This window comes from Hemiscyllium ocellatum, chromosome 22 (genome assembly GCF_020745735.1).
Source record: "Hemiscyllium ocellatum isolate sHemOce1 chromosome 22, sHemOce1.pat.X.cur, whole genome shotgun sequence".
Taxonomy (NCBI): Eukaryota; Metazoa; Chordata; class Chondrichthyes; order Orectolobiformes; family Hemiscylliidae; genus Hemiscyllium; species Hemiscyllium ocellatum.
In genome coordinates, this window is record NC_083422.1 from 61,037,929 (window position 1) to 61,325,428 (window position 287,500).

At 43.5% G+C, this 287,500-nt stretch overlaps 2 protein-coding genes across 2 annotated transcripts; both read left to right on the forward strand.

The window, feature by feature from the left end:
• The first annotated feature begins 41,326 nt into the window (after positions 1-41,326).
• On the forward strand, positions 41,327-55,087 carry dusp5 (dual specificity phosphatase 5). Its single transcript, XM_060842277.1, has 4 exons — positions 41,327-42,150; positions 45,799-45,956; positions 49,995-50,214; positions 52,151-55,087. Exons 1-4 carry the CDS (start codon positions 41,793-41,795, stop codon positions 52,543-52,545), a joined length of 1,131 nt encoding a protein of 376 aa, XP_060698260.1. The 5' UTR covers positions 41,327-41,792; the 3' UTR covers positions 52,546-55,087.
• A 31,223-nt stretch (positions 55,088-86,310) lies between these two features.
• Positions 86,311-200,426, forward strand: smc3 (structural maintenance of chromosomes 3). Its single transcript, XM_060842278.1, has 29 exons — positions 86,311-86,500; positions 105,746-105,821; positions 112,519-112,557; positions 113,548-113,615; positions 117,012-117,083; positions 118,087-118,166; positions 119,699-119,777; positions 122,446-122,563; positions 123,814-123,989; positions 124,601-124,681; positions 125,241-125,405; positions 126,909-127,030; positions 137,208-137,421; positions 145,205-145,308; positions 148,992-149,091; positions 152,201-152,361; positions 153,229-153,370; positions 153,674-153,824; positions 163,042-163,194; positions 165,827-165,978; positions 168,774-168,932; positions 169,554-169,661; positions 170,511-170,619; positions 176,706-176,953; positions 180,118-180,330; positions 189,222-189,392; positions 190,816-190,993; positions 196,740-196,846; positions 199,887-200,426. Exons 1-29 carry the CDS (start codon positions 86,486-86,488, stop codon positions 199,956-199,958), a joined length of 3,633 nt encoding a protein of 1,210 aa, XP_060698261.1. The 5' UTR covers positions 86,311-86,485; the 3' UTR covers positions 199,959-200,426.
• The last annotated feature ends 87,074 nt before the right edge of the window (positions 200,427-287,500 follow it).

Consider the following 287,500-nt stretch of genomic DNA (forward strand, 5'->3'; position numbering starts at 1 on the left):
GTGGGTGTGTCTGTCTGTCTGTGTGTGTGGGAGGGTGGTGGGGTGTGTTGGATGCAGACATAATGTCCCCATCAGTGAGATTGGTTTGAGAAGTTGTGGACACGCGAATGCCTTTGGCAGGACCTGCCACTGAATACAGAGAATCTGCAGGAGTCATTGGTGGTGGGGTTTCTCCAGTGCTCTGAGATGTTGCTGGTATATAGTTTGTGTTCTCACTGCTGGACAGAAATGTGGTGGTAATGATGACAGTGTGCCCCACGTGAGAGGCTTTGGTCACTTGCAGAGGGTGTAGATTGTCGGGAGCTGAGTTAGTGTTCGAACTGAGAGACAGGTGACTGTTTACATTTAGGAATCCAGGTTATAGTCCAACAGGTTTAGGGTCATAGTGTGATAGAGACATACAGCACGGAAACAGACCATTCAGTCCAACTCGACCATGCCAACCAGCTATCTCAACCCAAACTAGGTTCACTTGAAATCACAAGTTTTCAGAGCTTCTTTCATCAAGTGAAGGACTACAACCTGGTGTCATGTGACTTCTGATTTTGTCCACCTCAGTCCAACACTGGCCCTTCCATATTATTACATTTCAGAAGTGCTCAATATATTCCAGAGTCTCTCCCTCTCTTGTTCTCACCAGAAGCTGGAGTTGGGATATTTGACTGCTCGGGTCTGTGTTGAGATTGGAGTCTTGTTGTGGTAAGGTTTGATGTTTGCCTCAGTAAAGTACAAGGTTCTGTGGACAGTGCTCCAGGAATTCACATGTCCAAGAAACATCATCACAACCTGCAGTTTATTCTTGACGCAGCACGTCGTTAACTGGGAAATTTGGAGCAATCCTTTTCCAAATCTGGATGGACATGAAACAAGACATTGTCAGTCTCCATTTTGTTCACAAGGCAAATAGATTAGGAACAAAAGTAGGCCATTCGGCCTACCATGTCGCTTCCACCATTCAGTAAGCTCATGGCACATCTGCTCATCCTCAACTCCACTTCCCTGCCTTTTCTGCACACCCTTCAATTCCCTTCCGGATTAAACATCTGTCTCTCTCAGCCTTGAATATACTCAATGGCCCAGCCCTGACAGCACTCTGTGGGAAAGAATTCCACAGATTCACTCCCCTCAGAGAGAAGAAATTCATCCTCGTCTCCATCCTAACTGTGGGATCCCTTGTCGAAGACTTTCTCACAAGGGCAAATCATCTTTTCACATGGACCCTGCTGGGTTTTTTATCATTCTTTCCCTTTGAAATAAAAGCCAACATTCCATTTGCCATCCCTATTACCCACTGAACTAAGGTGCTGCCTTTTTATAGGGAAAAACAATGACTGCAGATGCTGGAAACCAGATTCTAGATTAGAGTGGTGCTGGAAGAGCACAGCAGTTCAGGCAGCATCTAAAGAGCAGGAAAATCGACATTTTGGGCAAAAGTCCTTCATCGGGAATAAAGGCAGTGAGCCTGAAGCGTGGAGAGATAAATGAGAGGAGGATGGGGGTGGGGAGAAAGTAGCATAGAGTACAATGGGTGAGTGGGGGAGGGGATGAAGGTGATAGGTCAGGGAGAGGGTGGAGTGGATAGGTGGAAAAGATAGGCAGGTAGGACAAGTCCGGACAAGTCATGGGGACAGTGCTGAGCTGGAAGTTTGGAACTAGGGTGAGGTGGGGGAAGGGGAAATTAGGAAAATGGTGAAGTCCACATTGATGCCCTGGGGTTGAAGTGTGTGTCTGTTTAGTCCAAATCATCCGCTGACATTTCCGCCACCTCCAAACGGACCCCACCACCAGGGATATATTTCCCTCCCCACCCCTTTCCGCCTTCTGCAAAGACCGTTCCCTCCGTGACTACCTGGTCAGGTCCACGCCCCCCTACAACCCACCCTCCCGTCCTGGCACCTTCCCCTGCCACCGCAGGAACTGTAAAACCTGCGCCCACACCACCTCCCTCACCTCCATCCAAGGCCCTAAAGGAGACTTCCACATCCATCAAAGTTTTACCTGCACATCCACCAATATCATTTATTGTATCCGTTGCTCCCGATGCGGGCTCCTCTACATTGGGGAGACTGGGCGCCTCCTAGCAGAGCGCTTTAGGGAACATCCCCGGGACACCCGCACCAATCAACCACACCGCCCCGTGGCCCAACATTTCAACTCCCCCTCCCACTCTGCCGAGGGCATGGAGGCCCTGGGCCTCCTTCACCGCCGCTCCCTCACCACCAGACGCCTGGAGGAAGAACGCCTCATCTTCCGCCTCGGAACACTTCAACCCCAGGGCATCAATATGGACTTCAATAGTTTCCTCATTTCCCCTTCCCCCACCCTCACCCTAGTTCCAAACTTCCAGCTCAGCACTGTCCCCATGACTTGTCCGGACTTGTCCTACCTGCCTAGCTCCTTTTCCACCTATCCACTCCACCCTCTCCTCCCTGACCTATCACCTTCATCCCCTCCCCCACTCACCCATTGTACTCTATGTTACTTTCTCCCCACCCCCACCCTCCCGTAGCTTATCTCGTCACCCTTCAGGCTCTCTGCCTTTATTCCTGGTGAAGGGCTTTTGCCTGAAACATTGATTTTCCTGCTCTTCAGATGCTGCCTGACCTGCTGTGCTCTTCCAGCTCCGCTGACCCAGAACCTGCCTGTTTATGATTCATGGATGAAGACTCCCAGATCAGACTCTGTTTGTCAGAGATTTACAGCAAACTGAGTAAGCACTACCCTCACCACTCACCCTCACCCTCAACCTCACCCTCACCTCACACCCTCAACCTCACCCTCACCACACACCCTCAACCTCACCCTCACCACACACCCTCAACCTCACCCTCACCACTCACCCTCACCCTCAACCTCACCCTCACCACTCACCCTCAACCTCACCCTCACCACTCACCCTCACCCTCACCCTCACCACTCACCCTCAACCTCACCCTCACCACTCACCCTCAACCTCACCCTCACCACTCACCCTCAACCTCACCCTCACCACTCACCCTCAACCTCACCCTCACCACACACCCTCAACCTCACCACACACCCTCAACCTCACCCTCACCACACACCCTCAACCTCACCCTCACCACTCACCCTCAACCTCACCCTCACCTCACACCCTCAACCTCACCATACACCCTCAACCTCACCCTCACCACTCACCCTCAACCTCACCCTCACCTCACACCCTCAACCTCACCCTCACCACACACCCTCAACCTCACCCTCACCACACACCCTCAACCTCACCCTCACCACTCACCCTCACCCTCAACCTCACCCTCACCACTCACCCTCAACCTCACCCTCACCACTCACCCTCACCCTCACCCTCACCACTCACCCTCAACCTCACCCTCACCACTCACCCTCAACCTCACCCTCACCACTCACCCTCAACCTCACCCTCACCACTCACCCTCAACCTCACCCTCACCACACACCCTCAACCTCACCCTCACCACTCACCCTCAACCTCACCCTCACCACTCACCCTCAACCTCACCCTCACCACTCACCCTCAACCTCACCCTCACCACACACCCTCAACCTCACCATACACCCTCAACCTCACCCTCACCACACACCCTCAACCTCACCCTCACCACTCACCCTCAACCTCACCCTCACCTCACACCCTCAACCTCACCATACACCCTCAACCTCACCCTCACCACTCACCCTCAACCTCACCCTCACCACATACCCTCAACCTCACCCTCACCACACACCCTCAACCTCACCATACACCCTCAACCTCACCCTCACCACACACCCTCAACCTCACCCTCACCACTCACCCTCAACCTCACCCTCACCTCACACCCTCAACCTCACCATACACCCTCAACCTCACCCTCACCTCACACCCTCAACCTCACCACACACCCTCACCCTCACCACACACCCTCAACCTCACCCTCACCACTCACCCTCAACCTCACCCTCACCTCACACCCTCAACCTCACCATACACCCTCAACCTCACCCTCACCACTCACCCTCACCACTCACCCTCAACCTCACCCTCACCACACACCCTCAACCTCACCATACACCCTCAACCTCACCCTCACCACACACCCTCAACCTCACCCTCACCACTCACCCTCAACCTCACCCTCACCTCACACCCTCAACCTCACCCTCACCACACACCCTCAACCTCACCCTCACCACACACCCTCAACCTCACCCTCACCACTCACCCTCAACCTGACCCTCACCACTCACCCTCAACCTCACCCTCACCTCACACCCTCAACCTCACCCTCACCTCACTCTCAACCTCACCCTCACCACACACCCTCAACCTCACCCTCACCTCACACCCTCAACCTCACCATACACCCTCAACCTCACCCTCACCACTCACCCTCAACCTCACCCTCACCTCACTCTCAACCTCACCCTCACCACACACCCTCAACCTCACCGTCACCACTCACCCTCAACCTCACTCTCAACCTCAACATACACCCTCAACCTCACCCTCACCACACACCCTCAACCTCACCCTCACCACTCACCCTCAACCTCACTCTCACCACACACCCTCAACCTCACCCTCACCACTCACCTTCAACCTCACCCTCACCACACACCCTCAACCTCACCCTCACCACTAACCCTCAACCTCACCCTCACCACTCACCCTCAACCTCACCTTCACCTCACACCCTCAACCTCACCCTCACCACACACCCTCAACCTCACCCTCACCACACACCCTCAACCTCACCCTCACCACTCACCTTCAACCTCACCCTCACCACTCACCCTCAACCTCACCCTCACCACACACCCTCAACCTCACCCTCACCACACACCCTCAACATCACCCTCACCACTCACCTTCAACCTCACCCTCACCACTCACCCTCAACCTCACCCTCACCTCACACCCTCAACCTCACCCTCACCACACACCCTCAACCTCACCCTCACCACACACCCTCAACCTCACCGTCACCACTCACCCTCAACCTCACCCTCACCACTCACCCTCAACCTCACCCTCACCTCACACCCTCAACCTCACCCTCAACCTCACCTCACACCCTCAACCTCACCCTCACCTCACTCTCAACCTCACCCTCACCACACACCCTCAACCTCACCCTCACCTCACTCTCAACCTCACCCTCACCACACACCCTCAACCTCACCGTCACCACTCACCCTCAACCTCACCCTCACCACACACCCTCAACCTCACCCTCACCACTCACCCTCAACCTCACCCTCACCATACACCCTCAACCTCACCCTCACCACTCACCCTCAACCTCACCCTCACCACTCACCCTCAACCTCACCCTCACCTCACACCCTCAACCTCACCCTCACCTCACTCTCAACCTCACCCTCACCTCACACCCTCAACCTCACCCTCACCTCACTCTCAACCTCACCCTCACCACACACCCTCAACCTCACCCTCACCTCACCCTCAACCTCACCCTCACCACACACCCTCATCCTCACCGTCACCACTCACCCTCAACCTCACCATACACCCTCAACCTCACCCTCACCACTCACCCTCAACCTCACCCTCACCACACACCCTCAACCTCACTCTCAACCTCACCATACACCCTCACCTCACCCTCAACTTCACTACCCACCCTCACCACCCACCCTCAACCTCAACCTCACCCTCACCTCACCCTCAACCTCACCCTCAATCTCATCATACACCCTCAACCTCACCCCAACTTCACCCTCAACCTCACCCTCACCCTCACCTCACCCTTAACCTCACCCTCAACCTCACCATACACCCTCACCTCACCCTCAACCTCACCCTCAACCTCACCCTCAACCTCACCACTCACCCTCAACCTCACCCTAACCTCACCCTCAACCTCACCCTCAACCTCACCACTCACCCTCAACCTCACCCTCAACCTCACCCTCAACCTCACCTTCAACTTCACCCTCAACCTCACCCTCACCTCACCCTCAACCTCACCACATACCCTCACCACACCTTCAATCTCACCACGCACCCTCACCACACCCTCACCGCACACCCTCATCACCCACCCTTGCCACACACCCTCAACCTCAACCTCACCCTCACCGCACACCCTCACCACCCACCCTCACCACACACCCTCACTCTTACCCTCAACCTCACCAGACACCCTCACCTCACCCTCAACCTCACCACTCACCCTCACCATACACCCTCAACCTCACCCTCACCACTCACCCTCAACCTCACCCTCACCACTCACCCTCAACCTCACCCTCACCTCACACCCTCAACCTCACCCTCACCTCACTCTCAACCTCACCCTCACCTCACACCCTCAACCTCACCCTCACCTCACTCTCAACCTCACCCTCACCACACACCCTCAACCTCACCCTCACCTCACCCTCAACCTCACCCTCACCACACACCCTCAACCTCACCGTCACCACTCACCCTCAACCTCACCATACACCCTCAACCTCACCCTCACCACTCACCCTCAACCTCACCCTCACCACACACCCTCAACCTCACCCTCACCACACACCCTCAACCTCACTCTCAACCTCACCATACACCCTCACCTCACCCTCAACTTCACTACCCACCCTCACCACCCACCCTCAACCTCAACCTCACCCTCACCTCACCCTCAACCTCACCCTCAATCTCATCATACACCCTCAACCTCACCCCAACTTCACCCTCAACCTCACCCTCACCCTCACCTCACCCTTAACCTCACCCTCAACCTCACCATACACCCTCACCTCACCCTCAACCTCACCCTCAACCTCACCCTCAACCTCACCACTCACCCTCAACCTCACCCTAACCTCACCCTCAACCTCACCCTCAACCTCACCACTCACCCTCAACCTCACCCTCAACCTCACCCTCAACCTCACCTTCAACTTCACCCTCAACCTCACCCTCACCTCACCCTCAACCTCACCACATACCCTCACCACACCTTCAATCTCACCACGCACCCTCACCACACCCTCACCGCACACCCTCATCACCCACCCTTGCCACACACCCTCAACCTCAACCTCACCCTCACCGCACACCCTCACCACCCACCCTCACCACACACCCTCACTCTTACCCTCAACCTCACCAGACACCCTCACCTCACCCTCAACCTCACCACTCACCCTCACCACACACCCTCAACCTCACCCTCAACCTCACCCTCATCCTCACCACACACCTCACCACCCACCCTCACCACACACCCTCACCACCCACCCTCACCACACACCCTCACCACCCAGCCCCACCCACTCCACCCACCTTCACCCTCACCCTCACATGCACACTCACTCTCACCACCCATTCTTACCCCACCCTCACTACCCACTCACACCCTCACCACCCACCCTCACCCTCACCCTCACCCTCAACCTCACCACCTACCCTCATCACCCACCCTCACCACCATCACCCACACACACCCTCACTACCATGACTCACTCTCACCCTCACCCACACCCTCACCACCTATCTCCCCATTTACGTTTGTGGCACAACCAATCTGGCAATGATTTCCAGTATTTTCTCTTCAGTTGTTTTAGTTTTTTAAAAAATGTATTTTCCTCAATGTGAAAATAATTGTTGTTCAATCAAATGGCCAAGCAGATTATCAATAGTTGATTAAATTTTGAGTTAATTTCCTCTGAAATACTGTGATCTCCAAGATATGTGAGTGGTCATTTGAGGGTGTGAGGGAGAATGCTCTCAGACCGAAAGCTTAAGGTGAAGTTGTGTTGTTATTGAAATGTGTTTTGCTGCAAATAAACTATCCCAGCGATGTGTACACTCCCTTCATTACATTTCTATTCCTTACAGTGTGTTTTTGCATTGATTATGTGGACCCCTTTATTGATCAGAACATTTATTGATCATGGGCACACACCTAGTGCCATAAGTGCCAGTTAATAAAATGTTTATTGGATATATTGTAAATAACTGTGGCTCCGGCCCTTATCCCTGTGGTAGTTCATTAGTTACAGCCTGAAAATGCATCCCCCATTCATATCATCTCTCTGTTTTCTATGAGTTAGCCAATCCTCTATCCATGCTAATTGACTACCTCCAAGATGGGCTGTTTTCTTATAATTTACCTGACAGTGGCTGTTCGCCTCACCACAAACTAACTACTCCCAGGCGTTGCTATTACATGTAGTCTAAACGGTAAACTCTTTAACCTCAGTCTCCTCTGTGTCAAAGCTGACTACTGTTACACACTGGGGGTGACAGCAGTGCCTTCGGTCACAGTGTTTCAGATTTGAATAACTCTCCAATCTCTTTGCTGCTGCATTCTAGAGACTTGGCTTGTCCTTGAGTGTTGTCAGAATCTGCAGGTTACACAATCTACAGGTAACCCAGGCCGACTTGCCCATGTAATGGAAAGGTACTTCCTCCCAGAAAGTGCCCTGTGCTTACCTTAACAAAAGGAACATGAGACACCTATTCATCTGTGACTGCACACATCCTGCACAAAAGCAGGTGAGATGTGGGAGCTGTTTACATACCTGATTACTTGGCTGCAGATTCATGATAGCTGTCAATAAACAAATAAGGTAAAAACAATGACTGCAAATGCTGGAAACCAGATTCTGGATCAGTGGTGCTGGAAGAGCACAGCAGTTCAGGCAGCAGTGAAATCGACGTTTCAGTTGTAGAGAGAGGAGGAAAACTTCTTCAAGGCATGCATCCTTGCAAGAGGATTCGCAGTAGGGTTAAAATCAACGAGGTAAAAACAATGACTGCAGATGCTGGAAACCAATAAGCAAATAATGTTATCACACTTGCCCTGAAAACTGAGACTTCCTTCCTGTAAGGTTTCACTGTATTAGCATTAGGAAAGTCCCTCATCTTTGTTTAGGAATGTCATGGTGTAGAATGCAGAGATAACAAACTCAAACATGAAGGGAGTTAAAGACCAGCCACATTGCTCTTTAGAAATGTGCAGTAGTGGCTAAAGAATTCCTGGATTGGCGGGGATTTTATCAGGTTTTTGGAGTCTCCATGCACATTGAGACACAGCTATTGGGTGGAGTCAGATACGGAGTGTAGACAATATGAGACACATGGCATTGCATTGCGGGCTACTCTTGATGGACCAATGGGCCTGTTCTCCACCATTTTGTGTGTTGGCCCCGATACCCCTCGCTCCCTGTTGCTGAATGGATTTACCCAGCTGTATTGTTTCTATTCAGTACAAACCAAGAGCTGGCTCTCTCGATGGAAAAGACCTCCATGTATTTTCACAAAGTGAGGTCAGTCTTCATCGAAGGCGAATGAAGGACAATATAAAAGAACAAGGATGTTTTCTAGAGGTGAAACCAGAATCAGCTGTTCTCAGTGGCAAGAATTAATGATGGGAAAAACATGAAACTATGGATACTTCAAGTTTCAACAATGGTTAGAGACAAAAAGCCTGCAGATGCTGGAATCCAAGGTAGACAGGCAGGGGGCTGGGAGAACACAGCAAGGCAGGCAGCATCGACAGGCAGGAGGCTGGGAGAGCACAGCAAGGCAGGCAGCATCGACAGGCAGGAGGCTGGGAGAACACAGCAAGGCAGGCAGCATCGACAGGCAGGAGGCTGGGAGAACACAGCAAGGCAGGCAGCATCGACAGGCAGGGGGCTGGGAGAACACAGCAAGGCAGGCAGCATCGACAGGCAGGAGGCTGGGAGAACACAGCAAGGCAGGCAGCATCGACAGGCAGGGGGCTGGGAGAACACAGCAAGGCAGGCAGCATCGACAGGCAGGAGGCTGGGAGAACACAGCAAGGCAGGCAGCATCGACAGGCAGGAGGCTGGGAGAACACAGCAACGCAGGCAGCATCAGGAAGCACAGAAGACAAGGTTTTGAGTGTAGCTCTTCACCAGCACTGTTTGAATCCTAAAGAAGGGTTATACCCAAAATGTTGACTTCTGCACCTCCTGTTGTTGCCTGCCTTGCTGTGTTCTCCCAGCCTCCTGCCTGTCATCAAGTTTAAACAATGACTTGGAGATGCCGGTGTTGGACAAAGTTAAAAATCACGCAACACCAGTCCAACAGGTTTATTTGGAAGCACTAGCTTTTGGAACACTGCTCCTACATCAGGTAGTTGTGTTTAAACAATGTCCCCAAATAAACTGCCCTTCAATTCAAGATTTGATATCAAAGATGATTGGGCTTTAACCACAGTCACATTAGTTTATATCTTTAAACCACTCGGTATTTACTCCAGCCTTGTCCCCTGCTCCCTCTCGAAGGTGGTAACTCCTTGCTGTGTTATGTACAGTTTGCAATGATGCCATTCACTGTCTCATACCACCAGCTATTCCTGAGTGCTGACAATGAGCGGGCAGTGAATCTACTGAGGAGAAGCCCTTATTCAATACACATACCCCAAGCCAGGGGAGTCTAGCCAAGGTTAGACAGTGCAAGCAGGGCTCTATCTCATGGCTCTTCTTTCACAACCTCTCTACTCATTTCTGGAAGACTTGTCACAGCTGTAAATAACATTTACAAAGTCAGATGTCACATGACACCAGGTTATAATCCAACAGGTTTATTTGAAATCACAAGGTGTTGTGCGATTTCTGACTTTGTCCACCCAGTCTAACACCACAAATGACATTTACAACTGAGATCAGCCAACTCAATGCTGAGAAGGATAGAATGGGCCGAACGGGCCTAATGGTCCTAATGGTCTCCTCCTCAGTACTTCATAACTGTGTAAAAACAGCTCCTTCCTGATCTCTGCAGCTGAACTATTCACACGATGGTTTACAAGCTCATCGATCCACTGACAAAACCTCCCAGAAACATAATTTATAAATGTCACCTAAAAACTTTGATTGATGTTGGTTCCTGTTGTTTATAATTTATGATAGAATCACATGTTTATTTGGGGAATTCTGTCACTTACGGTCAGAGTGAGGTACTGGCTGTGATGATGTTCTGTAGACTTTAATCGTATTCACACTTACTCTCGAGAAACAGAAAGCTGTGACATTGTAAGAGTAGAACAGTACAGGCCCTTCAGCCCTCAATGATGTGCTGTCCTTTCATCCTATTCTAAAATCAAACTAACCCCTTATTTTACTATCATCATGTGACTATCCAAGAGTTGCTTAAATGTCCCTAATGTATCTGACTGTACTACCACTCACCCACCACTCTCTGTGTAAAGAGCTGACCTCTGACATCTCCCCTAAACCTTCCTCCAATCATCTTAAAATTATGCCCCCTCATGATAGCCATTTCTGCCCTGGGAAAAAGGTCTCTGACTATTCACTCTATCTGTGCCTCTCATCATCTTGTACACCTTTATCAAGTCGCCTCTCATCCTTCTTCACTCAAATGAGGAAAACCTTAGCTCTCTCAACCTTTCTTCATAAGTCCAGGCAGCATCCTGGTAAATCTCCTCTGCACCCTCTCTAAAACTTGCACATCTTTACTATAATGAGGCAACCAGAACTGAACACAATATTTCAAGTTGGTCTCACCAGGGCTCTGTAGAGCTGCAGCATAATCTCACGGCTCTTAACCTCAATCCTCCTGCTAATGAAAGCCAACACTCCGTACGCCTTCTTAACAACCGTATCAACTTGGGTGGCAACTTTGAGGGATCTATGACATGGACCCCAAGATCCCTCTGTTCCTCCACACTGCCATGAATCCTACCTTTAGCCCTGTATTCTGCATTCAAATTTGACCTTCCAAAATGATTCACTTCACATTTTTCCAGGTTGAACTCCATCTGCCACTTATCAGCCCAGCTCTACATCCTGACAATGTCCCATTGCAGCCTACAACAGCCCTCTGCACTATCCACCACTCCACCAACCTTCGTGACATTGGCAAACTCACTAACCCACCCTCCCACTTCCTCATCCAAGTCATTTATAAAAATCACAAAGAGCAGGGGATCCCAGAACTGCTCTGAGTGGATCAACACTGGTCACTGAGTTCCAGGCTGAGTACTTTCCATTGGTTTTTAAAAATTTTTAAATTAAAATACAAACTTTTTTCAATATAAACTCAGAGTATCTTAACAGGTAAGACTCAAAATCAAGACACTTTGTTTGCTGTTTTTGTCAAGTATTGAACAAGGTAGGTACAAAATTAATATTTACATCACATTTGTCAATAATATGTAGCAAAAAAGGTTAGTTTTGCTTTTTTAGACTCTTACCAGAGAATTCAACTCTCATGTTTTTCCAAAAAAAGCTGAAATTTCTGGACTATAAACACCATTACTGAGGAATATCCTGCACACAATCTTTATAAGAGTAATTGGATGCCTCTGAATATGGAATTCTTTTCTTTACAACAATTTGTAAAAAAAAATGCAAGGTATCGCAGCCATCACAGATCACTGGAGTAGTAAAAAGATATAAATGCAATACCATGTTGTAGAAACAATATATACTCTGATATTTTTCAAACTTCATATAAAATTAAATGATCCAATTACAAAAGACCAGAAATCCCACTTTGACTAGTGCCAGTTGTTAAATCAGCCCTTGTCCTGTCCGAGTGTAAACACTATTTGAGGGAGTTTTGTCTCCACAACATTTTTCTATTTTTCTTTTTTTATTTTTAAAAAGGCACACAGTCCATATAAAATCACGTTTATGTTTGGTTAGCAACACAAGTAACAACAGAATGAGGAAAGAGCGATGTGTCCAATTCCTTTCACAAACAATGCACAATCTATAGCTGATTCTGGAGAAATGTGTCAGACAAAATGCATTATAATGAATAATCCATAACACAATTAACATACAGTCACAATTTGCAAAATGCTAGCATGTACGCACAGAAATTAATTAGAAAAGTTCTTTGAATGTTCTGATTTATCATGAGAGGAATTAATTACACCAGGAGGGAAGCTCTGTTTTGTATATATAGGGCATTGGTAGGAGCTCAAATGATGCAGTATCTCAGTTCCCTTACTTCAGGAAGGATGTCAGTGCATTGGACACAGTTCAGAGAAGGTCTGCCAGGCTGATTCTGGGAATGGGGTGGGTTGTCTTATGAGGAAAGGTTGGGGAGGCTGGAGTTGAGAAGAGTAAAAGGCAACTTGACAGAAACATTTAAGATTGTGAGGGGGCTTGACTGGGGAATGTGGAAAGGATGGTTTCTCATGGGGGAGAGTTTAGAGCCAAGGAGTCATCATTCAGAAACCAGGCCTTCCCCATTTGTGACAGAGATGAGGAGGTTTATCTCTCTCAGGAAGTCCTGAGGTTTTGGAACTTTCTTCCTGAAAATAGTCTGTGAACACATTTAAGGCCAGGGTGGATACATTCTTAGTAACCAAGGGGATACACAGTTCCTGGGACAAGATGGGCATTTAAAGTGGATCTTATAATTGGATCAGCTGTGATCTTATTGAAGAGGCTTGGAGGAGATCTGGCCTAATCTTGTCATTTGTTTGTATCTCCATAAGTTCAGAGGATAATTCAAAACAGGAGGCTGTTTCAGAGTTTAGAGACCAGACTGGAGAGGCTTTAGAGTCAACAGTGTGGTGCTGGAAATGCGCGGCAGGTCAGGCAGCATCCCAGGAGCAGGAGGATCAATGTTTCGGGCAAAAGCCCTTCATCAGGAATGAGGCTGTGAGCTGAGCGGCTGGGGGAAGGTAGCTAAGCATACAATGGGTGGATGGAGGTGGGGGGGGTGAAGGTGATAGGCCGGAGAGGAGAATGGAGTGGATAGCTGGGAAGGACGATGGACAGGTAGGACAGATAATGAGGGCGGTGCCGAGTTGGAAGGTTGGAATTGGGGTAAGGTAAGGGGAGGGGAAATGAGGAAACTGGTGAAATCCACATTGATGCCCTGGGGTTGGAGGGTCCCGAGGCAGAAAATGAGGCATTCTTCATCCAGGCATCGGGTGGTTAGGGAGTGGCCATGGTGGAGACCCAGGACCTGCATGTTCTTGGTAGAGTGGGAAGGGGAGTTGAAGTGTTTAGCCATAGGGCGGTGGGGTTAATTGGTGCAGGTGTCCCAGAGATGTTCTCAAACGCTATAGAGGCTATAGATGTTCTTTCAAAGAGTTAGTTTGTGCTATTCCCCACTCTCTCTCTGTAAATCTCTACATTTTCACTTTTCGAGTATCTCCTTTTGTAGATTATTACTGAATCCATATCCCGTCTTATGGGGCAGCGCTTGTCAAATTCTAAGCTCTTATTTGGTTTAAAACATTTGTTTTCTCTATTTTCTTTTGCCAATATTGTTAAAGCGTGTATTCACAGAATCACAGGATTGTGATAGCACAGAGGAGCCCATTCAGACCATCAAGCCTGTAATGTTCCAATAATTAGTGCCAATCTCTGCCTCTTTCCCATTCCCTCACAGACCAGTTCTATCCAAGCAACTATCCAATTCCCTGTTGAATGCCCCAAATGATCCTGCCTCCTCCACATTTCCAGGCAATGCATTCCAGACCCTACCCACTCACTGGGTCAAAAGGTATTTTTCTTACATCATCCTGTTACACGTCATTACAAAACTATGCCTTTTTGTTGTTTTATCTTTTACGAGTGGGAACAGCTTCTCCTATCTTCTCTGTCCGACCCACTCATGATTTTAAAAATCTCAATCAGATGACCTCTCAGCTATTACATATTCCTCTCCAGTAGCTGCTCCAGCTGTGACCCAATACCTTCTATCCATTTTCTAGCAATAGATTTGGGACGTTCTTATTCACTACTTCCCCATGTTACTTCACCTTCACTTCTTCATTACTCATGAACTGACTTGGAATGTTACCAACTGAAACAACCAATGGAGAAAATAAGAACGAATCAGGAACAGTCCCTCGCAACTTCAATTCAACCCATTTAATTAAATTCGCAACATTTACTTCATAAATTACTTCTTTTTCAAAACAAAGGTCAAAACTGGACACCACGTTGCCATCAATGAATTGGGCTGCTTTATGCTAAACTGTTTACTCATGAATCATTTCTACTTAAAGATCGTACTGATGGTTAACTGGTGAAGATTTGGAAAAGTGGCAGAAACACCTCACGTGACAAACTCACTTCCTGTGGCAGGTATCACAAAATTCCAACTGTAGCTCTGGGCTCAGTTTGTGCAGCACAAATAGACCAGGACTTTAATCAAGTGAAATACCTATAAACGTTTTTATTAAAGCATCTTACACAGAAACATAGAACATTTACAGCTCAAAGAAGGCCATGCAGCCCATCATATTCCTGCCAGCCAAAGAGGAGCTATTCAGTCTAACCCATTGATTGGCTCATAATCTGTAACCCTGGAGATTAGGGCACTTCAAGCTCCAGCTCAAATGATTACTTGAATCATGTGCAGCCTCCTGCCCTCCAGACCCTGAGTTCCAGACTCTCAGGCTCTTGGGATGAAAAGATTTCTGCTGAAATCTCCATGAAACTTTCTACCAGGCATTTTAAATCCTTCTGCATAGCTAGTGACCTAGGCAAAAGTGAGGACTGCAGATGCTGGAAACCAGAGGTTAGATCAGAGTGGTGCTGGAAAACACAGTAGGTCAGGCAGCATCCGAGGAGCAGGAAAATCAATGTTTCAGGCAAAAGCCCTTCATCAGAAATAGTTAGTGACCTCCCTGTTAACAGAAACAGACCCGGCAGTGCAGTTGGTTTCTCTCCCTGCTCTTGAATATTCCTGGCAGAGGAGAAACAGACATGACCATGTGCTGCAGATGGAACTCAGAACAAGGGCGGGTTAGTAAACTTGCAGATGACACTAAGGTCAGTGGAGTTGTGGGTAGTGACGAAGGATGTTGTGGGTTACAGAGGGATATAGATAAGCTGCAGAGCTGGGCTGAGAGGTAGCAATTGGAGTTTAATGCAGAAAAGTGTGAGATGATTCACTTTGAAAGAGTAACAGGAATGCAGAGTACTGGGCTAATGGTAAGATACTTGGTAGTGTAGATGAGCAGAGAGATCTTGGTGTGCATGTACATAGATCCCTCAAGGTTGCTACCCAGGCTGATAGAGTTGTTAAGAAGGCATACGGTGTATTAGCTGTTATTGGTAGAGGGATTGAGTTTCAGCACCATGAGGTCATGCTGCAGCTGTACAAAACTCTCGTATGGCCACAGTTGCAATATTACATGCAGTTCTGATCACTGCATATGAATAAGATTCCCTAAAATATGGAAACAGGCCTTTTCATCCTACAAGTCCACACCGACCCTCCAAAGACTAACCCACCCAGACTCATTCCCCTACCCTATATTTACTCCCTGACTAATGCACCTAACACTATGGGCAATTTAACATGACTAATTCATCTAACCTGCATATCTTTGGACTGTGGGAGGAAACCAGAGCACCCGGAGGAAACCCATGCAGACCCGGCGAGAATGTGCAAACTCCACACAGGCAGTCATCCGGGGCTGGAATCGAACCCGCGTTCCTGGTGCCGTGAGGCAGGGTTAACATTATGGGAAGGATGTGGAAGCTTTGGAAAGGGTTCAGAGGAGATTACCAGGATGTTGCCTGTTATGGAGGGAAGGTTTTATGAGGAAAGGTTGAGGGTCTTGAGGCTGATTTTGTTAGAGAGAAGAAGGTTGAGAGGTGACTTAATTGAGACATATAATGCAGTGAGAGCCTTTTTTTCTCGGACATAGCTTTAAATTGAGAGGTGATAGATATAGGACAGATGTCAGAGGTAGTCTCTTTACTTAGAGAATAGTAGAGACGTGGAATGCACTGCCTGCAACAGGAGTAGATTCACCAACTTTATGGGCATTTAAATGGTCATTGAATAGATATATGGATGAGAATGGAATAGTGCAGGATAGACAGGCTTCAGATTGGTTCCACAGGTAGACAGGCTTCAGATTGGTTCCACAGGTAGATAGGCTTCAGATTGGTTCCACAGGTTTCCTCCCACAGTCCAAAGATGTGAAGGTCAGGTGAATTGGCCATGCTAAATTGACCCTCATGTTAGGTGCAGGGGTAAGTGTAAGGGAATGGGTCTGGGTGGATTGCTCTTCAGAGGGTCAGCATGGACTTGTTGGGCTGAAGGGGCCTGTTTCCACACTGTAGGGAATCTAAGAATAGTATTGATTCCCGGATTCTCTCAAACATTCCTTCCACTTTAAGAAATAATTGGCTGCATGAGATCGGAGAACAAAGCAGGATTAGTCAAGCAAATTGGTAACAAAATAATTGTAGTGGTGGATGTACATTGTCTGTGATTTACATGCATTAGGTGTACACCACTGAGTCTGAATGTCTCAGCTCCATGTGAGCAGCTGCTGAAGGAGCAGTCTGTAATTAAATCAGTGAAAAAGGAGAGAGGTTTGATAAACATGAAGGTGGAGTGTGTAGAAATGATTTTCAAAATATAGTTCAAAAGTATTTTGCAGCAAATAATCCTTTTTAAATGGTCACATTTTTGTTTCTGCATTTTTACAACATAGTGAGTAAAGAGGCAGGATATCTTCATGCTCATGTGGACATTTAACGTGAACATATGGTGTTTATACAGTATACAACCATCCTGGAGCATCGGCGTTCAGAGCATTGTCAGCTGTCAGATTCAAGCCAGCCTTTGCTGGGACTCTGCAGGAAACATGTTTACTCTCTGACAGGAGGGAGCGCAGAAACCCTGCAGGTCTAAGGGTTTTTACTGATGGCCACCCAGCCATCCTGTCACCCCATTCAGTCCCTGGCCATCTCCCTCCAGGCATGTTTGTTGGGGGGGGGGGGGGGGTGAGGCAGCAGGATGTATCAAATGAATGGTCAATGGCAGCCTCCCTCTGAAGGCCAACAGGAATTTGCCAGTCAATCCCCAAGTCACAAATGACAGCTTAGAGTCATAGATTATTGAATAAGGGCCAAAAGTAAATGATCCCTCTCTATCCAGTCAAGTGCTGTCTGTGTAGAATGGGGTGGCTCAGTGGTTAACAGCGCCAGGGTCCCAGGTTCGATTCCAGCCTCATGCACCTGACTGTGTGGAGTTTGCACATTCTCCCTGTGTCTGCGTGGGTTTCCTCCGGGTGCTCCGGTTTCCTCCCACAGTCCAAAGATGTGCTGGTTAGGTGGGTTGGCCATGGGAAATTGTCCGTAGTGTTAGGTGCATTAGTCAGAGAGAAATGAATCTGGGTGGGTTAGTCTTCAGAGGGTGGGTATGGACTGGTTGGGCCGAAGGGCCTGTTTCCACACTGTAGAGAATCTAATTGAAAACTCATCACCCAATGCCTTTCAATGCAGAATGCTACAGTGACCTGACTTCCTTCCTATTGGTTTAATTATAGCCACAGTTGTCAGTCTCTGTTGCCTTTCAGCCCTATCATTCCATTACCTCTGCTATCCCCCATCTTCTCTCCTTGGCTATCTGCAAGTTGTCAGCCACACGTTACTCCTCAGTGATATTGCCCAGAAGCATTGCCATAAGTATGTGGGTACACCCGGCTCTGCCTCACCATTGGGCCCCCCCCCCTGCTGTTACCATATTTTCTAGCTCCTTATCCTGCATTAAACATTGAATGAGGAGAAATTTTCTCCGATTAAGTGTTTAGAAGATGCTAGCCCCAGTCTTAGCTATTCTCTCCAAACTCTGTTCCTGAAGAACATCAACTCTAACCCTCTCCTTTCAACCATCCAAGGCTGAATCATTCGGGTTCCTGACCTCTATCTAACCCTGAGATGCGTTTGATTCCATCTCTGTGCTGCCCACCACAATGAAGCATATCTCGATGGCCCGAATGGCCTGTATCTGCTTCACAGTCACCTTCTTCTGTCCATGTAATACCCTGCTTCAGCTCACCCAGCGAACCCCTCACCCTGGCCTTTGTTGGTTCCAGACTTGTTATTCTAATGTGCTCTTGTCTAACCTTCCCCAGCCCAGGTTCTATCCAAATTCCTGCTGCCTGGGATGCTAACTTGCACCAAGTCACAGTCACCTACTGCTCATGTGCATCAGCTGCTGCTTTAAGCAAAGTCTTGATTTGAGCATTTGCCTCCATGTTTTTAAATCCTTCCACGGACCCTCTCTCCCCATCACAGTCATTTCTCCCAACCATACGACTGAGCGAGATGTTTACACCTGTCTGTTTTGGGACTCTTGAACAGTCAACTCATTATAGTTGCTTTAAGATTGGCCTTCCGGTGTCTGGTCTTTATATGTTAGAAGTCTCTCCCTAAACCCCTCAGCCTCCCCATCCCATTTTCCCCATTTCATGACTTCTTAACTTTAATCTCTGACTGAGTTCATGGTGGTTCTCCTTAACATCTTCTTATGAAGACATCCTGTCAAATTCTGTTGCGTCATGCTTTGGGATTTTTACGAGTGTGCTAGATAAATATAAGCTGGTGTTGAGTTAAGCAAAGACAATTGGTGGCTGGATGAGTACAGAAGATTTCGGGGAGCGACTGCACTACGTTTCTGTGACTTGGGCAAACAGGTTTGCCAGGATGTGCATGGCAAACTTCCATAAACAGCGAGAGGATTAAAGAAAACAGATGGTCTGTCATTGTGGTGGGTGAGGGATAGGGACAATTCCCCCATCCCACTTACACACCTGTCTGAACAGAGGCATGGACTATTTGACATCCACCTGGACAGACATTTGAAGGGAGTTGGAGTTTATCTGAGCAACTGGATTAACGACAGGGTGTCTGCTAATGCTTCCTGAAGCTTCCTGTCAGGAAGGTGAATAGTTAAAAATCACCCAACTCCAGGTTATAGTCCAACAGGTTTATTTGGAAACACTGTTTCCAGAGCATTGCTCCTTTGTCAGGTACCTCGTGCGGCAGGATCATAGGTCACAGGATTTATAGTAAAAGATCAAAGTGAGATGCAACTGTTTAATATAACAGAGCAGAGGAAGATAGGGAAGCAATTAGAGATTATGGGCCAGTGAGTGGCAGGAGGAAGGGATTAAAGGGAGGGATGTGATGTGGTCAGGACAGGGTCAAAGGTGAGGGAGGGGTTTCGCTTGCTGATCATAGGGCAGTGGGCAGGGGGAGGAGAGTGATATTTCTGTCCGTCTTAGTCCATTCAGCCTCATTGGTGAGGGGCACTATTGGTGAGGGGTACCATTGGTGAGGGGCACCATTGGTGAGGGGCACTATTGGTGAGGGGCACTATTGGTGAGGGGCACTATTGGTGAGGGGCACCATCTGCCTCTCACTGTCCCACTTCCCTCTCACCCTCAATCTCCTTTTATCCATGACCCATCTCTATGAGGACTGGAAATGGGTGAATTGTGTTTAAAAGTTTTACATGATAACTTCTCACATGAACAAAAACCTACTTGTGTTTGGGGTCGAAATAACTTCCCCGAGCATTCCCTTCCATGGAAAATGAGAATGTGTATTTGAGAATGGATAATTGCGAATGAGTATTATAGATTGGGAATGGTTAATACTAGTAGGTAGTGATTCTGTGTCTGTGTACACTTCCCTCTCCTTCACCTGATGAAGGAGCAGCGTTCCGAAAGCTTGTGATTTCAAATAAACCTGTTGGATTATAACCTGGTGTCATGTGACTTCTGTCTTTGACAACAATTGAAGCCAGCTTTATCCATGAGTCTTTGGTTTGCCAAGAATGTTTGTGAGTGATACTAATGATCCTGATAAAAGAGGCTCCGAGTGTGTAGCAATCAGGGGATAATTGTGAAGACATTGTCCCCAGCTTCTGAACAGTGAAAGAGGAGTGTGAGAAGCTATAGCATCAGAAAAGAAACACAAAAGTAAATCTGACGATTGTGTTTCCATGACAAGAATATCCATGACTGCTGTCAACAAAGAATAGAATGAGTCAGAGAATTCAGCATGAGGGAGCTCTGAACAATTCTCTGTGAGATACCAAACCAAATAAAACAGTAAACCCCCACTATGATACTTTGATAGTAACAGGAAAACATATGCAAATAATTGTTCTTTCGTTCTGGAAATGAGTTCTAAACTCTGTGTAGGTAATTAAGAAGTTAAAAGCAAACAAGCTAAATTTAGAATCTTGGTAAAGATACTCTAGATGGTGTGGAAGATGGGGAGCCAGTGCCACCAGCTCAGGCCCACGCCATCTTTTCATCTTTGTTGACACATCCTTTTCTTGCAATGCAAGTATTCGCTAAATCCTGTCATCATATCACTCTTACTGAGAGCTATTGGTGAATTATAATTACACATAATGCCTCTTCTCTTACTTGAAACTGTTTAGTGTCGAATGATCCATGTCCCATTGCATCAGAACACCTTGTGACTTAACAGCATGCCCCCATTGCTAACTCTCTCAATCATTGGGATGTCTCCACAGTAAAGGGAAGATTTGTGTTCCAGGATAGAGAACAGAAAGGTAGAGAAACAGAAAGGATCACAGAAGGAAGTTATCAACTTATTCATTAAGAATTCACAACTGGAGTGGGAGCAGGAGAGAGTTTGTTGGAGGGAGGGGGGCAGTGCTGGGGGACAGAGGGGTCAACAGCCCAAATACCAGCATTGAAAGGTCACTGACCATCTAAATATTATCAATTAATTTTTGGTTAGAACATTATAAATCTATAAACACCACAGGTCCCAACGACCCTGGACACATCTGAGTGGGAACATGAAATATCACCAACCTAAAATGTGACTTGAATTAGCTTCAACGGGAATCGACCAGTTAACTCATAGACACCTCCTCTAAGGCCATTTACAATTGCTGGCCCAATTTTGTATACAATGCAGGATGGATGGTGATTCCAAACCATAGATTTGGCCTCAGTTACATCCCCTTTCTAACCAATTCATGGTCGTGACTGTCCTCTATGGGTGATGAGGCAGCCAGTACTGGTGAAGGAGTAATTATGACAGGAAGGAAGGGCAGGTGGATTCTCAGAAGCTGCGAGGATGATCATTGGTCTCTCAATAATTGGAACCCCCAGAGACCCAGCTTGAATTCATGCTCCTTCTGAAAAGAATGTACTGTGAACATTCTTCTGAGCATTTCCTGGTCAAAACATCTAAGTGGAGCAATCGTTTGACAAGTTCCCTCTTTGCTCCCCTTTGATCCCAGCAATTGTGATCACAATGTTCAACAACCAAGGAACAGGAGTAGATCATTCAGCCAGAGTCATAGAGTCATAGAGATGTACAGCATGGAAACAAACCCTTCAGTCCAACCTGTCCATGCCAACCAGATATCCCAACCCAATCCAGTCCCACCTGCCAGCTCCTGGTCCACATCCTTCCAAACCCTTCCTATTCATATACTCTTCCAAATGCCTGTTAAATGTTGCAATTGTACCAGCCTCCACCACATCCTCTGACACCACATTCCATACACGTACCACCCTCTGCGTGAAAAAGTTACCCCTTAGGTCTCATTTATATCTTTCCTCTCTCACCCTAAACCTATGCCCTCTAGTTCTGGACTCCCCAACCCCAGGGAAAAGACTTTGTCTATTTATCCTATCCATGCCCCTCATAATTTTGTAAACCTCTATAAGGTCACCCCTTAGCCTCCGATCCTCCAGGGAAAACAGCCCCAGCCTGTTTAGCCTCTCCCTATAGCACAGATCCTCCAACCCTCCTCCACCATTCAATACCATCATGGCTGAACTGATTCAAACCTCAACTCTACATTCCTGCACATTTCTGACAACCTGTCATCCCTTGGTCATCAACAATCTACCTCCCTCTACCTTCAAAATATTGAAAGAGTCTATAAGCATTGCCTTTTGAGGAAAGGAATTCCAAAGACTCTCAACCCACTGAGAGAAAACCATGTTTCCCCATCTCTGTATTAAATGGGTGACCCCTTATTTTTAAATGATGACTCCCTTCTAGTTCTAGATTCCCCCAGAAGAGGAGCCATTCTTTCCACATCCACTCAGTCAAGTCCCCTCAGGATTTTATAAGTTTCAATTCAGTCTCCTCTGATTCTTCTAAACTCCAGAGGATACAGCACCAGCCTGTCTATCCTTTCCTCATCAGGCAATCCCCTCATTCCATGTGTAAGTCTAGTAAACCTTCTCTGAGTTGCTTTCAACACATTAACATCCTTCTGCAAGTACAGGGACTAATACTGTACGCAGTACTCCAGGTAAGTCTCACTGTTGCCCTGTCTAACTGAACTCAGATTTCTCCAGTTTCCTCATTTCCCCTCCCCCCACCTTGTCTCAGTCGGTTCCCTCAACTCAGCACCGCCCTCCTAACCTGCAATCTTCTTCCTGACCTCTCCGCCCCCACCCCACTCCGGCCTATCACCCTTACCGTGACCTCCTTCCACCTATCACATCTCCATCACCCCTCCCCCAAGTCCCTCCTCCCTACCTTTTATCTTAGCCTGCTTGGCACACTCTCCTCATTCCTGATGAAGGGCTTATGCCCGAAACGTCGAATTTCCTATTCCTTGGATGCTGCCTAACCTGCTGTGCTTTAACCAGCAACACATTTTCAGCTGTCTAACTGAAGGGTAACCTCCTCATTCTTGAATTCAATTCTATCAATAACTCAATTCGAGTCAATGGCATCATTAAAGCCTCACAATACACATGGTTCAACAAGGTTCCCCATGGGAGACTGGTTAGCAAGGTTAGATCTCATGAATACAAGGAGAACTAGCCATTTGGATACAGAACTGGCTCAAAGGTAGAAGACAGAGGGTGGTGGTGGAGGGTTGTTTTTCAGACTGGAGGCCTGTGACCAGTGGAGTGCCACAAGGATCGGTGCTGGGCCCTCTACTTTTTGTCATTTACATAAATGATTTGGATGCGAGCATAAGAGGTACAGTTAGTAAATTTGCAGATGACACCAAAATTGGAGGTGTAGTGAACAGCGAAGAGGGTTACCTCGGATTACAACAGGATCTGGACCAGATGGGCCAATGGGCTGAGAAGTGGCAGATGGAGTTTAATTCAGATAAATGCGAGGTTCTGCATTTTGGGAAAGCAAATCTGAGCAGGACTTATACATTTAATGGTAAGGTCGTAGGGGGTGTTGCTGAACAAAGAGACCTTGGAGTGCAGGTTCGTAGCTCCTTGAAAGTGGAGTCGCAGGTAGATAGGATAGTGAAGAAGACGTTTGGTATGCTTTCCTTTATTGGTCAGAGTATTGAGTACAGGAGTTGGGAGGTCATGTTGCAGCTGTATAGGACATTGGTTAGGCCACTGTTGGAGTGTTGCATGCCTTTCTAGTCTCCTTCCTATCGGAAAGATGCTGTGAAACTTGAAAGGGTTCAGAAAAGATTTACATGGATGTTGCCAGGGTTGGAGGATCTGAGCTACAGAGAGAGGCTGAACAGGCTGGGGCTGTTTTCCCTGGAGCGTCGGAGGCTGAGAGGTGACCTTATAGGGGTTTACAAAATTATGAGGGGCATGGATAGGATAAATAGACAAAGTCTTTTCCCTGGGATGGGGGAGTCCAGAACTAGAGAGCATAGGTTTAGGGTGAGAGGGGAAAGATATAAAAAAGACCTCAGGGGCAACCTTTTCACCCAGAGGGTGGTACGTGTATGGAATGAGCTGCCAGAGGATGTGGTGGAGGCTGGTACAATTGCAACATTTAAGAGGCATTTGGATGGGTATATGAATAGGAAGGGTTTGGAGGGATATGGGCCGGGTGCTGGCGGGTGGGACTAGATTGGGTTGGGATATCTGGTCGGCATGGACGGGTTAGACCAAAGTGTCTGTTTCCATGCTGTACATCTCTATGACTCTATGACTCTAAGACCAGAGCTTGGTTCAGGAGTATATTTCCACCTCCAGGTCTCAGTGAAAACTACGGCATTGACAGCTGACAATTCTGATGCTGGTTTGATGTCCCTTATCAATCTCCATTGTTAACCGAAAATTGGCTACTTTGATAAAGATTTAAATCCATAAGTAAAATTCATTAACAGTTGGAAGAACACAAAGAACACCGTCACTAATCTATAGAAGACTAGCTGTGTGTGACCAATTTAATCGGAATTATTCATATGCAAATATTAGGAATGTGGCAGATGGTAAGTATCGATTTTCAAAATAGATTTGACAAGGCATCACGTAAATGAATTTTGCATAAATTCACGAGGAAATGGATAGATAGATTGATAATTAAGAATCAGGAAGCACAGTCAGATGTACCTTAACAATCCTTAGAAAGCGCAATGAAAGATTATAATTAAGTAGAAATACCTTTTTTTGGTGGAACACAATCACTTTATTGGGATCTAGTAGAGGTTTTCAAAATTCGGAAAACGTTTGAGACACTGAGTGATGACAGTCTGTTTCCATTGGTTAGTGAGTCAGAGGCAAAGAAGTGAAACTTACAATTATGAGAAATAGCAGCACTTTAGAAATCTTTTCAGACAATGGATTGTTGGAATAGAAAATCAGTTTTACCAGGCTATTAAGATCACTATCAAAATTAGTTGGATAATTATAGGAGAAAGACAGACATCTAATAACAGCAAATAATAACAACTTGCATTTATATAGCTGCTTCAATGTGTTAAGCCAGTTATCAAACAAAACCTGACACCGAACTGCATGAGATAGTAAAACAAGTGAAAAAAGGTTTCAGTCAAATAGGTTTTACAGAGCACCTTAAAGGAGGAGAAGGTCAGAAATCACAAGACGCCAGGTTATAGTCCAGCTATAGTTTCACCTGATGAGGGCCTGTGATTTCACATAAACCTGTTGATCTATAACCTGATGCCATGTGACTTCTGACCTTGTCCACCCCAGATCCACATCCACATGAAAGGAGGAGAGAGTGACACAGCAAGGTCCCAGTTTAGGGTCCAAGTCAGCTGATGGTGAAGTTGCCAATGAGCACATGCTTTGTTCCCCACACAAATAATGCAGGCGCAGCCTCCTGACCCTCCTGTGTGTTGGGCCGTTTTGAAATGTCATCAATGTTGGGATGTAAGGCCCAGGGCTGCAAGGTGTGTGCAGAAGCTGGTCTGGACAGTGACCTGCCAATATCCAGATAGCAGATCTTTTTGTGATGATGAGTGAGAGATCAATCTAAGTGAGATGGAAAAACTGCTGGACTCTTCTATGAAATAATGACATAGAATCCCTTCCCTCCATCTCTGAATGTACGATTTCATCTGAGAGGCAACAACATTTCTGGCAGTGCAGCACTCCCTCAATGGAATATTTTAGATGATAATTTTTGTGTTATAACAAATTAGCTATCTACAATACAGCCTTATTAATGAGGTACTGTTGTTTCTACAGTTTATTTTATTATCCTCTTGTATTAGCTGTAATCAAGAAAAAACATCTCCGGACATGACAGAGGCCAAATGATTGGTGACACAGTTTGCAATTTCTTTTGGATCCTATCACCAGATCTAGCCTCAAAGTTATGGTTCTGTTTGTGGTATTGCAAAGAGCATTTTCAAAGTGCATGGTTCCTCATCGTCCAAGCACTAGCTCAGAAGATAGCACCAGGAGGGGGCCATTCAGCCCCTTGAGCTTGCTCCATTATTTAATACAATCATGGCTGATCTCATCTCGGCCTCTCCTCCATTTTGCTGCCCGCTCCCCATCATCTTTCAACCCCGTTACTCATCTAACTCCTCCTTAATTTTACTCAGCATCCTAGTATCCTCCACACTCTGGGGAAGGGAATTCCACAGATTCAGGACCATTTGAGAGAAGTTATTTCTCCTCATCTCTGTTTTAAATCTGCGACCACTTATCCTAAATCTGTGACCTCTTGTTCTCGAATGCCCCACATAAGGAGACATCGTCTCTTCATCTACTCTGTCAATCCCCTTTAGCATCTTCTATGATGGATCTCAGATCGCTCTCCTCTCATTGTACTAAACTCCAGAAGGTAAGGGCCTAAATTGCTCCATCTTCCTTAATACGTCAAGCCCCTCGTCACCGGGGTTTTATTATTTATTAAGTTTATTTATGATAGAATCAGACATGCGGACATCTTTATTAACTTCCAATTAAAATAAATGTTCCAAAAAGGAATGATGAAAGTAATTAGGTACGAAACCTCTCCTCATCCTGCTGAGACTTGAGACACTGGAACTCAATCAAACATGCCAGGGAGCTGTTTGGAGAATTTTGGAGATTGTCAAAATGATTCTCTTTGTGGTACAGCGAGTCCTGAAGCCCCACCACTCACCAGCACCAACACCTCCCTCTGCCACACTGATGTGACTGGCACCACTGAATGTATAACAACATGTAACTCGAAAACACCAATCAATTGCAAGTAAAACATCATGGAACATTCCCTCATAATCAGATCACTTGAACAACATTAGCTTGCCATGATCCAATCATGTATGACTCAACTGGGTGAAGTCACATAGTTATACTTCAACATCCCAGATCTCCCTGAAAACTAGTTCAGACTGACACAGCAACTCAACACTGTATAACAGATGAAAAAATGTACAGCAGGTGAATCAGCATTACAAGGAGATTGACTAACATTTGGGTGTGCCTTGATTGACAGTATAATCGAACCGCATTGACAACACAGAATTCCTACTCCAATTCTTAACTATTTGTCTGTTTATTGTAACAATATAACGCTTGCTGTTAACCCTTTAGGGAGCTTTGGGTGGGCCCAATAATTGAAATACCCAGGAACAGCCCAGTCTGACCAGACTGCTTTGGTTACTGCGTAATAGTTACAAATACTGCAAACAAATGCTGCAAACAAGTGCAAATGTGCTGTGTCCTTGACGTTGCGCAGACTCTGCACAAATAATCTCAACGTACAATGCTGTGATATCACCTGACGTGGTGTCGTTTGTCAGGTACTGTGGGCTTTTTCATGTCTATGTGAGAACTCTGTTGTCTAATTCATAAAGAAGTAATCTAGCTCCATACATTGAAGTCTGTGGTTGGCCAATTTAATTTTTTGGCTATTTTATTTGGCCATAAGATGGAAAAGCAGATGTAGGCCCTTCAGCCCATCGAGTCTGCTCTGCCATTCAGAGAGATCATGGCCACTCTGAGAATCTTCAACTCCATTTTCCTACTTTTTCCCGATAGTCCTTGCTTCTCTTAAAGAATAGAATTCTGTCTGTTTTAGCCTTGAATATACTTATCAAACCAGCTTTGAGAGCACTCTGTGGGAAAGAATTCCACAGATTCAATCCTCTCAGAGGGAAGAAACTCCTCGTCATCTCGGTCTGAAATGGCCAACCCCTTAATCTGAGCTGATGCCCTCTGGCCTGAGACTCCCACAGGGGAAACAGCCTCTGAACATTTACCCTGTCAATGCCCTGAAGAATCTCATACGTTTCAATAAGGTTACCTCTCATTCCTCTGTATTTCAATGAGTACATAGAACATAGCACATTACAGCGCAGTACAGACCTTTCGGCCCTTGATGTTGTGCAGACCTGTGGAACCAATCTGAAGCCCATCTACCCTACACTATTCTCTTTTCACCCATATGTTTATCCAATGACCATTTAAATGCCCTTAAAGTTGATAAGGTCACTACCGTTGCAGGCAGTGCAGTCCACGCCATTACTACTTTCTGAGTAAAGAAACAACCTCTGACATCTGTCCTATATCTGTCATCCCTTAATTTAAAGCTATGCCCCCTCGTGCTAGCCACCGCCATCCAAGGGAAAAGAGTCTCACTGTCCACCCTATCTAACCCTCTGATTGTCTTATTAGTCTCAATTAAGTCACCTCTCAACCTTCTTCTCTCTAACAAAAACAGCCTCAAGTTCCTTAGCCCTTCCTCATAAGACCTTCCCTCCAAACAGGGCAACATCTCAGTAAATCTCCTCTGAACCCTTTCCAAAGCTTCCACATCCCTCCTATAATGTGGTGACCAGACTTGTATGCACATTAAACTCTATTTGTCACCAGTCAGCCCAACTCTGCAGCTTATCTATGTCCCTCTGTAACCCAACATCTTTCATCACTATCCACAACTCCCCCACTGACCTTAGTGTCACCCACAAATTTACTAACCCATCCTTCTACATCCTCATCCAGGTCATTTATAAAAATGACAAACAGCAGTGACCCTAAAACAGATCCTTGCACTACACCATGTGTAACTGAAATTTCCCATCAACCACTACCCTCTGTCTTCTTTCAGCTAGCCAATTTCTGATCCAAACCGTCAAATCACCCTCAATCCCATGCCTCCTTTTTTGTGCAATAGCCTACTGTGGGGAATGCCTGACTTATCAAATGCCTGACTGAAATCCCTATACATCAACTGCTTCACCCTCATCCACCTCAGAAATCTCAAAGAAATCAATAAAGTTTGTGAGGCACGATCTACCCTTCATAAAACTATGTTGACTATCCCTAATCAACTTATTCCTCTCTAGATGATTATAAATCCTATCTCTTATAACCTTTTCCAACATTTTACCTACAACCGAAGTAAGGTTCACTGGTCTATAATTACCAGGGTTGTCTCAATTCTCCTTCTTGAACAAAGGGATAAACTTTGCTATCCTTCAGTCTTCTGGCACTATTCCTGTAGACAATGACAACATATAGATAAAAGCCAAAAGCTCTGCAATCTCTTCCCTGGCTTCCCAGATAATCCTAGGATAAATCCCATCTGGCCCAGGGGACTTATCTATTTTCACATTTTCCAGAATTGCTAACACTTCCTCCTTGTGAACCTCAAACCTGTCTAGTCTCAAGCCTGTATCTCAGTATTCTCCTTGACAACATTTTTCTAATGTGAATACTGATGAATAATATTCACTTAGCGCTTCCCTTATCTCCTCAGATTCCATGTACAACTTCTCACTACTAACCTTGATTGGCCCTAATCTTACTCTAGTCATTCTTTTATTCCTGAAATACCTATTCCTGAAAGCTTTAGGGTTTTCCTTGATCCTATCTGCCAACGACTTCTCATGTCCTCTCCTGGCTCTTCTTAGCTCTCTCTTTAGTTCTTTCCTGGCTAACCTGCAACTCTCAAGTGCCCGAACTGAGGCACCACATCTCATCCTAACATAAGCATTCTTCTTTTTCTTGACAAGAGATTCATCTTCCTTAGTAAACATGGCTCCCTCTCTCGACCACTTCCTCCATACCTGACCGGTACATCTGTATCAAGGACCCTCAATAGCTGGTCCTTGAATAAGTTCCACATTTCAATTGTGCCCATCCCCTGCAGTTTCCTTCCCCATCCTATGCATCCTAAAACTTGCCTAATTCTATTATAATTGCCTTTGCCCCAGCTATAACTCTTGTGCTGAATTATATATCTCTCCTTTTCCATCGCTAAAGTAAACATAACTGAATTGTGGTCACTATCACCAAAATGCTCACCTACTTCCAAATCCAACACCTGGCCAGGTTCATTACCCAGTTCCAAATCCAATGTGGTCTAGGCCCTTGTTGGTCTGTCTACATACTGTGTCAGGAAACCCTTCTGCACACATTGGACAAAAACTGACACATCTAAAGTACTCGAATTATAGTATTCCCAGTCAATATTTGGAAAGTTAACATCTCCCATAACAATTACCCTGTCTCTCTCACTCCTATCAAGAATCGTCTTTGCTATCCTTTCCTCTCCATCTCTGGAACTATTCGGAGGTCTATAGAAAACTCCCAACAGGGTGACCTCTCTTTTCCTGTTTCTGACCTTAACCCATATTACCTCTGTGATGAGTCCTCAAACGTCCTTCCTGCCATGGTAATATTGTGTTCGACTAACAGTGCCACACCTCCCCCTCTTTTACCATCTCCTCTATCCTCTCTGAAACATCTAAATCCCAGAACCTGCAACAACCATTCCTGTCCCTGCTTGTACACACTTAACAAATTCCTCTCCATCTAAATCCTTAACACTATGGCAGTCCCAGTCTATGTTTAGAAAGTTAAAATCCCCTACCATAGCCACCCTATTATTCTTGTAGATAACTGAGATCTCCTTATAAATTTGTTTCTCAATTTCCCTCTGACTATTAGGGGGTCTATAATACAATCCCAATAAGGTGATCATCCCTTTCTTATTTCTCAGTTCCACCCAAATAACTTCCCTGGATGTATTTCCGGAATATCCTCCCTCAGCACAGCTGTAATGCTATCCCTTTTCAAAAACGTCATTCCCCTTCCTCTCTTGCCTCCCTTTCTATCCTTCCTGTAGCATTCATATCCTGGAACATTAAGCTGCCAGTCCTTCCCATCCCTGAGCCATGTTTCAGTAATTGCTATGATATCCCAGTCCCATGTTCCTAACCATGCCCTGAGTTCATCTGCCTTCCCTGTTAGGCCCCTTACATTGAAATAAATGGAGTTTAATTTATCAGTCCTACCTTGTTCTCTGCTTTGTCCCTGCCTGCCCTGACTATTCGACTCATTTCTGTTCTCACCTGTACCAGTCTCAGATTGATCTCTTTCCTCACTATCTCCCTGGGTTTCCCTCCAACCCCGCACCCCCCCCCCTCCCCACCTTACTAGTTGAAATCCTCCTGAGCAGCTCTAGCAAATCTCCCTGCCAGTATATTAGTCCCTTTCCAATTTAGATGCAATCCATCCTTCTTGTACAGGTCACTTCTACACCAAAGGAGATTCTAATGATCCAAAAATGTGAATCCTTCTCCCATACACCAGCTCCTCAGCCATGCATTAATCTGCTCTATCCTCCTATTCCTGCCCTCACTAGCTCGCAGCACCAGGAGTAATCCAGATATTACTACTCACGAAGACCTCCTTTATAAATTCCTGTCTAACTCTCTATAATCTCCCTTCAGAATCTCATCCTTTTGCCTGATATTAACTAAATGATTTGTAAATTCCTCCACCAAATGGAAATGTTCCTTCCTGTATACTGTATGACCCTCGTAATTTGATGCATCTCAATCATGTCCCCTCTCAACCTCCCCCACCCTAAGGAAAAGAATTTGTCCAGTGCTCACTTTTACTGAAACTCTCCAGCCCAGGCAATTTCCTGGAAAATCTCCTTCGCAGAAGCTCCGATGTTGTCACATCCCTCCCATAATGTAGATTCCAGAAATACACACAGTTCTCTGGTTGTGGTCTAACACATTTTATAGAGTTCCAGCATCACCTCCCTGCTTTGAAACTCTATGCCTTGGCTAATAAAGGCAAGGATCCCATAATTCTTCTTAACCACATTATCTCCCTGTCCCTATTGCCTTTAAGGGCCTGTGTACTTTCACTCCAATGTCCCTCTGATCTTTCGTGTTTCCCAGGGTCCAACTGTTCCGAAACATTGTTCTCCTGCTCAAGTGCAATACCTCACAGTTATCCAGATTGAATTCCAATAAGCTCTCTCTTCCTTGTTAGATAATTAAAGAAGCTCTTAGTCTCCATTTTGATAGTATTTGTTAGTTGATCCTCACAGTTTACTTTTTCCCTCTTCATTACATTTTGGTCACATTTTGTCTGTTTTTAAAACTTTCCCAATCATTTGGCTTACCACTAATCTTTGCTACATTGTATCTTTATTTTTCGTTTAATTTGACACAGTCCTTAACTTCCTTGGTTAACCAGGATTGGTTTGTCCACTTCCCAAAATCCTCTTCTTCACTGAGATATACCTTAATTTTTAATTAAAATCTACTTAGGTAAATGTCTGCCCAGAGGGCCAAAGGGTCTGTTCCTGTGCTCTACCTCAGGGAGGATCGTTTCAGAGAACATCTCTGGGACACCTGCACCCACCAACCCCACCGCCCCATGGCTGAATACTTCAACTCCCCTCCCACCCTGTCAAGGATTTACAGGTCCTAGGCCTCCTCCACCACCAAACCGTTACACCCGATGCCTGGGACCCTGCAACCACACGGGATAAATGTGGATTCAACAGGTTCCTCATTTCCCTTCCCCCCACATTATCCCAGTCTCAAGCCTCCAACTCAGCACCACCCTCCAGACTCGTCCGTCACTCCCCCCCAACTTATCACCTTCTCCTTCACCTTCATCCACCTATCGCTTCCCCAGCTACCTTACCCCAATCCCACCCCCGAAAATGTGTTGCTGGTTAAAGTGCAGCAGGTCAGGCAGCATTCAAGGAAGAGGAAATTCGACGTTTCGGGCACAAGCCTTTCCTGATGAAGGGCTTGTGCCCGAAACGTCGAATCTCCTGCTCCTTGGATGCTGCCTGACCTGCTGCGCTTTAACCAGCAACACATTTTCGGCTCTGATCTCCAGCATCTGCAGATCTCACTTTTTACCCAATCCCACTCCCCTCATGTATATCTCTGACCCAGACCCACAAGCCTTTCCTGATGAAGGGCTTATGCCCAAAACACTGATTGTCCAGCTCCTCGGATTCTCTGTGACCTGCTGTACTTTTCCAGCAGTACACTCTTAACGCTGAGCTCCATATCTGCAATCCTCACTTTCCCCCTGTTCCTGTACTATATTGTCTTTTGTTCTGACATTGTTGATAAATTATCTTTTCTGCTAGCCTCCTTTCCCAGTACACTTCAACCAAATCTGGCCTTATTCCTTTGTGCTTACTGTTCCTGAAATTTCGCACTGTTGTTTCTGACCCAGGTTTCTCATGCTCAAATGAATGCAAAATTATCACTGTTTTATTGGGGAGTTTTTTACATCTGCAAATGTGTTGCTGGTCAAAGCACAGCAGGTTAGGCAGCATCTCAGGAATAGAGAATTCGACGTTTCGAGCATAAGCCCAGAAATGTTATCCCAAAAACCATTCCCAACAATACTACCCCAACAAAATTTCCCAGCATAAGACCATAAGACCATAAGACATAGGAGTGGAAGTAAGGCCACTCAGCCCATCGAGTCCACTCCGCCATTCAATCATGGCTGATGGGCATTTCAACTCCACTTACCAGCGTTCTCCCCGTAGCCCTTAATTCATTGAGACGTCAAGAATTTAACAATCTCTGCCTTGAAGACATTTAGTGTCCCGGCCTCCACTGCACTCTGCGGCAATGAATTCCACAGGCCCACCACTCTCTGGCTGAAGAAATGTCTCTGCATTTCTGTTCTGAATTGACCCCCTCTAATTCTAAGGCTGTGTCCACGGGTCCTAGTCTCCACGCCTAACGGAAACAATTTCCTAGCGTCCACCCTTTCCAAGCCATGTATTATCTTGTAAGTTTCTATTAGATCTCCCCTTAATCTTCTAAACTCCAATGAGTATAATCCCAGGATCCTCAGCCGTTCCTCATATGTTAGACCTACCATTCCAGGGATCATCCGTGTGAATCTCCGCTGGACATGTTCCAGTGCCAGTATGTCCTTCCTGAGGTGTGGGGACCAAAACTGGACACAGTACTCCAAATGGGGCCTAACCAGAGCTTTATAAAGTCTCAGTAGCACATCTCTGCTTTTATATTCCAACCCTCTTGAGATAAGTGACAACATTGCATTCGCTTTCTTAATCATGGACTCAACCTGCATGTTTACCTTTAGAGAATCCTCGACTAGCATTCCCAGATCCCTTTGTACTTTGGCTTTACGAATTTTCTCACCATTTAGAAAGTAGTCTATGCTTTTATTCTTTTTGCCAAAGTGCAAGACCTCGCACCTGCTCATGTTAAATTCCATCAGCCATTTCCTGGACCACTCTCCCAAACTGCCTAGATCCTTCTGCAGCCTCCCCACTTCCTCAGTACTACCTGCCTGTCCACCTAACTTCGTATCATCGGCAAACTTCACTAGAATGCCCCCAGTCCCTTCATCCAGATCGTTAATATATAATGTGAACAGCTGCAGCCCCAACACTGAACTCTGCGGGACACCGCTCGTCACCGGCTGCCATTCCAAAAAAGTTTTATCCCAACTCTCTGCCTTCTGTCAGACAGCCAATCCTCAATCCATCCCAGTAGCTCACCTCGAACACCATGGCCCCTCACCTTGCTCAGCAGCCTCCCGTGTGGCACCTTATCAAAGGCCTTTTGGAAGTCTAGATAGACCACATCCACTGGGTTTCCCTGGTCTAACCTACTTGTCACCTCTTCAAAGAATTCCAACAGGTTTGTCAGACACGACCTCCCCTTACTAAATCCATGTTGACTTGTTCTAATCAGACTCTGCTCTTCCAAGAATTTAGAAACCTCATCCTTAATGATGGATTCTAGAATTTTACCAACAACCGAGGTTAGGCTAATTGGCCTATAATTTTCCATCTTTTGTCTTGATCCTTTCTTGAACAAGGGGGTTACAACAGCGATCTTCCAATCATCTGGGACTTTCCCTGACTCCAGTGACTTTTGAAAGATCTCAACCAATGCCTCCGCTATTTCCTCAGCCACCTCTCTCAGAACTCTAGGGTATTTCCCATCGGGGCCAGGAGATTTATCAATTTTAAGACCTTTTAGCTTTTCTAGCACTTTCTCTTTTGTAATGGCAACCATACTCAACTCAGCCCCCTGACTCCCTTTAATTGTTGGGATATTACTCATATCTTCCACTGTGAAAACTGACGCAAAGTACTTGTTAAGTTCTCCTGCTATTTCCTTATCTCCCATCACTAGGCTTCCTGCATCAGTTTGAAGCGGCCCAATATCTATTTTTGCCTGTCATTTGTTTATTATCTATTGAAAGAAACTTTTACTATCATTTCTAATATTACTGGCTAGCCTACCTTCATATTTGATCCTCTCCTTCCTTATTTCTCTCTTTGTTATCCTCTGTTTGTTTTTGTAGCCTTCCCAATCTTCTGATTTCCCACGGCTCTTGGCCACTTTATAGGATCTCTCTTTTTCTTTGATACATTTCCTGATTTCCTTTGTCAGCCATGGCTGTCTAATCCCTCCCCGGATAATCTTTCTTTTCTTGGGGATGAACCTCTGTACAGTGTCCTCAATTATACCCACAAACTCCTGCCATTTTTGCTCTACTGTCTTCCCCGCTAGGCTCTGCTTCCAGTCTATTTTTGTCAGTTCCTCTCTCATGCCCTCATAATTACCTTTATTTAACTGTAACACCATTACATCCGATTTTGCCTTCTCTCTTTCAAACTGCAGACTGAACTCAACCATATTACGATCGCTGCTTCCTAAGTGTTCCTTTACTTTAAGATCTTTTATAAAGTCTGGTTCATTACATAGCACTAGGTCCAGAATAGCCTGCTCCCTTGTGGGCTCCATGACAAGCTGTTCCAAAAATCCATCCTGTAAGCATTCCATGAATTCCTTTTCTTTGGATCCACTAGCAACATTATTTACCCAGTCCACCTGCATATTGAAGTCTCCCATGATCACTGTGACCTTGCCTTTCTGACATGCCTTCTCTATTTCCCGGTACATGTTGCGCCCCTGGTCCTGACCACTGTTAGGAGGTCTGTACATCACTCCCATTATGGGTTTTTTGCCTTTGTGGTTCCTCAATTCCACCCACACAGACTCCACATCATCCGATGCTATGTCATTCAGTGCCATAGATTTAATTTTGTTCTTAACTAACAAGGCCACCCTGCCCCCTCTTCCCACCTCCCTGTCTTTTCGATAAGTTGAAAATCCTTGGAGGTTTAACTGCCAGTCCTGACCCCTCTGTAACCAAGTCTCTGTGATGCCTACCACATCATAACCATTCACTATGATCTGAGCCATTAGTTCATCTGCTTTGTTATGAATGCTACGAGCATTCAGGTAAAGTGCCTCAATGCTAACTTTATCATTCAAGATATTGGAAGTCATAAGACATCCTAAGTTATCTTTCCTATTTGCTGCATTCCCAGTCTGCCTCGAGTTTAGATCCGCCTGCACACATGCTACCCTGCTGCTTATCTTTCCATTTAACGCCATACTCCCTGTCACTTTCACTTCCCTTCTCCCCAATTGTTACCCCAGCAATGTTACCCCAACAACCTTTCCCAACAATACTAACCCAACATCCTTTCCCAGCAATGTTACCCCAACAAACTTTCCAAGACACTGTTTTATGATGATCATCATCCTCCTGTTGTAGGCTTCTTCATTGGAAAATGTTACAAGTTTGGATTAGGAGAATGTTCCGTGGCTTCAGTCTCTCCTGTAGTTGCTGGGACTGGTCGCTCACATTCTCCCCTGTATCAACAGAAGTATTAGAGCGACCCACAGATAAAACAAACAGTCTTGAAGCCTGAGCTCTTTCATGTGCACATACCTTCAATAACTTGAATACAAACAGAACAAACAGTCAGTGCAATTTGTTCTGATATATATCAATACCTGCTTTATTTCACAATAAGGTACAGCAGTTATGATTGGCTTGATTGAAATCAAGCAGGATAACATATCTTTTCAAAAATATAAAATAAACACCAATTCACAGTTGCCCACATTGTGACACAATGATTCATGTGTCTGACTACCTCCTTCCAAATATACCGCAGTCTTTCATTCATGAGGGATATCCAGTCCCACAGGCTGGCCCTCACTCTGACCAACTGTCAAACCTTACACTGGGTGACTGGTACTGCCAACTCCCAACAAGATGGGCAGGACTATTGGTTCAGGGTTGGCACTGCATCATTGGAGGATAAGGTTTATTCATTTCTGAGCAGGAACCACTTGGTGAAGGTGGACAGGTCCCCTGAGGGTGCAGACTCTCCCAGGAGTCCAAGTGGGAGCTGCTGCTGTGGGGGGTGGGGGGGGGTGGGGGGGGGGTGTTGGGAGAGAACAAGAGGACACCTTGAGGTGAGACCAGGATGATGGGCATGGGATCCCTAACAAACAAAAGAGATATTCCCCATCCCCCTCTCTCGATGTAGTCACTGCTGTCGAAGTGCCCCCATGGATCCTTTTCTAGCCACAGCACCAGGTTGACCTCCAGGGGTGGAGGCACAGGCACCAGTCGGCCGGTGGACAATCTTTTGGGTTCAGCCACCCCTACTGCCGCGCACTGACCTCTACACCGCTGAAGCAAAACGGGGACACCTCTTCCCACCGCCCCCTCGACCATGACCCCAACCCCCATCACCAAACCATCATCTCCTAGACCACACAGAACCTCATCACCTCAGGAGATTAGATTATTTAGATTAGATTAGATTTACAGTGTGGAAACAGGCCCTTCGGCCCAACAAGTCCACACCGACCCGCCGAAGCGAAACCCACCCATACCCCTACATTTACCCCTTACCTAACACTATGGGCAATTTAGCATGGCCAATTCACCTGACCCGCACATCTTTGGACTGTGGGAGGAAACCGGAGCACCCGGAGGAAACCCACCACAGATCTCCCACCCACAGCTTCCAACCTCATAGTCCGGGAACCCCGCACTACCCGGTTCTACCTCCTTCACAAGATCCACAAGCCTGACCACCCTGGCCGACCCATTGTCTCAGCATGCTCCTGCCCCACTGAACTCATCTCTACCTACCTCGATACTGTCCTATCCCCGCTAGTCCAGGAACTCCCCACATACGTTCAAGACACCACCCACGCCCTCCACCTCCTCCAAGACTTCTGTTTCCCCGGCCCCCAACGCCTCATCTTCACCATGGATGTCCAATCCCTCTACACCTCCATCTGCCATGACCAGGGCCTCCAAGCCCTCCGTTTCTCCCTCTCCCGACATCCCCAACAGTACCCCTCCACCGACACTCTCATTCGTTTGGCCGAACTGGTCCTCACCCTTAACAATTTCTCCTTTGAATCCTCCCACTTCCTCCAGACCAAAGGGGTAGCCATGGGCACACGTATGGGTCCCAGCTATGCCTGGCTCTTTGTTGGCTACGTAGAACAGTTGATCTTCCGTAATTACACCGGCACCACTCCCCACCTCTTCCTCCGCTACATTAATGACTGCATTGGCGCCACCTCGTGCTCCCGCGAGGAGGTTGAGCAATTCATCAGCTTCGCCAACACATTCCACCCTGACCTTAAATTTACCTGGACCATCTCTGACACCTCCCTCCCCTTCCTGGACCTCTCCATCTCCATTAATGACGACCGAATTGACACTGACATTTTTACAAACCCACCGACTCCCACAGCTACCAGGATTACTCCTCTTCCCACCCTATCTCTTGCAAAAATGCCACCCCGTATTCCCAATTCCTCTGCATCTGCTGTATCTGCTCCCAGGAGGACCAGTTCCACCACAGAACACACCAGATGGCCTCCTTCTTTAGAGACTGCAACTTCCCTTCCCATGTGGTTAAAGATGCCCTCCAATGCATCTTGTCCACATCCCGCACTTCCACCATCAGACCCCACCCCTCCAACTGTAATAAGGCCAGAATGCCCCTGGTGCTCACCTTCCACCCTACCAACCTCGCATAAACCAAATCATCTGCCGACATTTCCGCCACCTCCAAAAAGACCCCACCACCAGGGATATATTTCCCTCCCCACCCCTTTCCACCTTCAACAAAGACTGTTCCCTCCATGACTACCTGGTCAGGTCCACGCCCCCATACAACCCACCCTTTCGTCCTGGCACCTTCCCCTGCCACCGCAGGAACTGTAAAACCTGTGCCCACACCTCCTCTCTCACCTCTATCCAAGGCCCTAAAGGAGCCTTCCACATCCATCAAAGTTGCGCATCCACTAATATCATTTATTGTATCAGTTGCTCCCGATGCGGTCTCCTCTACAGTGGGGAGACTGGACGCCTCCTAGCAGAGCGCTTTAGGGAACATCTCCGGGACACCCACACCAATCAACCACACCGCCCCGTGGCCCAACATTTCAACTCCCCCTCCCACTCTGCCGAGGACATGGAGGTCCTGGGCCTCCTTCACCGCCGCTCCCTCACCACCAGACGCCTGGAGGAAAAACGCCTGGAGAGTGTGGTGCTGGAAAAGCACAGCCGGTCAGACAGCATCCGAGGAGCAGGAGAGTCAACGTTTCGAGCATAAGCTCTTCATCAGGAATGTGAGGGTGGGGGGTGCCCAAGGGGTTTGAGAGAAAAATGGGGGGAAGGTAGCTAGAAATGCGATAGGTAGATGAAGGTGGAGGGTAATAGTGATAGGTCGGAGCAGAGGGTGGAGCAGAAAGATGGGAAGGACGATGGACAGATGGGTCAGGTCAAGAGGGCAACGCTAAGATGGAGGATTGGATCTGGAATAAGGTGGGGGGAGGGGAGATGAGGAAAGTGATGAAATCCACATTGAGCCCATGTGTTTGGAGGGTCCAAAGGTGGAAGATGAGGCATTCTTCCTCCAGGCTTCAGGTTAGGGTTTGGTGTTGGAGGAGACCCAGGAGTTGCATGTCCTTGTGGAGTGGGAGGGGGGGAGTTGAAGTGCTCAGCCACTGGGCTGTGAGGTTTTTTGGTGCATGTGATTGGCTCTGCTGGGTAATGAGGCTCCTTTGAAGAGCTGGTGCAGGTACAAAGGGCCGAATGGCTGTATAACTTCTGTGAAATGCTGCAGATATTTAGCCAGTGGGATTAGAATGGTTCAGTAATTGCCTGTAATCAGTACAGAGTTGATGGGCTGAAGTTCCTTGCTCTATGATGTAGAGCTCTCGCGTCTCTGCGAAATCCTTGCCCAGGCCTGCCTGAACTTTAAGTTGTATCTCCATTTACATAGGGGTTTGGTCAGACTGGGCATTAATCTCCCTCCCACCCCCGCGCTGGGAGACAGCTCTCTCTTTTCCCTCTCTGCTCCATCTCAGTCTCTCATTCCCTTTCCTTCCCTCCATCTCTCCCCCTCTTTCCCTCCCTCCCTCTATCACTCCCTCCCTCCATCTCTCCCTCTCTTACATTTCTCCCTCCCTCCATCTCTCCCTCCCTCTCCCTCACTCCCTCTCTCTCTTCCCCTTTCCCACTCCCTCCTTCCATCTCTCCCTTCCTCCCTCTCCCTCTATCTCTCCTTCCCCATCTTTCCCTCTCTCTCTATATCTCTCCCTCCCTCTATCTCTCCCTCTTTTTCTGCCTCCCCATCACTCCCTCTATCTCTCCCCCTCCCTATCTCTCCATCTGTCCCTCTCCCTCTATCTCTCCCTCTCCCTCCCCCTCACGCCCTTTATCTCTCCCTCTCCCTATCTCTCCATCTGTCCCTCTCCCTCTATCTCTCCCTCTCCCTCCCCCTCACGCCCTCTATCTCTGCCTCTTTCTCTCCCTCCCCACCTCTCCCACCCTCTCTCTCTCTCTCCATCTGTCCCACTATCTCTCCCTCTCTATCTCTCCCTGCCTCGATCTCTCCCTCTATCATTCCCCCTCTCCCTCCCTCCCTCTCAGTGAGGGACCGTGTGTGCTCAGGGCGGCCCTCCCTGGTTCCCGGCACAGCCTGGGGCCGGATCCCACACTCTCCCCGGGATCACTGCCTGGGGACCGGGGGAGATCCGACTGACAACCCGGAGGGGGGACAAGGGGGCTGGGGGCGGGGGGCGGGGGAAGGATTGGAAACGCGGGGGCGGGGGGGGGAGGTCCCGGAGGCGGACCCCTGGCTCCTGCCATTCCATATATGGACAGCCCGTGACGTCAAGCGCCATATATGGGCAGGTGCGTCATCGCGGGCTGTATAAAGGGGCGGGGACTCCCCTGAAACTGAGACAGAGACAGAGACTGAGGCAGAGACAGAGGGACAGGGACACAGACAGGGAGAGGGACACACACAGACACAGACAGGGAGAGGGACACAGACACACAGACACAGACACAGACACAGACACAGAGAGACACAGACACACAGACACAGACAGGGAGAGGGACACACACAGACACAGACAGGGAGAGGGACACAGACACAGAGAGACACAGACACAGAGACAGAGGCACAGGGACACACACAGGGAGAGGGAGACACACAGACACAGAGAGACACAGACACAGACAGGGAGAGGGAGACACAGACACAGAGAGACACAGACACACAGACACAGACAGGGAGAGGGACACACACAGACACACAGACACAGACACAGACAGGGAGAGGGAGACACAGAGAGACACACAGACAGGGAGAGGGTGTGAGTCGGCCCGCTCCCCGGGGAAGGAAGGGGCTGTGTGCCGGGGAGAAGCCGCTCCGGGATGACTGTGGCCGGGATTGACAGCCAGCGCCTGCGGAGTTTACTCCGGAAACAGCGGGGCCGGAGGCTGATCCTGGATTGCAGGCCGTTGCTCTCCTTCTCCGCTTCCCATGTTCACGGCTCCCTCAGTGTCAGCCTCAACTCGCTGCTGGTCCGCAGGGCCCGAGGAGGATCGCTCCCTCTCCACTTCATCATCCCGGATGAGAAAGCACGGGCCCGGCTGCGGGAGGGCCGAGTGGCCACCGTGGTGATCCTGGATGAGAGGAGCCCACAGAGAGGCACTAAAGGCAGCATCGCCCAGATCGTGTTCAACACCTTAACCGGGGTCAGCCCGAGGGTGAAGATTTACCTCCTGAAAGGTGAGGCTCAGCTGGAGGGGGGCTCCGTCCCTCTCTGTCAGGGGTGTGGATGGTTCTGGTTCACTGTGAGGTTAACCAGTTTATTGTCAAATAGTTTAGTTAACAATTACATTGTACTGTATTAGACACATTAACAAATATTATTGTTTGAACGGCCAGGAAAGAAATGACTTCAAACTGTGGTGTGACTTATTTTATTGCATTTCACCCCGAGTTGGGATCCCGGTCATTCGAGCATCAGGTTCCCCCCTGGTCTAAGAGAGTTCTCAGACTGGGGAACAGTGTCGGTGGGACTCAGGGAGAGAGGGATGGAGCCCTGGATCAGGACCCAGAGCTCCGTGTGAAGAAATGCCCATAGACTGTCACTGGGCTGCTCTGAGAGTGACTGCGGTCAACAGTGTGGTGCTGGAAAAGCACAGCAGGTCAGGCAGCAGCGGAGGAGCAGGAGAATCGGCGTTTCGGGTAAAAGCCCTTCATCAGGAATGCTGCCTGATCTGCTGCTGTGTTTTTCCAGCAACACACTCTAATCCCCAGCCTCTGCAGCCTTCACTTTAGCCTGAGAGTGAGTGCGCTGTGCAGGAGCCCAGATGGAAATTGCTGGGCTAGGAATGATGGGGATAAAACACTCCGAAAATGCGGGGCCATTGACGGGTTAAAGTTTAAACGCCAGGGTTACAGTTTCGGTTATGACTGTTTCAGGTCTGCCCAAGGTTGGGTCCACGTGAGTCAGACCGAAAGCATCATTCCATTGCAGCCCCCTCTGACTGACTGAGCCGCTGGGAATCCAGTATCGGAGGCTTTCAATTGTGACTCAGCCTAATGGGGGGAAATGCAGGACTAGGGGGAGAGCGGGGGAATGGGCTTAGCTAAGAACCAACTGATATTGTCTCCAGTCCGACAGTTAAACAGAAGGGAGACCAGCCCTGCTTGTTACTGGGACTACCGATCTAGAATTTGTCTTTAGGGTGAGATCACAGCAGTGAAGCCTCTTCAGTATCATGTACAACACCAGCCGTACATGACCCCATTTGGTAATTACACAGAACACAGTGAGGGAGGGGGGAGAAACAACCCCTGCATCCAAAGAAAAGGGATCCTTACCTGAATCAATCACCAATCCCAAATCTGACCCAAAATATAATCTGTCTTTACTATTGTTAAGGAAAGAGATGAGAAAGGATATTGTTTACTTCCATGTTGCTAGCAGAGGGCCGAATGGCTTTTCAGCACTTTCAATCATACATTGTTGCTGCATTTCCATATTTGGTTAATGACATCAGGTTTATCATTGGCCAAATGGTCAGTATCAATCCTGTACACATCTGTCCAGAGCAGTGTGCAAATGGTGAACTGTCCAATGAATAGACCTGTTTATCAAGCTTCTCCTGAGTCAGTAAGGTCCCTTGCAGTCTGCTCAAATAATTCATTGTTAATCAGAATGACTGAAAGCTATCCCTCATTCAACATCACAAAACAAAACCATGTTATCTGGTCATTATTAAGATGCAGCTATGGGAACGTGTTGAAATTGGTCACCTCATTTCTAACAATGCAACAGCGATTACATTTCAAAAGAACTTAATTGGCTGTAAGATGATTTGCAACATCTTGAGATCATGAAGGGTGCTATATTGGATACAAGTTATTCTTTCCATGTTGTCAGCAAGATATTATTCAATCTGAGTTCAAATAACTACCCTCTGGGAGTTTGTTTCATTTTAGATTTACACTTTTCTGAGTAACTACCACAGATGCCATTGTCATTTTAGATAATAAACTATGAAGGAGGCTATTGAGTAGAAGATGTGACATTGTGTATCTACGTAAATTCAGGGCTAGAATATTATCTTGTTATTTTGGATGTGTCACAGCAGTTGGGTGTGAAGTGATAATTAAGTATGTATCATGTAGCAGAACCTGATATCGCACGCATTCCTGTTGGTGAGCAGCAATGAGCAATCAGTTTGCAATTTATTTGAAGGCAGTTTTATTATGTTTGGGCAGGCCAATTCAAAAATTTCTAAGAATTGAATCACTTACAGTAAGACAAAACCTTACTGATCAATAATCAATTGTGTAATAAAGCATTTATTTATAGAAGTATATTTGAAGTAATGCTATTTTTTTTAAAAAAGTAATAAAATTAGATAAATATGAAACTTTACAATAGAAATAAAATAAAGGACTGATTAATTGACTGGATAAGTGTTCTGAGTCATATTTGAAAGCCTGAAGCTTCCATTAGTAATAGTTTCAGTATGACATATCGTTTCGCTGACACAGAATGTAGATCCTCAGGGTGCATACGTGAGGATCAATGGTCAGCACAAAATCGTGGGCTGAAGGGCCTGTTCTGTGCTGTACTGTTCTCTGTTCTTAAAATGTTTCAGCTCGGAAAGGCAGCTCACTTTGAAATCCACCGAGACCACACTGTAGATGGCTTTGCACTTAGCTTGTATTTTCTGCTCACTGAGGTTTGGTTGCCCTGTTGAAATTTTCCTTTAAATGATTCTGTCATTAGTAACTCATTCTTAAATGATCCACATTTCTTTTAAATTTGGAAACTATTTATTTAATTTTCTACAAAACTATGAAAACTAATTTACAGCTAATTTGCTCAATTTAATACCAACGTTTTAGCAGTATTCTGTCTTTATATGGTCTCCTGGTTTGTTCAATAATCACTCTCTTGTGTAGCATGACATGCAGGCAAACTGTTTTGTGGAAACAATGATGACAATGCTGTTCTTATAGCACCTATTTCCTCCATTTGTTGCATTCTTTCTATATCCAGGTTAGATCATAAGACCTCAAGATGTAGGAATGGATGTAGGCCATTCAGTCCAAGTCTGTTCAATTCAATGAGATTGATTGATCTGATTCCATTTCCCTTCCCTGTTGCCCACTGGACTCTGAATCACAAAAAGCTCACACCAAGGACTCCCACATCTTGCTGTGCAGTAGATTTCCACAGGCTTTCCTCATTAAATGATGTTCAGATCCTCTGTGCTGCCAAAGTGCATAACATCACATTGTTTCCCATTATATTCCATCTGCCAAGTCTTTGCTCATTCATCTGACCTGTCTATAGACTCTTTCTCATCCTCACCAGCCCACTTAGATTGTCTACAAACTTGGCAAGAGTACATTGGCTTTCCTTATCCAAGCTATTAATACATTGACAAGTAATGATACTTGTGAAACTCCAATAGATGTAGGTGAAAATGTCCACCATCTAACCCTAGCGCAGCTCTGCACACTTTGACTTCTATTTATACTACACAATCTCTTTATACACTGTATAGCTCACCGAGTGCTTTCTTGGCTAGTGTATTGTATTCAACAAAAGGGGAAGAAAATATTCATGACTTTTACCCTCTTCCAAAGGCCCCTCCTAAATATTCCACCCCATGATTTAACTCATTCAATTTAGAATGTCCCATTGCAGATAATCTATTTGATGACAACCATGTCACTTATGATTTTAAAAATGAATCCAAAGTATTATCCAATCTGTTTAAAGTGTACAAGCTCAGGTTTCCTTACACAAAGGAGAGCCCACAGCTAACTGTTCCTTTCTGTTATTGTGCAAGGTTGAAGCATGCAGGTATAAACAGGTTTTCTTTTCCCCCCTTGTACTGTGTTTAGGAGGTTATGAAGACTTTCACTCTCAGTATCCAGAATGTTGCACTGAGCTAACGCCTGGCATGAACTACACCAGTGTGCAAGAGGTTAAAGAAACTGATGCAAGCCCTACAAACCAACATGACAAGCCTTGTAGCAACCACAGACCAGTCTATGATCAGGTGTGTACAACTAGAGAATAAACATTATGCCCTGTGCCGAGGGACAGACTAACTTTAGAGTACATTTCCTTTCAGAAGTGTCACAGAAGAGGAAACAACATCAGACAGTTGTGTTTTTTTTGAAAAGCACTGCTGGTAATTGTCATTACTGAATGACATCACTCTGCCATAATTGGGTACATGCAAATGTGCTACACTAAAACCTGACAACTTTGAACAAAATCACGTGAACAAGTAACATGGGAAGGTATTTTTCTTTACCAAGTTCCTGTTTCCTGAGGGGTTTTACATGTTATTTTAAGGGGTTTTCTGATTCATTTAACTTCCTTTCGTTGTTTCTGTTTTGCATATATCAAAGGTATTGTTCCTGTTCTCTCAATTACCTTCTGTCCTTTTTTGACAGGAGCTGGAAGTAGGTGTGTTATTAGTTCAATTTAAATAAATGGATGAGTTGGACCAAGGGGTCTGTTTCCATGCTGTACTTCTGACTCTATGACCCTAAATAAATCTAACTGAATGTAAATTTGCATTAAACAATGCTTTTCATCCCTCCACCCAGAGAGTGAACAGCCTGTGGAAATTACCTCTGCAGAAAGCAATTGAGGCCAAAACATGGAATGTTTTCAAGAAGGAGTTATAAATATATTCATAGGTCTAAAGGGATCAAAGGGTATGGGGAGAAAGCAGGAACAGGGGACTGCATTTGATGATCAGCAATGATCCTACTAAATGATGGGACAGGCTCAAAGGACCCAATGATTTATTCCTGCTTCTAGTTTCCTTTTCTATTAAAAGAGACACCCTCAACTGTCTGTAGTTATTAATTGACTTGCATATATAATCTTTCCTGACCTCTGACAATCTAGCACCAATGTAATTGAGTAGCTGTAAGGTAGGAATTGCAAACCGCTGCTTTGCACAATGCACAGATTAAAAATCAGATCATTTTATTTGTGAGGTCTTATTTTGAGGGATAAGACCTTGGGGACAACTCCCCTGTTCTTCTGTTCTGGGATTTTTTACATCCACATGAGAAGGCAAGTGTGGCTTCAGTTTTTGATATCTCAGCCAGCACGGTATTGCTGTGTCACTGGATGGAGTGTCTGCTGAGAATTTTCTGCTTAACTCTTTGGAATGGGATGTAAACCCACAAACTTCTGACTGCAAGGTCAGAGCGCTACCATGACTGACAATAAATTTGAAATTCTTCGACACAGTCTAAATTACACTACGGGCTGGACGTCTGCTTGGTTCTCTCTCTGATCTCATTCTCGAGAGAGCCCAGCCATTGAATTCTATTACTGAGAATGAGGGAATCTGGATTTACATTTTTAGTTTGATCAGAAGATTGAGGTACAAGTAGAGTCCAATTAAAATGTTCTTTAGTATCCAGGGTCTGGTCATTTAGACTGAAATACAAGAACAATGGCACTACAGCAATCTACCATCAGTAGCAGCAGAATATCACCGTTTACAAGTGTATTTTTGTCTGCTCAGTTTTAATGGATTTGTTTGAGATTGTGGCTGAGGAGCCAGGGGATTGCACTGTACTTAGACTGCTGCAGACTGGGGCTGGAGAATGTGAAATATCAACTGCAGTCAAAGGTCTACTCAAATCCCAAATCCTGGAGTCATGTGACAATGCCAGTTAATATTAGTCCGGTCAACCCTCAGCAACATTATCACTAAAATAATGGCAGCCAATATTTTCCTGTTATCTGTTCAGAAGTAATATTTAATATTACAATCAACAAATGAAAATAAACATTTCTATTTCCACCTGGTGTCTTCCCCATTGCCCCAAACAAATAAACTTCTGAGACTGGCTTTTTCTTTTACTTCTGTTAATCCCAGGTGATGTCAAACTCAGACCAGAGTGAATTCCACTCCACAGCAAGGCAGCTTCCCCTGAAAAATGTACATCTCCATCTGTCTGTCCATGCTCTGTGTGGGGCTGGACACCTGCTTTAACTATTAAATTCCCAAACTATATCCAGAGGAGGCAATCGGTTATTACAGTGCACTGCAGGATGCTTGGGACAAACTGCTCAAATTCTGCGTTTTAAAGATTGCTAATCTATTTGAAAAGCAATGAGGATCATCTCCCAATATAATGCTGTTCACATGAAAATGCTGCATGGAACAAGTATTTTCATAATCCTTTTAAGAACCAGGTATTTCTGTTTGTAGATGATGGCGAGGTGGGTTTGCCTGTTCCTCCTTGTTACTTTTTATAGCAATACTCAATAACAGATCAGCCTGAGGAGAAATGGCACTGAGTGAATTTTGTATTTTATAGCCATCTTTTGCTCTGAGTTTAAAGCGATCAGAATCAGTGAAATAACCCCTCCTGTCATGAAAGAGGTTGAATTTACTTGCCCCCACTCCCAGCCCCTGTAATTGTGGTTCCAGCTGCTCTCAGTGCTCCCCCTGACAAGTCTCTGACTGATGTTGAGTTGTACATTCTTGACTATGGTGTATTTTCCCTGGATCATGACACCCACCTATGAGGCCAACCTTGCTTGCCTCCTTGACAGACCCCAGAGCTCAATAGCCCCCAGTTGCAGAACCATTGAGATTCTGTAGTTTTTTTCCCTCTCAAGGAAACCATCCATTGTTGCTTTTCATGGCCCCTTGGCATTGCCTTTCCCCTTCACCTTGCTTTAGGCACACTGACTTTTACAGCTAAACATTAGTGAATCTGTTCAGCAATATTAATTTTAATCATAGATCTGATAGCAGGTTGCTCATGAGTTGGCTGAAAATGCGACTCTGAAATCTCTAGAGATTGAGTCGTTAACTTTAAGGAGCACTGTTGATGACAGGTAAACTCTTGTCTAGATCATAAACAGCACTCCCTCAGTGTTTTTTAAAAAACACATTTTATTTTCACTCCCTTCACACTTTAGCAGTCTGCCTCAATGCACATCCTTGGGATTTGCTCCAACAATCTCGCAGACTTGATCAGCATCGAGGAAGTGAGTTGGTAACAGCACAGAAAAAAACATGCGTATTATTTTTCCTTTCTTCCTGTGTTGGAAGCACCTGGTCTCTGGCTTGAGCTTTGTAGGAGGCTTAGGGAATTGCAATTGCATTGACTGTTCTGCAGAAACAGTTGGGTCTAAAACGTTGGGCTCCATTCTCTGACTCAAATTGATAAGGTCTGACATCTGCAGTTCTGTAACTCTGACCCTCTAACTGTTTCAACATGTCATTAATGTTGGTCATTAAAACAAGGCCATAAAAGCTTCTGTATTAAATATTCTGGACAAATAATTTCATGTCCATTCATATCATGCTATTTAATGGGATGAGCACTGTCCAGCCAGACTGATTGATTGTCACTTGTATGAGATGGTGACCATCTTCAGTGCCCATACAGCTAACACTGTCTGTACTTTAACAGCACAGCATCAGATGTGGCTGACGTCTCTTTATTACCCTGTTCTTTCAGTTAATTAGTAGATACAGTAGAACAGGGCTCAGAAAGCACTTAGTGTTAAGGTTCCTGATTATACATGTGCTTGGAGCACTGCCTTTGCACAGTCAATGTTAAGGATCGTTCAAATGTTCAGGCAATGACTCAGTTTTAGTTTATGTTCTGAAGTTGCATTCATTTTAGAATAATATTGACAGTTAAAGGCAACATTATTGTGAGGTGAGGTGACAAAAGTCCAGACATCTTGAGGATTTTCTGTTAGAAAGTATGTTCCATGCACGAGAGATTCTGGCAGGTCCTGCAGCTTGGTTGCTGTGAGGAGGGACAGAAGGCCAGATGTGCAGCACAGTGGCTCAATGGTTAGCACTGCTGCCTCACAGCACCAGGGACCTGGGTTCAATTCTCTGGCAACTGTCTGTGTGGAGTTTGCTCATTCTCCCTGTGACTGCATGGGTTTCCTCCCAGTCTAAAGATTTGTGGGTTTAATCTCCTCCTGACATTCACTTGATTGTGTTCCACACCACTCTCTCATTTTGATTTTCCAAATTCTCTTCATTCTCTCCATATTGTTTAATGTTTTTGTTGTGTTCATTTTGCAGGGGAAACCTGTTGAAATCCTGCCTTTTCTGTACCTGGGTAGTGCCTACCATGCCTCCAGACCTGACTTTCTAGATGATCTCCATATCACTGCTTTGCTGAATGTCTCTCGCGACTGTGCAGAATACTTCAAAAGCAAATATCATTATAAATTCATTCCTGTAGAAGACACTGCAACTGCAGACATGAGTTCCCATTTCCAGGAAGCAATAGATTTCATTGGTATGTAACAATTGTGTAAATTTTAATTCTCTCAATGAGTTTGTTGTTACAGATGATACAATATGTGCCATTGTTATCCAATGTCACATCTGAGATTGAAGGTGTCCCCTTTGTAGAGATGCAGGAGACTTGTCTTTTCAGAGTACTCCTTTAATTAGTTTGCTCTACAGTAAGTTCTTAATAAGGGACTGGATTGTGAAGGTCCATTTTATTTTCAAACCCAAAATGATCAAATAAATTAGGATATTATAACCTAGTGGAGTAATGATCAGACCCAGTAGTTTTTTGATAGAGAATACTCCAATTTAAGTCATAATTTCTCTTAATTCCAAAATTGGCCTTCTGAAGTAATTGAACAGACTTCAACCCAGTCTGAACGTAAGGCCAAGTCTTAAAGTTTTCTGTTTTGATACTGAGATAGGCTTCACCCTTCTGTTAAAAAGGAATTATTGTCCCATGAGTGAGTGGGAGCGTGCCTTCTGAGATTTGGGAAGGAGATGTCTTGGAGACCAGATTAAACTGGTTTTTTTTATTCAGTGCTTAACTGTCTTCTGCTACAAACAGTGACTTGGTGCCGACAGTGTGGGGTGGGGTGTAAGTTTGAGTTGCTGCAGGTGGGCTTGTTCACAGGAATTATTTCCCCCCCCCACACAATACCCCAACTCTCATTGGAAGCTGATTCCAACCTGGAACCATTTGCAGTAAATTTTATTTTGGATATTTCAAAGGCCAAGCATCACACTAAAACTTACTGGTCTCCAAAAACGTGGGGAGCCATGGTAACTGCCTGAGTATGACCTCTTGCCAGCAGATCTGAGTGAGGAGGCCCTGGGGCTAGGTCCATTCGGAGGCAGCAACGTTTCCAAATGGACTTCCACTTCACCAGCTTGACCCAGCGGCTGCGGCTCCCACCCCCTCCACCTCTTTCCCCGCCACACCCTCCCCCCCCCCCCCCCCCCCCCCCAACATTTGTAAAAGTCAGTGAGAGGCGAGTTCACTGTTTCTCTGCCTTGCCCACAACAACATGCTTCTATTCTAATTTTTTTGTCTTGGATGGTGGAGATTTTTTGAGTACTGGAGTTGCACCCACCCAGGCAGGAAGGGAGTATTTCCTCCCTCCCTCCTGACTCTGACTTGTCAATGGCAGAGTCAGGAGTTGGGAATGTGAGTCACCAGCTCCTGACCTGATCGTGCCGTCTAGTGCAGTTCAGTTTCTGGTCAACGGCAAACACAAAATGTTGATGGTGGGGAACACTGTGATGGTGTTGAATATCGAGGGGACTTCTTCAGTTGGAGTTGATCATTGTCACTTTTGTGAAGTGACAGTTACTTGCTGTTATTTTGTTGCCAAAGCTGCAGGTTGTTGCAACCTAACCACTCGCGGGTCCCCAACTGCTTCATTATTTCAGGAGCTGTGAGTGAAATTGAACACTGTGTGATTATCAGTGAACACTCCAACTTGGACTGACAACAGTGGTGCTCTTTATTAGCCTCATGTCTGTGAACTACTGGGAGAGAAATAAATTAGTTTTTCCATGCTGGAACACTAACCAGTGATTCCTAGTTGTTTAGATGTATATGAGAGAGCTGCACAAGAGAAGGATTCTGTTTAGTCATGATGTCCATGTTCACCCACATTGAATAGCCACTGGGCAGAGTATTTGAAGCTGTCCAGCAGTGATGAAATTAGCTTGAATTAATGTTAGCAAATGAAGGTGATAATTTTAGAGGGGGGGGGGGGGCGGACAGGAGTTGTCTATTGAACAAAATGGGTGTTTTTGCCTCTTGTAGGTAAAGCATCTTTTTGACTTTGCAATATTCTAGTGTGTTACATTACATTTCTGAATCTTCAGGTAGGCAATGAATGCACTGGTGTGTTAAATATTTTGGTGTGCACATTGACCAGGAGCTAAACTGGACTCTTGTTATTTCCCAGATCACGTGAGGCACACAGGAGGGAAAGTGTTGGTCCACTGTGAGGCAGGAATCTCTCGCTCACCCACCATCTGCTTGGCTTATCTGATGAGATCCAAGGAGCTACGGTTAGAAGAAGCCTTTGACTACATTAAAGAGCGAAGGAATACCATTTCTCCCAATTTTGGCTTTATGAACCAGCTATTGCAATATGAATCTGAAATCCTCTCCCTCACCCCAACCATCCAACCGTGCAAAAGAGAGACTGTCTCCTGCTCTGCTGAAGAACTGACCTACAACAAAAGTTTGGAAAGTTCGGTCTATACTTTCCCCAGTTCACTTTTGAGTACAGTGCCAATGCCATCACCAGCTCGCCCGTTTGAGTTCAGCCCGATAAAGGTATCTCTGTCTTGCTGAAATACAAATCAATGTCCAAAATCATCAAATGGAGGAAACCTAACTGAAGGATCACTAAAACTGATACATCATTGATGGTGGATCCTGGTTGATTTCCCGTGGTTTATCAGGTCCTACAGTATTTTGTGTTTACCAAACTCTGCTTCTTACGATTGTCCAACCAGATCAGCACATCCTTCCTGTAGACTGTTGGAACTCATTGCTGAGTCACCATGAAGAAGGAAGGCCATAGTAACATAAGCACATGGTGAGAGAATGGGAAGGCCGTTCTAACTCTGTATCGTACATAAATGAGGCTTACACTCACTCTCATGGCTACATGTACTGCATTAGATCAGCATTGTCCCAGCCTTGCTTGGCTGGGCCTTTTCATTGTTCTGTGGCTTAAGTATTCTGAGTAACTTAATGCAAACCAAAGACCCTGTTGACAGTGTATTCAATGCTTCTGTATTTATTCATTCGTACCAATTCAGGGTCATGTGTTCTCGTCTTAGTATCAAACATATGCATGACAGTCTGTGTTTTTAAATGTGAAGCTTTGTTCTAGATATTAACAACATGTTGTTCTGTATTGAAGAGCCATGACACACCAGATCAGAGGGAGGCAGAGTGAGAAACTTTGATCATCTTTGGTCATGATCTGAGCTCAGGGGCAAAGGCTAAGTGACCCTGTGCAGGCTTTCTGTGGGAGCTCTGGCTGCTGGGTTGATAGTCTCCTTTAAACATTGTGCTCCCAACATCTTGCTCCCCGTCCATACCACCTCTCTCTGTCTAGGGCCACCCTCTCTCCCTGGCTTCTCCACCTTCTGCCCACCTCACCAGGACTCCGCTCTACTCACGCCCTCAGACCATTGCACTTACCTGTCCGAGGAGTCCAGATCTGGAGTAGCACCATTCCTGATTGGCTCACAGTTCCTCTAGAGTGAGGAATAAAGATCCCATCTTGACAGCAGTGTCGGGAACTGTGTGGTCCCTACAGATTCCTCGCCTCTGGTAGTAGAGATCTAGCCATTCTCCTGATCTCAGCCGCAGTGTGCAGCATCAAAATCTCTCTCCACCTACTCCATGGAGGTTTCAACACCTTCCTGTTCATTCCAAGGGGCTATAGCTGTGCTCCATTACTACACACAGATTAATCGACAGCATATCACTGAACACTTCTGAAAAAAGACAGAACTTTGTAATTAAACCAATCTTTTATACGTGCAGGAAGTCCCATAACAATTCTGTTTTGAATTGTGGCTGCTGTTATGTTGATGACACTGTAGCCAAGTCTGCATTGAGCAGAATCTCTCAAATTGCAGTAAATGAGTAGTTAGCCTGTGATGCAGTCAGACTATCAGGATCATCCCTTTTGTAGTCTTTGATCGTGTTTTTGGGATCTTTTATGATGAATTGAACCAGTAGAAGGGCCTTGGTTTATGAAATCAGCGGAAAGACAGACCTTGGCTAATGTTGAACTCCTCAATACTGGGCTCAAGTGTGTGTCTGCCTGGCCTATATTAACGTCCTGTGGGAGGGTGTGGATCTATAACTGACCAAGAGGCTGAGTCTGTCATTGAGACAAGTGTTAGAAAAATCTCTTTATTTTCTTTGTTTTTACTTATGAAATGTTTCTTGCACATTGTCCCATGTTCAGCTTGCCCCTTTCCTTCCCCCCCCCCCCCCCCCCACCCCCAAACCTTAATACTTTATGTTCCTGATGATAGAGACGGGTTCTCAACTTTTGTCTCATGGATCATTGGACTCCCCTTGAGTACCAGGCAAGTTTGACCAGTTGGAGATCAATCTGCAACATCAGATTTATACCTGAGCAGGAAGTTCAAGATCTGTCCCACAATCCATCCCTTGCATACACCAGTTTCTTCATGGCTCAGGTACGGAGCAGTGGGGTGGGAGGGTGGGGAGGGGCGGTAGACGTCAAGACCTGTGCTAGACCCTCTCGCTGAGCCCCCAATGTGTAATGCCCCAGTGCATCACGTCATACCCTCTGTTGATTGATACTCAAATCCAAACTCCTCCTCCTCCTCCTCCTCCCCGCCCAGTTGAGCTCTATAACATTCCTCCTAACGAAAACTCTCTAAGAGCAGCGATTTTCCCAGGTGGTAAACAATCACAGCCACATTTAGGTAATTCTCTCTCCGCATCGGATGCAGTTGTGAATCATGCCACCATCAGCCTCATGACTATATTAATACACTTCTACCTCGGAAGACTGAAAATATACTTCAAATGTTATTATAATGTTGGTGCTTTCTACAGTTACAATGATTTGAAACAAAGTTTGAATCTTGTGTCCTGTTGCACCACTATCCTGCTGATTTAAGGTAGATCTGAGCACTGAAATGCTATTTGAGTCATTGATGTCAAGTTTGTCTCAGGATTTGTGAATACTGCTATAAAACCTGTCAATGTTGTCAGGGCATGTTACAATATCCTCTTGTCAATGAGCAATACGTTTTGGGAATATGTGCAGTTGTGATTATTTGTATCTTTTCCTGTACAGTATCAATAAAATGGTTCCAATTGGGGGAGAAAAGTCCACCACTGATAATTGGAGTGATTATAGAGAATATGCTTCCTCTTCTGACCAATCTCCTCTCTGTCAATAATAAAAAGCAACTGTTGTGGGGGACAAGACAGCTTCAGTCCTTTTTGAGGGAGTGTAATATCATCGGTGTTCTTTTGAAAAATAATTTTATAATGTCCTCATTCCAGCTGTTTTTCCCCAAAATACTATTTTAAATGAAATACAGTCCCCGATTTCCAAATCCCGAAGCTCTTGTGTTCATTAGCCTCAGGAAATCTGACAAGTTTGAGAATAAACTTCCATGTTTGTGACTTTGGAAAGTGAAAACGGAGCTGTGTCAAGAATGTGGTGCTGGAAAAGCCCAGCAGCTCAGGCAGCATCCGAGGAGCAGGAAAATCAACGTTTCGGGTAAAGGCCCTTCATTAGGAATGAGGCTGGGAGCCGTGGGGGTGGAGAGATAAATAGGAGGGGGTTCGGGGTGGGGCTGGGGAGAAGGTAGCTGAGAGAGCAATAGGTGGATGGAGGTGGGGGTAAAGGTGATAGGTTGGAGGGGAGAGTGGAGCAGGTAGGTGAGAAGGATGTCCTGCACTAATTAACCCCACCGCTCTGTGGCTGAACATTTCAACCCCCCCCTCCCACTCTGCCAAGGGCATGCAGGTCCTGGGCCTCCTCCATCGTCGCTCCATCACCACCCGACGCCTGGTGGAAGAATAATTCATCTTCTGCCTTGGGATCCTCAACCCCAGGGCATCGATGTGGACTTCACCCGTTTCCTCATTTCTCCTCCCCCACCTTATCCCAGTTCCAACCTTCCAGCTCAGCACCGCCCTCATGATCTGTATCACCTGTCAATCTTCCTTCCCACCTATCCCCCTCCACCCTCCTCTCCGACCTATCACCTTTATCCCCACCTCCATCCACCTTTCGCACTCTCAGCTACCTACTCCCCCAGCCCCAATCCCCCCCCCTCCCATTTACCTCTCATTCCTGATGAAGGGTTTTTCCTTGAAAGGTTGATTCTCCAGTTCCTCAGATGCTGCCTGACCTGCTGTGCTTTTCCAGCACCACATTCTCGACTCTGATCTGCAGCATCTGCAGTCCTCCCTTTCGCCTTGTGGAGCTGCAAGTCATTGATTGATTGTTAACAGTATTGCAGTAAAGATGATAGTTGATGATCTGTTTAATTGAAGAGCACTTATCCTGAATCCAAAAAGCATTAAAGAATCATAGAATCCCTGAGTGACCTCTTTCCCGATGCAGGTAGAGGCCATTCAGCCCATCAAGTCTGAATAATGTTCACTCCCATCCCATTCCGGACCCACTATCCCACTCCCTCCTAACCCCATATCCCTGCATTTATCATGACTAATACACCTAGCCTGCAGGCCCCTGGATGCCATGGAGCAGTTTAGCATGGCTATCTGGCCTAACCAACACGTCGTTGGACTGTGGGAGGAAGCTGGAGCACCAGGTTGAAACTTATGCCGACACGGAGAACGTGTGAACTCCCCGCATGCTTACCTGAGGATGGAATCAATCCCGGGTCCCTGGTGCTGTGAGGCAGCAGCTTTAGCCACTGAGCCACCATGCTGCCCCAGATACCAATGGACCAATATATTCTAATATTTACATCAGCAATGTTTTTTACATCGAGTACAATTAATGTATGAGTGTGAAATAAGGAGGTAACATGATGGAATTGGTGAAATCCTGATGAGTCCTATTCAGGTCACCTCAAACTCCCATTGTGGTGAATCTCTCAGCCACTCCCACTGACACAATTGGAAATCCAACAGAGCAATATCCGTAAGAAAGTGAAATTCCAGACTGGGAACTCTGAATTATCCAAACCTCCCCTGGTCGTTACATGACCATGCCAGCCAACTGAAGTGATTCTCAGGCCCCACTCCACATAGCCATGGGCCAGCCCACAGCAACAGCTGCACAATGGCTTCATCCATGTCTCACCCTGTCAAAAATACACACTGCCAGACAGGGTTAACACAGACAACCTTACTGTCTTTGACCAGTTTGCTCTTTAATGTTTGAAGACGAAATGTGTAACAGCGAACATTGAAACAAAGAGTGTGTCCCTGCTGTGGTCTAAACCAATTGGAAAACTGCAGCTTCCTGTCAGGATGTTACTTTGTGAATCTCAAGTCACGACCCACACAGTTTGAAGCAAACAAAATCGCCTGAAGGTCTGTCCCCAATTCTGAACCATGGAGCAGGAAAGTGGATAGAATGTAGCGGTGGAAGAAAAGGAAGATTATCTCACGATGACCCAGAGCAGATTGAAAAATGCCTCACCCTCCTGCTTCCTGAGCTGAGGGTGGGAGTAGGGGCGAGGTGCTCCTGGTCTCCGTGTTACAGCTGAAGCTGCAGGGAAGGTTGGGGGGGGGGCGAGGTGCTCCTGGTCTCCGTGCTGCAGCATCAACAAAAAAGTAAAGCCTGTTTCATATTTGTCTGAAGACAGGCTGCCTAGCACAAAGCAATTCCTGAGATCTTGCAGAGCCAGCTCGCAGTGTCTCCAAGGCCAGGCTAATGCAAGGTGAGAACAAACTGAAAATGTGGGGACTATCTCTTAAGCTTTTTTGGCGAAATGTCATTTTTGTTGAGTTTTTTTGGAGGGTTTCTCTCTGCAAGTCCCAACAAAACATCTTGCTGCATCTTACCAAACTCTCCTCATTATCCACCCATACTGCATCTGATTCAAGCCCCACCTTATCTGTTCCCAGTTTGGGCGGCACGGTGGCACAGTGGTTAGCACTGCTGCCTCACAGCGCCTGTAGACCAGGGTTCAATTCCCGACTCAGGCGACTGACTGTGTGGAGTTTGCACGTTCTCCCCGTGTCTGCGTGGGTTTCCTCCGGGTGCTCCGGTTTCCTCCCACAGTCACAAAGATGTGCGGGTCAGGTGAATTGGTCAAGCTAAATTGCCCGTAGTGTTAGGCAAGGGGTAAATGTAGGGGTATGGGTGGGTTGCGCTTCGGCGGGTCGGTGTGGACTTGTTGGGCCGAAGGGCCTGTTTCCACACTGTAAGTCTAATCTAAACAAATCGCCAGTCACCAGATCTCCACCGAAATACCAGGGGCCAATGCACCCACACCATCTCTCTGTGCCCCTGAACAATTGCTGGCAATCCAGTGTCGCCCCTCACTGGCAGAGTAGTGGCACAGCAGCCAGAGCTGGCAGTGCTGGCATTCCCTGGCACATACAGCCCCATTCTCTCACCCTGTCTCTGTTTAACCACCAGGTCACACAGCTCACTGATCCCCAGTGACATCTCATCTATACACTGTCTCAGAGTCAGCACTGTCCTGCCCCCAGTGGCCCACTGGAGACTCACAGCTTATCACTGTACAATCAGGGAACATCACAAAGAGACAAGCAATCAGACAGCTCCAAACATGAGCTTTTATTAACAAACAAAACAAACAGAGGCTGTAGGTGCTATCTCAATGCAAACTGGATTTCAACATCATGGTCAATAACTAGTCTCCATTCAGTCTGCCGCACCAGCCCCCAGGGACTGGACCCTGGGCCTCAGACAGTTCCTGGCTGGTCTATAGCACCTCACCCAGCTGAGCTCTGTCCTGGAGAAGGAGAGCTCCCTCCTCCCCAGTGTAGTCATTCTGCTCCTCCTCAGAAACTGCTCCCGTTCCCCCAGTTCCTCAGGGTCCTGCCCATCGTCTCATCGTCTGCTTCAGTTGTGTAGAGCACAGGGCGCCAGGATGATGCTGCACACTCTGGACGATACTGGACGGATTCCCCACCCCCCCTCCTCTCTGAGACCGGTCCAATCAGTGGGCCCACACCTCCAGCAGCCCCATCACCTGCTCCCCCGCCCACGGCCCTGGGCAAAGCCTGGGCAGCAATGTATCTCTGCCCCACATCAGCTCAGGGGGATGTGCAATGGTCACAGAGGGTAGCCCTTGTCTCCCACTAACCACCTTGTAAGGCCCCTGGATCCTCAGAGCAGGTACATGAGGCTGCTCCAGGGTGTAGGGGTAATGGGTACACACCTGCAGGAGGGGGCAATGGTAATCACAGACCATCTGAACATTAATGGAATGGAGCTCCCTTCCTGGGGATGAACTCAGCAGTGTTGTGGAATGGCCCTCTCTCTCTGCCATGGGTGGATAGTCAGTGCCACCCTGCCCCTGGAGGAAGCCAGCTCGGTTCCTGAATCCTCCTGTCCGTGCTGCAGCACTGACCCTGTTATGGGAGATTGAGATGACCCGGTGTGATCTCACACAGGGGGGCATCAGGCACTGTCCTGCTGCATTTGTGCGGCACCACCCTGAGAGAGCCCACACGGGTCACCCATCACTTACATAGGCGCTCTGAGGGATCCCTGTCACATTCACAGCCTCTGGGAGAGGATGCCTCCCACTCCTACAGCCAGCTGTTGATGTGCCCTGCATTGCAGACCTGTACTTCCTCAGTGTCTGCAAATTGATTGGAGAGAAAAAGGTAGCAATGATCAGATACCAATGTTAATAATACTACAAGAAATCGAATCACAATTCAGCCATTCGGCCCATTGAGTCTGCTCTGTCATTTGAAGATGGCCAATATGTTTCTTAACCCCATTCTCCTGCTTTCTCACTGTAATCCTTGGTCCCTTGACCAATCAATAACTTGTCTATCTCTGTCTTAAAGACACTCAATGATTTGGCCTCCATAGCCCTGTTTGGCAATGAGTTCCACAGATTCCCCAACCTCTGGCTGAAGAAATTCCTCCTCCTCTCAGTCCTAAAGCATTGTCCTTTCACCATGAGGCTGTGTGTGTCTGGTGCCATGTGGATCATGCCCTGAGGTGATGTTGTGTGCTAACCAGCATCGACACTCCTCACAGCCAGGACTCCACCTCCATTTTATCACTCATTCATTCATTCCCCCTCCTACTCCACCCCGTCTTCAGTATATACACCACTTTTCTCTAGCTGCGCTCAATTCTGAAGAACGGACACTGGACCCAAAACACTAACTCTGTTTCTCTCTTCATTGATGATGCCAGGCCTGCTGAGTTTCTTCAGCTACTACTATTTTTGTGTGAATTATTTCTGTTGATATAGACCTCATTGGAGTTCTTGTGTGATTCAGTTACATTTTTCACTGTTGTCCCTATCATTCAGGCTCCCAAAAGATATTTTTCACGTACTCACTACATCATTGTTTTTCTATATCTGTTTGAAGTGAAGCACATTGAGATTCCATAGGAGTTTCACCGGTTATTGTGAAGCTCTGCTCAATATAAATTTGTTGACAGGCTCCTTGCGATTCAAATTGTACTTGAAACAGCAGTTAGATGAACATAAAATTCACATCGGGTCAGGCAGATCCATTACAATACAGGCGTCTTTAAAGATTCATTCACTTCCATTTAGTTGACTATGTTTGGATGAAATCATCAAAGCCCGTTAAATGTTAGAGACTCTTCAAAACAGGATCATGAATACTCCATTAGCAGCTGCCAGATCTTATTGTAGATGGAAAAATTCAATAGACCCGATTTAAACCTAAGTACTGAAATTTGGAAGATCTTTTTAAAAAGAGAACAGAAAGAAAGACTTGCATTTGTCACAACATCAGGATGTCCTGGTGTTTTTTATGGCCAATTGAGTATTTGTTTTGAAGTGTAGACATCACTGTAATGTATATACAGTAAATTCCTACAAACAACAATGAAACACATGACCAGATGAGCAGCTTCAGTGATGTTAGTTGAAGGATAAATGTTGGCTTAGTCTCTGAGAGAATTCCTCCTTTGATCTTCAAATGATGTCTTCATATCTTTAACATCCATTCGCCAGATGGTGTCTTGGTTTAATGTTTCAGGCGAAAAAGAACACCCTTGCAATGAAATATTGACATAGATTGTGAGCTGGAGTGAGACGCTGTGAGAAAAGGCACAGCTTTCACTGTTTCTCTTGTAGCAGACAGTACATTACTCCTTCACCTAGCTGTCCTCTTTTAAAGGCTTGAGTCCTGAGTTACAGTTTAGTGAGTAAAAAGTGAGGTCTGCAGATGCTGGAGATCAGAGCTGAAAATGTGTTGCTGGTTAAAGCACAGCAGGTTAGGCAGCATCCAAGGAACAGGAAATTCGACGTTTCGGGCCAGAGCCCTTCATCAGGAATTTTATTTTACAGTTTAGTGAGCACTTGAACTCCTCTGGTACCTGTCCAAGCCACCCCCTATGACACCTCCTATCTTCCATTGTCTAATTCTATCAACATATCCTTCCATCCATTTCTCCCTCAACTGTAAACCAGTATCCTTCTGTCAGCCCTTGGTTTACTGCTGCAAGGGAACAATAGGTCAGGAAAGGCAACACAAGGCAGGTGCTAGAAGAATTCACAGCATTTAATCATTGAGTTTTGGATGGAATATTGGCTGTTTTGTTGGACAGATTTGGTGTGGAATGGTTGTTTTTGTGGTGATGGTTTTTATGACAGAATACTGACTAAGAGTGATAGTCCATAACTGAAGCAAGATATTGCGTAACTGTTGTACAGTTAAGTAGGAAAAGCTGTAGCTCAAACTGGAACTGGGGTCTGAAATCTAAATAAGAGCAATTATTGGAGGAAGTCAGCTGGAGTGGACTGGAAAGACAAGGTTTGACTATAAATAGGCAATGGCTAGTACTTAAAGAATGAACGCCTACATATTTTTTAAAAAGGCTTTCCTTTCAGGTAAAAGGTACCTGAAGAGTAAAAGTGAGAGAGCCATGGCTAACAAGGGAAACTAAAGATCATATTAGATCAAAGCAGGACAGTAATAAAATTGTCAGGTTGTAAGCCTGAAGATTTAGAATTTAACAAAGTATCACCAAGAAATTGACAAAGAAAGAGAGATTAAGTATTGACAAGAAACAAAAAACAGATTGTAAAAGTTGTGAGCAATTTTTAAAAAGGAAAAGATCAGCAAACGCAGACTTGGGTCAATTACAGGCAGACACAAGGGAGTTAATAATAGGAAATAGGCGTGGCAGCGTAGCTCAATAAGTACATGGTTATCCCTGTCTTGACATAATGAAGTTCCAAGGGCAAAATGAGAGTGTGAAACTGAACGAAATGTATATTAAGATAATATTATTAGAGAAATTAATGGGACACAAAATTGACAAATTACCAGGGTGCATTGATCAATCTTTAACAATTCTAACTAATCTGTAAGGGTCAGCAGATTGGAAGGTTGCAGATGTAACCATGTTGTTGAAGAAATGAGAGAGAGAGAGAGAGAGAGATAAAAGACCTGCAGACCTGTTAGCCTGATGTCAGCTCTAGGAAATTAACAAAATCTGTTATGAGGGATGTGCTTACTGAATATTTAACAAAGTAATTATCTGATTGGATAGAGTCAACACGGACATATACCGAGGAAATCAGTTTTAACAAACCTGGAAGAGTTTTTTTGGTGGTGTTACAAGCAGAATCAATACAATGAATGTGGTTTATGCGAATTTTCAGAAAGTTTTTGATAAAGTCCCATGCAGGAGTTTAATAGACAACATTAAAGCCCATGAAACTGGATGGGAGTATGTGAATGTGGGTGGGGCGGGGGGGGGGGGGGTGGCGTGGGGGCGCGAACAGACAGAAAGCCGAATGTGGGAATAAATGGATCATTCTCAGGTTAACAGGCTGTGACCAGTCAGGTACCACAGGATTAGCAGACAAACAAACCCAAAAGAACTGCAGCTGCTTGGAATCTGAAACAAAAGAAGACTTTGCTGGAAAAACTCATCATCTGTGCATCCGTGGAGAGAAAGCAGAATTAATGTTTTGGATGTTGAAGGAAGTCTGAAAAGTTCTGAGGAAGGGTCACTAGACCTGAAACATTAACTCTGATTTCCCTCCACAGATGCTCCCAAATCTACTGAGCTTTTCCAGCAATTTCTGCTTTTGTTAGCACAGGATCAATGTTTGGCCCCAGCTGTTCACAATCAATATCAAAGATTTGGACGTGATAACTATTGGAATATTTCCAAGTTTTCCAATGATACAAAACTTCATGGGAATGTGAGTTGTTGAGGAGGATTTAAGAAGGCTTTGAGTAGATTAGACAGACTGAGTGAGTGGGTGGGAGCATGGCAGATAGAATGTAAGGTAGATAAGTATGAATTATTGATTTCAGTAGAAGGGATGAGGCTAAAGGGCATTACTTAAATGGTAAGAGGTTGGAAAGTCTAAAAGGAGCTGGCCATCCTTGTTTATGAGTCACTGAAAGCTAGCAGCAGGTGCAGAAGGCAACAGTATCCTCGCTTTCATTGTGAGAGGATTTGCCTACAGGAGCAAGGGAATATTACTTCAGTTGTGTAGAGCACTGGTTCGATTGCTCTCAGGAATTGTGTGCAGCTGTGGTCCTAAGGAAGGATATACTGTATTACCATAGGGGGAATGCAGTGCAGGTTCCTGGGATAATCAGACTGTCCTGTGAGGAGAGATTGAGGAGGCTGAGCCAGTATTCTCTGGAGTTTAGAAGAATGAGGGGCAATCTTATATAAACACGGAAAATTCTTATGGAGCTTAATAGAGCAGACACAGAAAGGATGTTTGTCCCAAGTATGGGGTCCAGAGCCAGAGGTCACAGTCTGAGAGTAAGAAGCAGATCATTTAGGAATAAGATGCAGAGGAACTTTATCACTAGGACAGTGTTGGCTCTTTGGGATTCTCTACCTCAGAGGGCTGTGTAAATTCATCGTGAATTAAGTTCAATATAGAAATTGACAGATTTCTCATTAATAATAATGTCAAAGGATATACAAAGTTAAAAATCACACAACATTAGGTTATAGTCCATCAGGTTTCATTACAAGCACTAGCTTTCGGAGCGCTGCTCCTTCATCAGTGGTTGTGGAATACACAATTCTAAGACACAGATTTATAACAAAAATTTACAGTCATATCAAGAAATATGGGAGTGTTGTGCAGAAGTGTAGTACTGAGGTATATGATCAGTCACAACCTAGAATAGAAGAACCATTCAAGGGGCTGAATGGCCTATTCCTGCTCCTAATTGGGGATTGCAGAGGTATTCCAGAAATGGGAGACAGCGTGGCGTCAATGTGGATACGCTGGCTGCCTTTTCTCTCTTTGTGAGTTGTTTTTTGAGTCTACAGTAATACAAGCTGTGCTGTCATGAAGGGTAGCACAGGCCACTCTGTATTGGGACATCTGCTGCAGGAGCTCCCTCGGAATGGTCATTGCCGTGGAACCCATAAAAGCATCTGCCTGATGGTGTTGCTGGGGCAGGGGAGCTCTCACTAACCAGCTTCAGTAAGGTTTAGAGAGATGTTGTCATCCAGGTGAAGCACAAATAGCTCTGGTCGTTCAGCAGCCGGTCACTTCTGCACTGAATTAGCACCGGAAGGATTGACAGGAATCCAGAATGGCAAACATGACTGCTTCCAAGATGACAGATATTCCCCAGCATGCACCAGCTCTAGTTATACACCTCCTGCACATTTGGTGAGCAGTAGAGAAAGTGGCCCCAGTGTCATGTTCCTATTAGAATGACCCCTTCCATTTAGGTCCTCTACAGTGTGGTAACAGGCCCTTCGGCCCAACAAGTTCACTGATGAGTAACCACCCAGATCCATTCCCCTATGACTAATGCACCTAACACTATGGGCAATTTAGCATGGCCAATTCACCTGCCCTTTGGATTGTGGGAGGAAACCAGAACACCCGAAGGAAACCCATGCAGACACGGGGAGAATGTGCAAACTCCACACAGTCGCCCAAGGCTGGAATTGAACCTGGGACCCTGGTGTTGTGAGGCAGCAGTGCTAACCACTGAGCCACCATGAAGGGAAATTAGGGATGAGCAATAAATGCTAGTCTAGCCAGAGACACCCAGACAATAAAACAAAATACAGCTATGTATTGTGAGTCAAAGAATTAAATCTACATAGAATCTACTAACAAGATTTTCAGTATTGTGTTAAAAATATCTGTTGTTCTACTTCTGTGATCTTTATTTGATGTTTGAGATGTGAGAATAGACTGCACTGAATTGTGTTCGACACAATCTGCACTGACCCAATACTCTCACTGAAAACCGAAATAAAACATTGATCAGTGCTTCATAAATCCATCATCGTTGATCTGACTCGTTTAGCTTTGCTGGTGTTCTGCACTATGGGCTCTCATGTTTAGGTTGCGCAGGTTGCTCAGTTTAATGTTTTACCTCATGTTGTCAGAACATGAGAAAATTACCAACTGCAACAGTAACTCAGCTTTTTCCGCGCTTAAAAATGACCTTTTTGATTAAACAGCATATTTTAACATCACTCCACCCAAGAATTAAACTTATATCCCTCCACTTCCTGCTCAATCGGGAAACTGCCCACTTCCTTTTCAAATGATTCAAACAAATTTGCTTTTATTACATTTTCTGGTAAAATTGTTGTGCCTGCAGTTCCAAGTATCAAATGAGTGACTCATCGTAATTCATACTTACCTTGAAATTTCCTCAGAAATTAATTCTCCTGACTCCTAAATCTATGCATTTTTAAGTGGAATCCAAGATCCTTTCAGCTCATCATTCCAGGAAGTGTCAGAACTCAACAATAGGGCTATGTGCTGTAGGTCCCAGTGCCTTTTTGGTTTCCTGCTGTCCTTAGTATTGCCCTTCGTCACATAATTCTCCTTTAAGCGTAGTTACTAAGTTGTCTTTAAGAGCCACTGTGATAATGTATTCTATATTGTAATAATCTTTTACATGAAAAGCATAGGCAAAAGTGAGATTAGATTAGATTACTTTACAGTATGGAAACAGGCCCTTCGGCCCAACAAGTCCACACCGACCCGCAACCCACCCATACATTTACCCCTTCACCTAACACTATGCGCAATTTAGCATGGCCAATTCACCTGACCTGCACATCTTTGGACTGTGGGAGGAAACCAGAGCACCCGGAGGAAACCCACGCAGACACGGGGAGAACATGCAAACTCCACACAGTCAGTTGCCTGAGGCGGGAATTGAACGTGGATCTCTAGCATGTGAGGCAGCAGTGCTAAACACCGTGCCACTGAGAACTGCAGATGCTGGAGATCAGAGTGGTGCAGGAAAAGCACAGCAAGTCAGGCAGCATCTGAGGAGCAGGAGAATCAATGTATCGGGCAAAAGCCTTTCATCAGGAATGAGGCAGGGAGTGTCCAGGGTGGAGAGGTAAAAGGGAGGAGGGTGGGGCTACGGAGAAGGTAGCCAAGAGTAAAATAGGTGGATGAAGGGGGGGATGAAGGTGATAGGTCAGAGAGGAGGGTAGAGTGGATAGGTGGGAAGGAAGATAGGCAGGTAGGGCAGGTCATGGGGACAGTGCTGAGCTGGAAGGTTGGAGCTGGGGTGAGGTGGGGAGAGGGGAAATGAGGAAACTGGTGAAGTCCACATTGATGCCCTGGGGTTGAAGTGTTCCGAGGTGGAAGATGAGGCGTTCTTCCTCCAGGCATCGGGCTGTGAGGGAGTGACGGTGGAGGAGACCCAGGACCTGCGGCACAGGGGCGGCACGGTGGCACAGTGGTTAGCACTGCTGCCTCACAGCGCCAGAGACCTGGGTTCAATTCCCGCCTCAGGCGACTGACTGTGTGGAGTTTGCACGTTCTCCCCGTGTCTGCGTGGGTTTCCTCCGGGTGCTCTGGTTTCCTCCCACAGTCCAAAGATGTCCGGGTCAGGTGAATTACCCGTAGTGTTAGGTAAGGGGTAAATGTAGGGGTATGGTGGTTGCGCTTCGGCGGGTCGATGTGGACTTGTTGGGCTAACAAAGAGACAGGCATAGCTGGGTTCTGTGCGGGTGCCCATTGCTACCCCTTTCATCTGGAGGAAGTGAGAGGATTGGAAGGAGAAATTGTTAAGGCTGAGGATCAGTTCAGCCAAATGAATGAGAGTGTCAGTGGAAGGGTACTGTTAGGGACGTGAGGAGAGGAAGAAACGGAGGGCTTGGAGGCCCTGGTCATGGTGGATGGAGGTGTAGAGGGACTTGACGTCCATGGTGAAGATGAGGCGTTGGGGACCGGGGAAACGGAAGTCTTGGAGGAGGTGGAGGGCGTGGGTGATGTCTTGAACATATGTGGGGAGTTCCTGGACTAGCGGGGATAGGACAGTATCGAGGTTGGTGGAGATGAGTTCAGTGGGGCAGGAGCATGCTGAGACAATGGGTCGGCCGGGGTGGTCAGGCTTGTGGATCTTGGGAAGGAGGTAGAACCGAGCAGTGCGGGGTTCCCGGACTATGAGGTTAGAAGCTGTGGGTGGGAGATCTCCTGAGGTGATGAGGTTGTGTATGGTCTGGGAGATGATGGTTTGGTGATGGGAGGAGGGGTCATGGTCAAGGGGACGGTAGGAGGAGGTGTTTTTGAGTTGGTGCTTAGCTTCAGAAAAGCATCCTATAATCTCCCTAAGATATTTCTAGTTCTATAAACTACGCTTGTTTTAATTTATCCAGTGATAATTTGCATTAAGTTATACAGCTAACATTTCAAACTGAGAATTATTTAAATATTGTATAAAGAGACAATTTGAATTAAGGAACTTTAAATTAGAAGCAATAAACTGTCATTTGAAACGTAAGTGTCTCACTATCACTCCACCAGAATGCATTTCTTCATTTCCTGGGCTTTGCTGACTGGGCCAGTATTCATTGTCTGTCTCCAGTTGTCCTTGAGAGCTCTCATCTTGAACTGCTGTAGTCTGTATGCATTTGTGATTTTTGTAGCTCTTGTTAACACTGAGAGGCTTGATCAGAGATTTCAGAGCGTAACTGAAAGTCAGTAGCATTGCTGTGGTCTGAGTCACTTGGTAGAGACACCAATTTCCTTACTTGAAGGACATTAGTGAACCAGTTGGGTTTTCGCCGTGACAGTTTCATGTCCATCATTATTCCAGATTCTTATTGAATTCAAATTGCACCATCTTCTGAGGTGGGATTTGAACCCGGGACCCCAGAACATTACCTGGGTCTCTGAATTAATAGTCGGGTGATAATATCACTCAGACATCACCTTCAACTAGTTGTCCTTTCAGTTCCTTGCCTGATTTCAGCATTTGTGTTACATCTCCCAATGTGTGAAATGTTGGACTCAGTTACCCAGTGAATGCAACCCTAGCTTTACAAGATTCTCACTGAGTCATTACATCTTCTCCCGTATCAGCCTGTTACATTGACGTTACGTATGTTCCCTTGCTTCAATATTCCTCCTAAAATAAAGGACTGGCTTTTCCATCATTTGCAGGGAATCTCTGATTATGGTTGACCCCACGACCAACAATTATTGCACAGACTCTAAAATTAGGACTTTCTGGTTACTTAGTGTCATTAGCACCAGAGGTATGGAAAAGATGCCAACTCCTGTGAACCGTATGGATTCAGAACATTTTTCCAAATTAAAAACATTGGCAAGAGTTGAAGAGGGTGTGTGATGTAATCAGAATGGTAATGTCACTGGGCTAGTAACCTTGGAGACACAGGTTCAAACCCTTCCATGGCAGCTGTGCACACTTCCCGATTGGTACTGACACACCACCCACAGCATTAACTTCCAATGCCAGACGTCGGTGCCACGCTGAGACACCGGACACCTGCACAGCCGGGAAGAAAATTAGAGGGAACACTGGCAGCATTTAAATTCAATTAATAACTCTGGATAATAAAGTTAGCTCCAATGATGATGCCCAAGAAGCTAGCATTGATTGAGGTAAAAACCCATTGAGTTCAGTAGTGCCCTTTAGGAAATCTGCTGTCCTGAGCTGGTCTGGACTGTGAAGGACTCCGGACGCACAGCAAAGCAGTTAACTGTTCACTGCCCTCTGAAATTGCCAAGCAAGCCATTCAGTTCAAGGGTGGTTGGAGATGGGTAATAAACGCTGGAGCAGCCAGCAATGTCCACATCACCAGCTGCTGATGGGTGTGGGCACTGTTGATTCAATTGGGGAAATGTGGTGAGTTTGTAAAAATGAAATTCTCAGCATCAAGAAAGAAAGTCCAAATCTGCACTGAGTTTTGAATGGTGGGCTGAGAGGCCTATTTGCATATCTTTACATATCATGAGAACCTCATCTTGCCTCATTGAAATGCAGTTTCCTCTTCTCCCACTCGTCAGACACAAAATTAAATGCCAAAAATTCCTGACATCAAGACTCTGCACAGCCAGCTGCCTGCTCCTCCAGCCTCCATCTTGGAAAACTGTCCCCAGCCTCTCAGAGTATACTCCATGGGCACTCAACTCCTCCCCATTCACATGGCATTGAATATTTACCAGCCTCAACACAACCTCATGGCCCATTGATGACCCACTTACAATCCAAATGCCACACTTTGGAGCACTGCTGCTGTCAGGACACACAGCTCCTCACTCTCTCTCTCAGCTCCTCCCTCACTCTCTCAGCTCCTCCCTCAATCTCAGCTCCTCCCTCAATCTCAGCTCCTCCCTCACTCTCTCAGCTCCTCTCTCAATCTCAGCTTCTCCCTCAATCTCAGCTCCTCACTCACTCTCTCAGCTCCTCCCTCACTCTCTCAGCTCCTCACTCACTCTCTCAGTTCCTCCCGCAATCTCAGCTCCTCACTCACTCTCTCAGCTCCTCCCTCACTCTCTCAGCTCCTCCCTCAATCTCAGCTCCTCACTCAATCTCAGCTCCTCACTCAATCTCAGCTCCTCACTCACTCTCTCAGCTCCTCACTCTCTCAGCTCCTCACTCACTTTGCAAGTATTTGAATTCCCATGGAGGGGGGGGGGAACAATACATCATTTTAACATTGACCAATCTATGAAGTGGGAGTGTGTTAGGAGATGTAATTTCCACTTAGTTATTCCAATCATTATGATGCCCAGTTCCCCCATGGAAGACAGTGTGGTGATCATCATTAATGACCCACTTCCGACAGTGAACTGTCTCCCTCAAAGTTAAAAGTTGCACAACACCAGGAATATAGCAACCAGGTTTAGTTGGAAGCACTAGCTCTCGGAGCGCTGCTCCTTCATCAGGTATCTGTCTGAAAGCTAATGCTCCTAAATAAGCCTGTTGGACTATAACCTGGTGTTGTGTGGTTTTTAACTTTGTCCACCCCGCTCCTCCACACCATGTCTCTTTCAGTACATTCTCCTTCACAGCCTTATGTGCTGAATTTCCCGTGACGATTATTGTTCCCTCGGTATTTGGGTAGGCTGCTGCTGCTCCCCACCACTGCTTTCCCCAAACTGCCCATTCCAGCCGTGGTCCCAAAAACAGCCTTGATTCAGTGACCAGGTGCTCTGTTGTGGCCATGGCCCAGCCACTTGCGACAATCTGTGTGACTGCAATTAAATAAAGCTCTTCTTGACACCCCAGTGATCTCTGTGTTACAACAATAAATCAATACAAAACTTCAACGCTGATTAGAAGTCAGATGGTGCTTTAAAGCAGGAATCCCTCTGGTATTCCTTTCCTCAAGTAAAATGGGGCTTATCTACTCCCTGACATTTATAAATGACCTCATGAGGGGGGTGTAAGTGTGATATTTAAATCTGTGAATTGTTCCAAATAAATGAGGGAGACCAGGATTCTCTGTGGGAAGGGTCATGGTTTGAGGATTTACAGAGATACAGAAATGGAAGGGGTGAATAGTCCACGATATTGTAAAATGAGTGATACTGACACTAAAAGTAGCGAAAGTATTCAACAATGAAGGATATTCTATTGAATACAATGGGACATGGTAAAGTTCTCAGTGAAACTGTTGTTCAAATGATGTGTTATTTTTAAATTAAATGCCATTGGGTTGTTGAAGCATTCTGATAAATTAATCCATCTAAACTGAGGCATAAACCTCATTGAGACCGCTTGAGGGTTTTGATGTGAGGCTCTGGTCAATGCATTTATTGAAAAGGATTGGAAGCAAATCAATAAAAATGTTTATAAATCTGGGAAGGGCTTATGCTCGAAACGTCGAATTCTCTATTCCTGAGATGCTGCCTGGCCTGCTGTGCTTTGACCAGCAACACATTTGCAGCTGTGATCTCCAGCATCTGCAGACCTCATTTTTTACTGTAATGTTCTATGTTTGTGTCAGTTGTAAAAGAGCTCAAACCTGATTAAATAAGATCATAAGACTATAAGGTATGAGAGCAGAATGAGGCCATTCAGCCCATCAAATCTGTCCTACCATTCTCTGCTCTGCCATCTGATTATTGCTGATATATTTCTCAAATCCATTCTCCTGCCTTCCTCTTGTAATCCTTGGTCCCTTTACTAATTATCTACCTCAGAACTAATTATCTACCTCAGAACTGAATGACTTGGCTTCCACAGCCCTCTGCAGCAATGAATTCCACTGATTAACCACACTCTGGCTGGAGAAATTCCCCCTCAACTTCGTTCTAAAAGGTCATCCTTTCTCTCTGAAGCTGTACACTTGGGTCCTGGTCTTTCCTACTAATACAAGCATCTTTTCCATATCCACTCTACCAGGCCATTCAGTATTCTATATGTTTCAATCAGATCCCTACTCATCCTTATAAAGTTCATCAAGTACAGACTCAGAGTCCTCAACTGCTCTTCATAATGTCAAGCCCTTCATCCCTGCTACCACTCTTGTAGAACTCCTTTGGATCCCCCTCCAAGGCCATTACATCCTTCATTAGTTACGGGGCCCAAACTGCTCACAATATTCCAAATGCAGTCTGACCAGAATATTATACAACCTCAGCAATATATTTCTGCTCCTATATTCTAACCCTCTTGAAATGAATGCTAACATTGCATTAATCTTCCTAATTGCCAACCGAACCTGCATGTTAGCCTTAAGAGAATTCTGAACTAGGATTCCCAAGTCCTTTTACTTCAGATTTCCGAAATCTTTCCCTATTTAGAAAATATACAATGCCCCATTCTTCTTTCTAAAGTATACAACCTCTCACTTTCCCACGTTATATTTCATCTGGCCCTTCTTTGCCCACACTCTGAGCTGGTCCAAGTCCTTCTGCAGCCTCCCTGCTTCGTCAACACGACCTGTCTCTCCACCTATCTTTGCGTTACCTGCAAAATGATCAATCTTGCCCTCCGTTCGTTCACCCAGATTGTTAGTGTATAACATGAATGGTTGTTGTTCCAACACTGATCCCTGTGGAACTCCACTAGCCATCAGCTACCATCCTGAAAAAGAGCCCTTTATCCCCACTCTCTGCCTTCTGTTGGTCAGCCAATCATCTATCCATGCCAGTACCTTGCCTCTAACACCATGGCTTTCATCTTATTTAGCAGTCTCCTGTGCTGCGCCTTGTCAAAGGTCGTCTGGAAATCCAAATGGATTCTAACAGATTTGCCAGGCATAAACTCCCCTTGCCGAAGCTGTGCTGACTTCGCTCTAGTTTACCCTGCACTTCCAAGTACTCTGCAATCTCATCTTTTATAATGGACTTTAAAATCTTACCAATGACCAAGGTCAGGCTAACCAGACTATAATTTCCTATCTTCTGCCTAGCTCCCTTCTTAAACAGGAGTATTCCATTAGCCATTTCCAGTCCTCAGGGCCCGTTCTGACCCTAGTGATTCCTGGAAGATTGCCACCAATATCTCTACAAACTCCTTAGCTACCTCCTTCAGAACTCTGGGGTGTGGTCCGTCTAGTCTGGGTGATTTATCTATCTTCAGACCTTTCAGCTCCCCAGCACCCTCTCCTTAATGATGGCCACTACACTCTTCAAGTTCTGGAATACTAGTGGTGTCCTCCACTGTGAAAACTGATGCAAAGTACCTATTCAGTTCCTCTGTCTTTTCATTGACCTCATTGTTAGTTCTCCAGCCTCATTTTCCAACAGTCAAATGTCTGCTTGTGCTTCTCTCTTACCTTTTAAATATCAAAACAAACTTTTGCAATCTTCTTTTATATTACTAGCCAGCTTAATCTTCTATTTAATCTTCTCCCTCCTTGTTGCTTTCTCAGTATCCTCTGCTGGTTTTTAAAGTCTGCCCAGTTCTCTGCTTCCCACTCATCATCACTGTATCATATGCTTTTGTTTTATGCTTTCCACGCCATCCCTTGTCAGCCGCGGTTGCCTCACCTTCCCCTGAGTATGTTTTTTCTTCCTTGGGATGAGTTTCTGCTGTGCCTTCCGAAATACCCCCAGAAACTCCTAGCATTGCTGTTCCGCTATCTTCCCTGCTCGGTTCCCCTTCCTATTAACTCTGGCCAGCTTCTCCCTCATGTCTTTGTAGTTTCCTTTACTCAGGTGTAATGCTGTTACATCTGATTCCAGCTTCCCCCTCTCAGACTGCCGGATGAATTCTATCATATTATGGTCACTGCCCCCTAGAGTTCCTCCACCTTCAGCTCCCTAATGAAGTCCTGCCAAATCCAGAATTGCCTGTTCCCTCATGGGCTCCACCACAAGCTGCTCCAAAAAAAATCTTGTAGACATTCCACAAATTCCTTTCCTTGGGCAAGTTCCAGCCTGATTTTCCCAGTCCACCCACATATTGAAATTCCCCGTGATTGGTCTGCTAGTGCCTTGTCTGACGTGCCTTTTCTATCTTTCTGTTTATTTTCTGCCCCACATCCTGACTGCTGCTAGGGACCTGTACACAACTCCCATCAGGGTCTTTGCAGTTCCTCAACTCAACACAGATTCTATGCCTTCTGACTCTATATCAATTCTTGCTATCGAATTAATAACAAGACAACCCTACTATCTTTGCCTTTTGATAAGGTGTGTATCCCTGGATATTTAGTTGCCAGCCCTGGTCACTTTGCAGCCACCTCTCTGTGATACCCACATTGTACCTGCCAATTTCAATCTGTGCTACAAGCTCACTTCCCTTGTTTCATATATTGTGTGCATTTAAGTACAACACCCTCAGTCCTGCATTGTCTGTCCCCTTTCTCATAGTTGTTCCTTATCTGGCCTGCCTGAAGTTAGGTTCCTGACCTTTTACATTCTCTCTATTCTATGACTTGTTCTGGAAAATTTAGTAACCTCTGCTGAGCTCACCCCCTCCCCTTACATTTTTTCCATAATTTTCCATGCAACTGAACCCACCCCCTCATTATTTAGGGTAAAACTCTATTCACAGCGCTAATTATGTGATTCACCAGGACTCTGGTCACAGTAAGATTCGGGTGGAGCCTCTCCTATCAGAACAACTCCCTCCTTCCCAATGTTCCTTGAATTCAAACTTGTTTCTCCCACACCAATCTTTGAGCCACATTTCTATCTCTTTAATCTTGGTATTCTATGCCAATTTGCTCACGGTTAAGGTCGTAACCCAGGGATTATTTCCTGCTTGGTTCTGTTTCTAATTTAGCCCCGAGCTGCTCATATTCCCTCAACAGAACCTCTTGCCCCTTTCTACCAATATTGTTGGCACCAATGTGGACCACAACAACTGGAGTTTTCCGCTCCCACTCTAAGTTCACCTGCAGCCCAGGTGAGATATCCTGAACCCGAGCACCAGGCAGGCAACACAGCTTTCAGATATCTGGATCCTACCCAAGAAGAACCATGTCTATTCCCCTAGCTACACTATCCTGATTATAATTATATTTCTCTTTTCTTCCTTGGCTCCCTCTACTATGGTGCTATGTTCAGTTTGATCATCCTCCCTACAGCCTCACTCTCATCCGAACAGAGAGCAAGAAGGCAAGCTTAAAGGCTCGCCAACTTTAAGGATAAACATATGATGATAATGGAATAGTGCAGGATAGATAGGCTTCAGATTGCTTCCATGATTCGGTGCAACATCGAGGGCCAAAGGGCCTGTACTGTGCTGGAATGTTCTACATTCTAGGTTTGACAGTTTATGCTGTGATTCATTGGAGCACTACAGCATGCCAAGGACAGATGTATGCATGTGAGCAGGACGCTATGTTAAAATGACTGGGATCGTGCTTGCACACAGACCAGAGGGATTCCACAAAACGTATTTAGTTTCTCCCTAGCCCTAACCCTAATCCAACCCTGAGAGCGAAGGAGAAGGGAGGTTAGAATAGATGGAGATGTAGAACAAATGGCTTCCATTGTCTAGAAAATATAATAACTCTCAGAAGTCTGGGTAATGTGTGGCAGAAAAATTGTCTGTCATACATTTATCATACACTTGAGTGCAGTAAACTGTACAATAAAAACACAATTACGAGCAAAAAAGAAGATAAAAACAGTCTTAGAGAGTTTGAATCTGATTTAGGGTAACTAGCCTGCCAAAACAGACAATATTTAACAAGGTATTACCTTAATTAATTAAATCTATAAATGCTTATTATTGTTGAAGGAAAGCAGATTGTTACAACTCCTGTTCAACTAAATTATAGTTACTTTTAGCAAATATGTTTGTTTTTTAAAAGATTGCAAATATTTATTGTCTTCTCAGTGTAATAAAAGTTGCCAGAAAAGCATGTGCTAACTCAAGATAGAGTTTAGTTGGTCTTACAACACAAATAAATCTGTTGCATTTTGCTGAGGAATCTGATGTTCTCCTCTAGACAAGGCTGTGAAATGTAATTGTACAACAATAAATTGGAGCTTGCAGTTTGTATGCTTCTCTGTGGCAGAGACAAACAGAAAACGTTTCCGTCAAATTAGATCCATTTCAGCTGCAAAGTGGAGGGAATAAAAATGAATTTGAATTTTCATGAAGTATTCTACATATTATACAGAAAAGATTATTAATTAAAATTAAGACTTATAGGAATTGGGAGAATTATATTAACATAGATAGACAATTAGTTAATGGCCTACAAACAGTGAATGGAGATTAATGTGATACTTTCAGGTTGGTATGCTATTACTATTCAAGAGCCACCAGGATTAGTGCTAGTGTGGAAAAATGCAAGGTAATACACTTTGGCAGGAAGATTAGAGGTGTTGAATATTATTTGAATGGAGAAAGACTGTAGAAAGTCACAGCACAATGGGAATTGGGAGTCCTCATCCACAAATCACAAAAGGCTAGCACGCAGAAGGTAATGCAGAAGGCAAATGGAATGTTGGCCTTCATTTCAAAGGGATTGCAGTATAACAGTTGGGAGGTTTTGCTAAAACTATACAAGACATTGGTCAGGCCAGAGATGGAATACAGAAGAACCTCGATTATTTGAAGGACACAGGCGGGAAGTATTCCATTCGGTTAATTGAATTCTGGATAATTGAATGCTGGATAATCGAGGTTCCTCTGTACTGTGAACAGTTATGAGCTCCTTCGCTAAGAAAAGATATACTGGCATTGAAGGTAGTCCACAGAACACTTCCTGGGTTGATCCCAGATATAGAGAAATTGTCTTATGAAGAAAGATTGAGTCGAGTTATTGAGTTGGAGTTTAGAAAATGAGGTGATGTTATTGAAACATGCAAGATTGTTAGAAGGCTTGACAGAATAGAAGCAGAATGATTGTTCCTCTTGTGGGAGAATCCAGGACCATATTCTCAGTATACGGGATCAATTAATTAAGACAGAGATGAAAAGGAATTTCTTCTGTCGGGGAGAGAGAGTCTCTGGAATTCCTTACCACTGAAGGTTGTCCAGGCTGAGTTGTTAAGTATATTCAATGCTGGGATGGAGAGATCAGAAAGATGTGCAGTTTAGGTGAATTGGCCATGCTAAAATTGCCCACAGTGTTAGGGGCATTAGTCATGGGTAAATATAGGGTAGGGGAATGGTTCTGGATGGGTTATTCTTCAGAGGGCCAGAGTGGACTTGTTGAGTCAAATAGGTAAAAACAATGGCTGCAGATGCTGGAAACCAGATTCTGGATTAGTGGTGCTGGAAAAACACAACAGTTCAGGCAGCATCCGGGGAGCAGTAAAATCGACGTTTCTGGCAAAAGCCCTTCATCAGGAATAAAGGCAGAGAGCCTGAAGGGTGGAGAGATAAGCTAGAGGAGGGTGGGGGTGGGGAGAAAGTATCATAGAGTACAATGGGTGAGTGGGGGAGGGGATGAAGGTGATAGGTCAGGGAGGAGGGTGGAGTGGAAAGGTGGAAAAGGAGATAGGCAGGTAGGACAAGTCATGGGGACAGTGCTGAGCTGGAAGTTCGGAACTAGGGTGAGGGTGGGGGAAGGGGAAATGAGGAAACTGTTGAAGTCCACATTGATGCTCTGGGGTTGAAGTGTTCCGAGGCGGATGATGAGGCGTTCTTCCTCCAGGCATCTGGTGGTGAGGAAGCGGCAGTGAAGGATGCTCAGGACCTCCATGTCCTCGGCAGAGTGGGAGGGGGGGTTGAAATGTTGGGCCACGGGGCGGTGTGGTTGATTGGTGTGGGTGTCCTGGAGATGTTCCCTAAAGCGCTCTGTTAGGAGGTGTCCAGTCTCCCCAATGTAGAGGAGACTGCATTGGGAGCAACGGATACAATAAATGATATTAGTGGATGTGCAGGTAAGACTTTGATGGATGTGGAAGTCTCCTTTAGGGCCTTGGATGGAGGTGAGGGAGGTGGTGTGGGCACAGGTTTTGCAGTTCCTGCAGTGGCAGGGGATGGTGCCAGGATGGGAGGGTTGGTAGTAGGGGGTCATGGACCTGACCAGGTAGTCACGGAGGGAATGGTCTTTGCAGAAGGTAGAAATGGGTGGGGAGGAAAATATATCCCTGGTGATGGGGTCTTTTTGGAGGTGGTGAAAATGTCGGCAGATGATTTGGTTTATGTGAAGGTTGGTAGGGTGGAAGGTGAGCACCAGGGGCTTTCTGTCCTTGCTACAGTTGGAGGGGTGGGGTCTGAGGGCGAAGGTGCGGGATGTGGATGAGATGCGTTGGAGGGCATCTTTAACTACGTGGGAAGGGAAATTGCAGTCTCTAAAGAAGGAGGCCATCCGGTGTGTTCTGTGGTGGAACTGATCCTCTTGGGAGCAGATACAGCGGAGGCGGAGGAATTGGGAATACGGGATGGCATTTTTGCAGGAGGTAGGGTGGGAAGAGGTGTAATCCAGGCAGCTGTGGGAGTCAGTGGGTTTGTAAAAAATGTCAGTGTCAAGTCGGTCGTTATTAATGGAGATGGAGAGGTCCAGGAAGGGGAGGGAGGTGTCAGAGATGGTCCAAGTAAATTTAAGGTCAGGGTAGAATGTGTTGGTGAAGTTGATGAATTGCTCAACCTCCTCGCGGGAGCACGAGGTGGCACCATGGCCTGTTTCCATACTGTAGGGAATCTAATCTAAAGGGAATCAAGGTTATGGCAGAAATGTGGGGTTTAGAATTATCAGATTAACCACGATCTCATTGAAATGTGAAGCAGACTTGATGGGCTGAATGGCCTGGTTCTGCTCTAAGCATTATGGTCTGACAATCTTCAGCTATTCACAATCTCTATTCATGACTCGGTTGATGGGTTTGAATGTAATGAAGGAGGAGAAAGTGAGGACTGCAGATGCTGGAGATAGAGCTGAAAATGTGTTGCTAGAAAAGCGCAGCAGGTCAGGCAGCATCCAAGGAGCAGGAAATTCGATGCTTAAGCTCGAAACGTCAAATTTGAATGTAATGAATCCAAGTTTGCTGATGATAGAACTTTATACAGAAAAAGGATATTGACGAAGAATTGAAAAAGCTGCAGAGGAATTTAAACTGGGCGAGCACTTGGGCAAGAACAAAGCAGATGAAATACAATGTGACAAAGTCTGAAGTTATCCTCTTTGGCAGGAAAAAACTTAAAAGGCAGAGTAGAACAAGAGTCTGGGAAATGTTTGCATATGAATCACAGCAAGTTGACCTGCAGGCGTTAGAATAACAAATGATGAATCAGCTTTTCTTTAAAAAAACAATTGAAGCATAGCAGTGAAGAAGATTTAATTAGTTAGGTGTGGCCAGCTGTGAGGCCACACCTGAACCACTCAATCCAGTTTTGGTCTCCTTCCCTATGGAAGGACATATTTGTCCAAGGGAGTGCAACAAAGGTCCACTAGACTGGTTGCTGGGATGAGGGGATTGTCTGACAAGGCCCATACTGTCTCTCAAAGGGTTGTGAATCCGTCAAAAACACTATCTCTAAGTACAGTGGATGCTGGGACATTGAATAAATTTAAGAAGGAGATAGAGTTTCAATTAGTGAGGGTTGAAGGGTTATGAAGAGTGAACAGGACTCGAATGGCTGAATGGTCTACTCCTGCTCCTAATTCTTATGAGTTTAGAATGAGTGGTGAATTAATTGAAAGATTTTACATGTTTAAGTGGCTTGATAAGGTGGTCATTAAGAAAATATTTCCTGACATGGGAACCTGGATTGCAGCACCAATCTCAAAACAATGGATTGGCCATTTCGGACAGAGATAAGGAGAGATTTCTTCAGTCAGGGCTCTGGTGGACCTTCAAATTCTCAACCCTGTCGAGATGTGAATATTCAATATTTGGTAAATTGAAATGATAATGGGTAAGGTAGAATTGAAATAGAGGATCAGCCACAATGATGTTGAATAGCAGGGCATGACTGATTGACCAAATAATCTATTCCAGATCCTCTTGCTCACATTAAATTGATGCAGGATGTGAAATGCAGTCACGTTGCTAAGTTGAATCCATGGCAAAGCATGCATGTTAAAACGTTACCTAATCAGGTAAGGCTGCAAAGTCAAGGCTTGTATCCCTGTGACCTAGAATATACCAGGGAGGTGGAGTTGCCTGCCAATCACTGGATTGGCATTCCACTGACACCAGTATCTCTACTCTCTCTGTTCCGCTCAGACACCATGCCTTCCAAAATGGCTCTGCCTCAATCTTCAGCTATTTCTCATTCTTTAAAACCCTCCTGAAAACTCACATCTTGATGAAGTTTTGGACTCCTCTCCAACTGCTTAGGTTATTTAAACTTCAAATTACATATCGCTGAGTAAGTGATTCTGTACTTAAGAAATCTGCATGAAAAGTTGGCTATGCAGCTACAGGAAGTGCTGAAATGAGTTAAGACAGTTTTCCAATAGGAAGGGAGGTGTAGTCACAGAAAGTTAATTTTGTACGTTTCCTTTGTATGTTTCCTATGAGAACATCTTGTCTGATAGATGATCATCTATCACGAAATTCCTAATCTTTCTGCATACAATACTACTCTTGTCATCTTCCCTCCAGGGCAAGAGATACTTGCCCTACTTAAAATCCCAAACCACTGCAAAATCATGTTCCTCTCTGCATCTCGCGTTACATTATAAGGCTCCTCATACTATTGGTTGATTCTCCTTAAGTTTCCCAGACTTTCCTTCCTTCTCACAGCTTATAATTTTTTAAAACCTCAACCTTAATTGTATTTAATCATTAAAGGCTGACGTATCCAGTCTCTTGTTCTGTTCTGCAGATGTAGTTCAGTGGTAACCCTCTCATCTGAGTCAGAATGTAGAGATTTCAAATTCCATTTCAGAGAACGGAGAATAAAATTTGGACTGACATTTTAATGTGCCATTGTTGGAGGTGTCATCACTAAGAGATGTCAAACCACAGCCCCATGTGCTCTCTCGATTTGACAAAGGATCCCATGACATTAATTTGAAGAAAACTATAAATACACTTGCTGATGTCCTGGTCAACCTTGATGGAGTCATAGAGATGTACAGCATGGAAATAGACCCTTTGGGTCCAACTCATCCAAGCTGACCAGATATCCTATATTAATCTAGTACCATTTGCCAGCATTTGGCCCATATCCCTCTAAACCCTTCCTATTCATATACCAATCTAGATGCCTTTAAATTTTGTAATCATACCAGCCTCCACCACTTCCTCTGGCAGCTCATTCCATTCACGTACCACCCTCTGTGTGAAAAAGTTGCCACTTAGGTCCCTTTTATATCATTCCCCTCTTACCCTAATCCTATGCCCTCTAATTTTTGACACCCCATAATCAGAGAAAAGATCTTGTCTATTTACTCAATCCATGCCCCTCATGATTTTATGAACCTTTATAAGGTCACCCCTCAGCCTATGATGCTCCAGGGAAAACAGTCCCAGTGTATTCAGTGTCCCCTTATAGCTCAAACCCTCCAACCCTGGCAACATCCTTGTAAATCTTTCCTGCACCCTCTCAACTTTCACAGCATCCTTCCTCCAGCAGGGAGACCAGAACTGAATGCAATATTCCATGTGGCCCAACCACTGTCCTATACAGCTGCAATATGAACATCAAATTCCATACTTAGAGCAGTCACCAATAAAGACAAGCTTACCAAATGCCTTCTTCACTATGCTATCTACCTGCACCTCCACCTTCAAAGAATACTGAATCTACACCACAAAGTCTCTTTATTTGGCAACACTCCAGAGGGCCATACCATTAAGTGTATATATCCTATCCTGATTTGCTTTTCCAACATGCAACACCTCACATTTATCTATATTAAACTTAATTTGTCACTCCTTGGCCCATTGCCCCATCTAATTAAACCTTCTATCAAGCCTCCAATTAGCAAGGAAATCAGTTACCCAATCTTTCTTCATAACTGAAGTGTGTTATCCCTGGAACCATTGTCATTAACCCTTAATAAACAGACAATATTATTGGTTTGGCAGCATCTATGGAGAGAAAAACAGAGTTAATGTTTTGTGTCTGTGATGATTCTTCTTCAGGAGATTTGTTAGAAGTTCTCAAAATCATGAAAAAGCTAGAGAGAGTAGACAGAGAGAAACTGGATGTAAGTTTGCTCGCTGAGCTGGAAGGTTCATTTTCAGACGTTTTGTTATCCTATTAGGTAACATCTTCAGTGAGCCTCTGGACAAAGCATTGCTGTTGATTCCTGCTTTCTATTTATATGTTTGGGTTTCTTTGAGTTGGCGATGTCATTTCCTGTGGTTATGTCATTTCCTGTTCTTTTTCTCAGGGAGTGGTAAATCGTTTCCAAGTCAATGTGTTTGTTGATAGAGTTCCGGTTGGAATGCCATTCTTCTAGGAATTCTCGTACGTGTCTCTGTTTGGCTTGTCCTAGGATGAATGTGTTGTCCCAGTTGAAGTGGTGTCCTTCCTCATCTGTATGTAAGGATACTAATGAGAGAGGGTCATGTCGTTTTGTGGCTAGTTGATGTTCATGTATCCTGGTGGCTAGTTTTCTGCCTGTTTGTCCAATGTAGTGTTTGTTACAATCCTTGTACGATATTTTGTAAATGACATTAGTTTTATTTGTCTGTATAGAGCCTTTCAAGTTCATTAGCCGCTGTTTTAATGTGTTGGGTTTGCGGGCTACCATGATGCCAAGGGGTCTGAGTAGTCTGGCAATCATTTCCGAGATGTCTTTGATGTAGGGGAGAGTGGCTAGGGTTTCTGGACATGTTTTGTCTGCTTGTTTGGGTTTGTTGCTGAGAAATCTGCGGACTGTGTTCATTGGGTACCCATTCTTTTATAGGTGGTTTTCCTTTGCTCTGCGTAGTTCCTCTGTGCTGTAGTGTGTGTTGGCTCATTGAAGTAATGTCCTGATGCAGCTTCGTTTGTGGATTTTGGGACGATTGCTTCGTAGCTCAATGTTTGGTCCTTATGTGTTGTTTTCCTGTGGACACTGGTTTGAAGTTTCTCATTAGCTGTTCACTCTACTGTGACGTCTAGGAATGGCAAATTGTTATTGTTTTCCTCCTCTTGAGTGAATTTTATGCTAGTAAGGGTATTATTGATGGGTCTTGAGGTTTCCTCTAATTTGTTTTGTTTAGTAATGACAAAGGTGTAATCCACTTAGCGGACCCAAAGTTTGGGTTGGATGTTTGGCAGAGCTTTTTGTTCGATTACATTACTGCATTACCACCCCCGAGAAAAAGAACAGGACATGACATCACCATAGGAAATGACATCACCAACCCAAAGAAACCCAAACATATAAATAGAAAGCAGGAATCATCAGCATACTTTATCCAGAGGCTCACTGAAGATGTTACTGCGTATGGTGACGAAACTTCTGAAAATGAATCTTCAAGCCCAGCGAATAAACCTACATCCAGAACCTCAACCTGAGCTACAGATCTTCTCAAAGCTTGCTCAGAGAGACACTGGTTCTGCTCATAAAAGGATTGAGAACTAAAGGGCACAGTTTTAAAGTCATAGAATCATACAGTACAGAAGAGACCCTTCAGAACATCCAGTCTAGAAAACCACTTTAAATCTACACTAATCCCACTTTCTAGCATTTAGCCCATAGACTTGAATGTTGTGGCATTTCAAGTGTTCTTCCAAGTACCTTATAAAAGTGTGAGGTTTCACACCTCAATTACCTGCCCAGAGAGTGCCTGCCGGGTTTGCGTCATCCTATGGGTGAAACATTTTTTCCTTAAAACCCCTCTAAACCTTCTGCTCTTCACTTTAGAATTATGCCCCCTGTTATTGAGCCTTTGACTAAGACAGTTGTTTTCTATCCACCCTATCCATGACCTTCATAGTCTTAATTTCTATCAGGTCCCCCTTCAACTTTCTCTGTTCTGAAGAAAGCAACTCGAGCTTATCCAGCCTCTGTTTTATAAAGTGTTTTGGTAAATAAGCACATACAAGGTGCTGAGAAAAAAATACCTATTCACACAGTGAGTGAATTGGTTTTGGAATGAATTGCCTGGAGTGTGGTGAAGGCAGTTTCAAGTCAGGCATTCAACTATTTCAAAGTTATCAATATTATTTTACATTCCAATGGTATTGTATCATTACTTAAATGGAAACAATATGCAGGGTTACGAGGAAAAGGCAGCAGAGTGGCAATAAGTTGAAAGACTTAGGGAGCCAGTACAGACATGGTGGGCCGAATCATCACCTTCTGTGCCATAACACTTCTGTATTTCTAGTGTTCTTAAAACCTGGAAGAAAGATTTTTGATATTTGTAGCTAGATTTGTGGAAAAAAATCTGTAAGTTCTTGAATCATTGCAACCATCAAGTTATTTCATAAAATCCCTACAGGGTGGAAGCAGGCCATTCAGCCCATTAAAAATCCACATGACCCTCTAAAGAATATCCCACCCAAATCCATCCCTTCCCTATCTAACCTACACAGTCCTGAACACTACGGGCAATTTAGCATGGCCAATCCAGTTAATTTACACATCTTTGGACTGTAGGAGGAAACCGGAGCTCCCGCAGGAAACCCATAAAGACATAGAGAGAATGTGCAAACTCCACACAGTAAGGTAATCTCTCCATACAGGTGCTCTGCCTGTATTCCTGATGAAGGGATATTGCCCGAAACGTCGATTCTCCTGCTCCTCGGATGCTGCCTGACCTGCTGTGCTTTTCCAGCACCACTCTACTCCAAACTCCACACAGTTGCCTAAGGACGGAATCAAACACAGGTCCCTGGCACAGTAAGGCACCACTGAGCCACTGTTATGCCCTTCGAGTAAAAAATGAGGTCTGCAGATGCTGGAGATCACAGCTGAAAATGTGTTGCTGGTCAAAGCACAGCAGGCCAGGCAGCATCTCAGGAATAGGGAATTCGACGTTTCGAGCATAAGCCCTTCATCAGGAATGAGAGAGAGTAGCCAAGCAGGCTAAGATAAAAGGTAGGGAGGAGGGACTTGAGGGAGGGGCGATGGAGGTGGGATAGGTGGAAGGAGGTCAAGGTGAGGGTGATAGGCCGGAGTGGGGTGGGGGCGGAGAGGACTACACCTCCTCCCACCCTGCCCCCTGCAAAAACTCCATCCCATATTCCCAATTCCTTCGTCTCCGCCGCATCTGCTCCCAGGAGGACCAGTTCCAACACCGCACAGCCCAGATGGCCTCCTTCTTCAAGGACCGCAGATTCCCCCCAGACGTGATCGACGATGCCCTCCACTGCATCTCCTCCACTTCCCGCTCCTCCGCCCTTGAGCCCCGCTCCTCCAACTGCCACCAAGACAGAACCCCACTGGTTCTCACCTACCACCCCACCAACCTCCGCATACAACGTATCATCCGCCGTCATTTCCGCCACCTCCAAACGGACCCCACCACCAAGGATATATTTCCCTCCCCTCCCCTATCAGCGTTCCGCAAGGACCACTCCCTTCGTGACTCCCTCGTCAGATCCACACCCCCCACCAACCCAACCTCCACCCCCGGCACCTTCCCCTGCAACCACAGGAAATGTAAAACTTGCGCCCACACCTTCACACTCACTTCCCTCCAAGGCCCCAAGGGATCCTTCCATATCCGCCACAAGTTCACCTGTACCTCCACACACATCATCTATTGCATCCGCTGCACCCGATGTGGCCTCCTCTATATTGGGGAGACAGGCCGCTTACTTGCGGAATGCTTCAGAGAACACCTCTGGGCCGCCCGGACCAACCAACCCAACCACCCTGTGGCTCAACACTTTAACTCTCCCTCCCACTCCACCAAGGACATGCAGGTCCTTGGATTCCTCCACCGGCAGAACATAACAACACGACGGCTGGAGGAAGAGCGCCTCATCTTCCGCCTGGGAACCCTCCAACCACAAGGTATGAATTCAGATTTCTCCAGTTTCCTCATTTCCCCTCCCCCCACCTTGTCTCAGTCGGTTCCCTCAACTCAGCACCGCCCTCCTAACCTGCAATCCTCTTCCTGACCTCTCCGCCCCCACCCCACTCTGGCCTATCACCCTCACCTTGACCTCCTTCCACCTATCCCACCTCCAACGCCCCTCCCCCTAGTCCCTCCTCCCTACCTTTTATCTTAGCCTGCTTGGCTCTCTCTCTCATTCCTGATGAAGGGCTTATGCTCGAAACGTCGAATTCCCTGCTCCTGAGATGCTGCCTGGCCTGCTGTGCTTTGACCAGCAACACATTTTCAGCACTGTTATGCCCTTACCTTAGATGGCTCTCGTAGTGTCCCTACCTCTGAGCCAGGAGGTCCAGGTTCAAGTGCAGATATGCACGTATATAATAATGTAAACAAATTGATTAGAAAATATCTGGTCTTCTGGTACACTGGTAGTGCCCCTATATCTGGTCCAGGATATTTTTGTGTGTGTGTATATATATATATAAAAAATGTCTCTGAACAGGTTGATTAAAACAAACATTAAGGCTCACTATAAAATAAATATCTGCCGACAAGAAATGCCGGCGGTGTTTAAAGGGCCAGAGCGGCATGTCCCTTTAATAGGAAGCCCAGCTCCAGGCGCCAGAATGTTTCATTGGCGCCAAACCTTTGACCCCGCCTGGACTATACCAACATCAAATAGGGGGAGGGTAAAGATTGTGTAGTGCATTGAAACATTCTTCAGTTTCAGTATTAGAAGGATATATCAGAAACACACAATTATTATAAACCAATAATAATTACTAGTGGGTGACCCAATCTGTAGACTGCTGCTATCCCATGTATTTCCCTAGTTTTCTTTCTTACCACCCCTCAGTCTCTGATTTGGTGCAGGGTGAGGGGGAGCCGCCATTTTGTCGGAGTTTTGCCGCTTTCGGGTTGTTTTTGTTTATTTTTTTATTTTCCCGGGTCCTGGCTCCCGGCGGCGGCGGAGGTGATTATTATTAATCGACAACGACGGTCTGAGGGCGGCGGCGGGAAGGAGAGCCCTCGGTGCCGCTGAGGGACAGTAGAAGATGTACATTAAACAGGTAAAGGCCCGTGCGGCCCCGCTCCCTCCTCAGGCCCCGCTCGGGGCAGCGGGGTTGGGGGGAAGACAAGGCCGGGCCCCGCGGGTGATAAAATACTCGCTTCTATTGAGTGTGGACCCGGTTATTCTTCCCGCGGGAAGAAAACAGCACAGTAAATGCTAAATAGAGAGCATATGTTCACTCACATCTGAACTTTTGAGGGCATTTATGAACATAAAGTGATTGCATGTGGATATTAATGCATGGCAGGAGAACGAAGAAGTATAATTAGAATTCAACTGTAAAATTATGGAATGATAGGCCCCAGCTTCAAGAGGCCAAACATCGTTCCCACCTCTTTGATTTCTGACCATCTTCCTTGTCATTTGTATGGGCAGTGGGGCCTTAAGCTCCATTTATTAACTTATCAATGGCAGGGGATAGTCGAGGCAGTCAGGTCGCCTTCTGGCAGGTGGCTAGTGAAATTCATACAAGGTTGTCCAGAGTAATTTACTTTTAAAGTTCAGGTCGGATTTATGGAGCTGAACGCTGCCCCAAGAGGCTCCATAGTTTTTGTGGGGGTGGGGGGAGGGGAGGAATAACTAACTTGCGTTGCGACAGTATGTTTAAAGTACAAAATGCTTCTCAACGTATTCCTTCATTCCGTACGATGAATAATGTCTACGAGAGTTAGTGGTGATAGCACTGTACCAGCAATCCATAACCCCCAGCCTAGTGTTCTGGGGACATGCGTTAAAACAGTAAGAAATAGGAACAGGAGTAGGCCATTCAGGCGCTTGAGTTTGGTCTGTCATTGAACAGAATTATGGTTGATCTGACATTCCTTATGTCCACCTCCCTGCCTTTTCCCTGTAACCATTGATTGTACTACTGAGAAGACTTGTACCTGAACTTGTTGACTTGCTCTCTGAGCTGGTAAGTTTGTTTGCTGATATTTCGTCACAATACTAGATAATATCATCTGTGCACCTCCGATGAAGCATTGGTGTTCTGTCGCTCCTGCTGTTTGTGTGTGTCCTGGTTTGCTTATATGGTTGGCATCCTTTCCAGTTTTGTTTCTTGGTAGTTGGTATATGGGGTCTAACTCTCCATGTTAATGAGGTTCTGGGTTGAGCGCCAGGCCTCCAGGAATTCCCGTGCATGTCTTTGTTTGGCTTATCCTAGGATAGATGTGTTGTCCGTGTTCTCCTTTGTCTGTGTGTATGGACGCAAGTTATGGTTGATTATGCTTTTGCTGAAAATGTACTGCTGGAAAAGCGCAGCAGGTCAGGCAGCATCCAAGGAGCAGGAGAATCGACGTTTTGGGCATCAGCCCTTCTTCAGGAATGAGGAAAGTGTGCCAAGCAGGCTAAGATAAAAGGTAGGGATGAGGGACTTGGGGGAGGGGTGTTAGAAATGCGAAGGTGGAAGGAGGTTAAGGTGAGGGTGATAGGCCAGAGTGGGGGGGGGGGAGGGGGCCGGAGAGATCAGGAAGAAGATTACAGGTTAGGAAGGTGGTGCTGAGTTTGAGGGTTGGGACTCAGCCAAGGTGGGTAATGGGAAGTGAGGAAACTGGAGAAATCTGAGTTCATCCCTTGTGGTTGGAGGGTTCCTAGGCGGAAGATGAGGCGCTCTTCCTCCAGCCAGTGTGTTGCTATGGTCTGGCGATGGAGGAATCCAAGGACCTGCATGTCCTTACGGAGTGGGAGCGGGAGTTGAGGTACGTAGGTGTGTGTGTGTATGTATGTATATGTGTGTGTGTGTGTGTGTGTGTGTGTGTATATATATATATATAGAGTTAAGACTACAACTGGGCCCTTGAAGACAGAAACAGGGGAATATATTACGGGGAACAAAGAAATGGCAGAAGATTTGAATTGGTACTTCAGATCTGTGTTCACTGGGGAAGACCCAAGCAATCTCCCTGAGGTAACTGTGGCTGAACGACCTGAACTGAAGGGAATTTATATTTGCCAGGAATTGGTGTTGGAGAGACTGTTGGGTCTGAAGGTTGATAAGTCCCTGGGTCCTGATGGTCTACATCCCAGGATACTGAAGGAGGTGGCTCGAGAAATCTTGGATGCGTTGGTGATTAGTTTCCAGAGTTCGTTAGATTCGGGATCGGTTCCTGCGGATTGGAGGGTGGCTAATGTTGTACCACTTTTTAAGAAAGGTGGGAGAGAGAAAGCAGGAAATTATAGACCAGTTAGTCTGACCTCAGTGGTGAGAAAGATGCTGGAGTCTATTATAAAGGATGAAATTACGACACATCTGGACAGTAGTAATAGGATAGGTCAGAGTCAGCATGGATTTATGAAGGGGAAATCATTCTTGACTAATCTTCTGAAATTTTTTGAGGATGTAACTCTGAAGATGGATGAGGGAGATCCAATAGATGTTGTGTACCTGGACTTTCAGAAAGCTTTTGACAAAATCCCACATAGAAGGTTAGTGAGTAAAATTAGGGCGCATGGTATTGGGGGCAAAGTACTAACTTGGGTTGAAAGTTGGTTGGCTGATAGGAAACAAAGAGTCGTGATAAACGGCTCCATTTCGGAATGGCAGGCAGTGACCAGTGGGGTATCGCAGGGATCAGTGCTGGGACCGCAGCTTTTTACAATATATATTAATGATATAGAAGATGGCATTAGCAATCGCATTAGCAAATTTGCTGATGATACTCAGCTGGGTGGCAGGGTGAAATGTGATGAGGATGTTAGGAGATTACAGGGTGACCTGGACAAGTTAGGTGAGTGGTCAGATGCATGGCACATGCAGGTTAATGTGGATAAATGTATGGTTATCCACTTTGGTGGCAAGAACAGGAAGGCAGACTGCTACCTAAATGGAATCAATTTAGGTAAAGGGGCAGTACAGAGAGATCTGGGTGTTCTTGTACACCAGTCAATGAAGGTAAGCATGCAGATACAGTAGGTAGTGAAGAAGGCTAATAGCATGCTGGCCTTCATAACAAGAGGGATTGAGTATAGAAGCAAAGAGGCTCTTCTGCAGCTATACAGCGCCCTGGTGAGACCATACCTGGAGTACTGTGTGCAGTTCTGGTCTCCAAATTTGAGGAAAGAAATTCTGGCTATTGAGGGAGTGCAGTTTAGGTTCACAAGGTCAATTTCTGGAATGGCGGATACCTTACACTGAAAGACTGGAGCGACTGGGCTTGTATACCCTTGAGTTTAGAAGACTGAGAGGGGATCTGATTGAGACATATCAGATTATTAAAGGATTGGACACTCTGGAGGCAGGAAACATGTTTCCGCTGATGGGCGAGTGCTGAACCAGAGGACACAGCTTAAAAATACAGGGTAGACAGTTTAGGACTGAGATGAGGAGAAACTTCTTCACCCAGGGAGTGGTGGCTGTGTGGAATGCTCTGCCCCAGAGGGCAGTGGACGCCCAGTCTCTGGATTCATTTAAGAAAGAGTTGGATAGAGCTCTCAAGGATTGTGGAATCAAGGGTTATGGAGATAAGGCAGGAACAGGATATTGATTAAGGATGATCAGCCATGAATGGTGGTGCAGGCTCGAAGGGCAGAATGGCCTACTCCTGCACCTATTGTCTATTGTCTATTTTGATGGGGAAACCACAACTAACAGAACCAATGTTATGTACAAAATACCTTGTAAAGACGGGCATAAACATTATGTAGCGCAAATTGGAAGAAAACCAGCTACCAAAATACTCGAACACCAAATAGCCACCTAGAGACAGTGCAGACTTAATAAGGTAAATGGCCTCTTTTTGTATTGTAGAGATTCTGGATTCTACTCTATGACACTGCTCCTAAAACTCTGTGACAAGGAATTCCAAAGACACTCAACCCTTTGAATGAAGAAATTCCTCACCTCAATTTTAAATCTTACTCTACCATCTTCTCTTAAACTCTGCCATGAGGGAAAACGTCCCTCAACGTTTATCCTGTCAAGACTTTTTACAATCCTATATATACTGGATGTAAGTTTGCTCGCTGAGCTGGAAGGTTCGTTTTCAGTTGTTTCGACACCATGCTAGGTAACATCATCAGTGAGCCTCCAGTGAAGCACTGGTGTTTTTACTTTCCTTGGGTTGGTGATGTAATTTTCTGTGTTGATGTCAGACAATCCCTCAACACCAGGAAGCAAAATGCTGGAGATAGCAGCCGGTCAGGCAGCATCCATGGAGAGAAAGCAAACTAATATTTCAAGGCTAGATGACTGCCTGACCTGCTGTGATTTCCAGCACATTTTGTTTTCAGTACAGATTCAAGCATCTGCAATAATTTGCTCCCTTCATACCAGGGATCATCCCAGTGAATCTTCAACGAACTGTCTTCAATGAAATTGTATCTTTCCTTAAATAAGGAGACTACAACTGTTCACAGTACTCTAGATGCAGTCTTCCTTGTATAGATACAATGAGATTTCTACTTTGAAATTCCACCATAGCGTTAGTATCAATCATGAATTCAATAAAAAAGTGGCAGTTGTAACCAGCTGTCAGTTGTCATTAAAAACCTATTTGGTTTGCTGGTATCCTTTAGGCAAGGAGTGTGCCATTCTTATCTGATCTGTCCTGCACTTTATTACAGATCCACTGCAGTGTACAGAATAATTTTTCAACTGCAGGTCTCTTTTAAAAATAAATGCATCTGTCCCACCTCAGCACCACAAGTATATCTTGTTAAATATTTGTATGGCGTGTAAGCCATAATTCTCAGATGGCAGTTGGTAGCGACCTTTCGCTTCTGAGCAAGAACATTATGGTTCAAGTGCCACTCCAGGGTGAAATACCAGTGTAATACTGTGAGGGTACTGCCTTGTCAGAGGACCCACACTTTGGAAGAGGTGTTCAGTTGAGGCCCTGTCTGTCCCCTCAGGTGGTAGTAAAATATCATGGCATTATATGAAAGAACATAGTGGCTATCCAGGTGGTTGTCCTGGCCAGTATTTAATGGTCAGTATAGAATTTTAAAGTGGTTAAAATGTAGAGGAGACCGCTTCAGGAACAATGGATACAGTACATGATATGTGTGGAAGTGCAGGTAAAACTCTGATGGATGTGCAGGCTCCTTTGGGGCCTTGGACAGAGGTGAGGGGGGAGGTGTGGGCACAAGTTTCGCAATTTCTGTGGTGGTAGGGGAAGGTGCCACGAGGGCAGGGTGGTTTGGTGGAGGGCGTATATCTAATAAAAGAATCATGGAGGGAATGGTCTTTTACAGAAAGCAGATAGGGATGGGGAGGGGAGGGGAGGGAAGGGAAATATATCTCTGATGGTGAGGTCCGTTTGTAGGTGGCGAAAATGGCAGAGGATGATACGATTTATACGCAGGTTGGTAGGGTGGAAGGTGAAGACCAGGGATGTTTCTATCCTTGTTGCGGCTAGAGGGGTTGGGGTTCAAGGGCGGAGGTGCGGGAAGTGGATGAGATGTGCTGGAGGGCATCACTGACTACACTTCAAAAGTACTTATTGGCTGTGAAGTGCTTTGCTATGTTCTGACATCATGAAAGTTATTACAATTACATTTCTGTATTGGATGATTATTTTGACAGAGGAAGTTTGCAGAGATATGGGGAAAAGGTAGGAGATTAGCATAACTTCGTGGGTCTAGTGTCAGCTTGATGGGCTGAATGTCTCCCTGAGCTGTCATAATTGTGCTAAGACTGAAAGAGATTACATAAACCAGCCTCCAGAGAGATTCCTCGGATGGCAGGATGGATGTCTGAAGAGAAGCTGGATTAGAATATATTCACTGAAGTTTGGAAGAATGAGAAGTGATCTCATAGACACCTATACAATTCTAACAGGACAAGACAAGGTAAACACTGGAAGAATGTACCTGATGATTGAGGAGTTCAGAACCACGGATCATCGACTAAGGATACAGACTATTCCACTAAGGACTGAGGTGAAGAGAAATGTCTTCACTGTGAGATTAGTGAGCCTGTGGAATTCTCTGCTCCTGAAAGTAGTTGAGGCCAAACATTGAATGTTTTCAAGACTGATAAAGGTCTTAAGTCTAACATGATTACATGCTATGGGAGAAAACAGGCAGAGGGTACTGAGTTGGATATCAACAATGATCATATCAGGCTTGATGGGCCAAATGGCCTACTATTTTCTGTGTTTCTGTATAGGCAAATCTTTGCATCCTTGACAGCATTTATAATGTCCCTGGCTGAGGAAGGGTGGAATTGTTTTCCATTCTTTATTCAAATGCTTCCCTCATTTGGTCACAATAAATTTGATTTGAAAACGTTCCCTTCCATCTTAGATTTATGTTTTACAGGAGCCAATTTATTTCAGGATTTAGTTGAATAACTATGAAAATAATAGTGAATCATGATAAAAAAACCCAACTGTAGCCCCAGTCCCGATATGCTAGCTTGTGATTCAAGTTCTACTGTGCGAAAATATGCTGTGAGGGGGACACAGCTAAGAACTTCTATCCATCGTACTGCATGTGCACACAGCAGACCCTCTTGTAAACTGCCTGATTGCACTGAATGGTAAAATATAGTGCTTTCAAAAATCTAAAACTTATTCTGTGGAACTCGCTTGATATAAAAAGTACTTTTGTGCTGTCCATCTTCTCGGGATGAATTTTTTTTAGAGCTCATTGTAATGCATAAATCACCATAAAACAGCGCATGACTCTGATATGGCCTAGCAAGCCATAAAGTTGGATCAATTCCGATGAAGTCTCAACATCAATCCATGCACCAGAAAAGACAACATCAGAAGCAGCCTTGTTGACTCTACAAAGATGTCCTTATGAATATTTGGGGGCCAGTGCCAAAATTGAGAAATTGCAATAGCTTGCTCTGGTCATATTCATGGAATCATACAATCTTACAGACAATGTCCCAGACACTGCCATCAACATCTTTGGATATGTTTTGTACCATTGGCAGAACAGACCCAGCAGAGGTCGCAGCACAGCAGGGGTGGGGGGATTTGTTTTGGGAGTCCTCAACAATGACTGTGGACCCTATGAAGTCTAATGGCTTCAGGTTAAACACGGGCAAGGAAGCCTCCTTCTGGTTACAATGTACTGTTTTCCCTCAGCTCATGAATTAGTTCAACACTGAGGAGTACGACATTTAGAAAAAGCACTGAGGATGACAGGGACAGAAAATGTACTCTGGGTGGGGAATTTGAACGTCCACCACCAAGAGTAATTTAGCAGCAGCATGACTGATTGAGCTGGCCGAGTCCTAAAGGACATAGCTGCTAGACTGCATCTGTTGGTGAGGGAAATAACGAGAGAAAAACATACTTGATCTCACGCTTATCAATCTGTCGGCTGCGCGTGCATCTGTCCATGACCGTATTTGTAAGAGTAACCATCACACAGCCTTTGTGGAGAAGAGGTTTTGACTTCACATTAAGAATACCCTGCAACATATTGTATGACACTATCACCATGCTAAATGGGACTGATATTGAACAGAGCTGAAAATGTGGAATGACTTTCCTTATTCCTGAAGAAGGGCTTATGCCCGAAATGCGATTCTCCTGTTCTTTGGATGCTGCCTGGCCTGCTGCGCTTTTCCAGTAACACATTTTCAGCTCTGATCTCCAGCATTTGCAGTCCTCACTTTCTCCTTGCAGATATTGAACAGATCAAGTAACTGAAGACTGAGCACCTATGAGGTGCTGTGGGCCATCAACAACAGCAGAATGGTACTCCAGCACAACCTGCAACTTCATGGCTTGGCACATTTCCCACTCAACAATTATCATCAAGCCAGTGGATCCATCCTAGTTCAATGCATAGTGCAGGAGGACATTCCAGGAGTAGCATCACTCTAAAAATGAGGTGTCATCCTAGTGAAGCTACCAAACAGGACTACTTGCATGACAATCAGCAAATGATAGAAAGAGCTAAGCGATCATTGCAACTAATAAATCAGTTCTAAACTCTACAGTCCTGCCACATCAAGTCGTTGAATGGTGGTGCACAATCAAATAACTCACTGGAGGAGGCTGCTCCACAAAAATATCCCATCTTCAATGATGGAAGAACCCAACGCATCAGTGCAAAAGATCAGGCTGATTTGCAGCAATCTTCAACTAGACGTGCTGAGTGGATGATCCATCTTGGCCTTCTGCAGCAGTCCCTAGCATCATAAGACACCTGTCTTCAGCCAATTGGATGAACTCCATCTGATATCAATAAACAGGTGGAGGCACTGAATTCTGCAAGGGTTATGGGCCCTGACAACATTCCAGCAATAATACTGAAGACTTGTGCTCCAGAACCTTCCCGAGCCAAGCTCTTCCAACACAGTTACAACTCTAATGGAAAATTACTCAAGTATGTCCTGTACGTAAAAAGCAGGACAAATCTAACCTAACCAATTTCTGCCCTGTTGGTCTACTTTTGATCCTCAGTAAAGTGGTAGAAGGTGTCATCAGCAGCACTATCAAGCAGCACCTGCTCAGCAATAACCTGTTCAGTGTTGCCCACTTTGGGTTCTGTCAGGGTCACTCAGCTTCTGACTCATTGGAACCATTGTAAACATGGACAAAAGAAGTGAATTCTAGAGGTGAAGTGCAGTCCTTGACGTCAGCACTGAATTTGACTGAGTGTGGCATCCAAGAGCCCTAGCAAAACTGGAATTAGTGGTTATCGAGGACAAGCTGTCCCATGGTCGCAGTCATACCTGGCACAAAGGAAGATGATAGGTGGAGATCAGTCATCTTGGCTCCAGGACAACTCTGCAGGAGTTCCTCAGGGTAGTGTCTTCAGCCCGACCGTCTTCAACTGCTTCAACAATGGCGTTCCCTCCATCATAAGGACAGAATTTGGGACGTTTGTTGATGATTACCTTTCGCGACTCCTCTGATACTGAAGCAGTCTATGTTCAAATGCAACAAGATTTGGACAATATCCAGGCTGGGGCTGACAAATGGCAAGTAAAATTTGTTCTACAGAAATGTCAGACAATGACCATCTCCAGTAAGAAATAATCTGACACCACCCCTTGAAATTTAATGGTGTTGCCATCACTATATCCTCACTGTCAATATCCTGGGCGTCACCATGACCAGAAATGCAACTGGACTTGCTGTATTAACAGTGGTACAAGAGCAGGTCAGAGGCCAGGGATATTGTGGCAAGTAACTTACCACCTGAATCACCAAAGCCTGTCCATCATCTACAAGGCACAAAGCAGGAGTGTGATGGAAAACAGGAGAACCTCGATTATCTGAATGAGAGGGGCGGGCACTATTTCGTTTGGATAATCGATTATTTGTTAATCGATTCAGTGCCTTTCCTGTGGGGCTCGAAGTTTTTTATTAAGTCTGCTCTTTGTTCAGACTGGGCAGCAGCACACCATGCTTGAGGCCCCGCCCCCCCAACCCCTGTCAAACACCACCCCCCAACAGCACCCAGCCACGTCCAACACCGCGCCCCCCCCCCACCAATATCTAACTCTGCCCCTGCCTGCCCCGCAACCCTGTCCAACACCACCCCCCGCCAACCCCAATACTGCCCTCCAGCCCCTTTCAACACCACCCCAACCCCATCCAACACTGCCTCCCCATCTGCCTAACACTGTCCGCCCCGCCCGCCTTTCAACACTGCCTTCCCACACCACCCACCACCCGCCCTCCAACTGCCCCCAAACCCGTCCAACAATGCCCCACAGCCTGCCCTATAAACACCGCCCCACTCCCTTTCCCCAACCCTGTCTAACACCGCCGCACTGTACACCCTCCAACACTGTCCCCCCTGCCTGCCTCCCAAACTCCTCCAACACTGCCTCACTGCACGCCCTCATTACTACCCCCCCCCGCCTGCTCCCCTTGTGTAGAACTTAAGGGAAAGTGTAGGGAGAAGGGGTGGGGGTTAGGAGGTCAGTTATTTACAGACGGTGCCTGTGCTCCCATCAGTCCAGCACCGTTCTTGGCAGCTCTTTTAATCATTGTAAACAAAAGATGCGATCAGTGTTGGACACACGTCTTTGATGTAATGTTTCTGTTGGGACTTCGAGATTTCCCTGGATAATCCGATTTTGGATGATTGGTATTCCGACAATCGAGGTTCCTCTGTACTCCTGACTTGCCTGAATGAGCGGCTCCAACACCAATCAAGAAGTTTGATACCATCCCAGACAGCCCACTTGATCGGTGCTGCATTCACACACATCCACCACTGAAACACTACAGCAGTGTGTACTATTAACAGGATGTGCTGCAGAAATTCACTCATGATCCTTAGGTAATACCTTCCAAACCCATGACCTCTTCCAATTGAAGGGCAAGGCTTCTGGTAAGAAAATAGTGGAGCAAGGCTTCTATAAAATAGCAATAAAACAAAGCATAGAAATAAAGGAAGTGTTTAACTTTACAGTAGTGCTTCTTAAGTGCACCTTTATGGACACTTGGTCACATCACCCCTGCTAGAACGAAGGTCACTTCCACTGCTGCCCTCACCACTGAGTCCTCGCTGGATTTCTCTAGTACAGGACCACTGAGGGTATCAGTTTATCTCTATGTTCTTCCTTAATTTCTATGTTTGTTCATCTCTGATGAAGGGCTTTTGCCCAAAACATCAATTCGCCTGTTCTTTGGAAGCTGCTTGACCTGTTGTGGTTTTCCAGAACCACACTCTCGACTCTAATCTCCAGCATCTGCAGTCCTCACTTTCACCTAGTACTGCTTCTAAGCTCGGTGCTTGTCTGCTCTGTTTGCTTTTCTTTTCATTCCTTTGTTATTTTTATTTCTGTCTCCTTTTTAAATTCTATTTTATTTTGTTTACTTCTTGGTAACTAGTTCGTTGTGGTAATGGTGTTGATGGTGACTGGGCACAGCAGTGCATGCTGGAGTGGGCCCAGCAGAGTGGACTGTTGGTAGTGTTAAGAGTTTGGGTTCCGGACAGCTTCTACGTTGATGAAGTGATTCTTGTGCTAGTTCATGGCTGCTGCTGCGGAGGCAAATTTGGGTTCCTGGTGATGCTCAGTATGAGCTGAAAATGTGTTGCTGGTTAAAGCGCAGCAGGTCAGTCAGCATCCAAGGAACAGGAAATTCGACGTTTCAGGCCGAAACGTCGAATTTCCTGTTCCTTGAATGCTGCCTGACCTGCTGCGCTTTAACCAGCAACACATTTTCAGCTCTGATCTCCAGCATCTGCAGACCTCACTTTTTACTCGATACTCAGTATGAGACCTGGCAGCATGAGCTGAATCTGCATTGGCGAGGTATGCCCAAAACTGACTCATGGTGACAGTGGAGTCAGGTTTGAGGTGATGTGGTAGCCAGTGGCATCATGGCTCTGTATTGGTGAGATGGGCCTGAAGCAGACTCATAGCGACGGCAGAGTCTGGTTTGGGCTGATGCTGTTCCTTTTGGCTTCGGTGGTTCTGTATTGGAAAAGTCCAGCAAACGCTCATAGTGGTGAGTGCATTTATGGAAGTGACTTTTATTCCAGCACTGGTGATGTGGTGAAGTGTCCATGATGGGGCACTGAAGAAGCAGTACTGTAAAGTTAGACACTTCTTTTATTTCTATGTTTTGTTTTTTATTTTTCTATTTTTAAGAGGATGCTAGACAATGGTGACACTGTACAAAACTTTTCACTGTACTTTGTCACATATATCTTGCTACAATAAATAAACCAAATCAAATTGCTAGATGCATGGGAACACCTCCACCTGAAAGTTTGCCTCTAAGCAACTCACCATTTTGACTTGGAATACATCACCGTTCCCGTCGCCAGGTCAAAATCCTGGAGTTCCTCCTATGATCAATCTACAGCATGTGGACTGCAGCAGTTCAGGAACACAGCTCACCACCACCTTCTTGAGGGCAACAAATGGTGGCCATCCAGTAGTTGGCCATATGCCATGAATCAATAAAACAGAATTGTGAGGTGTTTCTATATTTGACATTAGGCATTGGTTTTAGGTGTTTCTGTTTATTTTAGGTTGCGCATAGGTTTATTTTAGGTTGGTGTTGTTGAGAGTGCGGTGCTGGAAAAGCACAGCAGGTCAGGCAGCATCCAAGGAGGAGAATTGACGTTTCGGGCAAAAGCCCTTCAGGAATCCATTCCTGATTAAGTATTTTTGCCCGCAGTGTTGATTCTCCTGCTCCTCGGATGCTGCCTGACCTCCTGTGCTTTTCCAGCACCACACTCTCTCGACTTCGATCTCCTGCATCTGCAGTCCTCACTTTCTCCAAGATTGGTGGTGTTCTTTGCACAATAAAACACCACAGTTCAGGTGCCCAGATCGGAATATTTTTGGCCAAATATCAAAAATACATCCAGTCATGCTGACCTACTTTAGTTAGTAGCAACCTTACTTTATTGTCCTATACTTTTGTTACATCAATAATACACGGGAGTAAGCAGTGTTTGAAAACAATAAAATGTAAAATGCATTAAATTGCAAAATAGCAATCCAGCTCACAAGCCAACAGAATGTTGCTTTGATGCTGTGGATGAAATGACTGAACTCATTGATTTGAGGCTCAGTCCTTTTATCTAGTATTTTATGGTGTAGTTTGGGTATTGTTTAAAATACAGATAATTGAAGCAGACATTTACCAGAGCACTTTCAACCTTCAAAGGGTTTTCAGAATGCTTGAAACAAACCAGAATGCAAAACATTGCTTCCAGTATTCAATGAAGCTGTAAGATAAATTGACATGTAGACTGCAATAGACTAAAAGTGTTCAAGACAAAATGTCCAGATTGATTTTTGTGTATGCATTACAACATATGAGCTACATGAGATTAGGCCATCCATCCATACAGGCCTGTTCTCACACTCTGTTCGATAGCCAATCTATGTATTGACTCCCAGCATGCTGCATTAGTTCTGTAAACCTTAACACATTTTGCAGGCAAAAGAAAATCCATCACTGTGTTGCAAGTATTCAGTTGACATAATCTAAATAACATTTAAAGGACATTGTTCCAGATTTACATGCATTTTTGTGTAAGAATGTGATTACTGGTTTCAATAACTGACTCCATTCAAAATACTTTATGGATGTAGGTTTGCTCGCTGAGTTGGGAGATTCATTTCCAGACGTTTCGTCACCCTACTAGGTAACATTTTCAGTGGGCCTCAGGCAAAGCAGTTTTCATGATTCTTGCTTTCTATTTATATGTTGGGGTTGGTAATATTACCAAAAAGAAGCCCAACCATATAAATAGAAAGCAGGAATCGTGTACACTGCTTTGCCTGAGGCCCACTGAAGAAGTTACCTAGTAGGGTGATGAAGCGTCTGGAAATGAACCTCCCAGCTCAGCAAGCAAACCTACATCCAGAACCTCAACCTGAGCTACAAATCTTCCCAAAATTCGCTAATATACTTTGATACCTATCACTTCACAATAGTTCCATTAGCAGCAGATGTGCCCTTAGCAGTACTTTCAATGAGTGTTAAAGCTCAAAGTACTCTCCCCAGATAAAATATGTAATTTTGCTGCTGTGTTTTTCACTGATCTAAAGGCACATTATGAAAAACAAACAACCTACATTTACTGGTTCTGAAACCTTGGTGATTTCATTAGAAGGACATGCTGATGCAGTTAAATGAAATAATGTGGGAGGAGGAAACTTATGGCACATAAACACCAACGCCAATCATTTAGAATGGTTGTTTTTGTTTTGGAAATTCTATGTAACATTGTGCACTGATGTTGTTTATATGTTACTTTTTCTTTTATATACCTTTTTTTTGTGGCATAGATGTAATTGGGAATCATTGTGCAGGAGATTTGAGAAAAATAGTGTTCTATATATCTGTAGATGGTAATAGGCTAATTATTAAGAAATTATGTGTAGATGTTTAAGTTCAGTTTTACAACTTATTATCACTTAGGTTTATCAGTTAGGAGACTGTATGCTCAAAGTATAAATATTTGTTTGGTAGCACAGAACATGATTGTTGCTAAAAATAAGCACATTTTGTTCAAGCTTTTTGTCTTCTACTGATCAGGATAATTTGCGAGAAATGGCAAGCAACTTTTGTACCACATGAAAGGAGTACATTTGATTGACAAATGGACAGTGATGGTGTCACTATGGATAATGTACCAGTTTATGATGACTGGCAGTTAACTGCCAAATTTCATTAAGCATTAAAACCAGGTAAATTGACTCTGGTCAAGGAACTGCCCTGAAAAATGAACCAAAGAATGGCTGTCTGCTATTTTGTTGTGTTGAAAACGTATGCTCTCTGTACAAGTTATTTCTGTTTGCAAAGAGCAGGGCCCTAATTACCAATATTTGTGGTTTCCAGTGCATGCATGTGCACAATACTGCACTTTGATTAACAGAGCATTATTCTTTGAAGTTGGGGCAGTGGGATAAATGTTCTCCAAGTACGGAATCATATCTAATAGTGGATAGTGTGTGGCAAGTTCTACAGCGCAAACTGGTTACAGACATGTTATCAGTGAACAACCAAAGAGATATGTTGTGATTCAAGTTTGCATTGTTATACTTCGAAGTGATTGGACATGTGGATCATGGCCCATGCAAAGTTCACTGTGGTTATTGCAGCTAATGGCTATGTCTAATCTGCAATGTCCAAGCTTAGAGTAATATCTCCTGTTTGTGACAGACTGGGCTCGTGGGAGCACACAACAACTGTTTATTGAAAGGAAGAATAATACTTTAAAAACAAAAGTTATATCCTCTCCTTTCAGTAGCAGGTTTCTACCTGGAGAGGACTAAGGGTACCTTTTGTCAATGTCTTAGGTTTAGAAGACAGATTTACCTAAAGTTGTATTACTTGCTACATAATGACATCTCTACAGCATTTTGGTCAGAATTGGTTGCTGCTGTAAAACTGAAGTTTATTATGGCATTAAGCATTCATGGTAGTGAAACATTTAGTCTTATTCAGGAGTGACATTTTACACATACAGTACAATCTCGATTATTCAAATATCAATTATCCAAATTTTGGATTATCTGAACAAGATCTCAAGGTCCTGTAAAAATGGCATTAGGCAACTCATTATTCAGTTAGCAATTAAATGGCATTACGGCATGCATTACCAAATGACTGAGAAATGTTTAATAACCGGCTCTCATAAATTACTAGTTGTTTACAATCAGACCGGTTATCAGAACGATCCATTATCCGAACAAAATACATTAGCATTCCCCAATACACTCGACTTGTAAGGCTGTCTTGGTTTGTTCCGGAGATCGTACTCTGTGGTAATCTGGAATACAAAACTCTTACAGATAGTTTAGTTTAAATTATTACCTTTTATGTACCAATGGCGTCATTGTTACAATATAACATAGATGCTTACACTTATACAGAAATTGGGACTGAGATTGCAAAAAAACCCATATGTCACTTAATCAGATAAGCAGCAATAAAATGGCAAAAGTTTGTAGAGGAAGAGAAACTAATTGACAGGTCTGAGTATGCTTAGCTAAGCCAGGCCAAGCCAAATGCATAAATCCCTGAAAGTTTCCACCCAGGTTGATAAGGTTGTTAAGAAGGCATATGGTGTGTTGATTGGTAAGGGGATTGAGTTTCGGAGCCACAAGGTCATGCTTCAGCTGTACAAGACACTGGTAAGATTTCCAAAATGCAAATTAAATTCATAACATTCCCGGATCTCGTGCTCCAAGGGACAGTACACAAACATTCAATCCATGACAAACAAGTGTACTCTCAAATCAGACCACAAAGAGCTAACCTTTCCACCAGCTTTCGTCCTGCCTCCCCCTCTCACTCTCTCACGCATGAACATAGAATATTACAGTGCAGTACAGGTCCGTCAGCCCTTGATGTTGTGCCGACCTGTGAATCAATCTGAAGCCTATGTATCCTACATTATTCCAGTTTCATCCATATGTTTATCCAATGACCATTTAAATACTCTTATAAAGTTGGCAAGTCTACTACTGTTGCATTCCATTCCCCTACTACTCTGAGTAAAGAACCTACCTCTGACATCTGTCCCATATCTATCACCCCTCATAATCTCTAACTTTCTTACTATGTCAATTTCAGCCTTTGTGACTTCCTAGCTTGTAAGGGTAATGAGACATTCACATTCCAGAACAGCCAAGATTAGAGAGCTGAGCTTCATAAATTCAACTTGCTCAGTGTGGTATACATGAAAATGTATCAGGATTGCAACATTGAGGGCCGAAGGGCATGTACTGCGCTGTAATGTTCTATGTTCTATTACGTGCATATTCCACTCAGCTTATTAAATTACAAGTTATTTTCCTATTGAGTATGAGTTTTATTAAGAGACTTCAATATAAAACAACATCCAACTGTACAGTATGTGCAGCTTCCAGCCCTTGGGGTCAAAGGGAAGTACTGTCACACATTCCACAAGTGAACAGTTGTTATCACATTTACACCAATCCATTGACACTAAGAACAGATGTTCTTAATTCTTCTGAACAAATGGCCCACAAGCCCCTTGTGGTCAAGCCCTTTCCTTCATATCCTGTTTAGTTGTAGTGTGTATAGCAGATATGTCAACTGTAAAGCTACAACTTTCTCATTCCACACCTGGATAATTGAGGCACTACAAGAGTGCACATTTCTGTAAAGCATGGCTCAAATGTAACATTTGCAATGGATACCAATTATGTCTGCCATATTTGTAGGTCGCATTCTTGCCTGTTGAGTTAAGAGATTATAGATTCATTTCCCACTTTAATACCTGAGAGCAAAAGTTTTCTGCTGACACTCCTATCTTGGGGTTGTGTTGAACTGATGCGGTATTGTACTTTTAGAGGTGCTATCTTTTTTTTTGAAAGAGATGTTAATGTGAGGGTGATATTCATTCTTTAATATCTCAAAAACGAGATAACTGGTCATAGTCACTTGTGGTTATTGTACTTCAGAAGTACTTCAGGAACAGTAACGTACTTTAGGATGTTGGGAAAAAAGTATTCACTAAACAAAGTTTAAAAATTACACAACTCAGGATTAAAATCCAACAGGTTCATTTGGAAGTACTGTACTAACACTCAGAGAGCTACTCCTACAGGTAACTAGTAGGGCAGGCGGTCAATCCATGTAACCTCTTATAGATCCGTACTTTGGAAATAGAACCAGTCTGACTCAAGATTGGAATACAGCCAGACTGTAACACCACATCTTTAATGTATTGTCTGAGCTGAAATGTAACCTTTTTTTTAATGAAACCTTAAGTTATTTCAAGAATGTGTCTTAAAAGAAGTTCTGTGATTTACATGTTAATGAGCCAAAACCTGTAACCCATTCTAAAAGATGAAAATCTAGATTTGTTCAATATATCGTTTTAATTGCATGGCACTGTGATCTTTTGCTATGAAGTCTGTGTCTTATGCTCCTGTCCCACTAGTTACTAGATGAAGGAGCAGTGCTCTGAAAGCTAGTACTTCCAGATGAACCTGTTGGACTACAATCTGGTGTTCTGATTTGTTTTACTTTGTCTACCCCAGTCCAACACCGGCACCTCCACATCTTTACTAAACAAAGCAGCTGCTTTCACTGTAACAAGGTTCTTCTGAATACAAGGTATTAATGTCAATAGTCACTCATTATATCAAGATCATGACTTCAGTGAACAGAGAATGTGTGCGCGAGTTCAGTTACAGTTCTATATTTGACCACATGACAATAGTGTGTCATAGAGGCTGTAATCCAGGAATCTGGCACAACACTCTGTCATTGACAGTTGAGGTGTTTGTATTACTTGATAAATCTGGGCCTTCCTTGGAAGTGTAGCCATATTCTTTACATTCATGGCTGCTGACTTCACTGAGAACCCAACCTGCTTGATCACAGTACTTCTGTATCTGTTTGTTGTCCCATAGCTGCTGCAGCTACCTTTTAGGGAAAGTATCCTGTGCAGCTTTGACACATTGAAGATGTATGTAAATGAGTAATGATTGTGTAGAATGGGCCCTTCCAAGAAATGTGTAGGAAATAAAGTGAAAAATACATGCATTTAATTTCCTTGTGATACTAGCACACTTCTTCATTATTTGGAACCAGGTATGTGGGAGCAAGAAAACTTCAACAAACTGATTGAAACCCTCCCTCACTGCTTACACTGGGCAGTGAACCTCCTCCCCAGGTAGGATCATCCTCCCTTGTTAGACCTCTTAGCACCTCAGTGCTGCAGAAATGAAAAAAAAACATGATATCGAGGAGCTGGTGTTGGACTGGGGTGGACAAAGTTAAAAATCGCACAACACCCAGGTTATGAAGTATTCATACGTTTTATTTTGCTGCAGTTGTAACTTGTCCCTTTTTGTGGAAAGCTGTAATCCTTAAATAGATAGTTTTGTCAGATTTTCTATTTTGCAGGCCAACCTTTCTGGGCAGGCCTTCATTAATAGCCTAATTAAATGGTGAGGCGAGGAGGTATTTCCTGCAGCATTTGTTCTTGGCTTCACTTACCACGAACTGCATGTGCACCAGCACCATGGATCAATTCATGTCCGTTTCGACCATAAGTGCAAGTTTGGGCGAAGATAGAATTTCAACTGGTGACCTATTTGAATGTTATTGTTCAGTCAGACCAGGAAAAAATGTGTTAGTGTGAAATTTTGATTATTTTCTTTGTATTAGCAAAGCACTGTGATGAATTTGAACAGTTAGAAATAGCTAGTTTTGATCCCAGGATGCTGTCAGTCCTTTTGCCTGATTTGGAAACTCTTCATAAAGATAGACTTAGGTTTATGTAGCACCATTTGCACTGTAAGGATTTCCCGAATAGTTTGCAGTCGATGAAGTATTTTGTGATGAAGGAATTTCAGTGGGCAATTATGTGATCATCTTTTTCATCCGTTAATGAAGAGAAATATTTTCTAGGTCACCAGGGATAAATCCTTGCTATTCAAAATCGTGCTGTGCAATCATTTCTGGTTGTCTATGAGGTAATCAAGGCCTCAGTTTAACATCTTGACTGAAAGATGTTATTTCTGACAGTGCAGTGCACCCAACTTACTGGACTGAATCAGCTTTGACCTTTCTGTTCAAGACCTGAATGAGACTTGAAACTGTAGCATTTTTAAATTTAAAAGGAACATGTAGTCGGGTTAAAACATACACACAGTATCTCAATTAATCCATATAATTTATTTCTAACTTCTTTCCCCATTTTGGTCTGGATAATGTTTTTGTTTTCTGCTCTTGGATAGGAATTATGGTAGGATTTTGATGCAAAAAAGTTATTTTCATTGATGAGAGCTGTAGATGTAAAGGTTAAAGTGTGGGATTTAATTTTATAAAACTGAAAACTAAAGTTACTTCCATTTCTTTTCTTCCAGGTGATTATCCAGGGTTTCCGCAGCTACAGGGATCAAACAATTGTCGATCCTTTCAGCTCCAAGCATAATGTTATAGGTAAGTTTCTGACGATGCGAGTTCACAAAGGATTTTCCAGAATACTTGCTTGTCTATGATAAATTTTTTTGTTCACTACATCAAAATAATTTTATTGCTTGGTTGTGTGTTTGTATTGTAAACTTCGATATAAGATGAATCAATTTTCAACTTTTTTACATTGACAAAATTTGAAGTTTATTTGGTTATGAATAAGACTACTATAGAATATCAGTTTTGGGATTGAAATCATTAGATTCTGACTTTAAGATATTCTAAAGATGTTAAGATAAACTTCACACAGAACAGGACTGGAGTTTCTTGTGGCTGTTAATAAGAATTTTGTCAATTTGATTCTTGATTGAATTCTTACTGTTTGGTTGCATTCTGTATCAGATCATAATCTAGATTGCAATTTCTTTGGTTTGAGTGCCAAAAGAAAGCCTTGTCAAGCCTTTTGATATGTTTAATCTCCCTGTTCAGAAGTATGTAGGTGATACTTAAGCCCAGGCCGTCCGCCTCTGACAGGGGCACTACCATTGTAATTCTTGAGGTCTCAAATGTTTGCCTGGGCTTCTGGATTCCTAGTCCAGTGACATTGTCAATGTCACCATTGTGCTTGTTCCGTTTCAATAATAGTGCTTGAAAGAGAACAGCTGTTACTTCAATTTCGATGGTAACAACAAAATTTACTGATTATTCATTTTTCTATTTGTGAAGATGTTGATGATGCAGAGTGGTTGCACGTTTGACTGTTCTCCAAAAAGCAGAAATAGTACAGGGAAAGAATTATGTTTTGGGTTAAAGAGCAGGTGTAGAATTAAAGCTGGAGTGATGAGGACTTAACTTTGAGTGTTATTCCCAAACTGAGGTTTTGAACTCTTTCAGTGTCAGGAAGATAAATGTTTAAATAGTAATGATTGGGAAGATGAAACGCTAGTTTAAAATAAAGCGAATAATGTTTTTACAGAATAAAGCTGTGTGGTTATTGTTTTAAGTTTGTGTTTTCTGAGACATTGCAGTTAAGGTACTCTGATGGGGTGTAGAAATGGGTGTGTTTCTGTATATGTTAACCAATGATTTATATCCATATGATCGTGAAAGTTGAGATGATCTGTACTCTTGCAATTTCACTGCTTTAGGAGGACTTTATGTCTAATCATTTAGCTATTTTAATAATTATTTGTGCTTATCAAGCCTTTCAACTTGGGAGGTAAACCTTTTTGACACCCATTGTTATACTTCACTGAAGACCAATGAAATTGTTTTTCTGTTTTGTGCACTAAATCCTCATTGCTTTCTAGAGTACACTGTCAGTTGTTTCTGTGTCGAATTTTAGTCTTCAGTGGTTCTGTCATTGTTGGACTTTAAATTTACATCATCTATGCCCCTTGGGAAAGATTGATAAGCCTTTCATAGTGGAGAAGTGAGATTTCCCTTGGTCTGAACAGGGATTTAACTGTGACTTGTGTGAATGAGGAATGTAAAAATACGTCATGGGATTAGAGCACAAATCTTGATTTCTGGTTACTAAGTGACCCCATTCAGTGGACACACAATGCAATTGCATTTCTCAATCCGTCCAATAGAAGGTATTAATGAATAAAGCCCTGACCAAGAGTAGCCGTTCTCCTTGAGCTTGAGAACTTCCCTGCTATATAACGAGAGAGAACTTGACTCCCTGATAATGCTTACAATTTAATAAATGAATGCCAGCTGAGAAATTTAGTGAGTGAGCAAATAACAATGAAAAATACTGAGAAAACTGAGAGATGAAGCTGAAAGTTAGAAAAATGTTTGCTTTTTAATTTGTTAGTAGGAATTTTGAGAGAAATCTAACATTGGAGAGAGCAATTTTTCCATGCATACAATTTTTAAAAAATATCAAGTAATATCTGTTGATGCGTGATGCAGTCAGAACACATATTTGTCTGTTTCTGACGATCGATTTGGCCAAGTTACCAGAGGCTGCAGCTTCGGAGCTGCCAATCCACATCAAGTAAACTACTGAAACAAAATCACTCCAGGGCTGTGAACTTTGCTGGTTTGACTAGTGTATATATATTATCCTTGAGAAGGTAGTAGTGAGGTGTTTTCTTGAACCTCTGCAGTTCACAAAATCATACAGTATAGCATGGGCCATTAGGTTTATACTGCGAAAACTATACTACTACCACATGCTTCCCACACTAAGCCCATAATCTTTAATGTTATGATACTTCAAGTGTTCATCCAAGTACTTTTTAATGGATTGAATTCCAACTGCCATTGATCTGTCATCTGTCAATTTGTCCAGTGCACTCCTCCTGTGTAACCAAGCACCTTCCTCCTCATTATTAACTGCCTGGCCAAACCTTGTGCCACCCGCAAATGTATGTGTCATTCCTCTTCTCTCCCCTGCACGCGCACGCACGCACGCACGCTCACACACGTTCCTATCTATATCATTTATGAATATCATAAGCAATAAGAGACCTCTTAATAATCCCTGTGAATACCACTGCACACTGGGTTGCAGTCACACAAACGACCTTCTCCCATCACCCTCTGAATCCTGTCACTAAGTCAGTTTTGGATACAACTTTCTTACTTGGTGTAGTTATAGCCACAGTGCTCTTGGGAAGGAGTGTCAGGATTTTGCCCCAGTGACAATGAAGGAATGACAATGAACTTCAAAGTCAGGATTGTGCGTCGCTACCCTTGTTGAGTTTGGAAAATGCTGTCCAAGCAACCTTGTATATGTAGTAGTGTGTATCTACTAGGTTCTGGTGTTGGAGGGAGTGGATGTTTGTGGACTTGGTTCCAGTCAAGCAGGCTGCTTTGTTTTGCACAGTGTCACATGTCTTGAGTTTGTTCGGAGCTGCATTCATTTAGGCAAGTCCATCAAACTGTTTTTTAAAAATATGCTTATGGGATGCAAGCCTCCCTGGCTGGGCCAATATTTATTGCCCACTGCTTATATTCTTGAGAAGGTAGTGACGAGCAGCTTTCTTGAACTACTGCAGTCTCTGAGGAGACTTTTGTCTGAGTGAGAAAGAATGGCTGTATATTTCCAAGTTAGGATGGGGAATATGCAGGTGGTGGGGGTGGTATTCCCCATGTATTTGCTACCCTTGTTCTTGTAGATGGTAGTGGTCATAGATTTGGAAGGTGTGGTCATAAAGAATCGTGATTTTCTGCAATGTATCTGTAGATGCTGAAGGAAGTCAGCAGATCAAGAAAGTTGTGTGGAGAGAGAAACTGCTAATGTCTAGAGTCTGATGTAACGCTTGTTCAGAACTGAAAGCGGCTGGAAAATGTTGGTTTTTATGTTGTAGACGGGGGGGGGGGGGCGCATAAGAGCGAGGGCAACAGATGATGAGGGTGTTCCCAGGAGTATAAACTATCAGGCGTTGGGTTTAAGGTTGGGAGAAAAATTTAGAAGGGAGCTGAAGGGTAATTTTTTTCACATCAGAATTTGTATGAATGAGCTGCCAGAGAAAGTGGTGGATACAGTTACAACATTTAAAAGGCATCTGTGTGGCAATAAGAATAGGAAGAGTTTAGAGGGATACAGGCCAAATGGTGTAAATGAAACTAAGTCAGATTGGGATGATCGGTGTAGACATGTTGGACAGAAGGGTCTGTTTCCATGCTCAGTGACTGGTTTTGTGACTCTACTCCGCACTGCTGCTTTTCAATATGTGTTGTCCATAGAGCCCTCAAAGTTGCCACCCAAGTTGATAGAGTTGTTAAGAAAGTGTATGGTGTGTTGGCTTTCATTCGCAGAGGGATTGATTTTTAAGAGCCGTGAGGTTAATCTGCAGCTCTAAAGAGCCCTGGTTAGACCACACTTGGAATATTGTATTCAGTTTTGGTTGCCTGATAAAGATGTAGAAGCTTGAGAGATGCTGCAGAGGAGATTTACCAGGATATTGGAGGGCTGGTCTTATGAAGAAACATGAAGGAGCTAGGGCTATTAGAACGAAGAAGGATGGGAGGTGACTTGTTCGAGGTGTATCAAGCGACGAGAGGCATAGATAGAGTGGATAGCCAGAGACTTTTTCCTTTGACAGAAATGTCTATCACGAGGGGGCATAACTTTAAGGTGATTGGAGGAAGGTTTAGGGGAGATGTCAGAGGTAGGTCCTTTACTCAGAATGGTGAATGTGTTGAATGCATTGCCATCGGTGGTAGTACAGTCAGATACATTAGGGACATTTATGCGATTATTGGATAGGCACATGGAAGATAGTATGATGAAGGGTATGTAGGTTAGTTTGACCTTAGAGTAGGATAAACAGTCAGCACAACATAGAGGGCTGAAGGACCTATGTTCTATGTTGTAGATGGTGGACAGACTTTGGAGAGCCATGAGGTGAGTTATTCACTGCATGATCCCGAGCTTCTGACCTACTTTTGTAGCCACAGCATTTATGTGACTCGTCCAACTCAGTTTCTGATCAATGGTAACTCGCAGGATATTGATGATGGAGAGCTGTGTGATGGTAGCACCATTGATTTCAAGGGGTAATGGATGGATTCTCTTAGAGATGGTCACTACTTGCCATTTGAGTGGCGTGAATATTACATTCCCCCTGTTATCTTAAACTGGATTTTTGTCTGTGTTTTGCTGCATTGTGAAGTGAATTGCTTCATTATCTGAAAAGTAGTAAATCATGCTGAATATTGTGCAATTGTCAATGAATGTCCCCACCTCTAAGGTATGATGGAGGGAAGGTCTTTGATGAAGTAGCTAAAGGCGGTTGAGTCTAGGACATTATCTTGAGGAACTCCTGCATTGATTTCTTGGAATTGTTGAATTGACTTGCAACAACTGCAACCATCTTCCTTTGTGCCAGGTATGACTCAATCATTGGAGATATTTCTACCTGAATCCCATTGACTCCCATTTTGCAAGGAGTCCTTGATGCCGTATTTGGTAAAATGCAGCTTTGATACCAACAGAAGTCAATCTCCCCTCAACTAGAGTTTGGCTCTTCTGTCTCTTTTTTAAACTAAGACTGTAATGAGACAAGAGCTGAATGGTCCTAGCAGAACCCAAACTGAGAGTCAGTGAGCAAGTTGTTGCTCAGCACGTGCTGCTTAGTTAAGCTATGTATGTCCCCTTGCTGACCAGGAGACTGTAAAAGCAAGAGCTGGACGATCACACAGTACACCAGAGGCACTGTGGCTCAAAACTGTACCACCAAAAATACACTAAATTTCCATTAGTCCCACTTTCCAGCACGAGGCCCATACCTTTGATTATTATGAAAAATGAAGTGATCAACCCAAGCAATTCTTAGAGGTTTTATGGAACAACCCTTCCAGGCAGTTTTACCATGCTTCTGGGTGAAAGACATTTTTTTCAAGTCTCCTTTAGCCACCTGTGTTTCACCTTAAAAGTGTGTCCCCTTGTAACTGATCCTTCAGCTAAGGGGAATAGCTGTTTTCTATTCACCCTGTCCATTTTTCTCAAAATCTCAAACACCTCTATCAGATTTCACCCCCCCCCCCCATCAGCCTTCTCTACTCTGAATAAAACAACCTGAGCTTATTCAGTTACTTTTTGTAGCTAAAATGTTCCATCCCAGGCAGCACCTTAGTGAATCTTCTCTGCATTCCCTCCAATTTAATGACTTCCTTCTTATTGTGCACTGACCAGAATAGCGCACGGTACTGCTGCTGTAGCCCAACCAAAGCCTTGTACAGCTCCAGTATAAACTCCCTTCTTTTATAATGTATGCTGTGACTGAGCAAGACAAATGTTCAGTATTGCTTGACTATCCTATTAACCTGTCTTCCTCCTTCGAAGATCTGTGGGCAAGTATCCCAAAATCCCTCTCTTCCTCATGTCCTACCATTCATTAAATAAAAATACTCCCTTGTCTTGTTACTTCCAAAGTGCATCACCTCCCACTTATATTCTGTCTGCCAGTGATCTGCCCATTTGACCAATCCATCTATGTCTTTCTGTAATCTAAGACCACCCTCCTCGCTGTCAGCCACCAAGCCAGTTTTCAAGTCTTCTGCAAACCTACTGATTCCCCCCCACTACATTTCTCATTTGCATCATTTATATCTATCTCAAACACTTACTGTCTGTTCTTGTAGTGGAGCGTTTCTACAGCTGGTTGATGAGCCAATTTACCCTTGTTGTGAATGATTCTTCTGTGATCTTGAAATTATCCCAGATGAAGGAACACTATCCACTGTGCTGCAAAACCTCATATGTGGTACTTTATTATGCTGATCACTGTTGTGGTCAATTAGAGTATCTAAAGGAATGTATTGAATAACTCTGAGGCAGGTTGGGAGCTATTAATCTTTTTTGTTCATAAATCTGAATTGACTGTTCATTTCAATACAATATATGGCAATAATTGTGAACAATTCACTGACAAAATGTACTGAACGTAAATGCATTATTTTGGAATGTAATCAATGTAGTAGAGTTTAAATACTATTTTGTCTGACTTTTACTTTAGGGAAAAATACTTTAATGGAAAACTGGTTGTGTTTGGCAAAGTTTGCCACTCGTGTAAACTGGAGAATGTAGCTTTATTATTCCAAATTTTTTTCCTTGTTCTGTAATTTGGTCATTTATTTTTCATGTATATTTTCACTCAACTTTTACTTGTTCTTATGTTTTTGGAATGATAGGTTTTTTAATAGTGGAAGTAGTGGAGAGAGAGAATTGTTTTAACAGCATCTAATCGTATTTCTTTCTCTTCAGTTGGCCGAAATGGATCTGGAAAGAGTAACTTTTTTTATGGTAAGAGCTGACATTTTTTAATTTCAAGGATATTTTTTAAAATTTCAAAATCATTGTGATGTCAAGACATAAGTAGATTGACCTTGTACACACTCAAAATGCTCTCCGCTGTAGTTTGAGAATTCATGATATGAATTAAATGTATGTAAAATATTGTATTTAAACTTGAGTTTTGTATTATTGACAATAACCTTTATAAGAAACCGCTTGGTAAAATAGTGAAGATGAAACTCTTGTTTGCATGTACTAGGGCCATAATTGAATTCATGACATTTTAGATCACAGCATGCTGCTATGAAAATTCTCAGTTGAAAGTAAAGTTGAGGGAAAGAATCTTAGAAAAGTCATTCCTTTTGTTGCTTTTTTTTGAATGTACTTGTGTGAAGGCTACAGAATGGTGTTTGCAAGGGTATGTAATGAAGACCCCTGTCACATATCTTCAATCTGGTGAGATTTCTGGAGTTGAAAGCATGAAATACAAGTATGAAGCAAATGATAAACAAGATGCCTTCTAAGTTGTTCCAATGGCAAATATTATAAATTGCCATATGGAAGAACATGCAGGTGGCTACTTGGGTCGTGCTAAACGTTTATGGAAAATTTTCAGAATTGAAGTTTCATATTTCTGTCCTAGGATTCAGTAGATAAATTATTTACAGTAAAAGGTGCAGCAATTAGACTTAATTTTAGATTGTACAAGATGAAATTACATTGTTAGGATTACAAACTTTCAGGTTCTGTTTAGAATCAAGTGAGTGCTTACAACACAGGACTATTCAATATTCTAATTTCACTTGTATGGTTAATCCTGCAGGTTTGCTGGTGCATATTTGATGCCAGCCTGAAACTTATTGAAGGTCTATTGTTGCTGGAATATTGAACTGACTCTGTTGCCCTTCATTGAGTAGAAGTGTATCCATTTTGAATAACATTTTTCTCTCTCTCTTCCCACTTTCCATTTTTCCTGACTCTTTTACCTCTCGTTTGCAGCAATTCAGTTTGTGCTTAGTGATGAGTTCAGTCACCTTCGCCCAGAGCAGAGACTTGCTCTACTTCATGTAAGTATTCCTGCCAAAATATTAAAATGCCAGTCATATCAAATGTATTGTGTTATAACTAACATTTTGTTTTGCAGAAATTAATCTTTGTGTTTGTTACCGTTTAAGCATTGTGAATTATTGTGGGGCACTTGATGGTCTGTGGTGAACCAAAGACTCCAATCACCCAAGAATATGTGCAGGCTATTTTATTACCACCAGGAAGGGTGGAGTGCATGGAAAGATTTGTTGAAATATGGACTCAAAGCTAGCGTTGCTTTTTTTCCCCACAAATGCTGTCAAATGTGCTGAATTTCTGTTTTATACCGATTTTGCTAAACTGTTAAAGCGTTTTTCCAAAGTATTGAGAAATTGTGTGGAGGAAATCGTTAGGCTATATTGTTTAACTTTTCCCAGAAAAAAAAGTGTATTGTGATGTTTGCTACTGCAGTGAGGGGCACTTAAAAGGAAGCACAAGAAGTTGACCAACTGCATTAAAGTGGCAATTTTTTTTTTGCCTGACCAATATCTAAGAGATTTGAAATTTTTGCAAATCCACAGGTCTGGCCTTTGCTATATCGTCACAAGGCCAGCTGTCGCCTTCCATGTTGAAGGAAATCATGCAGAGATTTGGACTTAAAACATTGAGCCATGAAGGCAGTTGAATGGAAAAGAGCAGCTCGGGGTGGTCCTGTCAGGACAAAGAAGTTTCTCTCTGTTCCACCATTCCCTCGTCTTTATGTTAGTCCAGTACTGACTGTCAGGAAACGTATGGATCATGAGTTCCCAATCAGTATAAAGCTCCTTTCTGTTCTACTTGGCACACTTCCACAATAGCAATAGTAAGCATAAGTAACATGGACTCATTGTAGTATTGATTTTTATGCAGAAATATCATGCCTTTGTCAGCTGATGCTTCTAGACTGCAGCAGTTCTAAGATGTTTAGGTTTGCAAGAATTTTGATTTCACAAACAAGTTGGATAAAAGGGGATTGCCGTTGAAAGTGTTTTGTGAGATTTTGAAATGAAAATTAACTTCATAATCAGTGCTGGCAATGAAAATAATGTTGGGTGCTTATTTGGTTGCGAGCAGGTTGAACTTTGGATGCTGAATTAACTTCCATATATTTCATAAATATACAGGCAAATAAACATGAGTTAATTACAATGCCACCTGGCATTAAATCGTACGATTGTTTGAGATTAGATGAATAATTCTGCTGTTCTTACTCTTAACATTAGCTAGAACATTTTGCATATTTTGTTAGGACTTCAATTTTCTATGTTTCCACGTACCGATATTTATTTAATTCTGTAGCATAAGATTGTCAACTAGTTTTGTACTAATCACAGCGCCTGAGACCCGGGTTCAATTCCCAACTCCGGCGACTGACTGTGTGGAGTTTGCACATTCTCCCCGTGTCCGCGTGGGTTTCCTCCGGGTGCTCCGGTTTCCTCCCACAGTCCAAAGATGTGTGGGTCAGGTGAATTGGCCATGCTAAATTGTCCGTAGTGTTAGGTAAGGGGTAAATGTAGGGGTATGGGTGGGTTGCGCTTCGGCGGGTCGGTGTGGACTTGTTGGGCCGAAGGGCCTGTTTCCACACTGTAAGTAATCTAATCTAATCTAATCTTAAAACAATTGCTGAATTGGCTGTTTTCAACTTTTGCGCTCATTAATTCCAGAGTCAATACTATATCGATTGAAAGTTACTTATAAATAAGTTAAGAATCATTACATAGTTCTATTTGTTTAATCTGTTCTCATTATATATAGGTATTCAGGTAGCTCTTTTATAATGCAATGGTTGTGTTCTCGTATGAACCCATGCTACATAAAAATAGCACTTTAAGTGTTGACAATGCAATTGCGTTATAGCCAACACATGTTTTAAAAGCTCGAGCTTTAGAAACAGCATCTATTTGTCAATTGTGTTACAACCAATTTGAGTTGACGGAATGCATGTTATTAGCAGAATGGCCTGTACATTTAGCGGAAGAAATGAAGTTAGTTCTGTTTTACAAATGGATAACATGCTCTGACTCCATTCCTCTTTCTGACAGGTGTTATATTTGACTCCGGAATGAGTTTTTAGCCTTGTTTGCACTATTGCTAGTACAGCCTGTTTCCATTCTTGTGACATCACTGAACACTGTCCCTCCCTCAGCTCATCTGCTGTAACGATTGTTCAAGCTTTTGTTACCTGTAGACTTAATTCACTTGATGCACTAATGGTTGATTTGTATCTCTGTAAGTTTCAAGTCATTGAAAACTCTGCAGCCTAAGTCGCAATTTGGGCGGCACGGTGGCACAGTGGTTAGCACTGCTGCCTCACAGCGCCAGGGACCTGGGTTCAGTTCCCGCCTCGGGCAACTGTGTATGGAGTTTGCACATTCTCCCAGTGTCTGCATGGGTTTCCTCCCACAGTCCAAAGATGTGCAGGTTAGGTGAACTGGCTATGCTAAATTGCCCATAGCCTTAGACGAAGGGGTAAATGTAGGGGAATGGGTCTGGGTGGGTTGCTCTTCAGAAGGTTGGTGTGGATTTGTTGGGCCAAAGGGCCTGTTTCCACACTGTAAGTAATCTAATCTAATTTGCACCATATAGTGGGCGGCACGGTGGCACAGTGGTTAGCACTGCTGCTTCACAGCGCCTGTAGACCCGGGTTCAATTCCCGACTCAGGCGACTGACTGTGTGGAGTTTGCACGTTCTCCCCGTGTCTGCGTGGGTTTCCTCCGGGTGCTCCGGTTTCCTCCCACAGTCCAAAGATGTGCGGGTCAGGTGAATTGGCCAAGCTAAATTGCCCGTAGTGTTAGGTAAGGGGTAAATGTAGGGGTATGGGTGGGTTGCGCTTCGGCGGGTCGGTGTGGACTTGTTGGGCCGAAGGGCCTGTTTCCACACTGTAAGTCTAATCTAATCTAATCTGTCATTCCTGTGCTTACTGACTGAAGTTAGCTCCTGGATGAGTATTGTCTTGCTTTAATATTCTCATCCTTGTTTTCATGGCCTCGCCTCTACCTATCTCTAATCTCCACTTTCCTCTGAACTCATCTGAGATATATATACAAAATCTAGACCTTGACAAGTCCCAATATTTATTTTTGTTGCTTCTTCAGGAGTGGCCATGCCTTCACCTCCAAATTCTCTGATTCCATCCCTAAACTGCACTTCTTTGCTTTCTTCCTTTAAGACACTCCTTAAAACCTACCTCTTTGACCATGTTCTACCATAATACTTATATGGCTTCATCTCAATTTTTTGATACCGCTGCAAGGTGCAGGTTTTTAAATGTTATAAGTGCTACATAAATGCAAGTTGTGTATATCATTGAATCCTTTTTTTGTGGACTGACTATTTCAAAATGACATGTAGCTTCAACTTCCAAGTCTTATTATCTTTAAATTTTGTTTATTTATAGGAAGGAACTGGACCTCGTGTCATTTCCGCATTTGTTGAAATTATATTTGACAATTCAGATAATAGATTACCTGTAAGTATTTTATCCATTGAGTTAAAAGAATAAATAATTTACATTAATTTTAATTGTGTGCGTTCCCTGATGATGTGACCTTCCTTCTAGGATCTAGGATCTGAGAATTGGAGTTTTAGTTTGTAGCTGCTGTCAATGTATTGTGTTTGACAAGTATACGTGGTTCTATTGAAGACAACTTTGGCTGTCCTACCTTTTCCCTGTACCCATAAACAGTATTTGGATAGAAATCATCATGCAGTACCAATTTGAATGTTCCAGTTGAACCCTCTTTGACTACACTTTCAGGTAGAACACTCCAGCCGCATCTATCACTCTGTGAAAGTTTCCACTCATCACATTTGCTTTTTCTGTAAATCACTTCAAATGTGTGCCCTCATTCTCGATTATTTCATGAGCAGGAACATTTTCTCCCAATCTGCTCTGTCCAGACCTCTCATGATTTTGAAAATTTCTGTCAGATCTCCTTTTAGCCTTCTCTGAAAAGAGAACAGTCCAAACCTCTTCAGTTTATCTTTGACTGAAGTTTCTCATCTTTGGAACCATTTTTAAATCTCATCTGCCAAAAAAAATTCCTCCATGGACTCTCATCCTTCTTACAGATTGGAGCCCTGAACAGTATTCCAGTTAGGTTCTAACAAGTGTCCTGCATAAATTCAGCATCATTTTGCTCTTGTGCTCTATAATCTTATTAATAAAGCAGATGGCTGTTTCCACCTGTCATCAGGATTGAAGGGCTTTTGCCCGAAACGTCAAATTCCCTGTTCCTTGGATGCTGCCTGACCTGCTGTGCTTTAACCAGCAACACATTTTCAGCTGCTGTATTGCTATTCCTTCATTATTGCTGTGCTCAAAAATCTGGAACTCTTCTGAACAGTACTCTGGCTTTATTAACACATCAATTGTAGTGGTTTAACAGTGATACTCATATTTGTTAAGTTATCTTTATCAACTTTGAGTTTGAAAAGCTTGGATTATTACAGTTTTTATTTTATTCCTGCAGATCGACAAAGAAGAGGTTTCTCTCCGTCGTGTCATTGGGGCAAAGAAGGATCAATATTTTTTAGACAAGAAAATGGTGACGTAGGTTACTTGACTTATTTTTGCTTGCGTACTTTATTCATTTTTGCTATTTTGCGAAATTCTATTCTGTGCACAATACACAAGGTACGGTACTACAGTGTTATGTTACTTGACTGGTAATTCAGAGTTTCAATCTATAATGAAAGAATCTGAATTTACATCCTGTCATCTTGATGTCTTGATTTCAGGTTAAAGTAAGCTGTTATCATTAAACGTGGCCATGAAGCTGTCAGATTGTTGAGACAGAAACTAACTAGTTGACTACGTCCTTTTAGAGTAGAAAATTTACTGTGTTATTCTGTGTGTTCTGAATGTAATACCAGTTCCACACCAGTGTGGATGACTCTCAATTGCCCTCTAAAGTAACCTAATAAGCTACTCAGTTGTAACAAACTGTTCTTGATGGTTCAAGAAGGCAGTCCACCCCTGCCCCTTTGAGGAAACTGGAGATTGACAATTTATTGCCAGTCATGTGTAGTTTCTTGAGTGGAAATGTTGGGTGCAAATCCAGAGAGGATAGACTTGTTGATAACATTGCAACTGAAAAGCTCAGATTATGGGAGTTGCTAATGATACATTTATTATACAAGTTGTTATTGGTGGATTCCTTCTGTAATCAGCTATGCCCTAACAACTTATATATGGGAAGGATTATTATGTTAATTGTATAGTAATACAAGTTGCTTATAAAATGTGAAACTAGTGACAGAAATACCAGGGCATGGAAATCTTCACAAGAAGATTAACAGGAAAGTCACCAGAGGACATGTCATAATGAGTAAACACGGAATATTCGAGACTTCAGCAAGTCCGGCAGTATCTGTGGAAAGAGAAACAATTAACCTTTTTGAGTCTGGTATAACTCTTATTAAGAACTGAAAAATGTTTGAAAACAGCTTTTTTTAAAATACTTTTGACAGGCAGAGGAGGAACAAGAGAGCAGATAGTATAAAGATCCAATGCAAATGGTGGAGAAATTTTAAAAATCCACCAAAAGTAATCACTTGTGTCTTTTTCATTGTGCCTTTATATACCATCTGCTCCCTTATTTTCCAGCATCTTTCAGCTCCGAAGAAAAGCCATGCCAGACGTCAAACATTAAAACTTGAAACATGTTTCTTTCTCCACAGATGCTGCCAGAACTGCTGAGCTTGTCCAGCGTTCAATGTTCATTTCAGATTTCCAGCATGTGTAGTATTTGGCCTTTTTACTGAAATCATAATGAATGCTTTGCGATACTGTGTTACTTGTTTGCTTCCTGATTGGAACAAGAGGCTTACTTTTACCAAAAAATGAAGTATAACATATATAGGAGTTCTATAAAAGAAAATTTAAAATTAAAAGGTTGAAAGTTGTTGCATTGAGAACGAAGTATCCTTAAGTGTAAGGATTTAATAAATTGGTAAATAAAAATCAGTGTAAAGTATAGGTAAGGCGTCGATGCCTTTGAATGACGTACGAATATTTTTGCATACCTTCTGTAGATCCTCAAATAGTTTGTATTATATTTCAATCCTGTTTTTGTTCAATAGGAAAAATGATGTCATGAATCTTTTGGAAAGTGCTGGCTTTTCTAGGAGCAATCCTTACTACATTGTCAAGCAAGGAAAGGTAATTTAGTTTAGAAATACATATGGTATTCCTGAAAATGAAATAAAATAAAATCCTGTTGGATTTTCAGCTCTATACTGAAGCATTTATTTTAAAGTGTGCTCTTAATTAAAATTGGTATTCAAATAACAATGGTGATGTTGATAGAGATCTGGAGGTTGTTAGGAGGTTTGGTGCTTATAATGTTTGTTCACAGAAAACTGTGGCAGCTAAATAAACATGCTTCCTGGCTCATTTCGATGACTCGAAGTACCTACACACTTTGAGTCCTTTTGTGAACCATTTGAGCCATCTGAGCTTTGTGTGGCTTGCTGTCAATACTGCGAAGGTGAACATTAGTCATGTTACAAAAACAGACAAAATTGAAAAATTCACCTATTAACTGTGATTCATATGGCAAAGATTATAACTACTCACCAGTGTTAAAAGGGCGATTGCAAGTGGTTGTTGCATGTTGCAGCTTGTATGCTTTTTCTTGGATCATCAAAAGGTGAATACAACACAATGAAATGCTCCTAGTATTGCATGGTATTTTCAAGACAGAAACGGGCCATTTAGCCAGTTGTCACATGATGTTTAAGCTCCACACAAATACCCTTCCCGATTTTCATTTAACCCCATCAGCCTGTCATTGTTCCAATCACTCTCACATACTTTACCTAGTTGGCCTCTAAATAGATCTGTGTTGCTCCCCTAAGCAGTTCCTCAAGGTAGCAAATTTATCTTAAACCTTAATAGTAGTCCATAATAAGATATATTCTTGCAGTTCAGAGTTCATGGATTCAAAAGAAAGATCAGGTGAAACCAATCCCCTTTGCCCATTCGTCATGAAATGTTAGGCCCCACCACTGGCAGCATCCTTGGATGAAAACAAGTATACCTGCGTAGAATTTTGCTGATTTGCCACACTTTGCTGATTTGCATTCAGAGGATTTTTAAAATTATGGTGAGGAGAGAAAATTGAAATTGGTTGATGCAGTTTTGAACAACCAAAGAGGAAAGTAGCTATTTAAAAAGCCAAATTCATGGTATGTGGGTGTCCCTGTCTCGGCCTGCTTTTATTGATCATCCCTAATTGTTCTTGAAAGTGGTGGTGAACCAACTTCTTAAACTAGTGAAGTCCATGTTGAGTAGATGCTCCAAGAGCTTGGGAGGGAATACCAGGATTTTGACTCCATCAGTGAAGGAATGATCATAGAGGTCTAAGTCAGGATGACATGTGGCTTTGAGAGGAACTTGAAACCAGTTGTGTTTACGTATATCTGCTGCCTTTGACTTTCTAGGTGATAGAGATTGTGGGGTTGGAAGTTGCTTTTGAAGGACCTTTGGTGGGTTGCTGGAATACATCTGGTGGAAGGGAGACCCAGCTGGCCTGCCCTGTGTGGCAGTGGTGAATGGAATATTCAAGTGAGCTGGTTTGTTCTTTGGAAAGGAAAGTGAAAATTGATAGTTACGATTTTTAAAATATAAACATCTGGTTCCGATCAATGAGTTTTGTTTTAAAAGAAGACATTCTATGCTTTAATTGGCAGTTACCTATTTTAGGTTCTCTTTTGAGTTAGATACAACCTGTGAGTCATGAGACTGTCTCTGGCTGTTTAGTTTCTCAGTGAGACTCCGTAGCTTCATTATCCAGTTTGCTCTTCTCTGGCCGTGAGTCTCTTCTATGGGTGTTTATATTTACTATTTTCAGGGAAATCTTATGCAAAGGTTTTTGTTCATTACTTATGCGATGTAGGTGGGGTGGGGGGAGGAAATTAATTTTGTTTGTCTGTAATTCTAGGATAGCTATCTCTACCTGCATCAGTTGTACATTACACATCAATTATTTATTCCATTTGCCTTTGTAAGGTGCTACATGTGCTGACATTGTCACTATATGAATCATATTTACTTCGTCTTGTTCGTTATGATTAATTCAATCTGAATCATCCCCTTGAATTTCCATGCAAATTGTTGCAGAATTTTCCTGAGGAAAGGGTGAAATGTGTATTGGCAATTCCTAATTTAAAAACTAAAGCAATAGTATAATGGAAGTGTTCATGTAAAGGCTATTTAATTCAGTTTTAAAGAAGATACTCTATATAATCAGGGTTTGAAGAAATATTATCATGGAAAAACATTTGACAGAGATTTTATTAATCTGAAAATAGCCTTTGATAATTTATGTTGGCTACATATCTCCTCCACGTCTATTGCTCATTTTACAACCTTCTTGACTCTCACTGCACTACCCCAAACTTTACACTTTTCTAGTTTGAATTAAACTTGAACCTGGTTGGTCTGTTTGACGATGTTTTACGGTGTTATGGTTGTTGTCTTCCTGTGTCACCCACAAGCTGCAATTTATTGGATGGGATAGATTGCTATACTGTGCTTTGCTTTAATCCTCTCCAGTGTAGAATTCAGATAAGTTTCTGAAATGCTTGGACTGAGAAACAGTTTTTATAACTGTTTTGAAATATTAATTTTAAATTAGACAATGGAGCTTTCTTTGGACTTTTTTTGTTTGAATAATGTGGCTTCAGTAAGTATTTTTTTCAAGAAGTTGTAATTTTGCTTAATTTATACAAATGATGCAAGTGTGTGTGTGGTTTAGTTTCTCAATTGTCTTTGAGTTAATGTACCATCTAAATAGCTTTTGGTTTCTGAATTGTATTTGTATTAGATTAATCAAATGGCAACAGCTCCAGACTCTCAGCGACTGAAACTTTTGCGAGAAGTTGCCGGTACCAGAGTATATGATGAGCGAAAAGAGGAAAGCATCAATCTTATGAAAGAAACTGGTAAGAATACTGTCGCTGCTTTCACCTCCATTTTTGGTCCCTTATCTAAGGAAAGGTATAGTGGCTTTGGAAGCATGGAGGTTCCCTAAGTTGATCCTGAGTCTTGAAGGACTTCCTTATTAGGACACTTCCTTATTAGGAGAGGTTGTGTGGGTTGGGCCTGTTCTCCTGAGAGTTTAGAAGAACGAGAGGCAACCTGATTGACACACACAAGATTTTTACAGGACTTGACAAACAGTATTTCCTGTGAGCTTCGAGTGAGTTAGGGTCAGAAGTGAGTGTAGTACCCATTACTGGTGCAAAGGTGCTGGGGAAACTGAAAGGTCTGAAGGTGGATAAATCCCAGATCGGATGGGTTACACCGTAGGGTTCTGAAGGAGATAGCTGAGGAGATTGTGGAGCCATTGGTGATGATCTTTCAGGAACCACTGGAGTCAGGGAGGGTCCCCAAGGAATGGAATAAGGGGTTACTGTAACACCTGTTTAAGAAGGAAGGGAAGCAGAAGATGGCAAGTTGTAGGATGGATAGCCTGACCTCAGTCATTGTTAAAATTTTAGAGTCCATTATTAAGGATGAGATTGCAAAGTACTTGGAAGGGCATGATAAAATAAGTCTGGTCAGCACAGCTTTATCAAGGGGAGATCATGCCTGACAAATCTGTTAGAATTCTTTCAGGATATAACAATCAAGTTAGACAAAGTAGATCCAGTGATCATGATCTGTTTGGATTTCCAGAAGGCTTTTGTCAAGATCTTGCATAACACCTGCTAAATAAGTTAAGAGCCCATGATAGCACCATGTACCATTCTGAAAATTGCCCCTTTATCCCCATTCATTGCTTTCTGTCAGTCAGTCAGTCCTCTGTACATGCTAGTACTTTCCCCAAACAACATGCACTTTTACCTTACTTAGTAGCACTTTGTCTTCAATAGAGCTTTACATTATACCTGAAAGGGCAGTGAGCAGTGCTGATACAGAACTCAAAAGACAACATTGATGTTCTTTACATTCAAGGAATGTGGTTTCCATTGGCTTAGCCAGTGTTTATTGCCCATCCCAAATTGTTCTTGAGAAGGTGATGGTGGTATGCCTTCACCCTTTGTAGTCCATGGTGGCTAGGTACCCCTACAATGCTGTCAGGAAGGAGGTCGAGGATTTTGTTCACCTTGATCATGAATTTTAGGTCCAGTATTTTGCATTACTTTATAAATATCTTGTTTATTTAAGGCCATTTTCATGTATTTTGCAGAGGGAAAGAGGGAAAAGATTAATGAATTGTTGAAATACATTGAGGAACGTCTACACACTCTGGAAGATGAGAAGGAAGAATTGGCACAGTATCAGAAATGGGATAAGATGAGAAGAGCACTTGAGTACACTATCTATAATCAGGAACTGAATGAAACTCGTGCCAAACTTGATGAGGTGAGAGTGAAGGGGGATTTTGAATGACTGTACTTGCAGTTTAGGCTATATTGTCTGTTATTCATATATGCTGAGGAGTGTAGTTGCATTGCAGAATTCTTTGGTTGGAATAAACAACCTGTCTTGGCAATCTTATGGGAAATTCTCTGTTACATCTTTCCACAAAAGATTCCCGTTTTTCTCGTGGCTTTATGCTGTTTTGGCTTCCCTGACATTATTGACCAGGATGAATATAAAGTGCTTTTGGGTTTCTGGTGCAGGTACAGTTACACCTGTTAAAATGACATTTGGACAGGTACATGAATAGGAAAGGTTTAGAGAGTTTTGGTCTGAACGCTTGGTCTGACCAGGAAAACCTGGTCCGCATGGGCGAGTTAGATGGAATGGTCTGTTTCTGTACCGTTTGACTCCGACTCTGACTGTGCTGTGGTATTAAGAACAAATTTGTATTTGAGTGAATTTATTTAGAACTTTTTATGAACTTTGAACTTGTTGAAGCAAATGCCGAGAATTTGCTTGATAGTGAAATGTCACAGCTTGATTTGATTTGATAATTCATTCTTCCACATAACTCCCAGTTTATTTATTGGAAAATGTGACTTTGTTGCCAGCTTTCTGCAAAACGGGAGACCAGTGGAGAGAAGTCTCGGCAACTGCGTGATGCACAGCAGGAAGCCAGAGATAAAATGGAGGTAATTCGTCAGAAATAAATTGCTAAGTTTTGATTCAGTATATGCTCCAAAATTAATTGTGAGTGAATGGATTTTGATTACAATTGATGCTCTGTGCAAATGAAACTTTTCCTTTACTTTGGGCTGGTGTGTATGCAAAATGCATTAAACCATAGTATAACTACATTGGAATGCATTTTCTAAATTTTTATTATTTGTATTTTTATGCTTATTTTTATGTTTCTTGTTCTGTATTTGTTTTCATCTGTTTGCATTTAGATGCAGCAGCTAATGTAAGATATCTCCAGAACGAAAAGGCTGTCAGACAATGGGTTGTGGTCCTAATCGAGGCTGCATCTTTAGTTTATAAAATATGTTTGTGCAGTAAATTATAACATGGGGAAAAAACAGTTATTACTCTACTGTCAGATTTATCAGGATAAGAATGTTTCGAGTTTTTCATTTCATCACTTTCTTGTAGTTGTAATTGGATGATCCCTTCGGATTTGTTAAGTAGCTCATCTTGCTAGTTGTATTTGGAACTAATTCAAGTACCTGTTCACTGTTTTTCAAAATCAAGGATATAGAACGTCTGGCACGTGAACTGAAGGCAAAAATATTATCAATGAAGGAAGAGAAAGAGCAGCTAACTGCTGAACGACAAGAGCAGATCAAACAGAGGACTAAACTTGAGTTAAAAGCAAAGGATCTACAGGATGAAATGGCTGGAAACAGTGAACAAAGAGTAAGGAAATAGAAATTGTCAATGGGAGGTTTTGAATGTGTGGGGAAAGAAAAGAAATATCCTATAATATGGAGAAGATAGACAGCTGCTGGAGTAGGAGTCTCATAACTATGGTTTGTGGCCTAGACCTGACACTCTGACTTATCCTCGCAACAATGTAGCACCTTTTGTACCACTATTTTAACTGCTCCATCTTAGATGGGAGTATTGCATAAAGTTATTCCTTATTGGTATAAAAGTGTTGAATAGTTTCATTATTGTAAATCCAGCAGTGCAGAAACAGATCACATCAATCAATTAATTTCTAATTTCCTCGGAGTGAATTTATAAGTTGAAAGACATAAAGCAAAAGAGATTGCCACCCACTGGTACTTAATTTATTAGAATCTATATATTTTTTCCAATGTCTTTTATATCAGCTGATTTTCCCATCGCATTTGCTTTTTTTGCTTTTCTTATGCAATGACTTCTACAAAACAGTTTCTCGACGTAAATCACTACGCTTTAAAGGTAATTCAGTGTATGAAGCGCTTTGATATGGTGAGATGCTGTATAAATGCAAGTATTGTGGTAATTGAATATCAATAGCTGAAGGGTTCAGTTGAATGTTCTGACGCATCAAATTGCCATTTAAAAAAAATTGTTTTCTTTTCAGTGTCTTGTTCAATTATGTAGTGACATCATGCTGAATAAGCTGCAGTTTATTTAGAATTGTATTACGTTATAGTCAGTACGTGTGTCGATCATCCAACTAAGACCAAAAGTGCTTGTTTATCTATCTGCTTATCATGAGACCGGCAGTCATCTGCAGGCAAAATTTGAACAACCAGATAAAGTCTGTTCACTGTTGGTAATATGCTGTTTGCAGCTGACTCATTCATGACTTAATGAATTTAAAATATTGGTACATAATACATATAAATTATTATTTTTAATATGCAGAATTAACTTTACTGGAAAACGTACAGTGTTTATGAAAAGTAGGGTTTTCAGTAAGGTTCACTATGATGTACCTGTTTATTGAAAAGCAGCATTTTAGATTCCCTTAAACTGAAAGGTATTAAAAATGCAAACACTAAGTTAAAGGGAAATAACAACTCTCTAGTTTTATTATCCAATGTACTAACTTTTTATGATTGGAGAGTAAAATAATATCACACACGTTTCATTTGAGGATTTTGTAAGTTTCTATTTGTCTTGGATAAATGGAGGTCTCTTGTCTTAGTAGGACACACTAGTGACATCACTATTAGAAATATCCGTCTGAAACATGCTTGCCAATGCTATACCTGGTCCTAAGAAGTCATGAACTTAGCTAGATTTTTCAGATTCCCAACTGGTTTTATTTTGTTGACCTAAGCATGGAAATAAAGCGTCTCCTATATTATAATGATTATTTGTGATAGCACTTGCCTTAAAACTACCCTTGATTTTATCGAGAAGAAATATGGATTGAAAGAGTAAACCAAAAGTTCATGTTTATGCTGATTTTCTTTTCCGTAGAAACGCCTTCTGAAGGAAAGACAGAAGCTATTAGAAAAGATAGAAGAGAAGCAAAAAGAACTTGCAGAAACAGAACCAAAATTCAGTGCTGTCAAAGAAAAAGAAGAAAATGGGATTGCAAGGTCAGTAACTACAAGATAAAATGAAACAATGGGCTCTTGATTGAGGAGCCTCTTTAAGTATGCATTTTTGATGCCATTTTAATTTTTTTTTGTTCAAGTGATTCTCTTATCCATGCCTGGAACCATTCTGGTAAATTTTATCTGCGCCCTATAGGAGCTACACGTCTTTCCTGAGATGTGGTGATCAGAATTGGATGCAATAATCCAATTAGGATCTAACCTGAATTTATCAAAATTCAGCATAATATCACTGCTTTTGTGGTTAGCGAAGATGGATGTACACCCTCTGTCTGTCCCTGAACGTTCTTGCGAACTGTGCTGTTATGTCTGCAACCGCTCTTGGTACCCTTTTTGCCCAAATTCATCACCACATACTGTGTTTACTTTTCTGTTGCTTGTGTATCACTAGCCCCTCTGTCACATGGCAGTTAATGTACATGTTCTTTACAGTTACTACTCTTCCAAGTTTACTATGATGTGCAAACTTGGAAGTTTTAGTCAGCATTCAAACATTAAACCATTTAGATGTATGTGATATATAAAAAATATATACATATATGTCTGTCTGTAATGCAGTGGGTCTTAGCACTGATGCTTAATGGGCTGTCTTTTCGTCACCATACTAGGTAACACCATCAGTGAGCCTCTAGTGAAGCACTGGTATTAGTGACCTGCTTTCTATTTATGTTTAGGTTTCCTTGGATTGGTGATGTCATTTCCTGACGTGATGTCATTTCCTGTTCTTTTTCTCAGAGGGTGGTAAATAGGGTCCAAGTCTATGTAGGCCAAAGTGAGTACTGCCGATGCTAGAAATTAGAGTCAAGAGTGTGGTGCTGGAAAAGCACAGCAGCTCTTTATCGGGCATCAGCCCTTCATGATGAAGGACTTTTGTCCAAAACATTGACTTTCTTGCTCCTCGAATGCTGCCTGACCTGCTGTGCTTTTCCAGTACCACACTCTTCATTCCAAGTCGATGTGTTTGTTGATAGAGTTCTATTTGGAAAGTCATGCTTCTAAGATGATTTGGGGGAAGCTGGTGTTGGACTGGGGTGTACGACGTTAAAAATCACACAATACCAGGTTATAGTCCAACAGGTTTATTTGGAAGCACTAGTTTTCAGAGCGCTGCTCCTTCATCAGGTGGTTGTGGAGTATAAGATCATAGGACACAGAATTTATAGCAAATGTTTAAAGTGTAATGTAACTGAAATTATATATTGAAAAAGACCTGGATTGATTGTTAAGTCTCTCATCTTTTAGAATGACCATGTTGATTTCAGTTCTTTCATATGTAAATCCCAGAGTGAAAAGTGAGGGCTGCAGATGCTGGAGATCAGAGCTGAAAATGTGTTGCTGGTTAAAGCGCAGCAGGTCAGGCAGCATCCAAGGAATAGGAAATTCGATGTTTCGGGCACAAGCCCTTCATCAGGAAATCCCAAACTTTCTTAAAGTTACATTCTCAAGTGAACTTTAACGATAGGTGCCATGTTGGCCCAGATAATGTATTGAAGGTCTGAGGTTGTCTGTGCCACAATGTTCAGACTGATTCTATTCTAAAAAAGGGATTTACAGATTCATACATGGATTCATGCAGTTTTTGAGCAAAATAAAATGTAATTCTGCAAGTACAAATTCACCCCACAAACCTTTTGGGAAAAGTTGATGAGCGGAGAGATCTGGGAGTGCAGGTCCATTGTACCCTGAAGGTTGCTGCACAGGTGGAAAGAGTGGTCATGAAGGAGTATGGTATGCTTGCCTTCATTGGATGGAGTATTGAGTATAAGAACTGGCAAGTCATGTTAAAATTGTACAGACATAGGTTCGGCCACGTTTAGAATATTGTGTACAGTTCTGGTCGTCACGTTACCAAAAGGATGTGGATACTTTGGAGAGGGCGCAGAGAAGGTTTACAAAGATGTTGCCTGGTTTGGAAAGTGCTAACTATGAAGAGAGGTTGACTAGGTTAGGTTTATTTTCATTAGAAAAAAGGAGATTGAGGGAGATTGATGTTTACAATATCATGAAGGGTATAGACAGGGTAGATAGAGACTACCTTTTTCCCAGGGTGAAGGATTCCATAACGAGAGGTCACGCTTTGAAGGTGAGAGGTGAAAAGTTTAAGGGGGATACACCCGGCAAGTACTTCACTCAGAGGGTGGTGGGTGTTTGGAACGCGTTGCCAGCAGAGGTGGTAGACGCAGGAATGGTACATCTGGACAGATGCATGAGTAGGTGGGGAGCAGAGGGATACAGATGTTTATGAATTGACCGACAGGTTTAGACAGTAGATTTGGATCGCCTCAGGCTTGGAGGGCCAAAGGGCCTGTTCCTGGGCTGTAAATTTTCTTTGTTCTATATGCAGAAGAACCTTGATTATCCGAACGAGATGGGTGGGCGCTGTTTCATTCGGATAGTTGATTATTCAGTTAATTTATTCAATGCCTTTTCTTCTGGGGCTTGGAGTTTTCTATTAAGTCTGCTCCCCATTTCAGGAGACTAGCAGCAGCACAGCCTGCACGAGCCCTCGCCAGCCTCCATCAACGCCTGCCCCCCAAAACCCGTCCAACACTGTCCCACTTCCCGACCCGACCCACCCCACCCAAACCCTGGGCAACATCCCTCAAACCACATCCAACACCACCCCACTGCCAGCCCCACCTCCCCAAACCCCGTGTCTCTCTCTCTCTCTTCTCTCCCCCCCCCAACCCACCAAATCCGTTCAGCACTGCCTGGCCGCACCCCCCCCCCCCAAAAAAAAATCCCGTCCAACCCCGCCCGCTGCTCATCCCCCAACAATGCCCGGCACCGAAGTCCGCCTTGGAGGTTGGTCACCCGAAAGTCCGAGGTTGAATGTCCCAGGCATTCTCCAACTGGGAGGGGACTCTCCTGTCTGTTGACTGTTATGCGGTGTCCATTCATCCATTGCAATAGCCTCTGCTCGGTCTCACTAATGTACCATGCCTCACAGCATCCTTGCCTACGGCGTATGAGATAAACAACGTTATCCGAGTCACATGAGTACCTGCCACATACATGGTAAGTGGTGTCCTCATGTGTAATGGTGGTATCCATGTCAAATTCTGACACATCTTGCAGCGTCTGCTGGGAGGGGCCTCTCAGTTCCATGATCGGTCAAATAAACACTAGCAGCATGGTCTGGTTCAGCAAGATTTAACAATTTATTACAGCGCCGGGCATAGGTTATCCACCAACGCATGGGTTAAGCACTAGCGCACAATAGCTTAAAATAAAGACAATTTTATATTGTTCTTAAGAAATAGTACAGCCTTAATTACAGAGCAAATCCAATAAAATGACAAATAGACATAAAATTGAGCCAATGATATTTTCTGGGAACTGACTTGTTTTGCATGTTTTTATCTCTTGCCATCTGAATCCCAAGATCAGTTAGAATGCTTTAATATTGTCATATCTTGTTTAGTTAATTCATACTATGAAGAAGACATTGTTTGCTAATCTCTTTCAATTAATTCAGGAATGCAGCTTTAAGCAGAGTTAGGTGCCATTTTAAACAGAATTGTTAGTTTGCAGCCCAGAAGCCATTTTGTTATGGTATTTTATGTTACTTGTAATAAGAAGCCATTTTGTAGTTGGTAAAAGAATGCATTAAATGGTTGCTCCTGACAACAGCCTAAATCCAGATTTTAGATCCTCACCGTGACAAGATTGTATGGTGTTGTCAATGCAAAGTGGCTGGGCAGAGGCTGATAGCCAAGTTCGATACCCATGGGGATGGCCTCGACTGGGAAGTTAGGTTCATGTCATGCTACAGGTGACCCCACTGCACCATACACGCACGCGCACAGACCCATATACGCACGCACGCGCACACGCACGCACTCCTACAGACCCATACACTCTCGCAGACCCTCTCTCATATGCTCACACATACAACAGTCCCACACACACTCACGCACCCTCTCAGACCTATATCCCTTTACACACATACACTCTCACAGATAATCCTACTACCCCCACACAAGTTTGTGGAATGAATTTGTACTTGCAGAAATACATTTTATTTTGCTCCACACCTGCATGAATCTGTAAATCCCTTTTTTTGATTAGAATCAGTCTGAACATCGGGGTGCAAGAGGTCTGAGTAGTCTGTTGTGGTTCTGTTCACCGAGCTGGGAGTTTTTGTTGCAAACGTTTTGTCCCCTTTCTAGGTGACATCCTCAGTGCTTGGGAGCCTCCTGTCAAGTGCTTCTGTGCTGATTCCTCTGGCATTTATAGTGGTTTATATCTGCCGCTTCTGGTTGTCAGTTGCCGTCTGCTGCAGTGGCCGGTATATTGGGTCTAGGTTGATGTGTTTGTTGATAGAATTTGACAAATTCTATCAACAAACACAATCAACAAACACATCGACCTAGACCCAATATACCGGCCACTGCAGCGGACAGTAACTGACAACCAGAAGCAGCAGATACAAACCACTATAAATGCCGGAGAAATCAGCACAGAAGCGCTTCACAGGAGGCTCCCAAGCACTGAGGATGTCACCTAGAAAGGGGACGAAACGTTTGCAACAAAAACTTACAGCTCGGCGAACAGAACCACAACAACGAGCACCCGAGCTACAAATCATCTCACAAACTTTGAACGTCTGAGTAGTCTGGCAGTCATTATTAAGATGTCTTTGTAGGGGAGAGTGGCTAGGGTTTCTGAACGTGTTTTGTCTGCTTGTTTGGGTTTGTTGCTGAGAAATCGGCGGCCTGTGCTCATTGGGTACCTGTTCCTTTTGAATATGCTGTGTAGGTGATTTTCCCCTGTTCTTCGTAGTTCCTCTGTGCTGCAGTGTGTGGTGGCTCATTGAAATACTGTTCTAACGCAGCTTCATTTGTGGATGTTGGGATGATTCCTTCTGTAGTTCAGTGTTTGGTCAGAATGCGTTATTTTCCTGAAGACACTGTTTGGAGTTCTCCATTGGCTGTTCGCTCTACTGTGACATCCAGGAATGGCAGTTTATTGTTGTTTTCCTCCTCTTTAGTGAAGTTCATGCCAGTAAGGATATTCAAAGTTTGTGAGAAGATTTGTAGCTTGGGTGCTCGTTGGTGTGGTTCTGTTCGCCGAGCTGGGAATTTGTGTTCCAGACGTTGTGTCCCAGCTCGGTGAACAGAACCACAACAGTAAGGATATTATTGATCATCTTAAAGGTTTCCTATAATTTGTTTTGTTTAGCGATGACAAAGGTTACGGACCCAATATTTGGGTTGGATGGTTGGCAGAGCTATTTGTTTGAGTTCTGCGTTACTGCCTCTTGGAACCATGACATTGGAGATCCCATGGGTGTTCCATTGGTTTGTCTGTAGGTTTTGTTATTGAAAGCGAAATGGGTGGTAAGGCATAAGTCCACTAGCTTGATGATGTCTTTGCTGATGAGGTTGGTGATTTTTGCTGTATGTGTCTTTGGTTCTTCTCATAGTATAGTCAGTGTTTCCTTGGCCAGGTTAATGTTAATGGATGTGAACAGGGCTGTTGTCAAAGGAGACTATTATTTCATTGTCTTCTATCTTGGTGTCTTTGGTCTTCAGCAATTCTTGGGTGGGGTGAATCAAGTGATGTGAGTCTTCTACTAAGTATTTTAGTCTTTGGTGTAGCTAATCTGTACGTTCGTGTTCCAGGTAGCAAGATTATGGGTCTGAGGGGGTCTCCTGGTTTGTGATCCTGGGTTGTCTTCTATTCTCCAGCCTGAAAAATAACTGTTTACCACAATTCAGTGTATTCTCTTGTTATTGACTTTCTAAAAAATCCAAACAGACACTGGCCCTTCTACATGAGTCACAGTTCTCTTAAGGACTCTTTTTTTTATGTGTGATGCTTTATCAAACGTTTTCTTTAATCCAAATGGACAAAATCTTTCCTCATCCTTCTCTGTTACTTCATCAAAAAATTCAATTAGATTAGTCAACAGGATTTATGTTTATCAAATTTGTATTGGCTATTCTTAATTAACTCCAGTCTCTTCCAGTGCCTCTTGTTTTCCCTGTTTATTTTTAAAAAAGTATCTACCACTGATAAGCTACTTGTATATAGTTACTAGAGCTGTCCTTGCCCCTTCCTTTTAACAAACTGTTAAATGTGCTGCTCTAATCCTTTAGCATCTTTCCTGTATCTAAGGAAGGTTAGAAATAAAAACTAGTCCTACCAACATTTCTCCCTTCATTGTCAGCTTTTCCTTCATGAATTCTCTGGTACAAAATACCAATTAGGCATTTTAGCCCAGATATCTGCCTGCAATCTGTTTATCACACCTGTCCCCAATAGGACTCATTCTGGATGCAGGTTTGCTCACTGAGCTGATAGGTTCGTTTCGTTACCCTGCTAGGTAACATCTTCAGTGGGCCTCAGGCGAAGCAATGCTGAAAATTCCTGCTTTTTGTTTATATGTTTGAGTTTCTTTGGGTTGGTGATGTTATTTCCTGTGGTGATGTTATTTCCTGTAGTGAAGTTAATTCCTGTTCCTTTTCTCAGGTGGTGGTAGATGGGGTCTAACTTGATGTGTTTGTTGGTAGAGTTCCAGTTGGAATGCCATGCTTCGAGGAATTCTGATGCGTGTCTGGAAATGAACCTTGCAATTAACCTGAGCTACAATTCTTTTCAAAACTCGCTAGGACCCAGTCTGCTTGCTACCTGCTGAACTGCTAGTGGAAAATCTTTGGGCTTGTTTTTATTTTTCACTTTCTATTCTCATTGTCTATATCAATCTTATTTTCTTTACTTTGGATTAGATTAACCACAGTGTGAAACCAGGCCCTTTGGCCCAAGTCCACGCCAACCTGCCGAAGCGCAATCCAGACCCATTCCCCCACATTTACCCCTTGACCTAACACTACGGGCAATTTAGCATGGCCAATTCACCTGGTCTGCACATCTTTGGACTGTGGGAGGAAACTGGAGCACCCCGAGGAAACCCACACAGACACGGAGAGAATCTGCAAACTCCACACAGTCAGTTGCCTGAGGCGGGAATTGAACCCGGGTCTCTGGCGCTGTGAGGCAGCAGTGCTAACCACCATGCCACCCAGTTTCCTCTTCTCTTCCCCTATTGTATTTGAATTGGTTCTCCCTCCCTAGAAGGATTCACCTGACATTATCATATTCCCTTTTTTCTTTTGTTTTATCATATTCTTCCAACTTCATTGTTATTCCAAGGAGCTCTGGCTTTGATTCTCCAAACCTTTTGCACTTGAATGCACCTGAGCTGCAGCTGGAAGCAGCTCCTTTAGTATCACCCATTGTTATTTGCAGTTTTTCTTGCCAGTTTTTGATCCCATTGTCCCTTGGCTCTTCCAGTTTATACATACTGATAGATTGTTCCTTGACCTTTTGGTCACTCATATCCAAATATTTCTGACAGATATTTGGTCCAATTATTTAGTTAATTTTATATTTCTATTTTTACTACACTTGGAACTCTGTAGAGAAATGCGGTTATCCTGTTATCATAAGGTTAAGAGATAAATAAAATAAGTTGGAATATTATTCTGCATTTTCTTGAGCATTTTTCTTGCACGTTGTTCCTTTACAAAGCCATAGCTGAAGCAATGCAGAGTTCTTGCAAAGTTGTTGCGCCACAAAGCTGGTCCTTTTTTTTATATAAAAGCTGTTCCTTTTCTCAAGCATACTGTGTCCTTGGTTTTTTCAGAGGGGTCATAAACCACTCCTGGTTTCAATTAGACTGGTTTGGTACAGACATTAAAGGGTATTGAGAGGCCTTTTCGTTTATATGTAAACAGATGAGACTTCAGGCCAAAATGGTCATGTTTGAGAAGTGACCTGTATAATGAAAGGGAAGTGGTAAGCTCTCTAGGTGAGCAGTTCAGTCCAGAACTAGTTGGGAGTTCAGCAGTGGACTATGTAAACAGCCTCTCTCTCTCTTTCTGCCCTTCTAACTTCAACCTGTCAGCATCTGTTTTTTTATTACTGTTTTTTAAGGGGGCTTGCTTAGTGGGTCTAATGTGAATATTTGGAACAGCATAATTAAGTCTAATTTGGATAGACTGAGTTCTATAGGGGTTCTTTATTCTGTTCCGTGTGTTTTATTGTGTAATTTTAAAATTTGGCTGTTTTTAAACCGGGAAGTCAACCTCGCTCACTTACTTTGGGTAATTTTCGCTGTACACTTACCTAAACAAATTTCAAAATTATGGCCTGATTAAGAATGTTTTGAGTGGTCTGGGCTGCTCCATAACAATAGCTCTTAAGGATGTAACATAAGTTGGCAGAGGAGAGGCCATGAAGGGATATGAGGACTGAGATCAGGGGTGAAAATGTTAGAATGGTGATAGGGTTCCCAATATGGGGCAGCTGTGAGGTGAAAAACACTTGACGTAAGTTAGAATACTGATGGCAGAATTTTCTTTCAATATCAACTATTAGAACACTGGTTAAAATGTTATTCACATAAGCCCTCTTTTGTCTTGGTGTCCCATTTAGTCTTTTAATGTCTCAGTGAAATTTCATAAGATGTTATTCTATATAAAAAACATTTTACATACATGTCAGTTCCTTTTTGAGAATGACATTATTAGGCATCCCATAAGTGTGGGTGGCACAGTGACTCAGTGGTTAGCACTGCTGCATCACAGCCCCAGGTACGTGGGTTTGATTCCTACTTTGGGCAACCGTCTGTATGGAATTTGCACATTCTTCCTGTGTGTGCGTGGGTTTCCTCTGGGTGCTCCAGTTTCCTCCCACAATCAAAGATGTACAGGTCAGGTGAATTCTCAATGCTAAATTACCTGTAGTGTTAGGTGCATTAGTCGGGGTAAATGTAGGGGAATGGATCTGGGTGGGTTACTCTTTGGAGGGTCGGTGTGGACTTTTTCGGTGGAAGGGCCCGTTTCCATACTGTAGGGAATCTATTCTAAAAATATGTTACTTCAGTGTGAACTCCTTTGGGTAAGCTGCTGGGTTTTTTTTAATCCTTTGGCACACTAAATTATCAAGATCAGATTGGCTGAAGTTTGGTTTTATGATTAAAAATATAATTACCTTTTAGTGTAAAGGATATATTGATTTGGGAATTGATGCTTAAAAATGACACTCTGACTCTATAATTATCACAATGTAAATGGAGGGAAGTAGGCAGATACAGGATTTTATACTTTGGCTTGGACCTGCAGATAGTTTGAAAGGGATACGAGGACTGGGTTCGGGGGTGAAAATGTTAAAATGGTGACAGTGGTGGATGGGTTACCAATATGGGTCAGCAACACAGAGCTGTGTTTGCTGGTGTTACTATTGGTAGCAAAGCAGGTAGTAAGGAAAGTAGAAAGCTCCTGCAATGTGATTAAATAGACCAAGTGCATGTGTGGGTGTGGAGAGATGTAGGAGAATAAGTAAAACAAAGAACTGCGGTTGCTGAAGATCTGAAACAAAAACAAATGTATGAAGAAATTCAACATCTGTAGAGAGCAAACATTTTGAGTCCAATTACTCTTCTTCAGATGGGTCTAAATCTAGGCATGTTACTATCTATTTATATTAATTTCTCCATGGTTGTTCGTTATTTCATAATTTGTTCTGTTTGTGTTAAGTATTTCATCTTTCATTGTTGTCAGCCATTTTCTGTACATCTTGGTCATTTTTGTTTGATTTGAAATCATCAATTGTATTTAATATCTCAGATCTCTGCTCGGATTTTCGAGAGTTGGGACGTGTGTAACGAGTACTATCGTCACAATTCACACTAGGAGTAGATTTAAATTTAATGTAAAGGCCTTTTATATGCTATAGGTGAAATGTAAGGTTAACACACAACTTGGACACTGAAGCCTTAGTACTGTCGCAGTAGTTTTAAGGAATACTTTGCACTATTGGATGCAACATGAGCATTTTGTTCCTGCTGTTGCTGTTGCATTAAAATCTACCATGTAAAGTTGAGGTGGAATATGTCAAAATGCAAAGCTATCTGGTTTTAAAGTGTTTGCACGGTATAAATTGACCAGTGGAATCGAGGAAAAGTAAATCTAAAGAATGACCTGACTACTGGGAGTTCGTCCTTGTTTTAGTGATAGACTGTTCAAAAATGTATTCTTATGCAATAGAGGCTTCAAAAGCACAGTTATTGCTTGCAGTCTTAAAGGCCTGAGGAGGCATATTGCAAGCCAAATTGTCGTAGTCCTCATATTCTGTCTTTATTTCTACTTAGGTTGGCACAGGCAACCCAGGAAAGAACAGATTTATATGCTAAACAGGGTCGAGGCAGTCAGTTTACGTCAAAAGAGGAAAGAGATAAATGGATTAAGAAAGAGTTGAAATCACTCGATCAAGCTATTAATGATAAAAAACGACAAATTGCTGCAATTACCAAGGACCTTGAGGATACAGAAGCCAATAAAGAGAGAAACCTGGAACAATATTCTGTAAGTAATTAGTACCACCAATGGTTTATTTGAGATATTTATCTACCTTTTGTGTATCACGTAGTATTGTGCATTTTTAAAATTATTTGGTGAGAAGTTTGTCAAAAGGAATTCTTATCCAGAGTATTTTCTCTCTCTGGAAAATTTTAATGGACATTTTAAGTAAAGTGACTGGAGAAGGATTTGCACCAAAGGACCCACTTACGCAGGTCACAAAAATATCCAGAATTACAAGAGATCGAGGAAAACACAGGAAAATAAAGCTTGTTCAGTCTGGTTAACACCTTCTGAGTCAGGGTTGTATTTCCCCAAAGCCCGCTCCAAAAACATGAGCACGTAAGCTAGGCTGACATTCCATGTGGAGAGGTAATGGAGAATTGTGCAGTTGGAGGCATCAGCTTTCATACAGAGACCTTATCCAAGCTCTGAATTGAATGTAAAAGATTGCATGGAAATTTGACCAAGAGTATTGGTGTTCTACAAAGACCTGGGCATGTTTATTCTCTAACCAAAATTAATTAAACTAATTATTTCTTTACTCATGTTGGGTAGCTGCTTCTGCTGATCTTTGCTGTGATATTTTTTGCATTAGAACAGTGGTGCAGAAATCACATCAGTGGTTATGAAGCATTTTATTGCATCTTTTAAAGAGATTATATATCTACAAGCCTATTGCTTTCTTACAAAGACAGTGAGTTAATTTGTATAATAAAAACAAAAAGTCGCCATAGTGCCAGAGGGGACCATAGGACTGTTCTGTCATTAGAGAGAAACGACTGGTGATGGTTTAACTTAAAGGTCACTTGAATTTTATTTTATACAAAAAAGTTGTGTAAGTAGAAGAGCAGGGAAGGTTAGCGAAAGCTTAGAGGGTGTTGCCATAGAGTCCTACACAACACAGAAGTAGATTCTTCAGCCCAAATTGTCCATGCCGACCAGATTTCCTAAACTGAACTAATCTCATTTGTCTGTGTTTGACCCGTATCCCTTTCAACCTTTCCTATTTGTATACCTGTCCAAACATCTTTTAAATGTTGTAATTTTACCCATCTCTAGCCACTTCTTCTGGCTTGTTCCATATGTGCACCACCCTCTGTGTGGAAAAAGTTGCTTCTCAGGTTCCTTTTTAAATCTTTCCCCTTTCACTTTTAATCTATTCTCTCTAGTTTTGGACTCCTCTATCCTGGGGCAAAAGCCTTGACTGTTCACCTTATCTATGCCCCTCAAGATTTTATAAATGTCTAAGATCACTCCTCAGTCTCTGAAGCTCCAGGGACAAAAGTCCCAGCCTATTCAACCTCTCCTTATAACTTAAAGCCTTGGGAACATCCTTATAAATCTATTTTTTTTTGCACTCTTTCCATTCTAATAACATTCTGCCTTCAGCAGGATGACCAGAATTGTACGCAGTACTCCAAATGTGGCTTCACCAGTGTCTTGTACAGCTATAATATGATGTCCCAATTCCTATACTCAGTGCTGTAACCAATGAAGGCAAGCATGTCAGACACCCTTTTTTCACCACCCTGTTTACTGTGACACCGTTTTCAAGGAACAATGTACCTGCACCCCTCGGTGTCTCTATTTGACAACACTCCCCTTGGCCTACCATTAACTGTTAAAGTCCTGTCTTGGTTTGTCTTACCAAAATGTAACTTGGCGCGTTTATCTAAATTAAATTCTAACTGCCGCTCCTGAGCCTACTGGATCTTGGGATTCATTTAGCAGGATTATAGATCTCAAGTGCCACTAAATAAAAGTCAGATGTTGTATAGAGGATGGGGAAACAATGGAGGGTGGAGTTTTTGATCTGAAATTGCTGAACTCTGTTGAGCTCAGAAGGCTATAAAGAGCTTAAAAGGAAAATGAGGTGCTGTTCTTCCAGTTTGTGGTGGGCTTCACTGGAACACTTTTAAACCTAAGGTAGAAAGGTGAGTAAATTGGCAAGTGTCCTTTAAGTGACGTCCTGTTTGCAGTCTGAGTAAACCGTTCAAACTCCCGAGTGTAGAGGAGCAAATACACCTTGGTCAGATTGAAAGATATGCAAATAATTTATTGTTGCACCTGAGACAAATTTTTAAATTGCCAAGCAGATTAGATTGCTTAGTATGGAAACAGGCCCTTCGGCCCAACAAGTCCTCACCGACCCTCCGAAGAGCAACCCACCCAGACCCATTCTCCTCCATTTACTCCATTCACCTAACACTACAGGCAATTTAGCATGGCCAATTCACCTAACCTGCACATCTTTGGACTGTGGGAGGAAACCGGAACACCCAGAAGAAACCCACACAGACACGTGTGAGAATGTGCAAACTCCACACAGATAGTTGTCCGAGGTGGGAATTGAACCCTGGTCTCTGGAGCTGTGAGGCAGCAGTGCTAACCACTGTGCCGCTTAGAACTATGTAATTATATAAATTGTTTTATTAAATGAGCAGTTTATTGTTCTCCATTGGGTGAACAGTGCAGTCAGTGGTCATAAACGAATGTGATTGGTCTCATTTTAATGATTCAGTCTTCAATGTTTTTTTTATATTTATGACTACATTCCATGCTTTTAATTTTGTTCCAGTTTATTTTGGGATTCATTTGTCTACCTATTTTTGTTGCTTAGTTGACATCTGTAGTAAAGACGTGTAGATGAATTCTGATTTCACACAATAAGTGTTGTGTGTAGTAGTCATGATTTGGAGATGCCAGTGTTGGACTGGGGAGTACAAAGTTAAAAATCACACAACACCAGGTTATAGTCCAACAGGTTTAATTGGAAGCGCTAGCTTTCGGAGCAACGCTCTTTCATCAGGTGATCAGGTGATCCACAATCACCCGATGAAGGAGCGTCCCTCTGAAAGCTAGTGTGCTTGCAATTAAACCTGTTGGACTATAACCTGGTGTTGTGTGATTTTTAATAGTGTTGTGTATGAAAGTGTCGATTTTATTTTGGAACAAGCAGTCACAGCTTTCCAACTGGTTGTAGTTGGATAACCATGTTCATTTGGCACCTGGAATCCTGATAATGCACACATTGCAGGCAAGAAATTCAACTGGAAGTAAGAAATTTGAGCAGCTGCTATCCATAAGATCAGAAGGAATATGTTCAAGAACAGGCCATTCAGCCTCTGGAGCCTGGTCTGCCATTCTGCGGTTTCATGGCTGATATAACATTCCTTATGTCTATTTTCTTGCATTTTCCCTGCAACTCTCAATTCCCCTACTGATCAAGAATCTACCTATCTATCTCAGTCTTAAATATATGCTCGGACTCTGCGTCCACAACTATCTGTGACAAGGACTTCGAAAGACACTCCACCCTCTGAGAGAAGAAGAAAAAGGAAGTAAATGTACTGTAGCCAGGTTTGTCGTCAACCCAAAAATGGTTGAAAAGGCAGTTTGTGAGAGGGATACAAACAGTTTACAAAGAGATACTGGTAGGTTAATTAAGAGGGTAAAAAGTTGGCAAATGGAGGATAATGTGGGAAAGTCTATGTGCAGTTGGGATGGGAGTTTCAGCATTAGGATCCAACTTGGCTACAAGGATAGCATGGATGCCTGATGGTTTGTCTTGAGATGAGAGTAGTTGTCCATCTGTGCAGCCACTTGTATGTGCCCTTACGGTTGCCTGACAGCCAGCATACCTTTGTGCATATGTATGGGGTTGTGCAGTGGAATCATCGATCATATTATCAGCAGATAGCCCAGTAGCCATTCCGTGTTTTGCCAATGTTGCGCAGATGTAACCAGTGCAATGGATGCTCGTGGAAGAAAGCCATCTGACTGTTGCCATTGCTAGATTCAGTAGCTATGGCCAAATGGTAGTGAGGGATTGGAATCCTGTTCTGTTATAGTACAGGATGGCAATTCCAGCAAAATGATGCGCATGTAGTCACTGGCTCCATGCCCCTTACAAAGACCGCAATTCTGTGTACTTCACCTTCTTGTCTCTTGTAAGATGGATTGAATATAGTTTGTCCACAAGGGGCTGTGACTACTCAAAGACGGGCAATTGCAAGATGTTGCAGAAATATCCAACTCCGTCTCTGCATTTATTGGATGTGAAAACGTTCTTCATCACCACAGCAGCCTCCTAGCTATGGGTAGTAAGGTCCTTGCATTTCTAAGGTTGAAATGAATGGTGCATTTTCATTTAGGACATCATGACTGAGGCACGCAGAATGGAAAATAGGAACAGGAGTATGTTATTGGCCACTTTGGGTCTGCTATGTCATTCATTATAATTGTGGCTGATCATCCAACTCAATAGCCTACTCCTGCTTTTACTCCATAACCTTTGATCCCTTTAGCCTCAAGTGCTATATCGAACTCATTGAAATCATACAATGTTTTGGGCTTGACTGCTTTCTAAGGCAGACAGTTCCACAGGTTCTCCACTCTCTGGGTGAAGACATTTTTCCTCTTCTCAGTCGTTAATGATTTACCCCATACCCTTGGACTATGATGCCTGGTTCTGTATTCCCTGCCGTGGGGAGTACCATTCCGGTGTTTACTCTGCTCAGTTCTATTAGAATTTTACAAGTTTCTATGAGATCAGTCCTCATTCTTCTGAATCCCAGCAAACATAATCCTAACTGTGATGCTGGAAAAGCACAGTAGGTCAGGCAGCATCCGAGGCTCCTGTCCGAAACGTCGATTTTCCTGCTCCTCGGATGCTGCCTGACCTGCTGTGTTTTTCCAGCACCACTAATCTTGACTCTGATCTCCAGCATCTGCAGTCCTCACTTTCACCATAATTCTAACTGTTTCAAATTATAGAACATTGCAGAGCGTACAGGTCCTTTGGTCCTCGATGTTGCGTCAACCTGTGGAACCAGTATGAAGCCCATCTCTCCTGCACTATTACATTTTCATCCATATGTTTATCCAATGACCATTTAAATGCCCTTAAAGTTGGCGAGTTTACTACAGTTGCAGGCAGTGCATTCCATGCCCCTACTACTCCGAGTAAAGAGACTACCTCTGATATCTGTCCTATATCTATCACCCCTCAATTTATAGCTACATCTCCTTGTGCTCGCCATTATGATCCGAGGAAAAAGGCTCTCACTGTCCACTCTATCTAACCCTCTGATTATCTTATATGTCTCAATTAAGTCACCTCTCAATCTTCTCAGCCTCGGGTCCCTCAGCCTTTCCTCATGAGACCTTCCCTCCATACCAGGCAACATCCTAGTAAATCTCCTCTGAATCCATTCCAAAGCTTCCATATCCTTCCTTGAATGCAGTGACCAGAACTGTATGCAATACTCCACATGTGGCTGCACAAGAGTTTTGTAGAGCTGTAGCATGACCTTGTGGCTGTGAAACTCAATCCATCTACTAATAAAAGCTAACACACCGTATGCCTTTTTAACAGCCCTATCAACCTGGCTGCCAACTTTCAGGGATCTATGTACATGGACACAGAGATCTCTCTGCTCATCTACACTACCAAGAATCTTACCATTCGTCCAGTGCTCTTTAGTCCTGTTATTCCTTCCAAAGGGAATCACCTCTCACTTTTCTGCATTAAACTCCTTTTGCCACCTCTTAGCCCAGCTCTGCAGCTTATCTATCTCGCTGTGTAACTTGCAACGTCCTTTAGCACTATCCACAACGCTACCAACCTTAGTGTTATCCGCAAATTTACTAACCATTCCTTCTTCATCCTCATCGAGGTCATTTATAAAAATGATGAACAGCAATGGCCCAAAAACAGATGCTTTTAGTACTCTATTAGTAATTGAACTCCAGAATGAATATTTCCCATCAACCACCACCCTCTGTCTTCTTTCAGCTAGCCAATTTCTGATCCAAACTGCTAGATCACCCTCAATCCCGTGTCTCTGTATTTTGTGCAATAGCCTACCGTGGGGAACCTTATCAAATGCCTGACTGAAATCCCTATACGCCACATCAACAGCTTTACTCTCATTCACCTGTTTGGTCCCCATCTCAAAGAACTCAAGGTTTGTAAGGCATGACCTACCCTTCACAAAACATGTTTTATTATCCCTAATCAACTTATTTCTCTCTAGATAAATCCTATCTCTCATAACCTTTTCCAACACTTTACCCACAACCGAAGTAAGGCTCATTGGTTGTCTTTACTCCCCTTCTTGAACAAGGGAACAACATTTGCTATCCCCCAGTCTTCTGGCATTATTCTTGTAAACAACGACGACATAAAGATCAAAGCCAAAGGCTTAGCAATCTCCTCCCTGGCTTCCCAGAGAATCCTCTGGTAAATCCCATCTGGCCCAGGGGACATATCTATTTTCACACTCTCCAGAACTGTGAACCTCAATCCCGTACAGTCTAGTAGCCTGTATCTTAGTATTCTGGACAATGTTGTCTTTTTCCAGTGTGAATACTGATGAAAAATATTCATTTGGTGTTTCCCTTATCTCCTGTGACTACATGCACAACTTCCTACTACTATCCTTGATTGGCCCTCATCTTTGTCTAATCATTCTTTTATCCCTGATATACCTATAGAAAGCTTTAGGGTTTTCGTTGATCCTATCTGTCAACTACTTCTCATGTCCCCTCCAGGCTCCTCTTAGCTCTCTCTTTCGGTCTTTCCTGGCTGCTTTGTAACTCTCAAGCACCCTAACTGAGCCATCACATCTCATTCTAACATAAGCCGTCTTCTTCCTCTCGACAAGAGATTCAACTTCAGTAAACCACAGCTCCCTCACTTGACTACTTCCACCCTTGCCTGACAGGTACATACATATCTAGGACACACAGTAGCTGTTCTTTGAATAAACTCCATATTTCTATTGTGCCCATTTCCTGCAGTTTCCTTCGCCATCCTATGCATCCTAAATCTTGCCTCATCGCATTATAATTACCTTTCCCCCAGCATTAACTCTTCCCTGCATTATATATCTATCCCTTTCCGTCACTAAAGTAAACATAACCAAATCATGCTCACTATCATCAAAGTGCTCACCTACCTCCAAATCTAACACCTGGCCAGGTTCGTTACCCAGTACCAAATCCAATGTAGCTTCAGCCCTTGTTGGCTTATCTACATACTGTGTCAGGAAATCATCCTGCATAGTGGACAAAAACTGACCCATTTAAAGTACCTGAACTATACTATTCCCTGTCAATATTTGGTAAGTTAAAGTTCCCAATAACAACTATCCTGTTACCCTTGCTCCTGTCGAGAATTATCTTTCCTATCGTTTCCTCTACACCTCTGGAACTATTCTGAGGCCTCTAGAAAACTCCCAACAGGGTGACCTCCTTTCTTGTTTCTAAACTCAGTCCATATTACCTCAGTAGACAAGTCCTCAAACGTCCTTTCTGCCACCGTAATACTGTCCTTGATAGCCGCCTTCCTTTCCTTCCACTGTCTTTTCCAGTATCTTGTTTTACATTAGCTGAAATACTCAACTTCAAATCAAATATGCTGATATCAGACCAGCATGGCTTGCTAATTCCTGGCATGACCTGTGTGGTACTGCATAATTCAGTGAATGGTCATTGTGTGCATAATGGCGTCTCAAATATATCATCCAATGCAGTTTGGTTCTGTGTTTGTGTGAGAGACAGACAGTGAGCTGACATCGTTTTCTGAGATCTATGAGTACTTAGAGTCCAAAGATCTGGCATTAACACGTCCAGTTCCTACTTCATTCAGTATAAATTTGATGCAAGTTGCAAGAATTTTCATATCTTGTGCCTAATAAGACTCTAGTTGGGTAGTCATGGAATCAAAACATTGTTTTGTAATTTCCCGTGATGCACTGAACTTTTTTTTCATTTTTGTTAGAAACTTGACCAAGATCTGGCTGAAGTAAAAGCACGAGTGGAGGATCTTGACAAGAAATACTATGAAGTGAAAAACAGGAAAGACGAGCTGCAGAGTGAGAGGAAGTAAGTTCAAAAAAAGTTAGAATACCTTGTAACATTCACAAACTATTGGAATGTTATTTGGTTCACGAAACTGTTATGTTGTTCATGCTCATATGATCTCAAGCTTTTTTATATTAAACCAGTATTACAAAAGACCAAATAAACATTGTGATACCATTTTCAGTCTGTTCTGTCTGTAAATACAACATAAGATATAATTGACGTTGCAGTAAATGTTCGGAATTAGCAATATTTTTTAAAACATACTAACAAAAGAATATAGTATTTCGGTCGTAAGGTGCAGTTGTAGTGTCCTAATCTATGGCCCAGGATGCTTGGGTTTGAATTCTACCTGCTCCAAATGTTTATCATACCAACCCTCAGCAGGTTGATTAGAAATATAGAATATAGTATTTTTTGAATAGCAAAGGGTCTTTGTGGCCAATATACTCGTTACTGCAATACTGAAACCTGAACCCAACACCAAATTGACAAATGTTATTTAATGAGATTTTTAAAAGTGTACCTTTGTTTGTGCCTATAATTGGAACTAAATTGATGGGCATAATTTTAGTGCAAAAATTAGGTAATCTTAAACCTACCCACTTCAGAGTTTATGGAACCAGTGCCAAGTATAGACAAACAGTTCACTCCCAGGAGGCAGACTGACAATATAAAAATGGCTTCATCTGTATAAGGCTCTCTGGGATGAGGAATTGATACTTCAGAATGGATCAAGCTTAACCGGACTTGGAACCTGCTCCACAATGCTCAATGCTAACAGGAAACCTGGTCTGTCGCTGAAATTGATTTTGAGACAGGGGTTTGGGATGGAAACAACAGCATGCAGGGAAACCATGAGTTAATATGCAGGTTGATGTTTCTTTTAAATTCCCTCTAATTTGCCACTTTCTTTTCTCAAAGCTACTTAGAATTGTAGAATTTCTACATTTGTGAAAGCAGGCATTTCAGTGCACCATGTCCACACCTACCCACCGAAGAGTGACTCACCCAGACTCACTCCTCTACCTTGTCTCTGTAATCCTGCATTTCCCTTGTCTAACCCAGCTAACCTGCACATATGAGCAATTCAGCATGACCAGTTCACCTAACCTGCATTTTGGACTGGATTGACTTGTGTTGAAGTATAGTTCGAGGAAATTGGTTATTCTCTCATGTTGGAATAAAAGGGCATTTTAACTCTGATGCTAGGCTGTCCATCTAAAGGAACCATGAAAACTGGGCTTGAGTTTGTTTCTGTGAGGCATAAGTGTTCTGTCACAGGAGAAGTGTGTTTGATGGCCTAACCCTTTCATTAAACTATTCTATCTGCAGGAAATTGCTTCTTTCTGGTTTAGCTTCAGGGGTTTAAAAAAGAACTCAGTTATATTTTTAAAATCAAGTGATTAGCAATTGTAAATGTGCTACATCCCTAATCTGCAACAAATAGGATCTTAAGGCTCTTTTAGATTCAACAAAAAACTGGATGTTTTGGATTTTTAATTAATTTTGGTGGTCACAATTTAAGGATATGTGGTTGGCCATTTAAGGACTGTGTTGAGGAGAAATCTCTTCACCCAGAGGTGCGCATGTGGAATTCTCTGCCACAGAAAGTGGTTGAGTCCAAAACACTACCTTTTCAAGAAGATGTTAGATAGAATTCTTGAGGCTGATGGGATCAAAGGGATCTTTGTTCTTTGGTATGGGGAAAATGAGCTGAATGATCAGCTATGATCACATTGAATGGTAAGCTGGCTCAATGGGTTTGAATGGTCTTCTCCTAATTTCTCTGTTTCTGTTGATAATTTTCTTCAAGTTTAAGAAATTTATCATGCATGCCGATGTGGAATGTCTCCAATTGTATACAATAATGTGACTTAATTTATACAAGCTCATAAACAACATAGTAATTATGCTCCTCATCTGGCACTTTGCAAGAACGATTTAATTTCTAAAAACAATATTGCATAACTGGCATTTATTGCTAATCTCTAGTTTCCCTGAGGATGAAGTGATGGAATTGAATGGCTTGCTAGGCATTTCAGAACGCAGATAATACTTGCCTATCTTGGAATGGATCAAAATTCAGTATAGGCCAGGCTAGGTAAGAATAGTAGGTTTCCATCCTTAAGGGAACTAGATAGATATTTTAAGATATTTTGGGGGAAGCATGATGGCTCAGTGATTAGCACTGCTGCCTTATTGCGCCAGGTATCAGTGTTTGCTTCCAGCCTCAGGCAACTGTCTATGTGGAGTTTGCATATTCTCACTGTGTCTGAAGGGTTTCCTTTGAGTGCTGTGGTCTAAATATGTACGGGAAAGGTGGATTGGCCAAGATAAATTGCCACATAGTGTGCAGGGATGTGCAGGCAGATGGATTAGCCCATGGGAAATGCAGGATGAAAGGTTTGAGGTTGGGTCTGAGTGAGATGCTGCCTGGAGGGCTGGTGTGGATTTGATGGGCTGAATGGTCTGCTTCCACATTGTAGGGATTCTATGATTTTGAGACCATGATGAGGTGAATATTTTTCTGAGGGTCATTAATTGGAATTCTAGTCAAGTTCAGTCCACAACTTGGTCAATCATGATCGCGCTCAATGGCCAAATTACAGGTGTCATGATTTGGAGATGCCGGTGTTGGACTGGGGTGCACAAAGTTTAAAAATCACACAACACCAGGTTATAGTCCCAACAGGTTTAATTGGAAGCACACTAGCTTTGAAAGCTAGTGTGCTTCCAAATTACAGGTGGTTCTCCTATAGCACGTTTCTACAACACAAATTGGTTATAACACAATGGCCGAATTTAGACCATTATTTGGAGAACACAAACTTTCCTTACCTGTATTGGCTATAGCACGATTCTGACCCCGTTAGTTTAAATGGTGCTCGTATTGCACAATTTTCTTATAAAGCGAGATCGCATGGGAACCAAACTATAGCATTATAAGAGAACTACCTGTACCTACTGCTTCTGCGTTCCACTTGACTTGATACATGTGTTTTTTTCTTAAACTGATGCTAGATTTTTATTGCCGTATCCTTTTTAAACTGGACAGGTTCTCAAACTACGGATAATGAAGTTTCAAATTACATTCTCAGAAATAGAATAATGACAAACAGCACACCTATGTTACTTTGCACAGGTGGAGTAGACCATGTGGCTCTTCAAATCTGTGCCTGTCATTCACTGGAAACAAAGCTAATGTTCCACTTTAATTCCACTTTGTCTAACACTCTATGTAATCCCTTGATCCTCTGAGAAATCAAAAAAATATTTATTTCGCCTTCAATGTATTCAATATTTTCAACAACGGAGCATGCACCACCCTCTAGCATAGTCATGAGTCACCGCCTGCCATCTTGAAATATTCCTTTTGTTTCTACTCTCTACCTCCGTTCTGTTAACCCCACATGCTACTTATAACCCCAACTCCATGAATCCTTATCTTTTGTATTAAGCTTTTGGCGTGACTTTGGAAACACAATAGTATATCTACTGGTTTGCTAATATTTGCTGTACATTTACATTATAAGTATATTTATCAAATGCTATATCCCCCCCCCACTGCAAAACCATGATGACTTTGTCTGATCATACTGTGATCAATGTACCCAAGCACAAACTGCAAATAACCTTCAGTGTAAAGTTTATTTTATATCGGGTGAAATGGTGCCAGAGTTGAGGACTGTTTTATTCTTTAGTTACCTATGGCGGGAAGAAAACGCTGAGCAACAAGCGTTGGCAGCAAAACGAGAAGAGTTGGAAAAGAAACAGCAGCTTCTTCGAGGTGCGACAGGAAAGGTAAGTCTTGTTATTCATCTGAAGTAAAGCAAACTGTGCAGGAACCTAAAAGGCAGCTTGGTGATGGAGGAGTAGATTTTAGCAATTGAGCAAAATAAAATTCATAATTTTATTTTGGGTTCAGATTCTCTTTAACTTGTTATAAGCCTGCATTAATTTGGTTGAATGGGGAGTGTTATTTTCATTAGATTGAAGCCTCTCGAAGGATAAGTGATACCCTAAGACAAACCTCAGTGCAAGTTGTGCTGCAGAACATTTGCAATCTTTTGTAATTATGGGTTTGAGTGTGCCCATTTTTCTCATTTGTGGATCACATTATTTTAAAACCCAATTAAAACTGAAGATTAATTCATATACAAGGCACTAGTGAGACCACATCTGACATACTCTACAATATCAGTCACTTTCTTTAGGGAAGAATAGTGATTGTGTTGAAAATCGTTCAGAGAAGTTGGCCAAACTCATACCTGGAATGGATGTGTTGTCATATGAAGAAAGATTGGACAAGCTAGGCTTATGTGTGCTTGAGTTTACAAAAGTAAGAGGTGTCTTGATTGAATTATTTAACATCTTGAGTATTGACAGAAGTGGAGAGGATGTTCGCTCTTATGTAAGAATCGAGAACTAGTGTCACTGTTTAAAAGTGAGGGGTCATCCATTTAAAACAGATGAAGGAAAAATGTTTTCTTACCTAGAGGGTCATGACTGTTTGGAATTCTTCATGAAAATGTGGTAGAAATGAGATCTTTGAATATGTGTAAGGTCACGGTGGATAGATTCTTGGTAAATACAAGGTGAGAAGCAAGATGTGAGTGAATTTGACGTTGCATTCGGATTGGCTATATTGCAATTAAAAGCAGTGCTGCCTTAAGGATTGATAGACGTACAATTGTTCCTTGTTCATATGCCCATATAAAGAAGTTTGTTTGCTTTATTTTGCTCAAGTTTGAAAATTGGAAGAAACACCTGTGAACTGTCTTCCATCCCAAGTTGCATATTGCTTTTCCCATTTGGCAAGTCAGTGAGACAATCTGTTCCCAGGTTGTCAACATTGTTGAAAGGAGTGCAGCAACATATCTTAGCATCATTTTCTGTCTTTGATTGTTTTTCTATATCTGACTGTAGAAATAATCCCAGTTGTTATGGTCTATGTTAGGATCAACATTGTAAGTAAGGGTAAGCAAGAGCTACTGTTGGGGAATGTCAGGAATTAGAAACAAAATTAAAGACCAGGACCTCAAAGGTGAGGCAAAGGAGAGCCAGTGGGTGTGATCTGTATGGATTTCCAGAAGCCTTTGACAAGGAGGCGGCCAAATAAGAGCAGACCCATGCTGTTAGGATCAAGGCACTGGCATGGATAGATGATTGGCTGACTGGCAGGAGGTAGAGAGTGGAGATAAAGGGATTTTTTTTTAAGATGGCAGTCAGTGACTAGTGGAGTGCTGCAGGGTCGATATTGGGACCGCAACTATTCATGTTATGCATTATCTGAACAAAGGAACTGAGGGCACTATTGCAGATGGCTCAAAGATAGGTGGGAAGACAGGTGGTGTGAGGAGAAAGGGAGGCTGCAGAAGAACTTGGTAATGCATGGAGTGTGGGCAAAGAAATGTCAGAGGGAAAGTGTGAAGTTATGCACTTTGATAGGAAGGACAGAAGTGAAGACTATTTTCTAAACAGGGAAAGGCATGAGAAATATGAAGCACAAAGAGACTTGGGAGTCCTAATTCTGAATTCTCTTAAGGTTAACACGCATGTTCAGTTGGCAGTTAAGAAGGCAAATCAATGTTGACATTCCCTTCAAGAGGGCTCAAATATAAAAACTGGGATGTATCAGGCTTTGTTCAAACAGCTGAAAATGTGTTGCTGGAAAAGTGCAGCAGGTCAGGCAGCATCCAAAGAGCAGGAGCATCGACGTTTTGGGCATGAGCCCTTGATTCCTGAAAAAGGGCTCATGCCTGAAATGTCAATTCTCCTGCTCTTTGGATGCTGCCTGACCTGCTGCAATTTTCCAGCAACACATTTTCAGCTCTGATCTCCAGCATCTGCAGTCCTCACTTTCTCCTTGAAGATTTTGTTCAAACTGCATTTGAAATGTTGTATTCAGTTTTGGGCCCAGTATCGCAGGAAGGCTGTACTGGCCTTGGAGTCCAGGAGAGGTTCATAAGAACGATTGTGGGAATGAAGGACTTGTCTTATTAAGAGCAGTTGAGAGCTCTGGGTCTGTACTTGATGGAGTTTAGAAGGATGAAGGGGGATCTGATTTGAATACAGAATACTGAGAGACCTGAATCGAGTGGATATGGAGATGAAATTTCCACGAGTAGGAAAGACTAGGAGAGTACAGTCTCAGTGAAGAGATGACCCTTTGCAACTGAGATAAAGAGGCATTTCTTCAGCTGGAGGATGGTGAATCTGTGAAATTGCTGCAGAGAGATGTGGAGACCAAGTCATTCAATGTCTTTAAGATAAATATAGGTTCTTGGGGATCAAGGATTGTGGGGAGAATGCAAGAGAATGGGACTGAGAAGCATTTATTCATAAGGGTGGCTCAATGGCTAGCACTACTATTTCACAGCGCCAGGCACCTGGGTTTGATTGCAGCCTTGGGTAACTGTGTGGAGTTTGCCCATTGTCCTGGTGTCTGTGTGAGTTTCCACCAAGTGCTGCAGTTTTGTCCCACAGGCCAGAAATATGTAGGTTAGGTGGCTTGGTGATGCTAAATTGCCTGTAGTGACCAGGGATGTGCAAGCTAGGTGGCTTAGCCAAGGGAAATGCAGGGATCGGATAGGTGGTTGGGTGTGGACTGGATGGGCCAAATGGTCTGCTTCCACATTAGAGATTCAATGATCAAATGTCAGAGCAGACTGGAAGGATTGAATGGCTTAATTTTACCCCTCTGTCTTTTGGTCTTGTGGCCTGCCTGCAATTGTATGGTCAGTTGTGAAAAGTCCATGCATAGATATTTAAAGTTGGAAATCCCTATTTTTCTATGACATGTCCTTCAGAATAATTTTCTGGATTCCCTTAAATGGTTTAAAAATGAGCTGGTGCTGCATTGTTATATTTTCTAAGCCTACTCTACTAAGGACTTTTTTTTTGTTTGCAGGCCATTTTGAATGGTATTGATAGTATAAACAAAGTATTGGAGCACTTTGGTCGTAAAGGCATCAATACACATGTAATAAATGGATATCACGGGATTGTAATGAATAACTTTGAATGTGATCCAGCCTTTTACACTTGCGTGGAAGTCACTGCTGGAAACCGGTAGGCAGCTTTTATGCCGTAATGATTAAACTGATTTTGTTTTTATTGGAGAATGAAATATTGATGTATATTAAAAGTACACAATGTATTATGAATCAGTACTTACAAGCATTTTTTAATTCGTCCATGGGATGAGGGCGTTGCTGGCTTGGCCAGCATTTATAGCTCATGCCAAATTGCCCAGAGGGCAATTAAGAGTTAACCACATTGCTGTGGGTCTGGAGTCACGAGTCAGGTAAGGATGGCAGTTTCTTCAAACGCCATTAATGAAGCAGATGGGTTTTTTCCAACAGTCGACAGTGGATTCCTAGTCATTGTAGATTCTTTATTCCAGATATTTATTGATTCAGATTCCACCATCTGCTGTGGCAGTATTGAAACACAGTTCCCCAGAACATTACCTGGGTCTGTGGATTAAGAGTTCAGCACTAATACCACTAGGCCATTGCCTCTACTAAAGCACGTCATAGTTTAATGATTTGGAGAATAGTGATTCTTCAGCTTTGAAATGGTTATAACATCTTTATTTGCTCCTGACATGCCTTGTATCAACAATAATAGATGGTGTTTTGATACCAATTGTTGTTATTCTGTTATATTCCTCGTAATAGTCAGCAATGCAATTAAGTATTTAATGGATCCCGCACTGTAACAATAATCTTTAGGAATGTATAGCATGGGATAGCAGAACCTCCAGTGGCTTACCTGATGGGTGTTGAAGTTTTTTAAAAAATATTGTCCTGTATTCCTGTATATGTGTTTAATTTCCTCTTACATTGAGACACTTCAGTACCTTGCAATATAGTGTGCAACAGTACATTTGTTGGGAGAGATAATTAATATTTGTTTGTATGTTTTGTTGTTTAGACTCTTTTATCATATTGTGGAATCTGATGAAGTTAGTACAAAGATTTTGATGGAATTTAATAAACAAAACTTTCCTGGCGAAGTCACTTTCCTTCCACTCAACAAGTTGGATGTGCGAGATACAGCTTATCCTGAAACCAATGTATGTAAACTCCTCTACCTTCTTTACTATTCACTCCATTCCACAATCAACATGGTTGATCTGATTGAAAAGCTCCTAAAATGTGTTTCACTCAATCTAAATAAGTATTGTACACACTTTACTAGCAATTCATTCAAAAGTTCTCTCTCAATCATTTTTAATCATGAATTGTGCTCCAAAATCCTTATTTAATTAATGTGGTCTTTATAATTGGTTAACAAATTTCTGTGATTGTGTTTTTATACTTCCTTCTTTTTGTTTTCACTTTAATAGTAGTTCTAATTTGTGAATTTCACTTTTCAGGATGCCATTCCTATGATAAGTAAACTTAGATATATACAGAGGTTTGATAAAGCTTACAAGCATGTGTTTGGAAAAACATTAATCTGTCGAAGTATGGAGGTATCCACTCAGCTAGCCAGAGCATTTAATATGGATTGCATAACTTTGGAAGGTATGTATAAATTAACTCCAGTAGGGGATTTGTGCAGTATATTTTTAATTGTTTAAATAGTGTTATCAAGCTTTTGACATGCATATAATTTCAAAAGCTTTTCTGTTATAAACTTTCATTGGTTCTAATTTGTAGCTTACATTGTTATGTGTAACTTTTGGTGGTAATTGCATTGCAAATCCAACTTTGAACTAGAATTATTATTTGAGCCATTATATATTTGAAACGGCTTAAAGCACAGGGTGACATGAATAATAGTGTCTGTGGGGATTGGGGTTGTGTGTGATGGGGCCAGGGGTGGAGGGAGAATATTTATTGCAGCTACCTGAGGGTTAATGGGTTAAAATGCTGTGTTCTGCATTTTTAGATTATAGTTGAAATATTTAATTGGCCCTTTAATCAGAATTAGTATCACTCTTGATATTTTTCTGATCAACCTGTTCAGAGATGTTATTGCACACCTCTGGAGCAGGTGGGGCTTGAACCTGTGCCTCCAGACGTCAAGGTAACAGCACTGTCACTGTGCCACAAGAGCCCTTAATATTTATTTTATAATTTGCTGTCATAGTTTATTATACCAATGTCATTATGCAACTTCATTCTCATAGAGAATAGATTGTCTTCAGTTGTGTGACATTTTGTCATTGCTAACAACTTTGTGCAATTGGATTGTTGTCTCGAAGATGTTTGTTAAAGATTGATGTCAAATAAAACATGCTTTTTATGAAAGCGAAAAAGCAATAAAAATGTGAAAAGACTTCAAGTAGTTTAGCTTGCAAATCCTGAGTGTCACAATATAGCGAATTAACTAATAAAACCTTTTTATTAACTGTTTGAGATCATTATTATTTCGAAAAAGTTAACATAACAAGATGATCTCTATGTTCAGTTATTGTCTTGTTTGAATTGATGATTGTTCAGATTAAAATAATTTACCAGACCGAGGCCATCACTTGCATATATAAAATTTATTATTAAGTCTGCACTTTATTAATCCATGTGAACATTTTTTCTGGATTACTTTGCTAGCATTTGTTTTGATGCCTTTTGGTTGCACAAATTGTAATTTAGTTATAAGCCTGCAGCTTAACTTTAATTTTCCTCCACTTAACTGTATAGATATTAACTATTCATGGTGAACTAATGATCTAGTATCCACATTACATTACTACAGTGCAACTTTTCAGAAATAAATCATTTAAAACGTCCATGCTCTAGTAGTACTTATCAGTTAAATGTTAGGATTATTGGCAGAACCGTGGTGATTTTCTTGGACAAATTGAAAATTCAGATATCATGTTCTTTATTATTTTATTGAAAATATTAACATATGATATATTAAACAATCATGTTGCAGTGTTTCATCTGAATCGGCACACAGAACCATGGAGTGCCAGTTTGCATCAGAAATAATTCTAATCTGCACTAGTTTCACTTTCTGACACTGTGCCGTAGCCTTGAATATTATAGCATTTTGAGTACCTTTTCAAGGTTGTGAGATTTCCTGCCTTATGAACGGTCTAAGGTATTATATTCTCGGTTCCTACCGCACTCTGGCTGAAAAAGAATTTAACTCAAATCCCCTCTAAGCCTCCTGTTTTTCACTTTAAAATTATGCCCTTTGTTCACCTTTCAACAAAGGAGAACAGCTTTCTATCCACTATGTCCATGCCCCTCATAATCTTATACATCTCAATCAAGATCAGAAATTGGCCAGCTGAAAGAAGACAGAGGGTGGTGGTTGATGGGAAATGTTCATCCTGGAATTCAGTTACTTGGTGTACTGCAAGGATCAGTTTGTCATTTTTATAAATGACCTCGATGAGTGCGTAGAAGGATGGGTTAGTAAATTTGTAGATGACACTAAGCTTGGTACAGTTTTGGATAGTGCCGAAGGATGTTGTAAATTGCAGAGGGCTATAGATAAGTTGCAGAGCTGGGCTGAGAGGTGGCAAATGGAGTTTAATGCAGAAAAGTGTGAGGTGATTCACTTTGGAAGGGGAAACAGGAATGCAGAGTACTGGGCTAACGGTAAGATTCTTGGTAGTGTAGAAGAGCAGAGAGATCTGAGTGCATGTACATAGATCCCTGAAAGTTGCCACCCACGTTGAAAGGGCGATTAAGAAAGCATATGGGTGTGTTAGTCTTTATTGGTAGAGGGATTGCGTTTCGGAGCCATGAGGTCATGTTGCAGCTGTACCAAACTCTGATGTGGTCGCATGTGGAGTATTCCATACAGTTCTGGTCACTGGATTATAGGAAGGATGTGGAAGCTTTGGAAAGGGTTCAGAGGAGATATACTAGGATGTTGCATGGTATGGAGGGAAAGTCTTATGTGGAAAGGCTGAGGGACTTGAGGCTGTTTTCTTTAGAAGGTTGAGAGGTGACTTATTTGAGACATACAAGATAATCAGAGAATTAGATGGGGTGGGCAGTGGGAGCTTTTTTCTTCGGATAGTGATGGCTAGCACGAGGGGACATCGATTTAGGACAGATGTCAGAGTTTGTTTCTTTGCTCAGAGCAGTCGGGTTTACGCACTGCCTGTAACAGTAGTAGACTCGCCAACTTTAAGGGCATTTAAATGGTCATTGGATAAACATATGGATGAAAATGGAATAGTATAGTTTAGATGGGCTTCAGATTGGTTCCACAGATTGGCACAACCTCGAGGGCTGAGGGCCTGTACTGCGCTGTAATGTTCTATGTTCAAGTTCCCGCTCTGCCTTCACTGTTTTAAAGAAAACAATCTCCGCTTATACAGCTCTCTTCATAGCTGAGCTGTTCCATCCCAGGCAACATCCTGGTGAATCTCCTCTACACTCCCTCCAGTGTATTCACACCATTTGGCACTCCCTTGTCTTGCTACATCTTCCAAAGTGCATCACTATGCTGTTATTAGAGTTAAATTCTATCTACCACTGATATGGCCATCTAACTAAGCAGTCAATATTCTCTTGTAACCTAGGTGGTTATTCCACTTAGTCTTTGCAAGTAGCACAAAATGGGCTTGCAGCAAATATTTAGAAAATAGGGCACAAATATAGAAAACTCATTGTGCAGGTTTCTTTTCTGTGTATTTTGGACATTCCAAATAAAAGCGTAGAGTATTTCTGCAACTTTACAAAATTCGGAACTAAGATGTCCATAACGCCTATACAGCTTAATTTGTTCTTTACTCTTTAACCTAAAAAGTACTCAAAACTACTCAAACTGCCCGTGAGCTGAAGTAACACATTGTTTGAAATCTGCCATGAGTGATTTGCTAATACATTTTTTAAAGTGTACAGACTTCCTGTTGTGTCATTCTTGGTTCCTATGTTGTAATTTTGCTGTTAATAATTTGTACTAGACTTGGATGTTTATATTTAAGTTGTAGAAGCATACTTGTTTTAAAATCCATAACTCAGGAGCTAACTGCCATCTTTCCATATCCGCAGACAAAAAGCACAGATATATTCATGATGTGGAGGAGTCAGTGTTGGACTAGGGTGTACAAAGTTAAAAGTCATACAACACCAGATTTTTGTCCACCAGGTTTATTTGAAACACTAGCTTTCAGAGCACTGCTCCCTCATCAGGTGGCTGTGGAGTATAAGATCATAAGACAGGAATTTATAGCAAAAGATTACAGTGTGGTGTAACTAAAATGATATATTGAAGAAATCTAGATTGTTAAGTTGTTCATTTTTTAGAATGGGTTGCAGTTTTTGGTTCATTAATATGTAAATCCCAGGATGACTTTTAAGTCACATTCTTGAGATAATTTAAGGTTTCATAACAAAAGGTGACATCTCAGCTCAGCCAGTGATTAAAGGTGTGAGGTTAGAGCCTATCTGTACCCCATTCTTGATTCTGTCTCCAAAGTGGAATTGACAAAATGTTACATGTATTGTCTGCCTGCAGATTTTGCATTTTTTGAGCAAATAGAATGTATCTGCAAATATAATTCTTCAGTCATCCACTAGACCTATGTGTGTACATGCGTGCATGAGAGAGAATGTGTTTGCCTGTGTGAGGGTGTGATGGAGTATATCCTGTGAGAGGATGTGTGCATGGAGGGGGGTTGTGTGTATATGAGAGAGGGTCTGCGTGAGTGTGAGAGTATGTAACTGTGTATGTATGAGAGAGTGTATAGTGTAGTGAGGTCACCTGTAGTATGACATGAATGAAAGATCCCGGTTGAGGCCATTCTCATGAATACCGAGCTTGGCTATCAGCCTCTACTCAGCCAAGCAAAGTGACTGATAGCCAAACTCGGTATTCAAGAGGATGGCCTCAACCGGGATCTTTCATCCATATCACACTACAGGTGACCTCACTACACTATACACACTCTCATACACACACTGTTACATACTCACATGCTGTCTCTCTCATGTTTCCCCCCCCCCCCCCCATGCACACACCCTCACACAGGCAAACACATTCTTTTTTTTAATAGGAAGGACTCAAACTAATGGAGATTTGATCCCCTCCGCAATTCCCACTGTTGCAGTTTTCTAGGGCTGCTTGATCCTACATTTTCTGATGTGCTGCCTCGATGTTGAAGGCAGTCACCCTCACTTGGAACTTTGATCTGGCTTTGATCTTAGCTGAAGTTCTTCGTCCGAATATCCTGCGATACTCCAGTGTTTTCAGATGCTGGCTCAGTTACTCCATCCACTGACTGACTGCCTTCATCCATAAGCAAAATGGAGAAACAAAAATTGGGAAGTAGAATAGCCAAAAGAGATAATGAATAACAGTCAAGCAAAAGGAGTGGGATAGAATTGTATAATCCAAGTGAGTGAGAGAAAGCCAGATGAGACGGAGAGTTTAAAGATAAGATTAAGGAAGAGAAATGGTGCAGGTGATAAAGAATTCCTAATCTTGGGACGGACCAAAATGCTTCACAAACACATTTTCTTTTGAAGTGCCATTACTGTTATGTGGGAAACACTTAAGTAAATTTATGTCAGGTCCCAAAAACTGGAGATGAAATAAATGCTAGTTGTCAAGTTCTTTTAGTGGTATTGATTGAAGCGATTGTTGAATAGAACTCCCAGCAATTTGAATTATAAACCCAAAGAGGCTGTCAGAGTTTTAAATATGTTTTAAAATTTCATTTGGTAGGCAGTATCTCTGATAATGTAACATTTACTTAGTGTTGCACTGAATGATCAGCCTGGGTAATGGGAAGGAGAAGCAACTGCACAGGCTATTGAGTTGTACTTTTTGACACACTGTGAGCAGCTTTGTAGGAGATTATATATGATGCCAGATTCCATTATAACTAATCTGTGCATTTGATGTAATTGTATCCTAGTCTTGAAATTTACATATTTGGTCTTCTAAAACCTCTTGCATAAAATACAGTATCCCACATTCTTGTTCATGTTTATTTCATTCTGTGTTATGGAGTCATACAGCATGGAAAAAGATGCTTCGGTCAAACTCATCCATGCTGACCAGACATGCCAATCTAACCTAGACCTATTTGCCAGCATTTGACCCATATCTGCCAAAACCCTTCCTGTTCATATACCCATCCTGATGCCTTTTAAGTGTTGTAATTTTACCTGCCTCCACCACTTCCTGTGTCAGCTTGATTCATAAATATACCAATCTCTACTTTAAAAAATTACCCCTCAGATCTTTTTTAAATCTTTCCCTTATGTCTAAAGTCTGATTGAAGATTTGTCTTCTAGTTTTGGACTCTTGCACCTGAGGAAAAAGATCTTTCACCCTATCCGTGCCCCTCATGATTTTATAAAATTCTGTAGGATCACCCCTCAGTCTCCGAAGCTCCAAAGAAAAAAGTCCCAGCCTGTTTCAGCCTCGCCCAAAAGCTCAAACCCTTTGGTCCTGGCAACGTCCTTGTAAATCTTGTCTGCACCCTTTCAAGTTTAGCATCCTTTCTGTTGAAGGCCATTTTGACCTTGAGATGTAATATTGCATTGAATTGTGCAATTCAAAGTGCAGAATGTTAATATGAATGATATATGTTAATGAAATAATCTCAAACCCGATACTTTCAAGTTATATGACATATTCATTTTTCACATTAATTTGTTCTGCTAATTCAGCGTTAGAATTTAAACCCAAGAACCCACTTCAGAAATTGATAGTGCTGATTTAGAGAAATTAATATTGAATGACATTGGCACTTGTCATTTCACTGATTTTAATATCTATTTTAAACACCTGATTTTGGATGTAATGAAGAAATAATACTTTGAGAACAATTTTGCATCTTCTTGGGAGGTTAGTCAGCTTTAAAACCAATAATGATATTTCTGTTAAATTATTGCACTCATTGCATGGGTCAGTTCTGACTCAGTGATGTGTAATAGTGTAGGCTTCAACAACTGAAGTGAGATCAGTACTCTGAAGTTTTTTTTGTATGCGGTGTCCACACGCTGGATTTTTGGAATTTCATTACTGTACAATATAAAGCGTGATGATACCATTGTTACAGGAATACCTGGATATACAGTTCCCTTGGTCACAGATATGAAGGTGAGATTTTTTCTCTGTACCTGAAGAAAGAGCTTATCTGATCAGTGTGTGGAAGAAGCAGGCTGACTCATCCACAGTTAAGATGAGGGGCTTTATGTGAATTTTCTCTTTGACTCAGATGACGTAATTTGCTTCCAATCAAATTGATGTCTTCAGATCTGTTTATCATTGTCATAGTGTGCTAGTCTTTTGATTTTTTTTGTTTTAACTTTGACATAATTAGAAGTATAAAATGTTGTAAAGTAGTCATCTTTTCCCACATTCTCTTTGTTTATTAAATCTGTTCAGCTGAAATTGCCGTGTGTCATCTTCGAATTTTCAGCTGTGATACTGATTTAGTTTACACTGCATTTTCATTACATTTTAATATAAACCTGTTTCTTAGGTATCCACTTATTTTTTTTGACATCATTGGTTTTCAGTGATTAAAATAACTAAGTTTGGTATTTTAACAGCTGAAACCATTAATTCTTGTTCAGCAATGTGCAAAATGGACCATTTTATAATCAACAAAGAGCCAGAGGCTTTGAAACCTGTTTTGATGTAATAGTTATGTATCCATCATAACATTTCATATTGTAATTTTATTCATGATAACTATTCTAACAGTATCGGTGTTTTAACATCTGACCTGGTTCTGAGAGTTGAGTTTGTATTATTGCTCTTGAGAGGGAAAGATAAAGGAAATATTTTCTGCAAATAAATGTTAGATGATTTTGAATCAAGTTTTATAATAATACTGCTTCTCCGTAGATATTGGGATAAATTGGAATAGTGCTGCAGACTGGCTGGTTGTCATAGAAAACCCTTAATCTGAATGGAAGTTTGTTCAAAATCAAATTTACTCATTCAAATTAAAATTTATTTCACTTGCTTCCTAACTCTACTTCATTCACATAAATACAATTTTCTTCCTCTTCACTCCCCTCAACCCGCATATTTGGTTTCTTGGATTAGATTTTCTCATGCATTTGTTGCAAATGACTTGACGTTTTAACTCCCCATTTCTTTTTGTCCAGCTATTTCACCCTGTCATGTAGCTGTCTGCTCCATCTCTACTTGAAGTGCTAGAAAATTTGCCTCTTGAGATTCTTCTAGGAGAAAGTGAGGACTGCAGATGCTGGAGATCAGAGCTGAAAAATGTGTTGCTGGAAAAGCGCAGCAGGTCAGGCAGCATCCAAAGAGCAGGAGAATCAACATTTCGGGCATGAGTTTCCTGAAGAAGGGCTCATGCCGGAAACATCGATTCCCCTGCTCTTTGGATGCTGCCTGACCTGCGCTTTTCCAGCAACATAGTTTTCAGCTCTTTTGAGGTTCCCCAAAGATAAAAGCATCCTGTGCAGCGTGACCACGTGAATAGTAATATACTTGAGTTTATTGGTAGCATTTGGAAAGTTGCTTTTCCAACACCTGAGATCCTGGTGTAGATATTCTGCAGGCATGCTTATGATTGGATGGGTATCTTTGAGGGAAAATACCATGGACACTGCTGACCATATATTCCAGTATGTGAGATACCCCTTTGGGGTTTCAGCAGTGGCGGCCTCCATTTTTTGCTATCTCTGTTGATATCACGTGGAAGTGATTTCTTTTTGCTGTCTCTGTCAATATCACATGGCAAACAAACATTTATGTTGCATGTGAGGGAAGTGCTGATTGGTTGTCAAGTGAACTTTGGTAACTACAACAGAAACTGTCTCTTAAAGAAATGTAGATTTGATATCTATTCTATAGATTTATATTTTATTTGCAGTGTTGTCTGCCATTCTTCCCTTCTGACTAATTAAGTTAGTGGTCTTCACTATTAATCTTATGCACATGATTTGGTTAAAAACACCTTTATCATGCAATATTACAATTCAAGTGGATTCTGCCTTTCTGAGGCTAATTGCTTTTTCAATGAGCCACAAGGCAACATTTTATGTGGCACTGGGATTACCCCTGTCACCCTCGGTGAAAATGTTAATGCCATGCCATTCTGATGGATTGCCCTGCAGCCGAATGGCCCTTAATGAGGTCACTAATTGTCTTCTGTGAGACAGGCATCCTCATCTGGGGTACCAGTCACACTTCTGCCAGCAATCAATGGCTAGCAGCACAATGAGCAGTGGCTCCTGCTAGGATACATCTAGGCTCCAGTGGAAATTACAACCAGACTTTGAGAGTGGAATGGTTATAGTTATCCAGAGACACAAGGACAGGGGAGGAGGGTGAACAGAGCGGTGAGGAGAGAAAGCCTATAGGTGGGGGGAGCCTCCATGTGGTAGGAGCGGATGCTGAAAAGGAGATATCCCTTCCCTTTCCTATCCGTAATCAGATGGGTGAGGCCTGCCTGACTGGCTTCCAACTTGCCTCTGCCCTCCACTTACCATGTTGAAATTGTGACAGAGCAGTTGGAAGCTGTTGTCATTAATTGGTCACTTAAGAGTCTCAATTAGCCAAAGGTTGGGTGGACTGCCTGGTGCCTCTTACCATATGTAAAATTGCTGTGGAGTGGCAGCTGGCAGAAAGGCTGCCATGATATGCCCAGTTTTACACTAGTCAGCTGCCTGCTAACCTGCTCCAAGGATTGTAAAATTCAGCTTTTATTTTGTATAATCTTTGTGTTCTATATTTATTTATGGATTCATGCAGTTCCTGTCCGATGTTGTGTTGTAAGAATTGTGACGTACTGTTGATGTTTTTCAGTGGTCATAGATGTTATTCTGTTTCTCCTAGGTGACCAGGTCAGCCATCGAGGTGCATTAACTGGTGGCTATTATGACACTAGAAAATCAAGACTTGAGCTTCAGAAGGATGCCCGAAAAGCAGAGGAAGAACTATCTGAGTTGGAAGCAAAGCTGAATGAAAACCTTCGTCGAAACATTGAGAATATCCTTCAAAACCCCTATGTTACTTTATTCTTTAAAGTTTAAGGGAAGTGTTAGCAATAGAGACTTATGTCTGGAAATATTCTGTGGTTTTACACAGTGAATTGCCATCCTGAAAGTACTTCCTGTAATGGTGATGGCTGTAGAATCGGTATAACTTCGAAGTGGGAATTGGATAAATATTTGAAGGCAAAATATTTGCAGGGCTGTGTGGAAAGAATAGGGAAGTGGAACTTGTTGGACAGTTCTGACAAAGAGCTGGTCCAGATTAGATTAGATTACTTACAGTGTGGAAACAGGCCCTTTGGCCCAACAAGTCCACACCGACCCGCCGAAGCACATACCCCTACATTTACCCCTTCACTAACACTACAGGCAATTTAGCATGGCCAATTCACCTGACCTGTGGGAGGAAACCCACATCGACACGGGAAGAATGTGCAAACTCCACAAAGTCAGTGGCCTGAGGCGGGAATTGAATCTGGGTCTGTGGCGCTATGAGGCAGCAGTGCTAACCACCGTGCCGCCCACCAAATGGCCTCCTTTCCTCTATGTTCTAAAGATCTGTGTATAAATTTGTGACATTAATACATAAATGAAGAATGCATCTATTTTTGTTTTAACTTACCGTACATATAGAGTTGTTTGTGTAGACTTAGTTCTGAAAAGAATAATCTTTAGTTTTTGTACTCTATTCATGTATGTGTCCAAAACACCCAGATGTTCAGATACTTGAGTATAATGATTTTATTACTACTGTTTATCATTTTCTTGTTCTCAAAGGCAATGCTTGATCCTGTGAAATGAATTTATTTTACGTAGAAAATTAATTTTAAAAAATTTCTTTGGTCATGCTTTTAAATATTTAAAAGGTGTCCAGACTGGAGTAGAAGTACATGGCTTTATTCTGTAGCAGATAATTTGTTTTTGCCAATTTCGTTTTTACAGGGTTGTCTTTTGAGTAGGGTGAGGGTGGGAAGGAAAACAAAAAGTTATTTATTCACCTTGGTTTTCAGTGACATTTCACTGCTGGTGTTCTTGAAAATATATTGTGTGAAGAGACTTTTTTTTACCATTCGTCAAAACTGGACTCCAAAAAGGAGTGAGTCAGTATGTGATAAATTATTATGGCCTTTGCTTTTCTAGTGATAGTAATGAGTACACAAGACTTTTCAGATCCACATGATTCATTTTAAATTAGCGTCTTTAACTTAGGACAAACAGAGTGTAGATATGACACACTCTGCGAAGCACATTACGGTTTCTCTAAATAATAGTAATTGGCTTTGTGGATGTTTGAGCTAATGAGATGTACAATTCAGAAAATGATTCTTTAAATCAAGCTTGTAAATGTAAGTAGGAGAAAGTGAGGACTGCAGATGCTGGAGATCAGAGCTGAAAATGTGTTGCTGGAAAAGCGCAGCAGGTCAAGCAGCATCCAAGGAGCAGGAGAATCGCCGCTTCAGACGTATGAAGAAGGGCTTATGCCCGAAATGTCGATTCTCCTGTTCCTTGGATGCTGCCTGACCTGCTGCGCTTTTCCAGCAACACATTTTTCAGCATGTAAATGTAAGTGATTATTTTAATTCTGAACAAGTTTACATGTAGAGAACTCTAATTTGCTTTAAAAAGAAAAGGAGGTTGCTTGTGTTGCATTACATAACTACTCTGGAAAGCATGTCAATATAATTTTTAAAAAATAATGAAGAGATTATCCATTTCAGCATCCTCAGTCAGATAACTATACTGTGTATTTTTTTATGAGAATTAGTTACTTTGGGAGCTAAACACTTCTTTCAATATTCTCTGAAAGCTGAGGTTAATGTGTGACATATCATTTCATAGGGGTTTTGTTAAAAAAAAAGTTCTGATGCTCTGCAACTACCTCTGTACTTGAGTCTGTGCATTTTCTACTCCTCAGTCCTAAATCTTGATGCTATTTGTGACTGCTGATCTGCTGAGAATGTGGTACTTTGATCTTATACTGACAAATGCTGAGATAAATAAAAGGTGAAAGTCATAGAACAAGAAAGAGGACCACAAAATATTAGCAAGTTGCTTGAACTAACTTTTGTTTATACTTTGCATGTCATAGAGTCATACAACATGGAAACAGACCCTTCGGTCTAACCAGTCCATGCTGACCATAATCCCAAACTAAACTAGTCCCACCTGCCTGCTCCTGGCCCATATCCCTCCAAACCTTTCCTATTCACATGGCTTTTAGACTTTTTAAACTTCTGATTTTAGAATGAAAAAAACCTCAGCTGTTCACTGGAGTTGCTGTAAAGCACATTCTTAAACAATCCTTTTAAAAATAATTTTTTTTATTTGGTTTTTGGTTTTTTTTAAATGTTGATGAAACAGTATCTTAAAAGTTATGAAAAGATAGTTACATTTTTAAAATATTAAGTCTTAGTAATGTTTTGAAATGTTTGTGTGTTATCACGGAAAGGTGACCAGACCATCCTTTTTCATGTTTGCATATTAAGAGTCTTTTCTTAAAAGACCAAGAGATACATTTCATAGATCAACATATATTTAAATTTTTTATATAACTAAAAGTCTGTGTATGGTATGTATAAGCTTTTGTTCTGAAATTGGCAAAAGTATTGTTCCTTAGCACAGTGTACAGATTAATAATGAAATTGACCAATTGATGAACCAAATGCAGCAGATTGAAACACAGCAGAGAAAGTTTAAAGCATCACGAGATAGCATTCTATCAGAAATGAAGATGTTGAAGGAGAAGAGGCAGCAGTCTGAGAAAACCTTCATGCCCAAGGTAACAGTTCAGTTGATGCTTTGCAGAACTGATAACATCTAAATCAGCATTGGTTTCAACTGAGCCAAGATCACCACCTGATTTGCAAATCCCTTGCAGCTGACTGCAGCCAGAAATTAAAACTAATTAAAATTAAAACCGAGATTCAGTAAGGCTGGCAGCTGGTAAGGCCCCTCTTCACTGGATTTCATTGCCAACCTGCAGAAATCCCAGTCAGGTCCAAGGTGCTAGAGGGTGTAGATTTGTAAAGTACTTTTGAAGGAACTTTGCACCTTGTAGATCATTATAGTTCAGTAGTTCTGAAATGATTTTCTAAGTAGAGAATGGCAGAATTCCCCCCCCTTGTCTGGTATGATATAAGCGATGTTGGGAAAGTGCAATGGTTCTGAAAAAATTGGTCTCTATGTCAAGAAAAAGTTCTTGTCTTAGAACATAGAACATAGAAAACTACAACACAGTACAGGCCCTTTGGCCCTCGATGTTGCGCCGATCCAAGCCCACCTAACCTACACTAGCCCACTATCCTCCATATGCCTATCCAATGCCCGTTTAAATGCTCATTAAGAGGGAGAGTCCACCACTGTTACTGGCAGGGCATTCCATGAACTCCCAACTCTTCCACATCCCAACCTTAAATGGTGACTTCAAAGTCGTGCCATTGAGCATGACTACCTTCAGTATTTGCATGTCATTCAAGCTCCAACTCTCAGTATTTGTTCGCCTTCCAATTCTGCTCTCGTTCCCTGGAAAAGTAGATGGGACAATTCGTGGTGTAAATCAGAGCAGGTACCAAGCAGTTGCAGCTTGTTAAATACTTGGCCTAGTCATTATGCAGCTGCTTCTGTGCAACGTTATATCTCCATGTTTGTGGTCACCATCCTCCATGATCCTTTGTCACTGCAAGTTGGCATTGGCAAGCCATGAGCCTCACCACATCATTATGCCTGTTGTCATCCCAACTCAGCCACCACTTCAGCCCATTGGAGCTTAGGTGCCTGTGACTTGCATACTTTTGCCAGGTTACTTTGCCCACAGGGGCATTCATGCATCATGATGCATCTGATAATTCTTGGCTTGCTTTCTTGCTGTTCACTTACTTGACACTTATTTGGAACTGCCAGCTGTTGCATGTAATGCTTTCTCAATACGTACTCAGTAATTTAACCACTGACATGAGATCTGTGTGGTTCACAATGTTTTCTTAGCTCACGGGGCTTGTAGTGCTTAGTTACAGCCTGCCAGTGTCTTGCAGTACAGTGGGTCAGGCATGCAGCTTTTGACAGTGGGGAGTGTGAAGAGTAAAATATGTTGTGCCAGTCAAGTGGAGGAGTAGTTCTTAGTGAGTTGAAGGGGCCTGCTGTTATAATTAGTCAAGAAGCTTGTCTGATTACACTCGAAGAATTTGGCAATGATCAGTCAGGATCTGTATCTTCAAAATCCAGGGATTGGACCATGTCAGTACTGCAGATCAATAAAAACAGTCCAGAGTTGGAAGCTGTTGGTTTAGAATACTTTTGAAGCATCGGTTTGGGAGGTTTGCTGATTTGTTTCCTGCAATGAGATAGCGAGGGATCAGTGATGAGGGAAGATTGATTAGTAGTGATATTTAAACAGGAGAGATTATAAGGTCGGTACTCCTAGTGAGTAAAAAACAAAGAGCTTGAACGGTTAGCAGTTTGGGAAGGTGAGGTAGCTGAGCTGTTGAGTGAACATAATGCAGAGTTCCTAGTCTGTCAACCTTGGTGAGAGGTATATGTTGTGGCAGAGTTAGAGCAAATGATTGCCCTGAGAGTGAGGTACCAGGAGAAGATGGTGGCACTTAGCCTTGCAGAGCTTCCTGCACAGCTGGGGGTCCTACTTCACGAGGGGCACAGCGCTGACATCACTGCAGGCCTGCGTGGCCTCCTGTGCAGTCAGCTGGAAAAATAACTGCCCTGTCTTTCAAGACCGCTGGGTATCTGTCCATGAAATGAAGAGCAAACTTTCAATTCCCCTGGATCATGTCCTGAACATAAAGGTTCAAGCACCATAGTGTGAACAGTTGTTCCAGGCTTGCAGCATCTGAAGTGATGTGCAGCTAGCTTTTAAATATGGTGTCGGTGTGGGTGTGAAAGCCAGGTTATGGCCTTGGTGAGCAGGAAAGTCTCTCCAAACACCATTTCACTGAAAAAGGCATCGCAAGTGACCAGTTGCATAATTAGTGGGATGGCAAGCAGAGGATTACGTGAGAAAATCTGCTGTGGTATATTGGCAAACCAGGTTTCATTTCATTTGATTTGATTTGATTTATTGTTGTCACAAGTATCTGAGTACAGTGAAAAGTTTTATTTTGCATGCAGGTACAGTCAGAAAAGATCATAGAGTGATTGAACAGAGGGAGGAATACTAAGTCTGCAAAGAAGGTGCTCTAAAAACAAGATCTCATTAGATTCTCACTCGACAAAACACTTGAACTAAAAATATGGAAAATTCTGCCCACTGAGTCAAATCTGTTGGAAAACTTCTGAGTCATGAAATATTTTATAGTGATTCCTGCATCAGCATTTCAGTCTGGAACATTGTGAAACACAAGTATTTGATTCATTTAGCAGCAGGTAAAACAGTGGAATTGAATGAAGCAAAATGCACATTTAATTTAAAAAAGGAATTGATAGTCTTAGCTATCATTTTCAGTACCTTTTTAACTCGATTGTGGTATGCATGTTCTTTTTGTTGAAAGTTTGAATTGTCATTCAGAAATTATGATTATGACTAGGTAATATCTGTAATGTCAACTTTCTGTTTTGTTTATACAGCAACGGAGTTTGCAGAGTTTGGAGGCCAGTTTGCATGCAATGGAGTCAACAAGGGAATCCCTAAAAGCTGAGCTTGGTACAGACCTGCTCTCTCAGCTTAGCTTGGATGATCAAAAAAGAGTAGATGCACTCAACGATGAGATCCGACAGCTCCAACAGGTATGGTTTTTTGGAAATGCGAGATCTTAGTTTTTTTTTGGACTGATGCAAATTTCAACAATTTTTTAAAAATACTAAAATTAATGTGAAAGGTAAAGTTTTTTGAGAGCGTGGTCACTGTTACTTGAATTCATATCAGCGAAAGGTATTTTTAATTTTAAAAGAACCATCTCGAAATTAATTGCCTTGCTTAGAGAAAAGCTATCGTCCGTAATAGGCAAAATACCTGAAGCCATTCTCTGAATGTTATAAATAAATATTTAAAACAGTATTGGTATCAGAAGTAATGGTCAGGGTGATTTAGAAGTAATTGGTGATCCATTATAAACCTGAAAATTTTCTGAGCGTTGAAAAGAAGTGCAGCAGTGCTTTGATGAATAACATTGGTGGTTTGAGACAGTGGAAATTTTAATGTAGGATGTGTAGGATCATGCACGTAAGGATAAGTTTTTTTAAAAAAGTAACAGACTAGTGATATTATGATCTAACACCTGTGCATGACAGCTTGAAAGAATTCAGTTGCTTCAAGGCAGAAAAGAGGATTGTTAATCAACATTATTCATACGCTTAATCTTGGCCAGATTGACCGTTTTTAAAAAAAAAAATTGTTTGTCTGTCTAGGATAACCGTCAATTATTAAATGAGCGAATTAAGTTGGAAGGTATAATGACCAGATTGGAGACTTACCTCAGTGAAAATTTAAGAAAGCGCTTGGACCAGGTTGAACAGGTAAAGCAACTGTTTTGGTTAATTGTTAATATACATGTGAGATTTGTACAGGAACAGATGGTGTAATTGTATATAGTTTGGAAAAAGTTCGGTCAGGAGACTAACAAAATTTTTCTAAGTTTTAATCATTTTGGCATATCTCCAAAGTACAATCTGTGCATTGGTGGATCTGATTTCATTATGCCCATTGTCGGTCTTTCAAGGGTTTAAGTTGATATGTATCTAAAATAATAATAATTCCTAACTGGATTTAATTGACAATCAATATAAAAAACACTTTGACTTTTGAATAAAGCCATATATAGAGTAAATATTAGTGCTAATACATGCCACTGAATGTCAATCTTGTTGAGACTTGAACATGGCTCGCAGAGTAAAAATTAAAATCGAACATGATGTAAGTAAAGTATATCAAACTTGATGACTTGTTGAATAAGAAGGTGATTGCTTTTGTTTTAATGCATTCATTTGGATTATGTTGATAAAAATGTGGTAAAAGTCTCCTCTTACAAATGATTGCATGCATTCTAAGTGAAATGAATTTGGTTGTTCCAAATGATACAAAGTTAATGATGCAATATCCTATATTTTGCCACTAATTAGTAGTGATGTTTAAAAGGATCAGAAGTTTTTGCTGTAGTAATTTCAGAGGTAAGTGAATAGTTTTACACTAAGTTATGAAAGTTTTATTATACTTCCCCAGGGAATGCTTGGTCCATGTTGTGGCTTGCTTTATTGTAATAAGAGCAACTGTGAAGTATGAGCATTTACCATGCCTTTTTCCAGTATACATCAAACAGAAATGACATTGGACTCAAATTTAATTGGTTGAATTCTCCCTTTACTTAGGAGTTAAATGACCTGAGAGAAACTGAGGGCAATACTGTTCTAAATGCCACAACATCTGAACTAGAGAACATTAATAAACGCGTGAGAGAGACGACAGCACGTGCAGAAGGTTTGAACTATTGCAATTTATGTTTTCTGATTAGTTTTCATCAATGCTTAAATTGCAACTTTTGCACCTAGCAGGATCTGATTGCTTTAATTGAGGTGGGATCCTAACTTGCCTTCTAAAAAATAAAGTGTTGCAGCAGATTAGATCTCAGGAGTTGAGCTGAATTCAACTTTGATTTATAAAGCATTTTGTGCAATGTCAGAATGTCCCATAAGGATTTATAATTAATGAAGTGCTTTTGAAGTCTAATAGAGAAAAAAGCTGTAGCCGCTTGAATGCGGCAAGGCCACAAAACTGCAGCGTGATCATGACCAACTAATCTCTTTTAGTGAAACAAATACAGATAAAGACTAGATTAGATTCCCTACATGGTGGAAACCTGTCCTTTGGCCCAACCAGTCCACACCAACCCTCCGAAGAGTAACCCACCCAGACCTATTTTCCCTCTGACTAATGTACCTAACACTATGGGCAATTTAACAGGGCCAATTCATCTAACCTGCACATCTTTGGACTGTGGGAGGAAACCGGAGCACCCAGAGGAAACCCACGCAGGCATGAGGAGAATGTGCAAACTCCACACACAATTGCCTGAGGGTGGAATCCACCTGGGACCCTGGCGCTGCGAGGCAGCAGTGCTAACCACTGAGCCATTGTGTCACCCCGAAGCTGGAGAAACTCGGCAGGTCTGGCAGCATCTGTGAAGAGAGAAACTGAAGTAACCTTTCAAGCGCAATATGTTGTCTTAATCAATTTGAACTTGAAACATAAGGTCTGCATTCTCTCTCAGCAGATGCTGCCTGATCTGCTGCCTTTTTCCAACTTTTTCTTTAGTTCAGATTCTCAGCATCTGTAGTGTTTTACTTTTATCTGTTTTAGTGATGTTGGTTGAGAGATAAACGTTGGCAGGACACCAGGAGGATCTCTTGAAAATGTTTTGACATTTTAAATTGATCTAGCCTCAACACCTAGACTTCCAGATTTGCACAGCCATTTTGTGAAGAATCCTTTCTGATATTAATACTGAGGTCATGCATACTTAAGAGACTTATTATTTTATAATGTTTTCTGTGCATATTCAATAAATTGCACAAGTATAAATAAATTCAATGAGATGCACCTGTGCTCATCAACTGTAAAATTTCCTGTAACCGTTATAGGTTGTGCATTAGTTACATCATGTAATTAGTTCATGTGACTGGTAAATTATACTCTGCTAATTGCCTGCTCATAATTGCATAAATTATTGATAAAACAGTGAAAGTGGGAATTCCAAATCATTATAAGTGATCTGCTCAGTTGAATGTTACTGAATTTTCGCACTCGTTCAACGACCAATACAAAAAGGTTGTTTTTAAAATAAAACCGCAGATTCTGAATGTGGTCATAAGTTGATTATATTTTACATGATTCTCCTAAGGCCTTGCTTAAACTGAGGTGCAAAATTGCTGACCTCATCTAAGTAGCAATTCTTCTGTGTCAGTCACAAACAACAAACTTTAACTGGTAATTTTCCCACTGGGGCATCACTCCCTAGTGCAGTTCTTCTCTCACCTGACTTCCAGCAGGGGTCAGTTATATATAAAGATCAGGAAGAGAATGTTAAACAAATATTTCGTGTCTGTATATTTGAAAATTGCAAAACAAATCTGGGACTGATGAGAATGCAAAACTTAAAATGAAATATTGGAGAAGTTAACAAGGTTGAAAGCTGGCAAGTCCCCTAAAAGAACGAATGATGAACATCAGATGGTTTTAGAACAAGAACAAAAAGAAAATTACAGCACAGGAACAGGTCCTTCGGCTTTCCAAACCTCTGCTGATCCAGATCCTCTATCTAAACTTGTCTATTTCTGAAGGATCTGTATCCCTCGGCTCCCTGACCAGTCATGTATCTGTCTAAATATATCTTTAAATGGCGCTATCGTGCCTGCCTCTACCACCTCCGCTAGAAACGTGTTCCAGACACTTGCCACCCTCTGCATGAAAAACTTTCCACGCATATCTCCCTTAAACGTTTCCCTTCTCACCTTGAACTTGTGACCCCTAGTAATTGAGTCCTCCACTCTGGGGAGAAAAAGCTTCTTGCTATTCATCCTGATATTGTAGACCTCAATCAGGTTCCTCCTCTTCTTCCCAACTCTTCCCACCACCACCACCACCACTCAACCTTCAGCTTTCTAATGAAAATAATCCTAATCTGCTCAACCTCTTTTCATAGCTAGTGCCCTCCATACCAGGCAACATCCTGATGAACCTTCTCTGTACCCTCTCCAAAGCATCCACATCCTTTTGGTAATGTAGCGACCAGAGTTGTACACAGTATTCCAAATGCGTCTGGACCAAAATCCTATTACTGTTTCATTTTAAAATGGTTGATGCATCGATTGTAATTTTCCAACATTCCCTAAGCACTTGAAATTTCTTCTGTTGGATTGGATGGTAGCAAATATACGCCTTCTGTTTAAGAAGGGAAGGAGAGTGAAAACCAGAAATAACAGGCCATTTTGTCCAACATTAGTCAATGGGAGAATCCATTATTAAGGAAGCAATAAAAGGGCAATTAATAAACTATTATATGATTAATTGGAGTCAGCAAACTGTTACGAAAGGCAGATTATCTCTAAATCTGAGGAAGTTAACAGCAAGGTAGTAATATATTCCTGCAAGGTGTTCGAGAAGATGCCACATTGAAAGTTGTTGCTTGAGGTAAGGACTCATGGCAAGGGTGTAATTTTTAGTGTTGATTGTAGCGCAAATTGAAATTGGCAGGTTTGATACAGGTAATTAGGTTTGATACAGGTAATTAGGTATATGAAGAAAAGGGAGTCATCATGGGCAGGAAGTGAGGTCTTTCACTTTGGTAAGAAAAACCAAAGGACAGATTTTTTTTTAAATAGTAAGGTTACACAGGCCAGCAGAAGTGGCTACAGCAGATGCTGGACATCAGAGTCAAGATTGGAGTGGTGCTAGAAAAGCACAGCAGGTCAGGCAGCATCCGAGGAGCAGGAACATCGACATTTCGGGCAAAAGCCCTTCATCAGGAATGCATGATGAAGGGCTTTTGCCCGAAACGTTGATTTTCTTGCTCCTCGGATGCTGCCTAACCTTTTGTGCTTTTCTAGCACCACTCTAATCTTTAAAGGTTACTCAGGCTGCTAGGTAAGGTAAGGGTCCATGGTGTTAGATGTAAGGTGCTAGCATGGAAAGAAGCTTGGCTGTCTGGCAGAAGCAGAAGGTGGGGATGAAAAGACTCTTTCTCAGCGTGGCAGCCAGTGCCAAGTGGTGTTCCAGGAGGGTCATTGTTGGGACCACAACGTTTCACTTTGTACATTAATGATCTAGATGAAGGAACTGAGGGCATTCTAGCTAACTTTGCAGGCTACTTAAAGAAAGGGTAGCTATGCGGAGGAAGAAGGATTTGGACAGGTTAGGAGAGTGGGCAAAGAAGTGGCAGATGGAGTACAATCTGGGAAAGTGTGAGGTCATGCACTTTGGTAGGAAGAATAGGGGCCTGGACTATTTTTTTAAATGGGGAGAACATTCAGAAGTGCAAAGAGACTTGGGGTTCTAGTCCAGGATTCTTTCAGGGTAAACTTGCAGGTGAGTCAGTAGTTAGGAATGCAAATGCAATGACGGCATTTATTTTGAGAGGATTTAAATATAACAGCAAGGATGCACTTCTGAGGCTCTATAAGGCGCCGGTCAGACCACATTTGGAGTATTGTGTGCAGTTTTGGGCCCCATATCTCAGGAAGGATATACTGACCCTGGAGTATGTTCAGAGGAAGTTTACGAGAATGGTCCCAGGAAAGAAAAGCTTAACATATGAGAAATGTTCCAGGACTCTTGATCTTTACCCATTGGAGTTTAGAAGAGTGAGGGATGATCTAGTTGAAATTTACAGAATAAAGACTGGCACGGCTAGAGTTGATGTTGGGAAGATGTTTCCATTGGTAGAAGAGACTAGGACCTGAGGGCACAGCCATAGAGAAATGGGAAGATGTTTTATAATGGCGATAAGGAGAAACGTCTTTAGCCAGAAAGTGGTGAATCAATGGAATTCACTGCCACAAGGCAGTGGAGGACAGGTCATTGAGATAGATAGGTTCTTGATTGTCAAGGGGCTCAAGGGTTTCAGAGAGAAATTGGGAGAATGGGGTTGAGAAACTTATTAGCCATGATTGAATGGTGGAGCAGACTTGATGGGCTGAATGGCCTAATTTCTGCTTCTCAGACTTCTGGTCTAAATATTGGTAATTAGAGAGATTTGGGTGTCCTTGTACGGAAAGTAGAAAATAAACATCCAGATAAATCAACCAGTTAGGAAGTTGATTGGTATGTTGACCTTGATTGCAAAGGGATTGAATTTAAGAGCTTTGAGGGTTTCTGTGTTTGTAGAGAACTTTATTGAGACCACATCTGTAAAATTTGGCTCAATTTTTGTTTCATACCTAAAGAGGCGTGTCTATATACTTGTACACTAGGAGCAATGAAGGTTCACTAGATTGATTTCCAGAATCAAAGTACCGTCTTACAACGGCAGACTGAGTGAAATAGACCTATGTTCTCTCGAGTTCACAGGAATATTTAGAATCGAATATAAGATTTGAGATTATTTGGCAGGGAAGATGCTGAGATGCTTTCTCCATACTTCCAGAATCTGAAACTAGGAGATGTGCTCAGGCTAAGGGAACAGTTGTTTAGCACCTGGTTGTATTTCTTCGTTCAGATGATTGTGAATCCTTGGGATTCTCTAACCTGGAGTACTGTGGACACTTGAGGCTCAGCAATGTATTCCTGGGCTTTGGGGAAATTGAAAAAGAAAGGAATTGAGCAATAAACAATGCCAGAGATCCGGGTTCGCTTCCAGCTTCAGGCGACTGTCTGTGTGGAGTTTGAACATTCTCCCAGTGTCTGTGTGGGTTTCCTCCCACAGTCCAAAGATGTGCAGGTCAGGTGAATTGGTCATCTAAATTGCACATTGTGTTCAGGGATGTGTAAATTAAGGGCCTTAGTCAGGGGAACTGTAGGACAATGGGTTTGGGTGGGATGCTCTTTGGAGGGTCAGTGAGAACTTGTTGGGCCAAATGGCCTGTTTCCACACTTTAGCTATTCTATGATACAGCTTTCTATGATAAACTGAGGTGAAGATCATCCACAATCTTACTGAATGATTGAGACACTATGAACTTTTCATATGTAGGAATTGTGTTGTAGAAGATGGCTTGGGAGTTACATATCCCTAGTGTCGCTGTCTGAGCTCATCAAACTTGGCAAACTAGAGATCCTTTAGTAAAGTTGATTGATCTTGAGCACACTGATAAGTAATTACATGAAGATTCAATTTGTCATATTTGTCATATTTCATTCTCAAATGTAAGATTAGTTAGAGTCATAGCATATCACAGCATAGAGTAGTAGAGGGTCACCACACCGAACGAGCTCTTCAACTCATGTGTCATGGATATCAAGGACCTAGCAACACTTCTCCCAATTCCCAGCATTTGACCTGAAGCCTTGTACGCTATGGGTTTTTCATATATTCATCCAAATACTTGTTAAATATTGTGATAGTTCCTGCCTCTACCCATCCTTTTAGGCAGTGATTTTCATGGATTGAAACATTTTTCCTTAAATTCCCTCTGTCTCCTGACCCTTTTCTTAAATCTATACCCCTGGTTATTGACCCCTGCATTAAAGAAAAGGTATTTCTTGCCTCCCATATCCATGCCCATCGTAATTTTGTCGACCTCAGTCAGTTGGATGGACATTTGGTTTGCAGTACAATGTGATGCCAGCAACATGAATTCAATTCCCACAGTGGCTAAGGTTACCATGAGAGACTGTCCTTCTCAACCTCTTCCCCTTGCCTAAGGTATGTTGACCCTTGGGTTAAACCACCACCAGTTGTCTCTAATGAGAGAGTAGCTTCTGATTCAGAAGGACTATATCAACTTCATTTGTAATCATGCAGATATTACATTAGGATATATTAGGGATTCATTTAAGTTAAAACCTATATGGATGTCTTTTTCTATCTTCAAAAATTAAATCTTTACTTAAGTAAAAGATGTATGTTGCAGAACTGGACAGTTTGATAGACAAAATAGAAGCAGAAACCAAAGATCGACAGAAAAGCATGGATCGGTGGAAAACTATGGAGAAAGATCACATGGAAGCCATCAACCATGATACCAAGGAACTGGAGAAGATGACAAACCGACAGGGTATGCTGTTGAAGAAAAAAGAGGAATGTATGAAGAAAATTAGAGAATTGGGCTCATTGCCGCAAGAGGCTTTTGAAAAATACCAAACGTTGAGTCTTAAACAGGTAATATACATGGGTAGTTGGTCCTTTCCTTTAAAGGTACTCAATTACAAGTAGCTTGAATTTTTTAAAAAGTTGTATCTTGCTGAAAATTAGTGAATTTGTTGAACTTGATAAAATTGAATAATTTGATCAAATCTTTACAGGCTTCATCAGTTTATGAAGTATAGTTGACATGGTAGAGCGTTGTTTTATCTACTGTAATATGAATCTTATATAATCGAGTAACTGTTTCCTTTTAATTCTTACGCTGGACTTGTATTTATTATTCTTTCAATTTTTTTACCAAATAGTTAAGCATCTTTACCGAGGTATCTTGTAACATCCTAATGAAAGGTTCTGACCTGAAATGTTGACTCCCCTGCTCATCTGATTCTGCTTGACCTGTTGTGCTTTTATCAGCTCCACACTTCATTGACTCCAAGATGGCACCATTGCAGACTTCCCACTGCATTCATTTAACTGCTCGTGATAATAAAGCTAATTTGATTCAATTCAATAATGGGCTGCTTTTGTATATAAATTATACTTGGGAGAGTATGTGGCTTTAGTATTCTGAGGTGACTGATTGTATAAGTTAAACTTCGAAGTAAGAAAGTGATTTGTATCTTTAAAGTAAGTAGAAAATAGGAAGTCTGTAGGTTAACTAAAGGTTGCAGGATTGAAGAAGGGTTAATACCCAAAACGTTGACTTCTGCACGTCCTAATGCTCCCTGGCTTGCTATGTTCTTCCAGCGTCCTGTTTATCTAGTCCTAAATTCCTTATGACTTTCACTAGAGACTATCTTATATTTATGACACCAATTCCTCGTCTTCCCTACAAGTGGGACTGTCTTCTCTACATCAACCTTGCCAAGTTCTTGTAGATTTCTGTTAGTTTTTCTTTCAGTGAAAGGAGCTCAGTCTGTTCAATCTTTGCTGATCTGTGACTTGTCTGTTGAGGTGCCATCATTGTAAATGTTTTTTGCATCTTCTGCAATGTTTCCATATACCTTTTATAACCTGGAGACCCAAACTGTTCTATTTGGTGAAAACTACAGTTTCTGAAATGATTGTTTAATAGGGTGAGAGTATGATTTGATTTCGTTATTCTCTGAACTTTCTAGTAAAACATTGCAGCAATAAATATTGCATGTCACACAAGCTGCTGCTGAATCAGTAAAAGAGGGAGCTTCACTAAGATACTGCAGTGGTGTTGCATGTGCAGGGTTGGTGGTTTACAGCCTTTTAAACCAAAGTCAGAATTTTCTTTCCTGTGTCACTACCCTTATCCCTATTTTTAAGAAGCATCAATTCTGCTGGAACTTGTTGGATAGCTCATGTTCTTCTCACATCAGATTAGACAAAATGTTTGGAAACCAAATGCTGTCGACCTCCAGTCCTGGCGGTCTACTTTCTCTCTTCCAAGGCAAGGCATGTCATAATGGAGCTATACGTGCTGTTAGGATATGCACTCAGCTGAACTATGCTATTCTCTAACTACAATAGTAAATGTTTTTCACACACTGAAATTACACTTGCACTGAGAGCAGGTCCTTGGCAATTTCAAGCAGCCTTTTTTCCTCCTTTCTCAAAGTATGATTGAACCTGACTTATGCAGTGACGTACTGTGTTTCTCAGAAATATGACTGATTACTTCGCAGTGAATAATTTGGAAGCAAAGTGACGTATGTAGATTGGATTTTTTGTCTGCACTTCCTTAATTTTGTTTTGCAGTGTGGGCTGATGACTTCCTTGAGAGGAGCAAGTTTGCAGAAGTTGCTGAGCCAGTTACTGAGGGAGTTGAGTTAGTGTCTAATTGAAGTGACCTTATTGCTGAATTAATGACTGCATCACTGCTGATACTCATTTGGTTCCCTTGTACATGTAGTTGGCTAGTTTTCCTGATGATGCCACCAGCACTGCTCAATCAAAAACATTCAGAGTAATCAAGTGATGGAGAAAGGAAAGGATCTGATTTTAGAAAATTAGTTAAAACTAGGCTCTTGTGTTACATTTTTCTTAAAATATTTATTTTACAGTTGTAACCTGGTTTGGAAATTCACAAAAAAGACTTAGCAATCTTCTATTTCTATTTGTTAAACATTGAAGTCAAGGTGTTGAGACAAGGAATCTGTTCAAGGCATTCCATCCTGTTCTCAGCTACAATTTTGATAATTTATATATCCTGCTGCAAGCAAAGCAGCGTGACCATATTGATGGCATTGTGCTTGACTTGGTGATATTACACATTCTATATTCTTGTGATCCTTGCAATTTCAAACAGACCTAGTGGATACTCTGATTTTTTTTTGGTGGGGGTACGGGGAAGGAGGTAGAAATGGTAATGATTAGTTGTTTGAAGGAAATTTAGAACTTATTTTGGAAACCTGCTTTTCTTTCTTTTAAGCATCATTTTCAAAACTGAGATTTTTTATTATGTAAAATCTGACAGATTTCTGTTTTTTTTTTGCCGCTTCGCTTAGTAACATTGACTTTATTAAAATGTCTAATTCTGCTTCAGCATCTATTTATTACACATCTGTGATCTGTAGTAACATAATGCATTATAATATTGAATTTAAATGAGATCACCTGCTTCTCAAGTCAAGAGATAACGAAGTTGTTTATATAAAGCACATGTACAACAAAATTCAAAGTAACAAATTCCTGATTTACGTAGTTTTCAGTTAATGTCCTTGGCATGTGCACCTTTTTCAATTATCAAATATTGCTAGATATAATTCGGCTAAAATATTTCTGCACAAGTCACGCTACATAAATTTTATTTTGCTTTGTTATGTGTATGATGTACTCAATATTCTTTAACTTGTTGAGAAGTAAAATGCATGTCAGGAGGCATCCTGACAACTAGAATTGCTTTAGGAAGTAATGGTTAACTAATGCTTAACAGAATTCATTCTGTTGAATGGTTCATACAGTCTTAAGTTGCAGTTTTACGTCCAATTCTGGAAAACATTTTGAACATAACAGAATTTATTCAAATTTTCTTTCATTTAAAAGTGACATTTGTTGTCTGCCATGTGAGTGTCACTGAAATTGCAGTCCATTCAGTTTGACAGCATTTGTAACCCATTGTTGATCTTGAACTGATGAAACTTCTTTTGTTGGTCTGCCTTTTCTAAGCAAACTTCTAATATTTTTTGTTTTCCATTTGCCGTTTGTAGCTGTTCCGAAAGTTGGAACAGTGTAATCAGGAGTTGAAGAAGTACAGCCATGTCAACAAGAAAGCCTTGGACCAGTTTGTGAATTTTTCTGAACAGAAGGAGAAACTTATGAAACGTCAGGAAGAGCTTGATCGTGGCCACAAGTCCATCATGGAACTTATGAATGTCCTGGAGTTGAGAAAGTATGAAGCCATACAGCTTACCTTCAAGCAGGTAAAATATGATGTAAAGTTTAACTGATTTATTGAAGTGAGTGGAAACTAAACCACTATGATCAAAGATTTATTTTTGATATTCACGTAGGTTAGAGTAGACAACTTAATAGTATCACAAGAAATAGGAGCAAGAAAACACTGTTCATCCCTGCTAACCTGCTGTGCTGTTCAATACTGATTCATGGCTGATTTGACATTCCTCGTGTCCACTTTCTGCCCGATTCCCCTATTTATCAAGAATCTAGCAATTACAACCTTAAATATGTCAAGAATTATAATCCCAAAGCACTCTGTGACAGAAGTTCTAAAAACTCTCAACCCTCAGAGAAAATTCCTCCTCATCTCACTCTTAAATGCAGCTCAGTGGTTAGCAGTACTGCCTCGCAGCACCAGGGACCCGGGTTCGATTCCAGCCTCGGGCGACTTGTCTGTGTGGAGTTTGAACGTTCTCCCTGTGTCTGCGTGGGTTTCCTCCAGGTGCTCCAGTTTCCCCTCACAGTCTAAAGATGTGCAGGTTAAGTGAATTAGCCATGCTAAAATTGCCCATAGTGTTCAGGAATGTGTAGATTAGGTGCATTAGTCAGAGAAAATGTAGAGTAATAGGGTAGGGGATGGGTCTGGGTAGGAAACTCTTCTGAGGGTCAGTGAACTTCTTGGGCCAAATGGCCTATTTCTGCACTGTAGGGATTCTTTTTTCTAAATTGGTGACTCTTTATTCTGTGACAATGCTGTCAAGTCCCAGCTTCTCCAATGAGGGGGGCATCCTCTCAGCATTTACCTTGGTAAGCCCCTTAAAAACCCTGTATGTTTCAGTTAGATCACCTCTGATTCTTCTAAACACCAGCAGTGGAGACCCAACCAGTCTAGCCTTTGCTCTTATGACAATCCCAGTACTAGGGATCATCCTAGTGAACGCTGTACTACTTCAACAAAATGTTATCTTTCCTTCAGTATGGAGACCAAAGCTGCTTGCAGTACTCCAGGTGTGGTCTCATCAGCACCTTGTACAGTTACAATCAGGTTGCTTTTACTCTAACCCCCTTGAAATAAGGGTTGAGAATGTGGTACTAAAAGAGAAAATGCTGGAAGATCTCAGCAGGTCTGGCAGCATCTGTAAGGAGAGAAAAGAGCTGACATTTCGAGTTGAACTGACTCTTGGTGCTGGAAATGCACAGCAGGTCAGGCAGCATCTGAGGAACAGATATTCAACGTTTCAGGCTTAAGCCCTTCATCAGGAATCAGGCTTATGCTCAAAACATTGATTCTCCTGAGCCTCGGATGCTACCTGACTTGCTGTGCTTTTCCAGCACCACACTCTCGACTCTGAGCTCCAGCATCTACAGTCCTCACCTTCTCCCCCTCTTCCGTTTGCCTTCCTGATTACCTATTGCACCTGTGTGCTAACTTTCTGTGTTTTATGAAGAAGTAACAAAGAAGATTGATGAGGATAGAGCAGTAGATGTGATCTATATGTACTTCGGTAAGGCGTTCAACAAGGTTCCCCATGGGAGACTGATTAGCAAGGTTAGATCTCATGGAATACAGGGAGAACTAGCCATTTGGATACAGAACTGGCTCAAAGGTAGAAGACAGAGGGTGGTGGTGAAGGGTTGTTTGTCAGACTGGAGGCCTGTGACCAGTGGAGTGCACAAGGATCGGTGCTGGGCCCTCTACTTTTTGTCATTTACATAAATGATTTGGATGTGAGCATAAGAGGTACAGTTAGTAAGTTTGCAGATGACACCAAAATTGGAGGTGTAGTGAACAGTGAAGAAGGTTACCTCAGATTACAACATGATCTTGATCAGATGGGCCAATGGGCTGAGAAGTAGCAGATGGAGTTTAATTCAGATAAATGCAAGGTGCTGCATTTTGGGAAAGCAAATCTGAGCAGGACTTATACAATTAATGTTAAGGTCCTAGGTAGTGTTGCTGAACAAAGAGACCTTGGAGTGCAGGTTCATAGCTCCTTGAAAGTGGAATCGCAGGTAGATAGGCTAGTGAAGAAGGCGTTTGGTATGCTTTCCTTTATTGGGCAGAGCATTGTGTGCAGGAGTTGGGAGGTCATGTTGCGGCTGTGCAGGACATTGGTTAGGCCACTGTTAGAATATTGCGTACAATTCTGGTCTCCTTCCTATTGGAAAGGTGTTGTGAAACTTGAAAGGGTTTAGAAAAGATTTACAAGGATGTTGCCAGGGTTGGAGGATCTGAGCTACAGGGAGAGGCTGAACAGGCTGGGGCTGTTTTCCCTGGAGCGTCGGAGGCTGAGGGGTGACCTTATAAAGGTTTACAACATTATGAGGGACATGGATAGAATAAATAGGCAAAGTCTTTTCCCTGGCGTCGGGGAGTCCAGAACTAGAGGGCATAGGTTTAGGGTGAGAGGGGAAAGATATAAAAGAGACCTAAGGGGCAACCTTTTCATGCAGAGGGTGGTACGTGTATGGAATGAGCTGCCAGAGGCAGTGGTGGAGGCTGGTACAATTGCAACATTTAAAAGGCATTTGGATGGGTATATGAATAGGAAGAGTTTGGAGGGATATGGGCCGGGTGCTGGCAGGTGGGACTAGATTGGGTTGGGATATCTGGTCGGCGTGGACGGGTTGGACTGAAGGTTCTGTTTCCATGCTGTACCTCTCTATGACCCTAACCCCAAGTCTGTTTGTGTTGCATCTTTCTGCAGTTTTTTTTTCTATTTTAACTAATATTCCCTCCTTTTGTTCTTCCCTTCAAAATAAACAACAGTATTTTCTGCATTATACTTCATTTACCAATTCTTTGCCCTCTTAACAGTAGTTGCTAATTTTGTTGACCTTCTGGATTGGATGTCTGTGAAATGTATGCCAGTTGTTTAATTTGTAAATGGAATTTGTGTGAGCACCTTGTGTTGAGAGTTTGAGAAGAATTCCAGTTGAGAGATATTTAGAAACAAACTGACCTTAACATCAGGTGTACGGGGGAAGCTGTATCCTGGGAGCATTTCAACTTTGCATTTGTTCTATTGTTCTCCGAATTAAAAGGATGAGTATAAAGTTCTCTGTAAATATATTTGCTTTTAAACTAATAAGCACCCAATGCCTCAGTGAGTTTGTCCAGTGAATGGCTTAGCCAGTGAGATCCATTGCTTTACCATTGATCTCTGTTGTGTTATCTGTCCTCAGCTGGAGTATTAGGTATGCTGTAATTGGCTGTAGTGTCCTGCATTAGGAAAAGCAAGTTGGCTAAAATGCATTCTGTCCAATACTGCGCAATGATACACCACAGGTCACTCCTCGAGTGTTTATCGGTTATGTTTGTGGATCTGTGTTTCAGTGGCCTGTACTTTTAGTTCAGGACATCCAGAAAGAGAATAAAATAATCACAAAGCTGCTGGATTATTATAAAAATGTATTTGGTTCACTGTCCTTTTGTGAAAATGGCTTTTTTTTAATTGGGTCTGACCTACTTGTAGTTCAAGACCCCACAGCTGAGTTTGTTTACTCTTTAACTGCCTTCTGAAAGGTCTAACAAGCCATGGAATTGTATCCAAGTACTGTAAATAATCACACAGAAGTATCTTCATCTTGTAAGGTACTTGAAGATAGACAACAAATACAGATCGTTTGATATCCGTATAGTTAAAATGAATTTTAAAAATTTAATGAAATGAGATTGGGCCCAGCTGTATTTGCCTATGCATGAGTAATCTATTCATGTTGATTGATTGATTGTGCTCAGTCAGAAATAATGGTCTCTTAGTGAAGGCACCAGTGAGCACCTGATGTGAAAACAATGATTCCTCTTCCTTTGGGAGTAGGAACTAGCATGTGTTTTTTAAATCAGAAGATTTTTAACCTTTATAGTCAGGCACTTTCACAGTTAATTTCACTGTCCTATAGTTAAAAGCAAGTTGGTACTGCTAGAGAATATGTGATAGATAAAGAGGTGCTAAAAAGCTGGCAGTCGCCAGATCTGTCTGGGATGTATCCTAGATTGCTGAGAGACGTAAGGGAGCAAAATGTGGAGCCATTGGCAGAAATTCTTCAGGCCATATTAGTCCCAGGGGACTGGAGGATTGCAAATGTGACAGTTGGGCTTAAGGGGTAACGGATAACTAAGGAAACTACAAACCTTTTATGATTTGGAGATGCTGGTGTTGGACTGGGGTGTACAAAGTTACAAATCACAACACCAGGTTATAGTCCAACAGGTTTAATTGGAAGCACGCTAGCTTTCAGAGCGACGCTCCTTCATCAGGTGGTTGTGGAGGACACAGTTGTAACGCGCATAATTTATAGCAAAAATTTACAGTGTGATGTAACTGAAATTATACATTGAAAAATACCTTGATTGTCTGTTGAGTCTTTCATCGGTTCGAATACCATGGTAGTTTCACTTCTTTCATGTGTAAATCACAAAACTTTTTAAAAACAAGTTGCATTCTCAGGTTCGCTGTAACATTTGGTGTTAGCTGGACAATATGTTGAAGGTGTTAGCCCTCTGTGTTCTCTGTCTATGCCATGAGGTTTAGATTGATTCTAATCTAAAAAGTGAGATAACAGAGTTTTACATGAATTCATGCAGTTTTTGAGCAAAGTACAATGTAACTCTGCAAGTACAAATTCACCCCACAAAATATATGTATATGTGTGCATGTGGGTCTTTGTCTATGTCTGTGTCTGGGTTGGGGGGTTGTGAGTGAGAGAATGTATATATGTGTGTGTATGTGAGTGCAGAGTGTCTTAAGTCTGTGAGAAGGTGCGTGTGTGTCTGGGGTGGGGGGTTGAGAGTGTCTGTGAGAGAGAATGTATATGAGTGTGTGTGTAGTGCAATGATGGTCACCTGTAGTGTGACATGAACCCAAGGTCCTGGTTGAGGCGCTCCCTATGGGTACCGAACTTAGCTATCAGCCTCTGCTTGGCCACTTTTCACTGCTTCCTGTCCCAAAGTCCGCCTTGGAGGATGGTCACCTGAAGGTCCGAGGTCAAATTTCTTGGACCGCTGAAGTGTTTCCCCAACTGGGAGGGAACCCTCCTGTCTGTTGATTGTTGTGCAGTGCCCATTCATCCGTTGCCGTAGTCTTTGCTCGGTTTCCCCAATGTCCCATGCCTCCAGGCATCCTTGCCTGTAATGTATAAGGTGGACTTCAGCGGTCCAGGACATTTGACCTCGGACCTTCAGGTGACCATCCTCCAAGGTGGACTTCGGGACAGGTAGCAGCAAAAAGTGGCCGAGCAGAGGCTGATAGCTAAGTTCGGTACCCATAGGGAGGGCCTCAACCGGCACCTTGGGTTCACGTCACACTACAGGTGACCGCCATTGCACTACACACACGGACACGCGCACACGGACACGCAAATAGACACACACATACCCTTACAGACATACGCACTCCCATTCACACATGCATCCTCTCAGAGACTTAGGCCACTCTACACTCATGGAAACACACACACACACTCTCTCTCTCACAGACACTCTCAACCCCCCCACCCCTGACACAGACACACACACTCCCATACTCTCACATGCACCCCCTAACAGACTTGACACTCTACACTCACATATACGCACTCTCACTCTCAACTCCCCAACACAGACAGACAGACACGCACATGCACGCAAAGACCCACATGCACACATATACATCATATATTTTGTGGGGTGAATTTGTACTTGCAGAGTTACATTGTACTTTGCTCAAAAACTGCACGAATTCATGTAAAACTCGGTTATCTCCCTTTTTAGATTAGAATCAATCTAAACCTCATGGCATAGTCAGAGAACACGGGGGGCTAACACCTTCAACATATTGTCCAGCTAAACTGAGAATTCAACTTTTAAAAAAGGTTTTGTGATTTACACATGAAAGAAGTGAAACTACCATGGTATTCAAACAGATGAAAGACTCAACAGACAATCAAGGTATTTTGCAATGTATAATTTCAGTTACATCACACTGTAAATTTTTGCTATAAATTCTGTGCCTTACAATGGTGTTCTCCACAACCACCTGATGAAGGAACAGTGCTTCAAAAACTAGTGCTTCCAATTAAACCTGTTGGACTATAACCTGCTGTTGTGTTGTTTGTAACTTTGTACAAACCTGTTAGCTTGACAACAATAGTGGGAAAAGTGATGGAGACCATAATACAGGATAAGATAAATATGTACTTAAAGGAAAATAAGTTAATGCTAAACAGTCAAGGGCAGGTCATGTCTGACAAGTTTTGAATTCTTTGACGAGGTGACATAAGCAGTGAGTGAGAGTAAAGCTATGGGTGTTGAATGTTCAGACTTCCAGAAAGCATTTGATGCAGTGCCACTTATCAGGTTGATTAGTAAACTAGAAAGATGTGCAGTTTAAGTGCATTGGCCATGCTAAATTGCTCCTAATGTTGGGTGCATTATTCAGGGGTAAATATAGGGTAGGGGCATGGGTCTGGGTGGGTTATTCTTAGGAGGGTCGGTGTGTACTTGTTGGGCCCAGGGCATGTTTCCACACACGGATTCTTCTTCTTCTTCTTCTCGAAATATTTGGGATTGATGGGTCCTTGTAAGCATGGATTGGAAGTTGGCTACAAGATAGGAAACAGAGTGTAGGTATAGCTGTGTATTTCTGAGACTGGAGACAAGACAAATGTGGTGGTTTCCCAGGGAGTGGTGTTGGGATCCTTGATTTTTCTGATTTATATAAGCAATTTGGAGTTGAGTGGTGAGCGCAAAATTTCTAAATTTGCAAATGATACTAAGCCAAGGAGAATAGAGGATGATGCTGAGCAACTTCAGAGTGACATTGACAAGTTGACCAAATGGACACACCTGGCAGATGAATTTCAATGCAGAGAAATGAGGTAATTCATTTTTGTAAAAGAAACATGGAGAGACAATACAGACTTGATGATACAACTTAGAGGGGAGTACAGGAGCAGAGGGACTTCTAGGTTCAAGTGAATGATTCCCAGAAAGTAGCCAGGCAAATTAAAACAGTCGTTAAGAAGGTTGATAGAATCCTTGGGTTTATAAATAGAGGTGCAGTGTATAAAATCACAGACATGATGTTGCAGCTTTAAAATTAATTGGTCAGACCACGTTTGGAGTGTTGTGCTCAGTTCTGGGATCCCTATTTAAAGAAGGATGTTAAAGCATTGGAGAGAGTTCAAAGAGATATTTCTAACAGCAGTATTGTATGCAGTTTTGGTTATCTGACGAAAAATATTCTGGCTATTTAGGGAGTGCAGAAAAGGTTTAACAGACTGAGTCAATCCAAATCAAAGGTAGGTAGAGGGACAGGTAGCATTAAGGAGGCAGGGACTCTGCAGATGGATTTGGACATTTTAGGAGAATGGACAGAGAAGTGGCAGATGGAGTACAATGTGGGAAGGTGTGAGGTCCTGCACTTTGGTAGGAAGAGTAGAGGCGTGGACTATTTTCTAAGTGGGGAGAAAATTCAGAAGTCTGAAGTGCAAAAAGATTTGGGAGTTCTAGTCCAGGATTCTTTCAAGGTAAACTTGCAGTCAGTATTAAGAAGACAAATGCAATGATGGCATTTATTTTCAGAGGACTTGAATATAAAAGTACAGATGTACTTCTGAAGTTCTATAAAACTCTTGTCAAACCACATTTGGAGTGTTGTTTGCAATTTCGGGCCCTAAATTTCAGGAAGGTTATACCGGCCCTGGAGCACGTTCAGAGGAAGTTCATGGTAATGGCCCCAGGAATGAAAAGCTTAATGTATGAGGAATGTTTGAGGGCTCTGGATCTATACTCTTCGGAGTTTAGAAGGATGACAGGTGATCTAATTGAAACTTATGGAACACAGACTGGCTTGGACAGACTAATTGTTGGAAAGATGTTTCCATTGGTAGGAGAGACTAGGACCCAAGGCACAGCCTCAGTAAAGGGAAGGCCTTATAGAACAGAAATGAAGAGAAATTACTTCTTCTGTCAGAGAGTGGTGAATCTGTGGAATTCATTGCTACAGAAGGCTGTGGAGGCCAAATCATTGATTCTGTTTAAGACTGAGATAGATTCTTGATTGTCGAGTGGATCAAGGGTTACAGGGAGAAAGTGGGAGAATGGCGTTGAGAAACTTATCGGCAATGGTTGAATGGCAGAGCAGACTTGATGGGCTGAATGGCCTAATTTCTGCTGCTCTGTCCTTGGTCTTATTCCTGGGTTGGCATGTGAAGTGAGACTGGATTGGTTAGGATTATGTTCTCTAGAGTTTATGAATGAGGGGGATCTCAGAAACCTATAAAATCCTGGCAGTGTTAGACAGGGTAAATGCAGGAAAAATATTCCCAATTACTTGGTTGAGGGTTTGGGATTCGGAACCAGGCGTCACAGTTAAGTAAATACAGTATCCATTTAGGTTGCAGTTGAGACCTTTCTTCATCCAGAGAGTGATGAGCCCCTTTTACTCCACGGCAGAGAAGCTGGTCAAGGCCAAAACATTGCATGTTTTCCAGAAGGAGTTTGATATATTTCTTAGAATTAAAGGGATCAAAGGGTATGGGGTGAAAGCCACGGCAGTTGAGTTGGGTGATCAGCCATGAGTAAATTAGTTGGTGGAGTAGGCTTGAAGGGGCAAATGAAATACTCCAGTTTCCTATGTTTCTATGTTTTTAGTTGAAAATTTTCTGTACAGCAAAGTTTTTGTTGATGTTGCAAACAATTTGGACTTAAAGGCCACGTTTCACCAAATGTCATTGTATTTAGTACCCCCAAGTTTATGTTCCCTGGAACCATTCATGTGCACGGAGTTGATACAATGCACTCTGTAGTTTTTAATGCATTTACTTCATATGTCCATAAATTTGAAAAATCAGAATGTTTGGTTTGCATATTATTTATTTTCCTCCCAATGAAGTGTTCTTACATATTAAATCATGGTATTCCTATGATCAGGTATCAAAGAATTTCAGTGAAGTATTCACGAAGTTAGTTCCTGGTGGTAAAGCATCGCTGGTTATGAAGAAAGGCGATGTGGAAGGAAGCCAGTCTCAAGATGAAGGTGAAGGTAGTGCATCTCAGAGTAGTGTTCCATCTGTTGACCAATTCACAGGAGTTGGAATTCGGGTAAGTACTGAGCTTTATTGTGTCTGCAGTTTACTCCCTTTCTGTGCTCACAATTATCTATGTACAGTTCAGCTCTTTATTTTCTAAATTCAATTATCGGCGTGGGTTAGGTCAATTTTTTACTGCGTTTCTGGTTACTGTCATAGTGGGTGAACTGATAATTCTGAAATTAATAATTAATCACATTTATTTACTTACATGGAGATATTAATATAACACTGCCAGAAATATGATGACCATTGTTTTGTAAATCAGAGATTAGATTAACCTGGGGCTCACTTGTGATTGGAATGGAAATTTCCTACATCTTATTGTTGAAAGTTATATTCAAGACTTTATAAGGATACATCTTTTTTGGGATGCTTGAACCCCAAAAATTGCATGATTTCTTATTTCTGAACACCTGATATTTGGCTAACCTTTCCAGATTCTGCACCACCAGATTTGTGTTTTGCTGATCAATTTGAGTGTTATCCCCAAATGTAACTCCTTCAGTACAGTTTAGTTTAGGTGATGGTAACTTTGTTAGGTTTCTTTTCTGCGATTCTTACAGCCTTGGTGCAACTGCAATATGTCAGTTTATGTGAACAACCACATTTTATTAAGCAATTACAGTGCAAGCTGTGGAGAAGCTCTTAACACTCTTTGCCATGCTTGTGAAGCATGTCGAGAGGTCTCCCTGAACAAAGGAAATAGTTAGTGAGTTTTGAGATTTGTGGCTCAGGTTGAGGTTCTGGATGTAGGTTTGCTCACTGAGTTGGAAGGTTCGTTTTCATGAAAACCGAACCGTCTAGCTCAGTGAGCAAACCAACATCCAAGGAAACAGTCCTTCCTTTTTACAAAATCTTTACATCACAGCCAGTAATTCCCACAAGACAACCCCAGCCACTCCCTCAGTCACCTGCCACTCAAGACCATGCAATGACCATATCATCTCCAGAAGCAATGTAATGTAAATCATCCCTTAATGGTCAAATCTGTTGCAAATTGTTTTTTTAACTATAGAGAGTAGTCAGAATTCCAACTATAATGTTCTTATTGATTTCTGAATAGGAGATGATGACAATATAAATGGCTCTGAATGGCAAAGAAATGGCCATGTAAATGGCTCTGAATAATAGGAGATGATAATGTAAATTTCTTACAATCTATCTGTAAGTCAGACGCATCCCACCCTGACCTCGGGACATCTAATTTCCTGCAGCTCAGCAGAGCAAGTTAACTCTTTAATATCACAACTTCACATCTGACACTAACTTAATGCACTCTTTTTTTTTCATTATTTAACCTCCTATTTAACTCCTTGACAACAATGATTAGGCTGCCCAAAGTATTCTGTTTGTAAATGCTTTGCGTACCTCTGTATGTTTGGCAACAAGTTGTTGTTGCTCTTTGTCTTAATTCTCTTTGTTTTGTTTGGCAGGTGTCTTTTACAGGGAAACAAGGTGAAATGAGAGAAATGCAGCAGCTTTCTGGGGGTCAGAAATCCCTTGTGGCACTTGCTTTAATCTTTGCAATTCAAAAATGTGACCCTGCCCCCTTTTATCTCTTTGATGAAATTGATCAGGCCTTGGATGCTCAGCATAGAAAAGCTGTTTCAGGTATGTACTTATAAAGGAAAATATTTTGTCACTTTAAGGACAAGAATGAAGATTTTTAAGGATGTAACTGCTCTCAAAATAGTTGAAAATAGATAAGGGATAACCAGTAGATGTGTTATATTTAGATTTTCAGAAGTTTTTTGATAAGGCCTCATAAGAGGTTAATGGCAAGGTTAAAGCTCAGGGGACAGGAGGTAATATATTGATACGGATCAAGAATTGGTTGACAGGAAACAGTGGGAATAAATTCATCTTTTTCCATGTGGCAAGTGCAGTACCGCAAGAATCAGTGTGCAGTGTTTGCGCCTAGCTATTCTAGGCTGTATAGCTAGAAGTCAGAGGAAAAAGACTGGAATGAGTGGGAATGATACAATGAGAGATAGGAGAGGGAGGGTGGCTACAAAAGAGAGTGAACTGTTTTTATACCTTTCAAGAAAGAAGAGCTGATTATTTGGAATTAGCGAAAATGAAAATCTTCAGGAGCACCGAATGGGGTTAATTATGTTAAACCCTCTACCTGTTGTTAAATTTAAACTCGAGACAGCGAAATGGGTAGTAACTGCTTAGTTAAAATCTTCCAACTTTGTGCTTTCATCATTCTGCAGAAACTGTGTTTAGGGTTTTTTTGTGTAGAAGTGTGTCAGTTATTTTGAAAACAAAATTTTGTTACTAGCTTATGCTTGTTGTCTTGTGCCAGTTAAAGTATTTTGAGCTCTGATGGCATTAAACTTAAAACCGTAACATACAATGAATGCATTTATGAAAGATTAGTCATTATTCAGAATATTGATGGTGTCCTTCTTATGCATCTGTGAGAGTCCAAGTACCTTATCCCAGCATAAATAGAGAAAGTTGTTATTATGTTACTGCATCATTGAATGAGTTAGTGAGATTGAAAAAGTGGCCCCTAAAAATCAAAAAAGAGCTGTCAAGAAGACCCTTTGTTGGTAGGGTTTTATTAACTGTCTAGATTAGAGTGGTGCTGGAAAAGCATAGCAGGTCAGGCAGCATCCGAGGAGCAGGAAAATCGATATTTTCGATTTCGAAGAAATGTGGAGCTTATTCAAGCAACAGCTTCTGCATGGCCTTGATGAGTATGTATCTATCAGGCAGGGAGGAAGTGGAGGAGAGAGGGACAACCATGGTTCACTAAACAAGTTGAAGCTCTTGTCAAGAGGAAGGCGGCGGCTTACGTTAGGATGAGGCATATGTTACACATGTTCCAGACAACAGTGTCACCATTTCTGGATAGGTCCTCTCCCACCAACAGGGCAGATCCAGCAGAAGTGGCAGGACAGTGGCAAAAAGTCAGGAGGAAGTTGTCTTCAACATTGACTCTGGACCCCATGAAATCAAATGGCATTGGGTTGAACATGGGCAAGGAAATCTGCTGATTACCCTCCCTGATTTAACCCATCCCACCCTGAGTTGATAAATCCTTTTTTCCCATGTTGAGTAACACTTGCAGGAAGCATTATACAAGTACACAATCCTTTATCGGAAATCCCCGGGGCCAGCTGGTTATCAGAATTTGGAATTTTTCAAATTTTGGAATAAGTGACAGTTTAATGGTGAAATTTAAAACAATCTTACCGAACAGGAGAAGTACCTGTGAGTTCTATGAGCCCTGAGACAGATTTGATACCTGCCAGTGCTGGGCCCCACTACCACATCATATCTGAGTGATGTGGGTCACATGGGTGTGGAGTTGGGTTAGCTGTATGCATGTCAAACAACCTTGTTATGGAGAAAAAAACTTCATGAAAAGACTTTGGATTTTGGATAAAGGACTGTGTACCTAGATCTGTTTCAAAGAAGAAGCACAGATTTAATGGGCTGAACAGCTGCCTGCAGTGCTGTGTTGTGATGTAATGGAATGCTGGCATAATGTGGAGTCTCAGTGCTCTGTGTCAGGGAGGGGATTTCTGCGAGGATTTGCATTTTATGTCTATTTCTTGATCTTATTTCATAGAACATTACAGCGCAGTACAGGCCCTTCAACACTTGAAGTTGCGCTGACCTGTGAAATTAATCTGCCCATTTAATCTACACCATTCCATTGTTACCCTTATGTATGTCCAATGCCAATTTAAATGCCCTTAATGTCAGTAAGTTTATTGCTGTTGCAACAGGCTGTTCCATGTCCCTACTACTGAGTGAAGAAACTACCCTTGATATCTGTCCTATATCATCCTTCAATTTAAAGCTATGTCCCCTCTACTTAGCCTTCACCATCCGAGGCGAAAGGCTGTCACCATCCACCCTACCTAACCCTCTGATTATCTTGTACGTCTTGATTAAGTCACCTCTCAACCACCTTCCCTCCAACGAAAAAAGTCTCAGTTCCCTCAGCCTTTCCTCGTAAGACCTTCCTTCCATACCGGGCAACATCCTAGTAAATCTCCTCTGTACCTTTTCCAAAACTTCCACATCCTTCCTATAATGCGGTGACCAGAACTGTACACAATACTCCAAGTGCAGCCTTACTAGTATTTTGTACAGCTGACTCATGATGTCGTGGCTCCAAAACTCAAATCCCCTACCAATAAACATCAACACACCATATGCCTTTGTTAACAACCGTATCAACCTGGGTGACAACTTTCAGGGATTTATGCACCTGGACAGAGATCTCTCTGTTCATCTACACTGCCAAGAATTTTACCATTAGCCCGGACTCTGCATTCCTGTTACTCCTTCAGAAGTGAACTACCTCTCAATTTTCCGCATTAAACTCCATTTGCCACTTCTCAGCCCAGCTCTGCATCTTATCTATGTCCCTCTGTAACCCACAGCATCCTTCGGCACTATCAACAACTCTGCCTACCTTAGTGTAATCCGCAAATTTACTAACCCATCCTTCTACATCCGCATTTAGATCATTTATAAAAATGACAAACATCAGCGGTCCCAAAACAGATCCTTGAGGCACACTACTAGTAACTGAGCTCCAGGATGAACATTTCCCATCAACCGCCACCCTCTGTCTTTTTTCAGCTAACCAACTTCTGATCCAATTCGCTAAATCACCTTTAATCCTGAAACTTCGTATATTGTGCAATAGCCTACCATGTGGAATCTTATCAAATGCCTTACTAAAGTCCATGTACGCCACATCAACCACATTACCTTTATCCACCTGTTTTGTCACCTTCTCAAAGAACTCAATAAAGTTAGTGATGCATGACCTACCCTTCACCAAACCATCTTGACTATCCCTAATCAACTTGTTCTTCTCTCAATGATTATAAATCCTATCTGGTATAACCTTTTCCAACACCTTATCCACAACCGAAGTAAGGCTTACTGGCCTATCATTACCAGTCATGATTTGGAGATGCCGGTGTTGGACTGGGGTATACAAAGTTAAAAATCACACAACACCAGGTTATAGTCCAACAGGTTTAATTGGAAGCACACTAGCATCAGGTGATAATCACCTGATGAAGGGGCGTTGCTCCGAAAGCTAGTGTGCTTCCACTTAAACCTGTTGGACTATAACCTGGTTAAGTGTGATTTTTAACTTTGTATCATTACCAGGGTTGTCTCGACTTTCCTCCTTAAAGGAACAACATTTGCTATCCTCCAGTCTTCTGGCACTACTTCTGTCGACAATGATGACATAAAGATCAAAGCCAAAGGCTTTGCACTCTCCTCCCTGGCTTCCCAGAGAACCTGAGGATAAATCCCATCTGGCCCAGGGTTCTTATCGATTTTCAGATCTTCCAAAATTGCTAAAACCTGTTTTTTTGCAAACTTCATTCCCATCTATTCTTGTGGCCTGTATCTCTGTATTCTCACTAACATTGCCTTTCTCCAATGTGAATGCTGACAAAAAGTATTCATTGAGTGCTTCTCTATGTCCTCAGATTTCTCTCTCAACTTTCCACTGCTATCTTTGATTGGCCCTAATCTTACTGTAGTCATTCTTTTATTCCTGATATACCTATAGAAGGCCTTGGGGTTCTCCTTGATCCTATCCGCCAATAACTTCTCATGTCACCTCCTGGCTCTTCTTAGCCCTCTCTTTATATCTTTTCTGGCTAACTTCTAACTCTCAAGCCCTCTAACTGAGCCTTCATGCCTCATTCTAACATAAGCCGCCGCCTTCCTCTTGACAAGAGCTTCAACTTGTTTAGTAAACCATGGCTGTCCCTCTCTCCTCCACTTCCTCCCTGATTGATAGATACATACTCATCAAGGCCATGCAGTAGCTGTTCCTTGAATAAGCTCCACATTTCAAGTGGGCCCATCCCCTGCAGTTTCCTTCCCCATCCACTCATCCTAAATCTTGCCTAATTGCATCATAATTGCCTTTCCTTCAGTTATACCTCTTTGCTTGTGGTGTATACCTATCTCTGCCCATTGCTATTGTAAACATAACCAAATTATGGTCACTATTGCCAAAGTGCTCACATACCTCCAAATCGAATACCTGGCTGGTTTCATTACCCAGTACCAAATCCAATATGGCATCGCCCCTTGTTGGCCTGTCTACATACTGTGTCAGAAAACCCTCCTGCACACTTTGAACAAAACTACTTGAACTATAGTATTCCCAGTCAATATTGGGGAATTTAAAGCCCCCCCCCCATAACAATTACCCTGTTACTCTTGCTGCTATCAAGAATCATCTTTGCTATCCTTTACATCCCTGGAACAATTTGAATGCCTTTAGGAAACTCCCTAGAGGGTGACCTCCTTTCCTGTTTCTAACCTCAGCTCAAGCTCCCTCAGTGGATGTGTCCTCACATTTTTATCACAGCTGCTGTAATACTACCCACAATTAACAATGCCACACACCACCTTTACCATCTTCCTTGTTCTTGCTGAAACATCTAAATCCCGGAGTCTGCAACAACCATTCCTGAACCTCATCCAGCCATGTCTCTGAAATGGCCACAACATTGAAGTTCCAGGTACCAACCCATACTGCAAGTTCACTCACCTTACTCCAGATACTCCTGGCATTCAAGTACACAAATTTCAAACCAAATCCTGATTGCTGGTACCCTCTCGTGACCTTGTAAGCCTATCCCTGACCTCATTACCCTCAACCTCCTGTACGCTGGAACTACAATTCAGGTTCCCATTCCCCTGTCAGAGTAAGAATTGGTTCAAGATATGACCTGTCTTTATTTGAATAGTTGTCAGTATCCACTATGCGTTTACAGATCAAAATGGCCATATGCTGGGTCGTCATGTGTCAGAGAGTGCTGTTACTACTGTAACTAATTTCATGGCAGAGACCAATGTACTTGGTGGAGACGCATGAGACAACATTTGAAAAAAGTTATGCTGGTTTAATTTTTTAAAAAAACACCTAAATGAAGTATGTGCCAAATTGACCAATGATTTTTGGTTACTTGACCACTGATAGGTAGGAGGTCAATCTTCGGTGTATGTTTGTTGCTACACATACCATTTTGAAAGTTACTGGATAGAAGTGTTGGCCTTGCTTTTCAGATGATTAATAGCAAGACCTTGCAAACTTGCAACCTCAAATTGATCTGGCACATGCACTGCCATTTATAGTCTTAGAACATAGAACAAAACAGCGCAGAACAGGCCCTTGTCGGTGACCATGCTTTGTTCGTAACTACTTGGAAGATTGTGATTCATTGCATTACCTCCGTTCTATAGAGGGTTAATTTATTTTGTAATGTGTAGCTTGCATCATCTTTTTTACGAAGTGTAGTTTTGTTTACTATATTATTAATTTTTGTTTTCATCTTTTACTCAATAGACATGATTTCTGAACTCTCAGCACATGCCCAGTTCATTACTACCACATTCAGACCAGAATTGCTTGAATCAGCCGATAAGTTTTATGGAGTGAAGTTCCGGAACAAGGTAATTTTACACCGTTTGAATTGGGTGGCATGATTTATTTCAACTTTTCCAATAACTTGTGTGAATACTATTTGATCAATTAAAATTTCAAATGGGAGGCAGGCACTTCTTGAGTCGTGCACCAAAAAGTGCAGGGCAAAAAAAAATTATTGCTTTGTGGGGAGCATAAAGAAGTGCTTAGAAGTTGGCAGCCATTGTCTTGAATAGCTAAATATAAGAATATGAAATCTTTGTCTTTAGTGGTCCCACTGCACATCTATTTCAGTAAAGAAGATAATCTCCAGTTTTGGTCAGTTGCCTGAGAATACCCTAACTCTCTCTAACTACTCCGTTACACATGATACCTTGCTGGATCCAGACCAGTGGTCTTTGGTATCAGCTAAGTTTTGAGAGGGGTTTATTGTATGTAAATAATTGCAAACCTCAGTCTGGCTGCTGATTAACACATTATGTTGGTGCTCAGAGCACTTCATTAAATGCTTATAGTCTTCCTTGTCATCCAGTGTAAGATCTACCTTTTTTAAGGAATGGATTAGTTTTGGCTGGTATTACATCTCTTGTATTTGTTTGCCATCCCTTGAGTCACTCCTAATGCCATTTTGGTTTCCATATTCATTATGCCAAGTTCATCAGACTTGTACATATAGAATACTTTTGTATTATTACTTTAGTACCTGCAGCAAAAAGAAATCTTCATTGTTCTTTGCAATAAGTGAGATATTATTTAACTGGAGCATGGAAAGATTAATGTGTTGTCATCATTTACTGCATATATATTTTGAATAATTTATTTGGAATTTGATTTTGTTTCCTAAAATATTAAAGTGCTAGTCGTTTAATTTATGCCACTTGGGCTTTTAAGTATATTAAATGAGTTTCTAATTTGGCAAATTTTAATTAAGAGATCTTCATCTTACACTTCTAACGACTTGATATTTGTGTAAAATGTCTTTTACGTTGTGCGTTGGTGGAGAATCTTTTTCCTTTATTTGCAGTAAAGGAGATCTGTGAAGAAATAGTTGTCCTTTTTTTAAAAATAAGTTCCTTGTCAGCTCAAAACCACAGTAGTTTTTATTGTATCTCCAACAGATTTTAACTGGGGGTTTAAAGTGAATTTTGTCCTTATCTTCTATGTTTCCTTACCAAACCGTCACAATCCTTCTGCAATCCTATGTAACTGCAAAATTAATGTCAATTCATGGTATAATTGGCTATTAGAAATGTGGAATGTAATCTGTTGAATGGCTGCATTTCATTTAGAGGTGACTTGTATCTGTAGGAACTGGAGTCCCATGGATGAATGGTTAAGCTGAGCTTTTGAACTTTAGGACCATGTAAAGGTTACGTTCTCAATATTAAAATTTGCCTGATTTTAAATTATTTCCACAAAATGTAATCTCTCATCAGATTGAGGGTTCTGTTTTTTAAAAAAAACCTGATTTTAAGAAATAAAGTTTCTATTTGTTCAGCACTACTTTGATGATTGCTACTACTTGGGGTGGCACGGTGGCTCAGTGGTTAGCAGTGCTGCCTCACAGCACCAGGGACCTGGGTTCGGTTCCCTCCTTGGGCAACTGTCTGCATGGGTTTCCTCTGGGTGCTCTGGTTTCCTCTCACAATCCAAAGATGTGCAGGTCAGGTGAATTGGCCATGCTAAATTGCCATAGTGATAGGTGCATTAGTCAGGGGTAAATATAAGTTAGGGGAATGGGTCTGGGAGGGTTACTTTTCGGAGAGTCGATGTGGATTCGTTGGGCCGAAGGAACTGTTTCCATACTATGGGAATCTAATTGATATTAATATCAGTCGTACCTGAAGCAACTTTTCAGATTTGGAATCGATAAAGTAGAGCTTTCCATTGGGTAATGCAAATGATAAAGAACCTTTCTTCCATTGTTAAATCTGTACAGTACCAAAAACCTTATTTGGAGAAATTTTGAAGGTGCTTAAAATAACTTAAAGTTGTCTTGTATTATTGCTTATTAAATTTTGTAGGAATAAAATTGAGATGCTGTAACTCATTTGGATACCTGAGGGACTTCCTCCAAGCTGACCTGATTTGATTTATTGTAGTCACATATACCTAAGTACAGTGAAAATCTCTGTTTTGCAAGCAGTACAGGCAGATCATAGCAAACAAGGACATACAGATCAGAGGATGCTTAGAATGAGGTATACACGTTACAACTGCAGAGGAGGTATGCAAGGCAAGATAACATTAGCAAGATCAAGATGAAGTTAGAGAGGTCCAATCAAGCTATTATTTTGTCTTAAATATTTTTTCTGTCACAATCTTCCTATTTCTGCAAATGCTATGTTTAAATTTGTTACACAGCTTGTACTTTGTGAGTTTTGAGAAGATTTGTAGTTCAGGTTGAGGTTCTAGATATACATTTGCTCGCTGAGCTGGAAAGTTAATCACCCTACTGGGAAACATTTTCAATGGGCTTCCGGGTGAAGCACTGCTGATGTTTCCTGCTTTCTATTTATATGCTTGGGTTTCTTGGGTTGGCAATGTCATTTCCTGTGATGACATAATTTCCTGTTCTTTTTCTCAGGGGGTGGTAGATGGGATCAAACTGGATATATTTGTTGTGTGTGTTCCGGTTGGAATGCCATGCTTCTAGGAATTTCGTGCGTGTCTCTGTTTGGCTTGTCCTAGAATGCCTAGAAGCATAGCATTCCAACTGGAACACACTCAACAAACACATCCAGTTTGACCCCATCTACCACCCCCTGAGAAAAAGAACAGGAAATTACGTCATCACAGGAAATGACATTGCCAACCCAAGAATATAAATAGAAAGCAGAAATCATCAGCACTGCTTCATCTGGAGGCTGACTGAAGATGTTACCTAGTATAGAGTCAAAGAGAAGTACAGCATGGAAACTGACCCTTTGGTCCAACCCGTCCATGTGACAAAATGTTTGGAAATGAACCTTCCACCTCAGCAAGCAAACCTATATCCAGCTTGTATTTCATGTTGTTAGCTTTGAGTAAAGGTGGTGCTGTTCATATGAATAACTATTTGTTTTACAGGTTAGTCACATTGATGTGATCACAGCTGAACAAGCTAAAGACTTTGTGGAAGATGACACAACACATGGATAAAAATGGGACAGCTTGATTTCCAGTTGAATGACCTTAAGTTGTACACTTTTTATCTGCAGATGTGAGTTATACAAGTAGTTCACATATTCATCGCCTTAAACCCTAGGTGGTGAGTGAATTTTAATATGGTCAACTTTGGAGCTATTCTTGATCCTCCCTCTCTCAGGCTGAGCTGAGAATTTAGTTCCAAAGTCTCTGGTATTTAGGAAGTGACCAGTGTAGATATGTTTCTTACAGTTTATTGTGCTTCTGTTATATCTTTAGTGGAATGCATTTTTTGAAAAAGGTCTGCTTCAGATATCTTTCTCACAGTTGAACTTTGCTCATGATTTTGTAAAGTTTCTAGTTGCAGTTTTTATGCTCTTTGAAATTACCATTGCAATAAATTGACTTCCTTTGTGTAATTTTATCATTTCCACTGTTGCATTTCATTCTTTTAAGGAGTTGCAATAAAACGTTTGAGCAATATTTTAAGTGTCTACATTTTGTGGTTGGAGTGCGTGCTCCTGTTTTACTGCAGTTCTGTTGCTAGGATTTGTGAAGTTACATGTAGATCACCTTTTACACGTGCCAATGTCAAGGCTTAGACTGAAACGTACAACAGTGGGCCACACATTGCAGTCGATGATGAACAAATTCTTCATTATTGCACGCATTCTTTTTGTAGAATATGTGCCGCTCTTCCCCAGCCCTCCACTAACATCATGGGAAAATTCTAGGACAAGTATGAAAAGAGCAAAGAACAGTGTGTCGTCTTCACCAGTTATTTTTAGGAATTCATAATGAGGCACCCAGAGTCTAAACTGGGAAATATTGGTTTGAATATTGAATTCAATGACAAATCTGGCACAGAAAACAAAATAGAACAGGAAACATATAGGATTCATATATAGGTACATTTAAAAAGTTTATTTTTAAAATCTGCGATAATTAAAAGCTGATGGATTGAGATTTCAGCTGAAAATGTGTTGCTGGTTAAAGCACAGCAGGTTAGGCAGCATCCAAGGAACAGGAAATTCGATGTTTCGGGCCAGAGCCCTTCATCATACTTGTAAAGCTAGTTTTCAGTCTTGGAGAGGTTTGATTGAAATAAAGACTTATTATGTTCTGAAAGTTTAGTTACACTGGAATGAAAAAACTAGATTGATGCATTTTGAAGAAAAAAATCACTCCTGGATGTTTTTCATCAGTGATACTAAATCCATGTCCGGCCAATGAAAACCACTTCTCTGTATTAAAGCTTCAGAATTTTGAAAATTAAAGCAAAAATTGCAGATGCTGAAAATCTGAAAAACAAAGTGCTGGAGAAACTCAGCAGATCTCAGCATCTGTGGAGAGAGACTGTAATATGCCTCACTGGGATAAAATGTTGGAAATTGAATCCTGCTATTCCAGTAGCCACAAAGGATAAAAATTAAAATAAGTACATAAAATTTTCCAATTGTACTGATTTTCAGACCCATGGCTTTGATATTCTTCCAAAAGTTGAATTTCCATAGCTAGATATAGTCTTAGTCTTTGCATCCTAACGGATGATTTAATCGGTTTCAGCATTCTCTCTTTGTTCCCAGTTCTGCTCCATCTGAAATAAACAAATATTGGACTGAGGGAGGGCATTAATGACTATGTTGCAGTCAAAGGAATGCCTGAACCAGAATTCCTACAGTGCAGCAAGGTGTCCATAGAACCTGCACCAATCCTCCAAAGGACATCCCATCTCGACCCACCTTATTCACAACCCCAGTTTCCCATGGCCAGTCTGTTTAACCTGTACAGCTTTGGACTGTGGGAGGAAGCCAATCAGACATGGGGAGAATGTGTACGTTCCATACAGGCAGCGAACCCTTACCCTGGTGCTGTGAGGTAACAGTGCTCACCACCACCATGCTGCTCTGCAAATGATTCTGACCTGATAATAGGTTAGGCCATTTCTCGGGGGTGTCCCTCATTGCTGCGGTACAGTGTTCTTGGCCTTACGTTGCTAAAGAATGTTTGCAGGATCTGCTAAGGTAAAGCTTTATTTAAAACCCATCTGACTGGCTGCATTTTGATGCAGACTGAGAGAGAATGTAAGGTCAAATTACTCTGCATCAAAGCACTTCCTGTGATAATGCCGATATTTCTTAGACAAGCTGTTGAGATACAGCATCATACATCTCTGGTGGAGGTGAGATTTCCTGGATTCTGACCTCCTGACTCAGAAGGAGAAGCACTGCCACAATAGCCCTCCTGTGACAGGCTAATAAGATTAAGTTGCATTATCAGACAGTCAGAAGAGGATCTAGACTGGCTGGTCAGATGCATTGATAAGTGTCAGATAAGTGTGAGGTTGTGCATTTGGACAGGACAAGGAAGGCAAGGGAATATGTGATGGACGTAGGACCCTGGGAAGTTCTGAGGATCAGAGGGACCCTGATGTGCATGGGCACGGGTCTCTTAAGGTATCAGGACAGTGGATAAGTGGTTAAAAGGCAAATGGGAAACGTGTCTTTGTTAGTTAAGGTGTCATGTTTAAGGTGATGCTGGAATTGTATAAAACGTTGGTTAGTGCATAGTTGGAATTTTGTGTGCAGTTCTGGAATCCACATTAGAGGAGGGATGTGATAGCACTGGGGAGGATGTAGAGGAGATTTATCAGGATGGTGCCTGGGCTGGAGAGTTTAATTGATGAAGAAAGATCGGTCAGATTGGGGCTGTTTTCCTTTGAATAGAAGAGGTTGGGAGGGGACAGGATTGAGATGAACAAAATTATAAGGGTGACAGACAGAAGAAATGTTTCCCCATGATTGAGATATCAATGACTAGGGGAGGGTCTTAGATTTAAGACAAGGGTCAGGAGGCTTAGAGGGGATGTGAGAGTGATGGGAACCTGGAACTCCTGCCTGTAAGTGTGGGAGGAGTGGAAACCCTCAACATTGAAGAAGTGTTTAGATGTGCCCTTGTGATGCCAAGTTATACAAGGCTATGGGCCAAGTGCTGGAAAATGGGATTACAATAGTTGGAGCTTGTTTTTGACTGGCACAGATTTGCTGGGCTGAAGGACCTAGTCTGTGCTGTTGATCCCTGTGAGTAATGACCTTCTGTGGCAATGCATTTGTCAACAACATGGCAACAAAGTCATGTTGATGAGTCCTGAGGCTAATTCTGGCTTCAGCCCAGGCCTCCGCATTCTGGGTTTAAGCTCAGATACAGGAATTTAATGATTTATCACGACTGCGAATTCCATCGTAACATCAGAACACTCTAACGGTCACCCGGTGGAAATGTCAGGTGTTTGATAAGTTGTAAATGCATCGTGCTCCTTGCATGTAATTGAGAAATGATTCACCACTCTGCTGAAGAATGATAATGTCTTTATTTTTACATGATTTTCAGTTGAAGTGGTGGGGATCAGCACAGGTTTTGGTACTGTTGTTCACAATGCCGTCCCTGTGCTGGATGACTGGGTGAGCACTTTGCAGAACATCTGCATTCTGTCAGCAGAATTGACCATGAGCTTCTGGTCACCAACTTCAACACCCCATCATGTTCCCATGGGCAACATGTCTGCTGCAGGCCTGCTGTAATGTTCTAGTGAGCCTTAGCACAAACTCAAAGAACAGCATCGCATTTTCCTCTTGAGGATACTACAGCCTCTAGGACTCAACATCAAGTTAAAAAACTTCCAAAATAAAAACCTAAATTGCTGGAAAAACTCAGCAGGTCTGGCAGCATCCATGGAGAGAAATCAGAATTAATGTTTCCTCAGAACTGCCCTACCTCTAAGCTTTGAGCCTGATTCCACCTTCTAATGTTTTTCACCCACTCTTACACTGATCCTCTACACACATGGGTTGCTTTTAGCATAGTCACTCATTGACATCCCATCCTCTGCCTATTATCACTTTATAGAGAAACCTCGATTATCCGAAAAAGATGGGCGGGCACTATTTAGTTTTGATAATTGATCATTTGGACAATCAGTTTTACCTTAAGACAAGGCAAGCCATGTTGATCTCAGGCTGTGCTCTCCCGGAGGATTTGTTTAAGTCTATAATTTGAATGTATTGAGTACAAGAGGACACACATTTCACATGATGAACAAATGATAACATGCGAAAACATTTTATAAAAATGCAACAGTAGTTAGCATTTGGCAAGGAGTGGTGAAGTTTTTTTAAAAGCGCGGAGGGGACCCGGAAGCCGGTCTAGCACAAGCTTACCTGGGTAGGCTTTCCCTATAAAGGCACGCAGGAGAGGAACCCGAGGCACTACATGGGTAGTGCCTTCCACCCGCCCTCCTCTAACCCAATAATAAGACCTGTTGTGGTAAGCAGGTAAGTGCTGCATTTTGCTTGTTTTATTCTTTAGACCTAGTTTTTTTCAAGGTTACTTTTAGAGGGATGGCAGTGAAGGCAGTGCAATGTTCCTCTTGCAACATGTTTGAGGTGAGGGATGCCATGGTCGTCCCTGCTGATTACACTTGCAGGAAGTGCACCCATCTCCAGCTCCTCAAGACCGTGTTATGGAACTGGAGCTGGAGTTGGATGAACTTAGGATCATTCGGGAGGTAGAGGGAGTCATAGATTGGAGCTTTAGGGAAATATAAACTCCAAAGGTTGCAGACAGATGGGTGACAGGGGGACTGGGAGGAAGCAGCCAGTGCAGAGACCCCCTACGGTCGTTCACCTCAAGAGCAAGTATCCCATTTTGGACACTTGTGGGGGGGAGCGACTTACCAGGGGTAAGCAATGGGGTTCAGGCCTCTGGCACGGAGCCTGTCCCCGTTGCTCAGAAAGGAAGGGTGGAGAAGAACAGAGCGATAGTTATTGGAGACTCGATAGTTTGGAGCACAGATAGGCGGTTTTGCGGGGGCGAGAGAGACTCACAATTGGTATGTTGCCTCCCAGGTGCAAGAAGTCTCTGATCGTGTTTTCTGGGTCCTTAAGGGGGAGGGGGAGCAGCCCGAAGTCGTAGTCCACATTGGCACCAACGACATAGGTAGGAAGAGAGATGAGGATGTTAGACAGGCTTTCAGGGAGCTAGGTTGGAAGCTCAGTTAGAACAAACAGAGTTGTTGTCTCTGGTTTGTTACCCGTGCCATGTGATAGAGAGTCGAGGAATAGGGAGAGAGAACAGTTAAATGCGTGGCTACAGGGATGGTGCAGGAGGGAGGGATTCCAGTTTCTGGATAACTGGGGTTCTTTCTGGGGAAGGTGGGTTCTCTATAAACAGGATGGTCTACACCTGAACCTGAGGGGCACCAGTATCCTTTGGGGGAGGTTTGCTAGTGCTCTTGGGGGGTTTAAACTAACTCTGCAGGAGCATGGGAACCTGGTCTGTAGCTTTAGAATGCAGGACCTTGAGTGTAGGGAGGTTAGGAACATGGCATCAATCTCGAAGGAGGGTGCCTGTAAACTGCGTATACTTCAATGCAAGAAGTATATGAAATAAGGTAGGTGAACTTGCAGCGTGGGTTGGTACCTGGGATTTCGATGTTGTGGCTATTACGGAGACATGGGTAGAACAGGGACAGGATTGGCTGTTGCAGTTCCAGGGTTTAAATGTTTTAGTAGGGTCAGAGGTGGGGGTAAAAGAGGGGGAGGTGTGGCATTGCATGTCAAGGATAGTATTACAGCGGTGGAAAGGACGATGGATGAAGACTTGCCATCTGAGGTAGTTTGGGCTGAGGTTAGAAATAGGAAAGGTGAGGTCACACTGTTAGGAGTTTTCTACAGGCCTCCTAATAGTCCTAGAGACGTAGAAGAAAGGATTGCGAGAATGATTCAGGAGAAGAGTGAAAGTAATAGGGTGATTGTTATGGGCGACTTTAACTTTCCAGATATTGACTGGGAAAGCTATAGCTCGAGTACGTTAGATGGGTCGGTGTTTGTCCAATGCGTGCAAGAGGGTTTCCTGACACAATATGTCGACAGGCCAACAAGAGATGAGGCCAAACTGGATTTGGTTCTGGGTAACGAACCAGGCCAGGTGTTAGAATTGGAGGTAGGTGAGCACTTTGGGGACAGTGACCACAATTCGGTGACTTTTACTCTAGTGATGGAGAGGGATAAGTGTGCACTGCAGGGCAAGAGTTATAGCTGGGGGCAGGGAAATTATGATGTGGTGAGGCATGACTTAGGATGTGTGGTTTGGAAAAGTAGGCTTCAAGGGAAGGGCACAATCGATATGTGGAGCTTGTTCAAGGAGCAGCTATTGAGTGTCCTTGATAAATATGTACCTGTCAGGCAGGGAGGAAAGGGTCGTGTGAGGGAGCCGTGGTTTAATAAGGAATTGGAATCCCTTGTTAAAGGGAAGAGGGCGGCCTATGTAAAGATGAGGCATGAAGGTTCAGTTGGGACGATTGAGAGTTATAAGGTAGCCAGGAAGGATCTAAAGGGAGAGCTAAGAGCAGCAAGGAGGGGACATGAAAAGTTCTTGGTTGGTAGGATTAGGGAAAACCCAAAGGCTTTTCTATAGGTATGTCAGGAATAAAAGAATGACTAGGGTAGGAATAGGTCCACTCAAGGATAGTAGTGGGAAGTTGTGCATGGAGGCAGAAGAGATTGGGGAGACCCTGAATGAATACTTTTTGTCAGTATTCACTCAGAAACAGGACATTGTTGCCGATGTGAATATTGAGTCACAATTAATTAGAATGGATGGCATTGCGGTATGTAGGGAAGAGGTGTTGGAAATTCTGGAAAGGGTGAAAATAGATAAGTCCCCTGGGCCTAATGGCATGTTATCCTAGGATTCTCTGGGAAACAAGGGAGGAGATAGCGGAGCCATTGGCCTTGATTTTTATGTCGTCGTTGTCTACAGGAATAGTGCCAGAAGACTGGAGGATAGCGAAGGGGAGTAGGGATAGCCCTAGTAACTATAGGCCAGTGAGTCTCACTTCTGTTGTGGGTAAAGTCTTAAGAGAGAATTGTAAGGGATAGGATTTATGAACATCTGGATAGAAATAATGTGATCAAGGATAGTCAGCATGGTTTTGTGAAGGGCAGGTTGTGCCTCACAAACCTTATTGAATTCTTTGAGAAGGTGACTAAGGAGGTGGACGAGGGTAAAGCGGTAGATGTGGTGTATATGGATTTTAGTAAGGTGTTTGATAAGGTACCCCATGGTAGGCTACTGCAAAAAATACGGAGGTATGGCATTGAGGGTGCATTAGAGGTTTGGATTAGGAATTGGCTGGCTTGAAGGAGACAGAGGGTAGTAGTTGATGGTAAAGGTTCATCTTGGAGTGCAGTTACTAGCGATGTTCCACAAGGATCTGTTTTGGGACCATTGCTGTTTGTCATTTTTATAAATGACCTGGAGGAGGGGCTAGAAGGTTGGGCGAGAAAGTTTGCCGATGATATGAAAGTCGGTGGATTTGTTGACAGTGAGGGAAGGATGTGGCAGGTTACAGCAGGATATAGATAAGCTGCAGAGCTGGGCAGAAAGGTGGCAAATGGAGTTCAATGTAGGTAAGTGTGAAGTGATTCACTTAGATCAGAGTAAAAAGAAGATGGATTACTGGGCTAATGGTCGGATACTTGGTAGTGTGGATGAGCAGAGGGATCTTGGTGTCCATGTACACAGATCTCTGAAAGTTGCCACCCAGGTAAATCGTGCTGTGAAGAAGGCATATGGTGTACTGGGCTTTATTGGTAGAGGAATTGAGTTCCGGAGTCCTGAAGTCATGTTGCAGTTGTATAAGACTCTGGTGCGGCCTCATCTGGAGTATTGTGTGCAGTTTTGGTCGCCATACTATAGGAAGGATGTGGAGGCACTGGAACGGGTGCAGAGGAGGTTTTCCAGGATGTTGCCTGGCATGGTAGGAAGATCGTATGAGGAAAGGCTGAGGCATTTGGGGCTGTTTTTCATTGGAGAAAAGAAGTTTTAGGGGTGACTTGATAGAGGTGTACAAGATGATTAGGAGTTTAGATAGGGTTGATAATGAGAACCTTTTTCCATGTATGGAGTCAGCTATTATGAGGGGGCATAGCTTTAAATTAAGGAGAGGTAGGTGCAGGACAGATGTTAGGGGTAGATTCTTTACTCAGCGAGTCATGAGTTCATGGAATGCCCTGCCAGTAACAGTGGTGGACTCTCCCTCTTTATGGGCATTTAAATGGGCATTGGATAGGCATATGGAGGATAGTGGGCTAGTGTAGGTTAGGTGGGCTTGGGTCGGCGCAACATCGAGGGCCAAAGGGCCTGTACTGCGCTGTATGTTTCTATGTTTCTAAGATAGCATTAAGCAAACTCCCAAACAGCTTGTACGATCACGAGCATTTGTCAGTTTCGGGGAACTCTGTTGCGATAGAAAGACAGAAGCACCACCTTGTGCATGCGTTTAGGTTCTCAGCCATTTTTTTGCATGAATGGCCTGGTAACATGCTAGGAATACTGTAAAACACTTACTGTGTAACAACCCTTACCTAAAACATATCCAGTCGCTGATGCTTGAGCCGCTGGTGTTTCTTTGTTTCTGCCAGTGTTTTCACATGTTCTTCAGTACAGGTAAATCGAATACACTCACCTCTGATGTAACATTTCTGCAAGACGTTGAAACCTCCTTTGATAATCCAAAAATCAGATAATCGAGATTGCCTTGTATATGGCTGCATTCTGTCTTAGCTCTTATCTGTTATTCAGCTTCTCTTCAGTCCTGCCTGCTATCTGTAATATCCTTGTATACCTACTCCTTTCACCTCTCTCTCTCTGGGCTCTGTCTCTGCCTATCCACTCACCTCTTCCCTCCCTTGTCCCTCCCCCATTCTACTTCCCAGCCTTGACTTCAGCATAAATGCCACTTTCCTTCAGCTGCTATCAGTTCTGAAGAAGACTGAAAACGTTAACATGGATTTCTCTGCACAGATCCTGTTTCTCCAGCATTTTCTGGCTTTTTTTCTGGTACTGGATGGTTGCTGGTGATTTTAAAGGCCGCTAGTTTTGGTTTTAGTAAAAAGAGCTCCTTGCTCTTTCTAAACTGGAGTTACACAACAAAAAGAGTTAATTTTATCATAAAGTGGAATGTGTTTTGTGAACTGGAAGTGGGTGTTTCTAGTTGACAGTAAGGACCTTATCTCACCTACGAGAGCATTCAGCTGAAAAGGAAGGTCGACAGATTTTGGAACTATATCTATCTGGAACTTTAATGAGCGTTTCTGTTTTAGTTTAGGTATTGGGAGTGTTTGGTTAAGCACTTGGCATTTTTACAAGGGGAACCCAGTGGAAAAGCTTTCAGAGTTGGTCTGTGCCTGGAGGATCAGGTAGTTCTATATATACAATCACACACAGAGTCGTTGTTGTTGAGGGAACTCTACCTTTTTTTCCCCCAAGGGCAGTGAAAGTCTACTTGTCTCCCAAATGAGGATGGATTTTTGTGGTTGCCATCTGCTACATAATTAAATTCTAGTTACTTTTAAAACATTTGAGGAGAAATGGAACAAGGAAATGAACATCCTTCCTGAGGGGGTGGTGGAGGCAGGTATTCTCACAACATTTCAGAAGTATCCGGATGAGTATTTAAAATGCCAGCAGGCTATGGACCAAGTGCAGGGAAATAGGATGTAGTTTGGTGTTTGTTGGTTGACATAGACATGGTGGGCCGAACGGCCTGTTTCCATGCTATCTGACTCTGCATCTAAGCAACGAGTTTGATCCTCTATGTGACAGGTCCACATGGTGCCGAATCACTTTGTAATCTTCAATTCCTCAGTGATTCCGTGTACTGTTCATGAATATAAAATAAATCTCCCATTTTGGTGTTTATATTCTTTAAAATTCCATTTGGCACATTATTTGTAAATGGTTCCAAACTGGAATGCTACAATCATTTATCAACAAAACAAATAGGTGTTTTGTAAAGAACAATACAGCACAGGAACAAGCCTGCACCAGTTCCTAATCCTTATTTGGACTCACTACTTATTGCCAATACGTGGTTTCTATCCCTCTGTCTGCCTCCTGTTCATGTGGCTATCAAGATACACTTTAAACATGGCTAATGTGCTGCTTCCATCACCTCCCGTGGCAATGTGTTCCAGGCACCCCCACCCTCCACTGGCAATGTGTTCCAGACAACCCCACCCTCCCCTGGCAGTGTGTTCCAGGCACCCCCACCCTCCACTGGCAATGTGTTCCAGACAACCCCACCCTCCCCTGGCAGTGTGTTCCAGGCACCCCCACCCTCCACTGGCAATGTGTTCCAGACAACCCCACCCTCCCCTGGCAGTGTGTTCCAGGCACCCCCACCCTCCACTGGCAATGTGTTCCAGACAACCCCACCCTCCCCTGGCAGTGTGTTCCAGGCACCCCCACCCTCCACTGGCAATGTGTTCCAGACAACCCCACCCTCCCCTGGCAGTGTGTTCCAGGCACCCCCACCCTCCACTGGCAATGTGTTCCAGACAACCCCACCCTCCCCTGGCAGTGTGTTCCAGGCACCCCCACCCTCCACTGGCAATGTGTTCCAGACAACCCCACCCTCCCCTGGCAGTGTGTTCCAGGCACCCCCACCCTCCACTGGCAATGTGTTCCAGACAAATCCACCCTCCCCTGGCAGTGTGTTCCAGGCACCCCCACCCTCCACTGGCAATGTGTTCCAGACAACCCCACCCTCCCCTGGCAGTGTGTTCCAGGCACCCCCACCCTCCACTGGCAGTGTGTTCCAGGCACCCCCACCCTCCACTGGCAATGTGTTCCAGGCACCCCCACCCTCCCCTGGCAGTGTGTTCCAGGCACCCCCACCCTCCACTGGCAATGTGTTCCAGGCACCCCCCACAATCTCTGAGTGAACAATCTCCCCTAAATTCCGGGCACCCAATGCTTCGATCAAAATCTGGGTGTTAGGCACGTAGAGTCATAGAGATCTACAGCATTGTAATAGACCCTTCGGTCCAACTCGTCCATGCGACCAGATCTTTTAAATTAATCTAGTCCCATTTGCCAGCATTTGGCCCATATCCCTCCAAACCCTTCCTATTCACAGACCCATCCAAATGCCTTTTAAATGTTGCAATTGTACCAGCCTCCACCACTTCCTCTGGCAGCTCATTCCATACGCACATCACTCTCTTCACCTACCTCTCTGTCTTTCTGCAGTTTTATAATTTATTTCCACTAATTCAATAGAAACCCATCTCACACTCATTGAGATCACTCAGAAAAAAAAACCTTGACTGAAACAGTGTTACCTCAGCAATCATTTTTTTTAAAAAGGTGTAAATTTGTGTTTTTTGCCTTATGTGTATTGTGTAGATGCTCAGGAATCAGGGAGGATGAATAAGATGATGGAGAAGACATTGGATCAGCAATGAAACTTGCCCAAAACGTTCACTCTCTGAAAAGTGAACCTGTTCCAGCAGAACAGAAGCTAAATACAGGAATTACTGACATTCTATAAAAGCAAGAAGTTCTTTGTTTCATTGTGTGTTCTTTCATTATGATGTGAACCAGACCAAGCCTCCTCAAAATATAAAAGGAAGATCATCTAGACCCTAACTCTCTCTTATTTTAAAGGTAAAGTGTAAGGTAGCAAGTTCTGGATGCAATGCAATTGGTCACACGATCAGGCTTAAAGCTAAACAGACTTTACTGTAAGTATGGTGTAAGGGTACAAACAAAAGAAAGAAGTGGAATAACTCAATGGGAAAACTTCACAAATAATAGAGTATTTAACTACTAAACAGCAACATCCCATAAACACCCTTAGCAATGGCAAATTCAGTGAAATAGATTGTCTCACATGCAATGTTTCTCTAGTCTGGGAGAAAATTGTGTGTGTGTGTGTGTGTGAGCGAGAGAGCAGGTAGAGATGCAAAAAGCAGCTTCCAAATCTAACAGCTAAACTACAATCCTGAGCCTGTGGGAGCTTGACCCCACCGACTCATGCTTTTTTTTAAATCTGCTTTTAAAGAACAAGCAAAAGCTAGTGACATGGCAGACAGCTGGGCTCCAAGTTTATAACACTCGCTTTCAAAAGAAACAGGACAGAACAAGTCCTTCTTAAAGGCACATCTTATAACACCTTTCCATTAAAAGAAGATTTGAACCATCAGTATGCAAAGATGGCTTCATTTTTTAAAACTCTAGTCTCAAGTTTTAAGTATGTGACTATATACACATATATATTCCACTAAACCTAAGCATGCAAACATTTAATTATCCCGTACATGCCAGTCTGTTTTTTCTGTCACTGAATGCCTCCACCTTTGTTCATCTAAGTCATGACATCACGTCAGCAAGGACATTGTGCTGTTGCCTTCCGGTAAGAGTGCAGCACTGACACCCACGTCATTTGCATCGATAGCCACCTTGAATGGCTTTGTTTAGTCAGGTGTGACTAATACTGGGCCGGGTTAACACAGCTTTCAGGCTGTCAAATGATATTTTGCGTACTTCACTAATAGATCAGTCAATGGAGGAACCACGCTACTAAATTCAGTGCAAATTTTCCAATGAACCCACTCCGTTCCAGGGATTGTAGTTCTTCCCTCTTTGTCAATGGTCTGGGAAATTCCCCAATAACCTGAGTTTTCACATTCAGTAGTGCTGTCTGTCCCTGTCCGTTAATGTGGCCAAGCAAGGTGACTTGGGCTTTTGCAAACTTACTATTAGTAAGGTTTATCACCAAGCCTACTTCCCGATGTTGATGAAATAATTCCAATAAATGCTGCAAATGTTCCTTCCATGCATGACAAAACTCATCAGATCAGCGCTGTACCCCACACAATTGGGTAATGTTGGAACGACTTTATTGGTCGGTTTTGAAATGTGACTGGCACATTTCCCATTCCAAATGACACGACTTTAAACTGAGACAGTCCATTCGATGTTATGGTGTCATCCCGTTTCCGTATCCCTGTGTCAGTTAAAGCAAACACTCAGAGACACAGTTTGGCTCTAACTTCTTCATCTTTATTCCGAGCCCTGGAGAGAATGCGATCGCTCGTGCACAAAGAGAAGAGTTCTCAGTCTTCTTTTGAACAGCAAATTCTCAAGGAATTATAAACTCACTTACAGGGAGCAGCATCTAACTAAGGCAACCTCAATATTGATTGGGTGGTAGTTACAATCAGTAAACATCAACAGGAAAGGAGGAGGTTTGGTTAAGAAAAGGAAGGAAGCGTGTGTCAGGTATAGACCGGGGAGACCGAGTGAATCCTTAGAAGAATATAAAGGTAGCAGGAGTATGCTTAAGAGGGAAATCAGGAGGGCAAAACGGGGACATGAGATAGCTTTGGTAAATAGGGTTATACGGAGAATCCAAAGGGTTTTTGCAAATACATTAAGGACAAAAGAGTAACTAGGGAGAGAATAGGGCCCCTCAAAAATCAGCAAGGCGGCCTTTGTGTGGAACCGCAGGAGATGGGGGAGATACTAAACGAGTATTTTGCATCAGTATTTACTATGGAGAAGGATATGGAAGGTATAGAATGTCGGGAAATAGATGGTGACATCTTGCAAAATGTCCATATTACAGAGGAGGAAGTGCTGGATGTCTTGAAATACATAAAAGTGGATAAATCCTCAGGACCTGATCAGGTGTATCCTAGAACTCTGTGGGAAGCTAGGGAGGTGATTGTGAGGATAAAAAATGAGGTCTGCAGATGCTGGAGATCACAGTTGAAAATGCGTTGCTGGTTAAAGCACAGCAGGTCAGGCAGCATCCAAGGAATAGGAAATTCGACGTTTTGGGCATAAGCCCATGAAAGGCTTATGCACGAAACGTCGAATTTCCTATTCCTTGGATGCTGCCTGACCTGCTGTGCTTTAACCAGCAACGCATTTTCAACAGGTGATTGTGAGGACCCTTACTGAGATATTTGTATCATTGATAGCCACGTGAGGTGCCAGAAGACGGGAGGTTGGCTAACGTGATGCTACTGTTTAAGAAGGATGGTAAGGAAAAGCCAGGGAACTCTAGACCATTGAGCCTGACCTCGGTGGTGGGCAAGTTGTTGGAGGGAATCCTGAGGGACAGGATGTACATGTATTTGGAAAGGCAAGGACTGATTCGGGATAGTCAACATGGCTTTGTGTGTGGGAAATCATGTCTCACAAACTTAAAAGATTGAGTTTTTTGAAGAATTAACAAAGAGGATTGATGAGGGCAGAACAGTAGACATGATCTATTTGGACTTCAGTAAGGCGTTCAACAAGATTCCCCATGGGAGACTTATTAGCAAGGTTAGATCTCATGGAATACAGGAAGAACTAGCCATTTGGATACAGAACTGGCTCAAAGGTAGAAGACAGAGGGTGGTGGTGCAGGGTTGTTTTTCAGACTGGAGGCCTGTGACCAGTGGAGTGCCACAAGGATTGGTGCTGGGTCCACTGCTTTTCAACATTTATATAAATGATTTGGATGTGAGCATAAGAGGTATAGTTAGTAAGTTTGCAGATGACACCAGAGTTGGAGGTGTACTGGACAGCGAAGAAGGTTACCTTAGATTACAACAGGATTTTGATCAGATGGGCCAATGGGCTGAGAAGTGGCAGATGGAGTTTAATTTAGATAAATGTGAGGTGCTGCATTTTTGGAAATCAAATCAGGGCTTTAATGGTAAGATCCTGGGGAGTATTGCTGAATAAAGAGACCTTGGAATGCAGATTCATAGCTCCTTGAAAGTGGAGTTGCAGGTAGATAGGATAGTGAAGAAGGCGTTTGGTATGCTTTCCTTTATTGATCAGAGCACTGAGTACAGGAGTTGTGAGGTCATGTTGTGGCTGTGCAGGGCATTGGTTGGGTCACTTTTGGCATATTGCGTGCAATTCTGGTCTCCTTCCTATCGGAAAGATGTTGTGAAACTTGAAAGGGTTCAGAAAAGATTTACAAGGATGTTGCCAGGATTGGAGGATTTGAGCTGTAGGCGAGGACTATTTTCCCTGGAGCATTGGAGGCTGAAGGGTGACCTTATAGAGGTTTATAAATTAAAATCTGATTGAAGATTTGTAGCTCGGGTATCCGTTGTTGTGGTTCTGCTCGCCGAGCTGGAAGTTTTTGCTGCAAACGTTTCGTTCCCTGGCTAGGGAACATCATCAGTGCTGTTGGAGCCTCGTGTGAAGCGCTGCTTTGATGTTTCTTCCGGTATTTATATTGGTTTGTTCTTGCCGCTTCCAGGTGTCAGTTTCAGCTGCAGTGATTTGTATGTGGGGTCCAGGTCGATGTGTCTGTTGATGGATGTTCTTGCCGTTTCCGGGTGTCAGTTTCAGCTGTAGTGGTTTGTATATGGTGTCCAGGTCAATGTGTCTGTTGATGGAGTTTGGGGATGAATGCCATGCTTCTAGGAATTCTCTGGCTGTTCTCTGTCTGGCTTGTCCTATGATAGTGGTGTTTTCCCAGTCAAATTCATGTTGCTGGTTGTCTGAGTGTATGGCTACTAGAGATAGCTGGTCGTGTCGTTTTGTGGCTAGCTGATGTTCATGGATGCGGATTGTTAGCTGTCTTCCTGTTTGTCCTATATAGTGTTTTGTGCAGTCCTTGCGTGGTATTTTGTAAACTACGTTAGTTTGGCTCGTGCTGGGTATTGGGTCCTTTGTTCTAGTGAGTTGTTGTCTGAGCGTGGATGTTGGCTTGTGTGCTGTTATGAGTCCTAGGGGTCGCAGTAGTCTGGCTGTCAGTTCTGAGACGCTCCTGACGTATGGTAGAGTGGCTAGTCCTTTTGGTTGTGGCATGTCCTCGTTCCTCGGTCTATCTCTTAGGCATCTGGTGATAAAGTTGCGTGGGTATCCGTTTTTGGCGAATACCTTGCATAGATGTTCCTCTTCCTCTTTTCGCAGTTCTGGTGTACTGCAGTGTGTTGTAGCCCTTTTGAATAGTGTCCTGATGCAGCTTCGTTTGTGTGTGTTGGGGTGGTTACTTTCATAGTTTAGGACTTGGTCTGTGTGTGTTGGTTTCCTGTGTACCCTTGTGGTGAATTCTCCGTTGGGTGTTCTCTCTACTAACACGTCTAGGAATGGGAGTTGGCTATCGTTTTCTTCTTCTTGTGTGAATCGGATTCCTGTGAGTGTGGCGTTGATGATTCGGTGTGTTTTTTCTATATCTGTGTTTTTGATGATTACAAAGGTGTCATCAACATATCTGATCCAGAGTTTGGGTTGGATTTGTGGTATGGCTGTATGTTCTAACCTTTGCATAACTGCCTCTGCTATGAGTCCCGAGATTGGTGATCCCATGGGTGTTCCGTTGATTTGTTCGTATATCTGGTTGTTGAATGCAAAGTGTGTGGTGAGGCACAGGTCCAGTAGTTTAAGTATGCCGTCCTTGTTGATAGGTTCGGCCTCCTGTGTTCTGTTATGTATGTCCAGTAGGTTGGCTATTGTTTCTCTGGCTAGGGATTTGTCAATTGAAGTGAACAGTGCTGTCACGTCGAATGATACCATGGTTTCTTCTTTGTCTATGTGTGTATTCCTGATGATGTCCAAGAATTCCTGTGTTGATTGTATGGAGTGTTTGGATCCGCTGACTAGGTGTTTCAGTTTTTGTTGTAGTTCTTTGGCCAGTTTGTATGCTGGTGTCCCTGGTAGTGAAACTATGGGTCTGAGTGGGATGTCTGGTTTGTGTACTTTGGGTAGTCCATAGAATCTGGGGGTGTTGTTGCTTTCAGGTTTCATTCTTTGCTGGTCCGCTTTGGTTATCTGTCCATTTTTTTGTAGATTCCTTAGTGTGTTGTTTATTCTATTGGTGAGTTGTGGTGTGGGGTCGGAATCCTTCATTTGGTAGGTGTTGGTGTCTGCGAGTAGTTGTTGTGCTTTATTGATGTAGTCTGATTTATCTAGGATGACCGTCATTCTGCCTTTATCTGCCGGTAGTATGATTATGTTTTTGTCATTTTTCAGTGCTTTCAGTGCTTCCCTCTCCTTGGTGTTGAGGTTATGTGTTTGTCGTTTTCTTATCATCATGGGTACTACCGTTTGTCTCACTGTTTGTTGTGTCTCTTCTGTCAGTCCGTTGTTCCTGAGTGTGCTTTCTAGTGCTGCTAGGAAGTCTGCTGTGTTGGCATCCCTGTAGTTGTATTTGAGTCCCTTGGCCAGTATAGTTCTTTCCATGTCTGTGAGCTGTCTGTGGGAGAAGTTTTTAACCCAGTTGTGTGTTGTAGTGTCCTCCTTTTTGTGTATTAGTTTGTCCATTTTTTCTCTTAGTGCTGATTTTTTGCGGAGTGTTGTCCTGTTCTGTCCTATAGTGATAGCCTGTTCTATGGTCCGGGTCCATTCCTGATTAGTGGTTTTTGAAATTAACGACTTTTGGCGCGCAATTTCTTGCTTGTATCTGTGCAGTCGGTTGTGAGCGTCTGTGATCATTACCTGGACCATCCTGAATCCGTTCTTCTTGGCTGTTTCCCTGGCTTGTGGGTTATTTACTGGAGGTCTGTACTTGACACATTGTGGAAGGATTTGATTTTTTCTGCATTCGTGGAGGAACCGGAGTTGTTCATATGTTGCGCTGAGGCGGTTAGCGCAGGATTCCCATCTCCTGGCTTGTTTCAGCGTTTCTCGCCCGTAAGTGTTTAAAATCTGATTGAAGATTTGTAGCTCGGGTATCCGTTGTTGTGGTTCTGCTCGCCGAGCTGGAAGTTTTTGCTGCAAACGTTTCGTTCCCTGGCTAGGGAACATCATCAGTGCTGTTGGAGCCTCGTGTGAAGCGCTGCTTTGATGTTTCTTCCGGTATTTATATTGGTTTGTTCTTGCCGCTTCCGGGTGTCAGTTTCAGTTGCAGTGATTTGTATATGGTGTCCAGGTCAATGTGTCTGTTGATGGAGTTTGGGGATGAATGCCATGCTTCTAGGAATTCTCTGGCTGTTCTCTGTCATCCTAGATAAATCAGACTACATCAGTAAAGCACAACAACTACTCGCAGACACCAACACCTACCAAATGAAGGATTCCGACCCCACACCACAACTCACCAATAGAATAAACAACATACTAAGGAATCTACAAAAAAACGGACAGATAACCAAAGCGGACCAGCAAAGAATGAAACCTGAAAGCAACAACACCCCCAGATTCTATGGACTACCCAAAGTACACAAACCAGACATCCCACTCAGACCCATAGTATCACTACCAGGGACACCAGCATACAAACTGGCCAAAGAACTACAACAAAACCTGAAACACCTAGTCAGCGGATCCAAACACTCCATACAATCAACACAGGAATTCTTGGACGTCATCAGGAATACACACATAGACAAAGAAGAAACCATGGTATCATTCGACGTGACGGCACTGTTCACTTCAATTGACAAAACCCTAGCCAGAGAAACAATAGCCAACCTACTGGACATACATAACAGAACACAGGAGGCCGAACCTATCAACAAGGACGGCATACTTAAACTACTGGACCTGTGCCTCACCACACACTTTACATTCAACAACCAGATATACAAACAAATCAACGGAACACCCATGGGATCACCAATCTCGGGACTCATAGCAGAGGCAGTTATGCAAAGGTTAGAACATACAGCCCTACCACAAATCCAACCCAAACTCTGGATCAGATATGTTGATGACACCTTTGTAATCATCAAAAACACAGATATAGAAAAAACACACCGAATCATCAACGCCACACTCACAGGAATCCGATTCACACGAGAAGAGGAAAAGGATAGCCAACTCCCATTCCTAGACGTGTTAGTAGAGAGAACACCCAACAGAGAATTCACCACAAGGGTACACAGGAAACCAACACACACAGACCAAGTCCTAAACTATGAAAGTAACCACCCCAACACACACAAACGAAGCTGCATCAGGACACTATTCAAAAGGGCCACAACACACTGCAGTACACCAGAACTGCGAAAAGAGGAAGAGGAACATCTATACAAGGTATTCGCCAAAAACGGATACCCACGCAACTTTATCACCAGATGCCTAAGAGATAGACCGAGGAACGAGGACATGCCACAACCAAAAGGACTAGCCACTCTACCATACGTCAGGAGCGTCTCAGAACTGATAGCCAGACTACTGCGACCCTTAGGACTCATAACAGCACACAAGCCAACATCCACGCTCAGACAACAACTCACTAGAACAAAGGACCCAATACCCAGCATGAGCCAAACTAACGTAGTTTACAAAATACCATGCAAGGACTGCACAAAACACTATATAGGACAAACAGGAAGACAGCTAACAATCCGCATCCATGAACATCAGCTAGCCACTGTTGGGACGGAAACCGTATGGTCTCGTCTCCACGTGTTCGTTGGAAGGAGAGATCAGACCGGCTAGAGTTTGGAGCAAAAAACACCGTTTATTACAGAATCAAGACTGGCAAACTATACAACGAATTCAAAAGCATGCAAATTCGTTGGAGAAGGCGTTCTCTCTTTCCCTTCGGATCTGGTGCAGTTATACTTCGCGCTTCCTCAAGTTCCCGGTCAGTTTTCCCTCGTTCGGTCTTCTCATTGGTCGGTTCACCTGTCTGTGAAGGGATTAGTGTCTCTATTGGCTGCCCCGAGATACCTGTCCAGCTCCTGCTGTGCTGAACAATGGGCAGACATCCTGGGTTCAGCAGTTTCCGATCTTGTAAATTAAGAGTTTATTGTTTGGAAGGGTTTCCTCATTGCCATGCGCCTGGCTGTCTGGGCGTTCACAATAGTTCTCCATAGTTGAATATACAGGTATTATCATTTAACACAGGACCCGAATGAGTTTGACGTCAGCGGAGGCATTAGCAAGTACTTTATCAATCAAGTGTAGTATCGGTGCGATTTACACTATCCGATAGTTACCGGTTTCCTTTATTAACAATGAGATTGTAACAGGATGATCTGAAACTGACGGACATGTTCTAATCCCCAAGGAATGTGGCCTGCAGTGGCTGGGTTTACTTTACATGGCTGTGTTTTAGCTGGTACCTGACAGTGTCTGCTTTAATAATGGTGCTCCCCTCCCTAGCCCCAATGTAGGTACCCCGATAGCAGATTATCCCCAACATTCCCTCCCTTGGCCTCGAAAGAGGCCACACCCCCTTATCCCGTAAGGAACGCAACCCCACGAGGCGACCGGTGTCCGGTGTTGTATCGACCAGACTCACCGGTTCTAAGGAGACAGTCATATGGGGATGAAGGGTGCCCTGAAAAACGCGCCGCTACACAATTAAGCAATAGATGGTCACAGCTGCATGCTAAGCTAAACTAATAGTTGAAGTAATTGAGGCAGTGTCTGCAGAAATAACGAAAAGCACAGGATTAGACAAGCATTGCAACAAGTCATTCAGAGCTGGCGAAATGTACGCGAGTGCGTTAGAATGAGTAAGCCGTTTAGTAAACGCAAGTCTGTAGTCCAAAGAGCCGGCAAATGTAAGTAGGTGTTGTAAGTTTGGAAAGGGAGTAGGAACAGCCTGGTACCAGCAGCTAGGTACCCGCTAGAGATGTGAAACCCAGTGTGAAACTGTACTGTGCCCCGGTGGTCCCGTAGATCAGTATGCTCCAGAGAGCAGCAGTGCTGTCCAACCGTCCGACACGGATGCAAGCAGGCAGAAATCTCATCAAATGGAGACGAACGGAGGCCACCCGTTGCGATGTCAATGCGCGACTGTGCCTGTCTTAGGTTGTCCCTCGCCCGAGGGATCTTACCCATCATTGGCTAACCAGTCATGCTGCATTGAGTAGACGTGGGCAGCTCAGTAGCATGGTCAGTGGCGTCCGAGGGTGGCTGAGGCCAGTCAGGAGTACTGGACAGTCCGCAAAGGCCGCTTGCGAGAACAGCAGTGTCTCGGTTGCCAGGGCACACAGTACATCGCACCCACCCGCTGTTATGGAAGGATCAATTCACATATCCCCAATTTAATCGGGCAAAATAAATAAGTGGGGGCTCTTTGGACAACCAGGCTTCATTTAGCATGCATGAAGATGAAAAGTTAGTCATGAGTACAACAGGATCAGACGAATTCGAAAGAAAGTCATTGAGGGAGCTGACACGCACTGGTGGGATAGCATCTACTACGCCCGAACCGCGAGCTCATGTAAAGGCGGTAGTAGACCAGTGGAGAGACTAACTGGCGGGTCCCCCATCACCCGCCCTTAATGCAACCGGCCGCAAGCAAAAAACCCGGTATCATGGCTCACGAGCGGAAGTCGCATTACAGCATGTATTGGATGTGTCCCTGTCCGTTTGTAGGAGGTCACACACAGGCTGTCGTGTTGTCAGAGTTGGTGGCAGCGGCGTCTCCTGGTGGAGCTCAACGGATGGGGGTCCGGTTGAAAAGTAATGATACCTTATCACCTTTAAATCAGTGAGATGGGGCCGTGGGAATGCAGTAAAAAGGAGTCCCCGCATCACCAGGCTGATATATGGTGGGGTCAGTCAGGAACTATGTGACTACTATGGGAAATAAAGTGTTGTGTTGTAAGGGGTCTTTGGGGTGGCATGTGTGGGAGACCGGAATGGACAGGAGGCAGTCCCCAAAGTCTCCAGTCAGTACTCCTGAACATAAGGTCTGTGCTCATGTGGACTGTCAAATGCAACCAGGAAGAGTGTACTCAACCATTTGTGTAAGAGGAATGGGGGGCAGATATAAAAAGACAATGGTGAAAATAATGAAGGTAGTGTGAAACCCTTAACCATTCTTATGAGTTGCGGACCTGTACGTGACAGTATTTCAATGAAAAATATCCACAAAAAGGAGTCACATCAAAATAGAGAGAACTCTGTGTGAGGTAGAAGGAGTGGTTTCATGTAAGGGAAAGGGTACAACTTTACACAAAGGTAGTCAGAGGGATTCGTGATCTCAAATCAGAGAAAAAGGCTCCCCAGCACGGGCTGCTACAAAAGGCAGTCGAGGCAGGGGTAGCCAGATTATACTGCAGGTGTTTTAATGTTCGTCGAATTACGAAGAGGCAGAAGAAAAATGTAAAAACGTAATCATGACACTGGTCCAGTGTCGGTGAGGTAATTGCGGGGAGCAGTCACGCAAACGGTGTCAAGTCGCAATATTCTGACAAAGTTAAAATTGAGTGTGCGCAGACTGTGGAAGACAATTAGTAGGATAATCCGTGTCCATTTGAGCAGCAGCACTACACGGGGTAGATGAAAGTCGGGACACTGATATAAATGCAAGATAGTACGAGTGGCAGTTATGACTCGGTAGGAATGTATACTAGCAGTTGCAGGAGCGCAGGCGCCTGTATGTTTTAAAACGCAATGTTTGAAGTGTAAAAACATTCATCCAGGAGTTGTGTCGAAAAAATAGAGTAAGTCCCTCGAGAGGGAAGTGGGATTGGTAATATTGAGAAGGGAACTACAATAGACTGCATAGGGGAAGGCCTACGGTACGCCTTGATACTGCGCGGTAAGGGGCGCAAGCAATCTCGATTTGCACCCCGGGGAACTGCCCGTGCTGGGGGCGCCCAACCAGTGGGGTTGTCGTAGGACAATCGTTTGATGAGTCACCCATGGAGACCGTTTAGGATAAGGGTCATTAATGTGGAAATGATGAGGATCCCCATCAACTCTGTGGTAACAGGACAATAGAGCAGGTAAATTTCCACCGTGTGGTTAGGGAAGACACAGCGCAGGAGATCGCCCTAACCTCTCAGGGCGCGCAGCGTAAGCCTCAAGGCGGCCGGGACCCCGTCTAGCGGGCAGGGCGGGGATTTTCGCCCCCAGACACTTGGGTACGATATTGGAGCGAACCGCGACTGTGATTCGGAAAGTATGGGTAACATCAGAAAAAGGCGCCTACACAAGGAATAAAGACAAATGTAGACAAAAAGGAGGTTGAAGCACCAACTAAAGGGCACAATCCTATCCTGATGGCTATTTGCTCGCTCGCAGTGGAGTCCAAGATAAACAAGGTGGATCTCTTAAGATAAGGCTGAATGAAGAGTTTAGACAGCAAAATGAAGTACAAGAAGAGCAAAGATATCAGTGAAATGGACCCATGTCGGGCCGTGTCAAGGTGGGGCTGCATGTTCCCATCTCAGTCTGCATCTCCCCGCGAGGTCCTGTCTCATCGAGTGATTTTAGGGATATATTAGGTTGTGCTGACCTGGAGCAATGGGAGAAGTGGTGCGTGTAGTGGCCTATGTGTTTCCAGCCAGCTCAGTATAAGATATGATGATGATGATTATGGAGAGGGGGCCTTTCTTACCGGGACCCTGATGAGTAAAGCAAAACTCTGGGCAATTAGGAGATTTGCGGTGGAACGAAGTTGGACTGTTTGCCTGAGGGGGCTTGTTCCCCTGAATGAGGTACAGAACGAGAGGTGCAAGTACAATCCTTGTATATGCAAGAACCTGCTTGTGTGAGGGGCCGTGTGCCCTAGCCGAAAGAGTGTGCGCAGGTGCTGCGGGCATGTTGGAAAGGAGAGAGAGAGAGAGAGAGAATTACAAAAGGCTGGTCAGACAGGTCAGGACAGAAATTGTCGGTGTAGCACTTTCCTCCGTTTGACACTTGAGGATTTGATCAGTTTGAGGGAAGTAACAGCCTTTAAAAGATACCCCGGGAAAAGGATCATAAAGGAACCTGGCGACCCTGCCGTTCTCAGTGCGTACCTGTGCGTCGCAAAAGATATGAACAGATGAATTGGCGAGGAGCACTCGCAGCTGAGGAGACTGAAGGATTTGGGCAGGGCATGAGGGTTGGGAAGTCCTGGTAGCAAACCTCAGGGAGCATGAGAGTTTGGAAAGAAGATGGGGCGCAGAGCAAGGCAGTAGAAGCATAGTGAGTGAAATGCCCTAATGGAGAGATGAGGCCAGAAGATGAGTGACTGTGTCCTGGTAGAAAAACCTCAGGGAGCTTAAAACCTTAAAAAGAGATGGAGCGTAGGGATCAGCGGATCCTCAATTCAGTGAGAAACAGGTGAATTCAATGCAGGCTGAGTGAAAGACAAAGCTAAGACGACCTCAGATCCGGCGGTGAACATAAAGTGTGTAGGTTTGGGAGAAGACGATGAAGGGGCGTGACCACGGCGTGGGGAATGGGGAGCGGGGTGTAGGATTTTTTTTTTTTTAGATTTGACTTACAGTGTGGAAACAGGCCCTTCGGCCCAACAAGTCCACACCGACCCGCCGAAGCGCAACCCACCCATACCCCTACATTTACCCCTTACCTAACACTACGGGCAATTTAGCATGACCAATTCACCTGACCCGCACATCTTTGGACTGTGGGAGGAAACCGGAGCACCCGGAGGAAACCCACGCAGACACGGGGAGAACGTGCAAACTCCACACAGTCAGTCGCCTGAGTCGGGAATTGAACCCGGGTCTACAGGCGCTGTGAGGCAGCAGTGCTAACCCACTGTGCCACCGTGCCGCCCGCATAGGGCAGCACAATCGGCAAGAGGAGTCTGTACGAGATTCCACTGGGGAAGGTTTGGTAGTGTCTGGCAGTTACAGGTTGCACATTCAAAGCATTGGAGAGTGTAGCCTCAGACAGGTAGACTGGCTGGCATCTTCACCCCGCATGGTTGCCAATACCCGCTTTAGGGACTGGAAATGGCAGTGTCTGTGGCAGCAGTAGCTCAACCCTCCCTAGCCGCAAACTTGAGGAGGGGGGGGACAAGTAGCAGGAGGAAATTGGTTTAAAATGAGCGTCCATAATGCTTTAGGGAAAGAAAAAAAAATCTGTGGACTTGGGAGAAAAGATAAAAATGGGTTCGTGAGAGGGTGCAGAAAAATTTGGAGGGCATAGACGGAAGAAGGAGTAGGTGGGCCCCCCCTCGTTCTTGGCACTTTGTGAAGACGAGGGGAAAAAGGGATGGCCTAAACACCCATGTTGGCGGACAAAAAGATGAGTGAGCGGCCACGAGGAAGAGAGATGGGCCAAGCACCCTGCTGTGGGCTGAGTAGCAGGTCCTAGTTGGAGGCCTGAGGCCTGTGACCAGCGGGGGAAAAAGAGAGAGACAAAATAAGTGGGTTGGGGGATATTCGGGCAGTGGGACGGCCAAACACTGGACATACAAAACGTTGTAAATGAAAACGCACAATATGGCGATACGGCAATGCGCATGTTGTTGGTCGGGACGTTAGAGTTAAAAAGGTACAACCTGTCAGAGAAGATGTGGTTAGAGGCATGATTCATATCGACATCCCAGTAACTGAAGTGGACCTGTTCATCGAGTAATCCCATGGAGTAGGGCAATGACGCTTGAGAGACCCATCGGTGTAGTGGTGGCGCGGTAGTTGAGCTAATAGGGTCGCGGAACGTCCGGAGGCGAGCAGCCCCTTCTAGACTGTGCATTCGCGCCAAAAGCGAACGGGCACCGCCCCAACTGAGCATTCGCGCCAAAAGTCAGCTGGCCACGCCCAACCTGAGCCTTCGCGCCAAAAGCAAGAAAGCCCGCCAAGAACTAAGGTGACCCGCCCAGAGAAAGGTGACCCGCCAAAACTAGGGTGAGCACGGGACACCCCGGGATTTACCGTCTTAGGATTCCACTACCGTGGTGTTATTAAAATAAAAAAGCTCAACCATCTCTTCCTGCGCCCCCTCCCTACATTCAGGTATTCCTTTCCAAGTATAAGAGTAATTAAAAGTGATAGTGGGGGGACAAGCGGCATTTAATCCTAAAAATCAAGACGAGACTATGGAGAAAAATCCCAGACCGTTAAGTTATCAATCCCAAACCGCTAAGTGTAGAGAACAACACTCACGTACACCGACACCAGTAAAACTGCTTTCGGCTGCTGGGCGGCTTCCCACGGTCCCTGTCCGTCACTCAGGCTGTCGGTGCCGGTCCACTGTACACCGAGACCTGGGATGAAACATTTGCTGCGACACCTCCGTTCGCCACATCTGTTAAAATCACTGCACTCACTCACTCACTCCCTCTCTCACTGGGCCGGCCCCACACTGGTTTTCATCCACATACATGCCAACCCACGCATACTGTCGGTGTGTCCGTACTCCCGTCTCAGCCTGTCGCAGTCCCTTGTCCCCAGTTTTAGTGACATGTTGCGAGGCATTACATCCTCGCAGAAACTGACAATCTGTGTGAAATCGTAGGCTAATACCGGTTTCTATTGTTTGCCGCACTGAATATTGCGGCGAGAGTAGGAGACTGTTTAAATCTTGGTCATTAGCGCCGTATCTGTGAAGGTCTCTGTTAGTCTCGTCAATATCAGGTCTTTCTGGGCGGGCGCTTGGTTAAACACTTGATCCAGTGCTGTCTTGTGCACTGCTACACTGTCCAGTAATAAATGGGCATGCCAAGTTACGTCTGTGCCAACCGTGAGGTGCCACCAGGGCACTCCGGGGCGTAATGGTCGAAATTGGGTCATTTTTGGTGGTCCAAAGTTCAAGTCCCCCATGACGGATCTCACCTGGTGGGTACCGCTTTAAACCCAGTGCGTTTTTCAAAAGCCTGACCTTCGCGTGGCAGATTTCTGCTCTTAACAACCGGTCTAAGGCAAACGCCTGTGCAGGTAAACCCTATCCAGGAGATGAGATCCGCCCTCTGTCCCCTTAGGATGCTAGCAGCGAGTGTGTCTATCGATAGTTGTCAGAGTTAAAGTGCTTATTAAAGGCGAAAGGATCCAATCAGTCAAGTGCGGTCAGCGCTGTATTAATTAATTTCAAAAAGCGTCCAGGCTTCGTAAGCCACGCTTTACCTTAACTCAGAAAGCTGCGTCCAGGATCCGAAATCCACGCATTAACTTAACTCAGAAACCGCGTCCAGGATCCGAAATCCACGCGTAAAACTCAACTCAAAAACTGCGTCCAGGATCCGAAATCCACGCATTAACTCAACTCAAAAACCTCGTCCAGGATCCAAAATTCACGTAGTAACTCAACTCAAAAACTTCGTCCAGGATCCAAAATTCACGTATTAACTCAACTCAAAAACTGCGTCCAGGATCCAAAATCCACGCATTAACTCAACTCAAAAACCTCGTCCAGGATCCAAAATTCACGTATTAACTCAACTCAAAAACTGCGCATTAACTTAAGGCTAGCCATGGATCAATTAGTCACTTCAGTACCGCGAAAACAGGCAGGTATTAGTGAAGAAGTGAGAAAATAGCTTACCAGTATGGACTCTGCAACGTTGCTGCCAAACTGATTTAAAAGTACTGTTTGTGTTGGTGAGGATCAGGGAGCAGACAAAGACTGACTAACTAAAAAATTTACCTACTGGAAGTCTTTGCTTTAACAGGCGCTTCCTCACCTTTTAAAAGTTCGGCCGAAAGTTTGTCTGCCCTCCGGTCCGCCAACGTGGCCAACTTGCGGTCGTCTCTTTCCCTTCCCACGTTCAGGCTCACCATCTGTTGGGACGGAAACCGTATGGTCTCGTCTCCACGTGTTCGTTGGAAGGAGAGATCAGACCGGCTAGAGTTTGGAGCAAAAACACCGTTTATTACAGAATCAAGACTGGCAAACTATACAACGAATTCAAAAGCATGCAAATTCGTTGGAGAAAGCGTTCTCTCTTTCCCTTCGGATCTGGTGCAGTTATACTTCGCGCTTCCTCAAGTTCCCGGTCAGTTTTCCCTCGTTCGGTTCTCTCATTGGTCGGTTCACCTGTCTGTGAAGGGATTAGTGTCTCTATTGGCTGCCCCGAGATATCTGTCCAGCTCCTGCTGTGCTGAACAATGGGTAGACATCCTGGGTTCAGCAGTTTCCGATCTTGTAATTTAAAAGTTTATTGTTGGGAAGGGTTTCCTCATTGCCATGCGTCTGGCTGTCTGGGCGTTTACAATAGTTCTCCATAGTTGAATATACAGGTATTATCATTTAACACAGGACCCGAATGAGTTTGACGTCAGCGGAGGCATTAGCAAGTACTTTATCAATCAAGTGTAGTATCGGTGCGATTTACACATCCGATAGTTACCGGTTTCCTTTATTAACAATGAGAGTGTAACAGGATGATCTGAAACTGACGGACATGTTCTAATCCCCAAGGAATGTGGCCTCAGGCAGTCAGTCCTGCAGTGGCTGGGTTTACTTTACATGGCTGTGTTTTAGCTGGTACCTGACAGTGTCTGCTTTAATAATGGTGCTCCCCTCCCTAGCCCCAATGTAGGTACCCCGATAGCAGATTCTCCCCAACACCACAAAACGACACGACCAGCTATCTCTAGTAGCCATACACTCAGACAACCAGCAACATGAATTTGACTGGGAAAACACCACTATCATAGGACAAGCCAGACAGAGAACAGCCAGAGAATTCCTAGAAGCATGGCATTCATCCCCAAACTCCATCAACAGACACATCGACCTGGACACCATATACAAACCACTACAGCTGAAACTGACACCCGGAAACGGCAAGAACATCCATCAACAGACACATCGACCTGGACCCCACATACAAATCACTGCAGCTGAAACTGACACCCGGAAGCGGCAAGAACAAACCAATATAAATACCGGAAGAAACATCAAAGCAGCGCTTCACACGAGGCTCCAACAGCACTGATGATGTTCCCTAGCCAGGGAACGAAACGTTTGCAGCAAAAACTTCCAGCTCGGCGAGCAGAACCACAACAGGTTTATAAATTCAGTGAGGGGCATGGATAGGGTAAGAAGAAAAGGTCTTTTCCCTGGGGTGGGTGAGTCAGAGCTAGAGGGCATAGGTTGAGAGTGAGAGGGGAAATATATAAAAGAGACCTAAGGGGCAACCTTTTCACTCAGAGGGTGGTATGTGTATGGAATGAGCTGCCAGAGGATGTGGTGGAGGCTGGTACAATTGCAACATTTAAAAGGCATTTGGATGGGTATATGAATAGGAAGGGTTTAGAGGGATGTGGGCTGATTGCTGGCAGGTGGGACTAGATTAGATTGGGATATCTGGTCGGGATGGATGAATTGGACTGAAGGGTCTGTTTCCATGCTGTACATCTCTATGACTCTATTAAGCCATCTGGCATTACTCAATAAATGTTCTTCACCTTGTCTCCAGCACCTTATTGTTTACTGAAAGTTCTTACCTGGTCAAAGTCATGCTAGCTGAGCCTTTGTCAAGCAACCCAAAAGTGAACTCTTTCCCCACCTGCTCAGACCTTATACACATTCTCATTCCCTCCTTTTGTCATTTCATGATAACCACTTAGATGACACTACCACCTTCTTCATAAGAAGCTTACAACCAGTACTTAAGCAAGTTATTGACACAGAACATACCATGTTTATAACAACAAAAATTACTCATCCGTTACAGTAATAATCCATTGAAGTAATAATCCGTTACAGTAATAATCCGTTACAGTAATAATCCGTTACAGTAAGTCGAGTTTGAAGAATCCTCTCATGTTGAAAATGTTCACCAGTAAAGTTCTTAAATCCACAGTCCCGAGTGACCACTCTATCCCCTCCAAGTCGAGTGGAAATGAGCCAGTTCTCCAAAATCTGCCTGAGTAAAGTCCAACCTGAAAACAAAATCCAGGCTGTCCTTGCATCACCACTCCACGGAGAAATCTGAATCCTTGGATAAGGTCAGTTAAATACTGAACAAAACTGACAAGATGTCCATCTTTGCAGAGATGCTTCAGGTGGAGGATACCAGCGCATCTGAGTGTGCAGCAGCTACAGCTGCAGACTAGGTGAACGCAGCCCCCACTCTGCTGTTAAATGTAACAAAAACAACTGGCTATTGGGATATTAGCTCAATCAGTGAACCTTCATATCCCTTAAATGATCGAAAGACAAGGTAAAGCTCACATGGTTTAATGTCCATAGGAAGGCCACTGACAAAACGTGTCCCAACCTCCTCTTCACTGTGTTAGCTTCTTCACTTTTCGTGCTCGTGACTGAGGAGCTGATTGAATCATTGGATCAGGTTGTGGAGGGGCGGGTGGTGGTCCGAAGGTGTGCTTTACCTGTGAATGGAGAAACTCTAGAGACGATGTGAGCTGCTGCAAGTATCTCTGCATTTCCTCTCTCATTCCTTCCTTGCCAATGTGGATATCAGTATGAAGACAGTCACACATTTAACTACACCAAATTGTATCTGCCAACTTTAACATTCTCAGTCGTCTTAAAGTCTGTTACTCTGTTCACTATTTATGACATTATCAAGTTTTATACAATTCATAAACCTCTAAATTGTACTGCCTAAACAATTCAGTCAATTATAAACAACAATAAATGGTCCTAAAATCAAACCCCCATGTGACCCCATTCAGGTTAGTCAAAAATTATTTTCCTTTAACAAATAAATACTTGGCTAATGTGAAAGCTGTCAGGAAAAATATTTCACAAGTCTGGAACAGCAAGAAAACAACAAAATGTTTCCTGTGCTCTAGAAATTGAAGAGGCAGTTTCAGTTCAGATTTAAATCTCAAATATTTGTGGGAAACAAATGCAAAATATATTAAAATATATTCTCCAAACGAAACTTCCCCAATAAAACAGTGGGAATTACAATGGTTACAGACCGGTAACTGTACAGCTCTGGGAGAGATCAGCATTCTTTGAATTTGCAATATGAAGGGGGGCAATAAAATCTTAACAATAATTGACTGAACCAAACAGCTCAGCCTCAAGTTTGAATACTCTCTAAAATCTTAACAAAACATAACCTCAAAATGCATTCTTCTTTTTGTGAAAACTCTGTATTTAAAAAAAGTCAGTAAAGATATTTTAATACATTACACTCATCTGGCTCAGACATGACCACAGTTGGTTTTTGAAACAGGCATTGTAGAATTCTATTCCTGATGAAGGGCTTATGCTCGAAACGTCGAATTCTCTATTCCTGAGATGCTGCCTAACCTGCTGTGCTTTGACCAGCAACACATTTGCAGCTGTGATCTCCAGCATCTGCAGACCTCATTTTTTACTAATTGTAGAATTTTAAACAGATCAGGGCCTCAAGGTCCTCAATCAACTTGTTTTAAGGTAAAAAGTTTGATCATTTTATAAAGGACCTAACGTTGTATAATATTAATGTAAAAACAAAATCTGCCCGATTACATATTCCACAAAACTGATCTGATTTAAATAAGGCAAACAGCTACTTGATTGGGTGACCATTCAGCAAGCAACAAGAGTAGATTAAGCCATCTGGCATTACACAATAGATTTACTTCACCTCTTTAAATCACTACCCTTGCCTCCAGCACATTATTGTTTACTGCAAGTTCTTATCTGGTCAAAGTCATGCTAGCTAAGCCTTTGTCAAGCAACCCTAAACTTAACTCTGTCCCCACCTGCTCATACCTTATACATTTTCTCAATGAAAGCCAAAATTTCCTTTAAAGTCCAACTTAGAAATATAAGTTGCTTGACCCAACTTCTCAATACAGTCTTCCAAATGTGGAATAGAATATGAGTTAGACTTTGTAAGTGTAATGACCGTATGATAGTCCACTACCATCTGGTTTTGGCACCATTACTATGAGTGAGCTCCATTCACTGCAATTCACTTTGATTATGTTGTCTTTGAACATGCATTCAATCTGTTTTTGAACCTGTGCCAATTATAAAGGGTTAAGTCTATAAAGATCTTGCTTAATTGAAACAGCATTTCTTATATTTACATCATGATTAAACATGTTAGTACTTCCCAGCTTGTTCCCACATATCTCCCAGTGGGACAGTAATAAGGCTCCCAGTGGGATAGCAATAAGGGTCCCAGTGGGATAGTAATAAGGCTTTCAGATGATTTTGATTTTCCTCTGAATGGTAACTCAATAATTTATCCCAGTTTTGACAACTTCCTCATTGTCCAATTTAATTTGAGGAATGTCCGATTCAGAATCCTCTGAACTTGCTCCTTCCCTCTGTGTTATAACCAATAACACAATCGCCTTTTGTTTTCCTTCCCGGTCAAAGTATCTTTTGAGGATATTCACATGACACACTCTGTGAGATTTCTTTCTATCTGGCATTCTTATCTGGCAAATCATTCACCTCACTCAGTTTCTTTTCCATTTGATCAGGCCCACTAAACCTTGCTTTTAACAAAGTTAAAAATCACACAGCACCAGGTTATAGTCCAATAGGTTTAATTGGAAGCACTAGCTTTTGGAGCGTCGCTCCCGTCGCTCCTTCATCACCCGAAAGCTAGTGTGTTTCCAATTAAACCTGTTAGACTATAACCTGGTGTTGTGTGATTTTTAACTTTATACTCCCCAGTCCAACACCGGCATCTCCAAATCATTGCTTTCAACAGTTTATCTACTTCATATCTCTGTGTAGTTCATACCTAGTAATAAAAGTTGAGTAATTCATCCACAATCATGTTAGCTAGGATATGACAAAATGGAATGGTCTCTGGAAATCTTGTAGACACATTCATTATAGTCAACAAACACTGGTTCCCACATTTTGTTTTTGGGAGTGATCCAATGCAATCAATTAAGAATTTTGTTCCTCAAATTTTGGAATGGGTTTTAAGGTTGCTGGTTTTATCATCTCCTGAGGTTTGACAATTACCTGAAACATATGACGTGTGTGGCAAAAGTTAACTGCATGCCTATGCAGTCCAGGCCAATAAAAATGTTTTGTGTTTTGGCTTCAGTTGTCCTTATTCCCAAATGACCTCCTACTGGTAACATCAACACCTCCTTTCTGTAACCCACTGGTAATGCAACTTAGAACATAGATCATAGAAAAGTACAGCACAGGACAGGCCCTTTGGCCCACAATGTTGTACCAACGATTAATCCTAATGTAAAATATAGTAACTTAACCTACACGCCCCTTAATTCACTGCTAACCATGTACATGTCCAGCAGTCGCTTAAATGTCCCCAATGACTCTGCTTCCACCACCACAGCTGGTAACACATTCCATGCATTCACAACTCTCTGCGTAAAGAACCTTCCTCTGACATCTCCTTTCTACCTTCCTCCTAATATCTTCAAACTATGACTTCTCACACCAGTCAATCCTGCCCTGGGGGAAAGGATCTGTCAGCTGACTCTATCTATTCCACTCATTATCTTGTACACTTCGATCAGGTCTCCTCTCTTCCTCCTTCTCTCCACAGAGAAAGGTCTGAGCTTATTCAACCTCTCTTCATAAGGCAAGCCCTCCAGTCCAGGCAGCATCCTGGAAAACCTTCTTTGCACCCTCTCCAAAGCCTCTATCTTTCCTACAGTAGGGCAACCAGAACTGGACACAATATTCCAAGTGTGATCTCACCAGGGACTTGTAGAGCTGCAGCAAAACCTCATGGCTCTTAAACTCGATCCCCCGTTAATGAAAGCCAAAACACAGTATGCTTTCTTAACAACCCTATCCACTTGGGTGGCAACTTTGAAGGATCTATGCACTTGCACACCCAGATCCCTCTGTCCCTCCACACTGCCAAGAATCCTGTCTTTAATCCTATTTTCAGCATTCGAGTTCGACCTTCCAAAATGCATCACTTCACATTTATCCAGGTTGAACTCCATCTGCCATTTCTCAGCCCAGCTCTGCATCCTGTCTATGTCACGCTGCAGCCTGCAGTAGCCCTCGATACTATCGATGACACCTCCAACCTTTGTGTCATCTGCAAATTTACTAACCCACCCCTCAACCTCCTCATCCAAGTCATTTATTAAAACTACAAAGAGCAGAGGCCCAAGTACAGTGCCCTCTGGGACCCCACACAACACTGACCTCCAGGCAGAATACTTTCCATCTACAACCACTCTCTGCCTTCTGTCAGCCAGCCAATTCTGAATCCAGACAGACAAATCTCCCTGTATCCCATACTTCCTGACTTTATGAATGAGCCTACCATGGGGAACCCTATCAAATGCCTTGCTGAAGTCTATATACACCACATCCACTGCTCGACCTTCATCGACCTGTCTTGTCACCTACTCAAAGATCTCAATAAGATTTATGAGGCATGACCTGCCCCTCACAAAGCCATGCTGACTGCCTTTAATCACTCTATGCTTTGCCAAATAGTCATGAATCCTATCCCTCAGAATTCTTTCCACACCTTTGCTGACCACAGATGTGGTTTGTAATTGCCAGGGATTTCCCTATTACCCTTCTTGAAAAGTGGAACAACATTCGCTTCCTTCCAATACTCTGGTACGACTCCCATGGAGAGTGAGGAGGCAAAGATCCTCGCCAGCGGCTTAGCAACCTCCTTTCTTAATTCCCGGAACAGCCTAGGATAAATCTGATCTGGCCCTGGGGACTTATCATTCTTAATGTTTTCCAAAATTTTCAGCACATCAACTTCATCAATCTTGATCTGGTCAAGACTGTTTCCCAGCTCCTCAGAGTTCTTATCCATAAGTTCCCTTTCCTTGGTGAAAACTGAAGCAAAAAACTCATTTAGGGCTTCCTCTATCTACTCAGCCTCCACACACAAGTTCCCTCCGCTATCCCTGACCGGCCCTACCTTCTCCCTGATCATTCTCTTATTCCTCAACTATGAGTAAAATGCCTTTGGGTTCTCCCTAATCCTTCCTGCCAAGCCTTTTTCATGCCCCCTCCTGGCTCTCCTCAGTCCATTTCTCAGCTCCTTTCTAGCAAGCCTGTAATCCTCTAAAGCTGTGCTAGATCCTTGCTTCCTCCACCTTACATAAGCTGCCTTCTTCCTTTTGACAAGAAGCTCCTCTGTTCTCTTCATCCAAGGTTCTTTAATCTTTCCCATTCTTACCTGTCTCAGAGGAACAAATTCGTGCATCACTCACAACAACTGCTCCTTAAATAATTTCCACGTGTCTGCTGTGCCCTTTCTGTGGAACAATTGCTCCCAGTCTGTACTTCCCAAACTCCTGATTGATAGTGTCATAATTTCCTTTTCCCCAATTAAATATCTTCCCTCGGTAACTGCCCCTTTCCCTCTCCAAGGCTATGGTAAATGTGAGGCATTTATGGTCACTGTCATCAAAGTGCTCTCCCACCGAGAGATCTGACACCTGTCCTGGCTCATTGCCGAGCACCAAATCCAAAATGGCCTCTCCCCTTGTTGGTCTGTCTACATACTGAGTAAGGAAACCCTCCTGAACACACCTGACAAAAACGGCTCCATCCAAACCATCTGCACTTCGGAGGTTCCAGTTGATATTGGGAAAGCTGAAATCACCCATAACAACAACCCTGCTCTACATCTGCATTTTTCCAAAAACTGCCTGCCTATGAGTCCTTCAATCCCCCTACTGCCATTAGGTGGTCTGTAGAAAACCCTCAATGAGGTGGCTGTTCCCTTGCTGTTCCTAACTCCCACCCATACTGACTCAGTAGACAAACCTTCCTCAACAACCTTCGTTTCTGTAACTGTGATGCACTCTCTGATTAACAATGCTACACCCCTCCTCTTTTTCCACTCTCCCTGTTCTTTTTAAATGTTCTAAACCCTGGAACATCAAGCAACCATTCCTGTTCCTGTGAAACCCACGTCTCCACGTGTCCACAACATCGTAGCCCCAAGTACTGATCCATGCTCGAAGTTCGTCACTCTTATTTCTGACACTCCTTGCGATAAAGCAGACGCACTTTAACCAATCCCTTTGTTTCATCACATGAGAAACCTTCCCGGTAGACTCTCTATATCCTGTCACTGTCCCATCTGCAACTGTCCCCCTCTCGTTGGCTCCGATTCCCACCCCCCCGCCAAACTAGTTTAAACCTTCCCGAACCACACGAGCAAATCTCCCACCCAGGACGTTTGTGTCCCTCCAGTTCAACTGCAAACCTGTCCTTCATGTACAGGTCCCACCTTCCCCAGACGGCATCCCAATGGTCTAGGTATCTGAAGCCCTTCCTCCTGCACCAGCCTCGCAGCCACGTGTTAAGCTGCATTCGCTGCCTGTTCCTCACCTCACTGTCTCGTGGCACCGGTAGCAAACCCGAGATCACTACTCTAATCGTCCTGCTCTTCAGCTTCCAACCTAACTCTCTGTAGTCACTTTTCAGATCCTCAATCCCTTTCCTGACTATATCATTGGTGCCAATATGTGCCATGATTTCTGGCCGGTCCCCCTCCCCCTTCAGAATCCTGTAAATCCGATCAGCGACATCAAGGGTCCTAGCAATGGGGAGGCAACATACCTTCCTGGAGTCTTGTTCCTGACCACAAAATCTCCTGTCAATCCGTCTAACTATTGAGTCCCCTCCCACTGGCGCTTTTCTATTCTCCCCCCTTCCCTTCTGAGCCTCAGTGCCAGAGACCTGACGACTATGGCTTTCCCCCTGGTAGGCCGTCCCCACCAGCAGTGTCCACCCACTTAAAACCTTCCCAGCAGCCCTTTGCTCCTCCCTTGCACCTCTCGGCAAATGGATGTATTTGATGAATTGATGACTTTCTGAATAAATTTCTTCTTGATGAATTTCTGCCCATTTTCATCTGCAGGAATATGTGATGGTCACCATTTCCTCATTAAGAATTCACTTTTAAGCTATAACATTCTGGAGTACAGTCAGATTCTTACTCAGGGTATATGTTTTGATGCAACAGCTTTAGTAACTGTTCCAATTTAGGAACATCCCATAAACACACCCTGGTGTGTGGGATTTTGTGATTTCAGAGTTTTACTTGGCCAATGTACCCAGCATCCCTTGCTGTTTGGCCAAGTTAGCAATCTATCTGTCAGTTAGGGGCTGCTACTGGGTCTCTGGATCTCCCTGTGAATGGTCCCATGGGATTCTTCAGGAGAGTTGAGGGTTCAAACATCCCACTGTGCATAAATTAACTTCATGTAAATATGTGAAAGCTTAAAATATTGTTTAATATAACATAAAGGACGTTGGAATTTTAAAGGAGCTACAATAACACATTTTGTACTTCAAATTCTTTTCCAAAGGTGCCCTTGTTTAGAGTTTTATTGAGGATGGTCAGATTATACGATAACCTACAGCTCATCAATGTTTCTGAAACCTAGGAAGTGAATTATTTCTGTAATCTAATTGTAACATCTGATGATCAGAATTAACCATTTCAATTTGACAAGTTACATATTTAAGAGGATTTAATTATTCACAAAACAATGTCTCCATGTAAAACAGGAATACTGTACAATACAACATTTTGCAGTTGACAGACATTAACAGCAGGGGGTGCTGATGCATCTTGTTTGTGCTCAGAACCGAGAGTCTGCAACATGAGCCGGCACTTTGTGAGGAGGTGACTCTGTTTAATTGTGACCGGATAAATCACATGATGGCAAAATGAAGATGAATTATTTTGTGAAGGCTAAAAAAACTGGAAAGAGAGACTCATCCCTTTCCCTGAGCAGAGTTTGTAGCAGTGACCCTCTCTCACACACTCTGACTCTCTCCTTTGGTGAGGCCAGGCCTGGCCCCCAGCTTGTCAAACCTGAGATTGTTCCCCTCTCCCCCCCTCTCCTTGTCAGTACGTAACGATGCGAGTGAACAGTGCAGCCCCGAACACAGAGCAACAAAGCCACAAAATCCATCTGTCACTGCCTCACTCTGCCAGCAGTCAGGAGCCCCACGTGCCCACACATAACAGGAACACAGCTGTCTCCACCATCGGGTACCCGGGGCCCAGTCACATCCTGCAGCTGTGCCACCACTGCTGGGGCTGGGCACCATTCTTCAGCGCCATCTTGCCTCCACCAACATCATTGTGGCCATGAATCCACTGAACCTTCCAGGTCCTGAACTGGGCCCAAACCCAACAACTGGGCCCAAACCCAACAACTGGGCCCACCCAACAACTGGGCCCAAACCCAACAACTGGGCCCACCCAACAACTGGGCCCAAACCCAACAACTGGGCCCAAACCCAACAACTGGGCCCACCCAACAACTGGGCCCAAACCCAACAACTGGGCCCACCCAACAACTGGGCCCAAACCCAACAACTGGGCCCAAACCCAACAACTGGGCCCAAACCCAACAACTGGGCCCACCCAACAACTGGGCCCAAACCCAACAACTGGGCCCACCCAACAACTGGGCCCAAACCCAACAACTGGGCCCAAACCCAACAACTGGGCCCAAACCCAACAACTGGGCCCACCCAGCGAAACAGCTGGGGCCTCGTTCCAGATTACATTACAGTGCAGTCACCTCCTGGGACCACCATTCCAGCGCTGTCACTTCCTGGGGGCACCATTCCAGCGCTGTCACTTCCTGGGGGCACCATTACAGCACTGTCACCTCCTGGGGGCACCATTACAGCACTGTCCTGATGCTGCCTGCCTTGCTGTGTCCCCCTCCCTCCTGATGCAGCCTGCCTTGCTGTGTTCCCCTCCCTCGTGATGCTGCCTGCCTTGCTGTGTTCCCCTCCCTCCTGATGCTGCCTGCCTTGCTGTGTCCCCCTCCCTCCTGATGCTGCCTGCCTTGCTGTGTCCCTCTCGCTCCTGATGCTGCCTGCCTTGCTGTGTCCCCCTCCCTCCTGATGCTGCCTGCCTTGCTGTGTGCCTCTCCCTCCTGATACTGCCTGCCTTGCTGTGTCCCTCTCCCTCCTGATGCTGCCTGCCTTGCTGTGTCCCCCTCCCTCCTGATGCTGCCTGCCTTGCTGTGTTCCTCTCCCTCCTGATACTGCCTGCCTTACTGTGTTCCCCTCCCTCCTGTTGCTGCCTGCCTTGCTGTGTTCCCTCCCCCTCCTGATGCTGCCTGCCTTGCTGTGTCCCTCCCCCTCCTGATGCTGCCTGCCTTGCTGTGTTCCCCTCCCTCGTGATGCTGCCTGCCTTGCTGTGTTCCCCTCCCTCCTGATGCTGCCTGCCTTGCTGTGTTCCCTCCCTCCTGATGCTGCCTGCCTTGCTGTGTCCCTCTCCCTCCTGATGCTGCCTGCCTTGCTGTGTCCCTCTCCCTCCTGATATTGCCTGCCTTGCTGTGTTCCCCTCCCTCCTGATGCTGCCTGCCTTGCTGTGTTCCCTCCCTCCTGATGCTGCCTGCCTTGCTGTGTCCCTCTCCCTCCTGATATTGCCTGCCTTGCTGTGTTCCCCTCCCTCCTGATGCTGCCTGCCTTGCTGTGTTCCCCTCCCTCCTGATGCTGCCTGCCTTGCTGTGTCCCTCTCCCTCCTGATGCTGCCTGCCTTGCTGTGTCCCTCTCCCTCCTGATGCTGCCTGCCTTGCTGTGTTCCCCTCCCTCCTGATGCTGCCTGCCTTGCTGTGTTCCTCTCCCTCCTGATGCTGCCTGCCTTGCTGTGTCCCTCTCCCTCCTGATGCTGCCTGCCTTGCTGTGTTCCCCTCCCTCCTGATGCTGCCTGCCTTGCTGTGTTCCTCTCCCTCCTGATGCTGCCTGCCTTGCTGTGTTCCTCTCCCTCCTGATGCTGCCTGCCTTGCTGTGTTCCCCTCCCTCCTGATGCTGCCTGCCTTGCTGTGTTCTCCTCCCTCCTGATGCTGCCTGCCTTGCTGTGTCCCTCTCCCTCCTGATGCTGCCTGCCTTGCTGTGTCCCTCTCCCTCCTGATGCTGCCTGCCTTGCTGTGTTCCTCTCCCTCCTGATGCTGCCTGCCTTGCTGTGTTCCCCTCCCTCCTGATGCTGCCTGCCTTGCTGTGTTCCCCTCCCTCCTGATGCTGCCTGCCTTGCTGTGTCCCCCTCCCTCCTGATGCTGCCTGCCTTGCTGTGTTCCTCTCCCTCCTGATGCTGCCTGCCTTGCTGTGTTCCCCTCCCTCCTGATGCTGCCTGCCTTGCTGTGTTCCCTCTCCCTCCTGATGCTGCCTGCCTTGCTGTGTTCCCTTCCCTCCTGATGCTGCCTGCCTTGCTGTGTTCCCCAGACTCCTGATGCTGCCTGCCTTGCTGTGTTCCCCCAGACTCCTGATGCTGCCTGCCTTGCTGTGTTCCCCCAGACTCCTGATGGAATCTTTCGAGGAGGTGACCAAGAATGAGGAAGAGGATAGGGAGTTGATGTTGTTTGTGGATTTCAGCAAAACCTTTGATCAGGTCCCACATGGGAAACTGATAAAGAAGGTAAAAGCTCATGGGATCCCAGGGTAATTTGGCAAGTTGGATCCAAAATTAGCTCCATGGCAATAGACCGTGGGTAATGCTAGCTGGCTGGGTGAGTGTCAGACACCCAGTGTGCAGTGGTGTACCACAGGGATCAGTGCTGGGGTCAGTGTCAGACACCCAGTGTGCAGTGGTGTACCACAGGGATCAGTGCTGGGGTGAGTGTCAGACACCCAGTGTGCAGTGGTGTACCACAGGGATCAGTGCTGGGGTGAGTGTCAGACACCCAGTGTGCAGTGGTGTACCACGGGGATCAGTGCTGGGGTCAGTGTCAGACACCCAGTGTGCAGTGGTGTACCACAGGGATCAGTGCTGGGTGAGTGTCAGACACCCAGTGTGCAGTGGTGTACTGCGGGGATCAGTGCTGGGTCCATATTGTAAATGATCTTCATAAACGATGGAGATAGGATGGTTGGGGGTGTTGCTGGATGGTCAATCTGTTTGTGGATGACATGAACCTTGTCCGGGGGTTGTCTCTGGGGCAGCGGGTGGCCTTAGATTACTGGAGGATGTAAAGAGATTGGTCAGATGGCAGCTTGATGGCAGATGTAGGTTAAACCTGATAAATACACGTGGGAGGGAGAATGGCAGGGACTCTGGTTAGGCCCCATTTGGAGTACTGTGTCCAGTTTTGGTCCCCACACCTCAGGAAGGACATACTGGCACTGGAGCGTGTCCAGCGGAGATTCACATGGATGATCCCTGGAATGGTTGGTCTAACATATGAGGAACGGCTGAGGATCCTGGGATTGTATTCATTGGAGTTTAGAAGATTAAGGGAGACTTAATAGAGACGTACAAGATAATACATGGCTTGGAAAGGGTGGACGCTAGGAAATTGTTTCCATTAGGCGAGGAGATTAGGACCCGTGGACACAGCCTTAGAATTAGAACAGAAATGCGGAGACATTTCTTCAGCCAGAGAGTGGTGGGCCTGTGGAATTCATTGCCGCAGAGTGCAGTGGAGGCCGGGACGCTAAATGTCTTCAAGGCAGAGATTGATGGATTCTTGTTGTCTCGAGGAATTAAGGGCTACGGGGAGAATGCTGGTAAGTGGAGTTGAAATGCCCATCAGCCATGATTGAATGGCAGAGTGGACTCGATGGGCCGAATGGCCTTACTTGCACTCCTATGTCTTATAGTCTTATGGTCTTATGGACTCAGAGGAACAGAGGAATGTTGGGATGTTAGTGCACAGATCCCTGAATGTAGCAGGGCGGGTGGGAAGGGCAGGGGATTCTGGCCTTATCCAGTTCAGGCTTAGGAGCAGGAAGGGCCATGTGGGGTCTGGACATCTTGATGAGGAGGCCACAGCTAAGGCACTGTGTATAGTTCCAGTCACTGTGCTCTAGGAAGGGAATGATAGCACCGCAGGGAGATGTTCCCTGGAATGAAGCCTTTCCAGGGTGAAGAGAGGCCAGATAAGCTCAGGTTGTTTTCTTTGGAGCAGAGAAAGCTGAGAGGGACCTGATCGAGGGATATAAGATTATGAGGGGCATGGGCAGGGTGGATAGGAAGCAGCCGTCCCCGTTAGTCAAAGGGTCAAAGGGGCTATATTTTTTAAGTGAAAGTTGGGAGATTTAGAGGGAATTTGAGAAAGAAATCACTTTTTCACTCAGCAAATGGTGAGAAACTGGAATGCACTTTCTGGGATGGGGTTGAGGATGGACCCCTCACAACTATTAAAACATACTTGGACATTCAGGGCGATGGACCTAGAGTGGGAAAGGCTGGGATTAGTGAACCTTCTGGTGATACAGCCTCTCTGTACTGAGCGATTTAATGATCAAACCTTCTACAGACTTATCTTCACATTTGGATGTTCTCAGCTTGTTGGTGTGTGGAGTCTTGTGTTCTGCTTGTTATCCTCATTATCCAAGTGCTTTTCTGTGTGTGTCTTGTGCACAATTGAAATCTTGTAAAATTGTCGAAGAGAGCCCTGTCTCTCCAGGAGGAGCTCTAACCTTATGGGATCATAGCTCACTGCACACTTTGGTTACTCTGTGGATACCCACCGTCTGTGTGCCAGATGGAGAGCTTGGACCTTCTATCCGGCGCACATTTGGCTGTTTCCCAGTGGCACGGTGTCAGGAACCATCCTCATTCTCCCATGTTCTTCAAGATGTTTCTCCTCAAACTCTGAGGACTTGCAGAGGTGATGTTTTGGCAGAGTTGTGTTAATTTGCCTTCCAAACGTGAAATGGATGATGTTGAGTAGCTGAAAGGTACTGGTGATTGTGATGAAGGTATGGAATGTGAAGTTCATTTCAGGGAGATCAATGAGGTCATGGGAGATACAAACCAGTTCAGTTTGTATGGTACTGTGTCATACATCACGTGTCCAGTAAGGAAGTCATTTCCATTGAGGGGAGTGTGAAGGTGGATTAAAGGCTATATTTGAGTCCACCTCATAAAAGCAGAGAGTCATAGAGCACAGAAACAGACCCTTCGGTGCAACCAGTCCATGCTGACCACAATCCCAAACTATCCTTGTCCTCCCTGCCTGCTCTTGGCCCATATCCCTCCAAACCTTTCCTATACATGAATTTATCCAAATATCTTTAAAACGTTATAACTGTACCTGCATCCACCCTTTTCCTCTGGCAGTTCATTCCATTCTCGAACCACTCTGTGTAAAAACATTGACCCATGTCTTTTTAAAATCTTTCTCCTTTTACCTTAAATGTACACTCTCTAGTCTTGAAATCCCCCTCTGAGGGGAAATGCATCTGCCATTCACCCGTTCATGCTCCTCATGATTTTATAAACCTCTGTAAGGTCATCCTGAAGCCTCCTATCCTCCAGCTGAAGACGTTCCAGCCTATTGAGCTTTCTTTATGATTTGAACCCTCAGTCCTGGCAACATGCTGGTAAACCTCCCCCGAACCATCTCCAGTTTAATAATCTCCTTCCTGTAACTGGCAACGAGAACTGGACACATAATCCAGAAGAGACTTCATCAATGTCCATGACGTTCAGACTCCTGTACTCAAACAACTGAGCAATGACAGCAAGTGTGCTAAACAACTTCTTAACTGCCCTGTCGACCTGTACCTGAACCTCTAGGTCTCTGTTCTAGACACTCTCCAACGGGCTTCATGGATTGGAACATTGTGCATTTATCTTCCAGCAGGTGGTATTATTTCTAAAATGTAGAATGAAGAGATGAGGCAGAAACATGGGTCTGAAACTTGGCTTGAATCATGTGGAAAGGTGGAACAGGTTTAAGACACTCCATGGGCCACTCCTGCTCCTATTTCCTGTCCAAAGGTTTAGTCACATCTGAAGGCGGGTATATGCTTATCCAACAATTCGATTGACCTTCAGATAATTTGTGTTCCAACAGGTGGTGGCTTTAATTTTAAACACGGTGCGTTATTTCAATACAACACCACATCCAGAGAGTGCTCCGCACTCCCTGAGAGCAGCACGGCCTGTCTACAATGAGTCAATGTGTGAATGTGGGTCTGTGTGCAGCATTACAAACACCTCTTCCCTTCACCACAAAGATTGTTAAACTGTCAATGGTGGATCAAACAGTGACAGCGTTAAGTGGGGGTGTGGGTGGGGTTGAGGGGGTGGGGAGGAATGTGTTCCATGCAGCAAGTTGCCACACAACATAATGCAAGTTACAATCCCATGAACCCCAGTGAAACATCTCCAGATCCAATCTTCATATATTTTTAACTCTTTGCATCGTAAATCACCGATCTCTTGTCTGGCAGCACTATAGTTATTCTAAAGTGATGGTGAACTTGTAAGAAACCGCATCCTCCATTCCGCTCCCCACCCACCCCCTCCCCCCCATCAGCTGCCTTCATTCTCAGGCCAGCATTTTGAAAATAAAATTGCTGCCAGATGAAATGGAGGAACAATCATAATTTGAGAAACACCTCTGTAGAGGCAAGCAATTTCACTAAGTGCAAAGTTAAATTGTGCTTCAGCTTACATACTTACAAACAATGAGGAGCTGCTGAATTAATTTGAAATGCTGACTAACAGCACTCATGTAGGGGTTAGAGACTGTTCAGCTGGGAGTTATTATGAGTTGAATTATTGATTCCTGCTGTTGGACACCAATAAGTTACAGTACTAGAACTAAATGGAAATTTATGATCTTAAATCCTGTTTCTCAAACATGTAAAGCATGTTTTTGTGAAATTAGCGACTGTTATTGTCAAAATTCTCACCAGTCAGAAGGATTAGATTGACAGATCAAATCCTCTTATTGTAACTTAATCAATTTAAATGATCATTTGAACAGAATTTATTGAAAAGTCCTCATTGACTGGTATAATTAGAAAGATGATAACAATGAGGATTCACAATATAATATCAGATAATAAGATCCCAGATGCAAACTCTACTGACATTTCCACCAATAGCCTTCCTTTACTGTGATTAAATAAATTAGTTTTAGTCAAAATTGTTTCCAATGTCATGCAATTGTTGGGAGAAATTCTCAACTGCCCTATAATCATTTCTAAAAATTAATTTATTGTATCACATTTAGTTTAGAACGAATGGATCATGTGATCAGTGATTACTTGCAAATGTGAAGAAAAACCTTGTGGAGTAACACACTCCCCCGACACTGCATTGCAGTGGTTAGCCCATCCACTGGGTCAGTCAGAGTGTCTGTAACGCAGGGACACAGCTCCCTAACCATTCCCCTTCCTATTGTTATCATCTTTCTATCCCCAGTGTAATAACTGTTACCATCACTTCACACCATCATTATCGGATTTTGGGTATTATGCACTATTTACTGATGCTCCATTTTAATAAATAGTGTCCATGCAAATCGTTTCAAATCATGGAGCAACCAAAAACAAGTAATATTTTGAGGCATGTTAGGCAGATATTTAATGTTTTATTTTAGATTTCCATTATCCAGAGTGTTTGTTGCAGGTAAGTTAGACTCAAGGCAAAGGAGTCAAATCAGGTCCAACCAGTTTTGGGTTTTGGACCAGCTTTAAATGGAGCATTTCTGCAAAATTATTGCTGAAACCAGAAATGCAGAGACAGAAATACATGAGGCAGGTGACTCAGGTACAGATGTGGTGGGCTGAAGGGCCTTTTCCTATGCTGCACTGTTCTTTGTTCTCAACTTCATTGGCACTGACTCCAGAAAGTAGTCAGACCATTGGCCAGAGAGCTCTTTCAGACCCCCCCCCCCCCCATTAACTCTGCTGACAGAGCTGATAGTTTGATGTAGCAATGAATTTAAAATGTTGAAATGTTGAAAGACCAAAATATGACAAACCTTAAGCTCCTTCATCCTGGGAAATGTCTCCCATTGGCCCCTTAAATACAGGACTGTGTCTCAGGACAACACTGGGCATTCCTCAAGAGGGGACTTCATGAAGCTTTTACCTGTTGGCTGGAAGTGAATGGGATTACATTAGGGGTGTGGCCAGGATAAAATTACTCTTTCATATCCAGGATGATATCTCAAAGCTTTTGAGAATGAGAACAGTACTGTAGATGGTGAACAGGTGTGGGACATGGATATAGACTCATCCAACCAGGCAGCCCATCAATCTGTATTGGCAAATCCACACTAATCTACCCCAATCCCACTTCATAGCACTCCGCCCATAACTTTGCATGTTATTACATTTCAAGTGCACATCCACGTGCTTTTCCACCTCTCCTCCCCTCCAAGGAATAAGAAATGAAGGTATTGTTTCCAAAGAAAGGGTTGGAACTGATTGGAAATGTTGTGAATGTGTTGATGAAATGATGGGCACTGGGTGTTCTGGAGGTCATGTTGATGGTGATGGACAATGGTGCAGTAGGAGGGAGTCAGTGTGAGATCCACCAATCTAAAGACAGGATGACAAGATCAAAATCTCAACTGTTGAACAAATATCAGCTCCCAAGTGCACAAAGGCTGAAAGACCATCAACCTCATTCATTCTGGTTTTCTGAAGAAATTTTATTCTAAAAAGATGAAAAGATGACAGACTGAAATCAGATACTGAGGAAATTTGCCCTTTGGAAAATTCCACAAATTGACGATATCAAAAAGGCTGACTATTACTGTCCTTTCTGACCTTCCCTTGCAATGATTTCAATGGATGGCTCAGTCAAAGAATCATAGAGACATACAGCACGGAATTTGACCAGACCGACCAGATATCCCAAATTAATCTGGTCCCATTTGCCAGCATTAGGCCCATATTCCTCTAAACCCTTCCTGTTCATATATCCATCCAGATACATTTTAAATGTTGTAATTGTACCAGCCTCCACCACTTCCTCTGGCAACTCAGTCCATCACACACCACTCATCTAATAACATCACCACACTTAAAATGAGCTCCCAACCCAGATAGAAACCTGGACTTATTTACAAAGGGTGCTCATCCACAAATTAATTCTGAAGTACAACAATTTTTCATAAACAATATTAAAAAGTTCAACTGTTACTCTGCAGAGACAAGTTACATTGTCTGCAGAGTTGAAGTAAGATGAGAGGTTGAGAAGGGAAGGAAATCGTGTGGCAGGTTAAGGGGGAGTTGACAGACAGAGGTGTAACCGAGGAAGGATTTACAACTACAAGGGGGGAGTGCTTTTACATTTCAGACAAAGAGGGAGCCAGTACAGTTTGGCAAGATATAGCCAATAGGAAATTAATCACCAAGTGAGCTCCACAAGAAGACAAACGATTGGTTCCAATAAATAAGAAATAAGGAACAGTCAGTAGTTACTATGCTTAAAAGTGTAGAAAAAGAAATATTAAACTCAAGAAAACAACAGTTGAAGGTTAGCACTATTGCCTTACAGCGCCAGGGACCCAGGTTTGATTCCAGACTCGGATGACTGTATGTGTGGAGTTTGCACGTTTTCCCTGTGTCTGCGTGGGTTTCCTCCGGGTGCTCCAGTTTCCTCCCACAGTCCAAAGATGTGTAGTTTAGGTGAATTGGTTGTGCTAAATTGCCCGTAGTGTTTGGGGCTGTACAGGTTAGGTACATTAGTCAGTGGTAAATGTAGAGTAATAGGGTAAGGGAATGAGTCTGGGTGGGTTACTCTTTGGTGGGTCAGTGTGGACTTGTTGGGCTGAAGGGCCTGTTTCCACACTGTAGGAATTCCATGATTCTATGAAGCAAGTAGTATCAGAGGTCCTATATAAATACCATGTAGTTACCATCCAGGAAATCAAGGTAATGGTCAAGTTTGAGATGAAACAATAGAAACTGAGGAAAGGGGAGATTTTATGGCGAATGTTTAAGTACAAGAGATATGAAAGAACATATTTGGAGCTTACTAAGAAACTTTTGGAAGAGCTTGGATCAGATCAGATAGAAAAATACAAAGGCATGTTTTGGTGCTTACAAAACACAGACAGTAAACTTCTTATTAACCAATACCGGTTGATCGAATATTCTAGAGAATTAAAACATCTACATAACCAATGTAAAGCACACACAGAAAGTAATATAACTGCAAGGGGGTACACACATCACTGTTATACTTTATTTCCAGCGTACATCACAGAAATAATAACGTAACTTTGCCGTAAATAAAGCTGACCATCTGAGAGTCTTGTCACTCACCCCCTAAACTGACCACTTGGACATCGCAATGTTTAAGGAGACGGTGACTCGAATTTGAATGAACTGTTGATATTTCGTGTGGCCATTTGACTGAACAACCAGGATATTTATATTGAGGGAAATTAATTAAAAGCTATAATAATTGGACAGACGACTACAGTAAACTTTCTGGTATTTGCCGTTTACTGAGAGCGCCAGTGCATAAGGTGCCGATTAAAATAAAGTTTGCTTTATCATAGAAAATCATGTTTGCTGACTCAGATACCTTGAAATTTTGCTACAACCCCAACTATTTACATGGTTACAATATTACAATTACATACACAGCCTGGGTTCATACTGACTCATGTTACACTATATTACATACATCTAGCTGACTGAACATACTGACTACATTAATTATGGAGAGTGGCTGAAGTTACAGGCTGGTGGCTTTATATCAGAACGTTATGGAGCATGATGCTGCGTAAGTTACAGGCTGGTGCCATAAACACGGCATCAGTGAAGAACAAAGTTGAAGAATAGTTTAAAGGATCTTCCTAATGAAGGACAAGCCTTTTCCTGAGTCCCCGGCAGAATTGAAGCAGGGCTTGTGTTATTATGTGGATGAGCTCTAACTGTAATTAATCTCCCAAGTACTGCTTGAATGCCAAGGTGTTTTTTTTTTGAGAACTCTTTGTTTCCATTTTCACAGAAACAGACAATCTCGCGAAAGCCCGGGTGCACTTCTCCCTCTGTCCAGGTTTCCCTGTATAATCATTGTCTCAGCCTGCTCCTGTCCCACTGAACTCATCTCTGCATACCTCGACACGGTCCTGTCCCCCTTAGTCCAAGAACTCCCCACCTACGTTCGGGACACCACCCACGCCCTGCACCTCCTCCATGATTTTCGCTTCCCCAGTCCCCAACGCCTTATTTTCACTATGGACATCCAGTCCCTGTACACCTCCATCCCCCATCACGAAGGACTCAAAGCCCTCCGCTTCTTCCTTTCCCGCGGTACCAACCAGTACCCTTCCACTGACACCCTCCTTCGACTGACTGAACTGGTCCTCACCCTGAATAACTTCTCTTTCCAATCCTCCCACTTCCTCCAAACCAAAGGAGTTGCCATGGGCACCCGCATGGGCCCCAGCTATGCCTGCCTCTTCGTAGGATATGTGGAACAGTCCATCTTCCGCAACTACACTGGCACCACGCCCCCACCTTTTCCTCCGCTACATCGATGACTGTATCGGCGCTGCCTCGTGCTCCCATGAGGAGGTTGAACAGTTCATCCACTTTACCAACACCTTCCACCCCGACCTCAAAGTTACCTGGAATATCTCAGACTCCTCCCTCCCCTTCCTAGACCTATCCATTTCTATCTCGGGCGACCGAATCAACACGGACATCTACTATAAACCAACCGACTCCCACAGCTACCTAGACTATTCCTCCTCCCACCCTGCCCCCTGTAAAAACGCCATCCCATATTCCCAATTCCTTCATCTCCGCCGGATCTGTTCCCAGGAGGACCAGTTCCAATACCGAACAACCCAGATGGCCTCCTTCTTCAAAGACCGCAATTTCCCCCCAGATGTAGTCGACGATGCCCTCTACCGCATCTCCTCCACTTCCTGCTCCTCCGCCCTTGAGCCCCGCCCCTCCAACCACCACCAGGACTGAACCCCACTGGTCCTCACCTACCACCCCACCAACCTCCATATACATCGTGTCATCCGTCGTCATTTCCGCCAAATCCAAATGGACCCCACCACCTGGGATATATTCCCCTCCCCTCCCCTATCCAGGTTCCGAAAAGACCACTCCCTCTGTGACTCCCTCATCAGGTCCACGCCCTCCACCAACCCAACCTCCACTCCCGGCACCTTCCCCTGCAACCGCAAGAAATGCAAAACTTGCACCCACACCTCCCCCCTTACTTCCCTCCAAGGCCCCAAGGAATCCTTCCATATCCACCACAAATTCACCTGCACCTCCACACACATCATTTACTGCATCCGCTGCACCCGATGTGGCCTCCTCTATATTGGGGAGACAGGCCACCTACTTGTGGAATGTTTCAAAGAACACCTCTGGGACACCTGGACCAACCAACCCAACCACCCCGTGGCTCAACACTTCAACTCCCCCTCCCACTCCACCAAGGACATGCAGGTCCTTGGACTCCTCCATCACCAGACCATTGCAACATGACAGCTGGAGGAGGAGCGCCTCATCTTCTGCCTAGGAACCTTCCAACCACAAGGGATGAACTCAGATTTCTCCAGTTTCCTCATTTCCCCTCCCCCCACCTTGTCTCAGTCGGTTCCCTCAACTCAGCACCGCCCTCCTAACCTGCAATCCTCTTCCTGACCTCTCCGCCCCCACCCCACTCCGGCCTATCACCCTCACCTTGACCTCCTTCCACCTATCGCATTTCCAATGCCCCTCCCCCAAGTCCCTCCTCCCTACCTTTTATCTTAGCCTGCTGGACACACTTTCCTCATTCCCGAAGAAGGACTCATGCCCGAAACGTCGATTCTCCTGCTCCTTGGATGCTGCCTGACCTGCTGCGCTTTTCCAGCAACATATTTTCAGCTTTAATCATCAGGTCACACCAATATCATCAATGAACATCCAATCATCTTTGTGCATTCAGCTGGGATCTCATTCATAAAATTGTTCAATATGGTTTGATAAAATGTTTGGATTCAGATAAATATTTTATCCTTGTTTCAGAGAAATGTGGATATTTCTGAACCAGCCCAGAGGCCCTGACCACTTCCTGTAACTACAGGAGACAGTTCCAGGAAATGGGACCAATCCTGGCCCATATAATATTGACTTGCTCCATTCTCTGTAGAAGCTGACACCTGTCGTTTTACTGAAACCCCCTGCAGATGCCGAGAGGGATCATTAACATTTGTGGCAAAATCAGCGTTAATTTAAGATTTTGGCAAAGGAACAGATTCCTCTTTGTTAAGTCTAGGTCAGGTGCAAAGTGCAGCTTTTTAAAAGTTTCTACAGATGTCACTATAAAGCAGGCAGTTTCTTGACCATCTTTCTTTTTGCTTCTCTCTACTACACTTTGTTACATTTCTCTTTTTTAATAGAAAATAGTTTTTTCTGTGAGATTAATGTCCATAAAACAGAGAGATCATGGGGTTTGTGTGAGTTATTTGTCTTGCTTTCCCTCATTTTGATTCCTAATATAAACCTTTGTGGAGAGTTTCTCTTGCAGTTGAGTCACAGGATGTAAAAATGAGCATACTGTATAGGGATGAGCTTAAACTAGTTACGAGTCAAACTTTGACAGAATCGTGGGTGTGCTGGAAGGGAACACAGTTGTTCCAAGGTAAAGGTTAAAGTGTGGGAAGGGAGAAGGGAACCTGTGGGTAGATTGTTTGTATTGAATCTTCTTCCTGACCTCTCCGCCCCCACCCCACTCCAGCCTATCACCCTCATCTTAACCTCCTTCCACCTATCGCATTTTCAACGCCCCTCCCCCAAGTCCCTCCTCCCTACCTTTTATCTTAGCCTGCTGGACACACTTTCCTCATTCCTGAAGAAGAGCTCCTGCCCGAAACGTCGATTCTCCTGCTCCTTGGATGCTGCCTGACCTGCTGCGCTTTTCCAGCAACACATTTTCAGCTCGGATCTCCAGCCCTGCTTGTATTGGATGTTTTGGACTTTACAAAGCTGACTTTTGGGATCAGGGTGTGTGGTCAGTGGGGTAGGGGTGTTGGAAATGGTAATATATTAGAACATAGAACATGGAACATAGAAGGATACAGTGCAGTACAGGCCCTTCGGCCCTCGATGTTGCGCCGACCGAATCCTACCTAACCTATACTAGCCCAATAACTTCCAAATGCCTATCCAATGCCCGCTTAAATGACCATAAAGAAGGAGAGTTCACCACTGATACGGGCAGGGCATTCCATGAACTCACAACCCGCTGTGTGAAAAATCTACCCCTAACATCTGTCCTATACCTACCTCCCCTTAATTTAAAGCTATGTCCCTTAGTAACACCTGACTCCATTAGCGGTAAAAGGTTCTTAGTATCTACCCTATCTAAACCTCTAATCATCTTATACACTTCTATCAGATCTCCCCTAAACCTTCTCTTCTCCAATGAGAACAGCCCCAAGTGCCTCAGCCTTTCCTCATAAGATTTTCCTACCATTCCAGGCAACATCCTGGTAAACCTCCTCTGCACTTGTTCTAAAGCTTCCACATCCTTCCTATAGTATGGCGACCAAAACTGCACACAATACTCCAGATGAGGCCTCACCAGAGTCTTATACAACTGCAACATGACCTCAGGACTCCGGAACTCAATTCCTCTGCCAATAAAGCCCAGTACACCATATGCCTTCCTCACAGCACTATTTACCTGGGTGGCAACTTTCAGAGATCTGTGTACATGGACACCAAGATCCATCTGCTCATCCACACTACCAAGTAGCCTACCATTAGCCCAGTAATCCATCATCTTGTTATTCCTACCAAAGTGAACGACTTCGCACTTAGCTACATTGAATTCCATAAACTATATTAAAGTACTGCTGGACTCTCTAAACGGTGACATTTATCAGTCACCCAGTCTGCAGGTGATTTTAACAAATTGAGAAAAAGTAATGGAAAACTTGCAATTTTCATGTACCTCAAATGTGGGACAAACTTTTTTTCTCAGCAGTTCGATATTGTCTACAAACGCTTGGTCCCAAAGTTTCCTCAAAGTAGGCATAAACATTTACACCAGATTAGTTAAACTAAAAGTAAGAAGGATAGGTTTCGCAATTATTCCACTGTCGCATTATCCTTAACAAATAGGATCATTACAAAGGACAAGGACAAACTTAATTCAGATAGCACCTTTTAAATAGCACAGGAAACCACCCCAAGGTGTTTCACATGAGTGTTAGCAAACAAAATTTGTTATAGGGTGAAATGAGAGGGAACCACACACTTGGTCAAAGAGGTGGAATTTCTTGTGAATTTGAAGGAGGGCTTACACCTGAATGATTCTCCTTGAGAGCCTAGAGTCGCCCAAATTCAGAGATCTTGGATGGTCACTGGGCTAGAGGAATTTAGAACAACATAAAGGTCACCAAGGTGATACAACTGAGTAATTTAGACATGATTTGGAGATGCCAGTGTTGGACTGGGGTGTACACAGTTAAAAATCACACAACACCAGGTTATAGTCCAACAGGTTTAATTGGAAGCTAGTGTGCTGTTGGACTATAACCTGGTGTTGAGTAATTTAGAAGTAGATTTGTGAATTTTAGCCTTGAGTGTTTACTGAGCAAGAGTTTACTGTTGGTCCATTTATAGAGATATTCCTCTCTCCATTCTCCTTCGAACCGATGAAGGTCAATAGTTTCCAGAGGAACTGATTCCCTGACTCCTCCGTGTCCATTAATACTTCACAGAGTGAACCAGCATTCCATAGCCCCAGCCTCGCAGCCCTCCCACTCCTATTCCACCTCAGCATGGATTGTCAAGGAGAGATTTTTCCAGCGTGAGGAAGTGCAGCCATGGGCCTTGGTCCTTCTCTTATTTCTGGGCCCATTATCCAACCCGTCTTTTTAATCCTCGACAGTTTCTGCATGGTATCTTTCTGATGGATTTTGGGTTCATAACATATAATAATGAAACACTAGCCTCCATGTGTGCACCAACACTTCCAAAGAGAAACTCGCCCAGTCACACCACAGCCTCCTGTCCTTTCTCTATCTCTTTCCTCTGAGTATTCAGTTTTGTTAATTTAAGTCAGGATCCACCACATCTTTGGGAAGGGATAGTATTCCCGATCCTAACCACAGTCCATGCAAACGTTCATCTCTCATTCTTTCTTCAATTAATTTATGAAGTTTAATCCTGGTCATCTGACTAATAATCATCTAGCTTCTGGGAGCAGTTTTATTCATTCTGTCTAAATCCTTCACAGTTTTATATATCTTATTCAATCTCATCAGGTCTCCTGACTTTAAAGAGAACAGCCTCAGTTTCTCTGCAATCTTCAAACCGGGAGCCAGTTACAAACCTGGTCCCCACAATTCGAAACTGTCGTTACTGTGGAGTCAAACTGGCTTATGATTAATTCAGCTAAAATCCGCTGTTTTTGTCCACAGTGTCTTCAGTTATAAAGACCATTGAAAGTGTAGGTTTCATATGACACATTTCACAACCATGACTTTGGCAGACATTTACTTGCAGCTCGGTTGTTCATAGGTTAACAGCTTCTTATCTTGCCTTATGTTAAAATAAAAACCACACAACACCAGGTTATAGTCCAACAGGTTTAATTGGAAGCACACTAGCTTTTGGAGCAACGCTCCTTCATCAGGTAATAGTGGAGGGCTCAATCCTAACACAGAATTGATAGCAAAAGTTTACAGTGTGATGTAACTGAAATTATACATTGAAAAATTGATTGTCTGTTAAGCCTTTCATCTGTTAGAATACAGTGATAGCTTCACTTCTTTCATGTGTAAATCACAAAACCTTTTCTTTAAAGTTGCATTCTCAGGTTAGCTGTTAACAATGGTGATAGCTAGACAATATGTTGATGGTGTTGGCCCCCTGTGTTCTCTGTCTATGACCTGATGTTTAGATTGATTCTAATCTAAAAAGTGAGATAACAGAGTTTTACATAAATTCATGCAGTTTTTGAGCTCAGAATTCTACATGAATATATGCAGTTTTTGAGCAAAGTACAATGTAACTCTGCAAGTACAAATTCACCCCACAAAATATATGTGTGCATGTGTGTGTGTGTGTGTGTGTGTGTGTGTGTGTGTAATGAGTGCAGAGTGTCTGAGAGGGGGTGCATGTGTGATTGTGGGAGTGTGTGTGTCTATAAGGGTGTGTGTGGGTGTCTGTGTGCGCGTCTGTGTGTGCCTGTGTCCGTATGTGTGTGTGTGTAGGAGTATCTGTGGGTGTGTGCAGTGCAATGGTGATCACCTGTAATGTGACGTGAACCCAAGGTCCCGTTGAGGCCCTCCCTATGGGGACCGAACTTAGCTATCAGCCTCTGCTCGGCCACTTTCCTCTGCTGCCTGTCCCGAAGTCCACCTTGGAGGATGGTCACCCGAAGGTCCGAGGCTGAATGTCCTGGATCACTGAAGTGTTCCCCAACTGGGAGGGAACCCTCCTGTCTGTTGATTGTTGTGCGGTGCCCATTCGTCCGTTGACGTAACCTTTGCTCGGTTTCCCCAATGTACCATGCTCCGGGCATCCTTGCCTGCAACGTATAAGATAGACAATGTTGGCTGAGTCACACGAGTACCTGCCGTGTACAAGGTGGGAGGTGTTCCCACGCGTAATAATGGTATCTATGTCCACACTCTGACACGTCTTGCAGCGTCCACCGTGACAGGGTTGTATGGAGTTGTCCTGAGAGCCGGGCAGTTTGCTACGAACAATGATCTGTTTGAGGTTTGGCGGTTGTTTAAAGGCAAGTAGTGGAGGTGTGGGGAAGGTCTTGGCGAGGTGCTCATCCTCATTGATAATGTGTTGCAGGTCATGAAGAACATGGCGTAATTTTTCAGCCCCTGGGAAATACTGAACAACAATAGATTCTGTTCTATTCTGAATGACAATGGCTCCTCCTTAGGAGGATTCAGAATAGAACAGATTACTGCAAGGAAGTGTACCGACAACCAAAGAACCAGGAACACTACAGGCAACTACCAGCTATTCCGACCAAAGAACACACCCGAGAATTAAACACACTGATCAGAACTTTGGATCTAGTCCTTCAGAGTTCCCTATGCACCCTCATCCCACGTCCTTCTCATGTAGGCGACTTCTACTGCCTTCCAAAGGTACACAAAGCCAACACACAGGGACGTCCCATCGTGTCGGGCAATGGGACTCTATGTGAGAATCTCTCCGGCTATGTGGAAGGCATCTTGAAACCTATTGTACGGGGATCTCTAACTTCTGTCCCGACACTACGGATTTCTTACAGAAACTCAGCACCCATGGACCAGTCGAACCGGGAACATTCCTCGTCACAATGGACGTTTCCGTACTCTACACCAGCACCCCCCACAAGGATGGCATCGCAGCAACAGCCTCAGTACTCAACACCAACAACTGCCAGTCTCCAAACACCATCCTACAACTCATCCACTTTATCCTCGATCACAACGTCTTCACCTTTGACAACCAGTTCTTCATCCAGACACACGGAACAGCCATGGGGACCAAATTTGCAGCTCAATATGCCAACATTTTTATGCACAGGTTCGAACAAGTTTTCTTCTCTATGCAGAATCTCCAACCAACATTGTACACCAGGTACATTGACGATATTTTCTTCCTCTGGACCCATAGCGAGGAGTCACTGATAAAACTACACAGTGATGTCAACAAGTTTCATCCCACCATCAAACTCACCATGGACTACTCTCGACTGTCTGTTTCATTCTTGGACACGTGCGTCTCCATCAAGGACGGACACCTCAGCACCACACTCTACCGCAAACCCACTGACAACCTCACAATGCTACACTTCTCCAGCTTCCACCCAAAACATATTAAAACAGCCATTCCCTATGGACAAGCCCTATGCATACACCGGATCTGCTCAGATGAGGAGGAACGTGACGGACACGTGGAAGCACTCAAGGTTGCCCTCACAAGAACGGGGTACGATGCTCAACTCATCGACCGCCAGTTCCGACATGCCACAGCAAGGAACCGTAATGACCTCCTCAGGAGACAGAAACGTGCTGCAACTGACAGGGTACCCTTCATTGTTCAGTACTTCCCAGCAGCTGCAAAATTACGCCATCTTCTCCGTGACCTGCAACACATTATCAATGAGGATGAGCACCTCACCAGACCTTCCCCACACCTCCACTCCTTGCCTGTAAACAACCGCCAGACCTCAAACAGATCGCTGTTTGTAGCAAACTGCCCGGCTCTCAGGACAACTCCATACAACCCTGTCACGGTGGATGCTGCAAGACATGTCTGAGTGTGGACATAGATACCACTATTATGCGTGGGAACACTCCCACCTTGTACATGGCAGGTACTCATGTGACTCAGCTAACGTTGTCTATCTTATACGTTGCAGGCAAGGATGCCCGGAGCATGGTACATTGGGGAAACCGAGCAAAGGCTACGACAATGGATGAATGGGCACCGCACAACAATCAACAGACAAGAGGGTTCCCTCCCAGTTGGGGAACACTTCAGTGGTCCAGGATATTCAGCCTCGGACCTTCGGGTGATCATCCTCCAAGGTGGACTTTGGGACAGGCAGCAGAGGAAAGTGGCCGAGCAGAGGCTGATAGCTAAGTTCGGTACCCATAGGGAGGGCCTCAACCAGGACCTTGGGTTCATGACACATTACAGGTGATCACCATTGCAGTACACACGCACACAGATATTCCTACACACACGCACTCTCAGATACACACGGACACAGGCACACACAGACGCGCACACAGACACCCACACACACCCTTATAGACACACACACTCCCACATGCATCCCCTCACAGACACTCTGCACTCACTACACACACACACACACACACACACTTTCTCACACTCCCAAACCCCACCCCAGACAGACAGACAGACAAAGACCCACATGCACACACATATTTTGTGGGGTGAATTTGTACTTGCAGAGTTACATTGTACTTTGCTCAAAAACTGCAAACATTCATTTAGAACTCTGAGCTCAAAAACTGCATGAATTTATGTAAAACTTGTTATCTCACTTTTTAGATTAGAATCAATCTAAACATCAGGTCATAGACAGAGAACACAGGGGGATAACACCTTCAACATATTGTCTACCTATCACCATTGTTAACAGCTAACCCGAGAATGTAACTTTAAAAAAAGGGTTTTGTGATTTACACATGAAAGAAGTGAAACTATCACTGTATTCTAACAGATGAAAGGCTTAACAGACAATCAATTTTTCAATGTATAATCTCAGTTACATTACACTAAATATTTGCTATAAATTCTGTGTTACGATTGAGCCCTCCACTATCACCTGATGAAGGAACGTCGCTCCGAAAGCTAATGTGCTTCCAATTAAACCTGTTGGACTATAACCTGGTGTTGTGTGATTTTTAACTTTGTACACCCCAGTCCAACACCGGCATCTCCAAATCATGTTAAAATACTTTTTCTGATGATTTTCTCAGGAGCCAGTTTATGATTTTTAATGGAATCTTTTCCACTCTCACCAATTTACCTGATGATAGTCATATTATAGATGATATTTTTAGTATTTATGTTCCCCTATGTTTTATATATATATATATGGTATCTGGATTTAAACAGAAAAATTCATCAATTTCCTCCATGATCATTCTTCCACTAAACTGAAAGCACAAGCATCCATTTATTGGATGCCATGGCATTTAAATTGAGACAAAACAGGCAAAGTCAGCAATAAAAAGATTTTTCAAAATCATTGAAAGAATCCTCTACCAAGAAAAAAACCCCTCGACTCACCTTCTGAAGATTTGTGAGGTCATTACTTGATGTCTTCAGTTACATCAGAAAAAACAAACTGGAACATTTTAACCAGACAGCTTAACCTTTCCCTTTAATCACACCTCAGGTCTCAATCTTGAGATAAAGTTAAAGATTCCTATGTTGTTTGTTACAATAGCATCCACTACATTTTCCCCAGAGACAGTCAGCTCTGCTATAACACGGTAGTTCTCTTCTTGTGTAGTCCCGTGTTATATGAAAATTTTGTCATAACAGCACCATTTAAACTAACGGGGCTGGAATCACATTATAAGCAATACACACTTTAAAGGTCATGCTTTAGAAAGTGTCCCTAATTCATTCTTGGTGTCTTAGCGAATTGGTGTTAATGAAACACACATCCCTGTAGAATGCCAGGAGTGGCTGATGAACAGATGCGGCTTTAAGCTGGAGGACCCACATTCATTTGCAAGGAATTCATTATCCCATCGACTTCAAGATTTCCTGACTCCCGGCTGGGTGAATATTCTTTTGTTGAGAGATTTAAAACCGTTCTCTCTCTTTTGCAGCCTACTCCTTAGCACCCACCCCCCACAGCCCCCACCCTGACTTGCAGTCTGTTCCCCTTTCAGTCCAGTCCAGACCAATCAGTATGCAATAATCCAACAGCAAACCAAGAGTAACCCCCGAGATCTGATTCCCTGGAACATCCAGACCTCAGTCTGGCAGGGCGACACTGGGTTCCCGTTAACCATCAGTGAGACCTGCTCACTGCTGACAGGGACTGCAGCCACTCATGTACCAATTAGCAGGGAAAGGAACAACCTGGGACCAGAGTAACAGCTCCACATGGATCCTCTCTCTTGACTACAGGGATGACCTTGACCTGATTGGTCACACTGCCTGCCTGAGTCCACCATCCCCTTAGTAAGGCGTGACGTTTACCCCTCTCTCCCAGGCCCTGCACTTTCCCCAAACAATAGCCCTTCCTTCTCATGATGCTCTGTCCATTTCTGCATCTCCTGCTGGGCTTTGTGTTGGATCAGACTTTGTTTGGTCAATGGGAACTCAACACTGACTCCCGGCATCACAGCCATTTTCCTCCTGAGTCACCCTGCGGAAGAAAAGAGCAGATTAGTTGCTGTGATCTACTGGAGTTAGCCCAGCCAGAGACAGCAGATGTGAGCACTGGTGAAAAAGCCTCTGGACAGGTGGTAACCAACTGGAATTGGTCCCAAGCCTTGTCCAATCGCCCTTGTATGTAAACATTATTCAGTTCACATTTGACTAACTGGTGTGCTGGGATTTGACCCCATGCTCCCAGGGGTGGGGATTACATCAGCAGTGATATTACCACCAGACTGCCCCGTCCCTACAGCCTCAGTATGTATCTATGTACATGTGGATGTGTGTGTGTATATGGCCCCTGGTCTGAGTGTGTGCTCAGCTATCCGTGATTCCCCCATGACCAACGTGATTGTTAAATACTGACCCAGGACCAATACATTAACAGGGATAATGAACCCAATGGAGATGCTCCCTCAGCAAGTGGCTTTCCATTCTTACTGCTCATTGGGAAGATCAACAAAGAATGGTTCATTTTCACCATGAACAGCCAATTATAACCCCAGCCTTCATCAGGAGTTACATATGGTTCTTCAGGTTAAGGTGATGAAACTGCCGGACAAATTCAGTTCAATGGATCAGAGACCACAAACAAGGATCGTGGTGAAATTAACAAGCAGTTTATTAGACAAAGCAATATCACGGAAGAGAAATTGACGAGGCTGACTGTGAACTGATCCTCCGCACAGGTGGCCAAATACTCTCTTCGCAGAACAGAAGGTACAGGCGTGTTTATAGGGATACAACACCAAGGTGCTCATTGCAAAACAGTTACAGTACAATGGGGAAAATTGTAAAGAGATTAAAACAAGAATAAACTGTGTGGAAGTTAATCAAACATCCGGCTGTAGCAATTCATTTATAAATGACACAGGAGATTCCAGCCATCGAGCTGTGAGAGGGTGAGAATGCCTTCTAGAGGATTCTTCATTGTATTTCCCGTCTGTGTAACTATGTGTAAATGTCCCTTCTCCTGACATCCAGGTCTGTCCATTGTCTTCCTCCTGCGAGTGAAGTCTTCCAGGGTCTCTCCGTCTGCCTCTTTGTTTATGCGGTACCGCTTTCAATGGGAAAGGAGCCTGCCCTTAGTGTGTTAAGACCATAAGACCATAAGACATAGGAGTGGAAGTAAGGCCATTCGGCCCATCGAGTCCACTCCGCCATTCAATCATGGTGATGGGCATTTCAACTCCACTTACCAGCATTCTCCCCGTAGCCCTTAATTCCTCGTGACATCAAGAATCTATCAATCTCTGCCTTGAAGACATTTAGCGTCCCGGCCTCCACTGCGCTCTGCGGCAATGAATTCCACAGGCCCACCACTCTCTGGCTGAAGAAATGCCTCCGCATTTCTGTTCTGAATTGACCCCCTCTAATTCTAAGGCTGTGTCCATGGGTCCTAGTCTCCTCGCCTAACAGAAACAATTTCCAAGCGTCCACCCTTTCCTTTTGTAAGTTTCTATTAAATCTCCCCTTAATCTTCTAAACTCCAATGCATACAATTCCAGGATCCTCAGCCGTTCCTCGTATGTTAGACCTACCATTCCAGAGATCATCCATGTGAATCTCCGCTGGACACGTTCCAGTGCCAGTATGTCCCTCCTGAGGTGTGGGGACCAAAACTGGACACAGTACTCCAAATGGGGCCTAGCCAGAGCTTTATAAAGTCTCAGTAGCACAACGGTGCTTTTATATTCCAACCCTCTTGAGATAAATGACAACATTGCATTCACTTTCTTAATCACGGACTCAACCTGCATGTTTATCTTTAGAGAATCCTCGACTAGCACTCCCAGATCCCTTTGTACTTTGGCTTTACGAATTTTCTCACCGTTTAGAAAGTAGTCTATGCTTTTATTCTTTTTGCCAAAGTGTAAGACCTCACATTTGCTCACGTTGAATTCCATCAGCCATTTCCTGGACCACTCTCCCAAACTGTCTAGATCCTTCTGTAGCCTCCCCACTTCCTCAGTACTACCTGCCTGTCCACCTAACTTCATATCATCGGCAAACGTCACTAGAATGCCCCCAGTCCCTTCATCCAAATCATTAATATATAATGTGAACAGCTGTGGCCCCAACACTGAACCCTGTGGGACACCGCTTGTCACCGGCTGCCATTCCGAACACAAACCTTTTATCTCAACTCTCTGCCTTCTGTCAGACAGCCAATCCTCAATCCATCCCAGCAGCTCACCTCAAACACCATGGCCCCTCACCTTGCTCAGCAGCCTCCCGTGTGGCACCTTATCAAAGGCCTTTTGAAAGTCTAGATAGGCCACATCCACTGGGTTTCCCTGGTCTAACCTACTTGTCACCTCTTCAAAGAATTCCAACAGGTTTGTCAGGCATGACCTTTCCTGATGAAGGGCTTATGCTCGAAACGTCGAATTCTCTATTCCTGAGATGCTGCCTAACCTGCTGTGCTTTGACCAGCAACACATTTGCAGCTCCCCCTACTAAATCCATGTTGACTTGTTCTAATCAGACTCTGCTCTTCTAAGAATTTAGAAACCTCATCCTTAATGATGGATTCTAGAATTTTACCAACAACCGAGGTTAGGCTAATTGGCCTATAATTTTCCATCTTTTGTCTTGATCTTTTCTTGAACAAGGGGGTTACAACCGTTATCTTCCAATCATCCGGGACCTTTCCTGACTCCAGTGACTCTTGAAAGATCTCAACCAATGCCTCCGCTATTTCCTCAGCCACCTCTCTCAGAACTCTAGGGTGTATCCCATCGGGGCCAGGAGATTTATCAATTTTAAGACTTTTAACTTTGCTAGCACTATCTCTTTTGTAATGGCAACCATACTCAACTCAGCCCCCTGACTCCCTTAATTGTTGGGATATTACTCATGTCTTTCACTGTGAAAACTGACGCAAAGTACTTGTTAAGTTCTCCTGCTATTTCCTTATCTCCCATCACTAGGCTTCCTGCATCAGTTTGAAGTGGCCCAAAGTCTACTTTTGCCTGTCGTTTGTTTCTTATGTACTGAAAGAAACTTTTACTATCATTTCTTATATTACTGGCTAGCCTACCTTCATATTTGATCCTCTCATTTCTTATTACACTCTTTGTTATCCTCTGTTTGTTTTTGTAGCCTTCCCAATCTTCTGATTTCCCACGGCTCTTGGCCACTTTATAGGATCTCTCTTTTTCTTTGATACATTTCCTGATTTCCTTTGTCAGCCATGGTTGTCTAATCCCTCCCCGGATAATCTTTCTTTTCTTGGGGATGAACCTCTGTACAGTGTCCTCAATTATACCCACAAACTCCTGCCATTTTTGCTCTACTGTCTTCCCCGCTAGGCTCTGCTTCCAGTCTATTTTTGTCAGTTCCTCTCTCATGCCCTCATAATTACCTTTATTTAACTGTAACACCATTACATCCGATTTTGCCTTCTCTCTTTCAAACTCTAGACTGAACTCTACCATATTATGGTCACTACTTCCTAAGGGTTCCCTTACTTTAAGATCTTTTATAGTCAGCATGGTTTTGTGAAGGGCAGGTCGTGCCTCACAAACCTTATTGAGTTCTTTGAGAAGGTGACCAAGGAAGTGGACGAGGGTAAAGCAGTAGATGTGGTGTATATGGATTTTAGCAAGGCGTTCGATAAGGTACCCCATGGTAGGCTAATGCAAAAACTACGGAGGTATGGCATTGAGGGTGCATTAGAGGTTTGGATTAGGAATTGGCTGGTTGGAAGGAGACAGAGGGTAGTAGTTGATGGTAAAGGTTCATCATGAAGTGCAAGTAAAAAAATGAGGTCTGCAGATGCTGGAGATCACAGCTGCAAATGTGTTGCTGGTCAAAGCACAGCAGGTCAGGCAGCATCTCAAGAATAGAGAATTCGACGTTTCGAGCATAAGCCCTTCATCAGGAATAAGAGAGAGAGCCAAGCAGGCTAAGATAAAAGGTAGGGAGGAGGGACTAGGGGGAGGGGCGATGGAGGTGGGATAGGTGGAAGGAGGTCAAGGTGAGGGTGATAGGCCGGAGTGGGGTGGGGGCGGAGAGGTCAGGAAGGAGATTGCAGGTTAGGAGGGCGGTGCTGAGTTGAGGGAACCGACTGAGACAAGGTGGGGGGAGGGGAAATGAGGAAACTGGAGAAATCTGAATTCATACCTTGTGGTTGGAGGGTTCCCAGGCGGAAGATGAGGCGCTCCTCCTCCAGCCGTCGTGTTGTTGTGTTCTGCCGGTGGAGGAGTCCAAGGACCTGCATGTCCTCGGTGGAGTGGGAGGGAGAGTTAAAGTGTTGAGCCACGGGGTGATTGGGTTGGTTGGTTCGGGCGGCCCGGAGGTGTTCTCTGAAGCGTTCCGCAAGTAAGCGGCCTGTCTCACCAATATAGAGGAGGCCACATCGGGTGCAGCGGATGCAATAGATGATGTGTGTGGAGGTACAGGTGAACTTGTGGCGGATGTGTTCCACAAGGGTCTGTTTTGGGACCATTGCTGTTTGTCATTTTTATAAATGACCTGGAGGAGGGGCTAGAAAGCAGGGTGAGCAAGTTTGCGGATGACACGAAAGTCGGTGGAGTTGTGGACAGTGAAGAAGGATGTGGCAGGTTACAGTGGGATATAGATAAGTTGCAGAGCTGGGCAGAAAGGTGGCAAATGGAGTTCAATGTAGCTAAGTGTGAAGTAATTCACTTTGGTAGGAGTAACAAGAAGATGGATTACTGGGCTAATGGTAGGCTACTTGGTAGTGTGGATGAGCAGAGGGATCTTGGTGTCCATGTACACAGATCTCTGAAAGTTGCCACCCAGATAAATCGTGCTGTGAAGAAGGCATATGGTGTACTGGGCTTTATTGGCAGAGGAATTGAGTTCCGGAATCCTGAGGTCATGTTGCAGTTGTATAAGACTCTGATGCGGCCTCATCTGGAGTATTGTGTGCAGTTTTGGTCGCCATACTATAGGAAGGATGTGGAGGCATTGGAACGAGTGCAGAGGAAGTTTACCAGGATGTTGCCTGGTATGGTAGGAAGATCGTATGAGGAAAGGCTGAGGCACTTGGGGCTGTTCTCATTGGAGAAAAGAAGGTTTAGGGGAGATTTGATAGAGGTGTACAAGATGATTAGGGGTTTAGATAGAGTTGACAGTGAGAACCTTTTTCCGCTAATGGAGTCAGCTGTTACTAGGGGACACAGCTTTAAATTAAGGGGTGGTAGGTATAGGACAGATGTTAGGGGTAGATTCTTTACTCAGCGGGTTGAGAGTTCATGGAATGCCCTGCCAGTAACAGTGGTGGACTCTCCCTCTTTATGGTCTTTTAAGCGGGCATTGGATAAGCATATGGAGGTTATTGGGCTAGTGTAGGTTAGGTAGGCTTCGGTCGGCGCAACATCGAGGGCTGAAGGGCCTGTACTGCGCTGTATTTTTCTATGTTCTATGTTCTATAAAGTCTGGTTCATTGCAAAGCACTAGGTCCAGAATAGCCTGCTCCCTTGTGGGCTCCATCACAAGCTGTTCCAAAAAGCCATTCATGAATTCCCTTTCTTTGGATCCACTAGCAACATTATTTACCCAGTCCACCTGCATATTGAAGTCTCCCATGCCTTCTCTATTTCCCGGTACATATTGCGCCCCTGGTCCTGACCACTGTTAGGAGGTCTGTACATCACTCCCATTATGTTTTTTTTGTCTTTGTGGTTCCTCAATTCCACCCACACAGACTCCACATCATCCGACGCTATGTCATTCAGTGCCATAGATTTAATTTTGTTCTTAACTAACAAGGCAACCCCGCCCCCTCTGCCCACCTCCCTGTCTTTTCGATAAGTTGAAAAACCTTGGAGGTTTAACTGCCAGTCCTGACCCCCCTGTAACCACGTCTCTGTGATGCCTACCACATCATAATCATTCACTATGATCTGAGCCATTAGTTCATCGGCTTTGTTATGAATGCTATGAGCATTCAGGTAAAGTGCCTTAATGCTAACTTTCTTATCATTAGAGATATTGGAAGTCATATGATGTCCTAAGTTATCCTTCCTTTTTTCTGCATTCTCAGTCTGCCTCAATTTTAAATCCGTCTGGACACATCCTGCTGCTTATCTTTCCATTTAACTCCATACTCCCTGTCGCTTTCACTTTCCCTTCCCCCCAACTCAGAAGTTTAAAGTCCTACTGACCACCCTATTTATCCTCTTCGCTAGAACATTGGTACCTGATCGGTTCAGGTGGAGACCGTCCCAACGGGACAGATCCCCCCTGATCCAAAACTGATGCCAATGCCCCATGAAGTGGAATCCCTCTTTCCCACACCAATCCCTTAGCCACGTGTTTACTTGCCTAATTTTCTTGTCCCTATGCCAATTGGCACGTGGCTCGGGCAGTAACCCAGAGATTATGACCCTTGAGGACCTGTGCTTCAATTTCCTTCCTAGTGCTTCGTAATCCCCAAACAGGTCCTCCACCCTAGTCTTGCCTATGTTGTTAGTACCATCGTGGACCACAACAACTGGATCCTCCCCCTCCCGCTCCAATATCCTTTCAAGCTGGTCGGAGATGTCCCGCACCCTGGCACCGGGCAGGCAACACACCATGTGAGACTCCCGATCCCATCGGGGCCAGGAGATTTATCAGTTATAAGTCCTTTTAGCTTTTCTAGCACTTTCTCTTTTGTAATGGCAACCATACTCAACTCAGCCCCCTGACTCCCTTTAATTGTTGGGATATTACTTATGTCTTCCACTGTGAAGACTGATGCAAAGTACTTGTTAAGTTCTCCTGCTATTTCCTTATCTCCCATCACTAGGCTTCCAGCATCAGTTTGAAGTGGCCCAATGTCTACTTTTGCCTGTCATTTGTTTCTTAGGTTTTGAAAGAAACTTTTACTATCATTTCTAATATTACTGGCTAGCCTACCTTCATTTTTGATCCTCTCCTTCCTTATTTCTCTCTTTGTTATCCTCTGTTTGTTTTTGTAGCCTTCACAATCTTCTGATTTCCCACTGCTCTTGGCCACTTTATAGGATCTCTCTTTTTCTTTAATACATTTCCTGACTTCCTTTGTCAGCCATGGCTGTCTAATCCCTCCCTGGATAATCTTTCTTTTCTTGGGGATGAACCTCTGTACAGTGTCCTCAATTATACCCACAAACTCCTGCCATTTTTGCTCTACTATCTTCCCCGCTAGGCTCTGCTTCCAGTCTATTTTTGTCAGTTCCTCTCTCATGCCCTCATAATTACCTTTATTTAACTGTAACACCATTACATCCGATTTTGCCTTCTCTCTTTCAAACTGCAGACTGAACTCTACCATGTTATGATTGCTGCTTCCTAAGTGTTCCCTTACTTTAAGATCTTTTATAAAGTCTGGTTCATTACATAGCACTAGGTCCAGAATAGCTTGCTCCCTTGTGGGCTCCATGACAAGCTGTTCCAAAAAGCCATCCTGTAAGCATTTCATGAATTCCCTTTCTTTGGATCCACTGGCAACATTATTTACCCAGTCCACCTGCATATTGAAGTCTCCCATGCCTTCTCTATTTCCCGGTGCATGTTGCGCCCCTGGTCCTGACCACTGTTAGGAGGTCTGTACATCACTCCCATTATGTTTTTTTTGCCTTTGTGGTTCCTCAATTCCACCCACACAGACTCCACATCATCCGACGCTATGTCATTCAGTGCCATAGATTTAATTTTGTTCTTAACTAACAAGGCAACCCCGGCCCCTCTGCCCACCTCCCTGTCTTTTCGATAAGTTGAAAAACCTTGGAGGTTTAACTGCCAGTTGGGAGTGCAGTGCTAACTGGGACTGGGAGCTGATTGTGAAAGCTGTTTTAGGGAGTGTATTCTCTGGTCTGTTAGGGGCTTGGCCATGTCTGGTTTTTATGTTAGCCTGTTTGGCCGAGACGGGAGCACTCTGGGTAGTTTCTGTCTGTGTTGTCAGACTTGATCTCTGTGTTGCATTAGGCAACTCCTGGGTTTTGTATGTGGCCATGCGGTGAGTGGGCAGGGTGGCAGATCTTTTTCCCGCTATAAGGGACGGGGAGAAAGCAGGGACAGGGAACTAAGTTGGATGATCAGCCATGATCCTATTGAATGGTGGAGTAGGCGAGATGGGCTGAATGGCCTACCCCTGCTTCTGTTTGCTATGTTTCCGTGAGTGTATGTTCTAAAATGCTGAGCTTAAAGAAAGGGCAGCTATAACTCCAACTTCAAACCAATAACTGGCTTTCTTTCTATCTGCTACTCCAAGATTATTCTGCATCAGTAACAAACAGTATAATATCTGGTGTGTGCTGCCTTTAGTGTGACAGATATCTGCTAAATAAAACATGTTACGTGTTAAAGCTTTCAAAATGACTGTTGACATGGGAACTACCCTAAATGCACATGCAGAATGTTATGGATTATAAATATCTAATAAAATTGCTGTAAGGCAGATTTGAAGAGAAATATGATGCAATATTGTTTTTTATTGATTTTGTCTAATTTCAATTAATGCCTAGCTAGCCTCCTGCCTTCTGTCAATAATAAAAGCTTGCAGACATACCGTCGCAGGCCAGAAAACACAAGTTACTTTAAAAACCGAATTATAGGCGTTGTCTCCATGGAACGATGATCTGACAGAGCTGCATTTCCTCTGGCCTATTAATGTAATTGACGCAGTTGAGTCTGCTAGTTCTGACATAAGAGATTAATATAAAGTTTGTATTTGCAGTTTGTTCTGTTGACAGACAAAAAAAAGCCAGCTGACACTCCTTGAGAGGGACCTCACCATGGGTAACATGGGACAGGATGACTCCTCTCTGTTTAAAAACTTGCATGATTCTTTCAGAAAATATTTCAAACAGAAAAAGCCATTGAGTGATGCGCGTGACCAGAAACTCAGCTGGACTCACCACATAAACAGTGGCTACAAAAACCGGTCACAGGCTCGGAATACTGTGGTGACTTACTCACCTCCTGACTCCCCAGAACTTGTCCACTATCTACAAGGAACAAGTCAGGAGTGTGATGGAATACTCCCCACTTGCCTGGCTGGGGGCAGCTCTAACAACACTCGAGATGCTGTACAGGATGTGTTGTACACTGTATTCAAGAGTGTGTGGTGCTAGAAAAGCACAGCAGGTCATGCAGCATCCGAGGAGCAGGAGAATCCGGACTCTTCATCCTGATGAAGGCTCCTGCCTGAAATGTCGATTCCCCTGCTCCTCGGATGCTTTTCCAGCAACACATTCTCGACTCTGATCTCCAGCATCTGCTTCTCGATTGTATTGCTATTCAAACATTGCAGACTGAAATTTATTTTCTGGGATAAACTGTGGAATCTTGTAGTTTTTTTCTCTTAGTAAGGCTCCTGGATCTCACACTTAATAAGAGAAATTACTGGTCAGATTGCAACATGAGACAGGTGATATAGTCTACAATAACAACATAATTTGAGGATTCTGCCAGGATTTGAAATCCACAGACAAACACTGAGTAATGAACCTCGCTGAGACTAATGCTCATGAAGGTTTCTCTGGTGAATAATAGACAATAGGTGCAGGAGTAGGCCATTCTGCCCTTGGAGCCAGCACCACCATTCATTATGATCATGTCTGATCATCCTCAATCAGTATCCTGTTCCTGCCTTATCCCCATAACCGTTGATTCCACTATCCTTATGAGTTGTTGTGGTTCTGTTCGCCGAGCTGGGAATTTATGTTGCAGACATTTCGTCCCCTGTCTAGGTGACATCCTCAGTGCTTGGGAGCCTCCTGTGAAGCGCTTCTGTGATGTTTCCTCCGGCATTTATAGTGGTTTGTCTCTGCTGTTTCCGGTTGTCAGTTACTGTCCGCTGCAGTGGCCGGTATATTGGGACAAGGTTGGGGTGACTTTATAGAGGTTTTACAAAATTATGAGGGACATGGATAGGATAAATAGGCAAAGTCTTTTCCCTGGGGTCAGGGAGTCCAGAACTAGAGGGCATAGGTTTAGGGTGAGAAGGGAAAGATATAAAAGAGACCTAAGGGGCAGCTTTTTCATGCAGAGGGTGGTACGTGTATGGAATGAGCTGCCAGAGGAAGTGGTGGAGGCGGGTACAATTGCAACATTTAAGAGGCATTTGGATGAGTATATGAATAAGAAGGGTTTGGAAGGATATGGGCCGGGTGCTGGCAGGTGGGACTAGATTGGGTTGGGATATCTGGTCAGCATGGACAGGTTGGACTGAAGGGTCTGTTTCCATGCTGTACATCTCTATGACTCTAAATGGCCTACCCCTTATTTTTAAACTGTGTCCTCTGGTTCGGAACTCATCCATCAGCGGAAACATATTTCCTGCCTCCAGAGTGTCCAATCCTTTAATAATCTTATACATCTCAATCAGATCCCCTCTCAGTCTTCTAAACTCAAGGGTATATAAGCCCAGTCACTCCAATCTTTCAACGTAAGATAGTCCCACCATTCCAGGAATTGACCTTGTGAACCTACACTGTACTCCCTCAATAGCCAGAATGTCTTTCCTCAAATTTGGAGACCAGAACTGTAAACAATATTCCAGGTGTGGTCTCACCAGGGCCCTGTACAGCTGCAGAAGAACCTCTTTGCTTCTATACTCAATCCCTCTTGTTATGAAGGCCAGCATGCTATTAGCTTTCTTCACTGCCTGCTGTACCAATATGCTTGCTTTCATTGACTGATGTACAAGAACACCTAGATATCGTTGTACTGCCCCTTTACCTAATTTGACTCCATTTAGGTGGTAATCTGCCTTCCTGTTCTTGCCACCAAAGTGGATAACCACACATTTATCCACATTAAACTGCATCTTCCATGCATCTGTCCACTCACCTAACTTGTCCAGGTCATCCTGTAATCTCCTAACATTGTCATCACATTTCACCCTGCCACCCAGCTTTGTATCATCAGCAAATTTACTAATGTTACTTTTAATACCATCATCTATATCATTAATATATATTGTAAAAAGCTGCGGTCCCAGCACTGATCCCTGCGGTACCCCACTGGTCACCGCCTGCCATTCCGAAAGGGAGTCGTTTATCACTACTCTTTGTTTCCTGGCAACCAACCAACTTTCAATCCAAGTCAGTATTTTGCCCCCAATACCATGTGCCCTAAGTTTACTCACTAACCTCCTATGTGGGACTTTATCAAAGGCTTTCTGAAAGTCCAGGTACACTACATCCACTGGATCTCTCTTGTCCATCTTCAGAGTTACATCCTCAAAAAATGCCAGAAGATTAGTCAAGCATGATTTCCCCTTCGTAAATCCATGCTGACTCTGACCTATCCTGTTACTGCTATCCAGATGTGTCGTAATTTCATCCTTTATAATTGACTCCAGCATTTTCCCACCACTGAGATCAGACTAACTGGTCTATAATTTCCTGCTTTCTCTCTCCCTCCTTTCTTAAGATGTGGGACAATATTAGCCACTGTCCAATCCGCAGGAACTGATCCTGAATCTATAGAACATTGGAAAATAGTCACCAACGCATCCACGATTTCTCAAGCCACAGCCTTCAGTACCCTGGGATGTAGACCATCAGGCCCCGGGGACTTATCAACCTTCAGACTTGTTGTGGTTCTGTTCGCCGAGCTGGGAATTTGTGTTGCGTCCCCTGTCTACGTGACATCCTCAGTGCTTGGGAGCCTCCTGTGAAGCGCTTCTGTGATCTTTCCTCCGGCATTTGTAGTGGTTTGAATCTGCCGCTTCCAGTTGTCAGTTCCAGCTGTCCGCTGCAGTGGCCGGTATATTGGGTCCAGGTCAATGTGCTTATTGATTGAATCTGTGGATGAGTGCCATGCCTCTAGGAATTCCCTGGCTGTTCTCTGTTTGGCTTGTCCTATAATAGTAGTGTTGTCCCAGTCGAATTCATGTTGCTTGTCATCTGAGTGTGTGGTCATGTCATTTCATGGCTAGTTGGTGTTCATGGATGCGGATCTTCTCACAAACTTTGAGCCTTCATACTATCAATGTTATGATACGCACCGAAAAAAGCAGAATGCCTTTGTCAGTTGCTGCTGCAAACTTTCTGAAGAAGGAGGACAAATATCTGAATAATTTGTTATAATTATTCAGGCTTGGAACAACATTAATGACAGAAGCATTGAATTCAGAATTAAAAGCAAGTGCTCAGAAAGAGTTGAGGTAATAGGACAATATTTTGGATTGGAAGAAGACAGGTTTAGGGTGAGAGGGGAAAGATATAAAAGAGACCTAAGGGGCATCTTTTTCACGCAGAGGGTGGTAGGTGTATGGAATGAGCTGCCAGAGGAAGTGGTGGAGGCTGGTACAATTGCAATATTTAAGAGGCATTTGGATGGGTATATGAATAGGAAGGGTTTGGAGGGATATGGGCCAAATGCTGGGAAATGGGACTAGATTGGGTTGGGATATCTGGTCGGCATGGACAGGTTGGACCGAAGGGTCTGTTTCCGTGCTGTACATCTCTATGACTCTGTGACTGTTTGTGTAACCCAGGGAGAACATAGCTTGAGTTGGCCAGAACTCAGGTTTAGAAAAAAGCAACTTCAAATAGAAACAGAAAAAGAAGGTGAAGACTTGAACGTGATAGACAAATACAAATGTTTGAAGTTCAAAGACAGAAGTTAGCAAGAATAATAAAACAGGCAATGGCTGCACGGTGGCTCATTGGTTAGCACTGCTGCCTCACAGCACCAAGGTCCCAGGTTCAATTCCAGCCTCGGGCAACTATCTGTGTACAGTTTGCACGCTGTCTGCGTGGATTTGCTCCAGTTTCCTGCCAGTCCAAAGATGTACAGGTGAGGATGGATTGTCCAAGGTGGGTTAACCATGGGAAATAGGAGGTTACAGGGCTGGGTTGGGATGCCTTATGAACAGAGGGGCAGTGTGCACTCGATGGGTCAAATGGCTTACTTCCACACTTGTAGGGATCCAAGGAAAGTGAAAGAATACTTCAAAGAAATCAGCAATTACAAACTGGTTTACAGGAATGTTCAGTTTTATGACTTAAAGGGTAACTCAGGATCCTGGAAAAAAACTGAAGCAGAAATATGACAAGCTCATGACCGAGAAAAGTTAATTTCAGAAATTAAAGTCAGCCCTGGGAACTGGGCTGAGAACTCCCTCCCAAACACCAGAGCTGCATTTACTAATGAAAACACAACATGATGGAAATGTTGGCCACAGGAAGTAAAGCCCTGAACTGAGAGCCTGAAACATCTAAATGATAAACTCACAGAAGCAGCTTCAACCAAAGCTGATCTTTAATGGAGATCTGACAGACTTCAAGTACCAGAATTCTCGACAAAGTGTGATGATAAAAGCCAGGCGCGGGTGAATCTGAACTGTCAGTTAAACACAGAATTTAAAGCCCAGACTGACTTCACTTTCAGAACTTCATCCTGAAAAGAGTAATGGAAGTTTTATTCGACACAATCTGAGAATGGGAAGAGAGTTGTGCAGGGAAAGGCATTTAAAAGGAAAGTTTAGGAAACAGCATGAGGTGTTGATAAGTCAATTGAATGAGTTTACAGAGCTGTCAGTAACCATGGAGTTAAAACTTCAGCATGAGCTAAAGGACTATGTAAAGTGTTCAAGTAGGAGAATTCATACTCTCAACAAACAGTATTTCAACTCCATCTCAAACATCAAAAACTGTAAGTACAACCAACTTTTATCTACCCACCTCCGTAACCAGCGCTCCTCAAACATTTCAGAAGATTCCCCCAGCCCCTGGAATTACTTGGACTCCATTAGCCATGCGGCTGGTGCAGCTGCCACCCCCATGCTGATTGATGATGTCACTTCTGCCCCCATCATGGCCACTCCCACAACCTCTTCCGCCCCTCACCGTTCCTCATACATCACACGTGACATCACTTCCGCACCTCACATCATTGCTGATGTCACACGCTCAGTGACTTCCGCCACCCCTAATGCTGTGTCTGCCACCACTTCCACCCCCACCAATGTCACTCACCTGCATTCTGCTGACACGCCCCCAGATATCCCACTGTCATCATTCCCGGCCCCCAGAACCCTGAGGGGAACACTACTCCTGCTCATGACTCCACCCCCATTCCCCCACCATCACACCCACTCCAGTTACTGGCTCTGCTCCCACTCCCAGCTCCACACCCACTCCAGATCCCAGATCCCAGCCCTGCCGAGTTTTCACCATCCCTCCAGACCTACCCCTCACTGAGGACGAATGATCAGTCCTCAACAAAGGACTCACCTTCATCCCCCTCCGACCACGCATCAATGAATTTAACACACGCCGTGACGTCAAACACTTCTTCTGCCGCCTCCGCCTCTGAGCTTACTTTCACAATCAGGATTCCCGCCCACCTTCCGAGGACCCCTTCGCCCACCTCCAACACACTGCATCCACCTGGACACCCCGCGCTGGCCTATTACCTGCCCTCGACCTCTTCATTTCCAACTGCCACCGGGACATTAACCGCCTCAACCTGCCTACCCCCCTCCCCCACTCCAACCTCTCACCCTCACAGCCCTCCAATCACTCTGCTCCAATCCCAACCTCACCATCAAGCCAGCGGATAAAGGGGGTGCAGTGGTAGTCTGGCGCACTGACCTCTACACCGCTGAAGCTAAACGCCAACTCGAGGACACCTCTTCCTACCGCCGCCTCGACCATCACCCCACCCCCCATCACCAAACCATCATCTCCCAGACCACACAGAACCTCATCACCTCAGGAGATCTCCCACCCACAGCTTCCAACCTCATTGTCCGGGAACCCGGCACTGTCTGGTTCTACCTCCTTCCCAAGATCCACAAGCCTGACCACCTTGGCCGACCCATTGTCTCAGCATGCTCCTGCCCCAATGAACTCATCTCTACCTACCTCAACACTGTCCTATCCCCCCTTGTCCAGGAACTCCCCACATGCGTTTGAGACACCCTCCACCTCCTCCAAGACTTCCTGGCCCCCAACGCCTCATTTTCACCATGGATATCCAATCCCTCTACACCTCCATCTGCCATGACCAGGGCCTCCAAGCCCTCCGTTTTTTCCTCTCCTGACGTCCCCAACAGTACCCTTCCACCGACACTCTCATTCGTTTGGCCGAACTGGTCCTCACCCTTAACAATTTCTCCATCAAATTCTCCCACTTCCTCCAGACGAAAGGGGTAGCCATGGGCACACGTTTGGGTCCCAGCTATGCCTGTCTCTTTGTTGGCTATGTAGAACAGTTGATCTTCCGTAATTACACCGGCACCACTCCCCACCTCTTCCTCCGCTACATTGATGACTGCATTGGCGCCACCAATTCATCAACTTCACCAAAACATTCCACCCTGACCTTAAATTTACCTGGACCATCTCTGACACCTCCCTCCCCTTCCTGGATCTCTCCATCTCCATTAACGATGACCGACTTGACCTGGATTACACCTCTTCCCATTCTATCTCCTACAAATATGCCATCCCATATTCCCAATTCCTCCGCCTCCACCGTATCTGCTCCCAGGAGGACCAGTTCCACCACAGAACACACCAGATGGCCTCCTTCTTTAGAGACTTCAATTTCCCTTCCCACGTGGTTAAAGATGCCCTCCAACGCATCTTGTCCACATCCCGCACCTCCGCCCTCAGACCCCACCCCTCCAACCGTAACAAGGACAGAATGCCCCTGGTGCTCACCTTCCACCTTACAAACCTTCGCATAAACCAAATCATCCACCGACATTTCCGCCACCTCCAAAAAGACCCCACCACCAGGGATATATTTCCCTCCCCACCCCTTTCCGCCTTCCGCAAAGACCGTTCCCTCCGTGACTACCTGGTCAGGTCCACACCCCCGTACAATCCACCCTCCCATCCTGGCACCTTCCCCTGTGACCACACCTCCTCTGTCACCTCCATCCAAGGCCCTTAAGGAGCCTTCCACATCTGTCAAAGTTTTACCTGCACATCCACTAATATCATTTATTGTATCCGTTGCTCCTGATGCAGTCTCCTCTACATTGGGGAGAGCAGAGCGCTTTAGGGAACATCTCCGGGACACCCGCACCAATCAACCACACCGCCCTGTGGCCCAACATTTCAACTCCCCCTCCCACTCTGCCGAGGACATGGAGGTCCTGGGCCTCCTTCACTGCCGCTCCCTCGCCACCAAAAGCCTCATCTTCCGCCTCGGAACACTTCAACCCCAGGGCATCAATGTGGACCAACAGTTTCCTTATTTCCCCTTCCCCTACCTCACCCTAGTTTCAAACTTCCAGCTCCGCACTGTCCCCATGATTTGTCCGGACTTGTCCTACCTGCCTAGCTCCTTTTCCACCTATCCACTCCACCCTCTCCTCCCTGACCTATCACCTTCATCCCCTCCCCCACTTACCCATTGTACTCTATGCTACTTTCTCCCCACCCCCACCCTCCTCTAGCTTATCTCTCCACCCTCCAGGCTCTCTGCCTTTATTCCTGATGAAGGGCTTTTGCCCGAAACATCGATTATACTGCTCCTCGGATGCTGCCTGAACTGCTGTGCTCTTCCAGCACACTGATCCATAAAGTGTTCAAGTTGTATAGATGACTCTGAACCTAAGACAACTGAAGCTTAATCAAGCAGCTGAAAATAAATTGGACACTAAAGTGTAAATGAATATTTGGAGGGAAATGTGAAAGAAATGGGAAGTGAGGCTCCAGTTTTGGGAATTAATGGGAAGAACACAAATATATTTGGAAGGCTGTGGCATTTTGTTGAGCGAAAGCAGAAAATGACTTGAGTGAAATAGAGTGTTGCAGGTTTAATCTATAACAGCACAATCTGGTTCAAATAAATGGATTAAGGAAGGTCATCTTGAAGATGTCTGTCAATCACAAACACATCTTCAGGAACAATCTTCAAAGATCCAGAGCAATCACAGGAGAGGCAGAAAAAAAAACACCTGTCTTTTTGCATTCACCTTGAGAAAGTGACAGTAAAGGGATTAGTGCCACGTAGACATGATTCCTGAGGAGCTACATGTTGATGGGAACCACAGGCCAGAGTCAGGTATCAAAGACCCTGCCAGCTGCCCAGGGTTTGCTGTGGGATCCCAGGATTGAGGATGGGATGGGGATCATATGGCTGAGAGCAGCTTGTCAGGAGAAAAGGCAGGAGATGGGTCTCAGTGGATCTCCCCCCACTTCCTAAATCTGGTCAGGCATTGAGTGTCTTGAATAGAGACCTCCTTCCATGTCTACACTGAGCCCCTGCAGGAGGTCACAAGCCAACCGCAGGGGGATTACTCTCTGCAGCCATTAGTCATCCCCAATGGGGGCACCATGTGACCCTGACCAGGGTATTAATTGCCTTAATGGGTTGTGGGACATTTAGGCTTCCCAGGTTGGACCTCATTGGGGGAGAGTTGGGAAGTTAAAGGGTGTGTGTTCCCCACTGCTACCCTTCCCCCTCCCCTCCTCCAACAAATCAAACATCATTCACCACCCTCCCCCCCCCGCCCCGGTCACTTTAGAAAAGGGGCATTCTAATAGGCCCCTCCGAATCTGAACCGATTGGTTAGGGTGAGTCTAAATGGTATTTTGTTCATGTTTGAAAGTGTCAAGGGGTAACAGGTGAAGTTTTTGTTCCGTGTTTTATATCTATGAAGGTAACTGCTTGGAATTGTTTACCTCTGTAGGAAATGAGAAATCAATTTTAAGGGCAGCACTGCTTTCTGATAGGTCAGTGTTCCGAAAATCTAAAAAAATAAAAGCAGCTAAGATTATGAATTTGAAAGTGACTTCAGGAACCAGCTCTGAGCGAACTCGTGCTTTGTCACATTGTGAAAGATCACTGGCAAATCAGACAAACCAGGAATCAGGTCAGAAGAGAAACCTGAAAGTTATCTTGAGAGAATCATGTCTTGATATTTTTGGGATGTAAACGTTCACAAGGCACTGATCTCCAAAGGTCCATATCGGGACACCGTGAGGATCCCAAAGGCCCATGTTGGGAGACCGTGGGGGATCCCAAAGGTCCATGTCGGGACACTGTGAGGATCCCAAAGTGCTGATTCAGTGTAGAGTACTCGTAATGTTCAAGCTTCCTTTCGGTAATGTCTCATGCTGCCACAAACAAACATTGTTAGATATTTCAAGTGTACAAATCATAGAATCATCGAACCCCGCATTGTGGAAGCAGGCTCTTTGGCCCATCATGTCCACACTGACCCTCCGAAAGGCCCGGGCAACTGGTATCACTCTGAGGCAAAAATACACATTTCATAAATTTAATTTCATGAGGAGGTGTTGTATGTTGTGGATAGAGAGAGATTGTGAATTTGACGCCATGCTGGGTACTGAGTCAGCCCATGGAATGAGAGAAGTGAATGGACAACTCAGAGGAACTGGAAGGAAGCCGCATGATGAGCAGTGACAGGGGACACAGTCACTAAAGGAGCGGCAAAAGGGGGCACTTTACTGTTTACAATTTATAATTATATACATATAATTATATAATTATAATTATAGAATTACAATTCAGTGAGAGAAAAGGCCGATCTCTCGAAGTTTTTTAATGAGGAGCTTGGGCATCGATGTTCAGGAATAGAATGTTCAATGTCAGATCTCAAAACCAGTTAAGTCATCACATTGAAAGTGTGTGGATAATCTTAGAACGGAACTGGCTACAAAGGATATCTGATAAATGTTTGGTCAGATTTACAACAGATAACCTTGTTCTTAATAAAGTGTTTTGGTAAAATACTGACCTCCAAAGTGCAGCAACAAGCCTTGGTATTATTCTTACCATTTTAAATGTGACCTTGTTTTATTCCGAGCAATATTTAGTTCCCGATTGGCAGGCCACCCCTACTTGGTTTTTTACGATCATTGTTGAGTATTTTTGTGATCATATCAGTCATTTTGTTTCTGATTTATGACACACGTGGCGCTGTGCCTCTCCCAGTCGTATTGCTATCTTCGTGTGTTCCAAGGGCAAGTAATGACCCTGAAGTGTACAGGCTCTCTCCTGGTCAGCTTCCCTGCTTTTACACTAAACACATGAATGAGATAAATAACACTTAGAATATCAAGCATAGAACATAGAACAGTACAGCACAGTACAGGCCCTTCAGCCCTCGATGTTGTGCTGGCCTTTTATCTTACTCTATCAGACTAACCTGCATACCCTTCATCGTACTAACATCCATGGGCATATCCAAGAGTCACTTAAATGTCCCTAATGTCTCTGACTCTACCCCCACCGCGGGCAGTGCATTCCACACACCCACCACTCTCTGTGTAAAGAGCCTACCTCTGACATCTCCCCTCAACCTTCCGCCAATTACCTTAAAATTATGCCTCCTTGTGATAGCCATTTCCACTGTAGGAACATGTCTCTGGCTATCCACTCTATCTGTGCCTCTCAACATCTTTAAAAATCACATAACACCAAGCTATAGTCCAACAGGTTTATTGGGAAGCACTAGCTTTCGAAGCGCTGCTCCTTCATCAGGTGGTTGTGCAGAATAAGACCATAAGACATAGAATTTATAGCAAAAGATTACTGAAGTGATATAGTGAACAAATCTGGATTATAGTTAAGTCTTTCATCTTTTAGAATGGGTTGCAGTCTTTGGTTCATTAATATGTAAATCCCAGAACTTCTTTCAAATCACATTCTCGAGATATATTAAGGTTTTATAACAAAAGGTGACATTTCAGCTCAGCCAATGCATTAAAGGTGTGAGGTTAGAGTCTGTCTGTATCCCAATCTTGAGTCAGACTGATTCTATTTCCAAAGTAGGAATTTATAAAATATTACATGGATTGACTGCCTGTAGGCTGTACATTTTTTTGAGCAAAATAGAATGTGTCTGCAAATGTTATTCTGCAAATTCTGCAGGCAGCCAATCCATGTAACATTTTATAAATTCCCACTTTGGAAGTAGAACCAGTCTAACTCAAGACTGGGATACAGACAGAGTAACCTCAACTACAATCTAAGTTTGTTCAATATATCTCATGGCAATGTAATCTTTTGCTATAAATTCTGTGTCTTACGATCTTATACTCCATAACCACCTGATAAAGGAGCAGCGCTCTGAAAGTTAGTTCTTCCAATTAAACCTGTTGGACTATAACCTGGTGTTGTGTGATTTTTAACTTTGTTCACCCCAGTTCAACACCGGCATCTCCACATCATCTCAACATCTCGTACACCTCCAGCAAGTCACCGCTCATCCTTCTTCTCTCCCTGTGAAAAGCCCTGGCTCCCTCAACCTTTCTTCATAAGATAGACCCTCTAATCCAGGCAGCATCCTGGTAAATCTCCTCTGCACCCTCTCTAAAGCTTCCACATCCTTCCTATAATGAGGTGACCAGAACAGCACATAATATTCCAAGTGTGATCTAACCAGGGCTCTGTAACGCTGCAGTATAACCTTATTAAACTTAATCTCCCTGCTAATGAAAGCCAACACATCATACGCCTTCTTAACAACCTTATCAACTTGGGTGGCAACTTTGAGGAATTTATGGACATGGACCCCAAGATCCCTGTGTTCTTCCACACTGCCAAGAATCCTGGCTTTAACCCTGTATTCTGTATTCAAATTTGACCTTCAAAATGAATCACTTCACGTTTCCAGGTTGAACTCCATCTGCCACTGACCAGCCCAGTAGGATGATCAGTGATCACTGATCAACCCACCCTTCTACTTCCTCATCCTGTCAATGTTCCGTGGCAGCCTACAACAGCCCTCCACACTATCCACCACTCCACCAACCTTCATGTCATGGGCAAACTTACTAACCCACCCTTCCATTTCCTCGTCCAAGTCATTTATAGAAATCAAAAAGAGCAGAGGTCCCAGAACTGATCCCTGTGGAACAATATTGGTCACCAAGTTCCAGGCTGAATACTTTTCAATTACCACCACCTCTACGGGCCAGCCAGTTCTATATCCATACAGCCAGATTTCCCTCTATCCCATGCCTCCTTACTTTCTGACTGAGCCTACCCTGGGAAACCTTATCAAATCCATGTACACTACATCCATTGCTCTACCTTGAATATCTTATGTCACATCCTCAAAGAATTCAATGGGGTTTGTGAGGCATGACCTGCCCCCCACAAAGCCATGCTATCTATATCTAATCAAACTATGGTTTTCCAAGTAATCATAAATCCTGTTTCTCAGAATCCTCTCCAATGCTTTACTCACCACAGACATGAGGCTGATTGGTCTGTAATTCCCAGGATTATCCCTATTCCCTTTCTTGAAAAGGGGAATAACATTTGCCACTCTCCAATCATCTGGCACTACCCCAGTGAACAGTGAGACACAAAGATTATCACCACACACACAGCAATCTCTTCCCTCACTTCCTGTAGTAACCGAGGTGTGTCCCTGTCTGGCATTTATCTATCCTTATGATTTTCAAAATTTTTAGCACATCCTCCTTCTTAACATCAACCTGTTCCAGCATATCAGTCTGTTTCATGCTGTCCTCAGAAATGTCAAGGTCCCTCACACTCGTGAACCCTGAAGCAAATTATTCATTAAGGACCTTTCTTACCTCCTCTGACACCAGGCACAAGTTCCCTCCATTCTCCCTGATCGGCCCTACCCTCACTCTGGCCATCCTCTTGTTCTTCATGTTAGTGTAGAACACCTTCGGGTTTTCCTTAATCCTACCTGCTGAAGCTCATGCTCCCTTCTAGCTCTTAAGTCCATTCTTCAGTTCCTTCCTGGCTACCCTGTAACCCTCTAGAGCCCTGTCTGATCTTTGCCTCTTCAACCTTAAGTAAGCTTCCCTCTCCTTCTTGACTAGATTTTCCACATCCCTCATCACCCAAGGTTCTCTTAACCTACCATCCCTTCCTTGCCTCAGTGGGACAAACCTGTCTAGCACTATCAGCAAGTGCTCCCTAAACAACCTCCACATTTCTGTTGTGCATTTCCCTGAGAACATCTGGTCTTTGTTTAGGTGCCCCAGTTCCTGCCTAATAGCATTGTAATTCCCCTGTCCCCAATTAAATACCTTCCCATTCCGTCTGCTCCTCACCCTCTCCATGACTGTAGTAAAAGTCATGGCATTGTGATCACGATTACCAAAATGCCCTCCCAACGAGAGGTTCGTGCCTGGCATGGTTCGTGCCAATCACCAAATCCAATATGGCCTGCCCTCTAGTCAGCCTATCTACACACTGAGTCTGCTCCATCCAACTATTTGCAATAAGGAGGTTCCAATCTATATTAGGGAAGTTAAAGTTATCCATGACAACAACCCTGTTACTTCTGCACCTTTCCAAAGTCTGCCTCCCAATCTGCTCCTCCATGCCTCTGTTGCTATTGGGGGATCTGTTGAAAACTCCCAATAAAGTAACTGCTCCTTTCCCATTTCTGACTTCTATCCATATTGCCTCTATAGACAAACCCTCAATGACCTTTCTGCAGCTGTGATACTATCCCTGATTAGCAATGTCACTCCTGCGTGGGTTTCCTCCGGGTGCTCCGGTTTCCTCCCACAATCCAAAAATGTGCAGGTTAGGTGAATTGGCCATGCTAAGTTGCCTGTAGTGTCAGATGAAGGGGTAAACGTAGGGGAATGGGTGTGGGTGGGTTGCGCTTCGGCGTGTTGGTGTGGACTTGTCGGGCCGAAGGGCCTGTTTCCACACTATAAGTAAGCTAATCTAATCCTCCACCTCTTTTACCTCCCCCCATTCCTTTTGAAACATCTAAACCCTGGAACATCCAACAACCATTCCTGCTCGTGTGATATCCAAGACTCCATGATGGCCACACCATCATAGTTCAAAGTACTGATCCAAAAGTATTTCTTACAAACTCTGGGTTAGCTTCTTATTAAGTTGTATGACAGTGACTGACAATAACACTAATATTAGGATAAAGAAGCTGATTAATTACCTCCACTCTGTATTCCCAATTAGTACACTGTGGGTCACAGTCGATAATATAATTTATCGATGATGTAGGAATATGGGTCCTTACAGACAGCTCCACTGAGCTTGCAAGACAGATTCAGAGGTTTTCTTTCAGGTTGTGATTGGTCCATTGTAGCTCGGAACCAATCCTGCATCGACCAATCAGGAGCTAACCTTCCAGGCTGTGGCTGGAGGGAAGCGTGTTACCGACCATTTCTTCAGTGCAGAAGGATTGTTTTGTTTTTGTGAACCTTTTTCAAACATAACAGCTAAAACGTGTGCACCGAATAAAGCCAGCTGGCTGTAAAAGGCTTTCTCCAACAGACATATACTAGCTAAGGGTTTTCCAGTATCCTGACAGTCCGAGACCAGATCTCACCCCAGAGATACCAGTCAGAGCTCCCAATGCACTGACTGCGGGCAAACTGCCCAAAGGGTTTAAGCTTCTGGTGGGCACCCTCCCAGCTTCCTACGACCCTGTGTGAAAGTTGACTTTGACAAAGACTCAGAGAAATGGGTGAGATCTGACTTAATCATCTGGCTAGTTACTCAGGAAATCTGACACACATTGACACGATGACTAACCTCTGGGTGACTGTACAACTGGCCGCTCTCCTCCCCCAGCTTCCTCCCCCAACAAACACCACTAACTTGAGCCCTGATCCTCCAAACCAATGTGATCCCTCTGACACCAATCCAACTCTCTGACCAATGCCCTCCCTGCATCACTCCCCCCCCACCACCCCACCCAACCCCATCCACCCTGGTGCTTCAAAATCTGACCCCTCTCTGACCTTCTGAAACTAACCTTTCAAAACTACCCCGACCATCGAAAACTTTCAACCTCTGAACCCTCGCAATCTCTGCCGACCCTTGACCAAGTTAACATTTTCAAAAATTTGACCCCCTCCCCTTGACCCCCTCCACTGATTCTCTAACCCTTGACCCTCCACAACCATCCCAACCCTCAGAACCCCTCACACCACTCCCCATCAGACACAACCTGACCTCATTAAGCAGCCACTCTACTTATCTGATCCTTTATACCCACCGATTCCCCATCAACACCGCCGTCAGACCCATCTCTATACCAGTGCCACTCTCCCTACCTACATATTCATTTGCACAATCCCTAACACATTCTTTAAATATCCTAGTTTGTCAGTGAATAAAGATTTAGCAGAGTTCTGCAACACAGCCCCTGCACTACAGAGAAAGACACTGTTAACAGGTACTCTCACATTCCTGAGACAAAATTAAAAACCATACAACACCAGACTATAGTCCAACAGGTTTATTTGGAAGCACTAGCTTTCGAAGCGCTGCTCCTTTATCTGGTAGCTACCTGACAAAGGAGCAGCGTTCTTAAAGCTTGTACTTCCAAATGAATCTGTTGGACTATAAGCTGGTGTTTTATGATTTTTAACTTTGTCCATCCCAGTCCAACAGCGGCTCCTCCACATCATCCCTGAGAGAGCCAGCTTGGGCTGAAATGGGGAGCCCAGTGGGTCTGAGTTTGTGGAACGGTTTGGTGTTGAATTCCAGTCCTGGAGAATTTGGGTGAAATCTTTGAACAGGAGATGTGACAGAGCCAGCTGAAGGAGAGATGATTTTTAATGTTAAGTAAGTCATTTATGTCTGACGTAAGTTGCTGTTAAAATGCCCCAAATGTTTATGAGTACACCTGTTTCATCCTGGCAATACTGGTGCAAGCTAACAGAAACTCTATCCCACTGTGCGGTTTTATAGGAAGACATGCAGTTTTAGTGGACAGCCGGTGTCTCATAAATGTGGAAACTTGTGGCTGGAGAATATTTTCTCCTTGATGTAAAATACCGAGTCTTCTTTAAATTTCCTTCTCGAATTTAAAAGCTTCAAAATTATGATAGTTAATCTACAAGATGACCCCAAACAAGCAACTTTCACACTCTCCAGTCCTGGGCGGGTTACTATAATGGAATGACAGCATCCAATAACAAAGATTAATTCCAGCTGTGCGCTCCCATCAGCTGAAACTATTTTAATGGAAGCCCAGGAGGATCCGAATATCAGTTATCGCTGCGTTAATGAGGGAATTGTCCTGGCAGTTGTTCTGAAAGTGTCTTCACCTTCCGACTCTGATACTTTACATTTTCAGGGAGCACTTCCTAATGAAAGAAATCCTGTTCAGATCAAGTGTGAACCTGCCTCCCAACACTACCCCCGTCCTATTTCAAAAATCACTGCATTAAACTCAGACCCAGGGGTTAGACAGAGCAGCATGAACCTGGATTAGGAATAGGTAGCTGATATGAACAGGATAATATCTCCAATAAAATGTTCTGTGAATCTCTTGGACATACAATGATTTTAACTCCAACAGTAAATGTGAACTTAATTTTTTTGGTTTCTGTGAGGAGTTACTTCAAGGGCTTAGTTTCCGGGAATTATTTACAAAATAATCAACAGTTGCTCATTACCCATTCCTGAAGAAGGGCCTATGCCCGAAACATCGATTCTCCTGCTCCTCAGATGCTGCCTGGCCTGCTGTGTTTTTCCAGCACCACATTTTTCATCTCTGATCTGTCGTCCTCACTTTCTCCTAATTGTTCATTAACAGTCTCACATCTCACGGGAAACAAACAGCACGTGGACCTTTCTGTCTGATCAGTCACTGAGCGAGCAGTATCCTTGTCCCCGGATTAGAGCTTTCTGGTTCCCACCCCAAAACCTTCAATGGAGAGTGATACTCAACAGCAGGGCTGTTGGCAGTGCTGCCTGTGGCTGAACTGTTCAACCTTCCCAAGTTGATGCCAAAACCCCCAAGACACGATTTTGCAGGAAAGCAAAGGGGGTTCTTCCAGATTTCTCACCCATTCTATTTTCCCCAGGAAAGTGGATTATCCGTGAAAAGGAGGGACCGGAAGGAAAGGAGTAGTCTGCTGTGGGCATCTAAGGAAATAAGGGAGGCTACCAAATTGAAAGAGATGGCATACAAAATGGCCAAAAACAGCATGAAACTAGAAGATTGGGAAAACTTTAAAGGTCAACAGTAAGCCTCAAAAAGATCTATAAAGAAAAGTAAGAGAGAACATGAGAAAAAACTAGCACAGAATAGAAAGGCAGATAGCAAAAGTTTCTACAAATATATGAAATGAGAAAGAGTGGCTAAAGTAAACATTGGTCCTTTGGAGGATGAGAAGGAACATTTAGTTATGGAACATGATGAAATGGCTGAAGCAGTGAATGGGTATTTTGTATCCGCCCACACAATGGAGGACACTAATAACACACCAGCAACTGACAAAGAGACAAAGGTAGGTGTGGACGTGAATATAATCATTATTACAGAAGAGCTCATGTTGGGCAAGCTAATGGAGCTAAGAATTGAAAAGTTTCTTGGCCCTGATGGAATGAATCCCAGGGTACCAAAAGAGATGGTGGGAGAAATAGCAGGTGCACTTGCAGTAATTTTCCAAAAATTGCTGGACTCTGGGGCAGTCCCAGCAGATTGGAAAACAGCAAATGTGACATCACTGTTTAATAAGGGAGGTTGACAAAAGGTGGGGAATTACACACCGGTTACCTTAACCTCTGTATGGGGAAGATGCTTGTGTCTATTATCAAGGAAGAAATAGAAAGGCATCTAGATAGAAACTGTGCCATCGGGCAGACACAGCATAGTTTCATAAAGGGCCGGTGATGCTTAACAAATCTTTTAGAATTCTATGAAGACATTATGACCAAGGTGGACAGTGGGGACTCAGTGATTATGGTGTACCTAGATTTCCAAAAGGCCTTCGACAAGATGCAGCAGCCTCTTGTGGGCACAAGATAAGGATGCACGGCATTAGGGGTAAAGAATTAGCAAGGATAGAGGATCGGTTGACTAACAGGGAACAAAGAGTACTATTCTGGTTGGCAATCAATCAGTAACCAGTGATGTGCCTCAGGGGTCAGTGTTGGGAATGCAATTATTCACAATTTATATAGATGATTTGGAGTTGTGGACTAAGTGTAGAGTGTCATCTGCAAACTTTGACACCAAGATGAGTGGCAGAGCAAAGTGTGCAGAGGACTGTGAAACTTTGCACGGGAACTTAAGATACATTGAGTGAGTGGGCAAAGGTCTGACAGAAGGAATATAATGTTAATGAATGTGAAGTCATCCATTTTGGTAGGAAAAACTGTAAAAAGGATTATTACTTGAATGACAAAACGTTGCATCATGCTACTATGCAGGGGGACCTGGGTGTCTTTTTGCATGAATCATAGAGGGTTGGTCTGCAGGTACAAGTAATTAAGAAGGCAAAATGGAATTTTGTCCTTCATTCCTAAAGGGATTGAGTTTAAAAACAGAGAGGTTATGTTGTAGCTGTTCAAGGTGCTGGTGAAGCTACACCTGGAGTACTGTGTGCAGTTTTGGTCTCCTTTCTTGAGAAAGGATGGACTAGCACTGGAGGGGGTACAGGGGAGGGTCACAGGGTTGATTCTGGAGTTAAGGGAGTTGGCTTATGGGGAGAAACGGAGTAGATTGGGATTATATTCATTAGAATTCTGGAGAATCTTATAGAAACATATAAAACTAAGAAGGGAATAGATAAGATGTAAGTAGAAAGGATGTTTCCACTGGCAGGGCAAGAAGGGACAGCCTCAAGATTAGAGGGAGCAGATTTAGGACTGACTTGAGAAGGAACTTCTTCACCCAGAAGGTTGTTAATCTATGGAATTCCTTGCCCAATGAAGTAAGGGATGCTACTTCAGTAAACATTTTTAAAGCTAAGATCGATGTTTTTTGAACAACAAAGGAATTAAGGGATACGGTGAGAGCACAGGTAAGAGACCTTGAAGTGCAGGTTCATAGCTCCATGAAAGTGGAGTTGCAGGTAGATAGGATAGTGAAGGCGGCGTTTGGTATGCTTTCCTTTATTGGTCAGAGTATTGAGTACAGGAGTTGGGAGGTCACATTGCGGCTGTACAGGACGTTGGTTAGACCACTGTTGGAATATTGCGTGTAATTCTGGTCTCCTTCCTATCAGAAAAATGTTGTGAAACTTGAAAGGGTTCAGAAAAGATTTACAAGGATGTTGCCAGGGTTGGAGGATCTGAGCTACAGGGAGAGGCTGAACAGGCTGGGGCTATTTTTCCTGGAGTGTCGGAGGCTGAGGGGTGATCTTATAGAGGTTTACAAAATTATGAGGGGCATGGATAGGATAAATAGACAAAATCTTTTCCCTGGGTTCGGGGAGTCCAGAACTAGAGGGCATAGGTTTAGGGTGAGAGGGGAAATATATAAAAGAGACCTAAGGAGCAACTTTTTCACACAGAGGGTGGTATGTGTATGGAATGAGCTGCCAGAGGAAGTGGTGGAGGCTGGTACAATTGCAACATTTAAGAGGCATTTGGAGGGGTATATGAATAGGAAGGGTTTGGAGGGATATGGGCTGGGTGCTGGCAGGTGGGACTAGATTGGGTTGGGATATCTGGTCGGTGTGGATGAGATGCTGTATATCTCTATGACTCTATGACCATAAGTGGATCTGAGTCCATGAAAAGATCAGCCAGAATCTTATTGAATAGTGGAGCAGGCTTGAAGGGCTGGACGGCCTACTCCTGCTCCTAGTTCTTATGTTTCATTGTTTGGTTGCACTTAGTGAGAGTTTGTGGTGTCTGATCATCAATGAACATTCCCACTTCTGACCTTATGGTGGAGAGAAGGTCATTGATGAAGCAGCTGAAGATGGTTGGGTCTAGGATATTACCCTGAGGAACTCCTGCAGAAA

Coding starts and splice junctions, on each gene's coding strand:
- dusp5 (XM_060842277.1), top strand. CDS start 41,793: ATGACTGTGGCCGGGATTGACAGCCAGCGCCTGCGGAGTTTACTCCGG. Junction 42,151..45,798: donor GAAGATTTACCTCCTGAAAG/GTGAGGCTCAGC, acceptor TACTGTGTTTAG/GAGGTTATGAAGACTTTCAC. Junction 45,957..49,994: donor ACAGACCAGTCTATGATCAG/GTGTGTACAACT, acceptor TTCATTTTGCAG/GGGAAACCTGTTGAAATCCT.
- smc3 (XM_060842278.1), top strand. Junction 125,406..126,908: donor CTGGAAACAGTGAACAAAGA/GTAAGGAAATAG, acceptor TCTTTTCCGTAG/AAACGCCTTCTGAAGGAAAG. Junction 165,979..168,773: donor AGAAAACCTTCATGCCCAAG/GTAACAGTTCAG, acceptor TTGTTTATACAG/CAACGGAGTTTGCAGAGTTT.